The sequence below is a fragment of the Electrophorus electricus genome, chromosome 9 (genome assembly GCF_041902795.1).
Source record: "Electrophorus electricus isolate QZ-2024a chromosome 9, ASM4190279v1, whole genome shotgun sequence".
NCBI lineage: Eukaryota > Metazoa > Chordata > Actinopteri > Gymnotiformes > Gymnotidae > Electrophorus > Electrophorus electricus.
The window spans coordinates 29,208,140-29,496,497 of NC_137505.1; positions in this window are offsets into that span (position 1 = coordinate 29,208,140).

Consider the following 288,358-nt stretch of genomic DNA (forward strand, 5'->3'; position numbering starts at 1 on the left):
CGCCTTCGAGCGGCACGTGGATCGAACCCACGGTTTTCACGCTATGATTTTTTTAAATGTGCTGCGCGGCGGAGAAAATGCGCGTGTCGGACGTCATTGCGGCTTAATATCTCTTGTCTCCTTGGGAGTAGAAAGTCTTTTCATGGTTCTTTGGAAAGGGCTGCATCTCCCCTGTAATCGCCTTCGCGCGGCACGCGGATCGGAACCATCCTTATCACGCTACGATTTTTTAATGCCGACAGGGACGAGCCGAAAGCTTGGCAGGTGGCGTTCGTTAGGAAAAGTCATGGACGTGATGCGGACCGAGTTGCAGGCCATTTGGACCTGGCCCGGCCTAGATGTGAGCCTTCAAAGTCAGCGCGTTTGTTTAAACTTTCTCCTCCAATTCGTTGCAATTGTACAAGCGTTTCTCGCTCATCCGACTGGAGCGTAACGCTTTATCTGTTAATATCTCTGGTCTCCTTGGGAGTAGAAAGTCTGTTCATGGCTCTTTGGAAAGGGATGCATCTCCCCTGTAATCGCCTTTAAGCGGCACGCGGATCGGACCCACCGTTCTCACGCTACGATTTTTTAAACGTGGTGCGCGTCGGAGAAAATGTGCGTAATATCTCTTGTCTCCTTGGGAGTAGAAAGTCTGTTCATGGCTCTTTGGAAAGGGCTGTATCTCCCCTGTAATCGCCTTCGAGCGGCACGCGCATCGGAACCATCGTTATCACGCTACGATTTTTTAATGCCGCCAGGGACGGGCCGAAAGCGTGGCAGGTGGCGTTCGTTAGGGACAGTCATGGAGGTGATGCGCACCGAGTTGCACGCCATTTGGAGTTGGCCCGGCCTAGATGTGAGCGTTCAAAGTCAGCGCGTTTGTTTAAACTTTCTCCTCCAATTCGTTGCAATTGTACAAGCGTTTCTCGTTCATCCGACTGGAGCGTAACGCTTTATATGTTAATATTTCTGGTCTCCTTGGGAGTAGAAAGTCCGTTCATGGCTCTTTTGAAAGGGATGCATCTCCCCTGTAATCGCCTTCGAGCGGCACGCGGATCGAACCCACGTTTTTCACGCTACGATTTTTTTTAAATGTGTTGCGCGGCAGAGAAAAGACGCGCGCCGGACGTATTTGCGGCTTAATATCTTTTGTCTCATTGGGTGTAGAAAGTCTGTTCATGGCTCTTTGGAAAGGGCTGCATCTCCCCTGTAATCGCCTTCGAGCGGCACGCGGATCGAACCCACGGTTTTCAAGCTATGATTTTTTTAAATGTGGTGCGAGGCGGAGGAAATGCGCGCGTCGGACGTCATTTCGGCTTAATATCTCTTGTCTCCTTGGGAGTAGAAAGTCTTTTCATGGCTCTTTGGAAAGGGCTGCATCTCCGCTGTAATCGCCTTCGAGCGGCACGCGGATCGAACCCACGGTTTTCACGCTATGATTTTTTTAAATGTGGTGAGCGGCGGAGAAAATGCGCGCGTCGGACGTCATTTCGGCTTAATATCTATTGTCTCCTTGGGAGTAGAAAGTCTTTTCATGGTTCTTTGGAAAGGGCTGCATCTCCCCTGTAATCGCCTTCGCGCGGCACGCGGATCGGAACCATCCTTATCACGCTACGATTTTTTAATGCCGACAGGGACGGGCCGAAAGCTTGGCAGGTGGCGTTCGTTAGGAAAAGTCATGGACGTGATGCGGACCGAGTTGCAGGCCATTTGGACCTGGCCCGGCCTAGATGTGAGCCTTCAAAGTCAGCGCGTTTGTTTAAACTTTCTCCTCCAATTCGTTGCAATTGTACAAGCGTTTCTCGCTCATCCGACTGGAGCGTAACGCTTTATCTGTTAATATCTCTGGTCTCCTTGGGAGTAGAAAGTCTGTTCATGGCTCTTTGGAAAGGGATGCATCTCCCCTGTAATCGCCTTTAAGCGGCACGCGGATCGGACCCACCGTTCTCACGCTACGATTTTTTAAACGTGGTGCGCGTCGGAGAAAATGCGCGTAATATCTCTTGTCTCCTTGGGAGTAGAAAGTCTGTTCATGGCTCTTTGTAAAGGGCTGTATCTCCCCTGTAATCGCCTTCGAGCGGCACGCGCATCGGAACCATCGTTATCACGCTACGATTTTTTAATGCCGCCAGGGACGGGCCGAAAGCGTGGCAGGTGGCGTTCGTTAGGGACAGTCATGGAGGTGATGCGCACCGAGTTGCACGCCATTTGGAGTTGGCCCGGCCTAGATGTGAGCGTTCAAAGTCAGCGCGTTTGTTTAAACTTTCTCCTCCAATTCGTTGCAATTGTACAAGCGTTTCTCGTTCATCCGACTGGAGCGTAACGCTTTATATGTTAATATTTCTGGTCTCCTTGGGAGTAGAAAGTCTGTTCATGGCTCTTTTGAAAGGGATGCATCTCCCCTGTAATCGCCTTCGAGCGGCACGCGGATCGAACCCACGTTTTTCACGCTACGATTTTTTTTAAATGTGTTGCGCGGCAGAGAAAAGACGCGCGCCGGACGTATTTGCGGCTTAATATCTCTTGTCTCATTGGGTGTAGAAAGTCTGTTCATGGCTCTTTGGAAAGGGCTGCATCTCCCCTGTAATCGCCTTCGAGCGGCACGCGGATCGAACCCACGGTTTTCAAGCTATGATTTTTTTAAATGTGGTGCGCGGCGGAGGAAATGCGCGCGTCGGACGTCATTTCGGCTTAATATCTCTTGTCTCCTTGGGAGTAGAAAGTCTTTTCATGGCTCTTTGGAAACGGCTGCATCTCCGCTGTAATCGCCTTCGAGCGGCACGCGGATCGAACCCACGGTTTTCACGCTATGATTTTTTTAAATGTGGTGAGCGGCGGAGAAAATGCGCGCGTCGGACGTCATTTCGGCTTAATATCTATTGTCTCCTTGGGAGTAGAAAGTCTTTTCATGGCTCTTTGGAAAGGTTTGCATCTCCCTTGTAATCGCCTTTAAGCGGCACGCGGATTGGACCCACCGTTCTTCCGATACGATTTTTTAAATGTGGTGCGCGGCGTAGAAAAGACGCGCGTAGGACGTATTTGCGGCTTAATATCTTTGGGCTCCTTGGGAGTAGGAAGTCTGTTCATGCCTCTTTGGAAAGGGCTGCATCTCCCCTGTAATCGCCTTCGAGCGGCACGCGGATCGAACCCACGGTTTTCACGCTATGATTTTTTTAAATGTGGTGCGCGGCGGAGGAAATGCGCGCGTCGGACGTCATTTCGGCTTAATATCTCTTGTCTCCTTGGGAGTAGAAAGTCTTTTCATGGCTCTTTGGAAAGGGCTGCATCTCCGCTGTAATCGCCTTCGAGCGGCACGCGGATCGAACCCACGGTTTTCACGCTATGATTTTTTTAAATGTGGTGCGCGGCGGAGAAAATGCGCGCGTCGGACGTCATTTCGGCTTAATATCTATTGTCTCCTTGGGAGTAGAAAGTCTTTTCATGGCTCTTTGGAAAGGTTTGCATCTCCCTTGTAATCGCCTTTAAGCGGCACGCGGATTGGACCCACCGTTCTTCCGATACGATTTTTTAAATGTGGTGCGCGGCGTAGAAAAGACGCGCGTAGGACGTATTTGCGGCTTAATATCTTTGGGCTCCTTGGGAGTAGGAAGTCTGTTCATGCCTCTTTGGAAAGGGCTGCATCTCCTCTGTAATCGCCTTCGAGCGGCACGCGGATCGAACCCACGGTTTTCACGCTATGATTTTTTTAAATGTGGTGCGCGGCGGAGGAAATGCGCGCGTCGGACGTCATTTCGGCTTAATATCTCTTGTCTCCTTGGGAGTAGAAAGTCTTTTCATGGCTCTTTGGAAAGGGCTGCATCTCCCCTGTAATCGCCTTTAAGCAGCACGCGGATCGGACCCACCGTTCTCACGCTACGATTTTTTAAACGTGGTGCGCGTCGGAGAAAATGCGCGTAATATCTCTTGTCTCCTTGGGAGTAGAAAGTCTGTTCATGGCTCTTTGGAAAGGGCTGTATCTCCCCTGTAATCGCCTTTGAGCGGCACGCGCATCGGAACCATCGTTATCACGCTACGATTTTTTAATGCCGCCAGGGATAGGCCGAAAGCGTGGCAGGTGGCGTTCGTTATGGACAGTCATGGAGGTGATGCACACCGAGTTGCACGCCATTTGGAGTTGGCCCGGCCTAGATGTGAGCGTTCAAAGTCAGCGCGTTTGTTTAAACTTTCTCCTCCAATTCGTTGCAATTGTACAAGCGTTTCTCGTTCATCCGACTGGAGCGTAACGCTTTATATGTTAATATTTCTGGTCTCCTTGGGAGTAGAAAGTCTGTTCATAGCTCTTTTGAAAGGGATGCATCTCCCCTGTAATCGCCTTCGAGCGGCACGCGGATCGAACCCACGTTTTTCACGCTACGATTTTTTTTAAATGTGTTGCGCGGCGGAGAAAAGACGCGCGCCGGACGTATTTGCGGCTTAATATCTCTTGTCTCATTGGGTGTAGAAAGTCTGTTCATGGCTCTTTGGAAAGGGCTGCATCTCCCCTGTAATCGCCTTCGAGCGGCACGCGGATCGAACCCACGGTTTTCAAGCTATGATTTTTTTAAATGTGGTGCGCGGCGGAGGAAATGCGCGCGTCGGACGTCATTTCGGCTTAATATCTCTTGTCTCCTTGGGAGTAGAAAGTCTTTTCATGGCTCTTTGGAAAGGGCTGCATCTCCGCTGTAATCGCCTTCGAGCGGCACGCGGATCGAACCCACGGTTTTCACGCTATGATTTTTTTAAATGTGGTGAGCGGCGGAGAAAATGCGCGCGTCGGACGTCATTTCGGCTTAATATCTATTGTCTCCTTGGGAGTAGAAAGTCTTTTCATGGCTCTTTGGAAAGGTTTGCATCTCCCTTGTAATCGCCTTTAAGCGGCACGCGGATTGGACCCACCGTTCTTCCGATACGATTTTTTAAATGTGGTGCGCGGCGTAGAAAAGACGCGCGTAGGACGTATTTGCGGCTTAATATCTTTGGGCTCCTTGGGAGTAGGAAGTCTGTTCATGCCTCTTTGGAAAGGGCTGCATCTCCCCTGTAATCGCCTTCGAGCGGCACGCGGATCGAACCCACGGTTTTCACGCTATGATTTTTTTAAATGTGGTGCGCGGCGGAGGAAATGCGCGCGTCGGACGTCATTTCGGCTTAATATCTCTTGTCTCCTTGGGAGTAGAAAGTCTTTTCATGGCTCTTTGGAAAGGGCTGCATCTCCCCTGTAATCGCCTTTAAGCGGCACGCGGATCGAACCCACGGTTTTCACGCTACGATTTTTTTTAAATGTGTTGCGCGTCGGAGAAAATGCGCGCGTCGGACGTCATTGCGGCTTAATATCTCTTGTCTCCTTGGGAGTAGAAAGTCTTTTCATGGCTCTTTGGAAAGGGCTGCATCTCCGCTGTAATCGCCTTCGAGCGGCACGCGGATCGAACCCACGGTTTTCACGCTATGATTTTTTTAAATGTGGTGCGCGTCGGAGAAAATGCGCGCGTCGGACGTCATTTCGGCTTAATATCTATTGTCTCCTTGGGAGTAGAAAGTCTTTTCATGGCTCTTTGGAAAGGTTTGCATCTCCCTTGTAATCGCCTTTAAGCGGCACGCGGATTGGACCCACCGTTCTTCCGATACGATTTTTTAAATGTGGTGCGCGGCGTAGAAAAGACGCGCGTAGGACGTATTTGCGGCTTAATATCTTTGGGCTCCTTGGGAGTAGGAAGTCTGTTCATGCCTCTTTGGAAAGGGCTGCATCTCCCCTGTAATCGCCTTCGAGCGGCACGTGGATCGAACCCACGGTTTTCACGCTATGATTTTTTTAAATGTGCTGCGCGGCGGAGAAAATGCGCGCGTCGGACGTCATTGCGGCTTAATATCTCTTGTCTCCTTGGGAGTAGAAAGTCTTTTCATGGTTCTTTGGAAAGGGATGCATCTCCCCTGTAATCGCCTTTAAGCGGCACGCGGATCGGACCCACCGTTCTCACGCTACGATTTTTTAAATGTGGTGCGCGTCGGAGAAAATGCGCGTAATATCTCTTGTCTCCTTGGGAGTAGAAAGTCTGTTCATGGCTCTTTGGAAAGGGCTGTATCTCCCCTGTAATCGCCTTCGAGCGGCACGCGCATCGGAACCATCGTTATCACGCTACGATTTTTTAATGCCGCCAGGGACGGGCCGAAAGCGTGGCAGGTGGCGTTCGTTAGGGACAGTCATGGAGGTGATGCGCACCGAGTTGCAGGCCATTTGGAGTTGGCCCGGCCTAGATGTGAGCGTTCAAAGTCAGCGCGTTTGTTTAAACTTTCTCCTCCAATTCGTTGCAATTGTACAAGCGTTTCTCGTTCATCCGACTGGAGCGTAACGCTTTATATGTTAATATTTCTGGTCTCCTTGGGAGTAGAAAGTCTGTTCATGGCTCTTTTGAAAGGGATGCATCTCCCCTGTAATCGCCTTCGAGCGGCACGCGGATCGAACCCACGTTTTTCACGCTACGATTTTTTTTAAATGTGTTGCGCGGCAGAGAAAAGACGCGCGCCGGACGTATTTGCGGCTTAATATCTCTTGTCTCATTGGGTGTAGAAAGTCTGTTCATGGCTCTTTGGAAAGGGCTGCATCTCCCCTGTAATCGCCTTCGAGCGGCACGCGGATCGAACCCACGGTTTTCAAGCTATGATTTTTTTAAATGTGGTGCGCGGCGGAGGAAATGCGCGCGTCGGACGTCATTTCGGCTTAATATCTCTTGTCTCCTTGGGAGTAGAAAGTCTTTTCATGGCTCTTTGGAAAGGGCTGCATCTCCGCTGTAATCGCCTTCGAGCGGCACGCGGATCGAACCCACGGTTTTCACGCTATGATTTTTTTAAATGTGGTGAGCGGCGGAGAAAATGCGCGCGTCGGACGTCATTTCGGCTTAATATCTATTGTCTCCTTGGGAGTAGAAAGTCTTTTCATGGCTCTTTGGAAAGGTTTGCATCTCCCTTGTAATCGCCTTTAAGCGGCACGCGGATTGGACCCACCGTTCTTCCGATACGATTTTTTAAATGTGGTGCGCGGCGTAGAAAAGACGCGCGTAGGACGTATTTGCGGCTTAATATCTTTGGGCTCCTTGGGAGTAGGAAGTCTGTTCATGCCTCTTTGGAAAGGGCTGCATCTCCCCTGTAATCGCCTTCGAGCGGCACGCGGATCGAACCCACGGTTTTCGCGCTATGATTTTTTTAAATGTGGTGCGCGGCGGAGGAAATGCGCGCGTCGGACGTCATTTCGGCTTAATATCTCTTGTCTCCTTGGGAGTAGAAAGTCTTTTCATGGCTCTTTGGAAAGGGCTGCATCTCCCCTGTAATCGCCTTTAAGCGGCACGCGGATCGAACCCACGGTTTTCACGCTACGATTTTTTTTAAATGTGTTGCGCGGCGGAGAATAGACGCGCGCCGGACGTATTTGCGGCTTGATATCTCTTGTCTCATTGGGAGTAGAAAGTCTGTTCATGGCTCTTTGGAAAGGGCTGCATCTCCCCTGTAATCGCCTTCGAGCGGCACGCGGATCGAACCCACGGTTTTCACGCTACGATTTTTTTTAAATGTGTTGCGCGGCGGAGAAAAGACGCGCGCCGGACGTATTTGCGGCTTAATATCTCTTGTCTCATTGGGTGTAGAAAGTCTGTTTATGGCTCTTTGGAAAGGGCTGCATCTCCCCTGTAATCCCCTTCGAGCGGCACGCGGATCGAACCCACGGTTTTCACGCTATGATTTTTTTAAATGTGCTGCGCGGCGGAGAAAATGCGCGCGTCGGACGTCATTGCGGCTTAATATCTCTTGTCTCCTTGGGAGTAGAAAGTCTTTTCATGGTTCTTTGGAAAGGGATGCATCTCCCCTGTAATCGCCTTTAAGCGGCACGCGGATCGGACCCACCGTTCTCACGCTACGATTTTTTAAATGTGGTGCGCGTCGGAGAAAATGCGCGTAATATCTCTTGTCTCCTTGGGAGTAGAAAGTCTGTTCATGGCTCTTTGGAAAGGGCTGTATCTCCCCTGTAATCGCCTTCGAGCGGCACGCGCATCGGAACCATCGTTATCACGCTACGATTTTTTAATGCCGCCAGGGACGGGCCGAAAGCGTGGCAGGTGGCGTTCGTTAGGGACAGTCATGGAGGTGATGGGCACCGAGTTGCACGCCATTTGGAGTTGGCCCGGCCTAGATGTGAGCGTTCAAAGTCAGCGCGTTTGTTTAAACTTTCTCCTCCAATTCGTTGCAATTGTACAAGCGTTTCTCGTTCATCCGACTGGAGCGTAACGCTTTATATGTTAATATTTCTGGTCTCCTTGGGAGTAGAAAGTCTGTTCATGGCTCTTTTGAAAGGGATGCATCTCCCCTGTAATCGCCTTCGAGCGGCACGCGGATCGAACCCACGTTTTTCACGCTACGATTTTTTTTAAATGTGTTGCGCGGCAGAGAAAAGACGCGCGCCGGACGTATTTGCGGCTTAATATCTCTTGTCTCATTGGGTGTAGAAAGTCTGTTCATGGCTCTTTGGAAAGGGCTGCATCTCCCCTGTAATCGCCTTCGAGCGGCACGCGGATCGAACCCACGGTTTTCAAGCTATGATTTTTTTAAATGTGGTGCGCGGCGGAGGAAATGCGCGCGTCGGACGTCATTTCGGCTTAATATCTCTTGTCTCCTTGGGAGTAGAAAGTCTTTTCATGGCTCTTTGGAAAGGGCTGCATCTCCGCTGTAATCGCCTTCGAGCGGCACGCGGATCGAACCCACGGTTTTCACGCTATGATTTTTTTAAATGTGGTGAGCGGCGGAGAAAATGCGCGCGTCGGACGTCATTTCGGCTTAATATCTATTGTCTCCTTGGGAGTAGAAAGTCTTTTCATGGCTCTTTGGAAAGGTTTGCATCTCCCTTGTAATCGCCTTTAAGCGGCACGCGGATTGGACCCACCGTTCTTCCGATACGATTTTTTAAATGTGGTGCGCGGCGTAGAAAAGACGCGCGTAGGACGTATTTGCGGCTTAATATCTTTGGGCTCCTTGGGAGTAGGAAGTCTGTTCATGCCTCTTTGGAAAGGGCTGCATCTCCCCTGTAATCGCCTTCGAGCGGCACGCGGATCGAACCCACGGTTTTCGCGCTATGATTTTTTTAAATGTGGTGCGCGGCGGAGGAAATGCGCGCGTCGGACGTCATTTCGGCTTAATATCTCTTGTCTCCTTGGGAGTAGAAAGTCTTTTCATGGCTCTTTGGAAAGGGCTGCATCTCCCCTGTAATCGCCTTTAAGCGGCACGCGGATCGAACCCACGGTTTTCACGCTACGATTTTTTTTAAATGTGTTGCGCGGCGGAGAATAGACGCGCGCCGGACGTATTTGCGGCTTGATATCTCTTGTCTCATTGGGAGTAGAAAGTCTGTTCATGGCTCTTTGGAAAGGGCTGCATCTCCCCTGTAATCGCCTTCGAGCGGCACGCGGATCGAACCCACGGTTTTCACGCTACGATTTTTTTTAAATGTGTTGCGCGGCGGAGAAAAGACGCGCGCCGGACGTATTTGCGGCTTAATATCTCTTGTCTCATTGGGTGTAGAAAGTCTGTTTATGGCTCTTTGGAAAGGGCTGCATCTCCCCTGTAATCCCCTTCGAGCGGCACGCGGATCGAACCCACGGTTTTCACGCTATGATTTTTTTTAAATGTGGTGCGCGGCGGAGGAAATGCGCGCTTCGGACGTCATTTCGGCTTAATATCTCTTGTCTCCTTGGGAGTAGAAAGTCTTTTCATGGCTCTTTGGAAAGGGCTGCATCTCCGCTGTAATCGCCTTCGAGCGGCACGCGGATCGAACCCACGGTTTTCACGCTATGATTTTTTTAAATGTGGTCCGCGGCGGAGAAAATGCCCGCGTCGGACGTCATTTCGGCTTAATATCTATTGTCTCCTTGGGAGTAGAAAGTCTTTTCATGGCTCTTTGGAAAGGTTTGCATCTCCCTTGTAATCGCCTTTAAGCGGCACGCGGATTGGACCCACCGTTCTTCCGATACGATTTTTTAAATGTGGTGCGCGGCGTAGAAAAGACGCGCGTAGGACGTATTTGCGGCTTAATATCTTTGGGCTCCTTGGGAGTAGGAAGTCTGTTCATGCCTCTTTGGAAAGGGCTGCATCTCCTCTGTAATCGCCTTCGAGCGGCACGCGGATCGAACCCACGGTTTTCACGCTATGATTTTTTTAATTGTGGTGCGCGGCGGAGGAAATGCGCGCGTCGGACGTCATTTCGGCTTAATATCTCTTGTCTCCTTGGGAGTAGAAAGTCTTTTCATGGCTCTTTGGAAAGGGCTGCATCTCCCCTGTAATCGCCTTTAAGCGGCACGCGGATCGAACCCACGGTTTTCACGCTACGATTTTTTTTAAATGTGTTGCGCGGCGGAGAATAGACGCGCGCCGGACGTATTTGCGGCTTGATATCTCTTGTCTCATTGGGAGTAGAAGGTCTGTTCATGGCTCTTTGGAAAGGGCTGCATCTCCCCTGTAATCGCCTTCGAGCGGCACGCGGATCGAACCCACGGTTTTCACGCTATGATTTTTTTTAAATGTGTTGCGCGTCGGAGAAAATGCGCGCGTCGGACGTCATTGCGGCTTAATATCTCTTGTCTCCTTGGGAGTAGAAAGTCTTTTCATGGCTCTTTGGAAAGGGCTGCATCTCCGCTGTAATCGCCTTCGAGCGGCACGCGGATCGAACCCACGGTTTTCACGCTATGATTTTTTTAAATGTGGTGCGCGTCGGAGAAAATGCGCGCGTCGGACGTCATTTCGGCTTAATATCTATTGTCTCCTTGGGAGTAGAAAGTCTTTTCATGGCTCTTTGGAAAGGTTTGCATCTCCCTTGTAATCGCCTTCGAGCGGCACGTGGATCGAACCCACGGTTTTCACGCTATGATTTTTTAAAATGTGCTGCGCGGCGGAGAAAATGCGCGCGTCGGACGTCATTGCGGCTTAATATCTCTTGTCTCCTTGGGAGTAGAAAGTCTTTTCATGGTTCTTTGGAAAGGGCTGCATCTCCCCTGTAATCGCCTTCGCGCGGCACGCGGATCGGAACCATCCTTATCACGCTACGATTTTTTAATGCCGACAGGGACGGGCCGAAAGCTTGGCAGGTGGCGTTCGTTAGGAAAAGTCATGGACGTGATGCGGACCGAGTTGCAGGCCATTTGGACCTGGCCCGGCCTAGATGTGAGCCTTCAAAGTCAGCGCGTTTGTTTAAACTTTCTCCTCCAATTCGTTGCAATTGTACAAGCGTTTCTCGCTCATCCGACTGGAGCGTAACGCTTTATCTGTTAATATCTCTGGTCTCCTTGGGAGTAGAAAGTCTGTTCATGGCTCTTTGGAAAGGGATGCATCTCCCCTGTAATCGCCTTTAAGCGGCACGCGGATCGGACCCACCGTTCTCACGCTACGATTTTTTAAACGTGGTGCGCGTCGGAGAAAATGCGCGTAATATCTCTTGTCTCCTTGGGAGTAGAAAGTCTGTTCATGGCTCTTTGGAAAGGGCTGTATCTCCCCTGTAATCGCCTTCGAGCGGCACGCGCATCAGAACCATCGTTATCACGCTACGATTTTTTAATGCCGCCAGGGACGGGCCGAAAGCGTGGCAGGTGGCGTTCGTTAGGGACAGTCATGGAGGTGATGCGCACCGAGTTGCACGCCATTTGGAGTTGGCCCGGCCTAGATGTGAGCGTTCAAAGTCAGCGCGTTTGTTTAAACTTTCTCCTCCAATTCGTTGCAATTGTACAAGCGTTTCTCGTTCATCCGACTGGAGCGTAACGCTTTATATGTTAATATTTCTGGTCTCCTTGGGAGTAGAAAGTCTGTTCATGGCTCTTTTGAAAGGGATGCATCTCCCCTGTATTCGCCTTCGAGCGGCACGCGGATCGAACCCACGTTTTTCACGCTACGATTTTTTTTAAATGTGTTGCGCGGCAGAGAAAAGACTCGCGCCGGACGTATTTGCGGCTTAATATCTCTTGTCTCATTGGGTGTAGAAAGTCTGTTCATGGCTCTTTGGAAAGGGCTGCATCTCCCCTGTAATCGCCTTCGAGCGGCACGCGGATCGAACCCACGGTTTTCACGCTACGATTTTTTTGAAATGTGTTGCGCGTCGGAGAATAGAAGCGCGCCGGACGTATTTGCGGCTTGATATCTCTTGTCTCATTGGGAGTAGAAAGTCTGTTCATGGCTCTTTGGAAAGGTTTGCATCTCCCCTGTAATCGCCTTTAAGCGGCACGCGGATCGGACCCACCGTTCTTACGCTACGATTTTTTAAATGTGGTGCGCGGCGTAGAAAAGACGCGCGTAGGACGTATTTGCGGCTTTATATCTTTGGGCTCTTTGGGAGTAGGAAGTCTGTTCATGCCTCTTTGGAAAGGGCTGCATCTCCCCTGTAATCGCCTTCGAGCGGCACGCGGATCGAACCCACGGTTTTCACGCTATGATTTTTTTAAATGTGCTGCGCGGCGGAGAAAATGCGCGCGTCGGACGTCATTGCGGCTTAATATCTCTTGTCTCCTTGGGAGTAGAAAGTCTTTTCATGGTTCTTTGGAAAGGGTTGCATCTCCCCTGTAATCGCCTTTAAGCGGCACGCGGATCGGACCCACCGTTCTTACGCTACGATTTTTTAAATGTGGTGCGAGGCGTAGAAAAGACGCGCGTAGGACTTATTTGCGGCTTAATATCTCTGGTCTCATTGGGTGTAGAAAGTCTGTTCATGGCTCTTTGGAAAGGGCTGCATCTCCCCTGTAATCGCCTTCGAGCGGCACGCGGATCGAACCCACGGTTTTCACGCTATGATTTTTTTAAATGTGGTGCCCGGCGGAGGAAATGCGCGCGTCGGACGTCATTTCGGCTTAATATCTCTTGTCTCCTTGGGAGTAGAAAGTCTTTTCATGGCTCTTTGGAAAGGGCTGCATCTCCGCTGTAATCGCCTTCGAGCGGCACGCGGATCGAACCCACGGTTTTCACGCTATGATTTTTTTAAATGTGGTGCGCGGCGGAGAAAATGCGCGCGTCGGACGTCATTTCGGCTTAATATCTATTGTCTCCTTGGGAGTAGAAAGTCTTTTCATGGCTCTTTGGAAAGGTTTGCATCTCCCTTGTAATCGCCTTTAAGCGGCACGCGGATTGGACCCACCGTTCTTCCGATACGATTTTTTAAATGTGGTGCTCGGCGTAGAAAAGACGCGCGTAGGACGTATTTGCGGCTTAATATCTTTGGGCTCCTTGGGAGTAGGAAGTCTGTTCATGCCTCTTTGGAAAGGGCTGCATCTCCCCTGTAATCGCCTTCGAGCGGCACGCGGATCGAACCCACGGTTTTCACGCTATGATTTTTTTAAATGTGGTGCGCGGCGGAGGAAATGCGCGCGTCGGACGTCATTTCGGCTTAATATCTCTTGTCTCCTTGGGAGTAGAAAGTCTTTTCATGGCTCTTTGGAAAGGGCTGCATCTCCCCTGTAATCGCCTTTAAGCGGCACGCGGATCGAACCCACGGTTTTCACGCTACGATTTTTTTAAATGTGTTGCGCGTCGGAGAAAATGCGCGCGTCGGACGTCATTGCGGCTTAATATCTCTTGTCTCCTTGGGAGTAGAAAGTCTTTTCATGGCTCTTTGGAAAGGTTTGCATCTCCCCTGTAATCGCCTTTAAGCGGCACGCGGATCGGACCCACCGTTCTTACGCTACGATTTTTTAAATGTGGTGCGCGGCGTAGAAAAGACGCGCGTAGGACGTATTTGCGGCTTAATATCTTTGGGCTCCTTGGGAGTAGGAAGTCTGTTCATGCCTCTTTGGAAAGGGCTCCATCTCCCCTGTAATCGACTTCGAGCGGCACGCGGATCGAACCCACGGTTTTCACGCTATGATTTTTTTAAATGTGCTGCGCGGCGGAGAAAATGCGCGCGTCGGACGACATTGCGGCTTAATATCTCTTGTCTCCTTGGGAGTAGGAAGTCTGTTCATGCCTCTTTGGAAAGGGTTGCATCTCCCCTGTAATCGCCTTTAAGCGGCACGCGGATCGGACCCACCGTTCTCACGCTACGATTTTTTAAACGTGGTGCGCGTCGGAGAAAATGCGCGTAATATCTCTTGTCTCCTTGGGAGTAGAAAGTCTGTTCATGGCTCTTTTGAAAGGGCTGTATCTCCCCTGTAATCGCCTTCGAGCGGCACGCGCATCGGAACCATCGTTATCACGCTACGATTTTTTAATGCCGCCAGGGATAGGCCGAAAGCGTGGCAGGTGGCGTTCGTTAGGGACAGTCATGGAGGTGATGCACACCGAGTTGCACGCCATTTGGAGTTGGCCCGGCCTAGATGTGAGCGTTCAAAGTCAGCGCGTTTGTTTAAACTTTCTCCTCCAATTCGTTGCAATTGTACAAGCGTTTCTCGTTCATCCGACTGGAGCGTAACGCTTTATAAGTTAATATTTCTGGTCTCCTTGGGAGTAGAAAGTCTGTTCATGGCTCTTTGGAAAGGGCTGCATCTCCCCTGTAATCGCCTTCGAGCGGCACGCGGATCGAACCCACTGTTTTCACGCTATGATTTTTTTAAATGTGGTGCGCGGCGGAGGAAATGCGCGCGTCGGACGTCATTTCGGCTTAATATCTCTTGTCTCCTTGGGAGTAGAAAGTCTTTTCATGGCTCTTTGGAAAGGGCTGCATCTCCGCTGTAATCGCCTTCGAGCGGCACGCGGATCGAACCCACGGTTTTCACGCTATGATTTTTTTAAATGTGGTGCGCGGCGGAGAAAATGCGCGCGTCGGACGTCATTTCGGCTTGATATCTATTGTCTCCTTGGGAGTAGAAAGTCTTTTCATGGCTCTTTGGAAAGGTTTGCATCTCCCTTGTAATCGCCTTTAAGCGGCACGCGGATTGGACCCACCGTTCTTCCGATACGATTTTTTAAATGTGGTGCGCGGCGTAGAAAAGACGCGCGTAGGACGTATTTGCGGCTTAATATCTTTGGGCTCCTTGGGAGTAGGAAGTCTGTTCATGCCTCTTTGGAAAGGGCTGCATCTCCCCTGTAATCGCCTTCGAGCGGCACGTGGATCGAACCCACGGTTTTCACGCTATGATTTTTTTAAATGTGCTGCGCGGCGGAGAAAATGCGCGCGTCGGACGTCATTGCGGCTTAATATCTCTTGTCTCCTTGGGAGTAGAAAGTCTTTTCATGGTTCTTTGGAAAGGGTTGCATCTCCCCTGTAATCGCCTTTAAGCGGCACGCGGATCGGACCCACCGTTCTTACGCTACGATTTTTTAAATGTGGTGCGAGGCGTAGAAAAGACGCGCGTAGGACTTATTTGCGGCTTAATATCTTTGGGCTCCTTGGGAGTAGAAAGTCTGTTCATGGCTCTTTGGAAAGGGCTGCATCTCCCCTGTAATCGCCTTCGCGCGGCACGCGGATCGGAACCATCGTTATCACGCTACGATTTTTTAATGCCGCCAGGGATAGGCCGAAAGCGTGGCAGGTGGCGTTCGTTAGGGACAGTCATGGAGGTGATGCACACCGAGTTGCACGCCATTTGGAGTTGGCCCGGCCTAGATGTGAGCGTTCAAAGTCAGCGCGTTTGTTTAAACTTTCTCCTCCAATTCGTTGCAATTGTACAAGCGTTTCTCGTTCATCCGACTGGAGCGTAACGCTTTATAAGTTAATATTTCTGGTCTCCTTGGGAGTAGAAAGTCTGTTCATGGCTCTTTGGAAAGGGCTGCATCTCCCCTGTAATCGCCTTCGAGCGGCACGCGGATCGAACCCACTGTTTTCACGCTATGATTTTTTTAAATGTGGTGCGCGGCGGAGGAAATGCGCGCGTCGGACGTCATTTCGGCTTAATATCTCTTGTCTCCTTGGGAGTAGAAAGTCTTTTCATGGCTCTTTGGAAAGGGCTGCATCTCCGCTGTAATCGCCTTCGAGCGGCACGCGGATCGAACCCACGGTTTTCACGCTATGATTTTTTTAAATGTGGTGCGCGGCGGAGAAAATGCGCGCGTCGGACGTCATTTCGGCTTAATATCTATTGTCTCCTTGGGAGTAGAAAGTCTTTTCATGGCTCTTTGGAAAGGTTTGCATCTCCCTTGTAATCGCCTTTAAGCGGCACGCGGATTGGACCCACCGTTCTTCCGATACGATTTTTTAAATGTGGTGCGCGGCGTAGAAAAGACGCGCGTAGGACGTATTTGCGGCTTAATATCTTTGGGCTCCTTGGGAGTAGGAAGTCTGTTCATGCCTCTTTGGAAAGGGCTGCATCTCCCCTGTAATCGCCTTCGAGCGGCACGCGGATCGAACCCACGGTTTTCACGCTATGATTTTTTTAAATGTGGTGCGCGGCGGAGGAAATGCGCGCGTCGGACGTCATTTCGGCTTAATATCTCTTGTCTCCTTGGGAGTAGAAAGTCTTTTCATGGCTCTTTGGAAAGGTTTGCATCTCCCTTGTAATCGCCTTTAAGCGGCACGCGGATTGGACCCACCGTTCTTCCGATACGATTTTTTAAATGTGGTGCGCGGCGTAGAAAAGACGCGCGTAGGACGTATTTGCGGCTTAATATCTTTGGGCTCCTTGGGAGTAGGAAGTCTGTTCATGCCTCTTTGGAAAGGGCTGCATCTCCCCTGTAATCACCTTCGAGCGGCACGTGGATCGAACCCACGGTTTTCACGCTATGATTTTTTTAAATGTGCTGCGCGGCGGAGAAAATGCGCGCGTCGGACGTCATTGCGGCTTAATATCTCTTGTCTCCTTGGGAGTAGAAAGTCTTTTCATGGTTCTTTGGAAAGGGTTGCATCTCCCCTGTAATCGCCTTTAAGCGGCACGCGGATCGGACCCACCGTTCTTACGCTACGATTTTTTAAATGTGGTGCGCGGCGTAGAAAAGACGCGCGTAGGACGTATTTGCGGCTTAATATCTTTGGGCTCCTTGGGAGTAGGAAGTATGTTCATGCCTCTTTGGAAAGGGCTCCATCTCCCCTGTAATCGACTTCGAGCGGCACGCGGATCGAACCCACGGTTTTCACGCTATGATTTTTTTAAATGTGCTGCGCGGCGGAGAAAATGCGCGCGTCGGACGTCATTGCGGCTTAATATCTCTTGTCTCCTTGGGAGTAGGAAGTCTGTTCATGCCTCTTTGGAAAGGGTTGCATCTCCCCTGTAATCGCCTTTAAGCGGCACGCGGATCGGACCCACCGTTCTCACGCTACGATTTTTTAAACGTGGTGCGCGTCGGAGAAAATGCGCGTAATATCTCTTGTCTCCTTGGGAGTAGAAAGTCTGTTCATGGCTCTTTTGAAAGGGCTGTATCTCCCCTGTAATCGCCTTCGAGCGGCACGCGCATCGGAACCATCGTTATCACGCTACGATTTTTTAATGCCGCCAGGGATAGGCCGAAAGCGTGGCAGGTGGCGTTCGTTAGGGACAGTCATGGAGGTGATGCACACCGAGTTGCACGCCATTTGGAGTTGGCCCGGCCTAGATGTGAGCGTTCAAAGTCAGCGCGTTTGTTTAAACTTTCTCCTCCAATTCGTTGCAATTGTACAAGCGTTTCTCGTTCATCCGACTGGAGCGTAACGCTTTATAAGTTAATATTTCTGGTCTCCTTGGGAGTAGAAAGTCTGTTCATGGCTCTTTGGAAAGGGCTGCATCTCCCCTGTAATCGCCTTCGAGCGGCACGCGGATCGAACCCACTGTTTTCACGCTATGATTTTTTTAAATGTGGTGCGCGGCGGAGGAAATGCGCGCGTCGGACGTCATTTCGGCTTAATATCTCTTGTCTCCTTGGGAGTAGAAAGTCTTTTCATGGCTCTTTGGAAAGGGCTGCATCTCCGCTGTAATCGCCTTCGAGCGGCACGCGGATCGAACCCACGGTTTTCACGCTATGATTTTTTTAAATGTGGTGCGCGGCGGAGAAAATGCGCGCGTCGGACGTCATTTCGGCTTAATATCTATTGTCTCCTTGGGAGTAGAAAGTCTTTTCATGGCTCTTTGGAAAGGTTTGCATCTCCCTTGTAATCGCCTTTAAGCGGCACGCGGATTGGACCCACCGTTCTTCCGATACGATTTTTTAAATGTGGTGCGCGGCGTAGAAAAGTCGCGCGTAGGACGTATTTGCGGCTTAATATCTTTGGGCTCCTTGGGAGTAGGAAGTCTGTTCATGCCTCTTTGGAAAGGGCTGCATCTCCCCTGTAATCGCCTTCGAGCGGCACGCGGATCGAACCCACGGTTTTCACGCTATGATTTTTTTAAATGTGGTGCGCGGCGGAGGAAATGCGCGCGTCGGACGTCATTTCGGCTTAATATCTCTTGTCTCCTTGGGAGTAGAAAGTCTTTTCATGGCTCTTTGGAAAGGTTTGCATCTCCCTTGTAATCGCCTTTAAGCGGCACGCGGATTGGACCCACCGTTCTTCCGATACGATTTTTTAAATGTGGTGCGCGGCGTAGAAAAGACGCGCGTAGGACGTATTTGCGGCTTAATATCTTTGGGCTCCTTGGGAGTAGGAAGTCTGTTCATGCCTCTTTGGAAAGGGCTGCATCTCCCCTGTAATCGCCTTCGAGCGGCACGTGGATCGAACCCACGGTTTTCACGCTATGATTTTTTTAAATGTGCTGCGCGGCGGAGAAAATGCGCGCGTCGGACGTCATTGCGGCTTAATATCTCTTGTCTCCTTGGGAGTAGAAAGTCTTTTCATGGTTCTTTGGAAAGGGTTGCATCTCCCCTGTAATCGCCTTTAAGCGGCACGCGGATCGGACCCACCGTTCTTACGCTACGATTTTTTAAATGTGGTGCGAGGCGTAGAAAAGACGCGCGTAGGACTTATTTGCGGCTTAATATCTTTGGGCTCCTTGGGAGTAGAAAGTCTGTTCATGGCTCTTTGGAAAGGGCTGCATCTCCCCTGTAATCGCCTTCGCGCGGCACGCGGATCGGAACCATCGTTCTCACGCTACGATTTTTTAAACGTGGTGCGCGTCGGAGAAAATGCGCGTAATATCTCTTGTCTCCTTGGGAGTAGAAAGTCTGTTCATGGCTCTTTGGAAAGGGCTGTATCTCCCCTGTAATCGCCTTCGAGCGGCACGCGCATCGGAACCATCGTTATCACGCTACGATTTTTTAATGCCGCCAGGGATAGGCCGAAAGCGTGGCAGGTGGCGTTCGTTAGGGACAGTCATGGAGGTGATGCACACCGAGTTGCACGCCATTTGGAGTTGGCCCGGCCTAGATGTGAGCGTTCAAAGTCAGCGCGTTTGTTTAAACTTTCTCCTCCAATTCGTTGCAATTGTACAAGCGTTTCTCGTTCATCCGACTGGAGCGTAACGCTTTATAAGTTAATATTTCTGGTCTCCTTGGGAGTAGAAAGTCTGTTCATGGCTCTTTGGAAAGGGCTGCATCTCCCCTGTAATCGCCTTCGAGCGGCACGCGGATCGAACCCACTGTTTTCACGCTATGATTTTTTTAAATGTGGTGCGCGGCGGAGGAAATGCGCGCGTCGGACGTCATTTCGGCTTAATATCTCTTGTCTCCTTGGGAGTAGAAAGTCTTTTCATGGCTCTTTGGAAAGGGCTGCATCTCCCCTGTAATCGCCTTTAAGCGGCACGCGGATCGAACCCACGGTTTTCACGCTACGATTTTTTTGAAATGTGTTGCGCGGCGGAGAATAGACGCGCGCCGGACGTATTTGCGGCTTGATATCTCTTGTCTCATTGGGAGTAGAAAGTCTGTTCATGGCTCTTTGGAAAGGTTTGCATCTCCCCTGTAATCGCCTTTAAGCGGCACGCGGATCGGACCCACCGTTCTTACGCTACGATTTTTTAAATGTGGTGCGCGGCGTAGAAAAGACGCGCGTAGGACGTATTTGCGGCTTAATATCTTTGGGCTCCTTGGGAGTAGGAAGTCTGTTCATGCCTCTTTGGAAAGGGCTGCATCTCCCCTGTAATCGCCTTCGAGCGGCACGCGGATCGAACCCACGGTTTTCACGCTATGATTTTTTTAAATGTGGTGCGCGGCGGAGGAAATGCGCGCGTCGGACGTCATTTCGGCTTAATATCTCTTGTCTCCTTGGGAGTAGAAAGTCTTTTCATGGCTCTTTGGAAAGGTTTGCATCTCCCTTGTAATCGCCTTTAAGCGGCACGCGGATTGGACCCACCGTTCTTCCGATACGATTTTTTAAATGTGGTGCGCGGCGTAGAAAAGACGCGCGTAGGACGTATTTGCGGCTTAATATCTTTGGGCTCCTTGGGAGTAGGAAGTCTGTTCATGCCTCTTTGGAAAGGGCTGCATCTCCCCTGTAATCACCTTCGAGCGGCACGTGGATCGAACCCACGGTTTTCACGCTATGATTTTTTTAAATGTGCTGCGCGGCGGAGAAAATGCGCGCGTCGGACGTCATTGCGGCTTAATATCTCTTGTCTCCTTGGGAGTAGAAAGTCTTTTCATGGTTCTTTGGAAAGGGTTGCATCTCCCCTGTAATCGCCTTTAAGCGGCACGCGGATCGGACCCACCGTTCTTACGCTACGATTTTTTAAATGTGGTGCGCGGCGTAGAAAAGACGCGCGTAGGACGTATTTGCGGCTTAATATCTTTGGGCTCCTTGGGAGTAGGAAGTATGTTCATGCCTCTTTGGAAAGGGCTCCATCTCCCCTGTAATCGACTTCGAGCGGCACGCGGATCGAACCCACGGTTTTCACGCTATGATTTTTTTAAATGTGCTGCGCGGCGGAGAAAATGCGCGCGTCGGACGTCATTGCGGCTTAATATCTCTTGTCTCCTTGGGAGTAGGAAGTCTGTTCATGCCTCTTTGGAAAGGGTTGCATCTCCCCTGTAATCGCCTTTAAGCGGCACGCGGATCGGACCCACCGTTCTCACGCTACGATTTTTTAAACGTGGTGCGCGTCGGAGAAAATGCGCGTAATATCTCTTGTCTCCTTGGGAGTAGAAAGTCTGTTCATGGCTCTTTGGAAAGGGCTGTATCTCCCCTGTAATCGCCTTCGAGCGGCACGCGCATCGGAACCATCGTTATCACGCTACGATTTTTTAATGCCGCCAGGGATAGGCCGAAAGCGTGGCAGGTGGCGTTCGTTAGGGACAGTCATGGAGGTGATGCACACCGAGTTGCACGCCATTTGGAGTTGGCCCGGCCTAGATGTGAGCGTTCAAAGTCAGCGCGTTTGTTTAAACTTTCTCCTCCAATTCGTTGCAATTGTACAAGCGTTTCTCGTTCATCCGACTGGAGCGTAACGCTTTATAAGTTAATATTTCTGGTCTCCTTGGGAGTAGAAAGTCTGTTCATGGCTCTTTGGAAAGGGCTGCATCTCCCCTGTAATCGCCTTCGAGCGGCACGCGGATCGAACCCACTGTTTTCACGCTATGATTTTTTTAAATGTGGTGCGCGGCGGAGGAAATGCGCGCGTCGGACGTCATTTCGGCTTAATATCTCTTGTCTCCTTGGGAGTAGAAAGTCTTTTCATGGCTCTTTGGAAAGGGCTGCATCTCCGCTGTAATCGCCTTCGAGCGGCACGCGGATCGAACCCACGGTTTTCACGCTATGATTTTTTTAAATGTGGTGCGCGGCGGAGAAAATGCGCGCGTCGGACGTCATTTCGGCTTAATATCTATTGTCTCCTTGGGAGTAGAAAGTCTTTTCATGGCTCTTTGGAAAGGTTTGCATCTCCCTTGTAATCGCCTTTAAGCGGCACGCGGATTGGACCCACCGTTCTTCCGATACGATTTTTTAAATGTGGTGCGCGGCGTAGAAAAGTCGCGCGTAGGACGTATTTGCGGCTTAATATCTTTGGGCTCCTTGGGAGTAGGAAGTCTGTTCATGCCTCTTTGGAAAGGGCTGCATCTCCCCTGTAATCGCCTTCGAGCGGCACGCGGATCGAACCCACGGTTTTCACGCTATGATTTTTTTAAATGTGGTGCGCGGCGGAGGAAATGCGCGCGTCGGACGTCATTTCGGCTTAATATCTCTTGTCTCCTTGGGAGTAGAAAGTCTTTTCATGGCTCTTTGGAAAGGTTTGCATCTCCCTTGTAATCGCCTTTAAGCGGCACGCGGATTGGACCCACCGTTCTTCCGATACGATTTTTTAAATGTGGTGCGCGGCGTAGAAAAGACGCGCGTAGGACGTATTTGCGGCTTAATATCTTTGGGCTCCTTGGGAGTAGGAAGTCTGTTCATGCCTCTTTGGAAAGGGCTGCATCTCCCCTGTAATCGCCTTCGAGCGGCACGTGGATCGAACCCACGGTTTTCACGCTATGATTTTTTTAAATGTGCTGCGCGGCGGAGAAAATGCGCGCGTCGGACGTCATTGCGGCTTAATATCTCTTGTCTCCTTGGGAGTAGAAAGTCTTTTCATGGTTCTTTGGAAAGGGTTGCATCTCCCCTGTAATCGCCTTTAAGCGGCACGCGGATCGGACCCACCGTTCTTACGCTACGATTTTTTAAATGTGGTGCGAGGCGTAGAAAAGACGCGCGTAGGACTTATTTGCGGCTTAATATCTTTGGGCTCCTTGGGAGTAGAAAGTCTGTTCATGGCTCTTTGGAAAGGGCTGCATCTCCCCTGTAATCGCCTTCGCGCGGCACGCGGATCGGAACCATCGTTCTCACGCTACGATTTTTTAAACGTGGTGCGCGTCGGAGAAAATGCGCGTAATATCTCTTGTCTCCTTGGGAGTAGAAAGTCTGTTCATGGCTCTTTGGAAAGGGCTGTATCTCCCCTGTAATCGCCTTCGAGCGGCACGCGCATCGGAACCATCGTTATCACGCTACGATTTTTTAATGCCGCCAGGGATAGGCCGAAAGCGTGGCAGGTGGCGTTCGTTAGGGACAGTCATGGAGGTGATGCACACCGAGTTGCACGCCATTTGGAGTTGGCCCGGCCTAGATGTGAGCGTTCAAAGTCAGCGCGTTTGTTTAAACTTTCTCCTCCAATTCGTTGCAATTGTACAAGCGTTTCTCGTTCATCCGACTGGAGCGTAACGCTTTATAAGTTAATATTTCTGGTCTCCTTGGGAGTAGAAAGTCTGTTCATGGCTCTTTGGAAAGGGCTGCATCTCCCCTGTAATCGCCTTCGAGCGGCACGCGGATCGAACCCACTGTTTTCACGCTATGATTTTTTTAAATGTGGTGCGCGGCGGAGGAAATGCGCGCGTCGGACGTCATTTCGGCTTAATATCTCTTGTCTCCTTGGGAGTAGAAAGTCTTTTCATGGCTCTTTGGAAAGGGCTGCATCTCCGCTGTAATCGCCTTCGAGCGGCACGCGGATCGAACCCACGGTTTTCACGCTATGATTTTTTTAAATGTGGTGCGCGGCGGAGAAAATGCGCGCGTCGGACGTCATTTCGGCTTAATATCTATTGTCTCCTTGGGAGTAGAAAGTCTTTTCATGGCTCTTTGGAAAGGTTTGCATCTCCCTTGTAATCGCCTTTAAGCGGCACGCGGATTGGACCCACCGTTCTTCCGATACGATTTTTTAAATGTGGTGCGCGGCGTAGAAAAGTCGCGCGTAGGACGTATTTGCGGCTTAATATCTTTGGGCTCCTTGGGAGTAGGAAGTCTGTTCATGCCTCTTTGGAAAGGGCTGCATCTCCCCTGTAATCGCCTTCGAGCGGCACGCGGATCGAACCCACGGTTTTCACGCTATGATTTTTTTAAATGTGGTGCGCGGCGGAGGAAATGCGCGCGTCGGACGTCATTTCGGCTTAATATCTCTTGTCTCCTTGGGAGTAGAAAGTCTTTTCATGGCTCTTTGGAAAGGTTTGCATCTCCCTTGTAATCGCCTTTAAGCGGCACGCGGATTGGACCCACCGTTCTTCCGATACGATTTTTTAAATGTGGTGCGCGGCGTAGAAAAGACGCGCGTAGGACGTATTTGCGGCTTAATATCTTTGGGCTCCTTGGGAGTAGGAAGTCTGTTCATGCCTCTTTGGAAAGGGCTGCATCTCCCCTGTAATCGCCTTCGAGCGGCACGTGGATCGAACCCACGGTTTTCACGCTATGATTTTTTTAAATGTGCTGCGCGGCGGAGAAAATGCGCGCGTCGGACGTCATTGCGGCTTAATATCTCTTGTCTCCTTGGGAGTAGAAAGTCTTTTCATGGTTCTTTGGAAAGGGTTGCATCTCCCCTGTAATCGCCTTTAAGCGGCACGCGGATCGGACCCACCGTTCTTACGCTACGATTTTTTAAATGTGGTGCGAGGCGTAGAAAAGACGCGCGTAGGACTTATTTGCGGCTTAATATCTTTGGGCTCCTTGGGAGTAGAAAGTCTGTTCATGGCTCTTTGGAAAGGGCTGCATCTCCCCTGTAATCGCCTTCGCGCGGCACGCGGATCGGAACCATCGTTCTCACGCTACGATTTTTTAAACGTGGTGCGCGTCGGAGAAAATGCGCGTAATATCTCTTGTCTCCTTGGGAGTAGAAAGTCTGTTCATGGCTCTTTGGAAAGGGCTGTATCTCCCCTGTAATCGCCTTCGAGCGGCACGCGCATCGGAACCATCGTTATCACGCTACGATTTTTTAATGCCGCCAGGGATAGGCCGAAAGCGTGGCAGGTGGCGTTCGTTAGGGACAGTCATGGAGGTGATGCACACCGAGTTGCACGCCATTTGGAGTTGGCCCGGCCTAGATGTGAGCGTTCAAAGTCAGCGCGTTTGTTTAAACTTTCTCCTCCAATTCGTTGCAATTGTACAAGCGTTTCTCGTTCATCCGACTGGAGCGTAACGCTTTATAAGTTAATATTTCTGGTCTCCTTGGGAGTAGAAAGTCTGTTCATGGCTCTTTGGAAAGGGCTGCATCTCCCCTGTAATCGCCTTCGAGCGGCACGCGGATCGAACCCACTGTTTTCACGCTATGATTTTTTTAAATGTGGTGCGCGGCGGAGGAAATGCGCGCGTCGGACGTCATTTCGGCTTAATATCTCTTGTCTCCTTGGGAGTAGAAAGTCTTTTCATGGCTCTTTGGAAAGGGCTGCATCTCCCCTGTAATCGCCTTTAAGCGGCACGCGGATCGAACCCACGGTTTTCACGCTACGATTTTTTTGAAATGTGTTGCGCGGCGGAGAATAGACGCGCGCCGGACGTATTTGCGGCTTGATATCTCTTGTCTCATTGGGAGTAGAAAGTCTGTTCATGGCTCTTTGGAAAGGTTTGCATCTCCCCTGTAATCGCCTTTAAGCGGCACGCGGATCGGACCCACCGTTCTTACGCTACGATTTTTTAAATGTGGTGCGCGGCGTAGAAAAGACGCGCGTAGGACGTATTTGCGGCTTAATATCTCTGGTCTCATTGGGTGTAGAAAGTCTGTTCATGGCTCTTTGGAAAGGGCTGCATCTCCCCTGTAATCGCCTTCGAGCGGCACGCGGATCGAACCCACTGTTTTCACGCTATGATTTTTTTAAATGTGGTGCGCGGCGGAGGAAATGCGCGCGTCGGACGTCATTTCGGCTTAATATCTCTTGTCTCCTTGGGAGTAGAAAGTCTTTTCATGGCTCTTTGGAAAGGGCTGCATCTCCGCTGTAATCGCCTTCGAGCGGCACGCGGATCGAACCCACGGTTTTCACGCTATGATTTTTTTAAATGTGGTGCGCGGCGGAGAAAATGCGCGCGTCGGACGTCATTTCGGCTTAATATCTATTGTCTCCTTGGGAGTAGAAAGTCTTTTCATGGCTCTTTCGAAAGGTTTGCATCTCCCTTGTAATCGCCTTTAAGCGGCACGCGGATTGGACCCACCGTTCTTCCGATACGATTTTTTAAATGTGGTGCGCGGCGTAGAAAAGACGCGCGTAGGACGTATTTGCGGCTTAATATCTTTGGGCTCCTTGGGAGTAGGAAGTCTGTTCATGCCTCTTTGGAAAGGGCTGCATCTCCCCTGTAATCGCCTTCGAGCGGCACGCGGATCGAACCCACGGTTTTCACGCTATGATTTTTTTAAATGTGGTGCGCGGCGGAGGAAATGCGCGCGTCGGACGTCATTTCGGCTTAATATCTCTTGTCTCCTTGGGAGTAGAAAGTCTTTTCATGGCTCTTTGGAAAGGTTTGCATCTCCCTTGTAATCGCCTTTAAGCGGCACGCGGATTGGACCCACCGTTCTTCCGATACGATTTTTTAAATGTGGTGCGCGGCGTAGAAAAGACGCGCGTAGGACGTATTTGCGGCTTAATATCTTTGGGCTCCTTGGGAGTAGGAAGTCTGTTCATGCCTCTTTGGAAAGGGCTGCATCTCCCCTGTAATCGCCTTCGAGCGGCACGTGGATCGAACCCACGGTTTTCACGCTATGATTTTTTTAAATGTGCTGCGCGGCGGAGAAAATGCGCGCGTCGGACGTCATTGCGGCTTAATATCTCTTGTCTCCTTGGGAGTAGAAAGTCTTTTCATGGTTCTTTGGAAAGGGTTGCATCTCCCCTGTAATCGCCTTTAAGCGGCACGCGGATCGGACCCACCGTTCTTACGCTACGATTTTTTAAATGTGGTGCGAGGCGTAGAAAAGACGCGCGTAGGACTTATTTGCGGCTTAATATCTTTGGGCTCCTTGGGAGTAGAAAGTCTGTTCATGGCTCTTTGGAAAGGGCTGCATCTCCCCTGTAATCGCCTTCGCGCGGCACGCGGATCGGAACCATCGTTATCACGCTACGATTTTTTAATGCCGACAGGGACGGGCCGAAAGCTTGGCAGGTGGCGTTCGTTAGGAAAAGTCATGGACGTGATGCGGACCGAGTTGCAGGCCATTTGGACCTGGCCCGGCCTAGATGTGAGCCTTCAAAGTCAGCGCGTTTGTTTAAACTTTCTCCTCCAATTCGTTGCAATTGTACAAGCGTTTCTCGCTCATCCGACTGGAGCGGAACGCTTTATCTGTTAATATCTCTGGTCTCCTTGGGAGTAGAAAGTCTGTTCATGGCTCTTTGGAAAGGGATGCATCTCCCCTGTAATCGCCTTTAAGCGGCACGCGGATCGGACCCACCGTTGTCACGCTACGATTTTTTAAACGTGGTGCGCGTCGGAGAAAATGCGCGTAATATCTCTTGTCTCCTTGGGAGTAGAAAGTCTGTTCATGGCTCTTTGGAAAGGGCTGTATCTCCCCTGTAATCGCCTTCGAGCGGCACGCGCATCGGAACCATCGTTATCACGCTACGATTTTTTAATGCCGCCAGGGACGGGCCGAAAGCGTGGCAGGTGGCGTTCGTTAGGGACAGTCATGGAGGTGATGCGCACCGAGTTGCACGCCATTTGGAGTTGGCCCGGCCTAGATGTGAGCGTTCAAAGTCAGCGCGTTTGTTTAAACTTTCTCCTCCAATTCGTTGCAATTGTACAAGCGTTTCTCGTTCATCCGACTGGAGCGTAACGCTTTATATGTTAATATTTCTGGTCTCCTTGGGAGTAGAAAGTCTGTTCATGGCTCTTTGGAAAGGGCTGCATCTCCCCTGTAATCACCTTCGAGCGGCACGCGGATCGAACCCACGTTTTTCACGCTACGATTTTTTTTAAATGTGTTGCGCGGCGGAGAAAAGACGCGCGCCGGACGTATTTGTGGCTTAATATCTCTTGTCTCATTGGGTGTAGAAAGTCTGTTCATGGCTCTTTGGAAAGGGCTGCATCTCCCCTGTAATCGCCTTCGAGCGGCACGCGGATCGAACCCACGGTTTTCACGCTATGATTTTTTTAAATGTGGTGCGCGGCGGAGGAAATGCGCGCGTCGGACGTCATTTCGGCTTAATATCTCTTGTCTCCTTGGGAGTAGAAAGTCTTTTCATGGCTCTTTGGAAAGGGCTGCATCTCCGCTGTAATCGCCTTCGAGCGGCACGCGGATCGAACCCACGGTTTTCACGCTATGATTTTTTTAAATGTGGTGCGCGGCGGAGAAAATGCGCGCGTCGGACATCATTTCGGCTTAATATCTATTGTCTCCTTGGGAGTAGAAAGTCTTTTCATGGCTCTTTGGAAAGGTTTGCATCTCCCTTGTAATCGCCTTTAAGCGGCACGCGGATTGGACCCACCGTTCTTCCGATACGATTTTTTAAATGTGGTGCGCGGCGTAGAAAAGACGCGCGTAGGACGTATTTGCGGCTTAATATCTTTGGGCTCCTTGGGAGTAGGAAGTCTGTTCATGCCTCTTTGGAAAGGGCTGCATCTCCCCTGTAATCGCCTTCGAGCGGCACGCGGATCGAACCCACGGTTTTCACGCTATGATTTTTTTAAATGTGCTGCGCGGCGGAGGAAATGCGCGCGTCGGATGTCATTGCGGCTTAATATCTCGTTTCCTTGGGAGTAGAAAGTCTTTTCATGGTTCTTTGGAAAGGGTTGCATCTCCCCTGTAATCGCCTTTAAGCGGCACGCGGATCGGACCCATCGTTCTCACGCTACGATTTTTTAAAATCCGCCAGGGACGGAACGAACGCTTGGCAGGTGGCGTTCGTGACGGACAGTCAAGCAGTTAATGCGCACCGAGCTGCAGGCCATTTGGACCTGGCCCAGCCTAGATGTGAGTATTCAAAGTCAGCACGTTTGTTTCAAAGTTCTCCACCAATTCGTTGTAATTGCGTGTGTGCGCGTGAACACCAGGTTTGTGGAGGAGTTCGTCCTTGGACTGTACAAGGGGAGACAGTGTGTGGCCTGGCTGCGTGAGGTTGCAGTTTGCTGGGCATGAGAGATTGGCATGTGGTGCCCTGGAGGTGTGGTTGTTCCAGGACGGGCAAGGTGGGGTAGTGTGGCTGGGTGACGGTGCGCTTCACTGGGGATGTGGTTGTGAGTTGCAGGCCCATTCCTTTGAATGACAGAAAGGATCTGATTTGTTTCCAGGTTTAAACGTACTTTGCTGGGTATGACTGTGACCTCTTGGGCCAGGAAGTCTGTTTCTAGTTTTATTTAAACGGTCAAACTGCGTGAAGTGTGCCCAGGCCCAGAGCTACTTTGCTGGGCATGGCTGTGTGACCTCTTGGGCCTGGAAGTCTGGTTGTAGTATGATTTTAAAGGGTCAAATGCTCTCCATTGCGTGTCCAGGTTTAAGGCTACTTTGCTGGGCATGTGATTTGGACCCATCGGGTACGGAAGCCTTTCCGTCACGTGCTCGTTTTCCACGCCTTCAGCGCAGGTAGCCTGCGAATTTAAAACCGACGTGCATTTTATTCTTTTCCCCTTTTATCCTTTCATATCTCTCCGCTACCTTGGAGAAGAGAGACGCACGCGGGTAAATAAAATGTAAATATCTCTAAATATCTGTATAATATGTAAATAAAAGGAAGATGTGGTTGTGTAGTGTAGTCGTTTGATTATAAATAATCTCATAATAATTTTATCCACAAATTCTTATACATTTATACATGTTTATCTCTCTCTTTGTGTGTGTGTGTGTGTGTGTGTGGTTCTGTGTCACTAGTGGGGCCTGTGGCCCGATTGGAGTGTTTGCGGTGTGAGAAGGAGGAGTTGGAGAACAGTTTGTTGGAGCAGCTGAAGGAGTTGAGGTTGCAGAAGCAGAAGGAGCTGCAGGTTCTTCAGGAGATGCTGAAACACAAGCAGCATGAGGAGACAGAGCTCCTGCAGAAACAGCAGGAGGAGGAGGAGCATAACAGGTCCATCAAGAGTAAGTACTATGGAAATGCAATAATACTAACATAACTAATAATGAATGCTAGCCTTTAGGCTCCAATAAAAGTGATACTAATATATGTATAGTACTATATATATTATATTTTATATATTCAGTAGTAATTATGTAGTATATACAATCTATGTTATATCCAGCAGTAATGATACTTGCTCTGGCAGATATGAAAATGGCCTGTGAACAGGAGAAGAAATCTCTGGAGGAAGAACTTGAGAAGCTCAGACTGTCACTGCAGGTAGAGATCCCTTATAGTGTCAGTACACATCCACCAGTACCTCCACCTTTCACTTATAACGTCAGTACACATTCAGTACACATTCCCACCTTTCCATTGTACTGGCTGTAGTGATGATTCGTATGTGTGGGTTATACCAGCCCATAGAGGAGGACATTGAGTCTGAAAGTGGCGCTGGAGATGAAGAACCAGGAGATCAAAGATCAGCACGATCTTTTGGTCAAACTATATACTCTGTATGTATACTATATACTCTGTATGTAGTACCTGGTTTAACACTATATCCTCTTTATATATACTATATACTGTTTATGTAGCTCCTGGTTTAACACTATACCCTCAGCTTACTCTAGTCTGCAGATGTGAAGAAATTAAACAGAATGTGTATCTGTGTATATGTGCGCACCTGTATGTGTCTGGTTGTAGTATTATTTAAAGGGTCAAACTCCGTAAAGTGTGCCCAGGCCCAGAGCTACTTTGATGGGCATGATTCTGTGATCTCTTGGGCCTTGAAATGTGGTGCTTTGAATGATTTAAAGAGTGAAACGGTCTGAAGTGTGCCCACGTTTAAAGCAACCTTGCTGGGCATGACTGTGTGACCTCTTGGGCCAGGAAGTCTGTTTCTAGTTTTATTTAAACGGTCAAACTGCGTGAAGTGTGCCCAGGCCCAGAGCTACTTTGCTGGGCATGACTGTGTGACCTCTTGGGCCTGGAAGTCTGGTTGTAGTATGATTTTAAAGGGTCAAATGGTCTCCATTGTGTGTCCAGGTTTAAGGCTACTTTGCTGGGCATGTGATTTGGACCCATCGGGTACGGAAGCCTTTCCGTCACGTGCTCGTTTTCCACGCCTTCAGCGCAGGTAGCCTGCGAATTTAAAACCGACGTGCATTTTATTCTTTTCCCCTTTTATCCTTTCATATCTCTCCGCTACCTTGGAGAAGAGAGACGCACGCGGGTAAATAAAATGTAAATATCTCTAAATATCTGTATAATATGTAAATAAAAGGAAGATGTGGTTGTGTAGTGTAGTCGTTTGATTATAAATAATCTCATAATAATTTTATCCACAAATTCTTATACATTTATACATGTTTATCTCTCTCTGTGTGTGTGTGTGTGTGTGTGTGTGTGTGTGTGTGTGTGTCTGTGTGTGTGGTTCTGTGTCACTAGTGGGGCCTGTGGCCCGATTGGAGTGTTTGCGGTGTGAGAATGAGGAGTTGGAGAACAGTTTGTTTGAGCAGCTGAAGGAGTTGAGGTTGCAGAAGCAGAAGGAGCTGCAGGTTCTTCAGGAGATGCTGAAACACAAGCAGCAGGAGGAGACGGAGCTCCTGCAGAAACAGCAGGAGGAGGAGGAGCATAACAGGTCCATCAAGAGTAAGTACTATGGAAATGCAATAATACTAACATAACTAATAATGAATGTTAGCCTTTAGGCTCCAATAAAAGTGACACTAATATATGTATAGTACTATATATATTATATTTTATATATTCAGCAGTAATTATGTAGTATATACAATCTGTGTTATATCCAGCAGTAATGATACTTGCTCTGGCAGATATGAAAATGGCCTGTGAACAGGAGAAGAAATCTCTGGAGGAAGAACTTGAGAAGCTCAAACTGTCACTGCAGGTAGAGATCCCTTATAGTGTCAGTACACATCCACCAGTACCACCACCTCTCACTTATAACGTCAGTACACATTCAGTACACATTCCCACCTTTCCATTGTACCTGCTGTAGTGATGATTCGTGTCTGTGTTATACCAGCCCATAGAGGAGGACATTATGAGTCTGAAAGTGGCGCTGGAGATGAAGAACCAGGAGATCAAAGATCAGCACGATCTTTTGGTCAAACTATATACTCTGTATGTATACTATATCGAACCCACGGTTTTCACGCTACGATTTTTTTAAATGTGGTGAGCTGCGGAGAAAAGACGCGGTCCGGACGTATTTGTGGCTTAATATCTCTTGTCTCCTTGGGAGTAGGAAGTCTGTTCATGGCTCTTTGGAAAGGGCTGCATCTCCCCTCTAATCGCCTTCGAGCTTCAAGCGGATTGCACCCACGGTTATCACGCTACGATTTTTTAAAGCCGCCAGGGACGGGCCGAAAGCGTGGCAGGTGGCGTTCGTTAGGGACAGTCATGGAGGTGATGCGCACCGAGTTGCACGCCATTTGGACTTGGCCAGACCTAAATGTGAGCGTTCAAAGTCAGCGCGTTTGTTTAAACTTTCTCCTCCAATTCGTTGCAACTGCTCAAGCGTTTCTCGCTCATCCGACTGGAGCGTAACGCTTTATATGTTAATATCTCTTGTCTCCTTGGGAGTAGGAAGTCTGTTCATGGATCTTTGGAAAGGGCTGCATCTCCCCTGTAATCGCCTTCGAGCGGCACGCGGATCGAACCCACGGTTTTCACGCTATGATTTTTTTAAATGTGGTGCGCGGCGGAGAAAATATGCGCGTCGGACGTCATTTCGGCTTAATATCTCTTGTCTCCTTGGGAGTAGAAAGTCTTTTCATGGCTCTTTGGAAAGGGCTGCATCTCCCCTGTAATCGCCTTTAAGCGGCACGCGGATCGGACCCACCGTTCTCACGCTAAGATTTTTTAAATGTGGTGCGCGGCGGAGAAAATGCACGTGTCGGACATCATTGCTGCTTAATATCTCTTGTCTCCTTGGGAGTAGGAAGTCTGTTCATGGCTCTTTGGAAAGGGCTGCATCTCCCCTGTAATCGCCTTCGAGCGGCACGCGGATCGAACCCACGGTTTTCACGCTATGATTTTTTTAAATGTGGTGCGCGGCGGAGAAAATGAGCGCGTCGGACGTCATTGCGGCTTAATATCTTTGGTCTCCTTGGGAGTAGAAAGTCTTTTCATGGTTCTTTGGAAAAGGTTGCATCTCCCCTGTAATCGCCTTTAAGCGGCACGCGGATCGGACCCACCGTTCTTACGCTACGATTTTTTAAATGTGGTGCGAGGCGTAGAAAAGACGCGCGTAGGATTTATTTGCGGCTTAATATCTCTTTTCTCCTTGGGAGTAGCAAGTCTTTTCATGGTTCTTTGGAAAGGGTTGCATCTCCCCTGTAATCGCCTTCGAGCGGCACGCGCATCGGAACCATCGTTATCACGCTACGATTTTTTTAATGCCGCCAGGGACGGGCCGAAAGCGTGGCAGGTGGCGTTCGTTAGGGACAGTCATGGAGGTGATGCGCACCGAGTTGCACGCCATTTGGAGTTGGCCCGGCCTAGATGTGAGCCTTCAAAGTCAGCGCGTTTGTTTAAACTTTCTCCTCCAATTCGTTGCAATTGTACAAGCGTTTCTCGCTCATCCGACTGGAGCGTAACGCTTTATCTGTTAATATCTCTGGTCTCCTTTGGAGTAGAAAGTCTGTTCATGGCTCTTTGGAAAGGGATGCATCTCCCCTGTAATCGCCTTTAAGCGGCACGCGGATCGGACCCACCGTTCTCACGCTACGATTTTTTAAACGTGGTGCGTGTCGGAGAAAATGCGCGTAATATCTCTTGTCTCCTTGGGAGTAGAAAGTCTGTTCATGGCTCTTTGGAAAGGGCTGTATCTGCCCTGTAATCGCCTTCGAGCGGCACGCGCATCGGAACCATCGTTATCACGCTACGATTTTTTAATGCCGCCAGGGATAGGCCGAAAGCGTGGCAGGTGGCGTTCGTTAGGGACAGTCATGGAGGTGATGCACACCGAGTTGCACGCCATTTGGAGTTGGCCCGGCCTAGATGTGAGCGTTCAAAGTCAGCGCGTTTGTTTAAACTTTCTCCTCCAATTCGTTGCAATTGTACAAGCGTTTCTCGTTCATCCGACTGGAGCGTAACGCTTTATATGTTAATATTTCTGGTCTCCTTGGGAGTAGAAAGTCTGTTCATGGCTCTTTTGAAAGGGCTGCATCTCCGCTGTAATCGCCTTCGAGCGGCACGCGGATCGAACCCACGGTTTTCACGCTATGATTTTTTTAAATGTGGTGCGCGTCGGAGAAAATGAGCGCGTCGGACGTCATTTCGGCTTAATATCTATTGTCTCCTTGGGAGTAGAAAGTCTTTTCATGGCTCTTTGGAAAGGTTTGCATCTCCCTTGTAATCGCCTTTAAGCGGCACGCGGATTGGACCCACCGTTCTTCCGATACGATTTTTTAAATGTGGTGCGCGGCGTAGAAAAGACGCGCGTAGGACGTATTTGCGGCTTAATATCTTTGGGCTCCTTGGGAGTAGGAAGTCTGTTCATGCCTCTTTGGAAAGGGCTGCATCTCCCCTGTAATCGCCTTCGAGCGGCACGTGGATCGAACCCACGGTTTTCACGCTATGATTTTTTTAAATGTGCTGCGCGGCGGAGAAAATGCGCGCGTCGGACGTCATTGCGGCTTAATATCTCTTGTCTCCTTGGGAGTAGAAAGTCTTTTCATGGTTCTTTGGAAAGGGCTGCATCTCCCCTGTAATCGCCTTCGCGCGGCACGCGGATCGGGACCATCCTTATCACGCTACGATTTTTTAATGCCGACAGGGACGGGCCGAAAGCTTGGCAGGTGGCGTTCGTTAGGAAAAGTCATGGACGTGATGCGGACCGAGTTGCAGGCCATTTGGACCTGGCCCGGCCTAGATGTGAGCCTTCAAAGTCAGCGCGTTTGTTTAAACTTTCTCCTCCAATTCGTTGCAATTGTACAAGCGTTTCTCGCTCATCCGACTGGAGCGTAACGCTTTATCTGTTAATATCTCTGGTCTCCTTGGGAGTAGAAAGTCTGTTCATGGCTCTTTGGAAAGGGATGCATCTCCCCTGTAATCGCCTTTAAGCGGCACGCGGATCGGACCCACCGTTCTCACGCTACGATTTTTTAAACGTGGTGCGCGTCGGAGAAAATGCGCGTAATATCTCTTGTCTCCTTGGGAGTAGAAAGTCTGTTCATGGCTCTTTGGAAAGGGCTGTATCTCCCCTGTAATCGCCTTCGAGCGGCACGCGCATCGGAACCATCGTTATCACGCTACGATTTTTTAATGCCGCCAGGGACGGGCCGAAAGCGTGGCAGGTGGCGTTCGTTAGGGACAGTCATGGAGGTGATGCGCACCGAGTTGCACGCCATTTGGAGTTGGCCCGGCCTAGATGTGAGCGTTCAAAGTCAGCGCGTTTGTTTAAACTTTCTCCTCCAATTCGTTGCAATTGTACAAACGTTTCTCGTTCATCCGACTGGAGCGTAATGCTTTATATGTTAATATTTCTGGTCTCCTTGGGAGTAGAAAGTCTGTTCATGGCTCTTTTGAAAGGGATGCATCTCCCCTGTAATCGCCTTCGAGCGGCACGCGGATCGAACCCACGTTTTTCACGCTACGATTTTTTTTAAATGTGTTGCGCGGCGGAGAAAAGACGCGCGCCGGACGTATTTGCGGCTTAATATCTCTTGTCTCATTGGTTGTAGAAAGTCTGTTCATGGCTCTTTGGAAAGGGCTGCATCTCACCTGTAATCGCCTTCGAGCGGCACGCGGATCGAACCCACGGTTTTCAAGCTATGATTTTTTTAAATGTGGTGCGCGGCGGAGGAAATGCGCGCGTCGGACGTCATTTCGGCTTAATATCTCTTGTCTCCTTGGGAGTAGAAAGTCTTTTCATGGCTCTTTGGAAAGGGCTGCATCTCCGCTGTAATCGCCTTCGAGCGGCACGCGGATCGAACCCACGGTTTTCACGCTATGATTTTTTTAAATGTGGTGAGCGGCGGAGAAAATGCGCGCGTCGGACGTCATTTCGGCTTAATATCTATTGTCTCCTTGGGAGTAGAAAGTCTTTTCATGGCTCTTTGGAAAGGTTTGCATCTCCCTTGTAATCGCCTTTAAGCGGCACGCGGATTGGACCCACCGTTCTTCCGATACGATTTTTTAAATGTGGTGCGCGGCGTAGAAAAGACGCGCGTAGGACGTATTTGCGGCTTAATATCTTTGGGCTCCTTGGGAGTAGGAAGTCTGTTCATGCCTCTTTGGAAAGGGCTGCATCTCCCCTGTAATCGCCTTCGAGCGGCACGCGGATCGAACCCACGGTTTTCACGCTATGATTTTTTTAAATGTGGTGCGCGGCGGAGGAAATGCGCGCGTCGGACGTCATTTCGGCTTAATATCTCTTGTCTCCTTGGGAGTAGAAAGTCTTTTCATGGCTCTTTGGAAAGGGCTGCATCTCCCCTGTAATCGCCTTTAAGCGGCACGCGGATCGAACCCACGGTTTTCACGCTACGATTTTTTTTAAATGTGTTGCGCGTCGGAGAAAATGCGCGCGTCGGACGTCATTGCGGCTTAATATCTCTTGTCTCCTTGGGAGTAGAAAGTCTTTTCATGGCTCTTTGGAAAGGGCTGCATCTCCGCTGTAATCGCCTTCGAGCGGCACGCGGATCGAACACACGGTTTTCACGCTATGATTTTTTTAAATGTGGTGCGCGTCGGAGAAAATGCGCGCGTCGGACGTCATTTCGGCTTAATATCTATTGTCTCCTTGGGAGTAGAAAGTCTTTTCATGGCTCTTTGGAAAGGTTTGCATCTCCCTTGTAATCGCCTTTAAGCGGCACGCGGATTGGACCCACCGTTCTTCCGATACGATTTTTTAAATGTGGTGCGCGGCGTAGAAAAGACGCGCGTAGGACATATTTGCGGCTTAATATCTTTGGGCTCCTTGGGAGTAGGAAGTCTGTTCATGCCTCTTTGGAAAGGGCTGCATCTCCCCTGTAATCGCCTTCGAGCGGCACGTGGATCGAACCCACGGTTTTCACGCTATGATTTTTTTAAATGTGCTGCGCGGCGGAGAAAATGCGCGCGTAGGACGTCATTGCGGCTTAATATCTCTTGTCTCCTTGGGAGTAGAAAGTCTTTTCATGGTTCTTTGGAAAGGGCTGCATCTCCCCTGTAATCGCCTTCGCGCGGCACGCGGATCGGAACCATCCTTATCACGCTACGATTTTTTAATGCCGACAGGGACGAGCCGAAAGCTTGGCAGGTGGCGTTCGTTAGGAAAAGTCATGGACGTGATGCGGACCGAGTTGCAGGCCATTTGGACCTGGCCCGGCCTAGATGTGAGCCTTCAAAGTCAGCGCGTTTGTTTAAACTTTCTCCTCCAATTCGTTGCAATTGTACAAGCGTTTCTCGCTCATCCGACTGGAGCGTAACGCTTTATCTGTTAATATCTCTGGTCTCCTTGGGAGTAGAAAGTCTGTTCATGGCTCTTTGGAAAGGGATGCATCTCCCCTGTAATCGCCTTTAAGCGGCACGCGGATCGGACCCACCGTTCTCACGCTACGATTTTTTAAACGTGGTGCGCGTCGGAGAAAATGTGCGTAATATCTCTTGTCTCCTTGGGAGTAGAAAGTCTGTTCATGGCTCTTTGGAAAGGGCTGTATCTCCCCTGTAATCGCCTTCGAGCGGCACGCGCATCGGAACCATCGTTATCACGCTACGATTTTTTAATGCCGCCAGGGACGGGCCGAAAGCGTGGCAGGTGGCGTTCGTTAGGGACAGTCATGGAGGTGATGCGCACCGAGTTGCACGCCATTTGGAGTTGGCCCGGCCTAGATGTGAGCGTTCAAAGTCAGCGCGTTTGTTTAAACTTTCTCCTCCAATTCGTTGCAATTGTACAAGCGTTTCTCGTTCATCCGACTGGAGCGTAACGCTTTATATGTTAATATTTCTGGTCTCCTTGGGAGTAGAAAGTCCGTTCATGGCTCTTTTGAAAGGGATGCATCTCCCCTGTAATCGACTTCGAGCGGCACGCGGATCGAACCCACGTTTTTCACGCTACGATTTTTTTTAAATGTGTTGCGCGGCAGAGAAAAGACGCGCGCCGGACGTATTTGCGGCTTAATATCTTTTGTCTCATTGGGTGTAGAAAGTCTGTTCATGGCTCTTTGGAAAGGGCTGCATCTCCCCTGTAATCGCCTTCGAGCGGCACGCGGATCGAACCCACGGTTTTCAAGCTATGATTTTTTTAAATGTGGTGCGAGGCGGAGGAAATGCGCGCGTCGGACGTCATTTCGGCTTAATATCTCTTGTCTCCTTGGGAGTAGAAAGTCTTTTCATGGCTCTTTGGAAAGGGCTGCATCTCCGCTGTAATCGCCTTCGAGCGGCACGCGGATCGAACCCACGGTTTTCACGCTATGATTTTTTTAAATGTGGTGAGCGGCGGAGAAAATGCGCGCGTCGGACGTCATTTCGGCTTAATATCTATTGTCTCCTTGGGAGTAGAAAGTCTTTTCATGGTTCTTTGGAAAGGGCTGCATCTCCCCTGTAATCGCCTTCGCGCGGCACGCGGATCGGAACCATCCTTATCACGCTACGATTTTTTAATGCCGACAGGGACGGGCCGAAAGCTTGGCAGGTGGCGTTCGTTAGGAAAAGTCATGGACGTGATGCGGACCGAGTTGCAGGCCATTTGGACCTGGCCCGGCCTAGATGTGAGCCTTCAAAGTCAGCGCGTTTGTTTAAACTTTCTCCTCCAATTCGTTGCAATTGTACAAGCGTTTCTCGCTCATCCGACTGGAGCGTAACGCTTTATCTGTTAATATCTCTGGTCTCCTTGGGAGTAGAAAGTCTGTTCATGGCTCTTTGGAAAGGGATGCATCTCCCCTGTAATCGCCTTTAAGCGGCACGCGGATCGGACCCACCGTTCTCACGCTACGATTTTTTAAACGTGGTGCGCGTCGGAGAAAATGCGCGTAATATCTCTTGTCTCCTTGGGAGTAGAAAGTCTGTTCATGGCTCTTTGTAAAGGGCTGTATCTCCCCTGTAATCGCCTTCGAGCGGCACGCGCATCGGAACCATCGTTATCACGCTACGATTTTTTAATGCCGCCAGGGACGGGCCGAAAGCGTGGCAGGTGGCGTTCGTTAGGGACAGTCATGGAGGTGATGCGCACCGAGTTGCACGCCATTTGGAGTTGGCCCGGCCTAGATGTGAGCGTTCAAAGTCAGCGCGTTTGTTTAAACTTTCTCCTCCAATTCGTTGCAATTGTACAAGCGTTTCTCGTTCATCCGACTGGAGCGTAACGCTTTATATGTTAATATTTCTGGTCTCCTTGGGAGTAGAAAGTCTGTTCATGGCTCTTTTGAAAGGGATGCATCTCCCCTGTAATCGCCTTCGAGCGGCACGCGGATCGAACCCACGTTTTTCACGCTACGATTTTTTTTAAATGTGTTGCGCGGCAGAGAAAAGACGCGCGCCGGACGTATTTGCGGCTTAATATCTCTTGTCTCATTGGGTGTAGAAAGTCTGTTCATGGCTCTTTGGAAAGGGCTGCATCTCCCCTGTAATCGCCTTCGAGCGGCACGCGGATCGAACCCACGGTTTTCAAGCTATGATTTTTTTAAATGTGGTGCGCGGCGGAGGAAATGCGCGCGTCGGACGTCATTTCGGCTTAATATCTCTTGTCTCCTTGGGAGTAGGAAGTCTGTTCATGCCTCTTTGGAAAGGTTTGCATCTCCCTTGTAATCGCCTTTAAGCGGCACGCGGATTGGACCCACCGTTCTTCCGATACGATTTTTTAAATGTGGTGCGCGGCGTAGAAAAGACGCGCGTAGGACGTATTTGCGGCTTAATATCTTTGGGCTCCTTGGGAGTAGGAAGTCTGTTCATGCCTCTTTGGAAAGGGCTGCATCTCCCCTGTAATCGCCTTCGAGCGGCACGCGGATCGAACCCACGGTTTTCACGCTATGATTTTTTTAAATGTGGTGCGCGGCGGAGGAAATGCGCGCGTCGGACGTCATTTCGGCTTAATATCTCTTGTCTCCTTGGGAGTAGAAAGTCTTTTCATGGCTCTTTGGAAAGGGCTGCATCTCCGCTGTAATCGCCTTCGAGCGGCACGCGGATCGAACCCACGGTTTTCACGCTATGATTTTTTTAAATGTGGTGCGCGGCGGAGAAAATGCGCGCGTCGGACGTCATTTCGGCTTAATATCTATTGTCTCCTTGGGAGTAGAAAGTCTTTTCATGGCTCTTTGGAAAGGTTTGCATCTCCCTTGTAATCGCCTTTAAGCGGCACGCGGATTGGACCCACCGTTCTTCCGATACGATTTTTTAAATGTGGTGCGCGGCGTAGAAAAGACGCGCGTAGGACGTATTTGCGGCTTAATATCTTTGGGCTCCTTGGGAGTAGGAAGTCTGTTCATGCCTCTTTGGAAAGGGCTGCATCTCCTCTGTAATCGCCTTCGAGCGGCACGCGGATCGAACCCACGGTTTTCACGCTATGATTTTTTTAAATGTGGTGCGCGGCGGAGGAAATGCGCGCGTCGGACGTCATTTCGGCTTAATATCTCTTGTCTCCTTGGGAGTAGAAAGTCTTTTCATGGTTCTTTGGAAAGGGCTGCATCTCCCCTGTAATCGCCTTCGCGCGGCACGCGGATCGGGACCATCCTTATCACGCTACGATTTTTTAATGCCGACAGGGACGGGCCGAAAGCTTGGCAGGTGGCGTTCGTTAGGAAAAGTCATGGACGTGATGCGGACCGAGTTGCAGGCCATTTGGACCTGGCCCGGCCTAGATGTGAGCCTTCAAAGTCAGCGCGTTTGTTTAAACTTTCTCCTCCAATTCGTTGCAATTGTACAAGCGTTTCTCGCTCATCCGACTGGAGCGTAACGCTTTATCTGTTAATATCTCTGGTCTCCTTGGGAGTAGAAAGTCTGTTCATGGCTCTTTGGAAAGGGATGCATCTCCCCTGTAATCGCCTTTAAGCGGCACGCGGATCGGACCCACCGTTCTCACGCTACGATTTTTTAAACGTGGTGCGCGTCGGAGAAAATGCGCGTAATATCTCTTGTCTCCTTGGGAGTAGAAAGTCTGTTCATGGCTCTTTGGAAAGGGCTGTATCTCCCCTGTAATCGCCTTCGAGCGGCACGCGCATCGGAACCATCGTTATCACGCTACGATTTTTTAATGCCGCCAGGGACGGGCCGAAAGCGTGGCAGGTGGCGTTCGTTAGGGACAGTCATGGAGGTGATGCGCACCGAGTTGCACGCCATTTGGAGTTGGCCCGGCCTAGATGTGAGCGTTCAAAGTCAGCGCGTTTGTTTAAACTTTCTCCTCCAATTCGTTGCAATTGTACAAACGTTTCTCGTTCATCCGACTGGAGCGTAATGCTTTATATGTTAATATTTCTGGTCTCCTTGGGAGTAGAAAGTCTGTTCATGGCTCTTTTGAAAGGGATGCATCTCCCCTGTAATCGCCTTCGAGCGGCACGCGGATCGAACCCACGTTTTTCACGCTACGATTTTTTTTAAATGTGTTGCGCGGCGGAGAAAAGACGCGCGCCGGACGTATTTGCGGCTTAATATCTCTTGTCTCATTGGGTGTAGAAAGTCTGTTCATGGCTCTTTGGAAAGGGCTGCATCTCCCCTGTAATCGCCTTCGAGCGGCACGCGGATCGAACCCACGGTTTTCAAGCTATGATTTTTTTAAATGTGGTGCGCGGCGGAGGAAATGCGCGCGTCGGACGTCATTTCGGCTTAATATCTCTTGTCTCCTTGGGAGTAGAAAGTCTTTTCATGGCTCTTTGGAAAGGGCTGCATCTCCGCTGTAATCGCCTTCGAGCGGCACGCGGATCGAACCCACGGTTTTCACGCTATGATTTTTTTAAATGTGGTGAGCGGCGGAGAAAATGCGCGCGTCGGACGTCATTTCGGCTTAATATCTATTGTCTCCTTGGGAGTAGAAAGTCTTTTCATGGCTCTTTGGAAAGGTTTGCATCTCCCTTGTAATCGCCTTTAAGCGGCACGCGGATTGGACCCACCGTTCTTCCGATACGATTTTTTAAATGTGGTGCGCGGCGTAGAAAAGACGCGCGTAGGACGTATTTGCGGCTTAATATCTTTGGGCTCCTTGGGAGTAGGAAGTCTGTTCATGCCTCTTTGGAAAGGGCTGCATCTCCCCTGTAATCGCCTTCGAGCGGCACGCGGATCGAACCCACGGTTTTCACGCTATGATTTTTTTAAATGTGGTGCGCGGCGGAGGAAATGCGCGCGTCGGACGTCATTTCGGCTTAATATCTCTTGTCTCCTTGGGAGTAGAAAGTCTTTTCATGGCTCTTTGGAAAGGGCTGCATCTCCCCTGTAATCGCCTTTAAGCGGCACGCGGATCGAACCCACGGTTTTCACGCTACGATTTTTTTTAAATGTGTTGCGCGTCGGAGAAAATGCGCGCGTCGGACGTCATTGCGGCTTAATATCTCTTGTCTCCTTGGGAGTAGAAAGTCTTTTCATGGCTCTTTGGAAAGGGCTGCATCTCCGCTGTAATCGCCTTCGAGCGGCACGCGGATCGAACACACGGTTTTCACGCTATGATTTTTTTAAATGTGGTGCGCGTCGGAGAAAATGCGCGCGTCGGACGTCATTTCGGCTTAATATCTATTGTCTCCTTGGGAGTAGAAAGTCTTTTCATGGCTCTTTGGAAAGGTTTGCATCTCCCTTGTAATCGCCTTTAAGCGGCACGCGGATTGGACCCACCGTTCTTCCGATACGATTTTTTAAATGTGGTGCGCGGCGTAGAAAAGACGCGCGTAGGACGTATTTGCGGCTTAATATCTTTGGGCTCCTTGGGAGTAGGAAGTCTGTTCATGCCTCTTTGGAAAGGGCTGCATCTCCCCTGTAATCGCCTTCGAGCGGCACGTGGATCGAACCCACGGTTTTCACGCTATGATTTTTTTAAATGTGCTGCGCGGCGGAGAAAATGCGCGCGTCGGACGTCATTGCGGCTTAATATCTCTTGTCTCCTTGGGAGTAGAAAGTCTTTTCATGGTTCTTTGGAAAGGGCTGCATCTCCCCTGTAATCGCCTTCGCGCGGCACGCGGATCGGAACCATCCTTATCACGCTACGATTTTTTAATGCCGACAGGGACGAGCCGAAAGCTTGGCAGGTGGCGTTCGTTAGGAAAAGTCATGGACGTGATGCGGACCGAGTTGCAGGCCATTTGGACCTGGCCCGGCCTAGATGTGAGCCTTCAAAGTCAGCGCGTTTGTTTAAACTTTCTCCTCCAATTCGTTGCAATTGTACAAGCGTTTCTCGCTCATCCGACTGGAGCGTAACGCTTTATCTGTTAATATCTCTGGTCTCCTTGGGAGTAGAAAGTCTGTTCATGGCTCTTTGGAAAGGGATGCATCTCCCCTGTAATCGCCTTTAAGCGGCACGCGGATCGGACCCACCGTTCTCACGCTACGATTTTTTAAACGTGGTGCGCGTCGGAGAAAATGTGCGTAATATCTCTTGTCTCCTTGGGAGTAGAAAGTCTGTTCATGGCTCTTTGGAAAGGGCTGTATCTCCCCTGTAATCGCCTTCGAGCGGCACGCGCATCGGAACCATCGTTATCACGCTACGATTTTTTAATGCCGCCAGGGACGGGCCGAAAGCGTGGCAGGTGGCGTTCGTTAGGGACAGTCATGGAGGTGATGCGCACCGAGTTGCACGCCATTTGGAGTTGGCCCGGCCTAGATGTGAGCGTTCAAAGTCAGCGCGTTTGTTTAAACTTTCTCCTCCAATTCGTTGCAATTGTACAAGCGTTTCTCGTTCATCCGACTGGAGCGTAACGCTTTATATGTTAATATTTCTGGTCTCCTTGGGAGTAGAAAGTCCGTTCATGGCTCTTTTGAAAGGGATGCATCTCCCCTGTAATCGCCTTCGAGCGGCACGCGGATCGAACCCACGTTTTTCACGCTACGATTTTTTTTAAATGTGTTGCGCGGCAGAGAAAAGACGCGCGCCGGACGTATTTGCGGCTTAATATCTTTTGTCTCATTGGGTGTAGAAAGTCTGTTCATGGCTCTTTGGAAAGGGCTGCATCTCCCCTGTAATCGCCTTCGAGCGGCACGCGGATCGAACCCACGGTTTTCAAGCTATGATTTTTTTAAATGTGGTGCGAGGCGGAGGAAATGCGCGCGTCGGACGTCATTTCGGCTTAATATCTCTTGTCTCCTTGGGAGTAGAAAGTCTTTTCATGGCTCTTTGGAAAGGGCTGCATCTCCGCTGTAATCGCCTTCGAGCGGCACGCGGATCGAACCCACGGTTTTCACGCTATGATTTTTTTAAATGTGGTGAGCGGCGGAGAAAATGCGCGCGTCGGACGTCATTTCGGCTTAATATCTATTGTCTCCTTGGGAGTAGAAAGTCTTTTCATGGTTCTTTGGAAAGGGCTGCATCTCCCCTGTAATCGCCTTCGCGCGGCACGCGGATCGGAACCATCCTTATCACGCTACGATTTTTTAATGCCGACAGGGACGGGCCGAAAGCTTGGCAGGTGGCGTTCGTTAGGAAAAGTCATGGACGTGATGCGGACCGAGTTGCAGGCCATTTGGACCTGGCCCGGCCTAGATGTGAGCCTTCAAAGTCAGCGCGTTTGTTTAAACTTTCTCCTCCAATTCGTTGCAATTGTACAAGCGTTTCTCGCTCATCCGACTGGAGCGTAACGCTTTATCTGTTAATATCTCTGGTCTCCTTGGGAGTAGAAAGTCTGTTCATGGCTCTTTGGAAAGGGATGCATCTCCCCTGTAATCGCCTTTAAGCGGCACGCGGATCGGACCCACCGTTCTCACGCTACGATTTTTTAAACGTGGTGCGCGTCGGAGAAAATGCGCGTAATATCTCTTGTCTCCTTGGGAGTAGAAAGTCTGTTCATGGCTCTTTGTAAAGGGCTGTATCTCCCCTGTAATCGCCTTCGAGCGGCACGCGCATCGGAACCATCGTTATCACGCTACGATTTTTTAATGCCGCCAGGGACGGGCCGAAAGCGTGGCAGGTGGCGTTCGTTAGGGACAGTCATGGAGGTGATGCGCACCGAGTTGCACGCCATTTGGAGTTGGCCCGGCCTAGATGTGAGCGTTCAAAGTCAGCGCGTTTGTTTAAACTTTCTCCTCCAATTCGTTGCAATTGTACAAGCGTTTCTCGTTCATCCGACTGGAGCGTAACGCTTTATATGTTAATATTTCTGGTCTCCTTGGGAGTAGAAAGTCTGTTCATGGCTCTTTTGAAAGGGATGCATCTCCCCTGTAATCGCCTTCGAGCGGCACGCGGATCGAACCCACGTTTTTCACGCTACGATTTTTTTTAAATGTGTTGCGCGGCAGAGAAAAGACGCGCGCCGGACGTATTTGCGGCTTAATATCTCTTGTCTCATTGGGTGTAGAAAGTCTGTTCATGGCTCTTTGGAAAGGGCTGCATCTCCCCTGTAATCGCCTTCGAGCGGCACGCGGATCGAACCCACGGTTTTCAAGCTATGATTTTTTTAAATGTGGTGCGCGGCGGAGGAAATGCGCGCGTCGGACGTCATTTCGGCTTAATATCTCTTGTCTCCTTGGGAGTAGAAAGTCTTTTCATGGCTCTTTGGAAACGGCTGCATCTCCGCTGTAATCGCCTTCGAGCGGCACGCGGATCGAACCCACGGTTTTCACGCTATGATTTTTTTAAATGTGGTGAGCGGCGGAGAAAATGCGCGCGTCGGACGTCATTTCGGCTTAATATCTATTGTCTCCTTGGGAGTAGAAAGTCTTTTCATGGCTCTTTGGAAAGGTTTGCATCTCCCTTGTAATCGCCTTTAAGCGGCACGCGGATTGGACCCACCGTTCTTCCGATACGATTTTTTAAATGTGGTGCGCGGCGTAGAAAAGACGCGCGTAGGACGTATTTGCGGCTTAATATCTTTGGGCTCCTTGGGAGTAGGAAGTCTGTTCATGCCTCTTTGGAAAGGGCTGCATCTCCCCTGTAATCGCCTTCGAGCGGCACGCGGATCGAACCCACGGTTTTCACGCTATGATTTTTTTAAATGTGGTGCGCGGCGGAGGAAATGCGCGCGTCGGACGTCATTTCGGCTTAATATCTCTTGTCTCCTTGGGAGTAGAAAGTCTTTTCATGGCTCTTTGGAAAGGGCTGCATCTCCGCTGTAATCGCCTTCGAGCGGCACGCGGATCGAACCCACGGTTTTCACGCTATGATTTTTTTAAATGTGGTGCGCGGCGGAGAAAATGCGCGCGTCGGACGTCATTTCGGCTTAATATCTATTGTCTCCTTGGGAGTAGAAAGTCTTTTCATGGCTCTTTGGAAAGGTTTGCATCTCCCTTGTAATCGCCTTTAAGCGGCACGCGGATTGGACCCACCGATCTTCCGATACGATTTTTTAAATGTGGTGCGCGGCGTAGAAAAGACGCACGTAGGACGTATTTGCGGCTTAATATCTTTGGGCTCCTTGGGAGTAGGAAGTCTGTTCATGCCTCTTTGGAAAGGGCTGCATCTCCTCTGTAATCGCCTTCGAGCGGCACGCGGATCGAACCCACGGTTTTCACGCTATGATTTTTTTAAATGTGGTGCGCGGCGGAGGAAATGCGCGCGTCGGACGTCATTTCGGCTTAATATCTCTTGTCTCCTTGGGAGTAGAAAGTCTTTTCATGGCTCTTTGGAAAGGGCTGCATCTCCCCTGTAATCGCCTTCGCGCGGCACGCGGATCGGAACCATCCTTATCACGCTACGATTTTTTAATGCCGACAGGGACGAGCCGAAAGCTTGGCAGGTGGCGTTCGTTAGGAAAAGTCATGGACGTGATGCGGACCGAGTTGCAGGCCATTTGGACCTGGCCCGGCCTAGATGTGAGCCTTCAAAGTCAGCGCGTTTGTTTAAACTTTCTCCTCCAATTCGTTGCAATTGTACAAGCGTTTCTCGCTCATCCGACTGGAGCGTAACGCTTTATCTGTTAATATCTCTGGTCTCCTTGGGAGTAGAAAGTCTGTTCATGGCTCTTTGGAAAGGGATGCATCTCCCCTGTAATCGCCTTTAAGCGGCACGCGGATCGGACCCACCGTTCTCACGCTACGATTTTTTAAACGTGGTGCGCGTCGGAGAAAATGTGCGTAATATCTCTTGTCTCCTTGGGAGTAGAAAGTCTGTTCATGGCTCTTTGGAAAGGGCTGTATCTCCCCTGTAATCGCCTTCGAGCGGCACGCGCATCGAACCCACGGTTTTCAAGCTATGATTTTTTTAAATGTGGTGCGAGGCGGAGGAAATGCGCGCGTCGGACGTCATTTCGGCTTAATATCTCTTGTCTCCTTGGGAGTAGAAAGTCTTTTCATGGTTCTTTGGAAAGGGATGCATCTCCCCTGTAATCGCCTTTAAGCGGCACGCGGATCGGACCCACCGTTCTCACGCTACGATTTTTTAAATGTGGTGCGCGTCGGAGAAAATGCGCGTAATATCTCTTGTCTCCTTGGGAGTAGAAAGTCTGTTCATGGCTCTTTGGAAAGGGCTGTATCTCCCCTGTAATCGCCTTCGAGCGGCACGCGCATCGGAACCATCGTTATCACGCTACGATTTTTTAATGCCGCCAGGGACGGGCCGAAAGCGTGGCAGGTGGCGTTCGTTAGGGACAGTCATGGAGGTGATGCGCACCGAGTTGCACGCCATTTGGAGTTGGCCCGGCCTAGATGTGAGCGTTCAAAGTCAGCGCGTTTGTTTAAACTTTCTCCTCCAATTCGTTGCAATTGTACAAGCGTTTCTCGTTCATCCGACTGGAGCGTAACGCTTTATATGTTAATATTTCTGGTCTCCTTGGGAGTAGAAAGTCTGTTCATGGCTCTTTTGAAAGGGATGCATCTCCCCTGTAATCGCCTTCGAGCGGCACGCGGATCGAACCCACGTTTTTCACGCTACGATTTTTTTTAAATGTGTTGCGCGGCAGAGAAAAGACGCGCGCCGGACGTATTTGCGGCTTAATATCTCTTGTCTCATTGGGTGTAGAAAGTCTGTTCATGGCTCTTTGGAAAGGGCTGCATCTCCCCTGTAATCGCCTTCGAGCGGCACGCGGATCGAACCCACGGTTTTCAAGCTATGATTTTTTTAAATGTGGTGCGCGGCGGAGGAAATGCGCGCGTCGGACGTCATTTCGGCTTAATATCTCTTGTCTCCTTGGGAGTAGAAAGTCTTTTCATGGCTCTTTGGAAAGGGCTGCATCTCCGCTGTAATCGCCTTCGAGCGGCACGCGGATCGAACCCACGGTTTTCACGCTATGATTTTTTTAAATGTGGTGAGCGGCGGAGAAAATGCGCGCGTCGGACGTCATTTCGGCTTAATATCTATTGTCTCCTTGGGAGTAGAAAGTCTTTTCATGGCTCTTTGGAAAGGTTTGCATCTCCCTTGTAATCGCCTTTAAGCGGCACGCGGATTGGACCCACCGTTCTTCCGATTCGATTTTTTAAATGTGGTGCGCGGCGTAGAAAAGACGCGCGTAGGACGTATTTGCGGCTTAATATCTTTGGGCTCCTTGGGAGTAGGAAGTCTGTTCATGCCTCTTTGGAAAGGGCTGCATCTCCCCTGTAATCGCCTTCGAGCGGCACGCGGATCGAACCCACGGTTTTCGCGCTATGATTTTTTTAAATGTGGTGCGCGGCGGAGGAAATGCGCGCGTCGGACGTCATTTCGGCTTAATATCTCTTGTCTCCTTGGGAGTAGAAAGTCTTTTCATGGCTCTTTGGAAAGGGCTGCATCTCCCCTGTAATCGCCTTTAAGCGGCACGCGGATCGAACCCACGGTTTTCACGCTACGATTTTTTTTAAATGTGTTGCGCGTCGGAGAAAATGCGCGCGTCGGACGTCATTGCGGCTTAATATCTCTTGTCTCCTTGGGAGTAGAAAGTCTTTTCATGGCTCTTTGGAAAGGGCTGCATCTCCGCTGTAATCGCCTTCGAGCGGCACGCGGATCGAACACACGGTTTTCACGCTATGATTTTTTTAAATGTGGTGCGCGTCGGAGAAAATGCGCGCGTCGGACGTCATTTCGGCTTAATATCTATTGTCTCCTTGGGAGTAGAAAGTCTTTTCATGGCTCTTTGGAAAGGTTTGCATCTCCCTTGTAATCGCCTTTAAGCGGCACGCGGATTGGACCCACCGTTCTTCCGATACGATTTTTTAAATGTGGTGCGCGGCGTAGAAAAGACGCGCGTAGGACGTATTTGCGGCTTAATATCTTTGGGCTCCTTGGGAGTAGGAAGTCTGTTCATGCCTCTTTGGAAAGGGCTGCATCTCCCCTGTAATCGCCTTCGAGCGGCACGTGGATCGAACCCACGGTTTTCACGCTATGATTTTTTTAAATGTGCTGCGCGGCGGAGAAAATGCGCGCGTCGGACGTCATTGCGGCTTAATATCTCTTGTCTCCTTGGGAGTAGAAAGTCTTTTCATGGTTCTTTGGAAAGGGCTGCATCTCCCCTGTAATCGCCTTCGCGCGGCACGCGGATCGGAACCATCCTTATCACGCTACGATTTTTTAATGCCGACAGGGACGAGCCGAAAGCTTGGCAGGTGGCGTTCGTTAGGAAAAGTCATGGACGTGATGCGGACCGAGTTGCAGGCCATTTGGACCTGGCCCGGCCTAGATGTGAGCCTTCAAAGTCAGCGCGTTTGTTTAAACTTTCTCCTCCAATTCGTTGCAATTGTACAAGCGTTTCTCGCTCATCCGACTGGAGCGTAACGCTTTATCTGTTAATATCTCTGGTCTCCTTGGGAGTAGAAAGTCTGTTCATGGCTCTTTGGAAAGGGATGCATCTCCCCTGTAATCGCCTTTAAGCGGCACGCGGATCGGACCCACCGTTCTCACGCTACGATTTTTTAAACGTGGTGCGCGTCGGAGAAAATGTGCGTAATATCTCTTGTCTCCTTGGGAGTAGAAAGTCTGTTCATGGCTCTTTGGAAAGGGCTGTATCTCCCCTGTAATCGCCTTCGAGCGGCACGCGCATCGGAACCATCGTTATCACGCTACGATTTTTTAATGCCGCCAGGGACGGGCCGAAAGCGTGGCAGGTGGCGTTCGTTAGGGACAGTCATGGAGGTGATGCGCACCGAGTTGCACGCCATTTGGAGTTGGCCCGGCCTAGATGTGAGCGTTCAAAGTCAGCGCGTTTGTTTAAACTTTCTCCTCCAATTCGTTGCAATTGTACAAGCGTTTCTCGTTCATCCGACTGGAGCGTAACGCTTTATATGTTAATATTTCTGGTCTCCTTGGGAGTAGAAAGTCCGTTCATGGCTCTTTTGAAAGGGATGCATCTCCCCTGTAATCGCCTTCGAGCGGCACGCGGATCGAACCCACGTTTTTCACGCTACGATTTTTTTTAAATGTGTTGCGCGGCAGAGAAAAGACGCGCGCCGGACGTATTTGCGGCTTAATATCTTTTGTCTCATTGGGTGTAGAAAGTCTGTTCATGGCTCTTTGGAAAGGGCTGCATCTCCCCTGTAATCGCCTTCGAGCGGCACGCGGATCGAACCCACGGTTTTCAAGCTATGATTTTTTTAAATGTGGTGCGAGGCGGAGGAAATGCGCGCGTCGGACGTCATTTCGGCTTAATATCTCTTGTCTCCTTGGGAGTAGAAAGTCTTTTCATGGCTCTTTGGAAAGGGCTGCATCTCCGCTGTAATCGCCTTCGAGCGGCACGCGGATCGAACCCACGGTTTTCACGCTATGATTTTTTTAAATGTGGTGAGCGGCGGAGAAAATGCGCGCGTCGGACGTCATTTCGGCTTAATATCTATTGTCTCCTTGGGAGTAGAAAGTCTTTTCATGGTTCTTTGGAAAGGGCTGCATCTCCCCTGTAATCGCCTTCGCGCGGCACGCGGATCGGAACCATCCTTATCACGCTACGATTTTTTAATGCCGACAGGGACGGGCCGAAAGCTTGGCAGGTGGCGTTCGTTAGGAAAAGTCATGGACGTGATGCGGACCGAGTTGCAGGCCATTTGGACCTGGCCCGGCCTAGATGTGAGCCTTCAAAGTCAGCGCGTTTGTTTAAACTTTCTCCTCCAATTCGTTGCAATTGTACAAGCGTTTCTCGCTCATCCGACTGGAGCGTAACGCTTTATCTGTTAATATCTCTGGTCTCCTTGGGAGTAGAAAGTCTGTTCATGGCTCTTTGGAAAGGGATGCATCTCCCCTGTAATCGCCTTTAAGCGGCACGCGGATCGGACCCACCGTTCTCACGCTACGATTTTTTAAACGTGGTGCGCGTCGGAGAAAATGCGCGTAATATCTCTTGTCTCCTTGGGAGTAGAAAGTCTGTTCATGGCTCTTTGTAAAGGGCTGTATCTCCCCTGTAATCGCCTTCGAGCGGCACGCGCATCGGAACCATCGTTATCACGCTACGATTTTTTAATGCCGCCAGGGACGGGCCGAAAGCGTGGCAGGTGGCGTTCGTTAGGGACAGTCATGGAGGTGATGCGCACCGAGTTGCACGCCATTTGGAGTTGGCCCGGCCTAGATGTGAGCGTTCAAAGTCAGCGCGTTTGTTTAAACTTTCTCCTCCAATTCGTTGCAATTGTACAAGCGTTTCTCGTTCATCCGACTGGAGCGTAACGCTTTATATGTTAATATTTCTGGTCTCCTTGGGAGTAGAAAGTCTGTTCATGGCTCTTTTGAAAGGGATGCATCTCCCCTGTAATCGCCTTCGAGCGGCACGCGGATCGAACCCACGTTTTTCACGCTACGATTTTTTTTAAATGTGTTGCGCGGCAGAGAAAAGACGCGCGCCGGACGTATTTGCGGCTTAATATCTCTTGTCTCATTGGGTGTAGAAAGTCTGTTCATGGCTCTTTGGAAAGGGCTGCATCTCCCCTGTAATCGCCTTCGAGCGGCACGCGGATCGAACCCACGGTTTTCAAGCTATGATTTTTTTAAATGTGGTGCGCGGCGGAGGAAATGCGCGCGTCGGACGTCATTTCGGCTTAATATCTCTTGTCTCCTTGGGAGTAGAAAGTCTTTTCATGGCTCTTTGGAAACGGCTGCATCTCCGCTGTAATCGCCTTCGAGCGGCACGCGGATCGAACCCACGGTTTTCACGCTATGATTTTTTTAAATGTGGTGAGCGGCGGAGAAAATGCGCGCGTCGGACGTCATTTCGGCTTAATATCTATTGTCTCCTTGGGAGTAGAAAGTCTTTTCATGGCTCTTTGGAAAGGTTTGCATCTCCCTTGTAATCGCCTTTAAGCGGCACGCGGATTGGACCCACCGTTCTTCCGATACGATTTTTTAAATGTGGTGCGCGGCGTAGAAAAGACGCGCGTAGGACGTATTTGCGGCTTAATATCTTTGGGCTCCTTGGGAGTAGGAAGTCTGTTCATGCCTCTTTGGAAAGGGCTGCATCTCCCCTGTAATCGCCTTCGAGCGGCACGCGGATCGAACCCACGGTTTTCACGCTATGATTTTTTTAAATGTGGTGCGCGGCGGAGGAAATGCGCGCGTCGGACGTCATTTCGGCTTAATATCTCTTGTCTCCTTGGGAGTAGAAAGTCTTTTCATGGCTCTTTGGAAAGGGCTGCATCTCCGCTGTAATCGCCTTCGAGCGGCACGCGGATCGAACCCACGGTTTTCACGCTATGATTTTTTTAAATGTGGTGCGCGGCGGAGAAAATGCGCGCGTCGGACGTCATTTCGGCTTAATATCTATTGTCTCCTTGGGAGTAGAAAGTCTTTTCATGGCTCTTTGGAAAGGTTTGCATCTCCCTTGTAATCGCCTTTAAGCGGCACGCGGATTGGACCCACCGATCTTCCGATACGATTTTTTAAATGTGGTGCGCGGCGTAGAAAAGACGCGCGTAGGACGTATTTGCGGCTTAATATCTTTGGGCTCCTTGGGAGTAGGAAGTCTGTTCATGCCTCTTTGGAAAGGGCTGCATCTCCTCTGTAATCGCCTTCGAGCGGCACGCGGATCGAACCCACGGTTTTCACGCTATGATTTTTTTAAATGTGGTGCGCGGCGGAGGAAATGCGCGCGTCGGACGTCATTTCGGCTTAATATCTCTTGTCTCCTTGGGAGTAGAAAGTCTTTTCATGGCTCTTTGGAAAGGGCTGCATCTCCCCTGTAATCGCCTTCGCGCGGCACGCGGATCGGAACCATCCTTATCACGCTACGATTTTTTAATGCCGACAGGGACGAGCCGAAAGCTTGGCAGGTGGCGTTCGTTAGGAAAAGTCATGGACGTGATGCGGACCGAGTTGCAGGCCATTTGGACCTGGCCCGGCCTAGATGTGAGCCTTCAAAGTCAGCGCGTTTGTTTAAACTTTCTCCTCCAATTCGTTGCAATTGTACAAGCGTTTCTCGCTCATCCGACTGGAGCGTAACGCTTTATCTGTTAATATCTCTGGTCTCCTTGGGAGTAGAAAGTCTGTTCATGGCTCTTTGGAAAGGGATGCATCTCCCCTGTAATCGCCTTTAAGCGGCACGCGGATCGGACCCACCGTTCTCACGCTACGATTTTTTAAACGTGGTGCGCGTCGGAGAAAATGTGCGTAATATCTCTTGTCTCCTTGGGAGTAGAAAGTCTGTTCATGGCTCTTTGGAAAGGGCTGTATCTCCCCTGTAATCGCCTTCGAGCGGCACGCGCATCGAACCCACGGTTTTCAAGCTATGATTTTTTTAAATGTGGTGCGAGGCGGAGGAAATGCGCGCGTCGGACGTCATTTCGGCTTAATATCTCTTGTCTCCTTGGGAGTAGAAAGTCTTTTCATGGTTCTTTGGAAAGGGATGCATCTCCCCTGTAATCGCCTTTAAGCGGCACGCGGATCGGACCCACCGTTCTCACGCTACGATTTTTTAAATGTGGTGCGCGTCGGAGAAAATGCGCGTAATATCTCTTGTCTCCTTGGGAGTAGAAAGTCTGTTCATGGCTCTTTGGAAAGGGCTGTATCTCCCCTGTAATCGCCTTCGAGCGGCACGCGCATCGGAACCATCGTTATCACGCTACGATTTTTTAATGCCGCCAGGGACGGGCCGAAAGCGTGGCAGGTGGCGTTCGTTAGGGACAGTCATGGAGGTGATGCGCACCGAGTTGCACGCCATTTGGAGTTGGCCCGGCCTAGATGTGAGCGTTCAAAGTCAGCGCGTTTGTTTAAACTTTCTCCTCCAATTCGTTGCAATTGTACAAGCGTTTCTCGTTCATCCGACTGGAGCGTAACGCTTTATATGTTAATATTTCTGGTCTCCTTGGGAGTAGAAAGTCTGTTCATGGCTCTTTTGAAAGGGATGCATCTCCCCTGTAATCGCCTTCGAGCGGCACGCGGATCGAACCCACGTTTTTCACGCTACGATTTTTTTTAAATGTGTTGCGCGGCAGAGAAAAGACGCGCGCCGGACGTATTTGCGGCTTAATATCTCTTGTCTCATTGGGTGTAGAAAGTCTGTTCATGGCTCTTTGGAAAGGGCTGCATCTCCCCTGTAATCGCCTTCGAGCGGCACGCGGATCGAACCCACGGTTTTCAAGCTATGATTTTTTTAAATGTGGTGCGCGGCGGAGGAAATGCGCGCGTCGGACGTCATTTCGGCTTAATATCTCTTGTCTCCTTGGGAGTAGAAAGTCTTTTCATGGCTCTTTGGAAAGGGCTGCATCTCCGCTGTAATCGCCTTCGAGCGGCACGCGGATCGAACCCACGGTTTTCACGCTATGATTTTTTTAAATGTGGTGAGCGGCGGAGAAAATGCGCGCGTCGGACGTCATTTCGGCTTAATATCTATTGTCTCCTTGGGAGTAGAAAGTCTTTTCATGGCTCTTTGGAAAGGTTTGCATCTCCCTTGTAATCGCCTTTAAGCGGCACGCGGATTGGACCCACCGTTCTTCCGATACGATTTTTTAAATGTGGTGCGCGGCGTAGAAAAGACGCGCGTAGGACGTATTTGCGGCTTAATATCTTTGGGCTCCTTGGGAGTAGGAAGTCTGTTCATGCCTCTTTGGAAAGGGCTGCATCTCCCCTGTAATCGCCTTCGAGCGGCACGCGGATCGAACCCACGGTTTTCGCGCTATGATTTTTTTAAATGTGGTGCGCGGCGGAGGAAATGCGCGCGTCGGACGTCATTTCGGCTTAATATCTCTTGTCTCCTTGGGAGTAGAAAGTCTTTTCATGGCTCTTTGGAAAGGGCTGCATCTCCCCTGTAATCGCCTTTAAGCGGCACGCGGATCGAACCCACGGTTTTCACGCTACGATTTTTTTTAAATGTGTTGCGCGGCGGAGAATAGACGCGCGCCGGACGTATTTGCGGCTTGATATCTCTTGTCTCATTGGGAGTAGAAAGTCTGTTCATGGCTCTTTGGAAAGGGCTGCATCTCCCCTGTAATCGCCTTCGAGCGGCACGCGGATCGAACCCACGGTTTTCACGCTACGATTTTTTTTAAATGTGTTGCGCGGCGGAGAAAAGACGCGCGCCGGACGTATTTGCGGCTTAATATCTCTTGTCTCATTGGGTGTAGAAAGTCTGTTTATGGCTCTTTGGAAAGGGCTGCATCTCCCCTGTAATCCCCTTCGAGCGGCACGCGGATCGAACCCACGGTTTTCACGCTATGATTTTTTTAAATGTGCTGCGCGGCGGAGAAAATGCGCGCGTCGGACGTCATTGCGGCTTAATATCTCTTGTCTCCTTGGGAGTAGAAAGTCTTTTCATGGTTCTTTGGAAAGGGATGCATCTCCCCTGTAATCGCCTTTAAGCGGCACGCGGATCGGACCCACCGTTCTCACGCTACGATTTTTTAAATGTGGTGCGCGTCGGAGAAAATGCGCGTAATATCTCTTGTCTCCTTGGGAGTAGAAAGTCTGTTCATGGCTCTTTGGAAAGGGCTGTATCTCCCCTGTAATCGCCTTCGAGCGGCACGCGCATCGGAACCATCGTTATCACGCTACGATTTTTTAATGCCGCCAGGGACGGGCCGAAAGCGTGGCAGGTGGCGTTCGTTAGGGACAGTCATGGAGGTGATGCGCACCGAGTTGCACGCCATTTGGAGTTGGCCCGGCCTAGATGTGAGCGTTCAAAGTCAGCGCGTTTGTTTAAACTTTCTCCTCCAATTCGTTGCAATTGTACAAGCGTTTCTCGTTCATCCGACTGGAGCGTAACGCTTTATATGTTAATATTTCTGGTCTCCTTGGGAGTAGAAAGTCTGTTCATGGCTCTTTTGAAAGGGATGCATCTCCCCTGTAATCGCCTTCGAGCGGCACGCGGATCGAACCCACGTTTTTCACGCTACGATTTTTTTTAAATGTGTTGCGCGGCAGAGAAAAGACGCGCGCCGGACGTATTTGCGGCTTAATATCTCTTGTCTCATTGGGTGTAGAAAGTCTGTTCATGGCTCTTTGGAAAGGGCTGCATCTCCCCTGTAATCGCCTTCGAGCGGCACGCGGATCGAACCCACGGTTTTCAAGCTATGATTTTTTTAAATGTGGTGCGCGGCGGAGGAAATGCGCGCGTCGGACGTCATTTCGGCTTAATATCTCTTGTCTCCTTGGGAGTAGAAAGTCTTTTCATGGCTCTTTGGAAAGGGCTGCATCTCCGCTGTAATCGCCTTCGAGCGGCACGCGGATCGAACCCACGGTTTTCACGCTATGATTTTTTTAAATGTGGTGAGCGGCGGAGAAAATGCGCGCGTCGGACGTCATTTCGGCTTAATATCTATTGTCTCCTTGGGAGTAGAAAGTCTTTTCATGGCTCTTTGGAAAGGTTTGCATCTCCCTTGTAATCGCCTTTAAGCGGCACGCGGATTGGACCCACCGTTCTTCCGATACGATTTTTTAAATGTGGTGCGCGGCGTAGAAAAGACGCGCGTAGGACGTATTTGCGGCTTAATATCTTTGGGCTCCTTGGGAGTAGGAAGTCTGTTCATGCCTCTTTGGAAAGGGCTGCATCTCCCCTGTAATCGCCTTCGAGCGGCACGCGGATCGAACCCACGGTTTTCGCGCTATGATTTTTTTAAATGTGGTGCGCGGCGGAGGAAATGCGCGCGTCGGACGTCATTTCGGCTTAATATCTCTTGTCTCCTTGGGAGTAGAAAGTCTTTTCATGGTTCTTTGGAAAGGGCTGCATCTCCCCTGTAATCGCCTTCGCGCGGCACGCGGATCGGGACCATCCTTATCACGCTACGATTTTTTAATGCCGACAGGGACGGGCCGAAAGCTTGGCAGGTGGCGTTCGTTAGGAAAAGTCATGGACGTGATGCGGACCGAGTTGCAGGCCATTTGGACCTGGCCCGGCCTAGATGTGAGCCTTCAAAGTCAGCGCGTTTGTTTAAACTTTCTCCTCCAATTCGTTGCAATTGTACAAGCGTTTCTCGCTCATCCGACTGGAGCGTAACGCTTTATCTGTTAATATCTCTGGTCTCCTTGGGAGTAGAAAGTCTGTTCATGGCTCTTTGGAAAGGGATGCATCTCCCCTGTAATCGCCTTTAAGCGGCACGCGGATCGGACCCACCGTTCTCACGCTACGATTTTTTAAACGTGGTGCGCGTCGGAGAAAATGCGCGTAATATCTCTTGTCTCCTTGGGAGTAGAAAGTCTGTTCATGGCTCTTTGGAAAGGGCTGTATCTCCCCTGTAATCGCCTTCGAGCGGCACGCGCATCGGAACCATCGTTATCACGCTACGATTTTTTAATGCCGCCAGGGACGGGCCGAAAGCGTGGCAGGTGGCGTTCGTTAGGGACAGTCATGGAGGTGATGCGCACCGAGTTGCACGCCATTTGGAGTTGGCCCGGCCTAGATGTGAGCGTTCAAAGTCAGCGCGTTTGTTTAAACTTTCTCCTCCAATTCGTTGCAATTGTACAAACGTTTCTCGTTCATCCGACTGGAGCGTAATGCTTTATATGTTAATATTTCTGGTCTCCTTGGGAGTAGAAAGTCTGTTCATGGCTCTTTTGAAAGGGATGCATCTCCCCTGTAATCGCCTTCGAGCGGCACGCGGATCGAACCCACGTTTTTCACGCTACGATTTTTTTTAAATGTGTTGCGCGGCGGAGAAAAGACGCGCGCCGGACGTATTTGCGGCTTAATATCTCTTGTCTCATTGGGTGTAGAAAGTCTGTTCATGGCTCTTTGGAAAGGGCTGCATCTCCCCTGTAATCGCCTTCGAGCGGCACGCGGATCGAACCCACGGTTTTCAAGCTATGATTTTTTTAAATGTGGTGCGCGGCGGAGGAAATGCGCGCGTCGGACGTCATTTCGGCTTAATATCTCTTGTCTCCTTGGGAGTAGAAAGTCTTTTCATGGCTCTTTGGAAAGGGCTGCATCTCCGCTGTAATCGCCTTCGAGCGGCACGCGGATCGAACCCACGGTTTTCACGCTATGATTTTTTTAAATGTGGTGAGCGGCGGAGAAAATGCGCGCGTCGGACGTCATTTCGGCTTAATATCTATTGTCTCCTTGGGAGTAGAAAGTCTTTTCATGGCTCTTTGGAAAGGTTTGCATCTCCCTTGTAATCGCCTTTAAGCAGCACGCGGATTGGACCCACCGTTCTTCCGATACGATTTTTTAAATGTGGTGCGCGGCGTAGAAAAGACGCGCGTAGGACGTATTTGCGGCTTAATATCTTTGGGCTCCTTGGGAGTAGGAAGTCTGTTCATGCCTCTTTGGAAAGGGCTGCATCTCCCCTGTAATCGCCTTCGAGCGGCACGCGGATCGAACCCACGGTTTTCACGCTATGATTTTTTTAAATGTGGTGCGCGGCGGAGGAAATGCGCGCGTCGGACGTCATTTCGGCTTAATATCTCTTGTCTCCTTGGGAGTAGAAAGTCTTTTCATGGCTCTTTGGAAAGGGCTGCATCTCCCCTGTAATCGCCTTTAAGCGGCACGCGGATCGAACCCACGGTTTTCACGCTACGATTTTTTTTAAATGTGTTGCGCGTCGGAGAAAATGCGCGCGTCGGACGTCATTGCGGCTTAATATCTCTTGTCTCCTTGGGAGTAGAAAGTCTTTTCATGGCTCTTTGGAAAGGGCTGCATCTCCGCTGTAATCGCCTTCGAGCGGCACGCGGATCGAACACACGGTTTTCACGCTATGATTTTTTTAAATGTGGTGCGCGTCGGAGAAAATGCGCGCGTCGGACGTCATTTCGGCTTAATATCTATTGTCTCCTTGGGAGTAGAAAGTCTTTTCATGGCTCTTTGGAAAGGTTTGCATCTCCCTTGTAATCGCCTTTAAGCGGCACGCGGATTGGACCCACCGTTCTTCCGATACGATTTTTTAAATGTGGTGCGCGGCGTAGAAAAGACGCGCGTAGGACGTATTTGCGGCTTAATATCTTTGGGCTCCTTGGGAGTAGGAAGTCTGTTCATGCCTCTTTGGAAAGGGCTGCATCTCCCCTGTAATCGCCTTCGAGCGGCACGTGGATCGAACCCACGGTTTTCACGCTATGATTTTTTTAAATGTGCTGCGCGGCGGAGAAAATGCGCGCGTCGGACGTCATTGCGGCTTAATATCTCTTGTCTCCTTGGGAGTAGAAAGTCTTTTCATGGTTCTTTGGAAAGGGCTGCATCTCCCCTGTAATCGCCTTCGCGCGGCACGCGGATCGGAACCATCCTTATCACGCTACGATTTTTTAATGCCGACAGGGACGAGCCGAAAGCTTGGCAGGTGGCGTTCGTTAGGAAAAGTCATGGACGTGATGCGGACCGAGTTGCAGGCCATTTGGACCTGGCCCGGCCTAGATGTGAGCCTTCAAAGTCAGCGCGTTTGTTTAAACTTTCTCCTCCAATTCGTTGCAATTGTACAAGCGTTTCTCGCTCATCCGACTGGAGCGTAACGCTTTATCTGTTAATATCTCTGGTCTCCTTGGGAGTAGAAAGTCTGTTCATGGCTCTTTGGAAAGGGATGCATCTCCCCTGTAATCGCCTTTAAGCGGCACGCGGATCGGACCCACCGTTCTCACGCTACGATTTTTTAAACGTGGTGCGCGTCGGAGAAAATGTGCGTAATATCTCTTGTCTCCTTGGGAGTAGAAAGTCTGTTCATGGCTCTTTGGAAAGGGCTGTATCTCCCCTGTAATCGCCTTCGAGCGGCACGCGCATCGGAACCATCGTTATCACGCTACGATTTTTTAATGCCGCCAGGGACGGGCCGAAAGCGTGGCAGGTGGCGTTCGTTAGGGACAGTCATGGAGGTGATGCGCACCGAGTTGCACGCCATTTGGAGTTGGCCCGGCCTAGATGTGAGCGTTCAAAGTCAGCGCGTTTGTTTAAACTTTCTCCTCCAATTCGTTGCAATTGTACAAGCGTTTCTCGTTCATCCGACTGGAGCGTAACGCTTTATATGTTAATATTTCTGGTCTCCTTGGGAGTAGAAAGTCCGTTCATGGCTCTTTTGAAAGGGATGCATCTCCCCTGTAATCGCCTTCGAGCGGCACGCGGATCGAACCCACGTTTTTCACGCTACGATTTTTTTTAAATGTGTTGCGCGGCAGAGAAAAGACGCGCGCCGGACGTATTTGCGGCTTAATATCTTTTGTCTCATTGGGTGTAGAAAGTCTGTTCATGGCTCTTTGGAAAGGGCTGCATCTCCCCTGTAATCGCCTTCGAGCGGCACGCGGATCGAACCCACGGTTTTCAAGCTATGATTTTTTTAAATGTGGTGCGAGGCGGAGGAAATGCGCGCGTCGGACGTCATTTCGGCTTAATATCTCTTGTCTCCTTGGGAGTAGAAAGTCTTTTCATGGCTCTTTGGAAAGGGCTGCATCTCCGCTGTAATCGCCTTCGAGCGGCACGCGGATCGAACCCACGGTTTTCACGCTATGATTTTTTTAAATGTGGTGAGCGGCGGAGAAAATGCGCGCGTCGGACGTCATTTCGGCTTAATATCTATTGTCTCCTTGGGAGTAGAAAGTCTTTTCATGGTTCTTTGGAAAGGGCTGCATCTCCCCTGTAATCGCCTTCGCGCGGCACGCGGATCGGAACCATCCTTATCACGCTACGATTTTTTAATGCCGACAGGGACGGGCCGAAAGCTTGGCAGGTGGCGTTCGTTAGGAAAAGTCATGGACGTGATGCGGACCGAGTTGCAGGCCATTTGGACCTGGCCCGGCCTAGATGTGAGCCTTCAAAGTCAGCGCGTTTGTTTAAACTTTCTCCTCCAATTCGTTGCAATTGTACAAGCGTTTCTCGCTCATCCGACTGGAGCGTAACGCTTTATCTGTTAATATCTCTGGTCTCCTTGGGAGTAGAAAGTCTGTTCATGGCTCTTTGGAAAGGGATGCATCTCCCCTGTAATCGCCTTTAAGCGGCACGCGGATCGGACCCACCGTTCTCACGCTACGATTTTTTAAACGTGGTGCGCGTCGGAGAAAATGCGCGTAATATCTCTTGTCTCCTTGGGAGTAGAAAGTCTGTTCATGGCTCTTTGTAAAGGGCTGTATCTCCCCTGTAATCGCCTTCGAGCGGCACGCGCATCGGAACCATCGTTATCACGCTACGATTTTTTAATGCCGCCAGGGACGGGCCGAAAGCGTGGCAGGTGGCGTTCGTTAGGGACAGTCATGGAGGTGATGCGCACCGAGTTGCACGCCATTTGGAGTTGGCCCGGCCTAGATGTGAGCGTTCAAAGTCAGCGCGTTTGTTTAAACTTTCTCCTCCAATTCGTTGCAATTGTACAAGCGTTTCTCGTTCATCCGACTGGAGCGTAACGCTTTATATGTTAATATTTCTGGTCTCCTTGGGAGTAGAAAGTCTGTTCATGGCTCTTTTGAAAGGGATGCATCTCCCCTGTAATCGCCTTCGAGCGGCACGCGGATCGAACCCACGTTTTTCACGCTACGATTTTTTTTAAATGTGTTGCGCGGCAGAGAAAAGACGCGCGCCGGACGTATTTGCGGCTTAATATCTCTTGTCTCATTGGGTGTAGAAAGTCTGTTCATGGCTCTTTGGAAAGGGCTGCATCTCCCCTGTAATCGCCTTCGAGCGGCACGCGGATCGAACCCACGGTTTTCAAGCTATGATTTTTTTAAATGTGGTGCGCGGCGGAGGAAATGCGCGCGTCGGACGTCATTTCGGCTTAATATCTCTTGTCTCCTTGGGAGTAGAAAGTCTTTTCATGGCTCTTTGGAAACGGCTGCATCTCCGCTGTAATCGCCTTCGAGCGGCACGCGGATCGAACCCACGGTTTTCACGCTATGATTTTTTTAAATGTGGTGAGCGGCGGAGAAAATGCGCGCGTCGGACGTCATTTCGGCTTAATATCTATTGTCTCCTTGGGAGTAGAAAGTCTTTTCATGGCTCTTTGGAAAGGTTTGCATCTCCCTTGTAATCGCCTTTAAGCGGCACGCGGATTGGACCCACCGTTCTTCCGATACGATTTTTTAAATGTGGTGCGCGGCGTAGAAAAGACGCGCGTAGGACGTATTTGCGGCTTAATATCTTTGGGCTCCTTGGGAGTAGGAAGTCTGTTCATGCCTCTTTGGAAAGGGCTGCATCTCCCCTGTAATCGCCTTCGAGCGGCACGCGGATCGAACCCACGGTTTTCACGCTATGATTTTTTTAAATGTGGTGCGCGGCGGAGGAAATGCGCGCGTCGGACGTCATTTCGGCTTAATATCTCTTGTCTCCTTGGGAGTAGAAAGTCTTTTCATGGCTCTTTGGAAAGGGCTGCATCTCCGCTGTAATCGCCTTCGAGCGGCACGCGGATCGAACCCACGGTTTTCACGCTATGATTTTTTTAAATGTGGTGCGCGGCGGAGAAAATGCGCGCGTCGGACGTCATTTCGGCTTAATATCTATTGTCTCCTTGGGAGTAGAAAGTCTTTTCATGGCTCTTTGGAAAGGTTTGCATCTCCCTTGTAATCGCCTTTAAGCGGCACGCGGATTGGACCCACCGTTCTTCCGATACGATTTTTTAAATGTGGTGCGCGGCGTAGAAAAGACGCGCGTAGGACGTATTTGCGGCTTAATATCTTTGGGCTCCTTGGGAGTAGGAAGTCTGTTCATGCCTCTTTGGAAAGGGCTGCATCTCCTCTGTAATCGCCTTCGAGCGGCACGCGGATCGAACCCACGGTTTTCACGCTATGATTTTTTTAAATGTGGTGCGCGGCGGAGGAAATGCGCGCGTCGGACGTCATTTCGGCTTAATATCTCTTGTCTCCTTGGGAGTAGAAAGTCTTTTCATGGCTCTTTGGAAAGGGCTGCATCTCCCCTGTAATCGCCTTTAAGCAGCACGCGGATCGGACCCACCGTTCTCACGCTACGATTTTTTAAACGTGGTGCGCGTCGGAGAAAATGCGCGTAATATCTCTTGTCTCCTTGGGAGTAGAAAGTCTGTTCATGGCTCTTTGGAAAGGGCTGTATCTCCCCTGTAATCGCCTTTGATCGGCACGCGCATCGGAACCATCGTTATCACGCTACGATTTTTTAATGCCGCCAGGGATAGGCCGAAAGCGTGGCAGGTGGCGTTCGTTAGGGACAGTCATGGAGGTGATGCACACCGAGTTGCACGCCATTTGGAGTTGGCCCGGCCTAGATGTGAGCGTTCAAAGTCAGCGCGTTTGTTTAAACTTTCTCCTCCAATTCGTTGCAATTGTACAAGCGTTTCTCGTTCATCCGACTGGAGCGTAACGCTTTATATGTTAATATTTCTGGTCTCCTTGGGAGTAGAAAGTCTGTTCATGGCTCTTTTGAAAGGGATGCATCTCCCCTGTAATCGCCTTCGAGCGGCACGCGGATCGAACCCACGTTTTTCACGCTACGATTTTTTTTAAATGTGTTGCGCGGCGGAGAAAAGACGCGCGCCGGACGTATTTGCGGCTTAATATCTCTTGTCTCATTGGGTGTAGAAAGTCTGTTCATGGCTCTTTGGAAAGGGCTGCATCTCCCCTGTAATCGCCTTCGAGCGGCACGCGGATCGAACCCACGGTTTTCAAGCTATGATTTTTTTAAATGTGGTGCGCGGCGGAGGAAATGCGCGCGTCGGACGTCATTTCGGCTTAATATCTCTTGTCTCCTTGGGAGTAGAAAGTCTTTTCATGGCTCTTTGGAAAGGGCTGCATCTCCGCTGTAATCGCCTTCGAGCGGCACGCGGATCGAACCCACGGTTTTCACGCTATGATTTTTTTAAATGTGGTGAGCGGCGGAGAAAATGCGCGCGTCGGACGTCATTTCGGCTTAATATCTATTGTCTCCTTGGGAGTAGAAAGTCTTTTCATGGCTCTTTGGAAAGGTTTGCATCTCCCTTGTAATCGCCTTTAAGCGGCACGCGGATTGGACCCACCGTTCTTCCGATACGATTTTTTAAATGTGGTGCGCGGCGTAGAAAAGACGCGCGTAGGACGTATTTGCGGCTTAATATCTTTGGGCTCCTTGGGAGTAGGAAGTCTGTTCATGCCTCTTTGGAAAGGGCTGCATCTCCCCTGTAATCGCCTTCGAGCGGCACGCGGATCGAACCCACGGTTTTCACGCTATGATTTTTTTAAATGTGGTGCGCGGCGGAGGAAATGCGCGCGTCGGACGTCATTTCGGCTTAATATCTCTTGTCTCCTTGGGAGTAGAAAGTCTTTTCATGGCTCTTTGGAAAGGGCTGCATCTCCCCTGTAATCGCCTTTAAGCGGCACGCGGATCGAACCCACGGTTTTCACGCTACGATTTTTTTTAAATGTGTTGCGCGTCGGAGAAAATGCGCGCGTCGGACGTCATTGCGGCTTAATATCTCTTGTCTCCTTGGGAGTAGAAAGTCTTTTCATGGCTCTTTGGAAAGGGCTGCATCTCCGCTGTAATCGCCTTCGAGCGGCACGCGGATCGAACCCACGGTTTTCACGCTATGATTTTTTTAAATGTGGTGCGCGTCGGAGAAAATGCGCGCGTCGGACGTCATTTCGGCTTAATATCTATTGTCTCCTTGGGAGTAGAAAGTCTTTTCATGGCTCTTTGGAAAGGTTTGCATCTCCCTTGTAATCGCCTTTAAGCGGCACGCGGATTGGACCCACCGTTCTTCCGATACGATTTTTTAAATGTGGTGCGCGGCGTAGAAAAGACGCGCGTAGGACGTATTTGCGGCTTAATATCTTTTGGCTCCTTGGGAGTAGGAAGTCTGTTCATGCCTCTTTGGAAAGGGCTGCATCTCCCCTGTAATCGCCTTCGAGCGGCACGTGGATCGAACCCACGGTTTTCACGCTATGATTTTTTTAAATGTGCTGCGCGGCGGAGAAAATGCGCGCGTCGGACGTCATTGCGGCTTAATATCTCTTGTCTCCTTGGGAGTAGAAAGTCTTTTCATGGTTCTTTGGAAAGGGCTGCATCTCCCCTGTAATCGCCTTCGCGCGGCACGCGGATCGGAACCATCCTTATCACGCTACGATTTTTTAATGCCGACAGGGACGAGCCGAAAGCTTGGCAGGTGGCGTTCGTTAGGAAAAGTCATGGACGTGATGCGGACCGAGTTGCAGGCCATTTGGACCTGGCCCGGCCTAGATGTGAGCCTTCAAAGTCAGCGCGTTTGTTTAAACTTTCTCCTCCAATTCGTTGCAATTGTACAAGCGTTTCTCGCTCATCCGACTGGAGCGTAACGCTTTATCTGTTAATATCTCTGGTCTCCTTGGGAGTAGAAAGTCTGTTCATGGCTCTTTGGAAAGGGATGCATCTCCCCTGTAATCGCCTTTAAGCGGCACGCGGATCGGACCCACCGTTCTCACGCTACGATTTTTTAAACGTGGTGCGCGTCGGAGAAAATGTGCGTAATATCTCTTGTCTCCTTGGGAGTAGAAAGTCTGTTCATGGCTCTTTGGAAAGGGCTGTATCTCCCCTGTAATCGCCTTCGAGCGGCACGCGCATCGGAACCATCGTTATCACGCTACGATTTTTTAATGCCGCCAGGGACGGGCCGAAAGCGTGGCAGGTGGCGTTCGTTAGGGACAGTCATGGAGGTGATGCGCACCGAGTTGCACGCCATTTGGAGTTGGCCCGGCCTAGATGTGAGCGTTCAAAGTCAGCGCGTTTGTTTAAACTTTCTCCTCCAATTCGTTGCAATTGTACAAGCGTTTCTCGTTCATCCGACTGAAGCGTAACGCTTTATATGTTAATATTTCTGGTCTCCTTGGGAGTAGAAAGTCCGTTCATGGCTCTTTTGAAAGGGATGCATCTCCCCTGTAATCGCCTTCGAGCGGCACGCGGATCGAACCCACGTTTTTCACGCTACGATTTTTTTTAAATGTGTTGCGCGGCAGAGAAAAGACGCGCGCCGGACGTATTTGCGGCTTAATATCTCTTGTCTCATTGGGTGTAGAAAGTCTGTTCATGGCTCTTTGGAAAGGGCTGCATCTCCCCTGTAATCGCCTTCGAGCGGCACGCGGATCGAACCCACGGTTTTCAAGCTATGATTTTTTTAAATGTGGTGCGAGGCGGAGGAAATGCGCGCGTCGGACGTCATTTCGGCTTAATATCTCTTGTCTCCTTGGGAGTAGAAAGTCTTTTCATGGCTCTTTGGAAAGGGCTGCATCTCCGCTGTAATCGCCTTCGAGCGGCACGCGGATCGAACCCACGGTTTTCACGCTATGATTTTTTTAAATGTGGTGAGCGGCGGAGAAAATGCGCGCGTCGGACGTCATTTCGGCTTAATATCTATTGTCTCCTTGGGAGTAGAAAGTCTTTTCATGGCTCTTTGGAAAGGTTTGCATCTCCCTTGTAATCGCCTTTAAGCGGCACGCGGATTGGACCCACCGTTCTTCCGATACGATTTTTTAAATGTGGTGCGCGGCGTAGAAAAGACGCGCGTAGGACGTATTTGCGGCTTAATATCTTTGGGCTCCTTGGGAGTAGGAAGTCTGTTCATGCCTCTTTGGAAAGGGCTGCATCTCCCCTGTAATCGCCTTCGAGCGGCACGCGGATCGAACCCACGGTTTTCACGCTATGATTTTTTTAAATGTGGTGCGCGGCGGAGGAAATGCGCGCGTCGGACGTCATTTCGGCTTAATATCTCTTGTCTCCTTGGGAGTAGAAAGTCTTTTCATGGCTCTTTGGAAAGGGCTGCATCTCCGCTGTAATCGCCTTCGAGCGGCACGCGGATCGAACCCACGGTTTTCACGCTATGATTTTTTTAAATGTGGTGCGCGGCGGAGAAAATGCGCGCGTCGGACGTCATTTCGGCTTAATATCTATTGTCTCCTTGGGAGTAGAAAGCCTTTTCATGGCTCTTTGGAAAGGTTTGCATCTCCCTTGTAATCGCCTTTAAGCGGCACGCGGATTGGACCCACCGTTCTTCCGATACGATTTTTTAAATGTGGTGCGCGGCGTAGAAAAGACGCGCGTAGGACGTATTTGCGGCTTAATATCTTTGGGCTCCTTGGGAGTAGGAAGTCTGTTCATGCCTCTTTGGAAAGGGCTGCATCTCCCCTGTAATCGCCTTCGAGCGGCACGTGGATCGAACCCACGGTTTTCACGCTATGATTTTTTTAAATGTGCTGCGCGGCGGAGAAAATGCGCGCGTCGGACGTCATTGCGGCTTAATATCTCTTGTCTCCTTGGGAGTAGAAAGTCTTTTCATGGTTCTTTGGAAAGGGATGCATCTCCCCTGTAATCGCCTTTAAGCGGCACGCGGATCGGACCCACCGTTCTCACGCTACGATTTTTTAAATGTGGTGCGCGTCGGAGAAAATGCGCGTAATATCTCTTGTCTCCTTGGGAGTAGAAAGTCTGTTCATGGCTCTTTGGAAAGGGCTGTGTCTCCCCTGTAATCGCCTTCGAGCGGCACGCGCATCGGAACCATCGTTATCACGCTACGATTTTTTAATGCCGCCAGGGACGGGCCGAAAGCGTGGCAGGTGGCGTTCGTTAGGGACAGTCATGGAGGTGATGCGCACCGAGTTGCACGCCATTTGGAGTTGGCCCGGCCTAGATGTGAGCGTTCAAAGTCAGCGCGTTTGTTTAAACTTTCTCCTCCAATTCGTTGCAATTGTACAAGCGTTTCTCGTTCATCCGACTGGAGCGTAACGCTTTATATGTTAATATTTCTGGTCTCCTTGGGAGTAGAAAGTCTGTTCATGGCTCTTTTGAAAGGGATGCATCTCCCCTGTAATCGCCTTCGAGCGGCACGCGGATCGAACCCACGTTTTTCACGCTACGATTTTTTTTAAATGTGTTGCGCGGCAGAGAAAAGACGCGCGCCGGACGTATTTGCGGCTTAATATCTCTTGTCTCATTGGGTGTAGAAAGTCTGTTCATGGCTCTTTGGAAAGGGCTGCATCTCCCCTGTAATCGCCTTCGAGCGGCACGCGGATCGAACCCACGGTTTTCAAGCTATGATTTTTTTAAATGTGGTGCGCGGCGGAGGAAATGCGCGCGTCGGACGTCATTTCGGCTTAATATCTCTTGTCTCCTTGGGAGTAGAAAGTCTTTTCATGGCTCTTTGGAAAGGGCTGCATCTCCGCTGTAATCGCCTTCGAGCGGCACGCGGATCGAACCCACGGTTTTCACGCTATGATTTTTTTAAATGTGGTGAGCGGCGGAGAAAATGCGCGCGTCGGACGTCATTTCGGCTTAATATCTATTGTCTCCTTGGGAGTAGAAAGTCTTTTCATGGCTCTTTGGAAAGGTTTGCATCTCCCTTGTAATCGCCTTTAAGCGGCACGCGGATTGGACCCACCGTTCTTCCGATACGATTTTTTAAATGTGGTGCGCGGCGTAGAAAAGACGCGCGTAGGACGTATTTGCGGCTTAATATCTTTGGGCTCCTTGGGAGTAGGAAGTCTGTTCATGCCTCTTTGGAAAGGGCTGCATCTCCCCTGTAATCGCCTTCGAGCGGCACGCGGATCGAACCCACGGTTTTCGCGCTATGATTTTTTTAAATGTGGTGCGCGGCGGAGGAAATGCGCGCGTCGGACGTCATTTCGGCTTAATATCTCTTGTCTCCTTGGGAGTAGAAAGTCTTTTCATGGCTCTTTGGAAAGGGCTGCATCTCCCCTGTAATCGCCTTTAAGCGGCACGCGGATCGAACCCACGGTTTTCACGCTACGATTTTTTTTAAATGTGTTGCGCGGCGGAGAATAGACGCGCGCCGGACGTATTTGCGGCTTGATATCTCTTGTCTCATTGGGAGTAGAAAGTCTGTTCATGGCTCTTTGGAAAGGGCTGCATCTCCCCTGTAATCGCCTTCGAGCGGCACGCGGATCGAACCCACGGTTTTCACGCTACGATTTTTTTTAAATGTGTTGCGCGGCGGAGAAAAGACGCGCGCCGGACGTATTTGCGGCTTAATATCTCTTGTCTCATTGGGTGTAGAAAGTCTGTTTATGGCTCTTTGGAAAGGGCTGCATCTCCCCTGTAATCCCCTTCGAGCGGCACGCGGATCGAACCCACGGTTTTCACGCTATGATTTTTTTAAATGTGCTGCGCGGCGGAGAAAATGCGCGCGTCGGACGTCATTGCGGCTTAATATCTCTTGTCTCCTTGGGAGTAGAAAGTCTTTTCATGGTTCTTTGGAAAGGGATGCATCTCCCCTGTAATCGCCTTTAAGCGGCACGCGGATCGGACCCACCGTTCTCACGCTACGATTTTTTAAATGTGGTGCGCGTCGGAGAAAATGCGCGTAATATCTCTTGTCTCCTTGGGAGTAGAAAGTCTGTTCATGGCTCTTTGGAAAGGGCTGTATCTCCCCTGTAATCGCCTTCGAGCGGCACGCGCATCGGAACCATCGTTATCACGCTACGATTTTTTAATGCCGCCAGGGACGGGCCGAAAGCGTGGCAGGTGGCGTTCGTTAGGGACAGTCATGGAGGTGATGCGCACCGAGTTGCACGCCATTTGGAGTTGGCCCGGCCTAGATGTGAGCGTTCAAAGTCAGCGCGTTTGTTTAAACTTTCTCCTCCAATTCGTTGCAATTGTACAAGCGTTTCTCGTTCATCCGACTGGAGCGTAACGCTTTATATGTTAATATTTCTGGTCTCCTTGGGAGTAGAAAGTCTGTTCATGGCTCTTTTGAAAGGGATGCATCTCCCCTGTAATCGCCTTCGAGCGGCACGCGGATCGAACCCACGTTTTTCACGCTACGATTTTTTTTAAATGTGTTGCGCGGCAGAGAAAAGACGCGCGCCGGACGTATTTGCGGCTTAATATCTCTTGTCTCATTGGGTGTAGAAAGTCTGTTCATGGCTCTTTGGAAAGGGCTGCATCTCCCCTGTAATCGCCTTCGAGCGGCACGCGGATCGAACCCACGGTTTTCAAGCTATGATTTTTTTAAATGTGGTGCGCGGCGGAGGAAATGCGCGCGTCGGACGTCATTTCGGCTTAATATCTCTTGTCTCCTTGGGAGTAGAAAGTCTTTTCATGGCTCTTTGGAAAGGGCTGCATCTCCGCTGTAATCGCCTTCGAGCGGCACGCGGATCGAACCCACGGTTTTCACGCTATGATTTTTTTAAATGTGGTGAGCGGCGGAGAAAATGCGCGCGTCGGACGTCATTTCGGCTTAATATCTATTGTCTCCTTGGGAGTAGAAAGTCTTTTCATGGCTCTTTGGAAAGGTTTGCATCTCCCTTGTAATCGCCTTTAAGCGGCACGCGGATTGGACCCACCGTTCTTCCGATAAGATTTTTTAAATGTGGTGCGCGGCGTAGAAAAGACGCGCGTAGGACGTATTTGCGGCTTAATATCTTTGGGCTCCTTGGGAGTAGGAAGTCTGTTCATGCCTCTTTGGAAAGGGCTGCATCTCCCCTGTAATCGCCTTCGAGCGGCACGCGGATCGAACCCACGGTTTTCGCGCTATGATTTTTTTAAATGTGGTGCGCGGCGGAGGAAATGCGCGCGTCGGACGTCATTTCGGCTTAATATCTCTTGTCTCCTTGGGAGTAGAAAGTCTTTTCATGGCTCTTTGGAAAGGGCTGCATCTCCCCTGTAATCGCCTTTAAGCGGCACGCGGATCGAACCCACGGTTTTCACGCTACGATTTTTTTTAAATGTGTTGCGCGGCGGAGAATAGACGCGCGCCGGACGTATTTGCGGCTTGATATCTCTTGTCTCATTGGGTGTAGAAAGTCTGTTTATGGCTCTTTGGAAAGGGCTGCATCTCCCCTGTAATCCCCTTCGAGCGGCACGCGGATCGAACCCACGGTTTTCACGCTATGATTTTTTTTAAATGTGGTGCGCGGCGGAGGAAATGCGCGCTTCGGACGTCATTTCGGCTTAATATCTCTTGTCTCCTTGGGAGTAGAAAGTCTTTTCATGGCTCTTTGGAAAGGGCTGCATCTCCGCTGTAATCGCCTTCGAGCGGCACGCGGATCGAACCCACGGTTTTCACGCTATGATTTTTTTAAATGTGGTCCGCGGCGGAGAAAATGCGCGCGTCGGACGTCATTTCGGCTTAATATCTATTGTCTCCTTGGGAGTAGAAAGTCTTTTCATGGCTCTTTGGAAAGGTTTGCATCTCCCTTGTAATCGCCTTTAAGCGGCACGCGGATTGGACCCACCGTTCTTCCGATACGATTTTTTAAATGTGGTGCGCGGCGTAGAAAAGACGCGCGTAGGACGTATTTGCGGCTTAATATCTTTGGGCTCCTTGGGAGTAGGAAGTCTGTTCATGCCTCTTTGGAAAGGGCTGCATCTCCTCTGTAATCGCCTTCGAGCGGCACGCGGATCGAACCCACGGTTTTCACGCTATGATTTTTTTAATTGTGGTGCGCGGCGGAGGAAATGCGCGCGTCGGACGTCATTTCGGCTTAATATCTCTTGTCTCCTTGGGAGTAGAAAGTCTTTTCATGGCTCTTTGGAAAGGGCTGCATCTCCCCTGTAATCGCCTTTAAGCGGCACGCGGATCGAACCCACGGTTTTCACGCTACGATTTTTTTTAAATGTGTTGCGCGGCGGAGAATAGACGCGCGCCGGACGTATTTGCGGCTTGATATCTCTTGTCTCATTGGGAGTAGAAGGTCTGTTCATGGCTCTTTGGAAAGGGCTGCATCTCCCCTGTAATCGCCTTCGAGCGGCACGCGGATCGAACCCACGGTTTTCACGCTATGATTTTTTTTAAATGTGTTGCGCGTCGGAGAAAATGCGCGCGTCGGACGTCATTGCGGCTTAATATCTCTTGTCTCCTTGGGAGTAGAAAGTCTTTTCATGGCTCTTTGGAAAGGGCTGCATCTCCGCTGTAATCGCCTTTAAGCGGCACGCGGATCGGACCCACCGTTCTCACGCTACGATTTTTTAAACGTGGTGCGCGTCGGAGAAAATGCGCGTAATATCTCTTGTCTCCTTGGGAGTAGAAAGTCTGTTCATGGCTCTTTGGAAAGGTTTGCATCTCCCTTGTAATCGCCTTCGAGCGGCACGTGGATCGAACCCACGGTTTTCACGCTATGATTTTTTAAAATGTGCTGCGCGGCGGAGAAAATGCGCGCGTCGGACGTCATTGCGGCTTAATATCTCTTGTCTCCTTGGGAGTAGAAAGTCTTTTCATGGTTCTTTGGAAAGGGCTGCATCTCCCCTGTAATCGCCTTCGCGCGGCACGCGGATCGGAACCATCCTTATCACGCTACGATTTTTTAATGCCGACAGGGACGGGCCGAAAGCTTGGCAGGTGGCGTTCGTTAGGAAAAGTCATGGACGTGATGCGGACCGAGTTGCAGGCCATTTGGACCTGGCCCGGCCTAGATGTGAGCCTTCAAAGTCAGCGCGTTTGTTTAAACTTTCTCCTCCAATTCGTTGCAATTGTACAAGCGTTTCTCGCTCATCCGACTGGAGCGTAACGCTTTATCTGTTAATATCTCTGGTCTCCTTGGGAGTAGAAAGTCTGTTCATGGCTCTTTGGAAAGGGATGCATCTCCCCTGTAATCGCCTTTAAGCGGCACGCGGATCGGACCCACCGTTCTCACGCTACGATTTTTTAAACGTGGTGCGCGTCGGAGAAAATGCGCGTAATATCTCTTGTCTCCTTGGGAGTAGAAAGTCTGTTCATGGCTCTTTGGAAAGGGCTGTATCTCCCCTGTAATCGCCTTCGAGCGGCACGCGCATCAGAACCATCGTTATCACGCTACGATTTTTTAATGCCGCCAGGGACGGGCCGAAAGCGTGGCAGGTGGCGTTCGTTAGGGACAGTCATGGAGGTGATGCGCACCGAGTTGCACGCCATTTGGAGTTGGCCCGGCCTAGATGTGAGCGTTCAAAGTCAGCGCGTTTGTTTAAACTTTCTCCTCCAATTCGTTGCAATTGTACAAGCGTTTCTCGTTCATCCGACTGGAGCGTAACGCTTTATATGTTAATATTTCTGGTCTCCTTGGGAGTAGAAAGTCTGTTCATGGCTCTTTTGAAAGGGATGCATCTCCCCTGTATTCGCCTTCGAGCGGCACGCGGATCGAACCCACGTTTTTCACGCTACGATTTTTTTTAAATGTGTTGCGCGGCAGAGAAAAGACTCGCGCCGGACGTATTTGCGGCTTAATATCTCTTGTCTCATTGGGTGTAGAAAGTCTGTTCATGGCTCTTTGGAAAGGGCTGCATCTCCCCTGTAATCGCCTTCGAGCGGCACGCGGATCGAACCCACGGTTTTCAAGCTATGATTTTTTTAAATGTGGTGCGCGGCGGAGGAAATGCGCGCGTCGGACGTCATTTCGGCTTAATATCTCTTGTCTCCTTGGGAGTAGAAAGTCTTTTCATGGCTCTTTGGAAAGGGCTGCATCTCCGCTGTAATCGCCTTCGAGCGGCACGCGGATCGAACCCACGGTTTTCACGCTATGATTTTTTTAAATGTGGTGAGCGGCGGAGAAAATGCGCGCGTCGGACGTCATTTCGGCTTAATATCTATTGTCTCCTTGGGAGTAGAAAGTCTTTTCATGGCTCTTTGGAAAGGTTTGCATCTCCCTTGTAATCGCCTTTAAGCGGCACGCGGATTGGACCCACCGTTCTTCCGATACGATTTTTTAAATGTGGTGCGCGGCGTAGAAAAGACGCGCGTAGGACGTATTTGCGGCTTAATATCTTTGGGCTCCTTGGGAGTAGGAAGTCTGTTCATGCCTCTTTGGAAAGGGCTGCATCTCCCCTGTAATCGCCTTCGAGCGGCACGCGGATCGAACCCACGGTTTTCACGCTATGATTTTTTTAAATGTGTTGCGCGTCGGAGAAAATGCGCGCGTCGGACGTCATTGCGGCTTAATATCTCTTGTCTCCTTGGGAGTAGAAAGTCTTTTCATGGCTCTTTGGAAAGGGCTGCATCTCCGCTGTAATCGCCTTCGAGCGGCACGCGGATCGAACCCACGGTTTTCACGCTATGATTTTTTTAAATGTGGTGCGCGTCGGAGAAAATGCGCGCGTCGGACGTCATTTCGGCTTAATATCTATTGTCTCCTTGGGAGTAGAAAGTCTTTTCATGGCTCTTTGGAAAGGTTTGCATCTCCCTTGTAATCGCCTTCGAGCGGCACGTGGATCGAACCCACGGTTTTCACGCTATGATTTTTTAAAATGTGCTGCGCGGCGGAGAAAATGCGCGCGTCGGACGTCATTGCGGCTTAATATCTCTTGTCTCCTTGGGAGTAGAAAGTCTTTTCATGGTTCTTTGGAAAGGGCTGCATCTCCCCTGTAATCGCCTTCGCGCGGCACGCGGATCGGAACCATCCTTATCACGCTACGATTTTTTAATGCCGACAGGGACGGGCCGAAAGCTTGGCAGGTGGCGTTCGTTAGGAAAAGTCATGGACGTGATGCGGACCGAGTTGCAGGCCATTTGGACCTGGCCCGGCCTAGATGTGAGCCTTCAAAGTCAGCGCGTTTGTTTAAACTTTCTCCTCCAATTCGTTGCAATTGTACAAGCGTTTCTCGCTCATCCGACTGGAGCGTAACGCTTTATCTGTTAATATCTCTGGTCTCCTTGGGAGTAGAAAGTCTGTTCATGGCTCTTTGGAAAGGGATGCATCTCCCCTGTAATCGCCTTTAAGCGGCACGCGGATCGGACCCACCGTTCTCACGCTACGATTTTTTAAACGTGGTGCGCGTCGGAGAAAATGCGCGTAATATCTCTTGTCTCCTTGGGAGTAGAAAGTCTGTTCATGGCTCTTTGGAAAGGGCTGTATCTCCCCTGTAATCGCCTTCGAGCGGCACGCGCATCAGAACCATCGTTATCACGCTACGATTTTTTAATGCCGCCAGGGACGGGCCGAAAGCGTGGCAGGTGGCGTTCGTTAGGGACAGTCATGGAGGTGATGCGCACCGAGTTGCACGCCATTTGGAGTTGGCCCGGCCTAGATGTGAGCGTTCAAAGTCAGCGCGTTTGTTTAAACTTTCTCCTCCAATTCGTTGCAATTGTACAAGCGTTTCTCGTTCATCCGACTGGAGCGTAACGCTTTATATGTTAATATTTCTGGTCTCCTTGGGAGTAGAAAGTCTGTTCATGGCTCTTTTGAAAGGGATGCATCTCCCCTGTATTCGCCTTCGAGCGGCACGCGGATCGAACCCACGTTTTTCACGCTACGATTTTTTTTAAATGTGTTGCGCGGCAGAGAAAAGACTCGCGCCGGACGTATTTGCGGCTTAATATCTCTTGTCTCATTGGGTGTAGAAAGTCTGTTCATGGCTCTTTGGAAAGGGCTGCATCTCCCCTGTAATCGCCTTCGAGCGGCACGCGGATCGAACCCACGGTTTTCAAGCTATGATTTTTTTAAATGTGGTGCGCGGCGGAGGAAATGCGCGCGTCGGACGTCATTTCGGCTTAATATCTCTTGTCTCCTTGGGAGTAGAAAGTCTTTTCATGGCTCTTTGGAAAGGTTTGCATCTCCCTTGTAATCGCCTTTAAGCGGCACGCGGATTGGACCCACCGTTCTTCCGATACGATTTTTTAAATGTGGTGCGCGGCGTAGAAAAGACGCGCGTAGGACGTATTTGCGGCTTAATATCTTTGGGCTCCTTGGGAGTAGGAAGTCTGTTCATGCCTCTTTGGAAAGGGCTGCATCTCCCCTGTAATCGCCTTCGAGCGGCACTCGGATCGAACCCACGGTTTTCACGCTATGATTTTTTTAAAGGTGGTGCGCGGCGGAGGAAATGCGCGCGTCGGACGTCATTTCGGCTTAATATCTCCTGTCTCCTTGGGAGTAGAAAGTCTTTTCATGGCTCTTTGGAAAGGGCTGCATCTCCCCTGTAATCGCCTTCGAGCTGCACGCGGATCGAACCCACGGTTTTCACGCTATGATTTTTTTAAATGTGGTGCGCGGCGGAGCAAATGCGCGCGTCGGATGTCATTGCGGCTTAATATCTCGTTTCCTTGGGAGTAGAAAGTCTTTTCATGGTTCTTTGGAAAGGGTTGCATCTCCCCTGTAATCGCCTTTAAGCGGCACGCGGATCGGAACCATCGTTATCACGCTACGATTTTTTAAAATCCGCCAGGGACGGAACGAACGCTTGGCAGGTGGCGTTCGTGACGGACAGTCAAGCAGTTAATGCGCACCGAGCTGCAGGCCATTTGGACCTGGCCCAGCCTAGATGTGAGTTTTCAAAGTCAGCACGTTTGTTTCAAAGTTCTCCACCAATTCGTTGTAATTGCGTGTGTGCGCGTGAACACCAGGTTTGTGGAGGAGTTCGTCCTTGGACTGTACAAGGGGAGACAGTGTGTGGCCTGGCTGCGTGAGGTTGCAGTTTGCTGGGCATGAGAGATTGGCATGTGGTGCCCTGGAGGTGTGGTTGTTCCAGGACGGGCAAGGTGGGGTAGTGTGGCTGGGTGACGGTGCGCTTCACTGGGGATGTGGTTGTGAGTTGCAGGCCCATTCCTTTGAATGACAGAAAGGATCTGATTTGTTTCCAGGTTTAAACGTACTTTGCTGGGTATGACTGTGACCTCTTGGGCCAGGAAGTCTGTTTCTAGTTTTATTTAAACGGTCAAACTGCGTGAAGTGTGCCCAGGCCCAGAGCTACTTTGCTGGGCATGGCTGTGTGACCTCTTGGGCCTGGAAGTCTGGTTGTAGTATGATTTTAAAGGGTCAAATGCTCTCCATTGCGTGTCCAGGTTTAAGGCTACTTTGCTGGGCATGTGATTTGGACCCATCGGGTACGGAAGCCTTTCCGTCACGTGCTCGTTTTCCACGCCTTCAGCGCAGGTAGCCTGCGAATTTAAAACCGACGTGCATTTTATTCTTTTCCCCTTTTATCCTTTCATATCTCTCCGCTACCTTGGAGAAGAGAGACGCACGCGGGTAAATAAAATGTAAATATCTCTAAATATCTGTATAATATGTAAATAAAAGGAAGATGTGGTTGTGTAGTGTAGTCGTTTGATTATAAATAATCTCATAATAATTTTATCCACAAATTCTTATACATTTATACATGTTTATCTCTCTCTTTGTGTGTGTGTGTGTGTGTGTGTGGTTCTGTGTCACTAGTGGGGCCTGTGGCCCGATTGGAGTGTTTGCGGTGTGAGAAGGAGGAGTTGGAGAACAGTTTGTTGGAGCAGCTGAAGGAGTTGAGGTTGCAGAAGCAGAAGGAGCTGCAGGTTCTTCAGGAGATGCTGAAACACAAGCAGCAGGAGGAGACAGAGCTCCTGCAGAAACAGCAGGAGGAGGAGGAGCATAACAGGTCCATCAAGAGTAAGTACTATGGAAATGCAATAATACTAACATAACTAATAATGAATGTTAGCCTTTAGGCTCCAATAAAAGTGATACTAATATATGTATAGTACTATATATATTATATTTTATATATTCAGTAGTAATTATGTAGTATATACAATCCATGTTATATCCAGCAGTAATGATACTTGCTCTGGCAGATATGAAAATGGCCTGTGAACAGGAGAAGAAATCTCTGGAGGAAGAACTTGAGAAGCTCAGACTGTCACTGCAGGTAGAGATCCCTTATAGTGTCAGTACACATCCACCAGTAGCTCCACCTTTCACTTATAACGTCAGTACACATTCAGTACACATTCCCACCTTTCCATTGTACTGGCTGTAGTGATGATTCGTATGTGTGGCTTATACCAGCCCATAGAGGAGGACATTGAGTCTGAAAGTGGCGCTGGAGATGAAGAACCAGGAGATCAAAGATCAGCACGAACTTTTGGTCAAACTATATACTCTGTATGTAGTACCTGGTTTAACATTATATCCTCTGTATATATACTATATACTGTTTATGTAGTTCCTGGTTTAACACTATACCCTCAGCTTACTCTAGTCTGCAGATGTGAAGAAATTTAAACAGAATGTGTATCTGTGTATATGTGCGCACCTGTATGTGTCTGGTTGTAGTATTATTTAAAGGGTCAAATGGTCTCCATTGTGTGTCCAGGTTTAAGGCTACTTTGCTGGGCATGTGATTTGGACCCATCGGGTACGGAAGCCTTTCCGTCACGTGCTCGTTTTCCACGCCTTCAGCGCAGGTAGCCTGCGAATTTAAAACCGACGTGCATTTTATTCTTTTCCCCTTTTATCCTTTCATATCTCTCCGCTATGTTGGAGAAGAGAGACGCACGCGGGTAAATAAAATGTAAATATCTGTAAATATCTGTATAATATGTAAATAAAAGGAAGAAGTGGCTGTGTAGTGTAGTCGTTTCATTATAAATAATCTCATAATAATTTTATCCACAAATTCTTATACATTTATACATGTTTATCTCTCTGTGTGTGTGTGTGTGTGTGTGTGTGTGTGTGTGTGTGTGTCTGTGTGTGTGTGTTTGTCTGTGTCTGTGTGTGTGTGTGGTTCTGTGTCACTAGTGGGGCCTGTGGCCCGATTGGAGTGTTTGCGGTGTGAGAAGGAGGAGTTGGAGAACAGTTTGTTGGAGCAGCTGAAGGAGTTGAGGTTGCAGAAGCAGAAGGAGCTGCAGGTTCTTCAGGAGATGCTGAAACACAAGCAGCAGGAGGAGACAGAGCTCCTGCAGAAACAGCAGGAGGAGGAGGAGCATAACAGGTCCATCAAGAGTAAGTACTATGGAAATGCAATAATACTAACATAACTAATAATGAATGCTAGCCTTTAGGCTCCAATAAAAGTGATACTAATATATGTATAGTACTATATATATTATATTTTATATATTCAGTAGTAATTATGTAGTATATACAATCTATGTTATATCCAGCAGTAATGATACTTGCTCTGGCAGATATGAAAATGGCCTGTGAACAGGAGAAGAAATCTCTGGAGGAAGAACTTGAGAAGCTCAGACTGTCACTGCAGGTAGAGATCCCTTCTAGTGTCAGTACACATCCACCAGTACCTCCACCTTTCACTTATAAAGTCAGTACACATTCAGTACACATTCCCACCTTTCCATTGTACTGGCTGTAGTGATGATTCGTGTGTGTGGGTTATACCAGCCCATAGAGGAGGACATTATGAGTCTGAAAGTGGCGCTGGAGATGAAGAACCAGGAGATCAAAGATCAGCACGATCTTTTGGTCAAACTATATACTCTGTATGTATACTATATACTCTGTATGTAGTACCTGGTTTAACACTATATCCTCTGTATATATACTATATACTGTTTATGTAGTACCTGGTTGAACACTATACCCTCAGCTTACTCTAGTCTGCAGATGTGAAGAAATTAAACAGAATGTGTATCTGTGTATATGTGCCCACCTGTATGTGTCTGGTTGTAGTATTATTTAAAGGGTCAAACTGCGTGAAGTGTGCCCAGGCCCAGAGCTACTTTGCTGGGCATGACTGTGTGACCTCTTGGGCCTGGAAGTCTGGTTGTAGTATGATTTTAAAGGGTCAAATGGTCTCCATTGTGTGTCCAGGTTTAAGGCTACTTTGCTGGGCATGTGATTTGGACCCATCGGGTACGGAAGCCTTTCCGTCACGTGCTCGTTTTCCACGCCTTCAGCGCAGGTAGCCTGCGAATTTAAAACCGACGTGCATTTTATTCTTTTCCCCTTTTATCCTTTCATATCTCTCCGCTACCTTGGAGAAGAGAGACGCACGCGGGTAAATAAAATGTAAATATCTCTAAATATCTGTATAATATGTAAATAAAAGGAAGAAGTGGTTGTGTAGTGTAGTCGTTTCATTATAAATAATCTCATAATAATTTTATCCACAAATTCTCTATTTTATCGTTTTTTCCTGATCAATAATAGAAAAAAAAGAAAAAAAAAGATGAACAGCACCCTCTAGCGATGAACCTCAATTATTTCAAGATAACTGTAAAACATGGCTAGGTTAAGTCGGCGTTAGAACAAAAAATGCTCAGATTAACTTGTGTCTCATGGCACGCAGCTGAGTTTAAAATTAAACACAATGAAATCAAATTAAATTGACCCAGCTGCAACAGGCTCAGCAACCACATTTAATTTCACTGATTGGTCAGTTAGCCAGGCTATACAAAACAGGCTATTGTTAGAAATTCTGCACATGTGCTCCGCTTAGCTTCACATCTCACACTGCTTATAATTATAAGATAACGTATCCACGTTCGTAATAACGTGGTGAAATCTGCCAAAAATGGTGAGACTGAGCATAATAAGTAATAAGACAATCTGAGCACTTAGTCCACATATTTCTAAATGAGAAGAAAAAGTTCCTCCAAACAATATAAGGCACACAATTCTATATGGGAAAACAGTTACAGTTGTCATTAAGAGAAGCACTACTCATTACACAGATGTCAATAACCGTCCTAATATTAATAGTTCAACAGTCTTCCTCTGTCTATTATACGCACTGTACACATGTTAAATATCTGCCTTGAAATGACAATGAAATGACTTCCGGGCGCACTGAAAATTGTTATATACACACAGACACCCCCATACCAACATAAGCATAGTGCAACTCTTTGTTTACGCACCAGAGATTGAGTGGGCAAGTGCGTGTATATGCGAGTTTAAATTATTATACACAAATGTAAGTAGTAGGCTATTTATGTGAAAATGTTTCATATGTATGTACAAGTAGTGTTTCCCTGATTTCTCCCTAAATGGCCCCTCATAGTTCAGCAGTAATGAGGCTAGTTAGATTTTGCTCAGAATTAAGTACACTTTGGGATGTTATACGTATCACAGTCTCCGGTGAGCCGTACATGGTTGATCAATCCAGGTTGAGGTAGAGTCACTGCATTAATGACACGTCTGTTTGCATTGCCAGTTGCTGCTATGGCAGCAATGAAATTAGGAAATTCAAAGAAAAACAACTCATCTACGCTCTTGGAACTTTAGAACCCCATATGTCCTGTGGCCCGATGTCACACGTGAGGGGAATCCCATGAACACCTTTACAGATCAGTCTGTGGAAAGACACTGAAGAAGACAGAGGAAAAATGAGGCGTTTCTGGAGATGGTGTGCTGGACGCATCGAGGACGAATACACAGACACAAAGGATGTGGAGGGTAAATGTAAATATAATGCCACTCACACCTGCGGTTGCTGGTGCTGCCACTCATACCTGTGGTTAAAATTCCTTTTTTGTCTTTAGCGCTGCATTGTCGCCTCTATCTCCCAATAATTCATACTCGAGGCTTTAGAAATCTAAGTTTTTGGGGGGTATATGCCATTTCCTGTTATTTGTGCAGAATACACACACTTTCACTTTGGAATCCACAAAGTTTTATAAATGAGGTCCCTGAATAACATCTATCTATTTCTACACTATATGGCTTGCTAATTTGTGTGTGTGTGTGTGTGTGTGTGTGTGTGTTATACCAGCCCATAGAGGAGGACATGAGTCTGAAAGTGGTGCTGGAGATGAAGAACCAGGAGATCAAAGATCAGCACGATCTTTTGGTAAAACTATATACTCTGTATGTAGTACCTGGTTTAACATTATGTCCTCTGTATATATATTATATACTGTTTATGTAGTACCTGGTTTAACACTATACCCTCAGCTTACTCTAGTCTGCAGATGTGAAGAAATTAAACAGAATGTGTATCTGTGTATATGTGCGCACCTGTATGTGTCTGGTTGTAGTATTATTTAAAGGGTCAAACTGCGTGAAGTGTGCCCAGACCCAGGCATGACTCTGTGACCTCTTGGGCCAGGAAGTCTGTTTCTAGTTTTATTTAAACGGTCAAACTGCGTGAAGTGTGCCCAGGCCCAGAGCTACTTTGCTGGGCATGACTGTGTGACCTCTTGGGCCTGGAAGTCTGGTTTTAGTATGATTTTAAAGGGTCAAATGGTCTCCATTGTGTGTCCAGGTTTAAGGCTAGTTTGCTGGGCATGTGATTTGGACCCATCGGGTACGGAAGCCTTTCCCTCAAGTGCTCGTTTTATACGCCTTCAGCGCAGGTAGCCTGCGAATTTAAAACCGACGTGCATTTTATTCTTTTCCCCTTTTATCCTTTCATATCTCTCCGCTACCTTGGAGAAGAGAGACGCACGCGGGTAAATAAAATGTAAATATCTGTAAATATCTGTATAATATGTAAATAAAAGGAAGAAGTGGTTGTGTAGTGTAGTCGTTTGATTATAAATAATCTCATAATAATTTTATCCACAAATTCTTATACATTTATACATGTTTATCTCTCTCTCTGTGTGTGTGTGTGTGGTTCTGTGTCACTAGTGGGGCCTGTGGCCCGATTGGAGTGTTTGCGGTGTGAGAAGGAGGAGTTGGAGAACAATTTGATGGAGCAGCTGAAGGAGTTGAGGTTGCAGAAGCAGAAGGAGCTGCAGGTTCTTCAGGAGATGCTGAAACACAAGCAGCAAGAGGAGACAGAGCTCCTGCAGAAACAGCAGGAGGAGGAGGAGCATAACAGGTCCATCAAGAGTAAGTACTATGGAAATGCAATAATACTAACATAACTAATAATGAATGTTAGCCTTTAGGCTCCAATAAAAGTGATACTAATATATGTATAGTACTATATATATTATATTTTATATATTCAGTAGTAATTATGTAGTATATACAATCTGTGTTATATCCAGCAGTAATGATACTTGCTCTGGCAGATATGAAAATGGCCTGTGAACAGGAGAAGAAATCTCTGGAGGAAGAACTTGAGAAGCTCAGACTGTCACTGCAGGTAGAGATCCCTTATAGTGTCAGTACACATCCACCAGTACCTCCACCTTTCACTTATAACGTCAGTACACATTCAGTACACATTCCCACCTTTCCATTGTACTGGCTGTAGATATGATTCGTGTGTGTGTTATACCAGCCCATAGAGGAGGACTTTATGAGTCTGAAAGTGGCGCTGGAGATGAAGAACCAGGAGATCAAAGATCAGCACGATCTTTTGGTCAAACTATATACTCTGTATGTATACTATATACTCTGTATGTAGTACCTGGTTTAACACTATATCCTCTGTATATATACTATATACTGTTTATGTAGTTCCTGGTTTAACACTATACCCTCAGCTTACTCTAGTCTGCAGATGTGAAGAAATTTAAACAGAATGTGTATCTGTGTATATGTGCGCACCTGTATGTGTCTGGTTGTAGTATTATTTAAAGGGTCAAATGGTCTCCATTGTGTGTCCAGGTTTAAGGCTACTTTGCTGGGCATGTGATTTGGACCCATCGGGTACGGAAGCCTTTCCGTCACGTGCTCGTTTTCCACGCCTTCAGCGCAGGTAGCCTGCGAATTTAAAACCGACGTGCATTTTATTCTTTTCCCCTTTTATCCTTTCATATCTCTCCGCTACCTTGGAGAAGAGAGACGCACGCGGGTAAATAAAATGTAAATATCTCTAAATATCTGTATAATTTGTAAATAAAAGGAAGATGTGGTTGTGTAGTGTAGTCGTTTGATTATAAATAATCTCATAATAATTTTATCCACAAATTCTTATACATTTATACATGTTTATCTCTCTCTTTGTGTGTGTGTGTGTGTGTGTGTGGTTCTGTGTCACTAGTGGGGCCTGTGGCCCGATTGGAGTGTTTGCGGTGTGAGAAGGAGGAGTTGGAGAACAGTTTGTTGGAGCAGCTGAAGGAGTTGAGGTTGCAGAAGCAGAAGGAGCTGCAGGTTCTTCAGGAGATGCTGAAACACAAGCAGCATGAGGAGACAGAGCTCCTGCAGAAACAGCAGGAGGAGGAGGAGCATAACAGGTCCATCAAGAGTAAGTACTATGGAAATGCAATAATACTAACATAACTAATAATGAATGCTAGCCTTTAGGCTCCAATAAAAGTGATACTAATATATGTATAGTACTATATATATTATATTTTATATATTCAGTAGTAATTATGTAGTATATACAATCTATGTTATATCCAGCAGTAATGATACTTGCTCTGGCAGATATGAAAATGGCCTGTGAACAGGAGAAGAAATCTCTAGAGGAAGAACTTGAGAAGCTCAGACTGTCACTGCAGGTAGAGATCCCTTATAGTGTCAGTACACATCCACCAGTACCTCCACCTTTCACTTATAACGTCAGTACACATTCAGTACACATTCCCACCTTTCCATTGTACTGGCTGTAGTGATGATTCGTATGTGTGGGTTATACCAGCCCATAGAAGAGGACATTATGAGTCTGAAAGTGGCGCTGGAGATGAAGAACCAGGAGATCAAAGATCAGCACGATCTTTTGGTCAAACTATATACTCTGTATGTATACTATATCGAACCCACGGTTTTCTCGCTACGATTTTTTTAAATGTGGTGAGCTGCGGAGAAAAGTCGCGGTCCGGACGTATTTGTGGCTTAATATCTTTGGGCTCCTTGGGAGTAGGAAGTCTGTTCATGCCTCTTTGGAAAGGGCTGCATCTCCCCTGTAATCGCCTTCGAGCGGCACGCGGATCGAACCCACGGTTTTCACGCTATGATTTTTTTAAATGTGGTGCGCGGCGGAGAAAATGCGCGTGTTGGACGTCATTTCGGCTTAATATCTCTTGTCTCCTTGAGAGTAGAAAGTCTTTTCATGGCTCTTTGGAAAGGGTTGCGTCTCCCCTGTAATCGCCTTTAAGCGGCACGCGGATCGGACCCACCGTTCTTACGCTACGATTTTTTAAATGTGGTGCGCGGCGTAGAAAAGACACGCGTAGGACGTATTTGCGGCTTAATATCTTTGGGCTCCTTGGGAGTAGAAAGTCTGTTCATGGCTCTTTGGAAAGGGCTGCATCTCCCCTGTAACCGCCTTCGCGCGGCACGCGGATCGGAACCATCGTTATCACGCTACGATTTTTTAATGCCGACAGGGACGGGCCGAAAGCGTGGCAGGTGGCGTTCGTTAGGGACAGTCATGGAGGTGATGCGCGCCGAGTTGCAGGCCATTTGGTCCTGGCCCGGCCTAGATGTGAGCGTTCAAAGTCAGCGCGTTTGTTTAAACTTTCTCCTCCAATTCGTTGCAATTGTACAAGCGTTTCTCGCTCATCCGACTAGAGCGTAACGCTTTATCTGTTAATATCTCTGGTCTCCTTGGGAGTAGAAAGTCTGTTCATGGCTCATTGGAAAGGGCTGCATCTCCCCTGTAATCGCCTTCGAGCGGCACGCGGATCGAACCCACGGTTTTCACGCTATGATTTTTTTAAATGTGCTGCGCAGCGGAGAAAATGCGCGCGTCGGACGTCATTGCGGCTTAATATCTCTTGTCTCCTTGGGAATAGAAAGTCTGTTCATGGCTCTTAGGAAAGGGCTGCATCTCCCCTGTAATCGCCTTCGAGCGGCACGCGGATGGAACCCACGGTTTTCACGCTATGATTTTTTTAAATGTGGTGCGCGGCGGAGAAAATGCGCGCGTCGGACGTCATTGCGGCTTAATATCTCTTGTCTCCTTGGGAGTAGAAAGTCTGTTCATGGCTCTTTGGAAAGGGCTGCATCTCCCCTGTAATCGCCTTTAAGCGGCACGCGGATCGGACCCACCGTTCTCACGCTACGATTTTTTAAATGTGGTGCGCGGCGCAATAAATGCGCGCGTCGGACGTCATTGCGGCTTAATATCTCTTGTCTCGTTGGGAGTAGGAAGTCTGTTCATGGCTCTTTGGAAAGGGCTGCATCTCCCCTGTAATCGCCTTCGAGCGGCACGCGGATCGAACCCACGGTTTTCACGCTATGATTTTTTAAAATGTGTTGCGCGGCGGAGAAAATGCGCGCGTCGGACGTCATTGCGGCTTAATATCTCTTGTCTCCTTGGGAGTAGAAAGTCTTTTCATGGCTCTTTGGAAAGGGCTGCATTTCCCTTGTAATCGCCTTTAAGCGGCACGCGGATCGGACCCACCGTTCTCACGCTAAGATTTTTTAAATGTGGTGCGCGGCGTAGAAAAGACGCGCGTAGGACGTATTTGCGGCTTAATATCTTTGGGCTCCTTGGGAGTAGAAAGTCTGTTCATGGCTCTTTGGAAAGGGCTGCATCTCCCCTGTAATCGCCTTCGAGCGGCACGCGGATCGAACCCACGGTTTTCACGCTATGATTTTTTTAAATGTGGGGCGCGGCGGAGGAAATGCGCGCGTCGGACGTCATTTCGGCTTAATATCTCTTGTCTCCTTGGGAGTAGAAAGTCTTTTCATGGCTCTTTGGAAAGGGCTGCATCTCCCCTGTAATCGCCTTTAAGCGGCACGCGGATCGAACACACGGTTTTCACGCTACGATTTTTTTTAAATGTGTTGCGCGGCGGAGAATAGACGCGCGCCGGACGTATTTGCGGCTTGATATCTCTTGTCTCATTGGGAGTAGAAAGTCTGTTCATGGCTCTTTGGAAAGGTTTGCATCTCCCCTGTAATCGCCTTTAAGCGGCACGCGGATCGGACCCACCGTTCTTACGCTACGATTTTTTAAATGTGGTGCGCGGCGTAGAAAAGACGCGCGTAGGACGTATTTGCGGCTTAATATCTTTGGGCTCTTTGGGAGTAGGAAGTCTGTTCATGCCTCTTTGGAAAGGGCTCCATCTCCCCTGTAATCGCCTTCGAGCGGCACGCGCATCGGAACCATCGTTATCACGCTACGATTTTTTAATGCCGCCAGGGATAGGCCGAAAGCGTGGCAGGTGGCGTTCGTTAGGGACAGTCATGGAGGTGATGCACACCGAGTTGCACGCCATTTGGAGTTGGCCCGGCCTAGATGTGAGCGTTCAAAGTCAGCGCGTTTGTTTAAACTTTCTCCTCCAATTCGTTGCAATTGTACAAGCGTTTCTCGTTCATCCGACTGGAGCGTAACGCTTTATATGTTAATATTTCTGGTCTCCTTGGGAGTAGAAAGTCTGTTCATGGCTCTTTTGAAAGGGATGCATCTCCCCTGTAATCGCCTTCGAGCGGCACGCGGATCGAACCCACGGTTTTCACGCTATGATTTTTTTAAATGTGGTGCGCGGCGGAGGAAATGCGCGCGTCGGACGTCATTTCGGCTTAATATCTCTTGTCTCCTTGGGAGTAGAAAGTCTTTTCATGGCTCTTTGGAAAGGGCTGCATCTCCGCTGTAATCGCCTTCGAGCGGCACGCGGATCGAACCCACGGTTTTCACGCTATGATTTTTTTTAAATGTGGTGCGCGGCGGAGAAAATGCGCGCGTAGGACGTCATTTCGGCTTAATATCTCTTGTCTCCTTGGGAGTAGAAAGTCTTTTCATGGCTCTTTGGAAAGGGCTGCATCTCCGCTGTAATCGCCTTCGAGCGGCACGCGGATCGAACCCACGGTTTTCACGCTATGATTTTTTTTAAATGTGGTGCGCGGCGGAGAAAATGCGCGCGTCGGACGTCATTTCGGCTTAATATCTATTGTCTCCTTGGGAGTAGAAAGTCTTTTCATGGCTCTTTGGAAAGGGCTGCATCTCCCTTGTAATCGCCTTTAAGCGGCACGCGGATCGAACCCACGGTTTTCACGCTACGATTTTTTTTAAATGTGTTGCGCGGCGGAGAATAGACGCGCGCCGGACGTATTTGCGGCTTGATATCTCTTGTCTCATTGGGAGTAGAAAGTCTGTTCATGGCTCTTTGGAAAGGGCTGCATCTCCCCTGTAATCGCCTTCGAGCGGCACGCGGATCGAACCCACGGTTTTCACGCTATGATTTTTTTAAATGTGTTGCGCGTCGGAGAAAATGCGCGCGTCGGACGTCATTGCGGCGTAATATCTCTTGTCTCCTTGGGAGTAGAAAGTCTTTTCATGGCTCTTTGGAAAGGTTTGCATCTCCCCTGTAATCGCCTTTAAGCGGCACGCGGATCGGACCCACCGTTCTCACGCTACGATTTTTTAAACGTGGTGCGCGTCGGAGAAAATGCGCGTAATATCTCTTGTCTCCTTGGGAGTAGAAAGTCTGTTCATGGCTCTTTGGAAAGGGCTGTATCTCCCCTGTAATCGCCTTCGAGCGGCACGCGCATCGGAACCATCGTTATCACGCTACGATTTTTTAATGCCGCCAGGGATAGGCCGAAAGCGTGGCAGGTGGCGTTCGTTAGGGACAGTCATGGAGGTGATGCACACCGAGTTGCACGCCATTTGGAGTTGGCCCGGCCTAGATGTGAGCGTTCAAAGTCAGCGCGTTTGTTTAAACTTTCTCCTCCAATTCGTTGCAATTGTACAAGCGTTTCTCGTTCATCCGACTGGAGCGTAACGCTTTATATGTTAATATTTCTGGTCTCCTTGGGAGTAGAAAGTCTGTTCATGGCTCTTTTGAAAGGGATGCATCTCCCCTGTAATCGCCTTCGAGCGGCACGCGGATCGAACCCACGGTTTTCACGCTATGATTTTTTTAAATGTGGTGCGCGGCGGAGGAAATTCGCGCGTCGGACGTCATTTCGGCTTAATATCTCTTGTCTCCTTGGGAGTAGAAAGTCTTTTCATGGCTCTTTGGAAAGGGCTGCATCTACCTTGTAATCGCCTTTAAGCGGCACGCGGATTGGACCCACCGTTCTTCCGATACGATTTTTTAAATGTGGTGCGCGGCGTAGAAAAGACGCGCGTAGGACGTATTTGCGGCTTAATATCTTCGGGCTCCTTGGGAGTAGGAAGTCTGTTCATGCCTCTTTGGAAAGGGCTGCATCTCCCCTGTAATCGCCTTCGAGCGGCACGCGGATCGAACACACGGTTTTCACGCTATGATTTTTTTAAATGTGGTGCGCGGCGGAGGAAATGCGCGCGTCGGACGTCATTTCGGCTTAATATCTCTTGTCTCCTTGGGAGTAGAAAGTCTTTTCATGGCTCTTTGGAAAGGGCTGCATCTCCCCTGTAATCGCCTTTAAGCGGCACGCGGATCGAACACACGGTTTTCACGCTACGATTTTTTTTAAATGTGTTGCGCGGCGGAGAATAGACGCGCGCCGGACGTATTTGCGGCTTGATATCTCTTGTCTCATTGGGAGTAGAAAGTCTGTTCATGGCTCTTTGGAAAGGTTTGCATCTCCCCTGTAATCACCTTTAAGCGGCACGCGGATCGGACCCACCGTTCTTACGCTACGATTTTTTAAATGTGGTGCGCGGCGTAGAAAAGACGCGCGTAGGACGTATTTGCGGCTTAATATCTTTGGGCTCTTTGGGAGTAGGAAGTCTGTTCATGCCTCTTTGGAAAGGGCTCCATCTCCCCTGTAATCGCCTTCGAGCGGCACGCGCATCGGAACCATCGTTATCACGCTACGATTTTTTAATGCCGCCAGGGATAGGCCGAAAGCGTGGCAGGTGGCGTTCGTTAGGGACAGTCATGGAGGTGATGCACACCGAGTTGCACGCCATTTGGAGTTGGCCCGGCCTAGATGTGAGCGTTCAAAGTCAGCGCGTTTGTTTAAACTTTCTCCTCCAATTCGTTGCAATTGTACAAGCGTTTCTCGTTCATCCGACTGGAGCGTAACGCTTTATATGTTAATATTTCTGGTCTCCTTGGGAGTAGAAAGTCTGTTCATGGCTCTTTTGAAAGGGATGCATCTCCCCTGTAATCGCCTTCGAGCGGCACGCGGATCGAACCCACGGTTTTCACGCTATGATTTTTTTAAATGTGGTGCGCGGCGGAGGAAATGCGCGCGTCGGACGTCATTTCGGCTTAATATCTCTTGTCTCCTTGGGAGTAGAAAGTCTTTTCATGGCTCTTTGGAAAGGGCTGCATCTCCGCTGTAATCGCCTTCGAGCGGCACGCGGATCGAACCCACGGTTTTCACGCTATGATTTTTTTAAATGTGGTGCGCGGCGGAGAAAATGCGCGCGTCGGACGTCATTTCGGCTTAATATCTATTGTCTCCTTGGGAGTAGAAAGTCTTTTCATGGCTCTTTGGAAAGGTTTGCATCTCCCTTGTAATCGCCTTTAAGCGGCACGCGGATTGGACCCACCGTTCTTCCGATAAGATTTTTTAAATGTGGTGCGCGGCGTAGAAAAGACGCGCGTAGGACGTATTTGCGGCTTAATATCTTTGGGCTCCTTGGGAGTAGGAAGTCTGTTCATGCCTCTTTGGAAAGGGTTGCATCTCCCCTGTAATCGCCTTTAAGCGGCACGCGGATCGGACCCACCGTTCTCACGCTACGATTTTTTAAACGTGGTGCGCGTCGGAGAAAATGCACGTAATATCTCTTGTCTCCTTGGGAGTAGAAAGTCTGTTCATGGCTCTTTGGAAAGGGCTGTATCTCCCCTGTAATCGCCTTCGAGCGGCACGCGCATCGGAACCATCGTTATCACGCTACGATTTTTTAATGCCGCCAGGGATAGGCCGAAAGCGTGGCAGGTGGCGTTCGTTAGGGACAGTCATGGAGGTGATGCACACCGAGTTGCACGCCATTTGGAGTTGGCCCGGCCTAGATGTGAGCGTTCAAAGTCAGCGCGTTTGTTTAAACTTTCTCCTCCAATTCGTTGCAATTGTACAAGCGTTTCTCGTTCATCCGACTGGAGCGTAACGCTTTATATGTTAATATTTCTGGTCTCCTTGGGAGTAGAAAGTCTGTTCATGGCTCTTTTGAAAGGGATGCATCTCCCCTGTAATCGCCTTCGAGCGGCACGCGGATCGAACCCACGTTTTTCACGCTACGATTTTTTTAAATGTGCTGCGCGGCGGAGGAAATGCGCGCGTCGGACGTCATTTCGGCTTAATATCTCTTGTCTCCTTGGGAGTAGAAAGTCTTTTCATGGCTCTTTGGAAAGGGCTGCATCTCCGCTGTAATCGCCTTCGAGCGGCACGCGGATCGAACCCACGGTTTTCACGCTATGATTTTTTTAAATGTGGTGAACGGCGGAGAAAATGCGCGCGTCGGACGTCATTTCGGCTTAATATCTATTGTCTCCTTGGGAGTAGAAAGTCTTTTCATGGCTCTTTGGAAAGGTTTGCATCTCCCTTGTAATCGCCTTTAAGCGGCACGCGGATTGGACCCACCGTTCTTCCGATACGATTTTTTAAATGTGGTGCGCGGCGTAGAAAAGACGCGCGTAGGACGTATTTGCGGCTTAATATCTTTGGGCTCCTTGGGAGTAGGAAGTCTGTTCATGCGTCTTTGGAAAGGGCTGCATCTCCCCTGTAATCGCCTTCGAGCGGCACGCGGATCGAACCCACGGTTTTCACGCTATGATTTTTTTAAATGTGGTGCGCGGCGGAGGAAATGCGCGCGTCGGACGTCATTTCGGCTTAATATCTCTTGTCTCCTTGGGAGTAGAAAGTCTTTTCATGGCTCTTTGGAAAGGGTTGCATCTCCCCTGTAATCGCCTTTAAGCGGCACGCGGATCGAACCCACGGTTTTCACGCTACGATTTTTTTTAAATGTGTTGCGCGGCGGAGAATAGCCGCGCGCCGGACGTATTTGCGGCTTGATATCTCTTGTCTCATTGGGAGTAGAAAGTCTGTTCATGGCTCTTTGGAAAGGGCTGCATCTCCCCTGTAATCGCCTTTAAGCGGCACGCGGATCGGACCCACCGTTCTCACGCTACGATTTTTTAAACGTGGTGCGCGTCGGAGAATATGCGCGTAATATCTCTTGTCTCCTTGGGAGTAGAAAGTCTGTTCATGGCTCTTTGGAAAGGGCTGTATCTCCCCTGTAATCGCCTTCGAGCGGCACGCGCATCGGAACCATCGTTATCACGCTACGATTTTTTAATGCCGCCAGGGATAGGCCGAAAGCGTGGCAGGTGGCGTTCGTTAGGGACAGTCATGGAGGTGATGCACACCGAGTTGCACGCCATTTGGAGTTGGCCCGGCCTAGATGTGAGCGTTCAAAGTCAGCGCGTTTGTTTAAACTTTCTCCTCCAATTCGTTGCAATTGTACAAGCGTTTCTCGTTCATCCGACTGGAGCGTAACGCTTTATATGTTAATATTTCTGGTCTCCTTGGGAATAGAAAGTCTGTTCATGGCTCTTTTGAAAGGGATGCATCTCCCCTGTAATCGCATTCGAGCGGCACGCGGATCGAACCCACGTTTTTCACGCTACGATTTTTTTTAAATGTGATGCGCGGCGGAGAAAAGACGCGCGCCGGACGTATTTGCGGCTTAATATCTCTTGTCTCATTGGGTGTAGAAAGTCTGTTCATGGCTCTTTGGAAAGGGCTGCATCTCCCCTGTAATCGCCTTCGAGCGGCACGCGGATCGAACCCACGGTTTTCACGCTATGATTTTTTTAAATGTGGGGCGCGGCGGAGGAAATGCGCGCGTCGGACGTCATTTCGGCTTAATATCTCTTGTCTCCTTGGGAGTAGAAAGTCTTTTCATGGCTCTTTGGAAAGGGCTGCATCTCCCTTGTAATCGCCTTTAAGCGGCACGCGGATTGGACCCACCGTTCTTCCGATACGATTTTTTAAATGTGGTGCGCGGCGTAGAAAAGACGCGCGTAGGACGTATTTGCGGCTTAATATCTTTGGGCTCCTTGGGAGTAGGAAGTCTGTTCATGCCTCTTTGGAAAGGGCTGCATCTCCCCTGTAATCGCCTTCGAGCGGCACGCGGATCGAACACACGGTTTTCACGCTATGATTTTTTTAAATGTGGTGCGCGGCGGAGGAAATGCGCGCGTCGGACGTCATTTCGACTTAATATCTCTTGTCTCCTTGGGAGTAGAAAGTCTTTTCATGGCTCTTTGGAAAGGGCTGCATCTCCCCTGTAATCGCCTTTAAGCGGCACGCGGATCGAACACACGGTTTTCACGCTACGATTTTTTTTAAATGTGTTGCGCGGCGGAGAATAGACGCGCGCCGGACGTATTTGCGGCTTGATATCTCTTGTCTCATTGGGAGTAGAAAGTCTGTTCATGGCTCTTTGGAAAGGTTTGCATCTCCCCTGTAATCGCCTTTAAGCGGCACGCGGATCGGACCCACCGTTCTTACGCTACGATTTTTTAAATGTGGTGCGCGGCGTAGAAAAGACGCGCGTAGGACGTATTTGCGGCTTAATATCTTTGGGCTCTTTGGGAGTAGGAAGTCTGTTCATGCCTCTTTGGAAAGGGCTCCATCTCCCCTGTAATCGCCTTCGAGCGGCACGCGCATCGGAACCATCGTTAACACGCTACGATTTTTTAATGCCGCCAGGGATAGGCCGAAAGCGTGGCAGGTGGCGTTCGTTAGGGACAGTCATGGAGGTGATGCACACCGAGTTGCACGCCATTTGGAGTTGGCCCGGCCTAGATGTGAGCGTTCAAAGTCAGCGCGTTTGTTTAAACTTTCTCCTCCAATTCGTTGCAATTGTACAAGCGTTTCTCGTTCATCCGACTGGAGCGTAACGCTTTATATGTTAATATTTCTGGTCTCCTTGGGAGTAGAAAGTCTGTTCATGGCTCTTTTGAAAGGGATGCATCTCCCCTGTAATCGCCTTCGAGCGGCACGCGGATCGAACCCACGGTTTTCACGCTATGATTTTTTTAAATGTGGTGCGCGGCGGAGGAAATGCGCGCGTCGGACGTCATTTCGGCTTAATATCTCTTGTCTCCTTGGGAGTAGAAAGTCTTTTCATGGCTCTTTGGAAAGGGCTGCATCTCCGCTGTAATCGCCTTCGAGCGGCACGCGGATCGAACCCACGGTTTTCACGCTATGATTTTTTTTAAATGTGGTGCGCGGCGGAGAAAATGCGCGCGTAGGACGTCATTTCGGCTTAATATCTCTTGTCTCCTTGGGAGTAGAAAGTCTTTTCATGGCTCTTTGGAAAGGGCTGCATCTCCGCTGTAATCGCCTTCGAGCGGCACGCGGATCGAACCCACGGTTTTCACGCTATGATTTTTTTTAAATGTGGTGCGCGGCGGAGAAAATGCGCGCGTCGGACGTCATTTCGGCTTAATATCTATTGTCTCCTTGGGAGTAGAAAGTCTTTTCATGGCTCTTTGGAAAGGGCTGCATCTCCCTTGTAATCGCCTTTAAGCGGCACGCGGATCGAACCCACGGTTTTCACGCTACGATTTTTTTTAAATGTGTTGCGCGGCGGAGAATAGACGCGCGCCGGACGTATTTGCGGCTTGATATCTCTTGTCTCATTGGGAGTAGAAAGTCTGTTCATGGCTCTTTGGAAAGGGCTGCATCTCCCCTGTAATCGCCTTCGAGCGGCACGCGGATCGAACCCACGGTTTTCACGCTATGATTTTTTTAAATGTGTTGCGCGTCGGAGAAAATGCGCGCGTCGGACGTCATTGCGGCGTAATATCTCTTGTCTCCTTGGGAGTAGAAAGTCTTTTCATGGCTCTTTGGAAAGGTTTGCATCTCCCCTGTAATCGCCTTTAAGCGGCACGCGGATCGGACCCACCGTTCTCACGCTACGATTTTTTAAACGTGGTGCGCGTCGGAGAAAATGCGCGTAATATCTCTTGTCTCCTTGGGAGTAGAAAGTCTGTTCATGGCTCTTTGGAAAGGGCTGTATCTCCCCTGTAATCGCCTTCGAGCGGCACGCGCATCGGAACCATCGTTATCACGCTACGATTTTTTAATGCCGCCAGGGATAGGCCGAAAGCGTGGCAGGTGGCGTTCGTTAGGGACAGTCATGGAGGTGATGCACACCGAGTTGCACGCCATTTGGAGTTGGCCCGGCCTAGATGTGAGCGTTCAAAGTCAGCGCGTTTGTTTAAACTTTCTCCTCCAATTCGTTGCAATTGTACAAGCGTTTCTCGTTCATCCGACTGGAGCGTAACGCTTTATATGTTAATATTTCTGGTCTCCTTGGGAGTAGAAAGTCTGTTCATGGCTCTTTTGAAAGGGATGCATCTCCCCTGTAATCGCCTTCGAGCGGCACGCGGATCGAACCCACGGTTTTCACGCTATGATTTTTTTAAATGTGGTGCGCGGCGGAGGAAATTCGCGCGTCGGACGTCATTTCGGCTTAATATCTCTTGTCTCCTTGGGAGTAGAAAGTCTTTTCATGGCTCTTTGGAAAGGGCTGCATCTACCTTGTAATCGCCTTTAAGCGGCACGCGGATTGGACCCACCGTTCTTCCGATACGATTTTTTAAATGTGGTGCGCGGCGTAGAAAAGACGCGCGTAGGACGTATTTGCGGCTTAATATCTTTGGGCTCCTTGGGAGTAGGAAGTCTGTTCATGCCTCTTTGGAAAGGGCTGCATCTCCCCTGTAATCGCCTTCGAGCGGCACGCGGATCGAACCCACGGTTTTCACGCTATGATTTTTTTAAATGTGTTGCGCGTCGGAGAAAATGCGCGCGCCGGACGTATTTGCGGCTTGATATCTCTTGTCTCATTGGGAGTAGAAAGTCTGTTCATGGCTCTTTGGAAAGGTTTGCATCTCCCCTGTAATCACCTTTAAGCGGCACGCGGATCGGACCCACCGTTCTTACGCTACGATTTTTTAAATGTGGTGCGCGGCGTAGAAAAGACGCGCGTAGGACGTATTTGCGGCTTAATATCTTTGGGCTCTTTGGGAGTAGGAAGTCTGTTCATGCCTCTTTGGAAAGGGCTCCATCTCCCCTGTAATCGCCTTCGAGCGGCACGCGCATCGGAACCATCGTTATCACGCTACGATTTTTTAATGCCGCCAGGGATAGGCCGAAAGCGTGGCAGGTGGCGTTCGTTAGGGACAGTCATGGAGGTGATGCACACCGAGTTGCACGCCATTTGGAGTTGGCCCGGCCTAGATGTGAGCGTTCAAAGTCAGCGCGTTTGTTTAAACTTTCTCCTCCAATTCGTTGCAATTGTACAAGCGTTTCTCGTTCATCCGACTGGAGCGTAACGCTTTATATGTTAATATTTCTGGTCTCCTTGGGAGTAGAAAGTCTGTTCATGGCTCTTTTGAAAGGGATGCATCTCCCCTGTAATCGCCTTCGAGCGGCACGCGGATCGAACCCACGGTTTTCACGCTATGATTTTTTTAAATGTGGTGCGCGGCGGAGGAAATTCGCGCGTCGGACGTCATTTCGGCTTAATATCTCTTGTCTCCTTGGGAGTAGAAAGTCTTTTCATGGCTCTTTGGAAAGGGCTGCATCTACCTTGTAATCGCCTTTAAGCGGCACGCGGATTGCACCCACCGTTCTTCCGATACGATTTTTTAAATGTGGTGCGCGGCGTAGAAAAGACGCGCGTAGGACGTATTTGCGGCTTAATATCTTTGGGCTCCTTGGGAGTAGGAAGTCTGTTCATGCCTCTTTGGAAAGGGCTGCATCTCCCCTGTAATCGCCTTCGAGCGGCACGCGGATCGAACACACGGTTTTCACGCTATGATTTTTTTAAATGTGGTGCGCGGCGGAGGAAATGCGCGCGTCGGACGTCATTTCGGCTTAATATCTCTTGTCTCCTTGGGAGTAGAAAGTCTTTTCATGGCTCTTTGGAAAGGGCTGCATCTCCCCTGTAATCGCCTTTAAGCGGCACGCGGATCGAACACACGGTTTTCACGCTACGATTTTTTTTAAATGTGTTGCGCGGCGGAGAATAGACGCGCGCCGGACGTATTTGCGGCTTGATATCTCTTGTCTCATTGGGAGTAGAAAGTCTGTTCATGGCTCTTTGGAAAGGTTTGCATCTCCCCTGTAATCACCTTTAAGCGGCACGCGGATCGGACCCACCGTTCTTACGCTACGATTTTTTAAATGTGGTGCGCGGCGTAGAAAAGACGCGCGTAGGACGTATTTGCGGCTTAATATCTTTGGGCTCTTTGGGAGTAGGAAGTCTGTTCATGCCTCTTTGGAAAGGGCTCCATCTCCCCTGTAATCGCCTTCGAGCGGCACGCGCATCGGAACCATCGTTATCACGCTACGATTTTTTAATGCCGCCAGGGATAGGCCGAAAGCGTGGCAGGTGGCGTTCGTTAGGGACAGTCATGGAGGTGATGCACACCGAGTTGCACGCCATTTGGAGTTGGCCCGGCCTAGATGTGAGCGTTCAAAGTCAGCGCGTTTGTTTAAACTTTCTCCTCCAATTCGTTGCAATTGTACAAGCGTTTCTCGTTCATCCGACTGGAGCGTAACGCTTTATATGTTAATATTTCTGGTCTCCTTGGGAGTAGAAAGTCTGTTCATGGCTCTTTTGAAAGGGATGCATCTCCCCTGTAATCGCCTTCGAGCGGCACGCGGATCGAACCCACGGTTTTCACGCTATGATTTTTTTAAATGTGGTGCGCGGCGGAGGAAATGCGCGCGTCGGACGTCATTTCGGCTTAATATCTCTTGTCTCCTTGGGTGTAGAAAGTCTGTTCATGGCTCTTTGGAAAGGGCTGCATCTCCCCTGTAATCGCCTTCGAGCGGCACGCGGATCGAACCCACGGTTTTCACGCTATGATTTTTTTAAATGTGGTGCGCGGCGGAGGAAATGCGCGCGTCGGACGTCATTTCGGCTTAATATCTCTTGTCTCCTTGGGAGTAGAAAGTCTTTTCATGGCTCTTTGGAAAGGGCTGCATCTCCGCTGTAATCGCCTTCGAGCGGCACGCGGATCGAACCCACGGTTTTCACGCTATGATTTTTTTAAATGTGGTGCGCGGCGGAGAAAATGCGCGCGTCGGACGTCATTTCGGCTTAATATCTATTGTCTCCTTGGGAGTAGAAAGTCTTTTCATGGCTCTTTGGAAAGGTTTGCATCTCCCTTGTAATCGCCTTTAAGCGGCACGCGGATTGGACCCACCGTTCTTCCGATAAGATTTTTTAAATGTGGTGCGCGGCGTAGAAAAGACGCGCGTAGGACGTATTTGCGGCTTAATATCTTTGGGCTCCTTGGGAGTAGGAAGTCTGTTCATGCCTCTTTGGAAAGGGTTGCATCTCCCCTGTAATCGCCTTTAAGCGGCACGCGGATCGGACCCACCGTTCTCACGCTACGATTTTTTAAACGTGGTGCGCGTCGGAGAAAATGCACGTAATATCTCTTGTCTCCTTGGGAGTAGAAAGTCTGTTCATGGCTCTTTGGAAAGGGCTGTATCTCCCCTGTAATCGCCTTCGAGCGGCACGCGCATCGGAACCATCGTTATCACGCTACGATTTTTTAATGCCGCCAGGGATAGGCCGAAAGCGTGGCAGGTGGCGTTCGTTAGGGACAGTCATGGAGGTGATGCACACCGAGTTGCACGCCATTTGGAGTTGGCCCGGCCTAGATGTGAGCGTTCAAAGTCAGCGCGTTTGTTTAAACTTTCTCCTCCAATTCGTTGCAATTGTACAAGCGTTTCTCGTTCATCCGACTGGAGCGTAACGCTTTATATGTTAATATTTCTGGTCTCCTTGGGAGTAGAAAGTCTGTTCATGGCTCTTTTGAAAGGGATGCATCTCCCCTGTAATCGCCTTCGAGCGGCACGCGGATCGAACCCACGTTTTTCACGCTACGATTTTTTTAAATGTGGTGCGCGGCGGAGGAAATGCGTTCGTCGGACGTCATTTCGGCTTAATATCTCTTGTCTCCTTGGGAGTAGAAAGTCTTTTCATGGCTCTTTGGAAAGGGCTGCATCTCCGCTGTAATCGCCTTCGAGCGGCACGCGGATCGAACCCACGGTTTTCACGCTATGATTTTTTTAAATGTGGTGCGCGGCGGAGAAAATGCGCGCGTCGGACGTCATTTCGGCTTAATATCTATTGTCTCCTTGGGAGTAGAAAGTCTTTTCATGGCTCTTTGGAAAGGTTTGCATCTCCCTTGTAATCGCCTTTAAGCGGCACGCGGATTGGACCCACCGTTCTTCCGATAAGATTTTTTAAATGTGGTGCGCGGCGTAGAAAAGACGCGCGTAGGACGTATTTGCGGCTTAATATCTTTGGGCTCCTTGGGAGTAGGAAGTCTGTTCATGCCTCTTTGGAAAGGGCTGCATCTCCCCTGTAATCGCCTTCGAGCGGCACGCGGATCGAACCCACGGTTTTCACGCTATGATTTTTTTAAATGTGGTGCGCGGCGGAGGAAATGCGCGCGTCGGACGTCATTTCGGCTTAATATCTCTTGTCTCCTTGGGAGTAGAAAGTCTTTTCATGGCTCTTTGGAAAGGGCTGCATCTCCCCTGTAATCGCCTTTAAGCGGCACGCGGATCGAACCCACGGTTTTCACGCTACGATTTTTTTTAAATGTGTTGCGCGGCAGAGAATAGACGCGCGCCGGACGTATTTGCGGCTTGATATCTCTTGTCTCATTGGGAGTAGAAAGTCTGTTCATGGCTCTTTGGAAAGGGCTGCATCTCCCCTGTAATCGCCTTCGAGCGGCACGCGGATCGAACCCACGGTTTTCACGCTATGATTTTTTTAAATGTGTTGCGCGTCGGAGAAAATGCGCGCGTCGGACGTCATTGCGGCTTAATATCTCTTGTCTCCTTGGGAGTAGAAAGTCTTTTCATGGCTCTTTGGAAAGGTTTGCATCTCCCCTGTAATCGCCTTTAAGCGGCACGCGGATCGGACCCACCGTTCTTACGCTACGATTTTTTAAAATCCGCCAGGGACGGAACGAACGCTTGGCAGGTGGCGTTCGTGACGGACAGTCAAGCAGTTAATGCGCACCGAGCTGCAGGCCATTTGGACCTGGCCCAGCCTAGATGTGAGTTTTCAAAGTCAGCACGTTTGTTTCAAAGTTCTCCACCAATTCGTTGTAATTGCGTGTGTGCGCGTGAACACCAGGTTTGTGGAGGAGTTCGTCCTTGGACTGTACAAGGGGAGACAGTGTGTGGCCTGGCTGCGTGAGGTTGCAGTTTGCTGGGCATGAGAGATTGGCATGTGGTGCCCTGGAGGTGTGGTTGTTCCAGGACGGGCAAGGTGGGGTAGTGTGGCTGGGTGACGGTGCGCTTCACTGGGGATGTGGTTGTGAGTTGCAGGCCCATTCCTTTGAATGACAGAAAGGATCTGATTTGTTTCCAGGTTTAAACGTACTTTGCTGGGTATGACTGTGACCTCTTGGGCCAGGAAGTCTGTTTCTAGTTTTATTTAAACGGTCAAACTGCGTGAAGTGTGCCCAGGCCCAGAGCTACTTTGCTGGGCATGGCTGTGTGACCTCTTGGGCCTGGAAGTCTGGTTGTAGTATGATTTTAAAGGGTCAAATGCTCTCCATTGTGTGTCCAGGTTTAAGGCTACTTTGCTGGGCATGTGATTTGGACCCATCGGGTACGGAAGCCTTTCCGTCACGTGCTCGTTTTCCACGCCTTCAGCGCAGGTAGCCTGCGAATTTAAAACCGACGTGCATTTTATTATTTTCCCCTTTTATCCTTTCATATCTCTCCGCTACCTTGGAGAAGAGAGACGCACGCGGGTAAATAAAATGTAAATATCTCTAAATATCTGTATAATATGTAAATAAAAGGAAGATGTGGTTGTGTAGTGTAGTCGTTTGATTATAAATAATCTCATAATAATTTTATCCACAAATTCTTATACATTTATACATGTTTATCTCTCTCTTTGTGTGTGTGTGTGTGTGTGTGTGTGTGTGTGTGTGTGTGTGTGTGTGTGTGTGGTTCTGTGTCACTAGTGGGGCCTGTGGCCCGATTGGAGTGTTTGCGGTGTGAGAAGGAGGAGTTGGAGAACAGTTTGTTGGAGCAGCTGAAGGAGTTGAGGTTGCAGAAGCAGAAGGAGCTGCAGATTCTTCAGGAGATGCTGAAACACAAGCAGCATGAGGAGACAGAGCTCCTGCAGAAACAGCAGGAGGAGGAGGAGCATAACAGGTCCATCAAGAGTAAGTACTATGGAAATGCAATAATACTAACATAACTAATAATGAATGCTAGCCTTTAGGCTCCAATAAAAGTGATACTAATATATGTATAGTACTATATATATTATATTTTATATATTCAGTAGTAATTATGTAGTATATACAATCTATGTTATATCCAGCAGTAATGATACTTGCTCTGGCAGATATGAAAATGGCCTGTGAACAGGAGAAGAACTCTCTGGAGGAAGAACTTGAGAAGCTCAGACTGTCACTGCAGGTAGAGATCCCTTATAGTGTCAGTACACATCCACCAGTAGCTCCACCTTTCACTTATAACGTCAGTACACATTCCCAACTTTCCATTGTACTGGCTGTAGTGATGATTCGAGTGTGTGTTATACCAGCCCATAGAGGAGGACATTATGAGTCTGAAAGTGGCGCTGGAGATGAAGAACCAGGAGATCAAAGATCAGCACGATCTTTTGGTCAAACTATATACTCTGTATGTATACTATATCGAACCCACGGTTTTCACGCTACGATTTTTTTAAATGTGGTGAGCTGCGGAGAAAAGACGCGGTCCGGACGTATTTGCGGCTTGATATCTCTTGTCTCATTGGGTGTAGAAAGTCTGTTCATGGCTCTTTGGAAATGGCTGCATCTCCCCTGTAATCGCCTTCGAGCGGCACGCGGATCGAACCCACGGTTTTCACGCTGTGATTTTTTTAAATGTGCTGCGCGGCGGAGAAAATGCGCGCGTCGGATGTCATTGCGGCTTAATATCTCGTTTCCTTGGGAGTAGAAAGTCTTTTCATGGTTCTTTGGAAAGGGTTGCATCTCCCCTGTAATCGCCTTTAAGCGGCACGTGGATCGGACCCATCGTTCTCACGCTACGATTTTTTAAAATCCGCCAGGGACGGAACGAACGCTTGGCAGGTGGCGTTCGTGACGGACAGTCAAGCAGTTAATGCGCACCGAGCTGCAGGCCATTTGGACCTGGCCCAGCCTAGATGTGAGTTTTCAAAGTCAGCACGTTTGTTTCAAAGTTCTCCACCAATTCGTTGTAATTGCGTGTGTGCGCGTGAACACCAGGTTTGTGGAGGAGTTCGTCCTTGGACTGTACAAGGGGAGACAGTGTGTGGCCTGGCTGCGTGAGGTTGCAGTTTGCTGGGCATGAGAGATTGGCATGTGGTGCCCTGGAGGTGTGGTTGTTCCAGGACGGGCAAGGTGGGGTAGTGTGGCTGGGTGACGGTGCGCTTCACTGGGGATGTGGTTGTGAGTTGCAGGCCCATTCCTTTGAATGACAGAAAGGATCTGATTTGTTTCCAGGTTTAAACGTACTTTGCTGGGTATGACTGTTACCTCTTGGGCCAGGAAGTCTGTTTCTAGTTTTATTTAAACGGTCAAACTGCGTGAAGTGTGCCCAGGCCCAGAGCTACTTTGCTGGGCATGGCTGTGTGACCTCTTGGGCCTGGAAGTCTGGTTGTAGTATGATTTTAAAGGGTCAAATGGTCTCCATTGTGTGTCCAGGTTTAAGGCTACTTTGCTGGGCATGTGATTTGGACCCATCGGGTACGGAAGCCTTTCCGTCACGTGCTCGTTTTCCACGCCTTCAGCGCAGGTAGCCTGCGAATTTAAAACCGACGTGCATTTTATTCTTTTCCCCTTTTATCCTTTCATATCTCTCCGCTACCTTGGAGAAGAGAGACGCACACGGGTAAATAAAATGTAAATATCTCTAAATATCTGTATAATATGTAAATAAAAGGAAGATGTGGTTGTGTAGTGTAGTCGTTTGATTATAAATAATCTCATAATAATTTTATCCACAAATTCTTATACATTTATACATGTTTATCTCTCTCTTTGTGTGTGTGTGTGTGTGTGTGTGGTTCTGTGTCACTAGTGGGGCCTGTGGCCCGATTGGAGTGTTTGCGGTGTGAGAAGGAGGAGTTGGAGAACAGTTTGTTGGAGCAGCTGAAGGAGTTGAGGTTGCAGAAGCAGAAGGAGCTGCAGGTTCTTCAGGAGATGCTGAAACACAAGCAGCAGGAGGAGACAGAGCTCCTGCAGAAACAGCAGGAGGAGGAGGAGCATAACAGGTCCATCAAGAGTAAGTACTATGGAAATGCAATAATACTAACATAACTAATAATGAATGTTAGCCTTTAGGCTCCAATAAAAGTGATACTAATATATGTATAGTACTATATATATTATATTTTATATATTCAGTAGTAATTATGTAGTATATACAATCTATGTTATATCCAGCAGTAATGATACTTGCTCTGGCAGATATGAAAATGGCCTGTGAACAGGAGAAGAAATCTCTGGAGGAAGAACTTGAGAAGCTCAGACTGTCACTGCAGGTAGAGATCCCTTATAGTGTCAGTACACATCCACCAGTAGCTCCACCTTTCACTTATAACGTCAGTACACATTCAGTACACATTCCCACCTTTCCATTGTACTGGCTGTAGTGATGATTCGTGTGTGTGTTATACCAACCCATAGAGGAGGACATTATGAGTCTGAAAGTGGCGCTGGAGATGAAGAACCAGGAGATCAAAGATCAGCACGATCTTTTGGTCAAACTATATACTCTGTATGTATACTATATACTCTGTATGTAGTACCTGGTTTAACACTATATCCTCTGTATATATACTATATACTGTTTATGTAGTACCTGGTTTAACACTATACCCTCAGCTTACTCTAGTCTGCAGATGTGAAGAAATTAAACAGAATGTGTATCTGTGTATATGTGCGCACCTGTATGTGTCTGGTTGTAGTATTATTTAAAGGGTCAAACTGCGTGAAGTGTGCCCAGGCCCAGAGCTACTTTGATGGGCATGATTCTGTGACCTCTTGGGCCTTGAAATGTGGTGCTTTGAATGATTTAAAGAGTGAAACGGTCTGAAGTGTGCCCACGTTTAAAGCAACCTTGCTGGGCATGACTGTGTGACCTCTTGGGCCAGGAAGTCTGTTTCTAGTTTTATTTAAACGGTCAAACTGCGTGAAGTGTGCCCAGGCCCAGAGCTACTTTGCTGGGCATGACTGTGTGACCTCTTGGGCCTGGAAGTCTGGTTGTAGTATGATTTTAAAGGGTCAAATGGTCTCCATTGTGTGTCCAGGTTTAAGGCTACTTTTCTGGGCATGTGATTTGGACCCATCGTGTACGGAAGCCTTTCCGTCACGTGCTCGTTTTCCACGCCTTCAGCGCAGGTAGCCTGCGAATTTAAAACCGACGTGCATTTTATTCTTTTCCCCTTTTATCCCTTCATATCTCTCCGCTACCTTGGAGAAGAGAGACGCACGCGGGTAAATAAAATGTAAATATCTCTAAATATCTGTATAATATGTAAATAAAAGGAAGAAGTGGTTGTGTAGTGTAGTCGTTTCATTATAAATAATCTCATAATAATTTTATCCACAAATTCTTATACATTTATACATGTTTATCTCTCTCTGTGTGTGTGTGTGTGTGTGTGTGTGTGTGTGTGTGTGTGTGTGTGTGTGGTTCTGTGTCACTAGTGGGGCCTGTGGCCCGATTGGAGTGTTTGCGGTGTGAGAAGGAGGAGTTGGAGAACAGTTTGTTGGAGCAGCTGAAGGAGTTGAGGTTGCAGAAGCAGAAGGAGCTGCAGGTTCTTCAGGAGATGCTGAAACACAAGCAGCATGAGGAGACAGAGCTCCTGCAGAAACAGCAGGAGGAGGAGGAGCATAACAGGTCCATCAAGAGTAAGTACTATGGAAATGCAATAATACTAACATAACTAATAATGAATGCTAGCCTTTAGGCTCCAATAAAAGTGATACTAATATATGTATAGTACTATATATATTATATTTTATATATTCAGTAGTAATTATGTAGTATATACAATCTATGTTATATCCAGCAGTAATGATACTTGCTCTGGCAGATCTGAAAATGGCCTGTGAACAGGAGAAGAAATCTCTGGAGGAAGAACTTGAGAAGCTCAGACTGTCACTGCAGGTAGAGATCCCTTATAGTGTCAGTACACATCCACCAGTACCTCCACCTTTCACTTATAACGTCAGTACACATTCAGTACACATTCCCACCTTTCCATTGTACTGGCTGTAGTGATGATTCGTATGTGTGGGTTATACCAGCCCATAGAGGAGGACATTATGAGTCAGAAAGTGGCGCTGGAGATGAAGAACCAGGAGATCAAAGATCAGCACGATCTTTTGGTCAAACTATATACTCTGTATGTATACTATATACTCTGTATGTAGTACCTGGTTTAACACTATATCCTCTTTATATATACTATATACTGTTTATGTAGCTCCTGGTTTAACACTATACCCTCAGCTTACTCTAGTCTGCAGATGTGAAGAAATTAAACAGAATGTGTATCTGTGTATATGTGCGCACCTGTATGTGTCTGGTTGTAGTATTATTTAAAGGGTCAAACTCCGTAAAGTGTGCCCAGGCCCAGAGCTACTTTGATGGGCATGATTCTGTGACCTCTTGGGCCTTGAAATGTGGTGCTTTGAATGATTTAAAGAGTGAAACGGTCTGAAGTGTGCCCACGTTTAAAGCAACCTTGCTGGGCATGACTGTGTGACCTCTTGGGCCAGGAAGTCTGTTTCTAGTTTTATTTAAACGGTCAAACTGCGTGAAGTGTGCCCAGGCCCAGAGCTACTTTGCTGGGCATGACTGTGTGACCTCTTGGGCCTGGAAGTCTGGTTGTAGTATGATTTTAAAGGGTCAAATGGTCTCCATTGTGTGTCCAGGTTTAAGGCTACTTTTCTGGGCATGTGATTTGGACCCATCGGGTACGGAAGCCTTTCCGTCACGTGCTCGTTTTCCACGCCTTCAGCGCAGGTAGCCTGCGAATTTAAAACCGACGTGCATTTTATTCTTTTCCCCTTTTATCCTTTCATATCTCTCCGCTACCTTGGAGAAAAGAGACGCACACGGGTAAATAAAATGTAAATATCTCTAAATATCTGTATAATATGTAAATAAAAGGAAGATGTGGTTGTGTAGTGTAGTCGTTTGATTATAAATAATCTCATAATAATTTTATCCACAAATTCTTATACATTTATACATGTTTATCTCTCTCTTTGTGTGTGTGTGTGTGTGTGTGTGGTTCTGTGTCACTAGTGGGGCCTGTGGCCCGATTGGAGTGTTTGCGGTGTGAGAAGGAGGAGTTGGAGAACAGTTTGTTGGAGCAGCTGAAGGAGTTGAGGTTGCAGAAGCAGAAGGAGCTGCAGGTTCTTCAGGAGATGCTGAAACACAAGCAGCAGGAGGAGACAGAGCTCCTGCAGAAACAGCAGGAGGAGGAGGAGCATAACAGGTCCATCAAGAGTAAGTACTATGGAAATGCAATAATACTAACATAACTAATAATGAATGCTAGCCTTTAGGCTCCAATAAAAGTGATACTAATATATGTATAGTACTATATATATTATATTTTATATATTCAGTAGTAATTATGTAGTATATACAATCTATGTTATATCCAGCAGTAATGATACTTGCTCTGGCAGATCTGAAAATGGCCTGTGAACAGGAGAAGAAATCTCTGGAGGAAGAACTTGAGAAGCTCAGACTGTCACTGCAGGTAGAGATCCCTTATAGTGTCAGTACACATCCACCAGTACCTCCACCTTTCACTTATAACGTCAGTACACATTCAGTACACATTCCCACCTTTCCATTGTACTGGCTGTAGTGATGATTCGTATGTGTGGGTTATACCAGCCCATAGAGGAGGACATTATGAGTCTGAAAGTGGCGCTGGAGATGAAGAACCAGGAGATCAAAGATCAGCACGATCTTTTGGTCAAACTATATACTCTGTATGTATACTATATACTCTGTATGTAGTACCTGGTTTAACACTATATCCTCTTTATATATACTATATACTGTTTATGTAGCTCCTGGTTTAACACTATACCCTCAGCTTACTCTAGTCTGCAGATGTGAAGAAATTAAACAGAATGTGTATCTGTGTATATGTGCGCACCTGTATGTGTCTGGTTGTAGTATTATTTAAAGGGTCAAACTCCGTAAAGTGTGCCCAGGCCCAGAGCTACTTTGATGGGCATGATTCTGTGACCTCTTGGGCCTTGAAATGTGGTGCTTTGAATGATTTAAAGAGTGAAACGGTCTGAAGTGTGCCCACGTTTAAAGCAACCTTGCTGGGCATGACTGTGTGACCTCTTGGGCCAGGAAGTCTGTTTCTAGTTTTATTTAAACGGTCAAACTGCGTGAAGTGTGCCCAGGCCCAGAGCTACTTTGCTGGGCATGACTGTGTGACCTCTTGGGCCTGGAAGTCTGGTTGTAGTATGATTTTAAAGGGTCAAATGGTCTCCATTGTGTGTCCAGGTTTAAGGCTACTTTTCTGGGCATGTGATTTGGACCCATCGGGTACGGAAGCCTTTCCGTCACGTGCTCGTTTTCCACGCCTTCAGCGCAGGTAGCCTGCGAATTTAAAACCGACGTGCATTTTATTCTTTTCCCCTTTTATCCTTTCATATCTCTCCGCTACCTTGGAGAAGAGAGACGCACACGGGTAAATAAAATGTAAATATCTCTAAATATCTGTATAATATGTAAATAAAAGGAAGATGTGGTTGTGTAGTGTAGTCGTTTGATTATAAATAATCTCATAATAATTTTATCCACAAATTCTTATACATTTATACATGTTTATCTCTCTCTTTGTGTGTGTGTGTGTGTGTGTGTGGTTCTGTGTCACTAGTGGGGCCTGTGGCCCGATTGGAGTGTTTGCGGTGTGAGAAGGAGGAGTTGGAGAACAGTTTGTTGGAGCAGCTGAAGGAGTTGAGGTTGCAGAAGCAGAAGGAGCTGCAGGTTCTTCAGGAGATGCTGAAACACAAGCAGCAGGAGGAGACAGAGCTCCTGCAGAAACAGCAGGAGGAGGAGGAGCATAACAGGTCCATCAAGAGTAAGTACTATGGAAATGCAATAATACTAACATAACTAATAATGAATGCTAGCCTTTAGGCTCCAATAAAAGTGATACTAATATATGTATAGTACTATATATATTATATTTTATATATTCAGTAGTAATTATGTAGTATATACAATCTATGTTATATCCAGCAGTAATGATACTTGCTCTGGCAGATCTGAAAATGGCCTGTGAACAGGAGAAGAAATCTCTGGAGGAAGAACTTGAGAAGCTCAGACTGTCACTGCAGGTAGAGATCCCTTATAGTGTCAGTACACATCCACCAGTACCTCCACCTTTCACTTATAACGTCAGTACACATTCAGTACACATTCCCACCTTTCCATTGTACTGGCTGTAGTGATGATTCGTATGTGTGGGTTATACCAGCCCATAGAGGAGGACATTATGAGTCTGAAAGTGGCGCTGGAGATGAAGAACCAGGAGATCAAAGATCAGCACGATCTTTTGGTCAAACTATATACTCTGTATGTATACTATATACTCTGTATGTAGTACCTGGTTTAACACTATATCCTCTGTATATATATTATATACTGTTTATGTAGTTCCTGGTTTAACACTATACCCTCAGCTTACTCTAGTCTGCAGATGTGAAGAAATTTAAACAGAATGTGTATCTGTGTATATGTGCGCACCTGTATGTGTCTGGTTGTAGTATTATTTAAAGGGTCAAATGGTCTCCATTGTGTGTCCAGGTTTAAGGCTACTTTGCTGGGCATGTGATTTGGACCCATCGGGTACGGAAGCCTTTCCGTCACGTGCTCGTTTTCCACGCCTTCAGCGCAGGTAGCCTGCGAATTTAAAACCGACGTGCATTTTATTCTTTTCCCCTTTTATCCTTTCATATCTCTCCGCTACCTTGGAGAAGAGAGACGCACGCGGGTAAATAAAATGTAAATATCTGTAAATATCTGTATAATATGTAAATAAAAGGAAGAAGTGGTTGTGTAGTGTAGTCGTTTCATTATAAATAATCTCATAATAATTTTATCCACAAATTCTTATACATTTATACATGTTTATCTCTCTCTTTGTGTGTGTGTGTGTGTGTGTGTGTGTGTGTGTGTCTGTGTGTGTGTGTGTGTGGTTCTGTGTCACTAGTGGGGCCTGTGGCCCGATTGGAGTGTTTGCGGTGTGAGAAGGAGGAGTTGGAGAACAGTTTGTTGGAGCAGCTGAAGGAGTTGAGGTTGCAGAAGCAGAAGGAGCTGCAGGTTCTTCAGGAGATGCTGAAACACAAGCAGCAGGAGGAGACAGAGCTCCTGCAGAAACAGCAGGAGGAGGAGGAGCATAACAGGTCCATCAAGAGTAAGTACTATGGAAATGCAATAATACTAACATAACTAATAATGAATGTTAGCCTTTAGGCTCCAATAAAAGTGATACTAATATATGTATAGTACTATATATATTATATTTTATATATTCAGTAGTAATTATGTAGTATATACAATCTGTGTTATATCCAGCAGTAATGATACTTGCTCTGGCAGATATGAAAATGGCCTGTGAACAGGAGAAGAAATCTCTGGAGGAAGAACTTGAGAAGCTCAGACTGTCACTGCAGGTAGAGATCCCTTATAGTGTCAGTACACATCCACCAGTACCTCCACCTTTCACTTATAACATCAGTACACATTCAGTACACATTCCCACCTTTCCATTGTACTGGCTGTAGATATGATTCGTGTGTGTGTTATACCAGCCCATAGAGGAGGACATTATGAGTCTGAAAGTGGCGCTGGAGATGAAGAACCAGGAGATCAAAGATCAGCACGATCTTTTGGTCAAACTATATACTCTGTATGTATACTATATACTCTGTATGTAGTACCTGGTTTAACACTATATCCTCTGTATATATATTATATACTGTTTATGTAGTTCCTGGTTTAACACTATACCCTCAGCTTACTCTAGTCTGCAGATGTGAAGAAATTTAAACAGAATGTGTATCTGTGTATATGTGCGCACCTGTATGTGTCTGGTTGTAGTATTATTTAAAGGGTCAAATGGTCTCCATTGTGTGTCCAGGTTTAAGGCTACTTTGCTGGGCATGTGATTTGGACCCATCGGGTACGGAAGCCTTTCCGTCACGTGCTCGTTTTCCACGCCTTCAGCGCAGGTAGCCTGCGAATTTAAAACCGACGTGCATTTTATTCTTTTCCCCTTTTATCCTTTCATATCTCTCCGCTACCTTGGAGAAGAGAGACGCACGCGGGTAAATAAAATGTAAATATCTGTAAATATCTGTATAATATGTAAATAAAAGGAAGAAGTGGTTGTGTAGTGTAGTTGTTTCATTATAAATAATCTCATAATAATTTTATCCACAAATTCTTATACATTTATACATGTTTATCTCTCTCTTTGTGTGTGTGTGTGTGTGTGTGTGTGTGTGTGTGTGTGTGTGTCTGTGTGTGTGTGTGTGTGGTTCTGTGTCACTAGTGGGGCCTGTGGCCCGATTGGAGTGTTTGCGGTGTGAGAAGGAGGAGTTGGAGAACAGTTTGTTGGAGCAGCTGAAGGAGTTGAGGTTGCAGAAGCAGAAGGAGCTGCAGGTTCTTCAGGAGATGCTGAAACACAAGCAGCAGGAGGAGACAGAGCTCCTGCAGAAACAGCAGGAGGAGGAGGAGCATACCAGGTCCCTCAAGGGTAAGTACTATGGAAATGCAATAATACTAACATAACTAATAATGAATGTTAGCCTTTAGGCTCCAATAAAAGTGATACTAATATATGTATAGTACTATATATATTATATTTTATATATTCAGTAGTAATTATGTAGTATATACAATCTGTGTTATATCCAGCAGTAATGATACTTGCTCTGGCAGATATGAAAATGGCCTGTGAACAGGAGAAGAAATCTCTGGAGGAAGAACTTGAGAAGCTCAGACTGTCACTGCAGGTAGAGATCCCTTATAGTGTCAGTACACATCCACCAGTAGCTCCACCTTTCACTTATAACGTCAGTACACATTCAGTACACATTCCCACCTTTCCATTGTACTGGCTGTAGTGATGATTCGTGTGTGTGTTATACCAGCCCATAGAGGTGGACATTATGAGTCTGAAAGTGGCGCTGGAGATGAAGAACCAGGAGATCAAAGATCAGCACGATCTTTTGGTCAAACTATATACTCTGTATGTATACTATATACTCTGTATGTAGTACCTGGTTTAACACTATATCCTCTGTATATATACTATATACTGTTTATGTAGTACCTGGTTTAACACTATACCCTCAGCTTACTCTAGTCTGCAGATGTGAAGAAATTTAAACAGAATGTGTATCTGTGTATATGTGCGCACCTGTATGTGTCTGGTTGTAGTATTATTTAAAGGGTCAAACTGCGTGAAGTGTGCCCAGGCCCAGAGCTACTTTGATGGGCATGATTCTGTGACCTCTTGGGCCTTGAAATGTGGTGCTTTGAATGATTTAAAGAGTGAAACGGTCTAAAGTGTGCCCACGTTTAAAGCAACCTTGCTGGGCATGACTGTGTGACCTCTTGGGCCAGGAAGTCTGTTTCTAGTTTTATTTAAACGGTCAAACTGCGTGAAGTGTGCCCAGGCCCAGAGGTACTTTGCTGGGCATGACTGTGTGACCTCTTGGGCCTGGAAGTCTGCTTGTAGTATGATTTTAAAGGGTCAAATGGTCTCCATTGTGTGTCCAGGTTTAAGGCTACTTTGCTGGGCATGTGATTTGGACCCATCGGGTAGGGAAGCCTTTCCGTCACGTGCTCGTTTTCCACGCCTTCAGCGAAGGTAGCCTGCGAATTTAAAACCGACGTGCATTTTATTCTTTTCCCCTTTTATCCTTTCATATCTCTCCGCTACCTTGGAGAAGAGAGACGCATGCGGGTAAATAAAATGTAAATATCTGTAAATATCTGTATAATATGTAAATAAAAGGAAGAAGTGGTTGTGTAGTGTAGTCGTTTGATTATAAATAATCTCATAATAATTTTATCCACAAATTCTTATACATTTATACATGTTTATCTCTCTGTGTGTGTGTGTGTGTGTGTGTGTGTGTGTGTGTGTGTGTGTGTGTGTGGTTCTGTGTCACTAGTGGGGCCTGTGGCCCGATTGGAGTGTTTGCGGTGTGAGAAGGAGGAGTTGGAGAACAGTTTGTTGGAGCAGCTGAAGGAGTTGAGGTTGCAGAAGCAGAAGGAGCTGCAGGTTCTTCAGGAGATGCTGAAACACAAGCAGCAGGAGGAGACAGAGCTCCTGCAGAAACAGCAGGAGGAGGAGGAGCATAACAGGTCCATCAAGAGTAAGTACTATGGAAATGTAATAATACTAACATAACTAATAATGAATGTTAGCCTTTAGGCTCCAATAAAAGTGATACTAATATATGTATAGTACTATATATATTATATTTTATATATTCAGTAGTAATTATGTAGTATATACAATCTGTGTTATATCCAGCAGTAATGATACTTGCTCTGGCAGATATGAAAATGGCCTGTGAACAGGAGAAGAAATCTCTGGAGGAAGAACTTGAGAAGCTCAGACTGTCACTGCAGGTAGAGATCCCTTATAGTGTCAGTACACATCCACCAGTACCTCCACCTCTCACTTATAACGTCAGTACACATTCAGTACACATTCCCACCTTTCCATTGTACTGGCTGTAGTGATGATTCGTGTGTGTGTTATACCAGCCCATAGAGGAGGACTTTATGAGTCTGAAAGTGGCGCTGGAGATGAAGAACCAGGAGATCAAAGATCAGCACGATCTTTTGGTCAAACTATATACTCTGTATGTATACTATATACTCTGTATGTAGTACCTGGTTTAACACTATATCCTCTGTATATATACTATATACTGTTTATGTAGTACCTGGTTTAACACTATACCCTCAGCTTACTCTAGTCTTCAGATGTGAAGAAATTTAAACAGAATGTGTATCTGTGTATATGTGCGCACCTGTATGTGTCTGGTTGTAGTATTATTTAAAGGGTCAAACTGCGTGAAGTGTGCCCAGGCCCAGAGCTACTTTGATGGGCATGATTCTGTGACCTCTTGGGCCTTGAAATGTGGTGCTTTGAATGATTTAAAGAGTGAAACGGTCTGAAGTGTGCCCACGTTTAAAGCAACCTTGCTGGGCATGACTGTGTGACCTCTTGGGCCAGGAAGTCTGTTTCTAGTTTTATTTAAAAGGTCAAACTGCGTGAAGTGTGCCCAGGCCCAGAGGTACTTTGCTGGGCATGACTGTGTGACCTCTTGGGCCTGGAAGTCTGGTTGTAGTATGATTTTAAAGGGTCAAATGGTCTCCATTGTGTGTCCAGGTTTAAGGCTACTTTGCTGGGCATGTGATTTGGACCCATCGGGTACGGAAGCCTTTCCGTCACGTGCTCGTTTTCCACGCCTTCAGCGCAGGTAGCCTTCGAATTTAAAACGGACGTGCATTTTATTCTTTTCCCCTTTTATCCTTTCATATCTCTCCGCTACCTTGGAGAAGAGAGACGCACGCGGGTAAATAAAATGTAAATATCTCTAAATATCTGTATAATATGTAAATAAAAGGAAGATGTGGTTGTGTAGTGTAGTCGTTTGATTATAAATAATCTCATAATAATTTTATCCACAAATTCTTACACATTTATACATGTTTATCTCTCTGTGTGTGTGTGTGTGTGTGTGGTTCTGTGTCACTAGTGGGGCCTGTGGCCCGATTGGAGTGTTTGCGGTGTGAGAAGGAGGAGTTGGATAACAGTTTGTTGGAGCAGCTGAAGGAGTTGAGGTTGCAGAAGCAGAAGGAGCTGCAGGTTCTTCAGGAGATGCTGAAACAAAAGCAGCAGGAGGAGACAGAGCTCCTGCAGAAACAGCAGGAGGAGGAGGAGCATAACAGGTCCATCAAGAGTAAGTACTATGGAAATGCAATAATACTAACATAACTAATAATGAATGCTAGCCTTTAGGCTCCAATAAAAGTGATACTAATATATGTATAGTACTATATATATTATATTTTATATATTCAGTAGTAATTATGTAGTATATACAATCTATGTTATATCCAGCAGTAATGATACTTGCTCTGGCAGATATGAAAATGGCCTGTGAACAGGAGAAGAAATCTCTGGAGGAAGAACTTGAGAAGCTCAGACTGTCACTGCAGGTAGAGATCCCTTATAGTGTCAGTACACATCCACCAGTACCTCCACCTTTCACTTATAACGTCAGTACACATTCAGTACACATTCCCACCTTTCCATTGTACTGGCTGTAGTGATGATTCGTATGTGTGGGTTATACCAGCCCATAGAGGAGGACATTATGAGTCTGAAAGTGGCGCTGGAGATGAAGAACCAGGAGATCAAAGATCAGCACGATCTTTTGGTCAAACTATATACTCTGTATGTAGTACCTGGTTTAACATTATATCCTCTTTATATATACTATATACTGTTTATGTAGTACCTGGTTTAACACTATACCCTCAGCTTACTCTAGTCTGCAGATGTGAATAAATTAAACAGAATGTGTATCTGTGTATATGTGCGCACCTGTATGTGTCTGGTTGTAGTATTATTTAAAGGGTCAAACTGCATGAAGTGTGCCCAGGCCCAGAGCTACTTTGATGGGCATGATTCTGTGACCTCTTGGGCCTTGAAATGTGGTGCTTTGAATGATTTAAAGAGTGAAACGGTCTGAAGTGTGCCCACGTTTAAAGCATCCTTGCTGGGCATGACTGTGTGACCTCTTGGGCCAGGAAGTCTGTTTCTACTTTTATTTAAACGGTCAAACTGCGTGAAGTGTGCCCATGCCCAGAGCTACTTTGCTGGGCATGACTGTGTGACCTCTTGGGCCTGGAAGTCTGGTTGTAGTATGATTTTAAAGGGTCAAATGGTCTCCATTGTGTGTCCAGGTTTAAGGCTACTTTGCTGGGCATGTGATTTGGACCCATCGGGTACGGAAGCCTTTCCGTCACGTACTCGTTTTCCACGCCTTCAGCGCAGGTAGCCTGCGAATTTAAAACCGACGTGCATTTTATTCTTTTCCCCTTTTATCCTTTCATATCTCTCCGCTACCTTGGAGAAGAGAGACGGACGCAGGTAAATAAAATGTAAATATCTCTAAATATCTGTATAATATGTAAATAAAAGGAAGATGTGGTTGTGTAGTGTAGTCGTTTGATTATAAATAATCTCATAATAATTTTATCCACAAATTCTTATACATTTATACATGTTTATCTCTCTCTCTGTGTGTGTGTGTGTGGTTCTGTGTCACTAGTGGGGCCTGTGGCCCGATTGGAGTGTTTGCGGTGTGAGAAGGAGGAGTTGGAGAACAATTTGTTGGAGCAGCTGAAGGAGTTGAGGTTGCAGAAGCAGAAGGAGCTGCAGGTTCTTCAGGTGATGCTGAAACACAAGCAGCAGGAGGAGACAGAGCTCCTGCAGAAACAGCAGGAGGAGGAGGAGCATAACAGGTCCATCAAGAGTAAGTACTATGGAAATGCAATAATACTAACATAACTAATAATGAATGTTAGCCTTTAGGCTCCAATAAAAGTGATACTAATATATGTATAGTACTATATATATTATATTTTATATATTCAGTAGTAATTATGTAGTATATACAATCTGTGTTATATCCTGCAGTAATGATACTTGCTCTGGCAGATATGAAAATGGCCTGTGAACAGGAGAAGAAATCTCTGGAGGAAGAACTTGAGAAGCTCAGACTGTCACTGCAGGTAGAGATCCCTTATAGTGTCAGTACACATCCACCAGTACCTCCACCTTTCACTTATAACGTCAGTACACATTCAGTACACATTCCCACCTTTCCATTGTACTGGCTGTAGATATGATTCGTGTGTGTGTTATACCAGCCCATAGAGGAGGACTTTATGAGTCTGAAAGTGGCGCTGGAGATGAAGAACCAGGAGATCAAAGATCAGCACGATCTTTTGGTCAAACTATATACTCTGTATGTATACTATATACTCTGTATGTAGTACCTGGTTTAACACTATATCCTCTGTATATATACTATATACTGTTTATGTAGTTCCTGGTTTAACACTATACCCTCAGCTTACTCTAGTCTGCAGATGTGAAGAAATTTAAACAGAATGTGTATCTGTGTATATGTGCGCACCTGTATGTGTCTGGTTGTAGTATTATTTAAAGGGTCAAATGGTCTCCATTGTGTGTCCAGGTTTAAGGCTACTTTGCTGGGCATGTGATTTGGACCCATCGGGTACGGAAGCCTTTCCGTCACGTGCTCGTTTTCCACGCCTTCAGCGCAGGTAGCCTGCGAATTTAAAACCGACGTGCATTTTATTCTTTTCCCCTTTTATCCTTTCATATCTCTCCGCTACCTTGGAGAAGAGAGACGCACGCGGGTAAATAAAATGTAAATATCTCTAAATATCTGTATAATATGTAAATAAAAGGAAGAAGTGGTTGTGTAGTGTAGTCGTTTCATTATAAATAATCTCATAATAATTTTATCCACAAATTCTTATACATTTATACATGTTTATCTCTCTCTTTGTGTGTGTGTGTGTGTGTGTGTCTGTGTGTGTGTGTGTGTGGTTCTGTGTCACTAGTGGGGCCTGTGGCCCGATTGGAGTGTTTGCGGTGTGAGAAGGAGGAGTTGGAGAACAGTTTGTTGGAGCAGCTGAAGGAGTTGAGGTTGCAGAAGCAGAAGGAGCTGCAGGTTCTTCAGGAGATGCTGAAACACAAGCAGCAGGAGGAGACAGAGCTTCTGCAGAAACAGCAGGAGGAGGAGGAGCATAACAGGTCCCTCAAGGGTAAGTACTATGGAAATGCAATAATACTAAGATAACTAATAATGAATGTTAGCCTTTAGGCTCCAATAAAAGTGATACTAATATATGTATAGTACTATATATATTATATTTTATATATTCAGTAGTAATTATGTAGTATATACAATCTGTGTTATATCCAGCAGTAATGATACTTGCTCTGGCAGATATGAAAATGGCCTGTGAACAGGAGAAGAAATCTCTGGAGGAAGAACTTGAGAAGCTCAGACTGTCACTGCAGGTAGAGATCCCTTATAGTGTCAGTACACATCCACCAGTACCTCCACCTTTCACTTATAACGTCAGTACACATTCAGTACACATTCCCACCTTTCCATTGTACTGGCTGTAGTGATGATTCGTGTGTGTGTTATACCAGCCCATAGAGGAGGACATTATGAGTCTGAAAGTGGCGCTGGAGATGAAGAACCAGGAGATCAAAGATCAGCACGATCTTTTGGTCAAACTATATACTCTGTATGTAGTACCTGGTTTAACATTATATCCTCTGTATATATACTATATACTGTTTATGTAGTACCTGGTTTAACACTATACCCTCAGCTTACTCTAGTCTGCAGATGTGAATAAATTAAACAGAATGTGTATCTGTGTATATGTGCGCACCTGTATGTGTCTGGTTGTAGTATTATTTAAAGGGTCAAACTGCATGAAGTGTGCCCAGGCCCAGAGCTACTTTGATGGGCATGATTCTGTGACCTCTTGGGCCTTGAAATGTGGTGCTTTGAATGATTTAAAGAGTGAAACGGTCTGAAGTGTGCCCACGTTTAAAGCATCCTTGCTGGGCATGACTGTGTGACCTCTTGGGCCAGGAAGTCTGTTTCTACTTTTATTTAAACGGTCAAACTGCGTGAAGTGTGCCCATGCCCAGAGCTACTTTGCTGGGCATGACTGTGTGACCTCTTGGGCCTGGAAGTCTGGTTGTAGTATGATTTTAAAGGGTCAAATGGTCTCCATTGTGTGTCCAGGTTTAAGGCTACTTTGCTTGGCATGTGATTTGGACCCATCGGGTACGGAAGCCTTTCCGTCACGTGCTCGTTTTCCACGCCTTCAGCGCAGGTAGCCTGCGAATTTAAAACCGACGTGCATTTTATTCTTTTCCCCTTTTATCCTTTCATATCTCTCCGCTACCTTGGAGAAGAGAGACGCACGCGGGTAAATAAAATGTAAATATCTGTAAATATCTGTATAATATGTAAATAAAAGGAAGAAGTGGTTGTGTAGTGTAGTCGTTTCATTATAAATAATCTCATAATAATTTTATCCACAAATTCTTATACATTTATACATGTTTATCTCTCTCTTTGTGTGTGTGTGTGTGTGTGTGTGTGTGTGTGTGTGTGTGTGTGTGTGTGTGTGTGTGTGTGTGTGGTTCTGTGTCACTAGTGGGGCCTGTGGCCCGATTGGAGTGTTTGCGGTGTGAGAATGAGGAATGAGGAGTTGGAGAACAGTTTGTTGGAGCAGCTGAAGGAGTTGAGGTTGCAGAAGCAGAAGGAGCTGCAGGTTCTTCAGGAGATGCTGAAACACAAGCAGCAGGAGGAGACAGAGCTCCTGCAGAAACAGCAGGAGGAGGAGGAGCATAACAGGTCCATCAAGAGTAAGTACTATGGAAATGCAATAATACTAACATAACTAATAATGAATGTTAGCCTTTAGGCTCCAATAAAAGTGATACTAATATATGTATAGTACTATATATATTATATTTTATATATTCAGTAGTAATTATGTAGTATATACAATCTGTGTTATATCCAGCAGTAATGATACTTGCTCTGGCAGATATGAAAATGGCCTGTGAACAGGAGAAGAAATCTCTGGAGGAAGAACTTGAGAAGCTCAGACTGTCACTGCAGGTAGAGATCCCTTATAGTGTCAGTACACATCCACCAGTACCTCCACCTCTCACTTATAACGTCAGTACACATTCAGTACACATTCCCACCTTTCCATTGTACTGGCTGTAGTGATGATTCGTGTGTGTGTTATACCAGCCCATAGAGGAGGACTTTATGAGTCTGAAAGTGGCGCTGGAGATGAAGAACCAGGAGATCAAAGATCAGCACGATCTTTTGGTCAAACTATATACTCTGTATGTATACTATATACTCTGTATGTAGTACCTGGTTTAACTCTATATCCTCTGTATATATACTATATACTGTTTATGTAGTACCTGGTTTAACACTATACCCTCAGCTTACTCTAGTCTTCAGATGTGAAGAAATTTAAACAGAATGTGTATCTGTGTATATGTGCGCACCTGTATGCGTCTGGTTGTAGTATTATTTAAAGGGTCAAACTGCGTGAAGTGTGCCCAGGCCCAGAGCTACTTTGATGGGCATGATTCTGTGACCTCTTGGGCCTTGAAATGTGGTGCTTTGAATGATTTAAAGAGTGAAACGGTCTGAAGTGTGCCCACGTTTAAAGCATCCTTGCTGGGCATGACTGTGTGACCTCTTGGGCCAGGAAGTCTGTTTCTACTTTTATTTAAACGGTCAAACTGCGTGAAGTGTGCCCAGGCCCAGAGCTACTTTGCTGTGCATGACTGTGTGACCTCTTGGGCCTGGAAGTCTGGTTGTAGTATGATTTTAAAGGGTCAAATGGTCTCCATTGTGTGTCCAGGTTTAAGGCTACTTTGCTGGGCATGTGATTTGGACCCATCGGGTACGGAAGCCTTTCCGTCACGTGCTCGTTTTCCACGCCTTCAGCGCAGGTAGGCTGCGAAATTAAAACCGACGTGCATTTTATTCTTTTCCCCTTTTATCCTTTCATATCTCTCCGCTACCTTGGAGAAGAGAGATGCACGCGGGTAAATAAAATGTAAATATCTGTAAACATCTGTATAACATGTAAATAAAAGGAAGAAGTGGTTGTGTAGTGTAGTCGTTTGATTATGAATAATCTCATAATAATTTTATCCACAAATTCTTATACATTTATACATGTTTATCTCTCTCTTTGTGTGTGTGTCTGTGTGTGTGTCTGTGTGTGTGTGTGTGTGTGTGTGTGTGGTTCTGTGTCACTAGTGGGGCCTGTGGCCCGATTGGATTGTTTGCGGTGTGAGAAGGAGGAGTTGGAGAACAATTTGTTGGAGCAGCTGAAGGAGTTGAGGTTGCAGAAGCAGAAGGAGCTGCAGGTTCTTCAGGAGATGCTGAAACACAAGCAGCAGGAGGAGACAGAGCTCCTGCAGAAACAGCAGGAGGAGGAGGAGCATAACAGGTCCATCAAGAGTAAGTACTATGGAAATGCAATAATACTAACATAATAATGAATGTTAGCCTTTATGCTCCAATAAAAGTGATACTAATATATGTATAGTACTCTATTTATATTATATTTTATATATTCAGTAGTAATTATGTAGTATATACAATCTGTGTTATATCCAGCAGTAATGATACTTGTTCTGGCAGATATGAAAATGGCCTGTGAACAGGAGAAGAAATCTCTGGAGGAAGAACTTGAGAAGCTCAGACTGTCACTGCAGGTAGAGATCCCTTATAGTGTCAGTACACATCCACCAGTACCTCCACCTTTCACTTATAACGTCAGTACACATTCAGTACACATTCCCACCTTTCCATTGTACTGGCTGTAGTGATGATTCGTGTGCGTGGGTTATACCAGCCCATAGAGGAGGACATTATGAGTCTGAAAGTGGCGCTGGAGATGAAGAACCAGGAGATCAAAGATCAGCACGATCTTTTGGTCAAACTATATACTCTGTATGTATACTATATACTCTGTATGTAGTACCTGGTTTAACACTATATCCTCTGTATATATACTATATACTGTTTATGTAGTACCTGGTTTAACACTATACCCTCAGCTTACTCTAGTCTGCAGATGTGAAGAAATTAAACAGAATGTGTATCTGTGTATATGTGCGCACCTGTATGTGTCTGGTTGTAGTATTATTTAAAGGGTCAAACTGCGTGAAGTGTGCCCAGGCCCAGAGCTACTTTGATGGGCATGATTCTGTGACCTCTTGGGCCTTGAAATGTGGTGCTTTGAATGATTTAAAGAGTGAAACGGTCTGAAGTGTGCCCACGTTTAAAGCAACCTTGCTGGGCATGACTGTGTGACCTCTTGGGCCAGGAAGTCTGTTTCTAGTTTTATTTAAACGGTCAAACTGCGTAAAGTGTGCCCAGGCCCAGAGCTACTTTGCTGGGCATGGCTGTGTGACCTCTTGGGCCTGGAAGTCTGCTTGTAGTATGATTTTAAAGGGTCAAATGGTCTCCATTGTGTATCCAGGTTTAAGTCTACTTTGCTGGGCATGTGATTTGGACCCATCGGGTACGGAAGCCTTTCCGTCACGTGCTCGTTTTCCACGCCTTCAGCGCAGGTAGGCTGCGAAATTAAAACCGACGTGCATTTTATTCTTTTCCCCTTTTATCCTTTCATATCTCTCCGCTACCTTGGAGAAGAGAGATGCACGCGGGTAAATAAAATGTAAATATCTGTAAACATCTGTATAACATGTAAATAAAAGGAAGAAGTGGTTGTGTAGTGTAGTCGTTTGATTATGAATAATCTCATAATAATTTTATCCACAAATTCTTATACATTTATACATGTTTATCTCTCTCTTTGTGTGTGTGTCTGTGTGTGTGTCTGTGTGTGTGTGTGTGTGTGTGTGTGTGGTTCTGTGTCACTAGTGGGGCCTGTGGCCCGATTGGATTGTTTGCGGTGTGAGAAGGAGGAGTTGGAGAACAATTTGTTGGAGCAGCTGAAGGAGTTGAGGTTGCAGAAGCAGAAGGAGCTGCAGGTTCTTCAGGAGATGCTGAAACACAAGCAGCAGGAGGAGACAGAGCTCCTGCAGAAACAGCAGGAGGAGGAGGAGCATAACAGGTCCATCAAGAGTAAGTACTATGGAAATGCAATAATACTAACATAATAATGAATGTTAGCCTTTATGCTCCAATAAAAGTGATACTAATATATGTATAGTACTCTATTTATATTATATTTTATATATTCAGTAGTAATTATGTAGTATATACAATCTGTGTTATATCCAGCAGTAATGATACTTGTTCTGGCAGATATGAAAATGGCCTGTGAACAGGAGAAGAAATCTCTGGAGGAAGAACTTGAGAAGCTCAGACTGTCACTGCAGGTAGAGATCCCTTATAGTGTCAGTACACATCCACCAGTACCTCCACCTTTCACTTATAACGTCAGTACACATTCAGTACACATTCCCACCTTTCCATTGTACTGGCTGTAGTGATGATTCGTGTGCGTGGGTTATACCAGCCCATAGAGGAGGACATTATGAGTCTGAAAGTGGCGCTGGAGATGAAGAACCAGGAGATCAAAGATCAGCACGATCTTTTGGTCAAACTATATACTCTGTATGTATACTATATACTCTGTATGTAGTACCTGGTTTAACACTATATCCTCTGTATATATACTATATACTGTTTATGTAGTACCTGGTTTAACACTATACCCTCAGCTTACTCTAGTCTGCAGATGTGAAGAAATTAAACAGAATGTGTATCTGTGTATATGTGCGCACCTGTATGTGTCTGGTTGTAGTATTATTTAAAGGGTCAAACTGCGTGAAGTGTGCCCAGGCCCAGAGCTACTTTGATGGGCATGATTCTGTGACCTCTTGGGCCTTGAAATGTGGTGCTTTGAATGATTTAAAGAGTGAAACGGTCTGAAGTGTGCCCACGTTTAAAGCAACCTTGCTGGGCATGACTGTGTGACCTCTTGGGCCAGGAAGTCTGTTTCTAGTTTTATTTAAACGGTCAAACTGCGTAAAGTGTGCCCAGGCCCAGAGCTACTTTGCTGGGCATGGCTGTGTGACCTCTTGGGCCTGGAAGTCTGCTTGTAGTATGATTTTAAAGGGTCAAATGGTCTCCATTGTGTATCCAGGTTTAAGTCTACTTTGCTGGGCATGTGATTTGGACCCATCGGGTACGGAAGCCTTTCCGTCACGTGCTCGTTTTCCACGCCTTCAGCGCAGGTAGCCTGCGAATTTAAAACCGACGTGCATTTTATTCTTTTCCCCTTTTATCCTTTCATATCTCTACGCTACCTTGGAGAAGAGAGACGCACGCGGGTAAATAAAATGTAAATATCTCTAAATATCTGTATAATATGTAAATAAAAGGAAGATGTGGTTGTGTAGTGTAGTCGTTTGATTATAAATAATCTCATAATAATTTTATCCACAAATTCTTATACATTTATACATGTTTATCTCTCTCTGTGTGTGTGTGTATGTGTGTGTGTGTGTGTGTGTGTCTGTGTCTGTGTGTGTGTGTGTGGTTCTGTGTCACTAGTGGGGCCTGTGGCCCGATTGGAGTGTTTGCGGTGTGAGAAGGAGGAGTTGGAGAACAGTTTGTTGGAGCAGCTGAAGGAGTTGAGGTTGCAGAAGCAGAAGGAGCTGCAGGTTCTTCAGGAGATGCTGAAACACAAGCAGCAGGAGGAGACAGAGCTCCTGCAGAAACAGCAGGAGGAGGAGGAGCATAACAGGTCCATCAAGAGTAAGTACTATGGAAATGCAATAATACTAACATAACTAATAATGAATGCTAGCCTTTAGGCTCCAATAAAAGTGATACTAATATATGTATAGTACTATATATATTATATTTTATATATTCAGTAGTAATTATGTAGTATATACAATCTATGTTATATCCAGCAGTAATGATACTTGCTCTGGTAGATATGAAAATGGCCTGTGAACAGGAGAAGAAATCTCTGGAGGAAGAACTTGAGAAGCTCAGACTGTCACTGCAGGTAGAGATCCCTTATAGTGTCAGTACACATCCACCAGTACCTCCACCTTTCACTTATAACGTCAGTACACATGCAGTACACATTCCCACCTTTCCATTGTACTGGCTGTAGTGATGATTCGTGTGTGTGTTATACCAGCCCATAGAGGAGGACATTATGAGTCTGAAAGTGGCGCTGGAGATGAAGAACCAGGAGATCAAAGATCAGCACGATCTTTTGGTCAAACTATATACTCTGTATGTATACTATATACTCTGTATGTAGTACCTGGTTTAACACTATATCCTCTGTATATATACTATATACTGTTTATGTAGTACCTGGTTTAACACTATAACCTCAGCTTACTCTAGTCTGCAGATGTGAAGAAATTAAACAGAATGTGTATCTGTGTATATGTGCGCACCTGTATGCGTCTGGTTGTAGTATTATTTAAAGGGTCAAACTGCGTGAAGTGTGCCCAGGCCCAGAGCTACTTTGATGGACATGATTCTGTGACCTCTTGGGCCTTGAAATGTGGTGCTTTGAATGATTTAAAGAGTGAAACGGTCTGAAGTGTGCCCACGTTTAAAGTAACCTTTCTGGGCATGACTGTGTGACCTCTTGGGCCAGGAAGTCTGTTTCTAGTTTTATTTAAACGGTCAAACTGCGTGAAGTGTGCCCAGGCCCAGAGCTACTTTGCTGGGCATGACTGTGTGACCTCTTGGGCCTGGAAGTCTGGTTGTAGTATGATTTTAAAGGGTCAAATGGTCTCCATTGTGTGTCCAGGTTTAAGGCTACTTTGCTGGGCATGTGATTTGGACCCATCGGGTACGGAAGCCTTTCCGTCACGTGCTCGTTTTCCACGCCTTCAGCGCAGGTAGCCTGCGAATTTAAAACCGACGTGCATTTTATTCTTTTCCCCTTTTATCCCTTCATATCTCTCCGCTACCTTGGAGAAGAGAGACGCACGCGGGTAAATAAAATGTAAATATCTGTATAATATGTAAATAAAAGGAAGAAGTGGTTGTGTAGTGTAGTCGTTTGATTATAAATAATCTCATAATAATTTTATCCACAAATTCTTATACATTTATACATGTTTATCTCTCTCTGTGTGTGTGTGTGTGTGTGTGTGTGTGTGTGTGTGTGGTTCTGTGTCACTAGTGGGGCCTGTGGCCCGATTGGATTGTTTGCGGTGTGAGAAGGAGGAGTTGGAGAACAATTTGTTGGAGCAGCTGAAGGAGTTGAGGTTGCAGAAGCAGAAGGAGCTGCAGGTTCTTCAGGAGATGCTGAAACACAAGCAGCAGGAGGAGACAGAGCTCCTGCAGAAACAGCAGGAGGAGGAGGAGCATAACAGGTCCATCAAGAGTAAGTACTATGGAAATGCAATAATACTAACATAATAATGAATGTTAGCCTTTAGGCTCCAATAAAAGTGATACTAATATATGTATAGTACTCTATTTATATTATATTTTATATATTCAGTAGTAATTATGTAGTATATACAATCTGTGTTATATCCAGCAGTAATGATACTTGTTCTGGCAGATATGAAAATGGCCTGTGAACAGGAGAAGAAATCTCTGGAGGAAGAACTTGAGAAGCTCAGACTGTCACTGCAGGTAGAGATCCCTTATAGTGTCAGTACACATCCACCAGTACCTCCACCTTTCACTTATAACGTCAGTACACATTCAGTACACATTCCCACCTTTCCATTGTACTGGCTGTAGTGATGATTCGTGTGCGTGGGTTATACCAGCCCATAGAGGAGGACATTATGAGTCTGAAAGTGGCGCTGGAGATGAAGAACCAGGAGATCAAAGATCAGCACGATCTTTTGGTCAAACTATATACTCTGTATGTATACTATATACTCTGTATGTAGTACCTGGTTTAACACTATATCCTCTGTATATATACTATATACTGTTTATGTAGTACCTGGTTTAACACTATACCCTCAGCTTACTCTAGTCTGCAGATGTGAAGAAATTAAACAGAATGTGTATCTGTGTATATGTGCGCACCTGTATGTGTCTGGTTGTAGTATTATTTAAAGGGTCAAACTGCGTGAAGTGTGCCCAGGCCCAGAGCTACTTTGATGGGCATGATTCTGTGACCTCTTGGGCCTTGAAATGTGGTGCTTTGAATGATTTAAAGAGTGAAACGGTCTGAAGTGTGCCCACGTTTAAAGCAACCTTGCTGGGCATGACTGTGTGACCTCTTGGGCCAGGAAGTCTGTTTCTAGTTTTATTTAAACGGTCAAACTGCGTAAAGTGTGCCCAGGCCCAGAGCTACTTTGCTGGGCATGGCTGTGTGACCTCTTGGGCCTGGAAGTCTGCTTGTAGTATGATTTTAAAGGGTCAAATGGTCTCCATTGTGTATCCAGGTTTAAGTCTACTTTGCTGGGCATGTGATTTGGACCCATCGGGTACGGAAGCCTTTCCGTCACGTGCTCGTTTTCCACGCCTTCAGCGCAGGTAGCCTGCGAATTTAAAACCGACGTGCATTTTATTCTTTTCCCCTTTTATCCTTTCATATCTCTACGCTACCTTGGAGAAGAGAGACGCACGCGGGTAAATAAAATGTAAATATCTCTAAATATCTGTATAATATGTAAATAAAAGGAAGATGTGGTTGTGTAGTGTAGTCGTTTGATTATAAATAATCTCATAATAATTTTATCCACAAATTCTTATACATTTATACATGTTTATCTCTCTCTGTGTGTGTGTGTATGTGTGTGTGTGTGTGTGTGTGTGTGTCTGTGTCTGTGTGTGTGTGTGTGGTTCTGTGTCACTAGTGGGGCCTGTGGCCCGATTGGAGTGTTTGCGGTGTGAGAAGGAGGAGTTGGAGAACAGTTTGTTGGAGCAGCTGAAGGAGTTGAGGTTGCAGAAGCAGAAGGAGCTGCAGGTTCTTCAGGAGATGCTGAAACACAAGCAGCAGGAGGAGACAGAGCTCCTGCAGAAACAGCAGGAGGAGGAGGAGCATAACAGGTCCATCAAGAGTAAGTACTATGGAAATGCAATAATACTAACATAACTAATAATGAATGCTAGCCTTTAGGCTCCAATAAAAGTGATACTAATATATGTATAGTACTATATATATTATATTTTATATATTCAGTAGTAATTATGTAGTATATACAATCTATGTTATATCCAGCAGTAATGATACTTGCTCTGGCAGATATGAAAATGGCCTGTGAACAGGAGAAGAAATCTCTGGAGGAAGAACTTGAGAAGCTCAGACTGTCACTGCAGGTAGAGATCCCTTATAGTGTCAGTACACATCCACCAGTACCTCCACCTTTCACTTATAACGTCAGTACACATTCAGTACACATTCCCACCTTTCCATTGTACTGGCTGTAGTGATGATTCGTGTGTGTGGGTTATACCAGCCCATAGAGGAGGACATTATGAGTCTGAAAGTGGCGCTGGAGATGAAGAACCAGGAGATCAAAGATCAGCACGATCTTTTGGTCAAACTATATACTCTGTATGTATACTATATACTCTGTATGTAGTACCTGGTTTAACACTATATCCTCTGTATATATACTATATACTGTTTATGTAGTACCTGGTTTAACACTATACCCTCAGCTTACTCTAGTCTGCAGATGTGAAGAAATTAAACAGAATGTGTATCTGTGTATATGTGCGCACCTGTATGTGTCTGGTTGTAGTATTATTTAAAGGGTCAAACTGCGTGAAGTGTGCCCAGGCCCAGAGCTACTTTGATGGGCATGATTCTGTGACCTCTTGGGCCTTGAAATGTGGTGCTTTGAATGATTTAAAGAGTGAAACGGTCTGAAGTGTGCCCACGTTTAAAGCAACCTTGCTGGGCATGACTGTGTGACCTCTTGGGCCAGGAAGTCTGTTTCTAGTTTTATTTAAACGGTCAAACTGCGTGAAGTGTGCCCAGGCCCAGAGCTACTTTGCTGGGCATGACTGTGTGACCTCTTGGGCCTGGAAGTCTGGTTGTAGTATGATTTTAAAGGGTCAAATGGTCTCCATTGTGTGTCCAGGTTTAAGGCTACTTTTCTGGGCATGTGATTTGGACCCATCGTGTACGGAAGCCTTTCCGTCACGTGCTCGTTTTCCACGCCTTCAGCGCAGGTAGCCTGCGAATTTAAAACCGACGTGCATTTTATTCTTTTCCCCTTTTATCCCTTCATATCTCTCCGCTACCTTGGAGAAGAGAGACGCACGCGGGTAAATAAAATGTAAATATCTCTAAATATCTGTATAATATGTAAATAAAAGGAAGAAGTGGTTGTGTAGTGTAGTCGTTTCATTATAAATAATCTCATAATAATTTTATCCACAAATTCTTATACATTTATACATGTTTATCTCTCTCTGTGTGTGTGTGTGTGTGTGTGTGTGTGTGTGTGTGTGTGTGTGTGTGTGTGGTTCTGTGTCACTAGTGGGGCCTGTGGCCCGATTGGAGTGTTTGCGGTGTGAGAAGGAGGAGTTGGAGAACAGTTTGTTGGAGCAGCTGAAGGAGTTGAGGTTGCAGAAGCAGAAGGAGCTGCAGGTTCTTCAGGAGATGCTGAAACACAAGCAGCATGAGGAGACAGAGCTCCTGCAGAAACAGCAGGAGGAGGAGGAGCATAACAGGTCCATCAAGAGTAAGTACTATGGAAATGCAATAATACTAACATAACTAATAATGAATGCTAGCCTTTAGGCTCCAATAAAAGTGATACTAATATATGTATAGTACTATATATATTATATTTTATATATTCAGTAGTAATTATGTAGTATATACAATCTATGTTATATCCAGCAGTAATGATACTTGCTCTGGCAGATCTGAAAATGGCCTGTGAACAGGAGAAGAAATCTCTGGAGGAAGAACTTGAGAAGCTCAGACTGTCACTGCAGGTAGAGATCCCTTATAGTGTCAGTACACATCCACCAGTACCTCCACCTTTCACTTATAACGTCAGTACACATTCAGTACACATTCCCACCTTTCCATTGTACTGGCTGTAGTGATGATTCGTATGTGTGGGTTATACCAGCCCATAGAGGAGGACATTATGAGTCAGAAAGTGGCGCTGGAGATGAAGAACCAGGAGATCAAAGATCAGCACGATCTTTTGGTCAAACTATATACTCTGTATGTATACTATATACTCTGTATGTAGTACCTGGTTTAACACTATATCCTCTTTATATATACTATATACTGTTTATGTAGCTCCTGGTTTAACACTATACCCTCAGCTTACTCTAGTCTGCAGATGTGAAGAAATTAAACAGAATGTGTATCTGTGTATATGTGCGCACCTGTATGTGTCTGGTTGTAGTATTATTTAAAGGGTCAAACTCCGTAAAGTGTGCCCAGGCCCAGAGCTACTTTGATGGGCATGATTCTGTGACCTCTTGGGCCTTGAAATGTGGTGCTTTGAATGATTTAAAGAGTGAAACGGTCTGAAGTGTGCCCACGTTTAAAGCAACCTTGCTGGGCATGACTGTGTGACCTCTTGGGCCAGGAAGTCTGTTTCTAGTTTTATTTAAACGGTCAAACTGCGTGAAGTGTGCCCAGGCCCAGAGCTACTTTGCTGGGCATGACTGTGTGACCTCTTGGGCCTGGAAGTCTGGTTGTAGTATGATTTTAAAGGGTCAAATGGTCTCCATTGTGTGTCCAGGTTTAAGGCTACTTTTCTGGGCATGTGATTTGGACCCATCGGGTACGGAAGCCTTTCCGTCACGTGCTCGTTTTCCACGCCTTCAGCGCAGGTAGCCTGCGAATTTAAAACCGACGTGCATTTTATTCTTTTCCCCTTTTATCCTTTCATATCTCTCCGCTACCTTGGAGAAAAGAGACGCACACGGGTAAATAAAATGTAAATATCTCTAAATATCTGTATAATATGTAAATAAAAGGAAGATGTGGTTGTGTAGTGTAGTCGTTTGATTATAAATAATCTCATAATAATTTTATCCACAAATTCTTATACATTTATACATGTTTATCTCTCTCTTTGTGTGTGTGTGTGTGTGTGTGTGGTTCTGTGTCACTAGTGGGGCCTGTGGCCCGATTGGAGTGTTTGCGGTGTGAGAAGGAGGAGTTGGAGAACAGTTTGTTGGAGCAGCTGAAGGAGTTGAGGTTGCAGAAGCAGAAGGAGCTGCAGGTTCTTCAGGAGATGCTGAAACACAAGCAGCAGGAGGAGACAGAGCTCCTGCAGAAACAGCAGGAGGAGGAGGAGCATAACAGGTCCATCAAGAGTAAGTACTATGGAAATGCAATAATACTAACATAACTAATAATGAATGCTAGCCTTTAGGCTCCAATAAAAGTGATACTAATATATGTATAGTACTATATATATTATATTTTATATATTCAGTAGTAATTATGTAGTATATACAATCTATGTTATATCCAGCAGTAATGATACTTGCTCTGGCAGATCTGAAAATGGCCTGTGAACAGGAGAAGAAATCTCTGGAGGAAGAACTTGAGAAGCTCAGACTGTCACTGCAGGTAGAGATCCCTTATAGTGTCAGTACACATCCACCAGTACCTCCACCTTTCACTTATAACGTCAGTACACATTCAGTACACATTCCCACCTTTCCATTGTACTGGCTGTAGTGATGATTCGTATGTGTGGGTTATACCAGCCCATAGAGGAGGACATTATGAGTCTGAAAGTGGCGCTGGAGATGAAGAACCAGGAGATCAAAGATCAGCACGATCTTTTGGTCAAACTATATACTCTGTATGTATACTATATACTCTGTATGTAGTACCTGGTTTAACACTATATCCTCTTTATATATACTATATACTGTTTATGTAGCTCCTGGTTTAACACTATACCCTCAGCTTACTCTAGTCTGCAGATGTGAAGAAATTAAACAGAATGTGTATCTGTGTATATGTGCGCACCTGTATGTGTCTGGTTGTAGTATTATTTAAAGGGTCAAACTCCGTAAAGTGTGCCCAGGCCCAGAGCTACTTTGATGGGCATGATTCTGTGACCTCTTGGGCCTTGAAATGTGGTGCTTTGAATGATTTAAAGAGTGAAACGGTCTGAAGTGTGCCCACGTTTAAAGCAACCTTGCTGGGCATGACTGTGTGACCTCTTGGGCCAGGAAGTCTGTTTCTAGTTTTATTTAAACGGTCAAACTGCGTGAAGTGTGCCCAGGCCCAGAGCTACTTTGCTGGGCATGACTGTGTGACCTCTTGGGCCTGGAAGTCTGGTTGTAGTATGATTTTAAAGGGTCAAATGGTCTCCATTGTGTGTCCAGGTTTAAGGCTACTTTTCTGGGCATGTGATTTGGACCCATCGGGTACGGAAGCCTTTCCGTCACGTGCTCGTTTTCCACGCCTTCAGCGCAGGTAGCCTGCGAATTTAAAACCGACGTGCATTTTATTCTTTTCCCCTTTTATCCTTTCATATCTCTCCGCTACCTTGGAGAAGAGAGACGCACACGGGTAAATAAAATGTAAATATCTCTAAATATCTGTATAATATGTAAATAAAAGGAAGATGTGGTTGTGTAGTGTAGTCGTTTGATTATAAATAATCTCATAATAATTTTATCCACAAATTCTTATACATTTATACATGTTTATCTCTCTCTTTGTGTGTGTGTGTGTGTGTGTGTGGTTCTGTGTCACTAGTGGGGCCTGTGGCCCGATTGGAGTGTTTGCGGTGTGAGAAGGAGGAGTTGGAGAACAGTTTGTTGGAGCAGCTGAAGGAGTTGAGGTTGCAGAAGCAGAAGGAGCTGCAGGTTCTTCAGGAGATGCTGAAACACAAGCAGCAGGAGGAGACAGAGCTCCTGCAGAAACAGCAGGAGGAGGAGGAGCATAACAGGTCCATCAAGAGTAAGTACTATGGAAATGCAATAATACTAACATAACTAATAATGAATGCTAGCCTTTAGGCTCCAATAAAAGTGATACTAATATATGTATAGTACTATATATATTATATTTTATATATTCAGTAGTAATTATGTAGTATATACAATCTATGTTATATCCAGCAGTAATGATACTTGCTCTGGCAGATCTGAAAATGGCCTGTGAACAGGAGAAGAAATCTCTGGAGGAAGAACTTGAGAAGCTCAGACTGTCACTGCAGGTAGAGATCCCTTATAGTGTCAGTACACATCCACCAGTACCTCCACCTTTCACTTATAACGTCAGTACACATTCAGTACACATTCCCACCTTTCCATTGTACTGGCTGTAGTGATGATTCGTATGTGTGGGTTATACCAGCCCATAGAGGAGGACATTATGAGTCTGAAAGTGGCGCTGGAGATGAAGAACCAGGAGATCAAAGATCAGCACGATCTTTTGGTCAAACTATATACTCTGTATGTATACTATATACTCTGTATGTAGTACCTGGTTTAACACTATATCCTCTGTATATATATTATATACTGTTTATGTAGTTCCTGGTTTAACACTATACCCTCAGCTTACTCTAGTCTGCAGATGTGAAGAAATTTAAACAGAATGTGTATCTGTGTATATGTGCGCACCTGTATGTGTCTGGTTGTAGTATTATTTAAAGGGTCAAATGGTCTCCATTGTGTGTCCAGGTTTAAGGCTACTTTGCTGGGCATGTGATTTGGACCCATCGGGTACGGAAGCCTTTCCGTCACGTGCTCGTTTTCCACGCCTTCAGCGCAGGTAGCCTGCGAATTTAAAACCGACGTGCATTTTATTCTTTTCCCCTTTTATCCTTTCATATCTCTCCGCTACCTTGGAGAAGAGAGACGCACGCGGGTAAATAAAATGTAAATATCTGTAAATATCTGTATAATATGTAAATAAAAGGAAGAAGTGGTTGTGTAGTGTAGTCGTTTCATTATAAATAATCTCATAATAATTTTATCCACAAATTCTTATACATTTATACATGTTTATCTCTCTCTTTGTGTGTGTGTGTGTGTGTGTGTGTGTGTGTGTGTCTGTGTGTGTGTGTGTGTGGTTCTGTGTCACTAGTGGGGCCTGTGGCCCGATTGGAGTGTTTGCGGTGTGAGAAGGAGGAGTTGGAGAACAGTTTGTTGGAGCAGCTGAAGGAGTTGAGGTTGCAGAAGCAGAAGGAGCTGCAGGTTCTTCAGGAGATGCTGAAACACAAGCAGCAGGAGGAGACAGAGCTCCTGCAGAAACAGCAGGAGGAGGAGGAGCATAACAGGTCCATCAAGAGTAAGTACTATGGAAATGCAATAATACTAACATAACTAATAATGAATGTTAGCCTTTAGGCTCCAATAAAAGTGATACTAATATATGTATAGTACTATATATATTATATTTTATATATTCAGTAGTAATTATGTAGTATATACAATCTGTGTTATATCCAGCAGTAATGATACTTGCTCTGGCAGATATGAAAATGGCCTGTGAACAGGAGAAGAAATCTCTGGAGGAAGAACTTGAGAAGCTCAGACTGTCACTGCAGGTAGAGATCCCTTATAGTGTCAGTACACATCCACCAGTACCTCCACCTTTCACTTATAACATCAGTACACATTCAGTACACATTCCCACCTTTCCATTGTACTGGCTGTAGATATGATTCGTGTGTGTGTTATACCAGCCCATAGAGGAGGACATTATGAGTCTGAAAGTGGCGCTGGAGATGAAGAACCAGGAGATCAAAGATCAGCACGATCTTTTGGTCAAACTATATACTCTGTATGTATACTATATACTCTGTATGTAGTACCTGGTTTAACACTATATCCTCTGTATATATATTATATACTGTTTATGTAGTTCCTGGTTTAACACTATACCCTCAGCTTACTCTAGTCTGCAGATGTGAAGAAATTTAAACAGAATGTGTATCTGTGTATATGTGCGCACCTGTATGTGTCTGGTTGTAGTATTATTTAAAGGGTCAAATGGTCTCCATTGTGTGTCCAGGTTTAAGGCTACTTTGCTGGGCATGTGATTTGGACCCATCGGGTACGGAAGCCTTTCCGTCACGTGCTCGTTTTCCACGCCTTCAGCGCAGGTAGCCTGCGAATTTAAAACCGACGTGCATTTTATTCTTTTCCCCTTTTATCCTTTCATATCTCTCCGCTACCTTGGAGAAGAGAGACGCACGCGGGTAAATAAAATGTAAATATCTGTAAATATCTGTATAATATGTAAATAAAAGGAAGAAGTGGTTGTGTAGTGTAGTCGTTTCATTATAAATAATCTCATAATAATTTTATCCACAAATTCTTATACATTTATACATGTTTATCTCTCTCTTTGTGTGTGTGTGTGTGTGTGTGTGTGTGTGTGTGTGTGTGTCTGTGTGTGTGTGTGTGTGGTTCTGTGTCACTAGTGGGGCCTGTGGCCCGATTGGAGTGTTTGCGGTGTGAGAAGGAGGAGTTGGAGAACAGTTTGTTGGAGCAGCTGAAGGAGTTGAGGTTGCAGAAGCAGAAGGAGCTGCAGGTTCTTCAGGAGATGCTGAAACACAAGCAGCAGGAGGAGACAGAGCTCCTGCAGAAACAGCAGGAGGAGGAGGAGCATACCAGGTCCCTCAAGGGTAAGTACTATGGAAATGCAATAATACTAACATAACTAATAATGAATGTTAGCCTTTAGGCTCCAATAAAAGTGATACTAATATATGTATAGTACTATATATATTATATTTTATATATTCAGTAGTAATTATGTAGTATATACAATCTGTGTTATATCCAGCAGTAATGATACTTGCTCTGGCAGATCTGAAAATGGCCTGTGAACAGGAGAAGAAATCTCTGGAGGAAGAACTTGAGAAGCTCAGACTGTCACTGCAGGTAGAGATCCCTTATAGTGTCAGTACACATCCACCAGTACCTCCACCTTTCACTTATAACGTCAGTACACATTCAGTACACATTCCCACCTTTCCATTGTACTGGCTGTAGTGATGATTCGTGTGTGTGTTATACCAGCCCATAGAGGTGGACATTATGAGTCTGAAAGTGGCGCTGGAGATGAAGAACCAGGAGATCAAAGATCAGCACGATCTTTTGGTCAAACTATATACTCTGTATGTATACTATATACTCTGTATGTAGTACCTGGTTTAACACTATATCCTCTGTATATATACTATATACTGTTTATGTAGTACCTGGTTTAACACTATACCCTCAGCTTACTCTAGTCTGCAGATGTGAAGAAATTTAAACAGAATGTGTATCTGTGTATATGTGCGCACCTGTATGTGTCTGGTTGTAGTATTATTTAAAGGGTCAAACTGCGTGAAGTGTGCCCAGGCCCAGAGCTACTTTGATGGGCATGATTCTGTGACCTCTTGGGCCTTGAAATGTGGTGCTTTGAATGATTTAAAGAGTGAAACGGTCTAAAGTGTGCCCACGTTTAAAGCAACCTTGCTGGGCATGACTGTGTGACCTCTTGGGCCAGGAAGTCTGTTTCTAGTTTTATTTAAACGGTCAAACTGCGTGAAGTGTGCCCAGGCCCAGAGGTACTTTGCTGGGCATGACTGTGTGACCTCTTGGGCCTGGAAGTCTGCTTGTAGTATGATTTTAAAGGGTCAAATGGTCTCCATTGTGTGTCCAGGTTTAAGGCTACTTTGCTGGGCATGTGATTTGGACCCATCGGGTAGGGAAGCCTTTCCGTCACGTGCTCGTTTTCCACGCCTTCAGCGAAGGTAGCCTGCGAATTTAAAACCGACGTGCATTTTATTCTTTTCCCCTTTTATCCTTTCATATCTCTCCGCTACCTTGGAGAAGAGAGACGCACGCGGGTAAATAAAATGTAAATATCTGTAAATATCTGTATAATATGTAAATAAAAGGAAGAAGTGGTTGTGTAGTGTAGTCGTTTGATTATAAATAATCTCATAATAATTTTATCCACAAATTCTTATACATTTATACATGTTTATCTCTCTGTGTGTGTGTGTGTGTGTGTGTGTGTGTGTGTGTGTGTGTGTGTGTGTGGTTCTGTGTCACTAGTGGGGCCTGTGGCCCGATTGGAGTGTTTGCGGTGTGAGAAGGAGGAGTTGGAGAACAGTTTGTTGGAGCAGCTGAAGGAGTTGAGGTTGCAGAAGCAGAAGGAGCTGCAGGTTCTTCAGGAGATGCTGAAACACAAGCAGCAGGAGGAGACAGAGCTCCTGCAGAAACAGCAGGAGGAGGAGGAGCATAACAGGTCCATCAAGAGTAAGTACTATGGAAATGTAATAATACTAACATAACTAATAATGAATGTTAGCCTTTAGGCTCCAATAAAAGTGATACTAATATATGTATAGTACTATATATATTATATTTTATATATTCAGTAGTAATTATGTAGTATATACAATCTGTGTTATATCCAGCAGTAATGATACTTGCTCTGGCAGATATGAAAATGGCCTGTGAACAGGAGAAGAAATCTCTGGAGGAAGAACTTGAGAAGCTCAGACTGTCACTGCAGGTAGAGATCCCTTATAGTGTCAGTACACATCCACCAGTACCTCCACCTCTCACTTATAACGTCAGTACACATTCAGTACACATTCCCACCTTTCCATTGTACTGGCTGTAGTGATGATTCGTGTGTGTGTTATACCAGCCCATAGAGGAGGACTTTATGAGTCTGAAAGTGGCGCTGGAGATGAAGAACCAGAAGATCAAAGATCAGCACGATCTTTTGGTCAAACTATATACTCTGTATGTATACTATATACTCTGTATGTAGTACCTGGTTTAACACTATATCCTCTGTATATATACTATATACTGTTTATGTAGTACCTGGTTTAACACTATACCCTCAGCTTACTCTAGTCTTCAGATGTGAAGAAATTTAAACAGAATGTGTATCTGTGTATATGTGCGCACCTGTATGTGTCTGGTTGTAGTATTATTTAAAGGGTCAAACTGCGTGAAGTGTGCCCAGGCCCAGAGCTACTTTGATGGGCATGATTCTGTGACCTCTTGGGCCTTGAAATGTGGTGCTTTGAATGATTTAAAGAGTGAAACGGTCTGAAGTGTGCCCACGTTTAAAGCAACCTTGCTGGGCATGACTGTGTGACCTCTTGGGCCAGGAAGTCTGTTTCTAGTTTTATTTAAAAGGTCAAACTGCGTGAAGTGTGCCCAGGCCCAGAGGTACTTTGCTGGGCATGACTGTGTGACCTCTTGGGCCTGGAAGTCTGGTTGTAGTATGATTTTAAAGGGTCAAATGGTCTCCATTGTGTGTCCAGGTTTAAGGCTACTTTGCTGGGCATGTGATTTGGACCCATCGGGTACGGAAGCCTTTCCGTCACGTGCTCGTTTTCCACGCCTTCAGCGCAGGTAGCCTTCGAATTTAAAACGGACGTGCATTTTATTCTTTTCCCCTTTTATCCTTTCATATCTCTCCGCTACCTTGGAGAAGAGAGACGCACGCGGGTAAATAAAATGTAAATATCTCTAAATATCTGTATAATATGTAAATAAAAGGAAGATGTGGTTGTGTAGTGTAGTCGTTTGATTATAAATAATCTCATAATAATTTTATCCACAAATTCTTACACATTTATACATGTTTATCTCTCTGTGTGTGTGTGTGTGTGTGTGGTTCTGTGTCACTAGTGGGGCCTGTGGCCCGATTGGAGTGTTTGCGGTGTGAGAAGGAGGAGTTGGATAACAGTTTGTTGGAGCAGCTGAAGGAGTTGAGGTTGCAGAAGCAGAAGGAGCTGCAGGTTCTTCAGGAGATGCTGAAACAAAAGCAGCAGGAGGAGACAGAGCTCCTGCAGAAACAGCAGGAGGAGGAGGAGCATAACAGGTCCATCAAGAGTAAGTACTATGGAAATGCAATAATACTAACATAACTAATAATGAATGCTAGCCTTTAGGCTCCAATAAAAGTGATACTAATATATGTATAGTACTATATATATTATATTTTATATATTCAGTAGTAATTATGTAGTATATACAATCTATGTTATATCCAGCAGTAATGATACTTGCTCTGGCAGATATGAAAATGGCCTGTGAACAGGAGAAGAAATCTCTGGAGGAAGAACTTGAGAAGCTCAGACTGTCACTGCAGGTAGAGATCCCTTATAGTGTCAGTACACATCCACCAGTACCTCCACCTTTCACTTATAACGTCAGTACACATTCAGTACACATTCCCACCTTTCCATTGTACTGGCTGTAGTGATGATTCGTATGTGTGGGTTATACCAGCCCATAGAGGAGGACATTATGAGTCTGAAAGTGGCGCTGGAGATGAAGAACCAGGAGATCAAAGATCAGCACGATCTTTTGGTCAAACTATATACTCTGTATGTAGTACCTGGTTTAACATTATATCCTCTTTATATATACTATATACTGTTTATGTAGTACCTGGTTTAACACTATACCCTCAGCTTACTCTAGTCTGCAGATGTGAATAAATTAAACAGAATGTGTATCTGTGTATATGTGCGCACCTGTATGTGTCTGGTTGTAGTATTATTTAAAGGGTCAAACTGCATGAAGTGTGCCCAGGCCCAGAGCTACTTTGATGGGCATGATTCTGTGACCTCTTGGGCCTTGAAATGTGGTGCTTTGAATGATTTAAAGAGTGAAACGGTCTGAAGTGTGCCCACGTTTAAAGCATCCTTGCTGGGCATGACTGTGTGACCTCTTGGGCCAGGAAGTCTGTTTCTACTTTTATTTAAACGGTCAAACTGCGTGAAGTGTGCCCATGCCCAGAGCTACTTTGCTGGGCATGACTGTGTGACCTCTTGGGCCTGGAAGTCTGGTTGTAGTATGATTTTAAAGGGTCAAATGGTCTCCATTGTGTGTCCAGGTTTAAGGCTACTTTGCTGGGCATGTGATTTGGACCCATCGGGTACGGAAGCCTTTCCGTCACGTGCTCGTTTTCCACGCCTTCAGCGCAGGTAGCCTGCGAATTTAAAACCGACGTGCATTTTATTCTTTTCCCCTTTTATCCTTTCATATCTCTCCGCTACCTTGGAGAAGAGAGACGGACGCAGGTAAATAAAATGTAAATATCTCTAAATATCTGTATAATATGTAAATAAAAGGAAGATGTGGTTGTGTAGTGTAGTCGTTTGATTATAAATAATCTCATAATAATTTTATCCACAAATTCTTATACATTTATACATGTTTATCTCTCTCTCTGTGTGTGTGTGTGTGGTTCTGTGTCACTAGTGGGGCCTGTGGCCCGATTGGAGTGTTTGCGGTGTGAGAAGGAGGAGTTGGAGAACAATTTGTTGGAGCAGCTGAAGGAGTTGAGGTTGCAGAAGCAGAAGGAGCTGCAGGTTCTTCAGGAGATGCTGAAACACAAGCAGCAGGAGGAGACAGAGCTCCTGCAGAAACAGCAGGAGGAGGAGGAGCATAACAGGTCCATCAAGAGTAAGTACTATGGAAATGCAATAATACTAACATAACTAATAATGAATGTTAGCCTTTAGGCTCCAATAAAAGTGATACTAATATATGTATAGTACTATATATATTATATTTTATATATTCAGTAGTAATTATGTAGTATATACAATCTGTGTTATATCCTGCAGTAATGATACTTGCTCTGGCAGATATGAAAATGGCCTGTGAACAGGAGAAGAAATCTCTGGAGGAAGAACTTGAGAAGCTCAGACTGTCACTGCAGGTAGAGATCCCTTATAGTGTCAGTACACATCCACCAGTACCTCCACCTTTCACTTATAACGTCAGTACACATTCAGTACACATTCCCACCTTTCCATTGTACTGGCTGTAGATATGATTCGTGTGTGTGTTATACCAGCCCATAGAGGAGGACTTTATGAGTCTGAAAGTGGCGCTGGAGATGAAGAACCAGGAGATCAAAGATCAGCACGATCTTTTGGTCAAACTATATACTCTGTATGTATACTATATACTCTGTATGTAGTACCTGGTTTAACACTATATCCTCTGTATATATACTATATACTGTTTATGTAGTTCCTGGTTTAACACTATACCCTCAGCTTACTCTAGTCTGCAGATGTGAAGAAATTTAAACAGAATGTGTATCTGTGTATATGTGCGCACCTGTATGTGTCTGGTTGTAGTATTATTTAAAGGGTCAAATGGTCTCCATTGTGTGTCCAGGTTTAAGGCTACTTTGCTGGGCATGTGATTTGGACCCATCGGGTACGGAAGCCTTTCCGTCACGTGCTCGTTTTCCACGCCTTCAGCGCAGGTAGCCTGCGAATTTAAAACCGACGTGCATTTTATTCTTTTCCCCTTTTATCCTTTCATATCTCTCCGCTACCTTGGAGAAGAGAGACGCACGCGGGTAAATAAAATGTAAATATCTCTAAATATCTGTATAATATGTAAATAAAAGGAAGAAGTGGTTGTGTAGTGTAGTCGTTTCATTATAAATAATCTCATAATAATTTTATCCACAAATTCTTATACATTTATACATGTTTATCTCTCTCTTTGTGTGTGTGTGTGTGTGTGTGTCTGTGTGTGTGTGTGTGTGGTTCTGTGTCACTAGTGGGGCCTGTGGCCCGATTGGAGTGTTTGCGGTGTGAGAAGGAGGAGTTGGAGAACAGTTTGTTGGAGCAGCTGAAGGAGTTGAGGTTGCAGAAGCAGAAGGAGCTGCAGGTTCTTCAGGAGATGCTGAAACACAAGCAGCAGGAGGAGACAGAGCTTCTGCAGAAACAGCAGGAGGAGGAGGAGCATAACAGGTCCCTCAAGGGTAAGTACTATGGAAATGCAATAATACTAAGATAACTAATAATGAATGTTAGCCTTTAGGCTCCAATAAAAGTGATACTAATATATGTATAGTACTATATATATTATATTTTATATATTCAGTAGTAATTATGTAGTATATACAATCTGTGTTATATCCAGCAGTAATGATACTTGCTCTGGCAGATATGAAAATGGCCTGTGAACAGGAGAAGAAATCTCTGGAGGAAGAACTTGAGAAGCTCAGACTGTCACTGCAGGTAGAGATCCCTTATAGTGTCAGTACACATCCACCAGTACCTCCACCTTTCACTTATAACGTCAGTACACATTCAGTACACATTCCCACCTTTCCATTGTACTGGCTGTAGTGATGATTCGTGTGTGTGTTATACCAGCCCATAGAGGAGGACATTATGAGTCTGAAAGTGGCGCTGGAGATGAAGAACCAGGAGATCAAAGATCAGCACGATCTTTTGGTCAAACTATATACTCTGTATGTAGTACCTGGTTTAACATTATATCCTCTGTATATATACTATATACTGTTTATGTAGTACCTGGTTTAACACTATACCCTCAGCTTACTCTAGTCTGCAGATGTGAATAAATTAAACAGAATGTGTATCTGTGTATATGTGCGCACCTGTATGTGTCTGGTTGTAGTATTATTTAAAGGGTCAAACTGCATGAAGTGTGCCCAGGCCCAGAGCTACTTTGATGGGCATGATTCTGTGACCTCTTGGGCCTTGAAATGTGGTGCTTTGAATGATTTAAAGAGTGAAACGGTCTGAAGTGTGCCCACGTTTAAAGCATCCTTGCTGGGCATGACTGTGTGACCTCTTGGGCCAGGAAGTCTGTTTCTACTTTTATTTAAACGGTCAAACTGCGTGAAGTGTGCCCATGCCCAGAGCTACTTTGCTGGGCATGACTGTGTGACCTCTTGGGCCTGGAAGTCTGGTTGTAGTATGATTTTAAAGGGTCAAATGGTCTCCATTGTGTGTCCAGGTTTAAGGCTACTTTGCTTGGCATGTGATTTGGACCCATCGGGTACGGAAGCCTTTCCGTCACGTGCTCGTTTTCCACGCCTTCAGCGCAGGTAGCCTGCGAATTTAAAACCGACGTGCATTTTATTCTTTTCCCCTTTTATCCTTTCATATCTCTCCGCTACCTTGGAGAAGAGAGACGCACGCGGGTAAATAAAATGTAAATATCTGTAAATATCTGTATAATATGTAAATAAAAGGAAGAAGTGGTTGTGTAGTGTAGTCGTTTCATTATAAATAATCTCATAATAATTTTATCCACAAATTCTTATACATTTATACATGTTTATCTCTCTCTTTGTGTGTGTGTGTGTGTGTGTGTGTGTGTGTGTGTGTGTGTGTGTGTGTGTGTGTGTGTGGTTCTGTGTCACTAGTGGGGCCTGTGGCCCGATTGGAGTGTTTGCGGTGTGAGAATGAGGAATGAGGAGTTGGAGAACAGTTTGTTGGAGCAGCTGAAGGAGTTGAGGTTGCAGAAGCAGAAGGAGCTGCAGGTTCTTCAGGAGATGCTGAAACACAAGCAGCAGGAGGAGACAGAGCTCCTGCAGAAACAGCAGGAGGAGGAGGAGCATAACAGGTCCATCAAGAGTAAGTACTATGGAAATGCAATAATACTAACATAACTAATAATGAATGTTAGCCTTTAGGCTCCAATAAAAGTGATACTAATATATGTATAGTACTATATATATTATATTTTATATATTCAGTAGTAATTATGTAGTATATACAATCTGTGTTATATCCAGCAGTAATGATACTTGCTCTGGCAGATATGAAAATGGCCTGTGAACAGGAGAAGAAATCTCTGGAGGAAGAACTTGAGAAGCTCAGACTGTCACTGCAGGTAGAGATCCCTTATAGTGTCAGTACACATCCACCAGTACCTCCACCTCTCACTTATAACGTCAGTACACATTCAGTACACATTCCCACCTTTCCATTGTACTGGCTGTAGTGATGATTCGTGTGTGTGTTATACCAGCCCATAGAGGAGGACTTTATGAGTCTGAAAGTGGCGCTGGAGATGAAGAACCAGGAGATCAAAGATCAGCACGATCTTTTGGTCAAACTATATACTCTGTATGTATACTATATACTCTGTATGTAGTACCTGGTTTAACACTATATCCTCTGTATATATACTATATACTGTTTATGTAGTACCTGGTTTAACACTATACCCTCAGCTTACTCTAGTCTTCAGATGTGAAGAAATTTAAACAGAATGTGTATCTGTGTATATGTGCGCACCTGTATGTGTCTGGTTGTAGTATTATTTAAAGGGTCAAACTGCGTGAAGTGTGCCCAGGCCCAGAGCTACTTTGATGGGCATGATTCTGTGACCTCTTGGGCCTTGAAATGTGGTGCTTTGAATGATTTAAAGAGTGAAACGGTCTGAAGTGTGCCCACGTTTAAAGCATCCTTGCTGGGCATGACTGTGTGACCTCTTGGGCCAGGAAGTCTGTTTCTACTTTTATTTAAACGGTCAAACTGCGTGAAGTGTGCCCAGGCCCAGAGCTACTTTGCTGTGCATGACTGTGTGACCTCTTGGGCCTGGAAGTCTGGTTGTAGTATGATTTTAAAGGGTCAAATGGTCTCCATTGTGTGTCCAGGTTTAAGGCTACTTTGCTGGGCATGTGATTTGGACCCATCGGGTACGGAAGCCTTTCCGTCACGTGCTCGTTTTCCACGCCTTCAGCGCAGGTAGGCTGCGAAATTAAAACCGACGTGCATTTTATTCTTTTCCCCTTTTATCCTTTCATATCTCTCCGCTACCTTGGAGAAGAGAGATGCACGCGGGTAAATAAAATGTAAATATCTGTAAACATCTGTATAACATGTAAATAAAAGGAAGAAGTGGTTGTGTAGTGTAGTCGTTTGATTATGAATAATCTCATAATAATTTTATCCACAAATTCTTATACATTTATACATGTTTATCTCTCTCTTTGTGTGTGTGTCTGTGTGTGTGTCTGTGTGTGTGTCTGTGTGTGTGTGTGTGTGGTTCTGTGTCACTAGTGGGGCCTGTGGCCCGATTGGAGTGTTTGCGGTGTGAGAAGGAGTTTGAGAACAGTTTGTTGGAGCAGCTGAAGGAGTTGAGGTTGCAGAAGCAGAAGGAGCTGCAGGTTCTTCAGGAGATGCTGAAACACAAGCAGCAGGAGGAGACAGAGCTCTTGCAGAAACAGCAGGAGGAGTAGGAGCATAACAGGTCCATCAAGAGTAAGTACTATGGAAATGCAATAATACTAACATAACTAATAATGAATGTTAGCCTTTAGGCTCCAATAAAAGTGATACTAATATATGTATAGTACTATATATATTATATTTTATATATTCAGTAGTAATTATGTAGTATATACAATCTGTGTTATATCCAGCAGTAATGATACTTGCTCTGGCAGATATGAAAATGGCCTGTGAACAGGAGAAGAAATCTCTGGAGGAAGAACTTGAGAAGCTCAGACTGTCACTGCAGGTAGAGATCCCTTATAGTGTCAGTACACATCCACCAGTACCTCCACCTTTCACTTATAACGTCAATACACATTCAGTACACATTCCCACCTTTCCATTGTACTGGCTTTAGTGATGATTCGTGTGTGTGGGTTATACCAGCCCATAGAGGAGGACATTATGAGTCTGAAAGTGGCGCTGGAGATGAAGAACCAGGAGATCAAAGATCAGCACGATCTTTTGGTCAAACTATATACTCTGTATGTATACTATATACTCTGTATGTAGTACCTGGTTTAACACTATATCCTCTGTATATATACTATATACTGTTTATGTAGTACCTGGTTTAACACTATACCCTCAGCTTTCTCTAGTCTGCAGATGTGAAGAAATTAAACAGAATGTGTATCTGTGTATATGTGCGCACCTGTATGTGTCTGGTTGTAGTATTATTTAAAGGGTCAAACTGCGTGAAGTGTGCCCAGACCCAGGCATGACTGTGTGACCTCTTGGGCCAGGAAGTCTGTTTCTAGTTTTATTTAAACGGTCAAACTGCGTGAAGTGTGCCCAGGCCCAGAGCTACTTTGCTGGGCATGACTTTGTGACCTCTTGGGCCTGGAAGTCTGCTTGTAGTATGATTTTAAAGGGTCAAATGGTCTCCATTGTGTGTCCAGGTTTAAGGCTACTTTGCTGGGCATGTGATTTGGACCCATCGGGTACGGAAGCCTTTCCGTCACGTGCTCGTTTTCCACGCCTTCAGCGCAGGTAGCCTGCGAATTTAAAACCGACGTGCATTTTATTCTTTTCCCCTTTTATCCTTTCATATCTCTCCGCTACCTTGGAGAAGAGAGACGCACGCGGGTAAATAAAATGTAAATATCTCTAAATATCTGTATAATATGTAAATAAAAGGAAGATGTGGTTGTGTAGTGTAGTCGTTTGATTATAAATAATCTCATAATAATTTTATCCACAAATTCTTATACATTTATACATGTTTATCTCTCTCTCTGTGTGTGTGTGTGTGTGGTTCTGTGTCACTAGTGGGGCCTGTGGCCCGATTGGAGTGTTTGCGGTGTGAGAAGGAGGAGTTGGAGAACAATTTGTTGGAGCAGCTGAAGGAGTTGAGGTTGCAGAAGCAGAAGGAGCTGCAGGTTCTTCAGGAGATGCTGAAACACAAGCAGCAGGAGGAGACAGAGCTCCTGCAGAAACAGCAGGAGGAGGAGGAGCATAACAGGTCCATCAAGAGTAAGTACTATGGAAATGCAATAATACTAACATAACTAATAATGAATGCTAGCCTTTAGGCTCCAATAAAAGTGATACTAATATATGTATAGTACTATATATATTATATTTTATATATTCAGTAGTAATTATGTAGTATATACAATCTATGTTATATCCAGCAGTAATGATACTTGCTCTGGCAGATATGAAAATGGCCTGTGAACAGGAGAAGAAATCTCTGGAGGAAGAACTTGAGAAGCTCAGACTGTCACTGCAGGTAGAGATCCCTTATAGTGTCAGTACACATCCACCAGTACCTCCACCTTTCACTTATAACGTCAGTACACATTCAGTACACATTCCCACCTTTCCATTGTACTGGCTGTAGTGATGATTCGTGTGTGTGGGTTATACCAGCCCATAGAGGAGGACATTATGAGTCTGAAAGTGGCGCTGGAGATGAAGAACCAGGAGATCAAAGATCAGCACGATCTTTTGGTCAAACTATATACTCTGTATGTATACTATATACTCTGTATGTAGTACCTGGTTTAACACTATATCCTCTGTATATATACTATATACTGTTTATGTAGTACCTGGTTTAACACTATACCCTCAGCTTACTCTAGTCTGCAGATGTGAAGAAATTAAACAGAATGTGTATCTGTGTATATGTGCGCACCTGTATGTGTCTGGTTGTAGTATTATTTAAAGGGTCAAACTCCGTAAAGTGTGCCCAGGCCCAGAGCTACTTTGATGGGCATGATTCTGTGACCTCTTGGGCCTTGAAATGTGGTGCTTTGAATGATTTAAAGAGTGAAACGGTCTGAAGTGTGCCCACGTTTAAAGCAACCTTGCTGGGCATGACTGTGTGACCTCTTGGGCCAGGAAGTCTGTTTCTAGTTTTATTTAAACGGTCAAACTGCGTGAAGTGTGTATAGGCCCAGAGTTACTTTTCTGGGCATGACTGTGTGACCTCTTGGGCCTGGAGGTCTGGTGTTTCCATTATATAAAAGGTGAAATGGCCTGAAGTGTACACAGGCCCAGAGCTACTTTGATGGGCATGATTCTGTGACCTCCTGGGCTTTGAGTTCTGTTTCTAGTTTTGGTTAAAGGGTCAAATTGCATGGTCTGCCCAGGCCCATAGCGACTTTGCTGGGCATGACTCTGTGACCTCTTCGGCTTGGAAGTCTGGTTGTAGTATTATTTAAAGGCACAAAGTACATGAAGTGTGCCCTGGCCCAGCACTACTTTGCTGTGCATGACTGTGTGACCTCTTGTGCCTGGAAGTCTGGTTGTAGTATTATTTAAAGGGTCAAACTGCATGAAGTGTGCCCAGGCCCAGAGCTACTTTGCTGGGCATGACTGTGTGACCTCTTGTGCCTGGAAGTCTGGTTGTAGTATTATTTAAAGGGTCAAACTGCATGAAGTGTGCCCAGGCCCAGAGCTACTTTGCTGGGCATGATTCTGTGACCTCTTGGGCCTTGAAATCTGGTGCTTTGAACGATTTAAAGAGTGAAACGGTCTGAAGTGTGCCCACGTTTAAAGCAACCTTGCTGGGCATGACTGTGTGACCTCTTGTGCCTGGAAGTCTGGTTGTAGTATTATTTAAAGGGTCAAACTGTGCCCTGTAAACCGCACTGTGCCCTTCTGCGAAGAGCAAAGATGGTAAGGAAATCTCACAATTAATATCGTGATATGTCATCAGCTTGGCAAACGTCACATCCGGGTCAACCCAACACCATCTCAGCCTGCAGATGGCGTAAGTTTACACGACGGATTCTTTTATTCTCTTCAACGACAAAACTCAGGTCTATACACCAAAAATATGGCTGATTAAAATGCACGTAAATTAAATTTTGAGTCAATAAAATGCATATGAATTGACGTTTTGACTGATAAGTAGTTTTATTTGACTCAAGTTTAATCAACTTATCTTTCAACTTTATCCATTTTTATTACTTGCCTTATTTATCGTTTATTTGAAGTTTGCGGGCGCAACGTTCTGATTGACATTTTTGCGTCGAGAGGCGGAAGTAACGAAAATTGCTTGGGTTAAACCATGGATTGATTAATTAATGAATGTTATTGGATAAACAAGGCAACTAAAACAGTTACTAATGTTAAGTGATAAAAGAGTCCGGTAACACAAACGGCTTGAGTTAAATGTTAAATGACGTGACACAAAGTTATTCCAATTATTTAATTATATACCACTGTAGTATTTAGTTCACATGCATTTGTTGTTTACACCCTCATAGAAACTCCCTTGGTCATGAATGATCAAACTTGATATTTGATTTTTAAAAATATATCAAATCAAGACTGTTTTAATCCTATCACTTACATTTTCAATTCACAAGCATTTTTTCATGACCAGTTTATATTTTCATGGATTTTTATCAGCTTCGATTTCATCATTTAGAATTTGCTAGTTCCTCCACTCATGTGCCTGAAATGTTACTAAATTAGTAGATTCATTCCTGTTTGAGGAATTCTGGCTTGTGTTTATTGTCTGTGGGCAGAAAGGCTTTCCTAGATGCCAACTGGCAAAATGTTCCAAGATTTCTAAGAAATTATTAAACTTCCCTGAAAAAAACACACACACAAAAAAACCAAATAAGTAAGCTGAGAGAACTAAAACGAAAGCTATAAATACAACTTGACAGTTTTCAGCAGCAGGCGAATTTGTACGGTTACTGAGCTGCTAGCTAGCTAGCGAGCTACCGGCTGCAAGGTTAACAGTGCAAAGTCAGTAGCTAGCTAGCTAGCTACAGTAGCTACTACTAGCTAGCTACTGACTTTGCACTGTTAAAAGTGCTTCCGGTAGCTAGCTAGCTACAGTAGCTACTACTAGCTAGCTACTGACTTTGCACTGTTAAAAGTGCTTCCGGTAGCTAGCTAGCTAGCTAGGTAGCTTGGTAATGGCTTTGCACTGTTAACCGTGCAGCCGGTAACTAGCGGTATCTAGTGGTTTAAATGCTTGGTGGACATTTGATTGTATGGTTTACTGAGCTGATAGCTAGCTAGCTAGCTACGGTTACTGAGCTGAAAGCTAGCTAGCTACTTTACTGGGTATGATTCTGTGAGCTCCTGGGCTTGCAGGTCTGTTTCTAGTTTTGGTTAAAGGGTCAAACTGCGTGAAGTGTGCCCAGGCCCAGAGCTACTTTGCTGGGCATGACTGTGTGACCTCTTGGGCCTGGAAGTCTGGTTGTAGTATGATTTTAAAGGGTCAAATGGTCTCCATTGTGTGTCCAGGTTTAAGGCTACTTTGCTGGGCATGTGATTTGGACCCATCGGGTACGGAAGCCTGTCCGTTACGTGCTCGTTTTCCACGCCTTCAGCGCAGGTAGCCTGCGAATTTAAAACCGACGTGCATTTTATTCTTTTCCCCTTTTATCCTTTCATATCTCTCCACTACCTTGGAGAAGAGAGACGCACGCGGGTAAATAAAATGTAAATATCTGTACATATCTGTATAATATCTAAATAAAAGGAAGAAGTGGTTGTATAGTGTAGTCGTTTGATTATAAATAATCTCATAATAATTTTATCCTCATATTCTTATACATTTATACATGTTTATCTCTCTGTGTGTGTGTGTGTGTGTGTGTGTGTGTGTGTGTGTGTGTGTGTGTGTGTGTGTGTGTGGTTCTGTGTCACTAGTGGGGCCTGTGGCCCGATTGGAGTGTTTGCGGTGTAAGAAGGAGGAGTTGGAGAACAGTTTGTTGGAGCAGCTGAAGGAGTTGAGGTTGCAGAAGCAGAAGGAGCTGCAGGTTCTTCAGGAGATGCTGAAACACAAGCAGCAAGAGGAGACAGACCTCCTGCAGAAACAGCAGGAGGAGGAGGAGCATAACAGGTCCATCAAGAGTAAGTACTATGGAAATGCAATAATACTAACATAACTAATAATGAATGTTAGCCTTTAGGCTCCAATAAAAGTGATACTAATATATGTATAGTACTATATATATTATATTTTATATATTCAGTAGTAATTATGTAGTATATACAATCTGTGTTATGTCCAGCAGTAATGATACTTGCTCTGGCAGATATGAAAATGGCCTGTGAACAGGAGAAGAAATCTCTGGAGGAAGAACTTGAGAAGCTCAGACTGTCACTGCAGGTAGAGATCCCTTATAGTGTCAGTACACATCCACCAGTACCTCCACCTTTCACTTATAACGTCAGTACACGTTCGGTACACATTCCCACCTTTCCATTGTACTGGCTGTAGTGATGATTCGTGTGTGTGTTATACCAGCCCATAGAGGAGGACATTGAGTCTGAAAGTGGCGCTGGAGATGAAGAACCAGGAGATCAAAGATCAGCACGATCTTTTGGTCAAACTATATACTCTGTATGTATACTATATACTCTGTATGTAGTACCTGGTTTAACACTATATCCTCTGTATATATACTATATACTGTTTATGTAGTACCTGGTTTAACACTATACCCTCAGCTTACTCTAGTCTGCAGATGTGAAGAAATTAAACAGAATGTGTATCTGTGTATATGTGCGCACCTGTATGTGTCTGGTTGTAGTATTATTTAAAGGTTCATACTGCGTGAAGTGTGCCCAGGCGCAGAGCTACTTTGATGGGCATGATTCTGTGACCTCTTGGGCCTTGAAATGTGGTGCTTTGAATGATTTAAAGAGTGAAACGGTCTGAAGTGTGCCCACGTTTAAAGCATCCTTGCTGGGCATGACTGTGTGACCTCTTGGGCCAGGAAGTCTGTTTCTACTTTTATTTAAACGGTCAAACTGCGTGAAGTGTGCCCAGGCCCAGAGCTACTTTGCTGTGCATGACTGTGTGACCTCTTGGGCCTGGAAGTCTGGTTGTAGTATGATTTTAAAGGGTCAAATGGTCTCCATTGTGTGTCCAGGTTTAAGGCTACTTTGCTGGGCATGTGATTTGGACCCATCGGGTACGGAAGCCTTTCCGTCACGTGCTCGTTTTCCACGCCTTCAGCGCATGTAGCCTGCGAATTTAAAACCGACGTGCATTTTATTCTTTTCCCCTTTTATCCTTTCATATCTCTCCGCTACCTTGGAGAAGAGAGACGCACGCGGGTAAATAAAATGTAAATATCTGTAAATATCTGTATAATATGTAAATAAAAGGAAGAAGTGGTTGTGTAGTGTAGTCGTTTGATTATGAATAATCTCATAATAATTTTATCCACAAATTCTTATACATTTATACATGTTTATCTCTCTCTTTGTGTGTGTGTGTGTGTGTGTGTGTGTGTGTGGTTCTGTGTCACTAGTGGGGCCTGTGGCCCGATTGGAGTGTTTGCGGTGTAAGAAGGAGGAGTTGGAGAACAGTTTGTTGGAGCAGCTGAAGGAGTTGAGGTTGCAGAAGCAGAAGGAGCTGCAGGTTCTTCAGGAGATGCTGAAACACAAGCAGCAGGAGGAGACAGAGCTCCTGCAGAAACAGCAGGAGGAGGAGGAGCATAACAGGTCCATCAAGAGTAAGTACTATGGAAATGCAATAATACTAACATAACTAATAATGAATGTTAGCCTTTAGGCTCCAATAAAAGTGATACTAATATATGTATAGTACTATATATATTATATTTTATATATTCAGTAGTAATTATGTAGTATATACAATCTGTGTTATATCCAGCAGTAATGATACTTGCTCTGGCAGATATGAAAATGGCCAGTGAACAGGAGAAGAAATCTCTGGAGGAAGAACTTGAGAAGCTCAGACTGTCACTGCAGGTAGAGATCCCTTCTAGTGTCAGTACACATCCACCAGTACCTCCACCTTTCACTTATAACGTCAGTACACATTCAGTACACATTCCCACCTTTCCATTGTACTGGCTGTAGTGATGATTCGTGTGTGTGTTATACCAGCCCATAGAGGAGGACATTATGAGTCTGAAAGTGGCACTGGAGATGAAGAACCAGGAGATCAAAGATCAGCACGATCTTTTGGTCAAACTATATACTCTGTATGTAGTACCTGGTTTAACACTATATCCTCTGTATATATACTATATACTGTTTATGTAGTACCTGGTTTAACACTATACCCTCAGCTTACTCTAGTCTGCAGATGTGAAGAAATTAAACAGAATGTGTATCTGTGTATATGTGCGCACCTGTATGTGTCTGGTTGTAGTATTATTTAAAGGGTCAAACTGCGTGAAGTGTGCCCAGGCGCAGAGCTACTTTGATGGGCATGATTCTGTGACCTCTTGGGCCTTGAAATGTGGTGCTTTGAATGATTTAAAGAGTGAAACGGTCTGAAGTGTGCCCACGTTTAAAGCATCCTTGCTGGGCATGACTGTGTGACCTCTTGGGCCAGGAAGTCTGTTTCTACTTTTATTTAAACGGTCAAACTGCGTGAAGTGTGCCCAGGCCCAGAGCTACTTTGCTGTGCATGACTGTGTGACCTCTTGGGCCTGGAAGTCTGGTTGTAGTATGATTTTAAAGGGTCAAATGGTCTCCATTGTGTGTCCAGGTTTAAGGCTACTTTGCTGGGCATGTGATTTGGACCCATCGGGTACGGAAGCCTTTCCGTCACGTGCTCGTTTTCCACGCCTTCAGCGCAGGTAGCCTGCGAAATTAAAACCGACGTGCATTTTATTCTTTTCCCCTTTTATCCTTTCATATCTCTCCGCTACCTTGGAGAAGAGAGACGCACGCGGGTAAATAAAATGTAAATATCTGTAAATATCTGTATAACATGTAAATAAAAGGAAGAAGTGGTTGTGTAGTGTAGTCGTTTGATTATGAATAATCTCATAATAATTTTATCCACAAATTCTTATACATTTATACATGTTTATCTCTCTCTTTGTGTGTGTCTGTGTGTGTGTCTGTGTGTGTGTCTGTGTGTGTGTGTGTGGTTCTGTGTCACTAGTGGGGCCTGTGGCCCGATTGGAGTGTTTGCGGTGTGAGAAGGAGGAGTTGGAGAACAGTTTGTTGGAGCAGCTGAAGGAGTTGAGGTTGCAGAAGCAGAAGGAGCTGCAGGTTCTTCAGGAGATGCTGAAACACAAGCAGCAGGAGGAGACAGAGCTCCTGCAGAAACAGCAGGAGGAGGAGGAGCATAACAGGTCCCTCAAGGGTAAGTACTATGGAAATGCAATAATACTAACATAACTAATAATGAATGTTAGCCTTTAGGCTCCAATAGAAGTGATACTAATATATGTATAGTACTATTTATATTATATTTTATATATTCAGTAGTAATTATGTAGTATATACAATCTGTGTTATATCCAGCAGTAATTATACTTGCTCTGGCAGATATGAAAATGGCCTGTGAACAGGAGAAGAAATCTCTGGAGGAAGAACTTGAGAAGCTCAGACTGTCACTGCAGGTAGAGATCCCTTATAGTGTCAGTACACATCCACCAGTAGCTCCACCTTTCACTTATAACGTCAGTACACATTCAGTACACATTCCCACCTTTCCATTGTACTGGCTGTAGTGATGATTCGTGTGTGTGTTATACCAGCCCATAGAGGAGGACATTATGAGTCTGAAAGTGGCGCTGGAGATGAAGAACCAGGAGATCAAAGATCAGCACGATCTTTTGGTCAAACTATATACTCTGTATGTATACTATATACTCTGTATGTAGTACCTGGTTTAACACTATATCCTCTGTATATATACTATATACTGTTTATGTAGTACCTGGTTTAACACTATACCCTCAGCTTACTCTAGTCTGCAGATGTGAAGAAATTTAAACAGAATGTGTATCTGTGTATATGTGCGCACCTGTATGTGTCTGGTTGTAGTATTATTTAAAGGGTCAAACTGCGTGAAGTGTGCCCAGGCCCAGAGCTACTTTGATGGGCATGATTCTGTGACCTCTTGGGCCTTGAAATGTGGTGCTTTGAATGATTTAAAGAGTGAAACGGTCTGAAGTGTGCCCACGTTTAAAGCAACCTTGCTGGGCATGACTGTGTGACCTCTTGGGCCAGGAAGTCTGTTTCTAGTTTTATTTAAACGGTCAAACTGCGTGAAGTGTGCCCAGGCCCAGAGCTACTTTGCTGGGCATGACTGTGTGACCTCTTGGGCCTGGAAGTCTGGTTGTAGTATGATTTTAAAGGGTCAAATGGTCTCCATTGTGTGTCCAGGTTTAAGGCTACTTTGCTGGGCATGTGATTTGGACCCATCGGGTACGGAAGCCTTTCCGTCACGTGCTCGTTTTCCACGCCTTCAGCGCAGGTAGCCTGCGAATTTAAAACCGACGTGCATTTTATTCTTTTCCCCTTTTATCCCTTCATATCTCTCCGCTACCTTGGAGAAGAGAGACGCACGCGGGTAAATAAAATGTAAATATCTGTATAATATGTAAATAAAAGGAAGAAGTGGTTGTGTAGTGTAGTCGTTTGATTATAAATAATCTCATAATAATTTTATCCACAAATTCTTATACATTTATACATGTTTATCTCTCTCTGTGTGTGTGTGTGTGTGTGTGTGTGTGTGTGTGTGGTTCTGTGTCACTAGTGGGGCCTGTGGCCCGATTGGATTGTTTGCGGTGTGAGAAGGAGGAGTTGGAGAACAATTTGTTGGAGCAGCTGAAGGAGTTGAGGTTGCAGAAGCAGAAGGAGCTGCAGGTTCTTCAGGAGATGCTGAAACACAAGCAGCAGGAGGAGACAGAGCTCCTGCAGAAACAGCAGGAGGAGGAGGAGCATAACAGGTCCATCAAGAGTAAGTACTATGGAAATGCAATAATACTAACATAATAATGAATGTTAGCCTTTATGCTCCAATAAAAGTGATACTAATATATGTATAGTACTCTATTTATATTATATTTTATATATTCAGTAGTAATTATGTAGTATATACAATCTGTGTTATATCCAGCAGTAATGATACTTGTTCTGGCAGATATGAAAATGGCCTGTGAACAGGAGAAGAAATCTCTGGAGGAAGAACTTGAGAAGCTCAGACTGTCACTGCAGGTAGAGATCCCTTATAGTGTCAGTACACATCCACCAGTACCTCCACCTTTCACTTATAACGTCAGTACACATTCAGTACACATTCCCACCTTTCCATTGTACTGGCTGTAGTGATGATTCGTGTGCGTGGGTTATACCAGCCCATAGAGGAGGACATTATGAGTCTGAAAGTGGCGCTGGAGATGAAGAACCAGGAGATCAAAGATCAGCACGATCTTTTGGTCAAACTATATACTCTGTATGTATACTATATACTCTGTATGTAGTACCTGGTTTAACACTATATCCTCTGTATATATACTATATACTGTTTATGTAGTACCTGGTTTAACACTATACCCTCAGCTTACTCTAGTCTGCAGATGTGAAGAAATTAAACAGAATGTGTATCTGTGTATATGTGCGCACCTGTATGTGTCTGGTTGTAGTATTATTTAAAGGGTCAAACTGCGTGAAGTGTGCCCAGGCCCAGAGCTACTTTGATGGGCATGATTCTGTGACCTCTTGGGCCTTGAAATGTGGTGCTTTGAATGATTTAAAGAGTGAAACGGTCTGAAGTGTGCCCACGTTTAAAGCAACCTTGCTGGGCATGACTGTGTGACCTCTTGGGCCAGGAAGTCTGTTTCTAGTTTTATTTAAACGGTCAAACTGCGTAAAGTGTGCCCAGGCCCAGAGCTACTTTGCTGGGCATGGCTGTGTGACCTCTTGGGCCTGGAAGTCTGCTTGTAGTATGATTTTAAAGGGTCAAATGGTCTCCATTGTGTATCCAGGTTTAAGTCTACTTTGCTGGGCATGTGATTTGGACCCATCGGGTACGGAAGCCTTTCCGTCACGTGCTCGTTTTCCACGCCTTCAGCGCAGGTAGCCTGCGAATTTAAAACCGACGTGCATTTTATTCTTTTCCCCTTTTATCCTTTCATATCTCTACGCTACCTTGGAGAAGAGAGACGCACGCGGGTAAATAAAATGTAAATATCTCTAAATATCTGTATAATATGTAAATAAAAGGAAGATGTGGTTGTGTAGTGTAGTCGTTTGATTATAAATAATCTCATAATAATTTTATCCACAAATTCTTATACATTTATACATGTTTATCTCTCTCTGTGTGTGTGTGTATGTGTGTGTGTGTGTGTGTGTGTCTGTGTCTGTGTGTGTGTGTGTGGTTCTGTGTCACTAGTGGGGCCTGTGGCCCGATTGGAGTGTTTGCGGTGTGAGAAGGAGGAGTTGGAGAACAGTTTGTTGGAGCAGCTGAAGGAGTTGAGGTTGCAGAAGCAGAAGGAGCTGCAGGTTCTTCAGGAGATGCTGAAACACAAGCAGCAGGAGGAGACAGAGCTCCTGCAGAAACAGCAGGAGGAGGAGGAGCATAACAGGTCCATCAAGAGTAAGTACTATGGAAATGCAATAATACTAACATAACTAATAATGAATGCTAGCCTTTAGGCTCCAATAAAAGTGATACTAATATATGTATAGTACTATATATATTATATTTTATATATTCAGTAGTAATTATGTAGTATATACAATCTATGTTATATCCAGCAGTAATGATACTTGCTCTGGTAGATATGAAAATGGCCTGTGAACAGGAGAAGAAATCTCTGGAGGAAGAACTTGAGAAGCTCAGACTGTCACTGCAGGTAGAGATCCCTTATAGTGTCAGTACACATCCACCAGTACCTCCACCTTTCACTTATAACGTCAGTACACATGCAGTACACATTCCCACCTTTCCATTGTACTGGCTGTAGTGATGATTCGTGTGTGTGTTATACCAGCCCATAGAGGAGGACATTATGAGTCTGAAAGTGGCGCTGGAGATGAAGAACCAGGAGATCAAAGATCAGCACGATCTTTTGGTCAAACTATATACTCTGTATGTATACTATATACTCTGTATGTAGTACCTGGTTTAACACTATATCCTCTGTATATATACTATATACTGTTTATGTAGTACCTGGTTTAACACTATAACCTCAGCTTACTCTAGTCTGCAGATGTGAAGAAATTAAACAGAATGTGTATCTGTGTATATGTGCGCACCTGTATGCGTCTGGTTGTAGTATTATTTAAAGGGTCAAACTGCGTGAAGTGTACCCAGGCCCAGAGCTACTTTGATGGGCATGATTCTGTGACCTCTTGGGCCTTGAAATGTGGTGCTTTGAATGATTTAAAGAGTGAAACGGTCTGAAGTGTGCCCACGTTTAAAGTAACCTTTCTGGGCATGACTGTGTGACCTCTTGGGCCAGGAAGTCTGTTTCTAGTTTTATTTAAACGGTCAAACTGCGTGAAGTGTGCCCAGGCCCAGAGCTACTTTGCTGGGCATGACTGTGTGACCTCTTGGGCCTGGAAGTCTGGTTGTAGTATGATTTTAAAGGGTCAAATGGTCTCCATTGTGTGTCCAGGTTTAAGGCTACTTTGCTGGGCATGTGATTTGGACCCATCGGGTACGGAAGCCTTTCCGTCACGTGCTCGTTTTCCACGCCTTCAGCGCAGGTAGCCTGCGAATTTAAAACCGACGTGCATTTTATTCTTTTCCCCTTTTATCCCTTCATATCTCTCCGCTACCTTGGAGAAGAGAGACGCACGCGGGTAAATAAAATGTAAATATCTGTATAATATGTAAATAAAAGGAAGAAGTGGTTGTGTAGTGTAGTCGTTTGATTATAAATAATCTCATAATAATTTTATCCACAAATTCTTATACATTTATACATGTTTATCTCTCTCTGTGTGTGTGTGTGTGTGTGTGTGTGTGTGTGTGTGTGGTTCTGTGTCACTAGTGGGGCCTGTGGCCCGATTGGATTGTTTGCGGTGTGAGAAGGAGGAGTTGGAGAACAATTTGTTGGAGCAGCTGAAGGAGTTGAGGTTGCAGAAGCAGAAGGAGCTGCAGGTTCTTCAGGAGATGCTGAAACACAAGCAGCAGGAGGAGACAGAGCTCCTGCAGAAACAGCAGGAGGAGGAGGAGCATAACAGGTCCATCAAGAGTAAGTACTATGGAAATGCAATAATACTAACATAATAATGAATGTTAGCCTTTAGGCTCCAATAAAAGTGATACTAATATATGTATAGTACTCTATTTATATTATATTTTATATATTCAGTAGTAATTATGTAGTATATACAATCTGTGTTATATCCAGCAGTAATGATACTTGTTCTGGCAGATATGAAAATGGCCTGTGAACAGGAGAAGAAATCTCTGGAGGAAGAACTTGAGAAGCTCAGACTGTCACTGCAGGTAGAGATCCCTTATAGTGTCAGTACACATCCACCAGTACCTCCACCTTTCACTTATAACGTCAGTACACATTCAGTACACATTCCCACCTTTCCATTGTACTGGCTGTAGTGATGATTCGTGTGCGTGGGTTATACCAGCCCATAGAGGAGGACATTATGAGTCTGAAAGTGGCGCTGGAGATGAAGAACCAGGAGATCAAAGATCAGCACGATCTTTTGGTCAAACTATATACTCTGTATGTATACTATATACTCTGTATGTAGTACCTGGTTTAACACTATATCCTCTGTATATATACTATATACTGTTTATGTAGTACCTGGTTTAACACTATACCCTCAGCTTACTCTAGTCTGCAGATGTGAAGAAATTAAACAGAATGTGTATCTGTGTATATGTGCGCACCTGTATGTGTCTGGTTGTAGTATTATTTAAAGGGTCAAACTGCGTGAAGTGTGCCCAGGCCCAGAGCTACTTTGATGGGCATGATTCTGTGACCTCTTGGGCCTTGAAATGTGGTGCTTTGAATGATTTAAAGAGTGAAACGGTCTGAAGTGTGCCCACGTTTAAAGCAACCTTGCTGGGCATGACTGTGTGACCTCTTGGGCCAGGAAGTCTGTTTCTAGTTTTATTTAAACGGTCAAACTGCGTAAAGTGTGCCCAGGCCCAGAGCTACTTTGCTGGGCATGGCTGTGTGACCTCTTGGGCCTGGAAGTCTGCTTGTAGTATGATTTTAAAGGGTCAAATGGTCTCCATTGTGTATCCAGGTTTAAGTCTACTTTGCTGGGCATGTGATTTGGACCCATCGGGTACGGAAGCCTTTCCGTCACGTGCTCGTTTTCCACGCCTTCAGCGCAGGTAGCCTGCGAATTTAAAACCGACGTGCATTTTATTCTTTTCCCCTTTTATCCTTTCATATCTCTACGCTACCTTGGAGAAGAGAGACGCACGCGGGTAAATAAAATGTAAATATCTCTAAATATCTGTATAATATGTAAATAAAAGGAAGATGTGGTTGTGTAGTGTAGTCGTTTGATTATAAATAATCTCATAATAATTTTATCCACAAATTCTTATACATTTATACATGTTTATCTCTCTCTGTGTGTGTGTGTATGTGTGTGTGTGTGTGTGTGTGTGTGTCTGTGTCTGTGTGTGTGTGTGTGGTTCTGTGTCACTAGTGGGGCCTGTGGCCCGATTGGAGTGTTTGCGGTGTGAGAAGGAGGAGTTGGAGAACAGTTTGTTGGAGCAGCTGAAGGAGTTGAGGTTGCAGAAGCAGAAGGAGCTGCAGGTTCTTCAGGAGATGCTGAAACACAAGCAGCAGGAGGAGACAGAGCTCCTGCAGAAACAGCAGGAGGAGGAGGAGCATAACAGGTCCATCAAGAGTAAGTACTATGGAAATGCAATAATACTAACATAACTAATAATGAATGCTAGCCTTTAGGCTCCAATAAAAGTGATACTAATATATGTATAGTACTATATATATTATATTTTATATATTCAGTAGTAATTATGTAGTATATACAATCTATGTTATATCCAGCAGTAATGATACTTGCTCTGGCAGATATGAAAATGGCCTGTGAACAGGAGAAGAAATCTCTGGAGGAAGAACTTGAGAAGCTCAGACTGTCACTGCAGGTAGAGATCCCTTATAGTGTCAGTACACATCCACCAGTACCTCCACCTTTCACTTATAACGTCAGTACACATTCAGTACACATTCCCACCTTTCCATTGTACTGGCTGTAGTGATGATTCGTGTGTGTGGGTTATACCAGCCCATAGAGGAGGACATTATGAGTCTGAAAGTGGCGCTGGAGATGAAGAACCAGGAGATCAAAGATCAGCACGATCTTTTGGTCAAACTATATACTCTGTATGTATACTATATACTCTGTATGTAGTACCTGGTTTAACACTATATCCTCTGTATATATACTATATACTGTTTATGTAGTACCTGGTTTAACACTATACCCTCAGCTTACTCTAGTCTGCAGATGTGAAGAAATTAAACAGAATGTGTATCTGTGTATATGTGCGCACCTGTATGTGTCTGGTTGTAGTATTATTTAAAGGGTCAAACTGCATGATGTGTGCCCAGGCCCAGAGCTACTTTGCTGTGCATGACTGTGTGACCTCTTGGCCCTGGAAGTCTGGTGGTAGTAGTAGTATGATTTAAAGGCACAAAGTGATTGAAGTGTGCCCAGGCCCAGAGCTACTTTGCTGGGCATGACTGTGTGACCTCTTGGGCCAGGAAGTCTGTTTCTAGTTTTATTTAAACGGTCAAACTGTGTGAAGTGTGCCCAGGCCCAGAGCTACTTTGCTGGGCATGACTGTGTGACCTCTTGGGCCTGGAAGTCTGGTTGTAGTATAATTTTAAAGGGTCAAATGGTCTCCATTGTGTGTCCAGGTTTAAGGCTACTTTGATGGGCATGTGATTTGGACCCATCGGGTACGGAAGCCTTTCGGTCACGTGCTCGTTTTCCACGCCTTCAGCGCAGGTAGCCTGCGAATTTAAAACCGACGTGCATTTTATTCTTTTCCCCTTTTATCCTTTCATATCTCTCCGCTACCTTGGAGAAGAGAGACGCACGCGGGTAAATAAAATATAAATATCTGTAAATATCTGTATAATATGTAAATAAAAGGAAGAAGTGGTTGTGTAGTGTAGTCGTTTGATTATAAATAATCTCATAATAATTTTATCCACAAATTCTCTATTTTATCGTTTTTTCCTGATCAATAATAGAAGAAAAGAAAAAAAAAGATGAACAGCACCCTCTAGCGATGAACCTCAATTATTTCAAGATATCTGTAAAACATGGCTAGGTTAAGTCGGCGTTAGAACAAAAAATGCTCAGATTAACTTGTGTCTCATGGCACGCAGCTGAGTTTAAAATTAAACACAATGAAATCAAATTAAATTGACCCAGCTGCAATAGGCTCAGCAACCACATTTAATTTCACTGATTGGTCAGTTAGCCAGGCTATACAAAACAGGCTATTGTTAGAAATTCTGCACATGTGCTTCGCTTAGCTTCACATCTCACACTGCTTATAATTATAAGATAACGTATCCACGTTCGTAATAACGTGGTGAAATCTGCCAAAAATGGTGAGACTGAGCATAATAAGTAATAAGACAATCTGAGCACTTAGTCCACATATTTCTAAATGAGAAGAAAAAGTTCCTCCAAACAATATAAGGCACACAATTCTATATGGGAAAACAGTTACAGTTGTCATTAAGAGAAGCACTACTCATTACACAGATGTCAATAACCGTCCTAATATTAATAGTTCAACAGTCTTCCTCTGTCTATTATACGCACTGTACACATGTTAAATATCTGCCTTGAAATGACAATGAAATGACTTCCGGGCGCACTGAAAATTGTTATATACACACAGACACCCCCATACCAACATAAGCATAGTGCAACTCTTTGTTTACGCACCAGAGATTGAGTGGGCAAGTGCGTGTATATGCGAGTTTAAATTATTATACACAAATGTAAGTAGTAGGCTATTTATGTGAAAATGTTTCATATGTATGTACAAGTAGTGTTTCCCTGATTTCTCCCTAAATGGCCCCTCATAGTTCAGCAGTAATGAGGCTAGTTAGATTTTGCTCAGAATTAAGTACACTTTGGGATGTTATACGTATCACAGTCTCCGGTGAGCCGTACATGGTTGATCAATCCAGGTTGAGGTAGAGTCACTGCATTAATGACACGTCTGTTTGCATTGCCAGTTGTTGCTGTGGCAGCAATGAAATTAGGAAATTCAAAGAAAAACAACTCATCTACGCTCTTGGAACTTTAGAACCCCATATGTCCTGTGGCCCGATGTCACACGTGAGGGGAATCCCATGAACACCTTTACAGATCAGTCTGTGGAAAGACACTGAAGAAGACAGAGGAAAAATGAGGCGTTTCTGGAGATGGTGTGCTGGACGCATCGAGGACGAATACACAGACACAAAGGATGTGGAGGGTAAATGTAAATATAATGCCACTCACACCTGCGGTTGCTGGTGCTGCCACTCATACCTGTGGTTAAAATTCCTTTTTTGTCTTTAGCGCTGCATTGTCGCCTCTATCTCCCAATAATTCATACTCGAGGCTTTAGAAATCTAAGTTTTTGGGGGGTATATGCCATTTCCTGTTATTTGTGCAGAATACACACACTTTCACTTTGGAATCCACAAAGTTTTATAAATGAGGTCCCTGAATAACATCAATCTATTTCTACACTATATGGCTTGCTAATTTCATATGTCTGTGTGTCTTTCTGTTTGTCTCTGTGTGTGTGTGTGTGTGTGTGTGTGTGTGTGTGTGTGTGTGTGTGTGTGTTATACCAGCCCATAGAGGAGGACATGAGTCTGAAAGTGGCTGGAGATAAAGAACCAGGAGATCAAAGATCAGCACGATCTTTTGGTAAAACTATATACTGTTTACATAGTACCTGGTTTAACATTATACCCTCAGCTTACTCTAGTCTGCAGATGTGAAGAAATTAAACAGAATGTGTATCTGTGTATATGTGCGCACCTGTATGTGTCTGGTTGTAGTATTATTTAAAGGGTCAAACTGCGTGAAGTGTGCCCAGGCCCAGAGCTACTTTGATGGGCATGACTGTGTGACCTCTTGGGCCAGGAAGTCTGTTTCTAGTTTTATTTAAACGGTCAAACTGCGTGAAGTGTGCCCAGGCCCAGAGCTACTTTGCTGGGCATGACTGTGTGACCTCTTGGGCCTGGAAGTCTGGTTGTAGTATGATTTTAAAGGGTCAAATGGTCTCCATTGTGTGTCCAGGTTTAAGGCTACTTTGCTGGGCATGACTGTGTGACCTCTTGGGCCAGGAAGTCTGTTTCTAGTTTTATTTAAACGGTCAAACTGCGTGAAGTGTGCCCAGGCCCAGAGCTACTTTGCTGGGCATGACTGTGTGACCTCTTGGGCCTGGAAGTCTGGTTGTAGTATGATTTTAAAGGGTCAAATGGTCTCCATTGTGTGTCCAGGTTTAAGGCTACTTTGCTGGGCATGACTGTGTGACCTCTTGGGCCAGGAAGTCTGTTTCTAGTATTATTTAAACGGTCAAACTGCGTGAAGTGTGTATAGGCCCAGAGTTACTTTTCTGGGCATGACTGTGTGACCTCTTGGGCCTGGAGGTCTGGTGTTTCCATTATATAAAAGGTGAAATGGCCTGAAGTGTACACAGGCCCAGAGCTACTTTGATGGGCATGATTCTGTGACCTCCTGGGCTTTGAGTTCTGTTTCTAGTTTTGGTTAAAGGGTCAAATTGCATGGTCTGCCCAGGCCCATAGCGACTTTGCTGGGCATGACTCTGTGACCTCTTCGGCTTGGAAGTCTGGTTGTAGTATTATTTAAAGGCACAAAGTACATGAAGTGTGCCCTGGCCCAGCACTACTTTGCTGTGCATGACTGTGTGACCTCTTGTGCCTGGAAGTCTGGTTGTAGTATTATTTAAAGGGTCAAACTGCATGAAGTGTGCCCAGGCCCAGAGCTACTTTGCTGGGCATGACTGTGTGACCTCTTGTGCCTGGAAGTCTGGTTGTAGTATTATTTAAAGGGTCAAACTGCATGAAGTGTGCCCAGGCCCAGAGCTACTTTGCTGGGCATGATTCTGTGACCTCTTGGGCCTTGAAATCTGGTGCTTTGAACGATTTAAAGAGTGAAACGGTCTGAAGTGTGCCCACGTTTAAAGCAACCTTGCTGGGCATGACTGTGTGACCTCTTGTGCCTGGAAGTCTGGTTGTAGTATTATTTAAAGGGTCAAACTGTGCCCTGTAAACCGCACTGTGCCCTTCTGCGAAGAGCAAAGATGGTAAGGAAATCTCACAATTAATATCGTGATATGTCATCAGCTTGGCAAACGTCACATCCGGGTCAACCCAACACCATCTCAGCCTGCAGATGGCGTAAGTTTACACGACGGATTCTTTTATTCTCTTCAACGACAAAACTCAGGTCTATACACCAAAAATATGGCTGATTAAAATGCACGTAAATTAAATTTTGAGTCAATAAAATGCATATGAATTGACGTTTTGACTGATAAGTAGTTTTATTTGACTCAAGTTTAATCAACTTATCTTTCAACTTTATCCATTTTTATTACTTGCCTTATTTATCGTTTATTTGAAGTTTGCGGGCGCAACGTTCTGATTGACATTTTTGCGTCGAGAGGCGGAAGTAACGAAAATTGCTTGGGTTAAACCATGGATTGATTAATTAATGAATGTTATTGGATAAACAAGGCAACTAAAACAGTTACTAATGTTAAGTGATAAAAGAGTCCGGTAACACAAACGGCTTGAGTTAAACGTTAAATGACGTGACACAAAGTTATTCCAATTATTTAATTATATACCACTGTAGTATTTAGTTCACATGCATTTGTTGTTTACACCCTCATAGAAACTCCCTTGGTCATGAATGATCAAACTTGATATTTGATTTTTAAAAATATATCAAATCAAGACTGTTTTAATCCTATCACTTACATTTTCAATTCACAAGCATTTTTTCATGACCAGTTTATATTTTCATGGATTTTTATCAGCTTCGATTTCATCATTTAGAATTTGCTAGTTCCTCCACTCATGTGCCTGAAATGTTACTACATTAGTAGATTCATTCCTGTTTGAGGAATTCTGGCTTGTGTTTATTGTCTGTGGGCAGAAAGGCTTTCCTAGATGCCAACTGGCAAAATGTTCCAAGATTTCTAAGAAATTATTAAACTTCCCTGAAAAAAACACACACACAAAAAAACCAAATAAGTAAGCTGAGAGAACTAAAACGAAAGCTATAAATACAACTTGACAGTTTTCAGCAGCAGGCGAATTTGTACGGTTACTGAGCTGCTAGCTAGCTAGCGAGCTACCGGCTGCAAGGTTAACAGTGCAAAGTCAGTAGCTAGCTAGCTAGCTACAGTAGCTACTACTAGCTAGCTACTGACTTTGCACTGTTAAAAGTGCTTCCGGTAGCTAGCTAGCTACAGTAGCTACTACTAGCTAGCTACTGACTTTGCACTGTTAAAAGTGCTTCCGGTAGCTAGCTAGCTACAGTAGCTACTACTAGCTAGCTACTGACTTTGCACTGTTAAAAGTGCTTCCGGTAGCTAGCTAGCTAGCTAGGTAGCTTGGTAATGGCTTTGCACTGTTAACCGTGCAGCCGGTAACTAGCGGTATCTAGTGGTTTAAATGCTTGCGGTTTAAATGCTTGGTGGACATTTGATTGTATGGTTTACTGAGCTGATAGCTAGCTAGCTAGCTACGGTTACTGAGCTGAAAGCTAGCTAGCTACTTTACTGGGTATGATTCTGTGAGCTCCTGGGCTTGCAGGTCTGTTTCTAGTTTTGGTTAAAGGGTCAAACTGCGTGAAGTGTGCCCAGGCCCAGAGCTACTTTGCTGGGCATGACTGTGTGACCTCTTGGGCCTGGAAGTCTGGTTGTAGTATGATTTTAAAGGGTCAAATGGTCTCCATTGTGTGTCCAGGTTTAAGGCTACTTTGCTGGGCATGTGATTTGGACCCATCGGGTACGGAAACCTGTCCGTTACGTGCTCGTTTTCCACGCCTTCAGCGCAGGTAGCCTGCGAATTTAAAACCGACGTGCATTTTATTCTTTTCCCCTTTTATCCTTTCATATCTCTCCGCTACCTTGGAGAAGAGAGACGCACACGGGTAAATATCTGTAAATATCTGTATAATATGTAAATAAAAGGAAGAAGTGGTTGTGTAGTGTAGTCGTTTGATTATAAATAATCTCATAATAATTTTATCCACAAATTCTTATACATTTATACATGTTTATCTCTCTGTGTGTGTGTGTGGGGTTCTGTGTCACTAGTGGGGCCTGTGGCCCGATTGGAGTGTTTGCGGTGTGAGAAGGAGGAGTTGGAGAACAATTTGTTGGAGCAGCTGAAGGAGTTGAGGTTGCAGAAGCAGAAGGAGCTGCAGGTTCTTCAGGAGATGCTGAAACACAAGCAGCAGGAGGAGACTGAGCTCCTGCAGAAACAGCAGGAGGAGGAGGAGCATAACAGGTCCATCAAGAGTAAGTACTATGGAAATGCAATAATACTAACATAACTAATAATGAATGTTAGCCTTTAGGCTCCAATAAAAGTGATACTAATATATGTATAGTACTATATATATTATATTTTGTATATTCAGTAGTAATTATGTAGTATATACAATCTGTGTTCTATCCAGCAGTAATGATACTTGCTCTGGCAGATATGAAAATGGCCTGTGAACAGGAGAAGAAATCTCTGGAGGAAGAACTTGAGAAGCTCAGACTGTCACTGCAGGTAGAGATCCCTTATAGTGTCAGTACACATCCACCAGTAGCTCCACCTTTCACTTATAACGTCAGTACACATTCAGTACACATTCCCACCTTTCCATTGTACTGGCTGTAGTGATGATTTTTGTGTGTGTTATACCAGCCCATAGAGGAGGACATTGAGTCTGAAAGTGGCGCTGGAGATGAAGAACCAGGAGATCAAAGATCAGCACGATCTTTTGGTCAAACTATATACTCTGTATGTATACTATATACTCTGTATGTAGTACCTGGTTTAACACTATATCCTCTGTATATATACTATATACTGTTTATGTAGTACCTGGTTTAACACTATACCCTCAGCTTACTCTAGTCTGCAGATGTGAAGAAATTAAACAGAATGTGTATCTGTGTATATGTGCGCACCTGTATGTGTCTGGTTGTAGTATTATTTAAAGGGTCAAACTGCGTGAAGTGTGCCCAGGCCCAGAGCTACTTTGCTGGGAATGACTATGTGACCTCTTGGGCCTGGAAGTCTGGTTGTAGTATGATTTTAAAGGGTCAAATGGTCTCCATTGTGTGTCCAGGTTTAAGGCTACTTTGCTGGGCATGTGATTTGGACCCATCGGGTACGGAAGCCTTTCCGTCACGTGCTGGTTTTCCACGCCTTCAGCGCAGGTAGCCTGCGAATTTAAAACCGACGTGCATTTTATTCTTTTCCCCTTTTATCCTTTCATATCTCTCTGCTACCTTGGAGAAGAGAGACGCACGCGGGTAAATAAAATGTAAATATCTCTAAATGTCTGTATAATATGTAAATAAAAGGAAGATGTGGTTGTATAGTGTAGTCGTTTGATTATAAATAATCTCATAGTAATTTTATCCTCAAATTCTTATACATTTATACATGTTTATCTCTCTCTTTCTGTGTGTGTGTGTGTGTGTGTGTGTGTGGTTTTGTGTCACTAGTGGGGCCTGTGGCCCGATTGGAGTGTTTGCGGTGTGAGAAGGAGGAGTTGGAGAACAGTTTGTTGGAGCAGCTGAAGGAGTTGAGGTTGCAGAAGGAGCTGCAGGTTCTTCAGGAGATGCTGAAACACAAGCAGCAGGAGGAGACAGAGCTCCTGCAGAAACAGCAGGAGGAGGAGGAGCATAACAGGTCCATCAAGAGTAAGTACTATGGAAATGCAATAATACTAACATAACTAATAATGAATGTTAGCCTTTAGGCTCCAATAAAAGTGACACTAATATATGTATAGTACTATATATATTATATTTTATATATTCAGTAGTAATTATGTAGTATATACAATCTGTGTTATATCCAGCAGTAATGATACTTGCTCTGGCAGATATGAAAATGGCCTGTGAACAGGAGAAGAAATCTCTGGAGGAAGAACTTGAGAAGCTCAGACTGTCACTGCAGGTAGAGATCCCTTATAGTGTCAGTACACATCCACCAGTAGCTCCACCTTTCACTTATAACGTCAGTACACATTCAGTACACATTCCCACCTTTCCATTGTACTGGCTGTAGTGATGATTCGTGTGTGTTTTGTACCAGCCCATAGAGGAGGACATTATGAGTCTGAAAGTAGCGCTGGAGATGAAGAACCAGGAGATCAAAGATCAGCACGATCTTTTGGTCAAACTATATACTCTGTATGTATACTATATCGAACCCACGGTTTTCACGCTACGATTTTTTTAAATGTGGTGAGCTGCGGAGAAAAGACGCGGTCCGGACGTATTTGTGGCTTAATATCTCTTGTCTCCTTGGGAGTAGGAAGTCTGTTCATGGCTCTTTGGAAAGGGCTGCATCTCCCCTCTAATCGCCTTCGAGCTTCAAGCGGATTGGACCCACGGTTATCACGCTACGATTTTTTAAAGCCGCCAGGGACGGGCCGAAAGCGTGGCAGGTGGCGTTCGTTAGGGACAGTCATGGAGGTGATGCGCACCGAGTTGCACGCCATTTGGACTTGGCCAGACCTAGATGTGAGCGTTCAAAGTCAGCGCGTTTGTTTAAACTTTCTCCTCCAATTCGTTTCAACTGCTCAAGCGTTTCTCGCTCATCCGACTGTAGCGTAACGCTTTATATGTTAATATCTCTTGTCTCCTTGGGAGTAGGAAGTCTGTTCATGGATCTTTGGAAAGGGCTGCATCTCCCCTGTAATCGCCTTCGAGCGGCACGCAGATCGAACCCACGGTTTTCACGCTATGATTTTTTTAAATGTGTTGCGCGGCGGAGAAATTGCGCGCCTCGGACGTCATTTCGGCTTAATATCTCTTGTCTCCTTGGGAGTAGAAAGTCTTTTCATGGCTCTTTGGAAAGGGGTGCATCTCCCCTGTAATCGCCTTTAAGCGGCACGCGGATCGGACCCACCGTTCTCACGCTAAGATTTTTTAAATGTGGTGCGCGGCGGAGAAAATGCGCGTGTCGGACATCATTGCTGCTTAATATCTCTTTTCTCCTTGGGAGTAGGAAGTCTGTTCATGGCTCTTTGGAAATGCTGCATCTCCCCTGTAATCGCCTTCAAGCGGCACGCGGATCGAACCCACGGTTTTCACGCTATGATTTTTTTAAATGTGGTGCGCGGCGGAGAAAATGCGCGCGTCGGACGTCATTGCCGCTTAATATCTCTTGTCTCCTTGGGAATAGAAAGTCTTTTCATGGCTCTTTGGAAAGGGTTGCATCTCCCCTGTAATCGCCTTTAAGCGGCATGCGGATCGGACCCACCGTTCTCACGCTACGATTTTTTAAATGTGGTGTGCGGCGGAGAAAATGCGCGCGTCGGATATCATTGCGGCTTAATATCTCTTGTCTCCTTGTGAGTAGAAAGTCTGTTCATTGCTCTTTGGAAAGGGCTGCATCTCCCCTGTAATCGCCTTCGTGCGGCACGCGCATCGGAACCATCGTTATCACGCTACGATTTTTTAATGCCGCCAGGGACGCGCCGAAAGCGTGGCAGGTGGCGTTCGTTAGGGACAGTCATGGAGGTGATGCGCACCGAGTTGCAGGCCATTTGGATCTGGCCCGGCCTAGATGTGAGCGTTCAAAGTCAGCGCGTTTGTTTAAACTTTCTCCTCCAATTCGTTGCAATTGTACAAGCGTTTCTCGCTCATCCGACTGTAGCGTAACGCTTTATATGTTAATATCTCTTGTCTCCTTGGGAGTAGGAAGTCTGTTCATGGATCTTTGGAAAGGGCTGCATCTCCCCTGTAATCGCCTTCGAGCGGCACGCAGATCGAACCCACGGTTTTCACGCTATGATTTTTTTAAATGTGTTGCGCGGCGGAGAAATTGCGCGCCTCGGACGTCATTTCGGCTTAATATCTCTTGTCTCCTTGGGAGTAGAAAGTCTTTTCATGGCTCTTTGGAAAGGGGTGCATCTCCCCTGTAATCGCCTTTAAGCGGCACGCGGATCGGACCCACCGTTCTCACGCTAAGATTTTTTAAATGTGGTGCGCGGCGGAGAAAATGCGCGTGTCGGACATCATTGCTGCTTAATATCTCTTTTCTCCTTGGGAGTAGGAAGTCTGTTCATGGCTCTTTGGAAATGCTGCATCTCCCCTGTAATCGCCTTCAAGCGGCACGCGGATCGAACCCACGGTTTTCACGCTATGATTTTTTTAAATGTGGTGCGCGGCGGAGAAAATGCGCGCGTCGGACGTCATTGCCGCTTAATATCTCTTGTCTCCTTGGGAATAGAAAGTCTTTTCATGGCTCTTTGGAAAGGGTTGCATCTCCCCTGTAATCGCCTTTAAGCGGCATGCGGATCGGACCCACCGTTCTCACGCTACGATTTTTTAAATGTGGTGTGCGGCGGAGAAAATGCGCGCGTCGGATATCATTGCGGCTTAATATCTCTTGTCTCCTTGTGAGTAGAAAGTCTGTTCATTGCTCTTTGGAAAGGGCTGCATCTCCCCTGTAATCGCCTTCGTGCGGCACGCGCATCGGAACCATCGTTATCACGCTACGATTTTTTAATGCCGCCAGGGACGCGCCGAAAGCGTGGCAGGTGGCGTTCGTTAGGGACAGTCATGGAGGTGATGCGCACCGAGTTGCAGGCCATTTGGATCTGGCCCGGCCTAGATGTGAGCGTTCAAAGTCAGCGCGTTTGTTTAAACTTTCTCCTCCAATTCGTTGCAATTGTACAAGCGTTTCTCGCTCATCCGACTGGAGCGTAACGCTTTATCTGTTAATATCTCTGGTCTCCTTGGGAGTAGAAAGTCTGTTCATGGCTCTTTGGAAAGGGCTGCATCTCCCCTGTAATCGCCTTCGAGCGGCACGCGGATCGAACCCACGGTTTTCACGCTATGATTTTTTTAAATGTGTTGCGCGTCGGAGAAAATGCGCGCGTCGGACGTCATTGCGGCTTAATATCTCTTGTCTCCTTGGGAGTAGAAAGTCTTTTCATGGTTCTTTGGAAAGGGTTACATCTCCCCTGTAATCGCCTTTAAGCGGCACGCGGATCGGACCCACCGTTCTTACGCTACGATTTTTTAAATGTGGTGCGCGGCGTAGAAAAGACGCGCGTAGGACTTATTTGCGGCTTAATATCTTTGGGCTCCTTGGGAGTAGAAAGTCTGTTCATAGCTCTTTGGAAAGGGCTGCATCTCCCCTGTAATCGCCTTCGAGCGGCACGCGGATCGAACCCACGGTTTTCACGCTATGATTTTTTTAAATGTGGTGCGCGGCGGAGGAAATGCGCGCGTCGGACGTCATTTCGGCTTAATATCTCTTGTCTCCTTGGGAGTAGAAAGTCTTTTCATGGCTCTTTGGAAAGGGCTGCATCTCCGCTGTAATCGCCTTCGAGCGGCACGCGGATCGAACCCACGGTTGTCACGCTATGATTTTTTTAAATGTGTTGCGCGGCGGAGAAATTGCGCGCCTCGGACGTCATTTCGGCTTAATATCTCTTGTCTCCTTGGGAGTAGAAAGTCTTTTCATGGCTCTTTGGAAAGGGGTGCATCTCCCCTGTAATCGCCTTTAAGCGGCACGCGGATCGGACCCACCGTTCTCACGCTAAGATTTTTTAAATGTGGTGCGCGGCGGAGAAAATGCGCGTGTCGGACATCATTGCTGCTTAATATCTCTTTTCTCCTTGGGAGTAGGAAGTCTGTTCATGGCTCTTTGGAAATGCTGCATCTCCCCTGTAATCGCCTTCAAGCGGCACGCGGATCGAACCCACGGTTTTCACGCTATGATTTTTTTAAATGTGGTGCGCGGCGGAGAAAATGCGCGCGTCGGACGTCATTGCCGCTTAATATCTCTTGTCTCCTTGGGAATAGAAAGTCTTTTCATGGCTCTTTGGAAAGGGTTGCATCTCCCCTGTAATCGCCTTTAAGCGGCATGCGGATCGGACCCACCGTTCTCACGCTACGATTTTTTAAATGTGGTGTGCGGCGGAGAAAATGCGCGCGTCGGATATCATTGCGGCTTAATATCTCTTGTCTCCTTGTGAGTAGAAAGTCTGTTCATTGCTCTTTGGAAAGGGCTGCATCTCCCCTGTAATCGCCTTCGTGCGGCACGCGCATCGGAACCATCGTTATCACGCTACGATTTTTTAATGCCGCCAGGGACGGGCCGAAAGCGTGGCAGGTGGCGTTCGTTAGGGACAGTCATGGAGGTGATGCGCACCGAGTTGCAGGCCATTTGGATCTGGCCCGGCCTAGATGTGAGCGTTCAAAGTCAGCGCGTTTGTTTAAACTTTCTCCTCCAATTCGTTGCAATTGTACAAGCGTTTCTCGCTCATCCGACTGGAGCGTAACGCTTTATCTGTTAATATCTCTGGTCTCCTTGGGAGTAGAAAGTCTGTTCATGGCTCTTTGGAAAGGGCTGCATCTCCCCTGTAATCGCCTTCGAGCGGCACGCGGATCGAACCCACGGTTTTCACGCTATGATTTTTTTAAATGTGTTGCGCGTCGGAGAAAATGCGCGCGTCGGACGTCATTGCGGCTTAATATCTCTTGTCTCCTTGGGAGTAGAAAGTCTTTTCATGGTTCTTTGGAAAGGGTTACATCTCCCCTGTAATCGCCTTTAAGCGGCACGCGGATCGGACCCACCGTTCTTACGCTACGATTTTTTAAATGTGGTGCGCGGCGTAGAAAAGACGCGCGTAGGACTTATTTGCGGCTTAATATCTTTGGGCTCCTTGGGAGTAGAAAGTCTGTTCATAGCTCTTTGGAAAGGGCTGCATCTCCCCTGTAATCGCCTTCGAGCGGCACGCGGATCGAACCCACGGTTTTCACGCTATGATTTTTTTAAATGTGGTGCGCGGCGGAGGAAATGCGCGCGTCGGACGTCATTTCGGCTTAATATCTCTTGTCTCCTTGGGAGTAGAAAGTCTTTTCATGGCTCTTTGGAAAGGGCTGCATCTCCGCTGTAATCGCCTTCGAGCGGCACGCGGATCGAACGCACGGTTTTCACGCTATGATTTTTTTAAATGTGGTGCGCGTCGGAGAAAATGCGCGCGTCGGACGTCATTTCGGCTTAATATCTATTGTCTCCTTGGGAGTAGAAAGTCTTTTCATGGCTCTTTGGAAAGGTTTGCATCTCCCTTGTAATCGCCTTTAAGCGGCACGCGGATTGGACCCACCGTTCTTCCGATACGATTTTTTAAACGTGGTGCGCGTCGGAGAAAATGCGCCTAATATCTCTGGTCTCCTTGGGAGTAGAAAGTCTGTTCATGGCTCTTTGGAAAGGGCTGTATCTCCCCTGTAATCGCCTTCGAGCGGCACGCGCATCGGAACCATCGTTATCACGCTACGATTTTTTAATGCCGCCAGGGACGGGCCGAAAGCGTGGCAGGTGGCGTTCGTTAGGGACAGTCATGGAGGTGATGCGCACCGAGTTGCACGCCATTTGGAGTTGGCCCGGCCTAGATGTGAGCGTTCAAAGTCAGCGCGTTTGTTTAAACTTTCTCCTCCAATTCGTTGCAGTTGTACAAGCGTTTCTCGTTCATCCGACTGGAGCGTAACGCTTTATATGTTAATATTTCTGGTCTCCTTGGGAGTAGAAAGTCTGTTCATGGCTCTTTTGAAAGGGATGCATCTCCCCTGTAATCGCCTTCGAGCGGCACGCGGATCGAACCCACGTTTTTCACGCTACGATTTTTTTTAAATGTGTTGCGCGGCGGAGAAAAGACGCGCGCCGGACGTATTTGCGGCTTAATATCTCTTGTCTCATTGGGTGTAGAAAGTCTGTTCATGGCTCTTTGGAAAGGGCTGCATGTCCCCTGTAATCGCCTTCGAGCGGCACGCGGATCGAACCCACGGTTTTCACGCTATGATTTTTTTAAATGTGGTGCGCGGCGGAGGAAATGCGCGCGTCGGACGTCATTTCGGCTTAATATCTCTTGTCTCCTTGGGAGTAGAAAGTCTTTTCATGGCTCTTTGGAAAGGGCTGCATCTCCGCTGTAATCGCCTTCGAGCGGCACGCGGATCGAACCCACGGTTTTCACGCTATGATTTTTTTAATGTGGTGCGCGTCGGAGAAAATGCGCGCGTCGGACGTCATTTCGGCTTAATATCTATTGTCTCCTTGGGAGTAGAAAGTCTTTTCATGGCTCTTTGGAAAGGTTTGCATCTCCCTTGTAATCGCCTTTAAGCGGCACGCGGATTGGACCCACCGTTCTTCCGATACGATTTTTTAAATGTGGTGCGCGGCGTAGAAAAGACGCGCGTAGGACGTATTTGCAGCTTAATATCTTTGGGCTCCTTGGGAGTAGGAAGTGTGTTCATGCCTCTTTGGAAAGGGCTGCATCTCCCCTGTAATCGCCTTCGCGCGGCACGCGGATCGGAACCATCGTTATCACGCTACAATTTTTTAATGCCGACAGGGACGGGCCGAAAGCTTGGCAGGTGGCGTTCGTTAGGAAAAGTCATGGACGTGATGCGGACCGAGTTGCAGGCCATTTGGACCTGGCCCGGCCTAGATGTGAGCCTTCAAAGTCAGCGCGTTTGTTTAAACTTTCTCCTCCAATTCGTTGCAATTGTACAAGCGTTTCTCGCTCATCCGACTGGAGCGTAACGCTTTATCTGTTAATATCTCTGGTCTCCTTGGGAGTAGAAAGTCTGTTCATGGCTCTTTGGAAAGGGCTGTATCTCCCCTGTAATCGCCTTCGAGCGGCACGCGCATCGGAACCATCGTTATCACGCTACGATTTTTTAATGCCGCCAGGGACGGGCCGAAAGCGTGGCAGGTGGCGTTCGTTAGGGACAGTCATGGAGGTGATGCGCACCGAGTTGCACGCCATTTGGAGTTGGCCCGGCCTAGATGTGAGCGTTCAAAGTCAGCGCGTTTGTTTAAACTTTCTCCTCCAATTCGTTGCAATTGTACAAGCGTTTCTCGCTCATCCGACTGGAGCGTAACGCTTTATCTGTTAATATCTCTGGTCTCCTTGGGAGTAGAAAGTCTGTTCATGGCTCTTTGGAAAGGGCTGTATCTCCCCTGTAATCGCCTTCGAGCGGCACGCGCATCGGAATCATCGTTATCACGCTACGATTTTTTAATGCCGCCAGGGACGGGCCGAAAGCGTGGCAGGTGGCGTTCGTTAGGGACAGTCATGGAGGTGATGCGCACCGAGTTGCACGCCATTTGGAGTTGGCCCGGCCTAGATGTGAGCGTTCAAAGTCAGCGCGTTTGTTTAAATTTTCTCCTCCAATTCGTTGCAATTGTACAAGCGTTTCTCGTTCATCCGACTGGAGCGTAACGCTTTATATGTTAATATTTCTGGTCTCCTTGGGAGTAGAAAGTCTGTTCATGGCTCTTTTGAAAGGGATGCATCTCCCCTGTAATCGCCTTCGAGCGGCACGCGGATCGAACCCACGTTTTTCACGCTACGATTTTTTTTAAATGTGTTGCGCGGCGGAGAAAAGACGCGCGCCGGACGTATTTGCGGCTTAATATCTCTTGTCTCATTGGGTGTAGAAAGTCTGTTCATGGCTCTTTGGAAAGGGCTGCATCTCCCCTGTAATCGCCTTCGAGCGGCACGCGGATCGAACCCACGGTTTTCACGCTATGATTTTTTTAAATGTGGTGCGCGGCGGAGGAAATGCGCGCGTCGGACGTCATTTCGGCTTAATATCTCTTGTCTCCTTGGGAGTAGAAAGTCTTTTCATGGCTCTTTGGAAAGGGCTGCATCTCCACTGTAATCGCCTTCGAGCGGCACGCGGATCGAACCCACGGTTTTCACGCTATGATTTTTTTAAATGTGGTGCGCGGCGGAGAATAGACGCGCGCCGGACGTATTTGCGGCTTGATATCTCTTGTCTCATTGGGTGTAGAAAGTCTGTTCATGGCTCTTTGGAAATGGCTGCATCTCCCCTGTAATCGCCTTCGAGCGGCACGCGGATCGAACCCACGGTTTTCACGCTGTGATTTTTTTAAATGTGCTGCGCAGCGGAGAAAATGCGCGCGTCGGATGTCATTGCGGCTTAATATCTCGTTTCCTTGGGAGTAGAAAGTCTTTTCATGGTTCTTTGGAAAGGGTTGCATCTCCCCTGTAATCGCCTTTAAGCGGCACGCGGATCGGACCCATCGTTCTCACGCTACGATTTTTTAAAATCCGCCAGGGACGGAACGAACGCTTGGCAGGTGGCGTTCGTGACGGACAGTCAAGCAGTTAATGTGCACCGAGCTGCAGGCCATTTGGACCTGGCCCAGCCTAGATGTGAGTTTTCAAAGTCAGCACGTTTGTTTCAAAGTTCTCCACCAATTCGTTGTAATTGCGTGTGTGCGCGTGAACACCAGGTTTGTGGAGGAGTTCGTCCTTGGACTGTACAAGGGGAGACAGTGTGTGGCCTGGCTGCGTGAGGTTGCAGTTTGCTGGGCATGAGAGATTGGCATGTGGTGCCCTGGAGGTGTGGTTGTTCCAGGACGGGCAAGGTGGGGTAGTGTGGCTGGGTGACGGTGCGCTTCACTGGGGATGTGGTTGTGAGTTGCAGGCCCATTCCTTTGAATGACAGAAAGGATCTGATTTGTTTCCAGGTTTAAACGTACTTTTCTGGGTATGACTGTTACCTCTTGGGCCAGGAAGTCTGTTTCTAGTTTTATTTAAACGGTCAAACTGCGTGAAGTGTGCCCAGGCCCAGAGCTACTTTGCTGGGCATGGCTGTGTGACCTCTTGGGCCTGGAAGTCTGGTTGTAGTATGATTTTAAAGGGTCAAATGCTCTCCATTGTGTGTCCAGGTTTAAGGCTACTTTGCTGGGCATGTGATTTGGACCCATCGGGTACGGAAGCCTTTCCGTCACGTGCTCGTTTTCCACGCCTTCAGCGCAGGTAGCCTGCGAATTTAAAACCGACGTGCATTTTATTCTTTTCCCCTTTTATCCTTTCATATCTCTCCGCTACCTTGGAGAAGAGAGACGCACACGGGTAAATAAAATGTAAATATCTCTAAATATCTGTATAATATGTAAATAAAAGGAAGATGTGGTTGTGTAGTGTAGTCGTTTGATTATAAATAATCTCATAATAATTTTATCCACAAATTCTTATACATTTATACATGTTTATCTCTCTCTTTGTGTGTGTGTGTGTGTGTGTGTTTTTCTGTGTCACTAGTGGGGCCTGTGGCCCGATTGGAGTGTTTGCGGTGTGAGAATGAGGAATGAGGAGTTGGAGAACAGTTTGTTGGAGCAGCTGAAGGAGTTGAGGTTGCAGAAGCAGAAGGAGCTGCAGGTTCTTCAGGAGATGCTGAAACACAAGCAGCATGAGGAGACAGAGCTCCTGCAGAAACAGCAGGAGGAGGAGGAGCATAACAGGTCCATCAAGAGTAAGTACTATGGAAATGCAATAATACTAACATAACTAATAATGAATGCTAGCCTTTAGGCTCCAATAAAAGTGATACTAATATATGTATAGTACTATATATATTATATTTTATATATTCAGTAGTAATTATGTAGTATATACAATCTATGTTATATCCAGCAGTAATGATACTTGCTCTGGCAGATCTGAAAATGGCCTGTGAACAGGAGAAGAAATCTCTGGAGGAAGAACTTGAGAAGCTCAGACTGTCACTGCAGGTAGAGATCCCTTATAGTGTCAGTACACATCCACCAGTACCTCCACCTTTCACTTATAACGTCAGTACACATTCAGTACACATTCCCACCTTTCCATTGTACTGGCTGTAGTGATGATTCGTATGTGTGGGTTATACCAGCCCATAGAGGAGGACATTATGAGTCTGAAAGTGGCGCTGGAGATGAAGAACCAGGAGATCAAAGATCAGCACGATCTTTTGGTCAAACTATATACTCTGTATGTATACTATATACTCTGTATGTAGTATCTGGTTTAACACTATATCCTCTTTATATATACTATATACTGTTTATGTAGCTCCTGGTTTAACACTATACCCTCAGCTTACTCTAGTCTGCAGATGTGAAGAAATTAAACAGAATGTGTATCTGTGTATATGTGCGCACCTGTATGTGTCTGGTTGTAGTATTATTTAAAGGGTCAAACTCCGTAAAGTGTGCCCAGGCCCAGAGCTACTTTGATGGGCATGATTCTGTGACCTCTTGGGCCTTGAAATGTGGTGCTTTGAATGATTTAAAGAGTGAAACGGTCTGAAGTGTGCCCACGTTTAAAGCAACCTTGCTGGGCATGACTGTGTGACCTCTTGGGCCAGGAAGTCTGTTTCTAGTTTTATTTAAACGGTCAAACTGCGTGAAGTGTGCCCAGGCCCAGAGCTACTTTGCTGGGCATGACTGTGTGACCTCTTGGGCCTGGAAGTCTGGTTGTAGTATGATTTTAAAGGGTCAAATGGTCTCCATTGTGTGTCCAGGTTTAAGGCTACTTTGCTGGGCATGTGATTTGGACCCATCGGGTACGGAAGCCTTTCCGTCACGTGCTCGTTTTCCACGCCTTCAGCGCAGGTAGCCTGCGAATTTAAAACCGACGTGCATTTTATTCTTTTCCCCTTTTATCCTTTCATATCTCTCCGCTACCTTGGAGAAGAGAGACGCACGCGGGTAAATAAAATGTAAATATCTCTAAATATCTGTATAATATGTAAATAAAAGGAAGATGTGGTTGTGTAGTGTAGTCGTTTGATTATAAATAATCTCATAATAATTTTATCCACAAATTCTTATACATTTATACATGTTTATCTCTCTCTGTGTGTGTGTGTGTGTGTGTGTGTCTGTGTGTGTGTGTGTGTGGTTCTGTGTCACTAGTGGGGCCTGTGGCCCGATTGCAGTGTTTGCGGTGTGAGAAGGAGGAGTTGGAGAACAGTTTGTTTGAGCAGCTGAAGGAGTTGAGGTTGCAGAAGCAGAAGGAGCTGCAGGTTCTTCAGGAGATGCTGAAACACAAGCAGCAGGAGGAGACAGAGCTCCTGCAGAAACAGCAGGAGGAGGAGGAGCATAACAGGTCCATCAAGAGTAAGTACTATGGAAATGCAATAATACTAACATAACTAATAATGAATGTTAGCCTTTAGGCTCCGATAAAAGTGACACTAATATATGTATAGTACTATATATATTATATTTTATATATTCAGCAGTAATTATGTAGTATATACAATCTGTGTTATATCCAGCAGTAATGATACTTGCTCTGGCAGATATGAAAATGGCCTGTGAACAGGAGAAGAAATCTCTGGAGGAAGAACTTGAGAAGCTCAAACTGTCACTGCAGGTAGAGATCCCTTATAGTGTCAGTACACATCCACCAGTACCACCACCTCTCACTTATAACGTCAGTACACATTCAGTACACATTCCCACCTTTCCATTGTACTGGCTGTAGTGATGATTCGTGTGTGTGTTATACCAGCCCATAGAGGAGGACTTTATGAGTCTGAAAGTGGCGCTGGAGATGAAGAACCAGGAGATCAAAGATCAGCACGATCTTTTGGTCAAACTATATACTCTGTATGTATACTATATCGAACCCACGGTTTTCACGCTACGATTTTTTTAAATGTGGTGAGCTGCGGAGAAAAGACGCGGTCCGGACGTATTTGTGGCTTAATATCTCTTGTCTCCTTGGGAGTAGGAAGTCTGTTCATGGCTCGTTGGAAAGGGCTGCATCTCCCCTCTAATCGCCTTCGAGCTTCAAGCGGATTGGACCCACGGTTATCACGCTACGATTTTTTAAATCCGCCAGGGACGGGCCGAAAGCGTGGCAGGTGGCGTTCGTTAGGGACAGTCATGGAGGTGATGCGCACCGAGTTGCACGCCATTTGGACTTGGCCAGACCTAGATGTGAGCGTTCAAAGTCAGCGCGTTTGTTTAAACTTTCTCCTCCAATTCGTTGCAACTGTTCAAGCGTTTCTCGCTCATCCGACTGGAGCGTAACGCTTTATATGTTAATATCTCTTGTCTCCTTGGGAGTAGGAAGTCTGTTCATGGCTCTTTGGAAAGGGTTGCATCTCCCCTGTAATCGCCTTTAAGCGGCATGCGGATCGGACCCACCGTTCTTACGCTACGATTTTTTAAATGTGGTGCGCGGCGTAGAAAAGACGCGCGTAGGACGTATTTGCGGCTTAATATCTTTGGGCTCCTTGGGAGTAGAAAGTCTGTTCATGGCTCTTTGGAAAGGGCTGCATCTCCCCTGTAATCGCCTTTAAGCGGCACGCGGATCGGACCCACCGTTCTCACGCTACGATTTTTTAAATGTGGTGCGCGGCGCAATAAATGCGCGCGTCGGACGTCATTGCGGCTTAATATCTCTTGTCTCCTTGGGAGTAGAAAGTCTGTTGATGGCTCTTTGGAAAGGGCTGCATCTCCCCTGTAATCGCCTTCGAGCGGCACGCGGATCGAACCCACGGTTTTCACGCTATGATTTTTTAAAATGTGGTGCGCGGCGGAGAAAATGCGCGCGTCGGACGTCATTTCGGCTTAATATCTCTTGTCTCCTTGGGAGTAGAAAGTCTTTTCATGGCTCTTTGGAAAGGGCTGCATCTCCCCTGTAATCGCCTTTAAGCGGCACGCGGATCGGACCCACCGTTCTCACGCTAAGATTTTTTAAATGTGGTGCGCGGCGGAGAAAATGCGCGCGTGGGACATCATTGCGGCTTAATATCTCTTGTCTCCTTGGGAGTAGAAAGTCTGTTCATGGCTCTTTGGAAAGGGATGCATCTCCCCTGTAATCGCTTTTAAGCGGCACGCGGATCGGACCCACCGTTCCCACGCTACGATTTTTTAAACGTGGTGCGTGTCGGAGAAAATGCGCGCGTATGACGTATTTGCGGCTTAATATCTTTGAGCTCCTTGGGAGTAGAAAGTCTGTTCATGGCTATTGGGAAAGGGCTGCATCTCCACTGTTATCGCCTTCGAGCGGCACGCGGATCGGAACCATCGTTATCACGCTACGATTTTTTAATGCCGCCAGGGACGGGCCGAAAGCGTGGCAGGTGGCGTTCGTTAGGGACCGTCATGGAGGTGATGCGCACCGAGTTGCAGGCCATTTGGACCTGGCCCGGCCTAGATGTGAGCGTTCAAATCAGCGCGTTTGTTTAAACTTTCTCCTCCAATTCGTTGCAATTGTACAAGCGTTTCTCGCTCATCCGACTGGAGCGTAACGCTTTATCTGTTAATATCTCTGGTCTCCTTGGGAGTAGGAAGTCTGTTCATGGCTCTTTGGAAAGGGCTGCATCTCCCCTGTAATCGCCTTTGAGCGGCACGCGGATCGAACCCACGGTTTTCACGCTATGATTTTTTTAAATGTGTTGCGCGTCGGAGAAAATGCGCGCGTCGGACGTCATTGCGGCTTAATATCTCTTGTCTCCTTGGGAGTAGAAAGTCTTTTCATGGCTCTTTGGAAAGGGTTGCATCTCCCCTGTAATCGCCTTTAAGCGGCACGCGGATCGGACCCACCGTTCTTACGCTACGATTTTTTAAATGTGGTGCGCGGCATAGAAAAGACGCGCGTCGGACGTCATTGCGGCTTAATATCTCTTGTCTCCTTGGGAGTAGAAAGTCTTTTCATGGCTCTTTGGAAAGGGTTGCATCTCCCCTGTAATCGCCTTTAAGCGGCACGCGGATCGGACCCACCGTTCTTACGCTACGATTTTTTAAATGTGGTGCGCGGCGTAGAAAAGACGCGCGTAGGACGTATTTGCGGCTTAATATCTTTGGGCTCCTTGGGAGTAGAAAGTCTGTTCATGGCTCTTTGGAAAGGGCTGCATCTCCCCTGTAATCGCCTTCGAGCGGCACGCGGATCGAACCCACGGTTTTCACGCTATGATTTTTTTAAATGTGGTGCGCCCCGGAGAAAATGCGCGCGTCGGACGTCATTTCGGCTTAATGTCTCTTGTCTCATTGGGAGTAGAAAGTCTTTTCATGGCTCTTTGGAAAGGGCTGCATCTCCCCTGTAATCGCCTTTAAGCGGCACGCGGATCGGAACCATCGTTCTCACGCTACGATTTTTTAAAATCCGCCAGGGACGGAACGAACGCTTGGCAGGTGGTGTTGGTGACGGACAGTCAAGCAGTTAATGCGCACCGAGCTGCAGGCCATTTGGACCTGGCCCAGCCTAGATGTGAGTATTCAAAGTCAGCACGTTTGTTTCAAAGTTCTCCACCAATTCGTTGTAATTGCGTGTGTGCGCGTGAACACCAGGTTTGTTTAGGAGTTCGTCCCTGGACGGTACAAGGGGAGACAGTGTGTGGCCTGGCTGCGTGAGGTTGCAGTTTGCTGGGCATGAGAGATTGGCATGTGGTGCCCTGGAGGTGTGGTTGTTCCAGGACGGGCAAGGTGGGGTAGTGTGGCTGGGTGACGGTGCGCTTCACTGGGGATGTGGTTGTGAGTTGCAGGCCCATTCCTTTGAATGACAGAAAGGATCTGATTTGTTTCCAGGTTTAAACGTACTTTGCTGGGTATGACTGTGACCTCTTTGGCCAGGAAGTCTGTTTCTAGTTTTATTTAAACGGTCAAACTGCGTGAAGTGTGCCCAGGCCCAGAGTTACTTTGATGGGCATGATTCTGTGACCTCTTGGGCCTTGAAATGTGGTGCTTTGAATGATTTAAAGAGTGAAACGGTATGAAGTGTGCCCACGTTTAAAGTAACCTTGCTGGGCATGACTGTGTGACCTCTTGTGCCTGGAAGTCTGGTTGTAGTATTATTTAAAGGGTCAAATTGCATGAAGTGTGCCCAGGCCCAGAGCTACTTTGCTGGGCATGACTGTGTGACCTCTTGGGCCTTGAAATGTGGTGCTTTGAACGATTTAAAGAGTGAAACGGTCTGAAGTGTGCTCACGTTTAAAGTAACCTTGCTGGGCATGACTGTGTGACCTCTTGGGCCAGGAAGTCTGTTTCTAGTTTTATTTAAACTGTCAAACTGCGTGAAGTGTGCCCAGGCCCAGAGCTACTTTGCTGGGCATGACTGTGTGACCTCTTGGGCCTGGAAGTCTGGTTGTAGTATGATTTTAAAGGGTCAAATGGTCTCCATTGTGTGTCCAGGTTTAAGGCTACTTTGCTGGGCATGTGATTTGGACCCATCGGGTACGGAAGCCTTTCCGTCACGTGCTCGTTTTCCACGCCTTCAGCGCAGGTAGCCTGCGAATTTAAAACGGACGTGCATTTTATTCTTTTCCCCTTTTATCCTTTCATATCTCTCCGCTACCTTGGAGAAGAGAGACGCACGCGGGTAAATAAAATGTAAATATCTCTAAATATCTGTATAATATGTAAATAAAAGGAAGATGTGGTTGTGTAGTGTAGTCGTTTGATTATAAATAATCTCATAATAATTTTATCCACAAATTCTTATAAATTTATACATGTTTATCTCTCTCTGTGTGTGTGTGTGTGTGTGGTTCTGTGTCACTAGTGGGGCCTGTGGCCCGATTGGAGTGTTTGCGGTGTGAGAAGGAGGAGTTGGATAACAGTTTGTTGGAGCAGCTGAAGGAGTTGAGGTTGCAGAAGCAGAAGGAGCTGCAGGTTCTTCAGGAGATGCTGAAACACAAGCAGCAGGAGGAGACAGAGCTCCTGCAGAAACAGCAGGAGGAGGAGGAGCATAACAGGTCCATCAAGAGTAAGTACTATGGAAATGCAATAATACTAACATAACTAATAATGAATGTTAGCCTTTAGGCTCCAATAAAAGTGATACTAATATATGTATAGTACTATATATATTATATTTTATATATTCAGTAGTAATTATGTAGTATATACAATCTGTGTTATATCCAGCAGTAATGATACTTGCTCTGGCAGATATGAAAATGGCCTGTGAACAGGAGAAGAAATCTCTGGAGGAAGAACTTGAGAAGCTCAGACTGTCACTGCAGGTAGAGATCCCTTATAGTGTCAGTACACATCCACCAGTACCTCCACCTTTCACTTATAACATCAGTACACATTCAGTCCACATTCCCACCTTTCCATTGTACTGGCTGTAGATATGATTCGTGTGTGTGTTATACCAGCCCATAGAGGAGGACATTATGAGTCTGAAAGTGGCGCTGGAGATGAAGAACCAGGAGATCAAAGATCAGCACGATCTTTTGGTCAAACTATATACTCTGTATGTATACTATATACTCTGTATGTAGTACCTGGTTTAACACTATATCCTCTGTATATATATTATATACTGTTTATGTAGTTCCTGGTTTAACACTATACCCTCAGCTTACTCTAGTCTGCAGATGTGAAGAAATTTAAACAGAATGTGTATCTGTGTATATGTGCGCACCTGTATGTGTCTGGTTGTAGTATTATTTAAAGGGTCAAATGGTCTCCATTGTGTGTCCAGGTTTAAGGCTACTTTGCTGGGCATGTGATTTGGACCCATCGGGTACGGAAGCCTTTCCGTCACGTGCTCGTTTTCCACGCCTTCAGCGCAGGTAGCCTGCGAATTTAAAACCGACGTGCATTTTATTCTTTTCCCCTTTTATCCTTTCATATCTCTCCGCTACCTTGGAGAAGAGAGACGCACGCGGGTAAATAAAATGTAAATATCTGTAAATATCTGTATAATATGTAAATAAAAGGAAGAAGTGGTTGTGTAGTGTAGTCGTTTCATTATAAATAATCTCATAATAATTTTATCCACAAATTCTTATACATTTATACATGTTTATCTCTCTCTTTGTGTGTGTGTGTGTGTGTGTGTGTGTGTGTGTGTGTGTGTGTCTGTGTGTGTGTGTGTGTGGTTCTGTGTCACTAGTGGGGCCTGTGGCCCGATTGGAGTGTTTGCGGTGTGAGAAGGAGGAGTTGGAGAACAGTTTGTTGGAGCAGCTGAAGGAGTTGAGGTTGCAGAAGCAGAAGGAGCTGCAGGTTCTTCAGGAGATGCTGAAACACAAGCAGCAGGAGGAGACAGAGCTCCTGCAGAAACAGCAGGAGGAGGAGGAGCATAACAGGTCCCTCAAGGGTAAGTACTATGGAAATGCAATAATACTAACATAACTAATAATGAATGTTAGCCTTTAGGCTCCAATAAAAGTGATACTAATATATGTATAGTACTATATATATTATATTTTATATATTCAGTAGTAATTATGTAGTATATACAATCTGTGTTATATCCAGCAGTAATGATACTTGCTCTGGCAGATATGAAAATGGCCTGTGAACAGGAGAAGAAATCTCTGGAGGAAGAACTTGAGAAGCTCAGACTGTCACTGCAGGTAGAGATCCCTTATAGTGTCAGTACACATCCACCAGTAGCTCCACCTTTCACTTATAACGTCAGTACACATTCAGTACACATTCCCACCTTTCCATTGTACTGGCTGTAGTGATGATTCGTGTGTGTGTTATACCAGCCCATAGAGGAGGACATTGAGTCTGAAAGTGGCGCTGGAGATGAAGAACCAGGAGATCAAAGATCAGCACGAACTTTTGGTCAAACTATATACTCTGTATGTATACTATATACTCTGTATGTAGTACCTGGTTTAACATTATATCCTCTGTATATATACTATATACTGTTTATGTAGTTCCTGGTTTAACACTATACCCTCAGCTTACTCTAGTCTGCAGATGTGAAGAAATTTAAACAGAATGTGTATCTGTGTATATGTGCGCACCTGTATGTGTCTGGTTGTAGTATTATTTAAAGGGTCAAATGGTCTCCATTGTGTGTCCAGGTTTAAGGCTACTTTGCTGGGCATGTGATTTGGACCCATCGGGTACGGAAGCCTTTCCGTCACGTGCTCGTTTTCCACGCCTTCAGCGCAGGTAGCCTGCGAATTTAAAACCGACGTGCATTTTATTCTTTTCCCCTTTTATCCTTTCATATCTCTCCGCTATCTTGGAGAAGAGAGACGCACGCGGGTAAATAAAATGTAAATATCTGTAAATATCTGTATAATATGTAAATAAAAGGAAGAAGTGGCTGTGTAGTGTAGTCGTTTCATTATAAATAATCTCATAATAATTTTATCCACAAATTCTTATACATTTATACATGTTTATCTCTCTCTTTGTGTGCGTGTGTGTGTGTGTGTGTGTGTGTCTGTGTGTGTGTGTGTGTGGTTCTGTGTCACTAGTGGGGCCTGTGGCCCGATTGGAGTGTTTGCGGTGTGAGAAGGAGGAGTTGGAGAACAGTTTGTTGGAGCAGCTGAAGGAGTTGAGGTTGCAGAAGCAGAAGGAGCTGCAGGTTCTTCAGGAGATGCTGAAACACAAGCAGCAGGAGGAGACAGAGCTCCTGCAGAAACAGCAGGAGGAGGAGGAGCATAACAGGTCCCTCAAGGGTAAGTACTATGGAAATGCAATAATACTAACATAACTAATAATGAATGTTAGCCTTTAGGCTCCAATAAAAGTGATACTAATATATGTATAGTACTCTATTTATATTATATTTTATATATTCAGTAGTAATTATGTAGTATATACAATCTGTGTTATATCCAGCAGTAATGATACTTGCTCTGGCAGATATGAAAATGGCCTGTGAACAGGAGAAGAAATCTCTGGAGGAAGAACTTGAGAAGCTCAGACTGTCACTGCAGGTAGAGATCCCTTATAGTGTCAGTACACATCCACCAGTAGCTCCACCTTTCACTTATAACGTCAGTACACATTCAGTACACATTCCCACCTTTCCATTGTACTGGCTGTAGTGATGATTCGTGTGTGTGTTATACCAGCCCATAGAGGAGGACATTATGAGTCTGAAAGTGGCGCTGGAGATGAAGAACCAGGAGATCAAAGATCACCACGATCTTTTGGTCAAACTATATACTCTGTATGTAGTACCTGGTTTAACATTATATCCTCTGTTTATATATTATATACTGTTTATGTAGTACCTGGTTTAACACTATACCCTCAGCTTACTCTAGTCTGCAGATGTGAAGAAATTAAACAGAATGTGCATCTGTGTATATGTGCGCACCTGTATGTGTCTGGTTGTAGTATTATTTAAAGGGTCAAACTGCATGAAGTGTGCCCAGGCCCAGAGCTACTTTGATGGGCATGATTCTGTGACCTCTTGGGCCTTGAAATGTGGTGCTTTGAATGATTTAAAGAGTGAAACGGTCTGAAGTGTGCCCACGTTTAAAGCATCCTTGCTGGGCATGACTGTGTGACCTCTTGGGCCAGGAAGTCTGTTTCTACTTTTATTTAAATGTTCAAACTGCGTGAAGTGTGCCCATGCCCAGAGCTACTTTGCTGGGCATGACTGTGTGACCTCTTGGGCCTGGAAGTCTGGTTGTAGTATGATTTTAAAGGGTCAAATGGTCTCCATTGTGTGTCCAGGTTTAAGGCTACTTTGCTGGGCATGTGATTTGGACCCATCGGGTACGGAAGCCTTTCCGTCACGTGCTCGTTTTCCACGCCTTCAGCGTAGGTAGCCTGCGAATTTAAAACCGACGTGCATTTTATTCTTTTCCCCTTTTATCCTTTCATATCTCTCCGCTACCTTGGAGAAGAGAGACGCACGCGGGTAAATAAAATGTAAATATCTCTAAATATCTGTATAATATGTAAATAAAAGGAAGATGTTGTTGTGTAGTGTAGTCGTTTGATTATAAATAATCTCATAATAATTTTATCCACAAATTCTTATACATTTATACATGTTTATCTCTCTCTGTGTGTGTGTGTGTGTGTGTGTGTGTCTGTGTGTGTGTGTGGTTCTGTGTCACTAGTGGGGCCTGTGGTCCGATTGGAGTGTTTGCGGTGTGAGAAGGAGGAGTTGGAGAACAGTTTGTTGGAGCAGCCGAAGGAGTTGAGGTTGCAGAAGCAGAAGGAGCTGCAGGTTCTTCAGGAGATGCTGAATCACAAGCAGCAGGAGGAGACAGAGCTCCTGCAGAAACAGCAGGAGGAGGAGGAGCATAACAGGTCCATCAAGAGTAAGTACTATGGAAATGCAATAATACTAACATAACTAATAATGAATGTTAGCCTTTAGGCTCCAATAAAAGTGATACTAATATATGTATAGTACTATATATATTATATTTTATATATTCAGTAGTAATTATGTAGTATATACAATCTGTGTTATATCCAGCAGTAATGATACTTGCTCTGGCAGATATGAAAATGGCCTGTGAACAGGAGAAGAAATCTCTGGAGGAAGAACTTGAGAAGCTCAGACTGTCACTGCAGGTAGAGATCCCTTATAGTGTCAGTACACATCCACCAGTACCTCCACCTCTCACTTATAACGTGCCCACGTTTAAAGCAACCTTGCTGGGCATGACTGTGTGACCTCTTGGGCCAGGAAGTCTGTTTCTAGTTTTATTTAAACGGTCAAACTGCGTGAAGTGTGCCCAGGCCCAGAGGTACTTTGCTGGGCATGACTGTGTGACCTCTTGGGCCTGGAAGTCTGCTTGTAGTATGATTTTAAAGGGTCAAATGGTCTCCATTGTGTGTCCAGGTTTAAGGCTACTTTGCTGGGCATGTGATTTGGACCCATCGGGTACGGAAGCCTTTCCGTCACGTGCTCGTTTTCCACGCCTTCAGCGCAGGTAGCCTGCGAATTTAAAACCGACGTGCATTTTATTCTTTTCCCCTTTTATCCTTTCATATCTCTCCGCTACCTTGGAGAAGAGAGACGCACGCGGGTAAATAAAATGTAAATATCTGTAAATATCTGTATAATATGTAAATAAAAGGAAGAAGTGGTTGTGTAGTGTAGTCGTTTGATTATAAATAATCTCATAATAATTTTATCCACAAATTCTTATACATTTATACATGTTTATCTCTCTCTGTGTGTGTGTGTGTGTGTGTGTGTGTCTGTGTGTGTGTGTGGTTCTGTGTCACTAGTGGGGCCTGTGGCCCGATTGGAGTGTTTGCGGTGTGAGAAGGAGGAGTTTGAGAACAGTTTGTTGGAGCAGCCGAAGGAGTTGAGGTTGCAGAAGCAGAAGGAGCTGCAGGTTCTTCAGGAGATGCTGAAACACAAGCAGCAGGAGGAGGAGGAGCATAACAGGTCCATCAAGAGTAAGTACTATGGAAATGCAATAATACTAACATAACTAATAATGAATGTTAGCCTTTAGGCTCCAATAAAAGTGATACTAATAAATGTATAGTACTATATATATTATATTTTATATATTCAGTAGTAATTATGTAGTATATACAATCTGTGTTATATCCAGCAGTAATGATACTTGCTCTGGCAGATATGAAAATGGCCTGTGAACAGGAGAAGAAATCTCTGGAGGAAGAACTTGAGAAGCTCAGACTGTCACTGCAGGTAGAGATCCCTTATAGTGTCAGTACACATCCACCAGTACCTCCACCTTTCACTTATAACGTCAGTACACATTCAGTACACATTCCCACCTTTCCATTGTACTGGCTGTATTGATGATTCGTGTGTGTGTTATACCAGCCCATAGAGGAGGACTTTATGAGTCTGAAAGTGGCGCTGGAGATGAAGAACCAGGAGATCAAAGATCAGCACGATCTTTTGGTCAAACTATATACTCTGTATATATACTATATACTCTGTATGTAGTACCTGGTTTAACACTATATCCTCTGTATATATACTATATACTGTTTATGTAGTACCTGGTTTAACACTATACCCTCAGCTTACTCTAGTCTGCAGATGTGAAGAAATTTAAACAGAATGTGTATCTGTGTATATGTGCGCACCTGTATGTGTCTGCTTGTAGTATGATTTTAAAGGGTCAAATGGTCTCCATTGTGTGTCCAGGTTTAAGGCTACTTTGCTGGGCATGTGATTTGGACCCATCGGGTACGGAAGCCTTTCCGTCACGTGCTCGTTTTCCACGCCTTCAGCGCAGGTAGCCTGCGAATTTAAAACGGACGTGCATTTTATTCTTTTCCCCTTTTATCCTTTCATATCTCTCCGCTACCTTGGAGAAGAGAGACGCACGCGGGTAAATAAAATGTAAATATCTCTAAATATCTGTATAATATGTAAATAAAAGGAAGATGTGGTTGTGTAGTGTAGTCGTTTGATTATAAATAATCTCATAATAATTTTATCCACAAATTCTTATACATTTATACATGTTTATCTCTCTCTGTGTGTGTGTGTGTGTGTGGTTCTGTGTCACTAGTGGGGCCTGTGGCCCGATTGGAGTGTTTGCGGTGTGAGAAGGAGGAGTTGGATAACAGTTTGTTGGAGCAGCTGAAGGAGTTGAGGTTGCAGAAGCAGAAGGAGCTGCAGGTTCTTCAGGAGATGCTGAAACACAAGCAGCAGGAGGAGACAGAGCTCCTGCAGAAACAGCAGGAGGAGGAGGAGCATAACAGGTCCATCAAGAGTAAGTACTATGGAAATGCAATAATACTAACATAACTAATAATGAATGTTAGCCTTTAGGCTCCAATAAAAGTGATACTAATATATGTATAGTACTATATATATTATATTTTATATATTCAGTAGTAATTATGTAGTATATACAATCTGTGTTATATCCAGCAGTAATGATACTTGCTCTGGCAGATATGAAAATGGCCTGTGAACAGGAGAAGAAATCTCTGGAGGAAGAACTTGAGAAGCTCAGACTGTCACTGCAGGTAGAGATCCCTTATAGTGTCAGTACACATCCACCAGTACCTCCACCTTTCACTTATAACATCAGTACACATTCAGTCCACATTCCCACCTTTCCATTGTACTGGCTGTAGATATGATTCGTGTGTGTGTTATACCAGCCCATAGAGGAGGACATTATGAGTCTGAAAGTGGCGCTGGAGATGAAGAACCAGGAGATCAAAGATCAGCACGATCTTTTGGTCAAACTATATACTCTGTATGTATACTATATACTCTGTATGTAGTACCTGGTTTAACACTATATCCTCTGTATATATATTATATACTGTTTATGTAGTTCCTGGTTTAACACTATACCCTCAGCTTACTCTAGTCTGCAGATGTGAAGAAATTTAAACAGAATGTGTATCTGTGTATATGTGCGCACCTGTATGTGTCTGGTTGTAGTATTATTTAAAGGGTCAAATGGTCTCCATTGTGTGTCCAGGTTTAAGGCTACTTTGCTGGGCATGTGATTTGGACCCATCGGGTACGGAAGCCTTTCCGTCACGTGCTCGTTTTCCACGCCTTCAGCGCAGGTAGCCTGCGAATTTAAAACCGACGTGCATTTTATTCTTTTCCCCTTTTATCCTTTCATATCTCTCCGCTATCTTGGAGAAGAGAGACGCACGCGGGTAAATAAAATGTAAATATCTGTAAATATCTGTATAATATGTAAATAAAAGTAAGAAGTGGCTGTGTAGTGTAGTCGTTTCATTATAAATAATCTCATAATAATTTTATCCACAAATTCTTATACATTTATACATGTTTATCTCTCTCTTTGTGTGCGTGTGTGTGTGTGTGTGTGTGTGTCTGTGTGTGTGTGTGTGTGGTTCTGTGTCACTAGTGGGGCCTGTGGCCCGATTGGAGTGTTTGCGGTGTGAGAAGGAGGAGTTGGAGAACAGTTTGTTGGAGCAGCTGAAGGAGTTGAGGTTGCAGAAGCAGAAGGAGCTGCAGGTTCTTCAGGAGATGCTGAAACACAAGCAGCAGGAGGAGACAGAGCTCCTGCAGAAACAGCAGGAGGAGGAGGAGCATAACAGGTCCCTCAAGGGTAAGTACTATGGAAATGCAATAATACTAACATAACTAATAATGAATGTTAGCCTTTAGGCTCCAATAAAAGTGATACTAATATATGTATAGTACTATATATATTATATTTTATATATTCAGTAGTAATTATGTAGTATATACAATCTGTGTTATATCCAGCAGTAATGATACTTGCTCTGGCAGATATGAAAATGGCCTGTGAACAGGAGAAGAAATCTCTGGAGGAAGAACTTGAGAAGCTCAGACTGTCACTGCAGGTAGAGATCCCTTATAGTGTCAGTACACATCCACCAGTAGCTCCACCTTTCACTTATAACGTCAGTACACATTCAGTACACATTCCCACCTTTCCATTGTACTGGCTGTAGTGATGATTCGTGTGTGTGTTATACCAGCCCATAGAGGAGGACATTATGAGTCTGAAAGTGGCGCTGGAGATGAAGAACCAGGAGATCAAAGATCACCACGATCTTTTGGTCAAACTATATACTCTGTATGTAGTACCTGGTTTAACATTATATCCTCTGTTTATATATTATATACTGTTTATGTAGTACCTGGTTTAACACTATACCCTCAGCTTACTCTAGTCTGCAGATGTGAAGAAATTAAACAGAATGTGCATCTGTGTATATGTGCGCACCTGTATGTGTCTGGTTGTAGTATTATTTAAAGGGTCAAACTGCATGAAGTGTGCCCAGGCCCAGAGCTACTTTGATGGGCATGATTCTGTGACCTCTTGGGCCTTGAAATGTGGTGCTTTGAATGATTTAAAGAGTGAAACGGTCTGAAGTGTGCCCACGTTTAAAGCATCCTTGCTGGGCATGACTGTGTGACCTCTTGGGCCAGGAAGTCTGTTTCTACTTTTATTTAAATGTTCAAACTGCGTGAAGTGTGCCCATGCCCAGAGCTACTTTGCTGGGCATGACTGTGTGACCTCTTGGGCCTGGAAGTCTGGTTGTAGTATGATTTTAAAGGGTCAAATGGTCTCCATTGTGTGTCCAGGTTTAAGGCTACTTTGCTGGGCATGTGATTTGGACCCATCGGGTACGGAAGCCTTTCCGTCACGTGCTCGTTTTCCACGCCTTCAGCGTAGGTAGCCTGCGAATTTAAAACCGACGTGCATTTTATTCTTTTCCCCTTTTATCCTTTCATATCTCTCCGCTACCTTGGAGAAGAGAGACGCACGCGGGTAAATAAAATGTAAATATCTCTAAATATCTGTATAATATGTAAATAAAAGGAAGATGTTGTTGTGTAGTGTAGTCGTTTGATTATAAATAATCTCATAATAATTTTATCCACAAATTCTTATACATTTATACATGTTTATCTCTCTCTGTGTGTGTGTGTGTGTGTGTGTGTGTCTGTGTGTGTGTGTGGTTCTGTGTCACTAGTGGGGCCTGTGGTCCGATTGGAGTGTTTGCGGTGTGAGAAGGAGGAGTTGGAGAACAGTTTGTTGGAGCAGCCGAAGGAGTTGAGGTTGCAGAAGCAGAAGGAGCTGCAGGTTCTTCAGGAGATGCTGAATCACAAGCAGCAGGAGGAGACAGAGCTCCTGCAGAAACAGCAGGAGGAGGAGGAGCATAACAGGTCCATCAAGAGTAAGTACTATGGAAATGCAATAATACTAACATAACTAATAATGAATGTTAGCCTTTAGGCTCCAATAAAAGTGATACTAATATATGTATAGTACTATATATATTATATTTTATATATTCAGTAGTAATTATGTAGTATATACAATCTGTGTTATATCCAGCAGTAATGATACTTGCTCTGGCAGATATGAAAATGGCCTGTGAACAGGAGAAGAAATCTCTGGAGGAAGAACTTGAGAAGCTCAGACTGTCACTGCAGGTAGAGATCCCTTATAGTGTCAGTACACATCCACCAGTACCTCCACCTCTCACTTATAACGTGCCCACGTTTAAAGCAACCTTGCTGGGCATGACTGTGTGACCTCTTGGGCCAGGAAGTCTGTTTCTAGTTTTATTTAAACGGTCAAACTGCGTGAAGTGTGCCCAGGCCCAGAGGTACTTTGCTGGGCATGACTGTGTGACCTCTTGGGCCTGGAAGTCTGCTTGTAGTATGATTTTAAAGGGTCAAATGGTCTCCATTGTGTGTCCAGGTTTAAGGCTACTTTGCTGGGCATGTGATTTGGACCCATCGGGTACGGAAGCCTTTCCGTCACGTGCTCGTTTTCCACGCCTTCAGCGTAGGTAGCCTGCGAATTTAAAACCGACGTGCATTTTATTCTTTTCCCCTTTTATCCTTTCATATCTCTCCGCTACCTTGGAGAAGAGAGACGCACGCGGGTAAATAAAATGTAAATATCTCTAAATATCTGTATAATATGTAAATAAAAGGAAGATGTTGTTGTGTAGTGTAGTCGTTTGATTATAAATAATCTCATAATAATTTTATCCACAAATTCTTATACATTTATACATGTTTATCTCTCTCTGTGTGTGTGTGTGTGTGTGTGTGTGTCTGTGTGTGTGTGTGGTTCTGTGTCACTAGTGGGGCCTGTGGTCCGATTGGAGTGTTTGCGGTGTGAGAAGGAGGAGTTGGAGAACAGTTTGTTGGAGCAGCCGAAGGAGTTGAGGTTGCAGAAGCAGAAGGAGCTGCAGGTTCTTCAGGAGATGCTGAATCACAAGCAGCAGGAGGAGACAGAGCTCCTGCAGAAACAGCAGGAGGAGGAGGAGCATAACAGGTCCATCAAGAGTAAGTACTATGGAAATGCAATAATACTAACATAACTAATAATGAATGTTAGCCTTTAGGCTCCAATAAAAGTGATACTAATATATGTATAGTACTATATATATTATATTTTATATATTCAGTAGTAATTATGTAGTATATACAATCTGTGTTATATCCAGCAGTAATGATACTTGCTCTGGCAGATATGAAAATGGCCTGTGAACAGGAGAAGAAATCTCTGGAGGAAGAACTTGAGAAGCTCAGACTGTCACTGCAGGTAGAGATCCCTTATAGTGTCAGTACACATCCACCAGTACCTCCACCTCTCACTTATAACGTGCCCACGTTTAAAGCAACCTTGCTGGGCATGACTGTGTGACCTCTTGGGCCAGGAAGTCTGTTTCTAGTTTTATTTAAACGGTCAAACTGCGTGAAGTGTGCCCAGGCCCAGAGGTACTTTGCTGGGCATGACTGTGTGACCTCTTGGGCCTGGAAGTCTGCTTGTAGTATGATTTTAAAGGGTCAAATGGTCTCCATTGTGTGTCCAGGTTTAAGGCTACTTTGCTGGGCATGTGATTTGGACCCATCGGGTACGGAAGCCTTTCCGTCACGTGCTCGTTTTCCACGCCTTCAGCGCAGGTAGCCTGCGAATTTAAAACCGACGTGCATTTTATTCTTTTCCCCTTTTATCCTTTCATATCTCTCCGCTACCTTGGAGAAGAGAGACGCACGCGGGTAAATAAAATGTAAATATCTGTAAATATCTGTATAATATGTAAATAAAAGGAAGAAGTGGTTGTGTAGTGTAGTCGTTTGATTATAAATAATCTCATAATAATTTTATCCACAAATTATTATACATTTATACATGTTTATCTCTCTCTGTGTGTGTGTGTGTGTGTGTGTGTGTGTGTGTGTGTGTGTGTGTGTGTGTGTGTGTGTGTGTGTTTGTCTGTGTCTGTGTGTGTGTGTGGTTCTGTGTCACTAGTGGGGCCTGTGGCCCGATTGGAGTGTTTGCGGTGTGAGAAGGAGGAGTTTGAGAACAGTTTGTTGGAGCAGCTGAAGGAGTTGAGGTTGCAGAAGCAGAAGGAGCTGCAGGTTCTTCAGGAGATGCTGAAACACAAGCAGCAGGAGGAGGAGGAGCATAACAGGTCCATCAAGAGTAAGTACTATGGAAATGCAATAATACTAACATAACTAATAATGAATGTTAGCCTTTAGGCTCCAATAAAAGTGATACTAATAAATGTATAGTACTATATATATTATATTTTATATATTCAGTAGTAATTATGTAGTATATACAATCTGTGTTATATCCAGCAGTAATGATACTTGCTCTGGCAGATATGAAAATGGCCTGTGAACAGGAGAAGAAATCTCTGGAGGAAGAACTTGAGAAGCTCAGACTGTCACTGCAGGTAGAGATCCCTTATAGTGTCAGTACACATCCACCAGTACCTCCACCTTTCACTTATAACGTCAGTACACATTCAGTACACATTCCCACCTTTCCATTGTACTGGCTGTATTGATGATTCGTGTGTGTTATACCAGCCCATAGAGGAGGACTTTATGAGTCTGAAAGTGGCGCTGGAGATGAAGAACCAGGAGATCAAAGATCAGCACGATCTTTTGGTCAAACTATATACTCTGTATATATACTATATACTCTGTATGTAGTACCTGGTTTAACACTATATCCTCTGTATATATACTATATACTGTTTATGTAGTACCTGGTTTAACACTATACCCTCAGCTTACTCTAGTCTGCAGATGTGAAGAAATTTAAACAGAATGTGTATCTGTGTATATGTGCGCACCTGTATGTGTCTGGTTGTAGTATTATTTAAAGGGTCAAATGGTCTCCATTGTGTGTCCAGGTTTAAGGCTACTTTGCTGGGCATGTGATTTGGACCCTTCGGGTACGGAAGCCTTTCCGTCACGTGCTCGTTTTCCACGCCTTCAGCGCAGGTAGCCTGCGAATTTAAAACCGACGTGCATTTTATTCTTTTCCCCTTTTATCCTTTCATATCTCTCCGCTACCTTGGAGAAGAGAGACGCACGCGGGTAAATAAAATGTAAATATCTCTAAATATCTGTATAATTTGTAAATAAAAGGAAGATGTGGTTGTGTAGTGTAGTCGTTTGATTATAAATAATCTCATAATAATTTTATCCACAAATTCTTATACATTTATACATGTTTATCTCTCTCTTTGTGTGTGTGTGTGTGTATGTGTGTGTGTGTGTGTGTGTGTGTGTGTGTGTGTGTGTGTGTGTGTGTGTGTGTGTGTGTGTGTGTGTGTGTGTGGTTCTGTGTCACTAGTGGGGCCTGTGGCCCGATTGGAGTGTTTGCGGTGTGAGAATGAGGAATGAGGAGTTGGAGAACAGTTTGTTGGAGCAGCTGAAGGAGTTGAGGTTGCAGAAGCAGAAGGAGCTGCAGGTTCTTCAGGAGATGCTGAAACACAAGCAGCAGGAGGAGACAGAGCTCCTGCAGAAACAGCAGGAGGAGGAGGAGCATAACAGGTCCATCAAGAGTAAGTACTATGGAAATGCAATAATACTAACATAACTAATAATGAATGTTAGCCTTTAGGCTCCAATAAAAGTGATACTAATATATGTATAGTACTATATATATTATATTTTATATATTCAGTAGTAATTATGTAGTATATACAATCTGTGTTATATCCAGCAGTAATGATACTTGCTCTGGCAGATATGAAAATGGCCTGTGAACAGGAGAAGAAATCTCTGGAGGAAGAACTTGAGAAGCTCAGACTGTCACTGCAGGTAGAGATCCCTTATAGTGTCAGTACACATCCACCAGTACCTCCACCTCTCACTTATAACGTCAGTACACATTCAGTACACATTCCCACCTTTCCATTGTACTGGCTGTAGTGATGATTCGTGTGTGTGTTATACCAGCCCATAGAGGAGGACTTTATGAGTCTGAAAGTGGCGCTGGAGATGAAGAACCAGGAGATCAAAGATCAGCACGATCTTTTGGTCAAACTATATACTCTGTATGACCTGGTTTAACACTATACCCTCAGCTTACTCTAGTCTGCAGATGTGAAGAAATTAAACAGAATGTGTATCTGTGTATATGTGCGCACCTGTATGTGTCTGGTTGTAGTATTATTTAAAGGGTCAAACTGCGTGAAGTGTGCCCAGGCCCAGAGCTACTTTGATGGGCATGACTGTGTGACCTCTTGGGCCTTGAAATGTGGTGCTTTGAATGATTTAAAGAGTGAAACGGTCTGAAGTGTGCCCAAGTTTAAAGTAACCTTGCTGGGCATGACTGTGTGACCTCTTGTGCCTGGAAGTCTGGTTGTAGTATTATTTAAACGGTCAAACTGCGTGAAGTGTGCCCAGGCCCAGAGCTACTTTGCTGGGCATGACTGTGTGACCTCTTGGGCCTGGAAGTCTGGTTGTAGAATGATTTTAAAGGGTCAAATGGTCTCCATTGTGTGTCCAGGTTTAAGGCTACTTTGCTGGGCATGTGATTTGGACCCATCGGGTAAGGAAGCCTTTCCGTCATGTGCTCGTTTTCCATGCCTTCAGCGCAGGTAGCCTGCGAATTTAAAACCGACGTGCATTTTATTCTTTTCCCCTTTTATCCCTTCATATCTCTCCGCTACCTTGGAGAAGAGAGACGCACGCGGGTAAATAAAATGTAAATATCTGTATAATATGTAAATAAAAGGAAGAAGTGGTTGTGTAGTGTAGTCGTTTGATTATAAATAATCTCATAATAATTTTATCCACAAATTCTTATACATTTATACATGTTTATCTCTCTCTGTGTGTGTGTGTGTGTGTGTGTGTGTGTGTGTGTGTGGTTCTGTGTCACTAGTGGGGCCTGTGGCCCGATTGGATTGTTTGCGGTGTGAGAAGGAGGAGTTGGAGAACAATTTGTTGGAGCAGCTGAAGGAGTTGAGGTTGCAGAAGCAGAAGGAGCTGCAGGTTCTTCAGGAGATGCTGAAACACAAGCAGCAGGAGGAGACAGAGCTCCTGCAGAAACAGCAGGAGGAGGAGGAGCATAACAGGTCCATCAAGAGTAAGTACTATGGAAATGCAATAATACTAACATAATAATGAATGTTAGCCTTTAGGCTCCAATAAAAGTGATACTAATATATGTATAGTACTCTATTTATATTATATTTTATATATTCAGTAGTAATTATGTAGTATATACAATCTGTGTTATATCCAGCAGTAATGATACTTGTTCTGGCAGATATGAAAATGGCCTGTGAACAGGAGAAGAAATCTCTGGAGGAAGAACTTGAGAAGCTCAGACTGTCACTGCAGGTAGAGATCCCTTATAGTGTCAGTACACATCCACCAGTACCTCCACCTTTCACTTATAACGTCAGTACACATTCAGTACACATTCCCACCTTTCCATTGTACTGGCTGTAGTGATGATTCGTGTGCGTGGGTTATACCAGCCCATAGAGGAGGACATTATGAGTCTGAAAGTGGCGCTGGAGATGAAGAACCAGGAGATCAAAGATCAGCACGATCTTTTGGTCAAACTATATACTCTGTATGTATACTATATACTCTGTATGTAGTACCTGGTTTAACACTATATCCTCTGTATATATACTATATACTGTTTATGTAGTACCTGGTTTAACACTATACCCTCAGCTTACTCTAGTCTGCAGATGTGAAGAAATTAAACAGAATGTGTATCTGTGTATATGTGCGCACCTGTATGTGTCTGGTTGTAGTATTATTTAAAGGTTCATACTGCGTGAAGTGTGCCCAGGCGCAGAGCTACTTTGCTGGGAATGACTATGTGACCTCTTGGGCCTGGAAGTCTGGTTGTAGTATGATTTTAAAGGGTCAAATGGTCTCCATTGTGTGTCCAGGTTTAAGGCTACTTTGCTGGGCATGTGATTTGGACCCATCGGGTACGGAAGCCTTTCCGTCACGTGCTGGTTTTCCACGCCTTCAGCGCAGGTAGCCTGCGAATTTAAAACCGACGTGCATTTTATTCTTTTCCCCTTTTATCCTTTCATATCTCTCTGCTACCTTGGAGAAGAGAGACGCACGCGGGTAAATAAAATGTAAATATCTCTAAATGTCTGTATAATATGTAAATAAAAGGAAGATGTGGTTGTATAGTGTAGTCGTTTGATTATAAATAATCTCATAATAATTTTATCCTCAAATTCTTATACATTTATACATGTTTATCTCTCTCTTTCTGTGTGTGTGTGTGTGTGTGTGTGTGTGTGGTTTTGTGTCACTAGTGGGGCCTGTGGCCCGATTGGAGTGTTTGCGGTGTGAGAAGGAGGAGTTGGAGAACAGTTTGTTGGAGCAGCTGAAGGAGTTGAGGTTGCAGAAGGAGCTGCAGGTTCTTCAGGAGATGCTGAAACACAAGCAGCAGGAGGAGACAGAGCTCCTGCAGAAACAGCAGGAGGAGGAGGAGCATAACAGGTCCCTCAAGGGTAAGTACTATGGAAATGCAATAATACTAACATAACTAATAATGAATGTTAGCCTTTAGGCTCCAATAAAAGTGATACTAATATATGTATAGTACTATTTATATTATATTTTATATATTCAGTAGTAATTATGTAGTATATACAATCTGTGTTATATCCAGCAGTAATGATACTTGCTCTGGCAGATATGAAAATGGCCTGTGAACAGGAGAAGAAATCTCTGGAGGAAGAACTTGAGAAGCTCAGACTGTCACTGCAGGTAGAGATCCCTTATAGTGTCAGTACACATCCACCAGTACCTCCACCTTTCACTTATAACGTCAGTACACATTCAGTACACATTCCCACCTTTCCATTGTACTGGCTGTAGTGATGATTCGTGTGCGTGGGTTATACCAGCCCATAGAGGAGGACATTATGAGTCTGAAAGTGGCGCTGGAGATGAAGAACCAGGAGATCAAAGATCAGCACGATCTTTTGGTCAAACTATATACTCTGTATGTATACTATATACTCTGTATGTAGTACCTGGTTTAACACTATATCCTCTGTATATATACTATATACTGTTTATGTAGTACCTGGTTTAACAGTATACCCTCAGCTTACTCTAGTCTGCAGATGTGAAGAAATTAAACAGAATGTGTATCTGTGTATATGTGCGCACCTGTATGTGTCTGGTTGTAGTATTATTTAAAGGGTCAAACTGCGTGAAGTGTGCCCAGGCCCAGAGCTACTTTGATGGGCATGATTCTGTGACCTCTTGGGCCTTGAAATGTGGTGCTTTGAATGATTTAAAGAGTGAAACGGTCTGAAGTGTGCCCACGTTTAAAGCAACCTTGCTGGGCATGACTGTGTGACCTCTTGGGCCAGGAAGTCTGTTTCTAGTTTTATTTAAACGGTCAAACTGCGTAAAGTGTGCCCAGGCCCAGAGCTACTTTGCTGGGCATGGCTGTGTGACCTCTTGGGCCTGGAAGTCTGCTTGTAGTATGATTTTAAAGGGTCAAATGGTCTCCATTGTGTATCCAGGTTTAAGTCTACTTTGCTGGGCATGTGATTTGGACCCATCGGGTACGGAAGCCTTTCCGTCACGTGCTCGTTTTCCACGCCTTCAGCGCAGGTAGCCTGCGAATTTAAAACCGACGTGCATTTTATTCTTTTCCCCTTTTATCCTTTCATATCTCTCCGCTACCTTGGAGAAGAGAGACGCACGCGGGTAAATAAAATGTAAATATCTCTAAATATCTGTATAATATGTAAATAAAAGGAAGATGTGGTTGTGTAGTGTAGTCGTTTGATTATAAATAATCTCATAATAATTTTATCCACAAATTCTTATACATTTATACATGTTTATCTCTCTCTGTGTGTGTGTGTGTGTGTGTCTGTGTGTGTGTGTGTGTGGTTCTGTGTCACTAGTGGGGCCTGTGGCCCGATTGGAGTGTTTGCGGTGTGAGAAGGAGGAGTTGGAGAACAGTTTGTTTGAGCAGCTGAAGGAGTTGAGGTTGCAGAAGCAGAAGGAGCTGCAGGTTCTTCAGGAGATGCTGAAACACAAGCAGCAGGAGGAGACAGCTCCTGCAGAAACAGCAGGAGGAGGAGGAGCATAACAGGTCCATCAAGAGTAAGTACTATGGAAATGCAATAATACTAACATAACTAATAATGAATGTTAGCCTTTAGGCTCCAATAAAAGTGACACTAATATATGTATAGTACTATATATATTATATTTTATATATTCAGCAGTAATTATGTAGTATATACAATCTGTGTTATATCCAGCAGTAATGATACTTGCTCTGGCAGATATGAAAATGGCCTGTGAACAGGAGAAGAAATCTCTGGAGGAAGAACTTGAGAAGCTCAAACTGTCACTGCAGGTAGAGATCCCTTATAGTGTCAGTACACATCCACCAGTACCACCACCTCTCACTTATAACGTCAGTACACATTCAGTACACATTCCCACCTTTCCATTGTACTGGCTGTAGTGATGATTCGTGTCTGTGTTATACCAGCCCATAGAGGAGGACATTATGAGTCTGAAAGTGGCGCTGGAGATGAAGAACCAGGAGATCAAAGATCAGCACGATCTTTTGGTCAAACTATATACTCTGTATGTATACTATATCGAACCCACGGTTTTCACGCTACGATTTTTTTAAATGTGGTGAGCTGCGGAGAAAAGACGCGGTCCGGACGTATTTGTGGCTTAATATCTCTTGTCTCCTTGGGAGTAGGAAGTCTGTTCATGGCTCTTTGGAAAGGGCTGCATCTCCCCTCTAATCGCCTTCGAGCTTCAAGCGGATTGGACCCACGGTTATCACGCTACGATTTTTTAAAGCCGCCAGGGACGGGCCGAAAGCTTGGAAGGTGGCGTTTGTTAGGGACAGTCATGGAGGTGATGCGCACCGAGTTGCACGCCATTTGGACTTGGCCAGACCTAGATGTGAGCGTTCAAAGTCAGCGCGTTTGTTTAAACTTTCTCCTCCAATTCGTTGCAACTGCTCAAGCGTTTCTCGCTCATCCGACTGGAGCGTAACGCTTTATATGTTAATATCTCTTGTCTCCTTGGGAGTAGGAAGTCTGTTCATGGCTCTTTGGAAAGGGCTGCATCTCCCCTGTAATCGCATTCGAGCGGCACGCGGATCGAACCCACGGTTTTCACGCTATGATTTTTTTTAAATGTGTTGCGCGGCGGAGAAAATGCGCGCGTCGGACGTCATTGCGGCTTAATATCTCTTGTCTCCTTGGGAGTAGAAAGTCTTTTCATGGCTCTTTGGAAAGGGCTGCATCTCCCCTGTAATCGCCTTTAAGCGGCACGCGGATCGAACCCACCGTTCTTACGCTACGATTTTTTTTAAATGTGTTGCGCGGCGGAGAAAATGCGCGCGTCGGACGTCATTGCGGCTTAATATCTCTTGTCTCCTTGGGAGTAGAAAGTCTTTTCATGGCTCTTTGGAAAGGTTTGCATCTCCCCTGTAATCGCCTTTAAGCGGCACGCGGATCGGACCCACCGTTCTTACGCTACGATTTTTTAAATGTGGTGCGCGGCGTAGAAAAGACGCGAGTAGGACGTATTTGCGGCTTAATATCTTTGGGCTCCTTGGGAGTAGGAAGTCTGTTCATGCCTCTTTGGAAAGGGCTGCATCTCACCTGTAATCGCCTTCGAGCGGCACGCGGATCGAACCCACGGTTTTCACGCTATGATTTTTTTAAATGTGGTGCGCGGCGGAGAAAATGCGCGCGTCGGACGTCATTTCGGCTTAATATCTATTGTCTCCTTGGGAGTAGAAAGTCTTTTCATGGCTCTTTGGAAAGGTTTGCATCTCCCCTGTAATCGCCTTTAAGCGGCACGCGGATCGGACCCACCGTTCTTACGCTACGATTTTTTAAACGTGGTGCGCGTCGGAGAAAATGCGCGTAATATCTCTTGTCTCCTTGGGAGTAGAAAGTCTGTTCATGGCTCTTTGGAAAGGGCTGCATCTCCCCTGTAATCGCCTTCGAGCGGCACGCGCATCGGAACCATCGTTATCACGCTACGATTTTTTAATGCCGCCAGGGATAGGCCGAAAGCGTGGCAGGTGGCGTTCGTTAGGGACAGTCATGGAGGTGATGCACACCGAGTTGCACGCCATTTGGAGTTGGCCCGGCCTAGATGTGAGCGTTCAAAGTCAGCGCATTTGTTTAAACTTTCTCCTCCAATTCGTTGCAATTGTACAAGCGTTTCTCGTTCATCCGACTGGAGCGTAACGCTTTATATGTTAATATTTCTGGTCTCCTTGGGAGTAGAAAGTCTGTTCATGGCTCTTTTGAAAGGGATGCATCTCCCCTGTAATCGCCTTCGAGCGGCACGCGGATCGAACCCACGGTTTTCACGCTATGATTTTTTTAAATGTGGTGCGCGGCGGAGAAAATGCGTGCGTCGGACGTCATTTCGGCTTAATATCTATTGTCTCCTTGGGAGTAGAAAGTCTTTTCATGGCTCTTTGGAAAGGTTTGCATCTCCCTTGTAATCGCCTTTAAGCGGCACGCGGATTGGACCCACCGTTCTTCCGATACGATTTTTTAAATGTGGTGCGCGGCGTAGAAAAGACGCGCGTAGGACGTATTTGCGGCTTAATATCTTTGGGCTCCTTGGGAGTAGGAAGTCTGTTCATGGCTCTTTTGAAAGGGATGCATCTCCCCTGTAATCGCCTTCGAGCGGCACGCGGATCGAACCCACGTTTTTCACGCTACGATTTTTTTTAAATGTGTTGCGCGGCGGAGAAAAGACGCGCGCCGGACGTATTTGCGGCTTAATATCTCTTGTCTCATTGGGAGTAGAAAGTCTGTTCATGGCTCTTTGGAAAGGTTTGCATCTTCCCTGTAATCGCCTTTAAGCGGCACGCGGATCGGACCCACCGTTCTTACGCTACGATTTTTTAAATGTGGTGCGCGGCGTAGAAAAGACGCGCGTAGGACGTATTTGCGGCTTAATATCTTTGGGCTCCTTGGGAGTAGGAAGTCTGTTCATGGCTCTTTGGAAAGGGCTGCATCTCCCCTGTAATCGCCTTTAAGCGGCACGCGGATCGAACCCACGGTTTTCACGCTACGATTTTTTTTAAATGTGTTGCGCGGCGGAGAATAGACGCGCGCCGGACGTATTTGCGGCTTGATATCTCTTGTCTCATTGGGAGTAGAAAGTCTGTTCATGGCTCTTTGGAAAGGGATGCATCTCCCCTGTAATCGCCTTTAAGCGGCACACGGATCGGACCCACCGTTCTCACGCTACGATTTTTTAAACGTGGTGCGCGTCGGAGAAAATGCGCGTAATATCTCTTGTCTCCTTGGGAGTAGAAAGTCTGTTCATGGCTCTTTGGAAAGGGTTGTATCTCCCCTGTAATCGCCTTCGAGCGGCACGCGCATCGGAACCATCGTTATCACGCTACGATTTTTTAATGCCGCCAGGGATAGGCCGAAAGCGTGGCAGGTGGCGTTCGTTAGGGACAGTCATGGAGGTGATGCACACCGAGTTGCACGCCATTTGGAGTTGGCCCGGCCTAGATGTGAGCGTTCAAAGTCAGCGCGTTTGTTTAAACTTTCTCCTCCAATTCGTTGCAGTTGTACAAGCGTTTCTCGTTCATCCGACTGGAGCGTAACGCTTTATATGTTAATATTTCTGGTCTCCTTGGGAGTAGAAAGTCTGTTCATGGCTCTTTTGAAAGGGATGCATCTCCCCTGTAATCGCCTTCGAGCGGCACGCGGATCGAACCCACGTTTTTCACGCTACGATTTTTTTTTAAATGTGTTGCGCGGCGGAGAAAAGACGCGCGCCGGACGTATTTGCGGCTTAATATCTCTTGTCTCATTGGGTGTAGAAAGTCTGTTCATGGCTCTTTGGAAAGGGCTGCATCTCCGCTGTAATCGCCTTCGAGCGGCACGCGGATCGAACCCACGGTTTTCACGCTATGATTTTTTTAAATGTGGTGCGAGTCGGAGAAAATGCGCGCGTCGGACGTCATTTCGGCTTAATATCTATTGTCTCCTTGGGAGTAGAAAGTCTTTTCATGGCTCTTTGGAAAGGTTTGCATCTCCCTTGTAATCGCCTTTAAGCGGCACGCGGATTGGACCCACCGTTCTTCCGATACGATTTTTTAAATGTGGTGCGCGGCGTGGAAAAGACGCGCGTAGGACGTATTTGCGGCTTAATATCTTTGGGCTCCTTGGGAGTAGGAAGTCTGTTCATGGCTCTTTGGAAAGGGCTGCATCTCCCCTGTAATCGCCTTCGAGCGGCACGTGGATCGAACCCACGGTTTTCACACTATGATTTTTTTAAATGTGCTGCGCGGCGGAGAAAATGCGCGCGTCGGACGTCATTGCGGCTTAATATCTCTTGTCTCCTTGGGAGTAGAAAGTCTTTTCATGGTTCTTTGGAAAGGGCTGCATCTCCCCTGTAATCGCCTTCGCGCGGCACGCGGATCGGAACCATCGTTATCACGCTACGATTTTTTAATGCCGACAGGGACGGGCCGATAGCTTGGCAGGTGGCGTTCGTTAGGAAAAGTCATGGACGTGATGCGGACCGAGTTGCAGGCCATTTGGACCTGGCCCGGCCTAGATGTGAGCCTTCAAAGTCAGCGCGTTTGTTTAAACTTTCTCCTCCAATTCGTTGCAATTGTACAAGCGTTTCTCGCTCATCCGACTGGAGCGTAACGCTTTATCTGTTAATATCTCTGGTCTCCTTGGGAGTAGAAAGTCTGTTCATGGCTCTTTGGAAAGGGATGCATCTCCCCTGTAATCGCCTTTAAGCGGCACGCGGATCGGACCCACCGTTCTCACGCTACGATTTTTTAAACGTGGTGCGCGTCGGAGAAAATGCGCGTAATATCTCTTGTCTCCTTGGGAGTAGAAAGTCTGTTCATGGCTCTTTGGAAAGGGCTGTATCTCCCTTGTAATCGCCTTCGAGCGGCACGCGCATCGGAACCATCGTTATCACGCTACGATTTTTTAATGCCGCCAGGGACGGGCCGAAAGCGTGGCAGGTGGCGTTCGTTAGGGACAGTCATGGAGGTGATGCGCACCGAGTTGCACGCCATTTGGAGTTGGCCCGGCCTAGATGTGAGCGTTCAAAGTCAGCGCGTTTGTTTAAACTTTCTCCTCCAATTCGTTGCAATTGTACAAGCGTTTCTCGTTCATCCGACTGGAGCGTAACGCTTTATATGTTAATATTTCTGGTCTCCTTGGGAGTAGAAAGTCTGTTCATGGCTCTTTTGAAAGGGATGCATCTCCCCTGTAATCGCCTTCGAGCGGCACGCGGATCGAACCCACGTTTTTCACGCTACGATTTTTTTTAAATGTGTTGCGCGGCGGAGAAAAGACGCGCGCCGGACGTATTTGCGGCTTAATATCTCTTGTCTCATTGGGTGTAGAAAGTTTGTTCATGGCTCTTTTGAAAGGGCTGCATCTCCCCTGTAATCGCCTTCGAGCGGCACGCGGATCGAACCCACGGTTTTCACGCTATGATTTTTTTAAATGTGGTGCGCGGCGGAGGAAATGCGCGCGTCGGACGTCATTTCGGCTTAATATCTCTTGTCTCCTTGGGAGTAGAAAGTCTTTTCATGGCTCTTTGGAAAGGGCTGCATCTCCGCTGTAATCGCCTTCGAGCGGCACGCGGATCGAACCCACGGTTTTCACGCTATGATTTTTTTAAATGTGGTGCGCGGCGGAGAAAATGCGCGCGTCTGACGTCATTTCGGCTTAATATCTATTGTCTCCTTGGGAGTAGAAAGTCTTTTCATGGCTCTTTGGAAAGGTTTGCATCTCCCTTGTAATCGCCTTTAAGCGGCACGCGGATTGGACCCACCGTTCTTCCGATACGATTTTTTAAATGTGGTGCGCGGCGTAGAAAAGACGCGCGTAGGACGTCATTGCGGCTTAATATCTCTTGTCTCCTTGGGAGTAGAAAGTCTGTTCATGGCTCTTTGGAAAGGGATGCATCTCCCCTGTAATCGCCTTCGAGCGGCACGCGGATCGAACCCACGTTTTTCACGCTACGATTTTTTTTAAATGTGTTGCGCGGCGGAGAAAAGACGCGCGCCGGACGTATTTGCGGCTTAATATCTCTTGTCTCATTGGGTGTAGAAAGTCTGTTCATGGCTCTTTGGAAAGGTTTGCATCTCCCTTGTAATCGCCTTTAAGCGGCACGCGGATTGGACCCACCGTTCTTCCGATACGATTTTTTAAATGTGGTGCGCGGCGTAGAAAAGGCGCGCGTAGGACGTCATTTCGGCTTAATATCTCTTGTCTCCTTGGGAGTAGAAAGTCTTTTCATGGCTCTTTGGAAAGGGCTGCATCTCCCCTGTAATCGCCTTTAAGCGGCACGCGGATCGAACCCACGGTTTTCACGTTACGATTTTTTTTAAATGTGTTGCGCGGCGGAGAATAGACGCGCGCCGGACGTATTTGCGGCTTGATATCTCTTGTCTCATTGGGAGTAGAAAGTCTGTTCATGGCTCTTTGGAAAGGGCTGCATCTCCCCTGTAATCGCCTTCGAGCGGCACGCGGATCGAACCCACGGTTTTCACGCTATGATTTTTTTAAATGTGTTGCGCGTCGGAGAAAATGCGCGCGTCGGACGTCATTGCGGCTTAATATCTCTTGTCTCCTTGGGAGTAGAAAGTCTTTTCATGGCTCTTTGGAAAGGTTTGCATCTCCCCTGTAATCGCCTTTAAGCGGCACGCGGATCGGACCCACCGTTCTTACGCTACGATTTTTTAAATGTGGTGCGCGGCGTAGAAAAGACGCGCGTAGGACGTATTTGCGGCTTAATATCTTTGGGCTCCTTGGGAGTAGGAAGTCTGTTCATGCCTCTTTGGAAAGGGCTCCATCTCCCCTGTAATCGCCTTCGAGCGGCACGCGGATCGAACCCACGGTTTTCACGCTATGATTTTTTTAAATGTGCTGCGCGGCGGAGAAAATGCGCGCGTCGGACGTCATTGCGGCTTAATATCTCTTGTCTCCTTGGGAGTAGAAAGTCTTTTCATGGTTCTTTGGAAAGGGTTGCATCTCCCCTGTAATCGCCTTTAAGCGGCACGCGGATCGGACCCACCGTTCTCACGCTACGATTTTTTAAACGTGGTGCGCGTCGGAGAAAATGCGCGTAATATCTCTTGTCTCCTTGGGAGTAGAAAGTCTGTTCATGGCTCTTTGGAAAGGGCTGTATCTCCCCTGTAATCGCCTTCGAGCGGCACGCGCATCGGAACCATCGTTATCACGCTACGATTTTTTAATGCCGCCAGGGATAGGCCGAAAGCGTGGCAGGTGGCGTTCGTTAGGGACAGTCATGGAGGTGATGCACACCGAGTTGCACGCCATTTGGAGTTGGCCCGGCCTAGATGTGAGCGTTCAAAGTCAGCGCGTTTGTTTAAACTTTCTCCTCCAATTCGTTGCAGTTGTACAAGCGTTTCTCGTTCATCCGACTGGAGCGTAACGCTTTATATGTTAATATTTCTGGTCTCCTTGGGAGTAGAAAGTCTGTTCATGGCTCTTTTGAAAGGGATGCATCTCCCCTGTAATCGCCTTCGAGCGGCACGCGGATCGAACCCACGTTTTTCACGCTACGATTTTTTTTAAATGTGTTGCGCGGCGGAGAAAAGACGCGCGCCGGACGTATTTGCGGCTTAATATCTCTTGTCTCATTGGGTGTAGAAAGTCTGTTCATGGCTCTTTGGAAAGGGCTGCATCTCCCCTGTAATCGCCTTCGAGCGGCACGCGGATCGAACCCACGGTTTTCACGCTATGATTTTTTTAAATGTGGTGCGCGGCGGAGGAAATGCGCACGTCGGACGTCATTTCGGCTTAATATCTCTTGTCTCCTTGGGAGTAGAAAGTCTTTTCATGGCTCTTTGGAAAGGGCTGCATCTCCGCTGTAATCGCCTTCGATCGGCACGCGGATCGAACCCACGGTTTTCACGCTATGATTTTTTTAAATGTGGTGCGCGTCGGAGAAAATGCGCGCGTCGGACTTCATTTCGGCTTAATATCTATTGTCTCCTTGGGAGTAGAAAGTCTTTTCATGGCTCTTTGGAAAGGTTTGCATCTCCCTTGTAATCGCCTTTAAGCGGCACGCGGATTGGACCCACCGTTCTTCCGATACGATTTTTTAAATGTGGTGCGCGGCGTGGAAAAGACGCGCGTAGGACGTATTTGCGGCTTAATATCTTTGGGCTCCTTGGGAGTAGGAAGTCTGTTCATGGCTCTTTGGAAAGGGCTGCATCTCCCCTGTAATCGCCTTCGAGCGGCACGTGGATCGAACCCACGGTTTTCACACTATGATTTTTTTAAATGTGCTGCGCGGCGGAGAAAATGCGCGCGTCGGACGTCATTGCGGCTTAATATCTCTTGTCTCCTTGGGAGTAGAAAGTCTTTTCATGGTTCTTTGGAAAGGGCTGCATCTCCCCTGTAATCGCCTTCGCGCGGCACGCGGATCGGAACCATCGTTATCACGCTACGATTTTTTAATGCCGACAGGGACGGGCCGAAAGCTTGGCAGGTGGCGTTCGTTAGGAAAAGTCATGGACGTGATGCGGACCGAGTTGCAGGCCATTTGGACCTGGCCCGGCCTAGATGTGAGCCTTCAAAGTCAGCGCGTTTGTTTAAACTTTCTCCTCCAATTCGTTGCAATTGTACAAGCGTTTCTCGCTCATCCGACTGGAGCGTAACGCTTTATCTGTTAATATCTCTGGTCTCCTTGGGAGTAGAAAGTCTGTTCATGGCTCTTTGGAAAGGGATGCATCTCCCCTGTAATCGCCTTTAAGCGGCACGCGGATCGGACCCACCGTTCTCACGCTACGATTTTTTAAACGTGGTGCGCGTCGGAGAAAATGCGCGTAATATCTCTTGTCTCCTTGGGAGTAGAAAGTCTGTTCATGGCTCTTTGGAAAGGGCTGTATCTCCCCTGTAATCGCCTTCGAGCGGCACGCGCATCGGAACCATCGTTATCACGCTACGATTTTATAATGCCGCCAGGGACGGGCCGAAAGCGTGGCAGGTGGCGTTCGTTAGGGACAGTCATGGAGGTGATGCGCACCGAGTTGCACGCCATTTGGAGTTGGCCCGGCCTAGATGTGAGCGTTCAAAGTCAGCGCGTTTGTTTAAACTTTCTCCTCCAATTCGTTGCAATTGTACAAGCGTTTCTCGTTCATCCGACTGGAGCGTAACGCTTTATATGTTAATATTTCTGGTCTCCTTGGGAGTAGAAAGTCTGTTCATGGCTCTTTTGAAAGGGCTGCATCTCCCCTGTAATCGCCTTCGAGCGGCACGCGGATCGAACCCACGTTTTTCACGCTACGATTTTTTTTAAATGTGTTGCGCGGCGGAGAAAAGACGCGCGCCGGACGTATTTGCGGCTTAATATCTCTTGTCTCATTGGGTGTAGAAAGTCTGTTCATGGCTCTTTTGAAAGGGCTGCATCTCCCCTGTAATCGCCTTCGAGCGGCACGCGGATCGAACCCACGGTTTTCACGCTATGATTTTTTTAAATGTGGTGCGCGGCGGAGGAAATGCGCGCGTCGGACGTCATTTCGGCTTAATATCTCTTGTCTCCTTGGGAGTAGAAAGTCTTTTCATGGCTCTTTGGAAAGGGCTGCATCTCCGCTGTAATCGCCTTCGAGCGGCACGCGGATCGAACCCACGGTTTTCACGCTATGATTTTTTTAAATGTGGTGCGCGGCGGAGAAAATGCGCGCGTCGGACGTCATTTCGGCTTAATATCTATTGTCTCCTTGGGAGTAGAAAGTCTTTTCATGGCTCTTTGGAAAGGTTTGCATCTCCCTTGTAATCGTCTTTAAGCGGCACGCGGATTGGACCCACCGTTCTTCCGATACGATTTTTTAAATGTGGTGCGCGGCGTAGAAAAGACGCGCGTAGGACGTATTTGCGGCTTAATATCTTTGGGCTCCTTGGGAGTAGGAAGTCTGTTCATGCCTCTTTGGAAAGGGCTGCATCTCCCCTGTAATCGCCTTCGAGCGGCACGCGGATCGAACCCACGGTTTTCACGCTATGATTTTTTTAAATGTGCTGCGCGGCGGAGAAAATGCGCGCGTCGGACGTCATTGCGGCTTAATATCTCTTGTCTCCTTGGGAGTAGAAAGTCTTTTCATGGTTCTTTGGAAAGGGTTGCATCTCCCCTGTAATCGCCTTTAAGCGGCACGCGGATCGGACCCACCGTTCTCACGCTACTATTTTTTAAACGTGGTGCGCGTCGGAGAAAATGCGCATAATATCTATTGTCTCCTTGGGAGTAGAAAGTCTTTTCATGGCTCTTTGGAAAGGTTTGCATCTCCCTTGTAATCGCCTTTAAGCGACACGCGGATTGGACCCACCGTTCTTCCGATACGATTTTTTAAATGTGGTGCGCGGCGTAGAAAAGACGCCCGTAGGACGTATTTGCGGCTTAATATCTTTGGGCTCCTTGGGAGTAGGAAGTCTGTTCATGCCTCTTTGGAAAGGGCTGCATCTCCCCTGTAATCGCCTTCGCGCGGCACGCGGATCGGAACCATCGTTATCACGCTACGATTTTTTAATGCCGACAGGGACGGGCCGAAAGCTTGGCAGGTGGCGTTCGTTAGGAAAAGTCATGGACGTGATGCGGACCGAGTTGCAGGCCATTTGGACCTGGCCCGGCCTAGATGTGAGCCTTCAAAGTCAGCGCGTTTGTTTAAACTTTCTCCTCCAATTCGTTGCAATTGTACAAGCGTTTCTCGCTCATCCGACTGGAGCGTAACGCTTTATCTGTTAATATCTCTGGTCTCCTTGGGAGTAGAAAGTCTGTTCATGGCTCTTTGGAAAGGGCTGTATCTCCCCTGTAATCGCCTTCGAGCGGCACGCGCATCGGAACCATCGTTATCACGCTACGATTTTTTAATGCCGCCAGGGACGGGCCGAAAGCGTGGCAGGTGGCGTTCGTTAGGGACAGTCATGGAGGTGATGCGCACCGAGTTGCACGCCATTTGGAGTTGGCCCGGCCTAGATGTGAGCCTTCAAAGTCAGCGCGTTTGTTTAAACTTTCTCCTCCAATTCGTTGCAATTGTACAAGCGTTTCTCGCTCATCCGACTGGAGCGTAACGCTTTATCTGTTAATATCTCTGGTCTCCTTGGGAGTAGAAAGTCTGTTCATGGCTCTTTGGAAAGGGCTGTATCTCCCCTGTAATCGCCTTCGAGCGGCACGCGCATCGGAATCATCGTTATCACGCTACGATTTTTTAATGCCGCCAGGGACGGGCCGAAAGCGTGGCAGGTGGCGTTCGTTAGGGACAGTCATGGAGGTGATGCGCACCGAGTTGCACGCCATTTGGAGTTGGCCCGGCCTAGATGTGAGCGTTCAAAGTCAGCGCGTTTGTTTAAATTTTCTCCTCCAATTCGTTGCAATTGTACAAGCGTTTCTCGTTCATCCGACTGGAGCGTAACGCTTTATATGTTAATATTTCTGGTCTCCTTGGGAGTAGAAAGTCTGTTCATGGCTCTTTTGAAAGGGATGCATCTCCCCTGTAATCGCCTTCGAGCGGCACGCGGATCGAACCCACGTTTTTCACGCTACGATTTTTTTTAAATGTGTTGCGCGGCGGAGAAAAGACGCGCGCCGGACGTATTTGCGGCTTAATATCTCTTGTCTCATTGGGTGTAGAAAGTCTGTTCATGGCTCTTTGGAAAGGGCTGCATCTCCCCTGTAATCGCCTTCGAGCGGCACGCGGATCGAACCCACGGTTTTCACGCTATGATTTTTTTAAATGTGGTGCGCGGCGGAGGAAATGCGCGCGTCGGACGTCATTTCGGCTTAATATCTCTTGTCTCCTTGGGAGTAGAAAGTCTTTTCATGGCTCTTTGGAAAGGGCTGCATCTCCGCTGTAATCGCCTTCGAGCGGCACGCGGATCGAACCCACGGTTTTCACGCTATGATTTTTTTAAATGTGGTGCGCGTCGGAGAAAATGCGCGCGTCGGACGTCATTTCGGCTTAATATCTATTGTCTCCTTGGGAGTAGAAAGTCTTTTCATGGCTCTTTGGAAAGGTTTGCATCTCCCTTGTAATCGCCTTTAAGCGGCACGGGGATTGGACCCACCGTTCTTCCGATACGATTTTTTAAATGTGGTGCGCGGCGTAGAAAAGACGCGCGTAGGACGTATTTGCGGCTTAATATCTTTGGGCTCCTTGGGAGTAGGAAGTCTGTTCATGCCTCTTTGGAAAGGGCTGCATCTCCCCTGTAATCGCCTTCGAGCGGCACGTGGATCGAACCCACGGTTTTCACGCTATGATTTTTTTAAATGTGCTGCGCAGCGGAGAAAATGCGCGCGTCGGACGTCATTGCGGCTTAATATCTCTTGTCTCCTTGGGAGTAGAAAGTCTTTTCATGGTTCTTTGGAAAGGGCTGCATCTCCCCTGTAATCGCCTTCGCGCGGCACGCGGATCGGAACCATCGTTATCACGCTACGATTTTTTAATGCCGACAGGGACGGGCCGAAAGCTTGGCAGGTGGCGTTCGTTAGGAAAAGTCATGGACGTGATGCGGACCGAGTTGCAGGCCATTTGGACCTGGCCCGGCCTAGATGTGAGCCTTCAAAGTCAGCGCGTTTGTTTAAACTTTCTCCTCCAATTCGTTGCAATTGTACAAGCGTTTCTCTCTCATCCGACTGGAGCGTAACGCTTTATCTGTTAATATCTCTGGTCTCCTTGGGAGTATAAAGTCTGTTCATGGCTCTTTGGAAAGGGATGCATCTCCCCTGTAATCGCCTTTAAGCGGCACGCGGATCGGACCCACCGTTCTCACGCTACGATTTTTTAAACGTGGTGCGCGTCGGAGAAAATGCGCGTAATATCTCTTGTCTCCTTGGGAGTAGAAAGTCTGTTCATGGCTCTTTGGAAAGGGCTGTATCTCCCCTGTAATCGCCTTCGAGCGGCACGCGCATCGGAACCATCGTTATCACGCTACGATTTTTTAATGCCGCCAGGGACGGGCCGAAAGCGTGGCAGGTGGCGTTCGTTAGGGACAGTCATGGAGGTGATGCGCACCGAGTTGCACGCCATTTGGAGTTGGCCCGGCCTAGATGTGAGCGTTCAAAGTCAGCGCGTTTGTTTAAACTTTCTCCTCCAATTCGTTGCAATTGTACAAGCGTTTCTCGTTCATCCGACTGGAGCGTAACGCTTTATATGTTAATATTTCTGGTCTCCTTGGGAGTAGAAAGTCTGTTCATGGCTCTTTTGAAAGGGATGCATCTCCCCTGTAATCGCCTTCGAGCGGCACGCGGATCGAACCCACGGTTTTCACGCTATGATTTTTTTAAATGTGGTGCGCGGCGGAGAAAATGCGTGCGTCGGACGTCATTTCGGCTTAATATCTATTGTCTCCTTGGGAGTAGAAAGTCTTTTCATGGCTCTTTGGAAAGGTTTGCATCTCCCTTGTAATCGCCTTTAAGCGGCACGCGGATTGGACCCACCGTTCTTCCGATACGATTTTTTAAATGTGGTGCGCGGCGTAGAAAAGACGCGCGTAGGACGTATTTGCGGCTTAATATCTTTGGGCTCCTTGGGAGTAGGAAGTCTGTTCATGGCTCTTTTGAAAGGGATGCATCTCCCCTGTAATCGCCTTCGAGCGGCACGCGGATCGAACCCACGTTTTTCACGCTACGATTTTTTTTAAATGTGTTGCGCGGCGGAGAAAAGACGCGCGCCGGACGTATTTGCGGCTTAATATCTCTTGTCTCATTGGGAGTAGAAAGTCTGTTCATGGCTCTTTGGAAAGGTTTGCATCTTCCCTGTAATCGCCTTTAAGCGGCACGCGGATCGGACCCACCGTTCTTACGCTACGATTTTTTAAATGTGGTGCGCGGCGTAGAAAAGACGCGCGTAGGACGTATTTGCGGCTTAATATCTTTGGGCTCCTTGGGAGTAGGAAGTCTGTTCATGGCTCTTTGGAAAGGGCTGCATCTCCCCTGTAATCGCCTTTAAGCGGCACGCGGATCGAACCCACGGTTTTCACGCTACGATTTTTTTTAAATGTGTTGCGCGGCGGAGAATAGACGCGCGCCGGACGTATTTGCGGCTTGATATCTCTTGTCTCATTGGGAGTAGAAAGTCTGTTCATGGCTCTTTGGAAAGGGATGCATCTCCCCTGTAATCGCCTTTAAGCGGCACACGGATCGGACCCACCGTTCTCACGCTACGATTTTTTAAACGTGGTGCGCGTCGGAGAAAATGCGCGTAATATCTCTTGTCTCCTTGGGAGTAGAAAGTCTGTTCATGGCTCTTTGGAAAGGGTTGTATCTCCCCTGTAATCGCCTTCGAGCGGCACGCGCATCGGAACCATCGTTATCACGCTACGATTTTTTAATGCCGCCAGGGATAGGCCGAAAGCGTGGCAGGTGGCGTTCGTTAGGGACAGTCATGGAGGTGATGCACACCGAGTTGCACGCCATTTGGAGTTGGCCCGGCCTAGATGTGAGCGTTCAAAGTCAGCGCGTTTGTTTAAACTTTCTCCTCCAATTCGTTGCAGTTGTACAAGCGTTTCTCGTTCATCCGACTGGAGCGTAACGCTTTATATGTTAATATTTCTGGTCTCCTTGGGAGTAGAAAGTCTGTTCATGGCTCTTTTGAAAGGGATGCATCTCCCCTGTAATCGCCTTCGAGCGGCACGCGGATCGAACCCACGTTTTTCACGCTACGATTTTTTTTTAAATGTGTTGCGCGGCGGAGAAAAGACGCGCGCCGGACGTATTTGCGGCTTAATATCTCTTGTCTCATTGGGTGTAGAAAGTCTGTTCATGGCTCTTTGGAAAGGGCTGCATCTCCCCTGTAATCGCCTTCGAGCGGCACGCGGATCGAACCCACGGTTTTCACCCTATGATTTTTTTAAATGTGGTGCGCGGCGGAGGAAATGCGCACGTCGGACGTCATTTCGGCTTAATATCTCTTGTCTCCTTGGGAGTAGAAAGTCTTTTCATGGCTCTTTGGAAAGGGCTGCATCTCCGCTGTAATCGCCTTCGAGCGGCACGCGGATCGAACCCACGGTTTTCACGCTATGATTTTTTTAAATGTGGTGCGCGTCGGAGAAAATGCGCGCGTCGGACGTCATTTCGGCTTAATATCTATTGTCTCCTTGGGAGTAGAAAGTCTTTTCATGGCTCTTTGGAAAGGTTTGCATCTCCCTTGTAATCGCCTTTAAGCGGCACGCGGATTGGACCCACCGTTCTTCCGATACGATTTTTTAAATGTGGTGCGCGGCGTGGAAAAGACGCGCGTAGGACGTATTTGCGGCTTAATATCTTTGGGCTCCTTGGGAGTAGGAAGTCTGTTCATGGCTCTTTGGAAAGGGCTGCATCTCCCCTGTAATCGCCTTCGAGCGGCACGTGGATCGAACCCACGGTTTTCACACTATGATTTTTTTAAATGTGCTGCGCGGCGGAGAAAATGCGCGCGTCGGACGTCATTGCGGCTTAATATCTCTTGTCTCCTTGGGAGTAGAAAGTCTTTTCATGGTTCTTTGGAAAGGGCTGCATCTCCCCTGTAATCGCCTTCGCGCGGCACGCGGATCGGAACCATCGTTATCACGCTACGATTTTTTAATGCCGACAGGGACGGGCCGAAAGCTTGGCAGGTGGCGTTCGTTAGGAAAAGTCATGGACGTGATGCGGACCGAGTTGCAGGCCATTTGGACCTGGCCCGGCCTAGATGTGAGCCTTCAAAGTCAGCGCGTTTGTTTAAACTTTCTCCTCCAATTCGTTGCAATTGTACAAGCGTTTCTCGCTCATCCGACTGGAGCGTAACGCTTTATCTGTTAATATCTCTGGTCTCCTTGGGAGTAGAAAGTCTGTTCATGGCTCTTTGGAAAGGGATGCATCTCCCCTGTAATCGCCTTTAAGCGGCACGCGGATCGGACCCACCGTTCTCACGCTACGATTTTTTAAACGTGGTGCGCGTCGGAGAAAATGCGCGTAATATCTCTTGTCTCCTTGGGAGTAGAAAGTCTGTTCATGGCTCTTTGGAAAGGGCTGTATCTCCCTTGTAATCGCCTTCGAGCGGCACGCGCATCGGAACCATCGTTATCACGCTACGATTTTTTAATGCCGCCAGGGACGGGCCGAAAGCGTGGCAGGTGGCGTTCGTTAGGGACAGTCATGGAGGTGATGCGCACCGAGTTGCACGCCATTTGGAGTTGGCCCGGCCTAGATGTGAGCGTTCAAAGTCAGCGCGTTTGTTTAAACTTTCTCCTCCAATTCGTTGCAATTGTACAAGCGTTTCTCGTTCATCCAACTGGAGCGTAACGCTTTATATGTTAATATTTCTGGTCTCCTTGGGAGTAGAAAGTCTGTTCATGGCTCTTTTGAAAGGGATGCATCTCCCCTGTAATCGCCTTCGAGCGGCACGCGGATCGAACCCACGTTTTTCACGCTACGATTTTTTTTAAATGTGTTGCGCGGCGGAGAAAAGACGCGCGCCGGACGTATTTGCGGCTTAATATCTCTTGTCTCATTGGGTGTAGAAAGTTTGTTCATGGCTCTTTTGAAAGGGCTGCATCTCCCCTGTAATCGCCTTCGAGCGGCACGCGGATCGAACCCACGGTTTTCACGCTATGATTTTTTTAAATGTGGTGCGCGGCGGAGGAAATGCGCGCGTCGGACGTCATTTCGGCTTAATATCTCTTGTCTCCTTGGGAGTAGAAAGTCTTTTCATGGCTCTTTGGAAAGGGCTGCATCTCCGCTGTAATCGCCTTCGAGCGGCACGCGGATCGAACCCACGGTTTTCACGCTATGATTTTTTTAAATGTGGTGCGCGGCGGAGAAAATGCGCGCGTCTGACGTCATTTCGGCTTAATATCTATTGTCTCCTTGGGAGTAGAAAGTCTTTTCATGGCTCTTTGGAAAGGTTTGCATCTCCCTTGTAATCGCCTTTAAGCGGCACGCGGATTGGACCCACCGTTCTTCCGATACGATTTTTTAAATGTGGTGCGCGGCGTAGAAAAGACGCGCGTAGGACGTCATTGCGGCTTAATATCTCTTGTCTCCTTGGGAGTAGAAAGTCTGTTCATGGCTCTTTGGAAAGGGATGCATCTCCCCTGTAATCGCCTTCGAGCGGCACGCGGATCGAACCCACGTTTTTCACGCTACGATTTTTTTTAAATGTGTTGCGCGGCGGAGAAAAGACGCGCGCCGGACGTATTTGCGGCTTAATATCTCTTGTCTCATTGGGTGTAGAAAGTCTGTTCATGGCTCTTTGGAAAGGTTTGCATCTCCCTTGTAATCGCCTTTAAGCGGCACGCGGATTGGACCCACCGTTCTTCCGATACGATTTTTTAAATGTGGTGCGCGGCGTAGAAAAGGCGCGCGTAGGACGTCATTTCGGCTTAATATCTCTTGTCTCCTTGGGAGTAGAAAGTCTTTTCATGGCTCTTTGGAAAGGGCTGCATCTCCCCTGTAATCGCCTTTAAGCGGCACGCGGATCGAACCCACGGTTTTCACGTTACGATTTTTTTTAAATGTGTTGCGCGGCGGAGAATAGACGCGCGCCGGACGTATTTGCGGCTTGATATCTCTTGTCTCATTGGGAGTAGAAAGTCTGTTCATGGCTCTTTGGAAAGGGCTGCATCTCCCCTGTAATCGCCTTCGAGCGGCACGCGGATCGAACCCACGGTTTTCACGCTATGATTTTTTTAAATGTGTTGCGTGTCGGAGAAAATGCGCGCGTCGGACGTCATTGCGGCTTAATATCTCTTGTCTCCTTGGGAGTAGAAAGTCTTTTCATGGCTCTTTGGAAAGGTTTGCATCTCCCCTGTAATCGCCTTTAAGCGGCACGCGGATCGGACCCACCGTTCTTACGCTACGATTTTTTAAATGTGGTGCGCGGCGTAGAAAAGACGCGCGTAGGACGTATTTGCGGCTTAATATCTTTGGGCTCCTTGGGAGTAGGAAGTCTGTTCATGCCTCTTTGGAAAGGGCTCCATCTCCCCTGTAATCGCCTTCGAGCGGCACGCGGATCGAACCCACGGTTTTCACGCTATGATTTTTTTAAATGTGCTGCGCGGCGGAGAAAATGCGCGCGTCGGACGTCATTGCGGCTTAATATCTCTTGTCTCCTTGGGAGTAGAAAGTCTTTTCATGGTTCTTTGGAAAGGGTTGCATCTCCCCTGTAATCGCCTTTAAGCGGCACGCGGATCGGACCCACCGTTCTCACGCTACGATTTTTTAAACGTGGTGCGCGTCGGAGAAAATGCGCGTAATATCTCTTGTCTCCTTGGGAGTAGAAAGTCTGTTCATGGCTCTTTGGAAAGGGCTGTATCTCCCCTGTAATCGCCTTCGAGCGGCACGCGCATCGGAACCATCGTTATCACGCTACGATTTTTTAATGCCGCCAGGGATAGGCCGAAAGCGTGGCAGGTGGCGTTCGTTAGGGACAGTCATGGAGGTGATGCACACCGAGTTGCACGCCATTTGGAGTTGGCCCGGCCTAGATGTGAGCGTTCAAAGTCAGCGCGTTTGTTTAAACTTTCTCCTCCAATTCGTTGCAGTTGTACAAGCGTTTCTCGTTCATCCGACTGGAGCGTAACGCTTTATATGTTAATATTTCTGGTCTCCTTGGGAGTAGAAAGTCTGTTCATGGCTCTTTTGAAAGGGATGCATCTCCCCTGTAATCGCCTTCGAGCGGCACGCGGATCGAACCCACGTTTTTCACGCTACGATTTTTTTTAAATGTGTTGCGCGGCGGAGAAAAGACGCGCGCCGGACGTATTTGCGGCTTAATATCTCTTGTCTCATTGGGTGTAGAAAGTCTGTTCATGGCTCTTTGGAAAGGGCTGCATCTCCCCTGTAATCGCCTTCGAGCGGCACGCGGATCGAACCCACGGTTTTCACGCTATGATTTTTTTAAATGTGGTGCGCGGCGGAGGAAATGCGCACGTCGGACGTCATTTCGGCTTAATATCTCTTGTCTCCTTGGGAGTAGAAAGTCTTTTCATGGCTCTTTGGAAAGGGCTGCATCTCCGCTGTAATCGCCTTCGATCGGCACGCGGATCGAACCCACGGTTTTCACGCTATGATTTTTTTAAATGTGGTGCGCGTCGGAGAAAATGCGCGCGTCGGACTTCATTTCGGCTTAATATCTATTGTCTCCTTGGGAGTAGAAAGTCTTTTCATGGCTCTTTGGAAAGGTTTGCATCTCCCTTGTAATCGCCTTTAAGCGGCACGCGGATTGGACCCACCGTTCTTCCGATACGATTTTTTAAATGTGGTGCGCGGCGTGGAAAAGACGCGCGTAGGACGTATTTGCGGCTTAATATCTTTGGGCTCCTTGGGAGTAGGAAGTCTGTTCATGGCTCTTTGGAAAGGGCTGCATCTCCCCTGTAATCGCCTTCGAGCGGCACGTGGATCGAACCCACGGTTTTCACACTATGATTTTTTTAAATGTGCTGCGCGGCGGAGAAAATGCGCGCGTCGGACGTCATTGCGGCTTAATATCTCTTGTCTCCTTGGGAGTAGAAAGTCTTTTCATGGTTCTTTGGAAAGGGCTGCATCTCCCCTGTAATCGCCTTCGCGCGGCACGCGGATCGGAACCATCGTTATCACGCTACGATTTTTTAATGCCGACAGGGACGGGCCGAAAGCTTGGCAGGTGGCGTTCGTTAGGAAAAGTCATGGACGTGATGCGGACCGAGTTGCAGGCCATTTGGACCTGGCCCGGCCTAGATGTGAGCCTTCAAAGTCAGCGCGTTTGTTTAAACTTTCTCCTCCAATTCGTTGCAATTGTACAAGCGTTTCTCGCTCATCCGACTGGAGCGTAACGCTTTATCTGTTAATATCTCTGGTCTCCTTGGGAGTAGAAAGTCTGTTCATGGCTCTTTGGAAAGGGATGCATCTCCCCTGTAATCGCCTTTAAGCGGCACGCGGATCGGACCCACCGTTCTCACGCTACGATTTTTTAAACGTGGTGCGCGTCGGAGAAAATGCGCGTAATATCTCTTGTCTCCTTGGGAGTAGAAAGTCTGTTCATGGCTCTTTGGAAAGGGCTGTATCTCCCCTGTAATCGCCTTCGAGCGGCACGCGCATCGGAATCATCGTTATCACGCTACGATTTTTTAATGCCGCCAGGGACGGGCCGAAAGCGTGGCAGGTGGCGTTCGTTAGGGACAGTCATGGAGGTGATGCGCACCGAGTTGCACGCCATTTGGAGTTGGCCCGGCCTAGATGTGAGCGTTCAAAGTCAGCGCGTTTGTTTAAATTTTCTCCTCCAATTCGTTGCAATTGTACAAGCGTTTCTCGTTCATCCGACTGGAGCGTAACGCTTTATATGTTAATATTTCTGGTCTCCTTGGGAGTAGAAAGTCTGTTCATGGCTCTTTTGAAAGGGATGCATCTCCCCTGTAATCGCCTTCGAGCGGCACGCGGATCGAACCCACGTTTTTCACGCTACGATTTTTTTTAAATGTGTTGCGCGGCGGAGAAAAGACGCGCGCCGGACGTATTTGCGGCTTAATATCTCTTGTCTCATTGGGTGTAGAAAGTCTGTTCATGGCTCTTTGGAAAGGGCTGCATCTCCCCTGTAATCGCCTTCGAGCGGCACGCGGATCGAACCCACGGTTTTCACGCTATGATTTTTTTAAATGTGGTGCGCGGCGGAGGAAATGCGCGCGTCGGACGTCATTTCGGCTTAATATCTCTTGTCTCCTTGGGAGTAGAAAGTCTTTTCATGGCTCTTTGGAAAGGGCTGCATCTCCGCTGTAATCGCCTTCGAGCGGCACGCGGATCGAACCCACGGTTTTCACGCTATGATTTTTTTAAATGTGGTGCGCGTCGGAGAAAATGCGCGCGTCGGACGTCATTTCGGCTTAATATCTATTGTCTCCTTGGGAGTAGAAAGTCTTTTCATGGCTCTTTGGAAAGGTTTGCATCTCCCTTGTAATCGCCTTTAAGCGGCACGGGGATTGGACCCACCGTTCTTCCGATACGATTTTTTAAATGTGGTGCGCGGCGTAGAAAAGACGCGCGTAGGACGTATTTGCGGCTTAATATCTTTGGGCTCCTTGGGAGTAGGAAGTCTGTTCATGCCTCTTTGGAAAGGGCTGCATCTCCCCTGTAATCGCCTTCGAGCGGCACGTGGATCGAACCCACGGTTTTCACGCTATGATTTTTTTAAATGTGCTGCGCAGCGGAGAAAATGCGCGCGTCGGACGTCATTGCGGCTTAATATCTCTTGTCTCCTTGGGAGTAGAAAGTCTTTTCATGGTTCTTTGGAAAGGGCTGCATCTCCCCTGTAATCGCCTTCGCGCGGCACGCGGATCGGAACCATCGTTATCACGCTACGATTTTTTAATGCCGACAGGGACGGGCCGAAAGCTTGGCAGGTGGCGTTCGTTAGGAAAAGTCATGGACGTGATGCGGACCGAGTTGCAGGCCATTTGGACCTGGCCCGGCCTAGATGTGAGCCTTCAAAGTCAGCGCGTTTGTTTAAACTTTCTCCTCCAATTCGTTGCAATTGTACAAGCGTTTCTCTCTCATCCGACTGGAGCGTAACGCTTTATCTGTTAATATCTCTGGTCTCCTTGGGAGTATAAAGTCTGTTCATGGCTCTTTGGAAAGGGATGCATCTCCCCTGTAATCGCCTTTAAGCGGCACGCGGATCGGACCCACCGTTCTCACGCTACGATTTTTTAAACGTGGTGCGCGTCGGAGAAAATGCGCGTAATATCTCTTGTCTCCTTGGGAGTAGAAAGTCTGTTCATGGCTCTTTGGAAAGGGCTGTATCTCCCCTGTAATCGCCTTCGAGCGGCACGCGCATCGGAACCATCGTTATCACGCTACGATTTTTTAATGCCGCCAGGGACGGGCCGAAAGCGTGGCAGGTGGCGTTCGTTAGGGACAGTCATGGAGGTGATGCGCACCGAGTTGCACGCCATTTGGAGTTGGCCCGGCCTAGATGTGAGCGTTCAAAGTCAGCGCGTTTGTTTAAACTTTCTCCTCCAATTCGTTGCAATTGTACAAGCGTTTCTCGTTCATCCGACTGGAGCGTAACGCTTTATATGTTAATATTTCTGGTCTCCTTGGGAGTAGAAAGTCTGTTCATGGCTCTTTTGAAAGGGATGCATCTCCCCTGTAATCGCCTTCGAGCGGCACGCGGATCGAACCCACGGTTTTCACGCTATGATTTTTTTAAATGTGGTGCGCGGCGGAGAAAATGCGCGCGTCGGACGTCATTTCGGCTTAATATCTATTGTCTCCTTGGGAGTAGAAAGTCTTTTCATGGCTCTTTGGAAAGGTTTGCATCTCCCTTGTAATCGCCTTTAAGCGGCACGCGGATTGGACCCACCGTTCTTCCGATACGATTTTTTAAATGTGGTGCGCGGCGTAGAAAAGACGCGCGTAGGACGTATTTGCGGCTTAATATCTTTGGGCTCCTTGGGAGTAGGAAGTCTGTTCATGCCTCTTTGGAAAGGGCTGCATCTCACCTGTAATCGCCTTCGAGCGGCACGCGGATCGAACCCACGGTTTTCACGCTATGATTTTTTTAAATGTGGTGCGCGGCGGAGGAAATGCGCGCGTCGGACGTCATTTCGGCTTAATATCTCTTGTCTCCTTGGGAGTAGAAAGTCTTTTCATGGCTCTTAGGAAAGGGCTGCATCTCCGCTGTAATCGCCTTCGAGCGGCACGCGGATCGAACCCACGGTTTTCACGCTATGATTTTTTTAAATGTGGTGCGCGGCATAGAAAAGACGCGCGCCGGACGTATTTGCGGCTTGATATCTCTTGTCTCATTGGGTGTAGAAAGTCTGTTCATGGCTCTTTGGAAAGGGTTGCATCTCCCCTGTAATCGCCTTTAAGCGGCACGCGGATCGGACCCACCGTTCTTACGCTACGATTTTTTAAATGTGGTGCGCGGCGTAGAAAAGACGCGCGTAGGACGTATTTGCGGCTTAATATCTTTGGGCTCCTTGGGAGTAGAAAGTCTGTTCATGGCTCTTTGGAAAGGGCTGCATCTCCCCTGTAATCGCCTTCGAGCGGCACGCGGATCGAACCCACGGTTTTCACGCTATGATTTTTTTAAATGTGGTGCGCCCCGGAGAAAATGCGCGCGTCGGACGTCATTTCGGCTTAATGTCTCTTGTCTCATTGGGAGTAGAAAGTCTTTTCATGGCTCTTTGGAAAGGGCTGCATCTCCCCTGTAATCGCCTTTAAGCGGCACGTGGATCGGAACCATCGTTCTCACGCTACGATTTTTTAAAATCCGCCAGGGACGGAACGAACGCTTGGCAGGTGGTGTTGGTGACGGACAGTCAAGCAGTTAATGCGCACCGAGCTGCAGGCCATTTGGACCTGGCCCAGCCTAGATGTGAGTATTCAAAGTCAGCACGTTTGTTTCAAAGTTCTCCACCAATTCGTTGTAATTGCGTGTGTGCGCGTGAACACCAGGTTTGTTTAGGAGTTCGTCCCTGGACGGTACAAGGGGAGACAGTGTGTGGCCTGGCTGCGTGAGGTTGCAGTTTGCTGGGCATGAGAGATTGGCATGTGGTGCCCTGGAGGTGTGGTTGTTCCAGGACGGGCAAGGTGGGGTAGTGTGGCTGGGTGACGGTGCGCTTCACTGGGGATGTGGTTGTGAGTTGCAGGCCCATTCCTTTGAATGACAGAAAGGATCTGATTTGTTTCCAGGTTTAAACGTACTTTGCTGGGTATGACTGTGACCTCTTTGGCCAGGAAGTCTGTTTCTAGTTTTATTTAAACGGTCAAACTGCGTGAAGTGTGCCCAGGCCCAGAGCTACTTTGATGGGCATGATTCTGTGACCTCTTGGGCCTTGAAATGTGGTGCTTTGAATGATTTAAAGAGTGAAACGGTCTGAAGTGTGCCCACGTTTAAAGTAACCTTGCTGGGCATGACTGTGTGACCTCTTGTGCCTGGAAGTCTGGTTGTAGTATTATTTAAAGGGTCAAATTGCATGAAGTGTGCCCAGGCCCAGAGCTACTTTGCTGGGCATGACTGTGTGACCTCTTGGGCCTTGAAATGTGGTGCTTTGAACGATTTAAAGAGTGAAACGGTCTGAAGTGTGCTCACGTTTAAAGTAACCTTGCTGGGCATGACTGTGTGACCTCTTGGGCCAGGAAGTCTGTTTCTAGTTTTATTTAAACTGTCAAACTGCGTGAAGTGTGCCCAGGCCCAGAGCTACTTTGCTGGGCATGACTGTGTGACCTCTTGGGCCTGGAAGTCTGGTTGTAGTATGATTTTAAAGGGTCAAATGGTCTCCATTGTGTGTCCAGGTTTAAGGCTACTTTGCTGGGCATGTGATTTGGACCCATCGGGTACGGAAGCCTTTCCGTCACGTGCTCGTTTTCCACGCCTTCAGCGCAGGTAGCCTGCGAATTTAAAACGGACGTGCATTTTATTCTTTTCCCCTTTTATCCTTTCATATCTCTCCGCTACCTTGGAGAAGAGAGACGCACGCGGGTAAATAAAATGTAAATATCTCTAAATATCTGTATAATATGTAAATAAAAGGAAGATGTGGTTGTGTAGTGTAGTCGTTTGATTATAAATAATCTCATAATAATTTTATCCACAAATTCTTATACATTTATACATGTTTATCTCTCTCTGTGTGTGTGTGTGTGTGTGGTTCTGTGTCACTAGTGGGGCCTGTGGCCCGATTGGAGTGTTTGCGGTGTGAGAAGGAGGAGTTGGATAACAGTTTGTTGGAGCAGCTGAAGGAGTTGAGGTTGCAGAAGCAGAAGGAGCTGCAGGTTCTTCAGGAGATGCTGAAACACAAGCAGCAGGAGGAGACAGAGCTCCTGCAGAAACAGCAGGAGGAGGAGGAGCATAACAGGTCCATCAAGAGTAAGTACTATGGAAATGCAATAATACTAACATAACTAATAATGAATGTTAGCCTTTAGGCTCCAATAAAAGTGATACTAATATATGTATAGTACTATATATATTATATTTTATATATTCAGTAGTAATTATGTAGTATATACAATCTGTGTTATATCCAGCAGTAATGATACTTGCTCTGGCAGATATGAAAATGGCCTGTGAACAGGAGAAGAAATCTCTGGAGGAAGAACTTGAGAAGCTCAGACTGTCACTGCAGGTAGAGATCCCTTATAGTGTCAGTACACATCCACCAGTACCTCCACCTTTCACTTATAACATCAGTACACATTCAGTCCACATTCCCACCTTTCCATTGTACTGGCTGTAGATATGATTCGTGTGTGTGTTATACCAGCCCATAGAGGAGGACATTATGAGTCTGAAAGTGGCGCTGGAGATGAAGAACCAGGAGATCAAAGATCAGCACGATCTTTTGGTCAAACTATATACTCTGTATGTATACTATATACTCTGTATGTAGTACCTGGTTTAACACTATATTCTCTGTATATATATTATATACTGTTTATGTAGTTCCTGGTTTAACACTATACCCTCAGCTTACTCTAGTCTGCAGATGTGAAGAAATTTAAACAGAATGTGTATCTGTGTATATGTGCGCACCTGTATGTGTCTGGTTGTAGTATTATTTAAAGGGTCAAATGGTCTCCATTGTGTGTCCAGGTTTAAGGCTACTTTGCTGGGCATGTGATTTGGACCCATCGGGTACGGAAGCCTTTCCGTCACGTGCTCGTTTTCCACGCCTTCAGCGCAGGTAGCCTGCGAATTTAAAACCGACGTGCATTTTATTCTTTTCCCCTTTTATCCTTTCATATCTCTCCGCTATCTTGGAGAAGAGAGACGCACGCGGGTAAATAAAATGTAAATATCTGTAAATATCTGTATAATATGTAAATAAAAGGAAGAAGTGGCTGTGTAGTGTAGTCGTTTCATTATAAATAATCTCATAATAATTTTATCCACAAATTCTTATACATTTATACATGTTTATCTCTCTCTTTGTGTGCGTGTGTGTGTGTGTGTGTGTGTGTCTGTGTGTGTGTGTGTGTGGTTCTGTGTCACTAGTGGGGCCTGTGGCCCGATTGGAGTGTTTGCGGTGTGAGAAGGAGGAGTTGGAGAACAGTTTGTTGGAGCAGCTGAAGGAGTTGAGGTTGCAGAAGCAGAAGGAGCTGCAGGTTCTTCAGGAGATGCTGAAACACAAGCAGCAGGAGGAGACAGAGCTCCTGCAGAAACAGCAGGAGGAGGAGGAGCATAACAGGTCCCTCAAGGGTAAGTACTATGGAAATGCAATAATACTAACATAACTAATAATGAATGTTAGCCTTTAGGCTCCAATAAAAGTGATACTAATATATGTATAGTACTATATATATTATATTTTATATATTCAGTAGTAATTATGTAGTATATACAATCTGTGTTATATCCAGCAGTAATGATACTTGCTCTGGCAGATATGAAAATGGCCTGTGAACAGGAGAAGAAATCTCTGGAGGAAGAACTTGAGAAGCTCAGACTGTCACTGCAGGTAGAGATCCCTTATAGTGTCAGTACACATCCACCAGTAGCTCCACCTTTCACTTATAACGTCAGTACACATTCAGTACACATTCCCACCTTTCCATTGTACTGGCTGTAGTGATGATTCGTGTGTGTGTTATACCAGCCCATAGAGGAGGACATTATGAGTCTGAAAGTGGCGCTGGAGATGAAGAACCAGGAGATCAAAGATCACCACGATCTTTTGGTCAAACTATATACTCTGTATGTAGTACCTGGTTTAACATTATATCCTCTGTTTATATATTATATACTGTTTATGTAGTACCTGGTTTAACACTATACCCTCAGCTTACTCTAGTCTGCAGATGTGAAGAAATTAAACAGAATGTGCATCTGTGTATATGTGCGCACCTGTATGTGTCTGGTTGTAGTATTATTTAAAGGGTCAAACTGCATGAAGTGTGCCCAGGCCCAGAGCTACTTTGATGGGCATGATTCTGTGACCTCTTGGGCCTTGAAATGTGGTGCTTTGAATGATTTAAAGAGTGAAACGGTCTGAAGTGTGCCCACGTTTAAAGCATCCTTGCTGGGCATGACTGTGTGACCTCTTGGGCCAGGAAGTCTGTTTCTACTTTTATTTAAATGTTCAAACTGCGTGAAGTGTGCCCATGCCCAGAGCTACTTTGCTGGGCATGACTGTGTGACCTCTTGGGCCTGGAAGTCTGGTTGTAGTATGATTTTAAAGGGTCAAATGGTCTCCATTGTGTGTCCAGGTTTAAGGCTACTTTGCTGGGCATGTGATTTGGACCCATCGGGTACGGAAGCCTTTCCGTCACGTGCTCGTTTTCCACGCCTTCAGCGTAGGTAGCCTGCGAATTTAAAACCGACGTGCATTTTATTCTTTTCCCCTTTTATCCTTTCATATCTCTCCGCTACCTTGGAGAAGAGAGACGCACGCGGGTAAATAAAATGTAAATATCTCTAAATATCTGTATAATATGTAAATAAAAGGAAGATGTTGTTGTGTAGTGTAGTCGTTTGATTATAAATAATCTCATAATAATTTTATCCACAAATTCTTATACATTTATACATGTTTATCTCTCTCTGTGTGTGTGTGTGTGTGTGTGTGTGTCTGTGTGTGTGTGTGGTTCTGTGTCACTAGTGGGGCCTGTGGTCCGATTGGAGTGTTTGCGGTGTGAGAAGGAGGAGTTGGAGAACAGTTTGTTGGAGCAGCCGAAGGAGTTGAGGTTGCAGAAGCAGAAGGAGCTGCAGGTTCTTCAGGAGATGCTGAATCACAAGCAGCAGGAGGAGACAGAGCTCCTGCAGAAACAGCAGGAGGAGGAGGAGCATAACAGGTCCATCAAGAGTAAGTACTATGGAAATGCAATAATACTAACATAACTAATAATGAATGTTAGCCTTTAGGCTCCAATAAAAGTGATACTAATATATGTATAGTACTATATATATTATATTTTATATATTCAGTAGTAATTATGTAGTATATACAATCTGTGTTATATCCAGCAGTAATGATACTTGCTCTGGCAGATATGAAAATGGCCTGTGAACAGGAGAAGAAATCTCTGGAGGAAGAACTTGAGAAGCTCAGACTGTCACTGCAGGTAGAGATCCCTTATAGTGTCAGTACACATCCACCAGTACCTCCACCTCTCACTTATAACGTGCCCACGTTTAAAGCAACCTTGCTGGGCATGACTGTGTGACCTCTTGGGCCAGGAAGTCTGTTTCTAGTTTTATTTAAACGGTCAAACTGCGTGAAGTGTGCCCAGGCCCAGAGGTACTTTGCTGGGCATGACTGTGTGACCTCTTGGGCCTGGAAGTCTGCTTGTAGTATGATTTTAAAGGGTCAAATGGTCTCCATTGTGTGTCCAGGTTTAAGGCTACTTTGCTGGGCATGTGATTTGGACCCATCGGGTACGGAAGCCTTTCCGTCACGTGCTCGTTTTCCACGCCTTCAGCGCAGGTAGCCTGCGAATTTAAAACCGACGTGCATTTTATTCTTTTCCCCTTTTATCCTTTCATATCTCTCCGCTACCTTGGAGAAGAGAGACGCACGCGGGTAAATAAAATGTAAATATCTGTAAATATCTGTATAATATGTAAATAAAAGGAAGAAGTGGTTGTGTAGTGTAGTCGTTTGATTATAAATAATCTCATAATAATTTTATCCACAAATTATTATACATTTATACATGTTTATCTCTCTCTGTGTGTGTGTGTGTGTGTGTGTGTGTGTGTGTGTGTGTTTGTCTGTGTCTGTGTGTGTGTGTGGTTCTGTGTCACTAGTGGGGCCTGTGGCCCGATTGGAGTGTTTGCGGTGTGAGAAGGAGGAGTTTGAGAACAGTTTGTTGGAGCAGCTGAAGGAGTTGAGGTTGCAGAAGCAGAAGGAGCTGCAGGTTCTTCAGGAGATGCTGAAACACAAGCAGCAGGAGGAGGAGGAGCATAACAGGTCCATCAAGAGTAAGTACTATGGAAATGCAATAATACTAACATAACTAATAATGAATGTTAGCCTTTAGGCTCCAATAAAAGTGATACTAATAAATGTATAGTACTATATATATTATATTTTATATATTCAGTAGTAATTATGTAGTATATACAATCTGTGTTATATCCAGCAGTAATGATACTTGCTCTGGCAGATATGAAAATAGCCTGTGAACAGGAGAAGAAATCTCTGGAGGAAGAACTTGAGAAGCTCAGACTGTCACTGCAGGTAGAGATCCCTTATAGTGTCAGTACACATCCACCAGTACCTCCACCTTTCACTTATAACGTCAGTACACATTCAGTACACATTCCCACCTTTCCATTGTACTGGCTGTATTGATGATTCGTGTGTGTGTTATACCAGCCCATAGAGGAGGACTTTATGAGTCTGAAAGTGGCGCTGGAGATGAAGAACCAGGAGATCAAAGATCAGCACGATCTTTTGGTCAAACTATATACTCTGTATATATACTATATACTCTGTATGTAGTACCTGGTTTAACACTATATCCTCTGTATATATACTATATACTGTTTATGTAGTACCTGGTTTAACACTATACCCTCAGCTTACTCTAGTCTGCAGATGTGAAGAAATTTAAACAGAATGTGTATCTGTGTATATGTGCGCACCTGTATGTGTCTGCTTGTAGTATGATTTTAAAGGGTCAAATGGTCTCCATTGTGTGTCCAGGTTTAAGGCTACTTTGCTGGGCATGTGATTTGGACCCATCGGGTACGGAAGCCTTTCCGTCACGTGCTCGTTTTCCACGCCTTCAGCGCAGGTAGCCTGCGAATTTAAAACGGACGTGCATTTTATTCTTTTCCCCTTTTATCCTTTCATATCTCTCCGCTACCTTGGAGAAGAGAGACGCACGCGGGTAAATAAAATGTAAATATCTCTAAATATCTGTATAATATGTAAATAAAAGGAAGATGTGGTTGTGTAGTGTAGTCGTTTGATTATAAATAATCTCATAATAATTTTATCCACAAATTCTTATACATTTATACATGTTTATCTCTCTCTTTGTGTGTGTGTGTGTGTGTGTGTGTGTGTGTGTGTGTCTGTGTGTGTGTGTGTGTGGTTCTGTGTCACTAGTGGGGCCTGTGGCCCGATTGGAGTGTTTGCGGTGTGAGAAGGAGGAGTTGGAGAACAGTTTGTTGGAGCAGCTGAAGGAGTTGAGGTTGCAGAAGCAGAAGGAGCTGCAGGTTCTTCAGGAGATGCTGAAACACAAGCAGCAGGAGGAGACAGAGCTCCTGCAGAAACAGCAGGAGGAGGAGGAGCATAACAGGTCCCTCAAGGGTAAGTACTATGGAAATGCAATAATACTAACATAACTAATAATGAATGTTAGCCTTTAGGCTCCAATAAAAGTGATACTAATATATGTATAGTACTATATATATTATATTTTATATATTCAGTAGTAATTATGTAGTATATACAATCTGTGTTATATCCAGCAGTAATGATACTTGCTCTGGCAGATATGAAAATGGCCTGTGAACAGGAGAAGAAATCTCTGGAGGAAGAACTTGAGAAGCTCAGACTGTCACTGCAGGTAGAGATCCCTTATAGTGTCAGTACACATCCACCAGTAGCTCCACCTTTCACTTATAACGTCAGTACACATTCAGTACACATTCCCACCTTTCCATTGTACTGGCTGTAGTGATGATTCGTGTGTGTGTTATACCAGCCCATAGAGGAGGACATTGAGTCTGAAAGTGGCGCTGGAGATGAAGAACCAGGAGATCAAAGATCAGCACGAACTTTTGGTCAAACTATATACTCTGTATGTATACTATATACTCTGTATGTAGTACCTGGTTTAACATTATATCCTCTGTATATATACTATATACTGTTTATGTAGTTCCTGGTTTAACACTATACCCTCAGCTTACTCTAGTCTGCAGATGTGAAGAAATTTAAACAGAATGTGTATCTGTGTATATGTGCGCACCTGTATGTGTCTGGTTGTAGTATTATTTAAAGGGTCAAATGGTCTCCATTGTGTGTCCAGGTTTAAGGCTACTTTGCTGGGCATGTGATTTGGACCCATCGGGTACGGAAGCCTTTCCGTCACGTGCTCGTTTTCCACGCCTTCAGCGCAGGTAGCCTGCGAATTTAAAACCGACGTGCATTTTATTCTTTTCCCCTTTTATCCTTTCATATCTCTCCGCTATCTTGGAGAAGAGAGACGCACGCGGGTAAATAAAATGTAAATATCTGTAAATATCTGTATAATATGTAAATAAAAGGAAGAAGTGGCTGTGTAGTGTAGTCGTTTCATTATAAATAATCTCATAATAATTTTATCCACAAATTCTTATACATTTATACATGTTTATCTCTCTCTTTGTGTGCGTGTGTGTGTGTGTGTGTGTGTGTCTGTGTGTGTGTGTGTGTGGTTCTGTGTCACTAGTGGGGCCTGTGGCCCGATTGGAGTGTTTGCGGTGTGAGAAGGAGGAGTTGGAGAACAGTTTGTTGGAGCAGCTGAAGGAGTTGAGGTTGCAGAAGCAGAAGGAGCTGCAGGTTCTTCAGGAGATGCTGAAACACAAGCAGCAGGAGGAGACAGAGCTCCTGCAGAAACAGCAGGAGGAGGAGGAGCATAACAGGTCCCTCAAGGGTAAGTACTATGGAAATGCAATAATACTAACATAACTAATAATGAATGTTAGCCTTTAGGCTCCAATAAAAGTGATACTAATATATGTATAGTACTATATATATTATATTTTGTATATTCAGTAGTAATTATGTAGTATATACAATCTGTGTTATATCCAGCAGTAATGATACTTGTTCTGGCAGATATGAAAATGGCCTGTGAACAGGAGAAGAAATCTCTGGAGGAAGAACTTGAGAAGCTCAGACTGTCACTGCAGGTAGAGATCCCTTATAGTGTCAGTACACATCCACCAGTAGCTCCACCTTTCACTTATAACGTCAGTACACATTCAGTACACATTCCCACCTTTCCATTGTACTGGCTGTAGTGATGATTCGTGTGTGTGTTATACCAGCCCATAGAGGAGGACATTATGAGTCTGAAAGTGGCGCTGGAGATGAAGAACCAGGAGATCAAAGATCACCACGATCTTTTGGTCAAACTATATACTCTGTATGTAGTACCTGGTTTAACATTATATCCTCTGTTTATATATTATATACTGTTTATGTAGTACCTGGTTTAACACTATACCCTCAGCTTACTCTAGTCTGCAGATGTGAAGAAATTAAACAGAATGTGCATCTGTGTATATGTGCGCACCTGTATGTGTCTGGTTGTAGTATTATTTAAAGGGTCAAACTGCATGAAGTGTGCCCAGGCCCAGAGCTACTTTGATGGGCATGATTCTGTGACCTCTTGGGCCTTGAAATGTGGTGCTTTGAATGATTTAAAGAGTGAAACGGTCTGAAGTGTGCCCACGTTTAAAGCATCCTTGCTGGGCATGACTGTGTGACCTCTTGGGCCAGGAAGTCTGTTTCTACTTTTATTTAAATGTTCAAACTGCGTGAAGTGTGCCCATGCCCAGAGCTACTTTGCTGGGCATGACTGTGTGACCTCTTGGGCCTGGAAGTCTGGTTGTAGTATGATTTTAAAGGGTCAAATGGTCTCCATTGTGTGTCCAGGTTTAAGGCTACTTTGCTGGGCATGTGATTTGGACCCATCGGGTACGGAAGCCTTTCCGTCACGTGCTCGTTTTCCACGCCTTCAGCGTAGGTAGCCTGCGAATTTAAAACCGACGTGCATTTTATTCTTTTCCCCTTTTATCCTTTCATATCTCTCCGCTACCTTGGAGAAGAGAGACGCACGCGGGTAAATAAAATGTAAATATCTCTAAATATCTGTATAATATGTAAATGAAAGGAAGATGTTGTTGTGTAGTGTAGTCGTTTGATTATAAATAATCTCATAATAATTTTATCCACAAATTCTTATACATTTATACATGTTTATCTCTCTCTGTGTGTGTGTGTGTGTGTGTGTGTGTCTGTGTGTGTGTGTGGTTCTGTGTCACTAGTGGGGCCTGTGGTCCGATTGGAGTGTTTGCGGTGTGAGAAGGAGGAGTTGGAGAACAGTTTGTTGGAGCAGCCGAAGGAGTTGAGGTTGCAGAAGCAGAAGGAGCTGCAGGTTCTTCAGGAGATGCTGAATCACAAGCAGCAGGAGGAGACAGAGCTCCTGCAGAAACAGCAGGAGGAGGAGGAGCATAACAGGTCCATCAAGAGTAAGTACTATGGAAATGCAATAATACTAACATAACTAATAATGAATGTTAGCCTTTAGGCTCCAATAAAAGTGATACTAATATATGTATAGTACTATATATATTATATTTTATATATTCAGTAGTAATTATGTAGTATATACAATCTGTGTTATATCCAGCAGTAATGATACTTGCTCTGGCAGATATGAAAATGGCCTGTGAACAGGAGAAGAAATCTCTGGAGGAAGAACTTGAGAAGCTCAGACTGTCACTGCAGGTAGAGATCCCTTATAGTGTCAGTACACATCCACCAGTACCTCCACCTCTCACTTATAACGTCAGTACACATTCAGTACACATTCCCACCTTTCCATTGTACTGGCTGTAGTGATGATTCGTGTGTGTGTTATACCAGCCCATAGAGGAGGACTTTATGAGTCTGAAAGTGGCGCTGGAGATGAAGAACCAGGAGATCAAAGATCAGCACGATCTTTTGGTCAAACTATATACTCTGTATGTATACTATATACTCTGTTTATGTAGTACCTGGTTTAACACTATACCCTCAGCTTACTCTAGTCTGCAGATGTGAAGAAATTAAACAGAATGTGTATCTGTGTATATGTGCGCACCTGTATGTGTCTGGTTGTAGTATTATTTAAAGGGTCAAACTGCGTGAAGTGTGCCCAGGCCCAGAGCTACTTTGATGGGCATGACTGTGTGACCTCTTGGGCCAGGAAGTCTGTTTCTAGTTTTATTTAAACGGTCAAACTGCGTGAAGTGTGCCCAGGCCCAGAGCTACTTTGCTGGGCATGACTGTGTGACCTCTTGGGCCTGGAAGTCTGGTTGTAGTATGATTTTAAAGGGTCAAATGGTCTCCATTGTGTGTCCAGGTTTAAGGCTACTTTGCTGGGCATGACTGTGTGACCTCTTGGGCCAGGAAGTCTGTTTCTAGTTTTATTTAAACGGTCAAACTGCGTGAAGTGTGTATAGGCCCAGAGTTACTTTTCTGGGCATGACTGTGTGACCTCTTGGGCCTGGAGGTCTGGTGTTTCCATTATATAAAAGGTGAAATGGCCTGAAGTGTACACAGGCCCAGAGCTACTTTGATGGGCATGATTCTGTGACCTCCTGGGCTTTGAGTTCTGTTTCTAGTTTTGGTTAAAGGGTCAAATTGCATGGTCTGCCCAGGCCCATAGCGACTTTGCTGGGCATGACTCTGTGACCTCTTCGGCTTGGAAGTCTGGTTGTAGTATTATTTAAAGGCACAAAGTACATGAAGTGTGCCCTGGCCCAGCACTACTTTGCTGTGCATGACTGTGTGACCTCTTGTGCCTGGAAGTCTGGTTGTAGTATTATTTAAAGGGTCAAACTGCATGAAGTGTGCCCAGGCCCAGAGCTACTTTGCTGGGCATGACTGTGTGACCTCTTGTGCCTGGAAGTCTGGTTGTAGTATTATTTAAAGGGTCAAACTGCATGAAGTGTGCCCAGGCCCAGAGCTACTTTGCTGGGCATGATTCTGTGACCTCTTGGGCCTTGAAATCTGGTGCTTTGAACGATTTAAAGAGTGAAACGGTCTGAAGTGTGCCCACGTTTAAAGCAACCTTGCTGGGCATGACTGTGTGACCTCTTGTGCCTGGAAGTCTGGTTGTAGTATTATTTAAAGGGTCAAACTGTGCCCTGTAAACCGCACTGTGCCCTTCTGCGAAGAGCAAAGATGGTAAGGAAATCTCACAATTAATATCGTGATATGTCATCAGCTTGGCAAACGTCACATCCGGGTCAACCCAACACCATCTCAGCCTGCAGATGGCGTAAGTTTACACGACGGATTCTTTTATTCTCTTCAACGACAAAACTCAGGTCTATACACCAAAAATATGGCTGATTAAAATGCACGTAAATTAAATTTTGAGTCAATAAAATGCATATGAATTGACGTTTTGACTGATAAGTAGTTTTATTTGACTCAAGTTTAATCAACTTATCTTTCAACTTTATCCATTTTTATTACTTGCCTTATTTATCGTTTATTTGAAGTTTGCGGGCGCAACGTTCTGATTGACATTTTTGCGTCGAGAGGCGGAAGTAACGAAAATTGCTTGGGTTAAACCATGGATTGATTAATTAATGAATGTTATTGGATAAACAAGGCAACTAAAACAGTTACTAATGTTAAGTGATAAAAGAGTCCGGTAACACAAACGGCTTGAGTTAAACGTTAAATGACGTGACACAAAGTTATTCCAATTATTTAATTATATACCACTGTAGTATTTAGTTCACATGCATTTGTTGTTTACACCCTCATAGAAACTCCCTTGGTCATGAATGATCAAACTTGATATTTGATTTTTAAAAATATATCAAATCAAGACTGTTTTAATCCTATCACTTACATTTTCAATTCACAAGCATTTTTTCATGACCAGTTTATATTTTCATGGATTTTTATCAGCTTCGATTTCATCATTTAGAATTTGCTAGTTCCTCCACTCATGTGCCTGAAATGTTACTAAATTAGTAGATTCATTCCTGTTTGAGGAATTCTGGCTTGTGTTTATTGTCTGTGGGCAGAAAGGCTTTCCTAGATGCCAACTGGCAAAATGTTCCAAGATTTCTAAGAAATTATTAAACTTCCCTGAAAAAAACACACACACAAAAAAACCAAATAAGTAAGCTGAGAGAACTAAAACGAAAGCTATAAATACAACTTGACAGTTTTCAGCAGCAGGCGAATTTGTACGGTTACTGAGCTGCTAGCTAGCTAGCGAGCTACCGGCTGCAAGGTTAACAGTGCAAAGTCAGTAGCTAGCTAGCTACAGTAGCTACTACTAGCTAGCTACTGACTTTGCACTGTTAAAAGTGCTTCCGGTAGCTAGCTAGCTACAGTAGCTACTACTAGCTAGCTACTGACTTTGCACTGTGAAAAGTGCTTCCGGTAGCTAGCTAGCTACAGTAGCTACTACTAGCTAGCTACTGACTTTGCACTGTTAAAAGTGCTTCCGGTAGCTAGCTAGCTAGCTAGGTAGCTTGGTAATGGCTTTGCACTGTTAACCGTGCAGCCGGTAACTAGCGGTATCTAGTGGTTTAAATGCTTGCGGTTTAAATGCTTGGTGGACATTTGATTGTATGGTTTACTGAGCTGATAGCTAGCTAGCTAGCTACGGTTACTGAGCTGAAAGCTAGCTAGCTACTTTACTGGGTATGATTCTGTGAGCTCCTGGGCTTGCAGGTCTGTTTCTAGTTTTGGTTAAAGGGTCAAACTGCGTGAAGTGTGCCCAGGCCCAGAGCTACTTTGCTGGGCATGACTGTGTGACCTCTTGGGCCTGGAAGTCTGGTTGTAGTATGATTTTAAAGGGTCAAATGGTCTCCATTGTGTGTCCAGGTTTAAGGCTACTTTGCTGGGCATGTGATTTGGACCCATCGGGTACGGAAGCCTGTCCGTTACGTGCTCGTTTTCCACGCCTTCAGCGCAGGTAGCCTGCGAATTTAAAACCGACGTGCATTTTATTCTTTTCCCCTTTTATCCTTTCATATCTCTCCGCTACCTTGGAGAAGAGAGACGCACACGGGTAAATATCTGTAAATATCTGTATAATATGTAAATAAAAGGAAGAAGTGGTTGTGTAGTGTAGTCGTTTGATTATAAATAATCTCATAATAATTTTATCCACAAATTCTTATACATTTATACATGTTTATCTCTGTGTGTGTGTGTGTGGGGTTCTGTGTCACTAGTGGGGCCTGTGGCCCGATTGGAGTGTTTTCGGAGTGAGAAGGAGGAGTTGGAGAACAGTTTGTTGGAGCAACTGAAGGAGTTGAGGTTGCAGAAGCAGAAGGAGCTGCAGGTTCTTCAGGAGATGCTGAAACACAAGCAGCAGGAGGAGACACAGAGCTCCTGCAGAAACAGCAGGAGGAGGAGGAGCATAACAGGTCCATCAAGAGTAAGTACTATGGAAATGCAATAATACTAACATAACTAATAATGAATGTTAGCCTTTAGGCTACAATAAAAGTGATACTAATATATGTATAGTACTATATATATTATATTTTATATATTCAGTAGTAATTATGTAGTATATACAATCTGTGTTATATCCAGGAGTAATGATACTTGCTCTGGCAGATATGAAAATGGCCTGTGAACAGGAGAAGAAATCTCTGGAGGAAGAAATTGAGAAGCTCAGACTGTCACTGCAGGTAGAGATCCCTTCTAGTGTCAGTACACATCCACCAGTACCTCCACCTTTCACTTATAAAGTCAGTACACATTCAGTACACATTCCCACCTTTCCATTGTACTGGCTGTAGTGATGATTCGTGTGTGTGGGTTATACCAGCCCATAGAGGAGGACATTATGAGTCTGAAAGTGGCGCTGGAGATGAAGAACCAGGAGATCAAAGATCAGCACGATCTTTTGGTCAAACTATATACTCTGTATGTATACTATATACTCTGTATGTAGTACCTGGTTTAACACTATATCCTCTGTATATATACTATATACTGTTTATGTAGCACCTGGTTTAACACTATACCCTCAGCTTACTCTAGTCTGCAGATGTGAAGAAATTAAACAGAATGTGTATCTGTGTATATGTGCCCACCTGTATGTGTCTGGTTGTAGTATTATTTAAAGGGTCAAACTGCGTGAAGTGTGCCCAGGCCCAGAGCTACTTTGCTGGGCATGACTGTGTGACCTCTTGGGCCTGGAAGTCTGGTTGTAGTATGATTTTAAAGGGTCAAATGGTCTCCATTGTGTGTCCAGGTTTAAGGCTACTTTGCTTGGCATGTGATTTGGACCCATCGGGTACGGAAGCCTTTCCGTCACGTGCTCGTTTTCCACGCCTTCAGCGCAGGTAGCCTGCGAATTTAAAACCGACGTGCATTTTATTCTTTTCCCCTTTTATCCCTTCATATCTCTCCGCTACCTTGGAGAAGAGAGACGCACGCGGGTAAATAAAATGTAAATATCTCTAAATATCTGTATAATATGTAAATAAAAGGAAGAAGTGGTTGTGTAGTGTAGTCGTTTCATTATAAATAATCTCATAATAATTTTATCCACAAATTCTTATACATTTATACATGTTTATCTCTCTCTTTGTGTGTGTGTGTGTGTGTGTGTGTGTGTGTGTGTGTGTGTGTGTGTGTCTGTGTGTGTGTGTGTGTGGTTCTGTGTCACTAGTGGGGCCTGTGGCCCGATTGGAGTGTTTGCGGTGTGAGAAGGAGGAGTTGGAGAACAGTTTGTTTGAGCAGCTGAAGGAGTTGAGGTTGCAGAAGCAGAAGGAGCTGCAGGTTCTTCAGGAGATGCTGAAACACAAGCAGCAGGAGGAGACAGAGCTCCTGCAGAAACAGCAGGAGGAGGAGGAGCATAACAGGTCCATCAAGAGTAAGTACTATGGAAATGCAATAATACTAACATAACTAATAATGAATGTTAGCCTTTAGGCTCCAATAAAAGTGACACTAATATATGTATAGTACTATATATATTATATTTTATATATTCAGCAGTAATTATGTAGTATATACAATCTGTGTTATATCCAGCAGTAATGATACTTGCTCTGGCAGATATGAAAATGGCCTGTGAACAGGAGAAGAAATCTCTGGAGGAAGAACTTGAGAAGCTCAAACTGTCACTGCAGGTAGAGATCCCTTATAGTGTCAGTACACATCCACCAGTACCACCACCTCTCACTTATAACGTCAGTACACATTCAGTACACATTCCCACCTTTCCATTGTACTGGCTGTAGTGATGATTCGTGTCTGTGTTATACCAGCCCATAGAGGAGGACATTATGAGTCTGAAAGTGGCGCTGGAGATGAAGAACCAGGAGATCAAAGATCAGCACGATCTTTTGGTCAAACTATATACTCTGTATGTATACTATATCGAACCCACGGTTTTCACGCTACGATTTTTTTAAATGTGGTGAGCTGCGGAGAAAAGACGCGGTCCGGACGTATTTGTGGCTTAATATCTCTTGTCTCCTTGGGAGTAGGAAGTCTGTTCATGGCTCTTTGGAAAGGGCTGCATCTCCCCTCTAATCGCCTTCGAGCTTCAAGCGGATTGGACCCACGGTTATCACGCTACGATTTTTTAAAGCCGCCAGGGACGGGCCGAAAGCTTGGCAGGTGGCGTTTGTTAGGGACAGTCATGGAGGTGATGCGCACCGAGTTGCACGCCATTTGGACTTGGCCAGACCTAGATGTGAGCGTTCAAAGTCAGCGCGTTTGTTTAAACTTTCTCCTCCAATTCGTTGCAACTGCTCAAGCGTTTCTCGCTCATCCGACTGGAGCGTAACGCTTTATATGTTAATATCTCTTGTCTCCTTGGGAGTAGGAAGTCTGTTCATGGCTCTTTGGAAAGGGCTGCATCTCCCCTGTAATCGCCTTCGAGCGGCACGCGGATCGAACCCACGGTTTTCACGCTATGATTTTTTTAAATGTGCTGCGCGGCGGAGGAAATGCGCGCGTCGGACGTCATTTCGGCTTAATATCTCTTGTCTCCTTGGGAGTAGAAAGTCTTTTCATGGCTCTTTGGAAAGGGCTGCATCTCCCCTGTAATCGCCTTTAAGCGGCACGCGGATCGAACCCACGGTTTTCACGCTACGATTTTTTTTAAATGTGTTGCGCGGCGGAGAAAATGCGCGCGTCGGACGTCATTGCGGCTTAATATCTCTTGTCTCCTTGGGAGTAGAAAGTCTTTTCATGGCTCTTTGGAAAGGTTTGCATCTCCCCTGTAATCGCCTTTAAGCGGCACGCGGATCGGACCCACCGTTCTTACGCTACGATTTTTTAAACGTGGTGCGCGTCGGAGAAAATGCGCGTAATATCTCTTGTCTCCTTGGGAGTAGAAAGTCTGTTCATGGCTCTTTGGAAAGGGCTGTATCTCCCCTGTAATCGCCTTCGAGCGGCACGCGCATCGGAACCATCGTTATCACGCTACGATTTTTTAATGCCGCCAGGGATAGGCCGAAAGCGTGGCAGGTGGCGTTCGTTAGGGACAGTCATGGAGGTGATGCACACCGAGTTGCACGCCATTTGGAGTTGGCCCGGCCTAGATGTGAGCGTTCAAAGTCAGCGCATTTGTTTAAACTTTCTCCTCCAATTCGTTGCAATTGTACAAGCGTTTCTCGTTCATCCGACTGGAGCGTAACGCTTTATATGTTAATATTTCTGGTCTCCTTGGGAGTAGAAAGTCTGTTCATGGCTCTTTTGAAAGGGATGCATCTCCCCTGTAATCGCCTTCGAGCGGCACGCGGATCGAACCCACGTTTTTCACGCTACGATTTTTTTTAAATGTGTTGCGCGGCGGAGAAAAGACGCGCGCCGGTCGTATTTGCGGCTTAATATCTCTTGTCTCATTGCGTGTAGAAAGTCTGTTCATGGCTCTTTGGAAAGGGCTGCATCTCCGCTGTAATCGCCTTCGAGCGGCACGCGGATCGAACCCACGGTTTTCACGCTATGATTTTTTTAAATGTGGTGCGCGGCGGAGAAAATGCGCGCGTCGGACGTCATTTCGGCTTAATATCTCTTGTCTCCTTGGGAGTAGAAAGTCTTTTCATGGCTCTTTGGAAAGGGCTGCATCTCCGCTGTAATCGCCTTCGAGCGGCACGCGGATCGAACCCACGGTTTTCACGCTATGATTTTTTTAAATGTGGTGCGCGTCGGAGAAAATGCGCGCGTCGGACGTCATTTCGGCTTAATATCTATTGTCTCCTTGGGAGTAGAAAGTCTTTTCATGGCTCTTTGGAAAGGTTTGCATCTCCCTTGTAATCGCCTTTAAGCGGCACGCGGATTGGACCCACCGTTCTTCCGATACGATTTTTTAAATGTGGTGCGCGGTGTAGAAAAGACTTGCGTAGGACGTATTTGCGGCTTAATATCTTTGGGCTCCTTGGGAGTAGGAAGTCTGTTCATGGCTCTTTTGAAAGGGATGCATCTCCCCTGTAATCGCCTTCGAGCGGCACGCGGATCGAACCCACGTTTTTCACGCTACGATTTTTTTTAAATGTGTTGCGCGGCGGAGAAAAGACGCGCGCCGGACGTATTTGCGGCTTAATATCTCTTGTCTCATTGGGAGTAGAAAGTCTGTTCATGGCTCTTTGGAAAGGTTTGCATCTTCCCTGTAATCGCCTTTAAGCGGCACGCGGATCGGACCCACCGTTCTTACGCTACGATTTTTTAAATGTGGTGCGCGGCGTAGAAAAGACGCGCGTAGGACGTATTTGCGGCTTAATATCTTTGGGCTCCTTGGGAGTAGGAAGTCTGTTCATGCCTCTTTGGAAAGGGCTCCATCTCCCCTGTAATCGCCTTCGAGCGGCACGCGGATCGAACCCACGGTTTTCACGCTATGATTTTTTTAAATGTGCTGCGCGGCGGAGAAAATGCGCGCGTCGGACGTCATTGCGGCTTAATATCTCTTGTCTCCTTGGGAGTAGAAAGTCTTTTCATGGTTCTTTGGAAAGGGCTGCATCTCCCCTGTAATCGCCTTCGCGCGGCACGCGGATCGGAACCATCGTTATCACGCTACGATTTTTTAATGCCCACAAGGACGGGCCGAAAGCTTGGCAGGTGGCGTTCGTTAGGAAAAGTCATGGACGTGATGCGGACCGAGTTGCAGGCCATTTGGACCTGGCCCGGCCTAGATGTGAGCCTTCAAAGTCAGCGCGTTTGTTTAAACTTTCTCCTCCAATTCGTTGCAATTGTACAAGCGTTTCTCGCTCATCCGACTGGAGCGTAACGCTTTATCTGTTAATATCTCTGGTCTCCTTGGGAGTAGAAAGTTTGTTCATGGCTCTTTGGAAAGGGATGCATCTCCCCTGTAATCGCCTTTAAGCGGCACGCGGATCGGACCCACCGTTCTCACGCTACGATTTTTTAAACGTGGTGCGCGTCGGAGAAAATGCGCGTAATATCTCTTGTCTCCTTGGGAGTAGAAAGTCTGTTCATGGCTCTTTGGAAAGGGCTGTATCTCCCCTGTAATCGCCTTCGAGCGGCACGCGGATCGAACCCACGTTTTTCACGCTACGATTTTTTTTAAATGTGTTGCGCGGCGGAGAAAAGACACGCGCCGGACGTATTTGCGGCTTAATATCTCTTGTCTCATTGGGTGTAGAAAGTCTGTTCATGGCTCTTTGGAAAGGTTTGCATCTCCCTTGTAATCGCCTTTAAGCGGCACGCGGATTGGACCCACCGTTCTTCCGATACGATTTTTTAAATGTGGTGCGCGGCGTAGAAAAGACGCGCGTAGGACGTCATTTCGGCTTAATATCTCTTGTCTCCTTGGGAGTAGAAAGTCTTTTCATGGCTCTTTGGAAAGGGCTGCATCTCCCCTGTAATCGCGTTTAAGCGGCACGCGGATCGAACCCACGGTTTTCACGTTACGATTTTTTTTAAATGTGTTGCGCGGCGGAGAATAGACGCGCGCCGGACGTATTTGCGGCTTGATATCTCTTGTCTCATTGGGAGTAGAAAGTCTGTTCATGGCTCTTTGGAAAGGGCTGCATCTCCCCTGTAATCGCCTTCGAGCGGCACGCGGATCGAACCCACGGTTTTCACGCTATGATATTTTTAAATGTGTTTCGCGTCGGAGAAAATGCGCGCGTCGGACGTCATTGCGGCTTAATATCTCTTGTCTCCTTGGGAGTAGAAAGTCTTTTCATGGCTCTTTGGAAAGGTTTGCATCTCCCCTGTAATCGCCTTTAAGCGGCACGCGGATCGGACCCACCGTTCTTACGCTACGATTTTTTAAATGTGGTGCGCGGCGTAGAAAAGACGCGCGTAGGACGTATTTGCGGCTTAATATCTTTGGGCTCCTTGGGAGTAGGAAGTCTGTTCATGCCTCTTTGGAAAGGGCTCCATCTCCCCTGTAATCGCCTTCGAGCGGCACGCGGATCGAACCCACGGTTTTCACGCTATGATTTTTTTAAATGTGCTGCGCGGCGGAGAAAATGCGCGCGTCGGACGTCATTGCAGCTTAATATCTCTTGTCTCCTTGGGAGTAGAAAGTCTTTTCATGGTTCTTTGGAAAGGGTTGCATCTCCCCTGTAATCGCCTTTAAGCGGCACGCGGATCGGACCCACCGTTCTCACGCTACGATTTTTTAAACGTGGTGCGCGTCGGAGAAAATGCGCGTAATATCTCTTGTCTCCTTGGGAGTAGAAAGTCTGTTCATGGCTCTTTTGAAAGGGATGCATCTCCCCTGTAATCGCCTTCGAGCGGCACGCGGATCGAACCCACGTTTTTCACGCTACGATTTTTTTTAAATGTGTTGCGCGGCGGAGAAAAGACGCGCGCCGGACGTATTTGCGGCTTAATATCTCTTGTCTCATTGGGTGTAGAAAGTCTGTTCATGGCTCTTTGGAAAGGTTTGCATCTCCCTTGTAATCGCCTTTAAGCGGCACGCGGATTGGACCCACCGTTCTTCCGATACGATTTTTTAAATGTGGTGCGCGGCGTAGAAAAGACGCGCGTAGGACGTCATTTCGGCTTAATATCTCTTGTCTCCTTGGGAGTAGAAAGTCTTTTCATGGCTCTTTGGAAAGGGCTGCATCTCCCCTGTAATCGCGTTTAAGCGGCACGCGGATCGAACCCACGGTTTTCACGTTACGATTTTTTTTAAATGTGTTGCGCGGCGGAGAATAGACGCGCGCCGGACGTATTTGCGGCTTGATATCTCTTGTCTCATTGGGAGTAGAAAGTCTGTTCATGGCTCTTTGGAAAGGGCTGCATCTCCCCTGTAATCGCCTTCGAGCGGCACGCGGATCGAACCCACGGTTTTCACGCTATGATATTTTTAAATGTGTTGCGCGTCGGAGAAAATGCGCGCGTCGGACGTCATTGCGGCTTAATATCTCTTGTCTCCTTGGGAGTAGAAAGTCTTTTCATGGCTCTTTGGAAAGGTTTGCATCTCCCCTGTAATCGCCTTTAAGCGGCACGCGGATCGGACCCACCGTTCTTACGCTACGATTTTTTAAATGTGGTGCGCGGCGTAGAAAAGACGCGCGTAGGACGTATTTGCGGCTTAATATCTTTGGGCTCCTTGGGAGTAGGAAGTCTGTTCATGCCTCTTTGGAAAGGGCTCCATCTCCCCTGTAATCGCCTTCGAGCGGCACGCGGATCGAACCCACGGTTTTCACGCTATGATTTTTTTAAATGTGCTGCGCGGCGGAGAAAATGCGCGCGTCGGACGTCATTGCAGCTTAATATCTCTTGTCTCCTTGGGAGTAGAAAGTCTTTTCATGGTTCTTTGGAAAGGGTTGCATCTCCCCTGTAATCGCCTTTAAGCGGCACGCGGATCGGACCCACCGTTCTCACGCTACGATTTTTTAAACGTGGTGCGCGTCGGAGAAAATGCGCGTAATATCTCTTGTCTCCTTGGGAGTAGAAAGTCTGTTCATGGCTCTTTTGAAAGGGATGCATCTCCCCTGTAATCGCCTTCGAGCGGCACGCGGATCGAACCCACGTTTTTCACGCTACGATTTTTTTTAAATGTGTTGCGCGGCGGAGAAAAGACGCGCGCCGGACGTATTTGCGGCTTAATATCTCTTGTCTCATTGGGTGTAGAAAGTCTGTTCATGGCTCTTTGGAAAGGGCTGCATCTCCCCTGTAATCGCCTTCGAGCGGCACGCGGATCGAACCCACGGTTTTCACCCTATGATTTTTTTAAATGTGGTGCGCGGCGGAGGAAATGCGCACGTCGGACGTCATTTCGGCTTAATATCTCTTGTCTCCTTGGGAGTAGAAAGTCTTTTCATGGCTCTTTGGAAAGGGCTGCATCTCCGCTGTAATCGCCTTCGAGCGGCACGCGGATCGAACCCACGGTTTTCACGCTATGATTTTTTTAAATGTGGTGCGCGTCGGAGAAAATGCGCGCGTCGGACGTCATTTCGGCTTAATATCTATTGTCTCCTTGGGAGTAGAAAGTCTTTTCATGGCTCTTTGGAAAGGTTTGCATCTCCCTTGTAATCGCCTTTAAGCGGCACGCGGATTGGACCCACCGTTCTTCCGATACGATTTTTTAAATGTGGTGCGCGGCGTGGAAAAGACGCGCGTAGGACGTATTTGCGGCTTAATATCTTTGGGCTCCTTGGGAGTAGGAAGTCTGTTCATGGCTCTTTGGAAAGGGCTGCATCTCCCCTGTAATCGCCTTCGAGCGGCACGTGGATCGAACCCACGGTTTTCACACTATGATTTTTTTAAATGTGCTGCGCGGCGGAGAAAATGCGCGCGTCGGACGTCATTGCGGCTTAATATCTCTTGTCTCCTTGGGAGTAGAAAGTCTTTTCATGGTTCTTTGGAAAGGGCTGCATCTCCCCTGTAATCGCCTTCGCGCGGCACGCGGATCGGAACCATCGTTATCACGCTACGATTTTTTAATGCCGACAGGGACGGGCCGAAAGCTTGGCAGGTGGCGTTCGTTAGGAAAAGTCATGGACGTGATGCGGACCGAGTTGCAGGCCATTTGGACCTGGCCCGGCCTAGATGTGAGCCTTCAAAGTCAGCGCGTTTGTTTAAACTTTCTCCTCCAATTCGTTGCAATTGTACAAGCGTTTCTCGCTCATCCGACTGGAGCGTAACGCTTTATCTGTTAATATCTCTGGTCTCCTTGGGAGTAGAAAGTCTGTTCATGGCTCTTTGGAAAGGGATGCATCTCCCCTGTAATCGCCTTTAAGCGGCACGCGGATCGGACCCACCGTTCTCACGCTACGATTTTTTAAACGTGGTGCGCGTCGGAGAAAATGCGCGTAATATCTCTTGTCTCCTTGGGAGTAGAAAGTCTGTTCATGGCTCTTTGGAAAGGGCTGTATCTCCCTTGTAATCGCCTTCGAGCGGCACGCGCATCGGAACCATCGTTATCACGCTACGATTTTTTAATGCCGCCAGGGACGGGCCGAAAGCGTGGCAGGTGGCGTTCGTTAGGGACAGTCATGGAGGTGATGCGCACCGAGTTGCACGCCATTTGGAGTTGGCCCGGCCTAGATGTGAGCGTTCAAAGTCAGCGCGTTTGTTTAAACTTTCTCCTCCAATTCGTTGCAATTGTACAAGCGTTTCTCGTTCATCCGACTGGAGCGTAACGCTTTATATGTTAATATTTCTGGTCTCCTTGGGAGTAGAAAGTCTGTTCATGGCTCTTTTGAAAGGGATGCATCTCCCCTGTAATCGCCTTCGAGCGGCACGCGGATCGAACCCACGTTTTTCACGCTACGATTTTTTTTAAATGTGTTGCGCGGCGGAGAAAAGACGCGCGCCGGACGTATTTGCGGCTTAATATCTCTTGTCTCATTGGGTGTAGAAAGTTTGTTCATGGCTCTTTTGAAAGGGCTGCATCTCCCCTGTAATCGCCTTCGAGCGGCACGCGGATCGAACCCACGGTTTTCACGCTATGATTTTTTTAAATGTGGTGCGCGGCGGAGGAAATGCGCGCGTCGGACGTCATTTCGGCTTAATATCTCTTGTCTCCTTGGGAGTAGAAAGTCTTTTCATGGCTCTTTGGAAAGGGCTGCATCTCCGCTGTAATCGCCTTCGAGCGGCACGCGGATCGAACCCACGGTTTTCACGCTATGATTTTTTTAAATGTGGTGCGCGGCGGAGAAAATGCGCGCGTCGGACGTCATTTCGGCTTAATATCTATTGTCTCCTTGGGAGTAGAAAGTCTTTTCATGGCTCTTTGGAAAGGTTTGCATCTCCCTTGTAATCGCCTTTAAGCGGCACGCGGATTGGACCCACCGTTCTTCCGATACGATTTTTTAAATGTGGTGCGCGGCGTAGAAAAGACGCGCGTAGGACGTCATTGCGGCTTAATATCTCTTGTCTCCTTGGGAGTAGAAAGTCTGTTCATGGCTCTTTGGAAAGGGCTGTATCTCCCCTGTAATCGCCTTCGAGCGGCACGCGGATCGAACCCACGTTTTTCACGCTACGATTTTTTTTAAATGTGTTGCGCGGCGGAGAAAAGACGCGCGCCGGACGTATTTGCGGCTTAATATCTCTTGTCTCATTGGGTGTAGAAAGTCTGTTCATGGCTCTTTGGAAAGGTTTGCATCTCCCTTGTAATCGCCTTTAAGCGGCACGCGGATTGGACCCACCGTTCTTCCGATACGATTTTTTAAATGTGGTGCGCGGCGTAGAAAAGACGCGCGTAGGACGTCATTTCGGCTTAATATCTCTTGTCTCCTTGGGAGTAGAAAGTCTTTTCATGGCTCTTTGGAAAGGGCTGCATCTCCCCTGTAATCGCCTTTAAGCGGCACGCGGATCGAACCCACGGTTTTCACGTTACGATTTTTTTTAAATGTGGTGCGCGGCGGAGAATAGACGCGCGCCGGACGTATTTGCGGCTTGATATCTCTTGTCTCATTGGGTGTAGAAAGTCTGTTCATGGCTCTTTGGAAAGGGCTGCATCTCCCCTGTAATCGCCTTCGAGCGGCACGCGGATCGAACCCACGGTTTTCACGCTATGATTTTTTTAAATGTGTTGCGCGTCGGAGAAAATGCGCGCGTCGGACGTCATTGCGGCTTAATATCTCTTGTCTCCTTGGGAGTAGAAAGTCTTTTCATGGCTCTTTGGAAAGGTTTGCATCTCCCCTGTAATCGCCTTTAAGCGGCACGCGGATCGGACCCACCGTTCTTACGCTACGATTTTTTAAATGTGGTGCGCGGCGTAGAAAAGACGCGCGTAGGACGTATTTGCGGCTTAATATCTTTGGGCTCCTTGGGAGTAGGAAGTCTGTTCATGCCTCTTTGGAAAGGGCTCCATCTCCCCTGTAATCGCCTTCGAGCGGCACGCGGATCGAACCCACGGTTTTCACGCTATGATTTTTTTAAATGTGCTGCGCGGCGGAGAAAATGCGCGCGTCGGACGTCATTGCGGCTTAATATCTCTTGTCTCCTTGGGAGTAGAAAGTCTTTTCATGGTTCTTTGGAAAGGGCTGCATCTCCCCTGTAATCGCCTTCGCGCGGCACGCGGATCGGAACCATCGTTATCACGCTACGATTTTTTAATGCCGACAGGGACGAAAGCTTGGCAGGTGGCGTTCGTTAGGAAAAGTCATGGACGTGATGCGGACCGAGTTGCAGGCCATTTGGACCTGGCCCGGCCTAGATGTGAGCCTTCAAAGTCAGCGCGTTTGTTTAAACTTTCTCCTCCAATTCGTTGCAATTGTACAAGCGTTTCTCGCTCATCCGACTGGAGCGTAACGCTTTATCTGTTAATATCTCTGGTCTCCTTGGGAGTAGAAAGTCTGTTCATGGCTCTTTGGAAAGGGATGCATCTCCCCTGTAATCGCCTTTAAGCGGCACGCGGATCGGACCCACCGTTCTCACGCTACGATTTTTTAAACGTGGTGCGCGTCGGAGAAAATGCGCGTAATATCTCTTGTCTCCTTGGGAGTAGAAAGTCTGTTCATGGCTCTTTGGAAAGGGCTGTATCTCCCCTGTAATCGCCTTCGAGCGGCACGCGCATCGGAACCATCGTTATCACGCTACGATTTTTTAATGCCGCCAGGGACGGGCCGAAAGCGTGGCAGGTGGCGTTCGTTAGGGACAGTCATGGAGGTGATGCGCACCGAGTTGCACGCCATTTGGAGTTGGCCCGGCCTAGATGTGAGCGTTCAAAGTCAGCGCGTTTGTTTAAACTTTCTCCTCCAATTCGTTGCAATTGTACAAGCGTTTCTCGTTCATCCGACTGGAGCGTAACGCTTTATATGTTAATATTTCTGGTCTCCTTGGGAGTAGAAAGTCCGTTCATGGCTCTTTTGAAAGGGATGCATCTCCCCTGTAATCGCCTTCGAGCGGCACGCGGATCGAACCCACGTTTTTCACGCTACGATTTTTTTTAAATGTGTTGCGCGGCAGAGAAAAGACGCGCGCCGGACGTATTTGCGGCTTAATATCTTTTGTCTCATTGGGTGTAGAAAGTCTGTTCATGGCTCTTTGGAAAGGGCTGCATCTCCCCTGTAATCGCCTTCGAGCGGCACGCGGATCGAACCCACGGTTTTCAAGCTATGATTTTTTTAAATGTGGTGCGAGGCGGAGGAAATGCGCGCGTCGGACGTCATTTCGGCTTAATATCTCTTGTCTCCTTGGGAGTAGAAAGTCTTTTCATGGCTCTTTGGAAAGGGCTGCATCTCCGCTGTAATCGCCTTCGAGCGGCACGCGGATCGAACCCACGGTTTTCACGCTATGATTTTTTTAAATGTGGTGAGCGGCGGAGAAAATGCGCGCGTCGGACGTCATTTCGGCTTAATATCTATTGTCTCCTTGGGAGTAGAAAGTCTTTTCATGGTTCTTTGGAAAGGGCTGCATCTCCCCTGTAATCGCCTTCGCGCGGCACGCGGATCGGAACCATCCTTATCACGCTACGATTTTTTAATGCCGACAGGGACGGGCCGAAAGCTTGGCAGGTGGCGTTCGTTAGGAAAAGTCATGGACGTGATGCGGACCGAGTTGCAGGCCATTTGGACCTGGCCCGGCCTAGATGTGAGCCTTCAAAGTCAGCGCGTTTGTTTAAACTTTCTCCTCCAATTCGTTGCAATTGTACAAGCGTTTCTCGCTCATCCGACTGGAGCGTAACGCTTTATCTGTTAATATCTCTGGTCTCCTTGGGAGTAGAAAGTCTGTTCATGGCTCTTTGGAAAGGGATGCATCTCCCCTGTAATCGCCTTTAAGCGGCACGCGGATCGGACCCACCGTTCTCACGCTACGATTTTTTAAACGTGGTGCGCGTCGGAGAAAATGCGCGTAATATCTCTTGTCTCCTTGGGAGTAGAAAGTCTGTTCATGGCTCTTTGTAAAGGGCTGTATCTCCCCTGTAATCGCCTTCGAGCGGCACGCGCATCGGAACCATCGTTATCACGCTACGATTTTTTAATGCCGCCAGGGACGGGCCGAAAGCGTGGCAGGTGGCGTTCGTTAGGGACAGTCATGGAGGTGATGCGCACCGAGTTGCACGCCATTTGGAGTTGGCCCGGCCTAGATGTGAGCGTTCAAAGTCAGCGCGTTTGTTTAAACTTTCTCCTCCAATTCGTTGCAATTGTACAAGCGTTTCTCGTTCATCCGACTGGAGCGTAACGCTTTATATGTTAATATTTCTGGTCTCCTTGGGAGTAGAAAGTCTGTTCATGGCTCTTTTGAAAGGGATGCATCTCCCCTGTAATCGCCTTCGAGCGGCACGCGGATCGAACCCACGTTTTTCACGCTACGATTTTTTTTAAATGTGTTGCGCGGCAGAGAAAAGACGCGCGCCGGACGTATTTGCGGCTTAATATCTCTTGTCTCATTGGGTGTAGAAAGTCTGTTCATGGCTCTTTGGAAAGGGCTGCATCTCCCCTGTAATCGCCTTCGAGCGGCACGCGGATCGAACCCACGGTTTTCAAGCTATGATTTTTTTAAATGTGGTGCGCGGCGGAGGAAATGCGCGCGTCGGACGTCATTTCGGCTTAATATCTCTTGTCTCCTTGGGAGTAGAAAGTCTTTTCATGGCTCTTTGGAAACGGCTGCATCTCCGCTGTAATCGCCTTCGAGCGGCACGCGGATCGAACCCACGGTTTTCACGCTATGATTTTTTTAAATGTGGTGAGCGGCGGAGAAAATGCGCGCGTCGGACGTCATTTCGGCTTAATATCTATTGTCTCCTTGGGAGTAGAAAGTCTTTTCATGGCTCTTTGGAAAGGTTTGCATCTCCCTTGTAATCGCCTTTAAGCGGCACGCGGATTGGACCCACCGTTCTTCCGATACGATTTTTTAAATGTGGTGCGCGGCGTAGAAAAGACGCGCGTAGGACGTATTTGCGGCTTAATATCTTTGGGCTCCTTGGGAGTAGGAAGTCTGTTCATGCCTCTTTGGAAAGGGCTGCATCTCCCCTGTAATCGCCTTCGAGCGGCACGCGGATCGAACCCACGGTTTTCACGCTATGATTTTTTTAAATGTGGTGCGCGGCGGAGGAAATGCGCGCGTCGGACGTCATTTCGGCTTAATATCTCTTGTCTCCTTGGGAGTAGAAAGTCTTTTCATGGCTCTTTGGAAAGGGCTGCATCTCCGCTGTAATCGCCTTCGAGCGGCACGCGGATCGAACCCACGGTTTTCACGCTATGATTTTTTTAAATGTGGTGCGCGGCGGAGAAAATGCGCGCGTCGGACGTCATTTCGGCTTAATATCTATTGTCTCCTTGGGAGTAGAAAGTCTTTTCATGGCTCTTTGGAAAGGTTTGCATCTCCCTTGTAATCGCCTTTAAGCGGCACGCGGATTGGACCCACCGATCTTCCGATACGATTTTTTAAATGTGGTGCGCGGCGTAGAAAAGACGCGCGTAGGACGTATTTGCGGCTTAATATCTTTGGGCTCCTTGGGAGTAGGAAGTCTGTTCATGCCTCTTTGGAAAGGGCTGCATCTCCTCTGTAATCGCCTTCGAGCGGCACGCGGATCGAACCCACGGTTTTCACGCTATGATTTTTTTAAATGTGGTGCGCGGCGGAGGAAATGCGCGCGTCGGACGTCATTTCGGCTTAATATCTCTTGTCTCCTTGGGAGTAGAAAGTCTTTTCATGGCTCTTTGGAAAGGGCTGCATCTCCCCTGTAATCGCCTTTAAGCAGCACGCGGATCGGACCCACCGTTCTCACGCTACGATTTTTTAAACGTGGTGCGCGTCGGAGAAAATGCGCGTAATATCTCTTGTCTCCTTGGGAGTAGAAAGTCTGTTCATGGCTCTTTGGAAAGGGCTGTATCTCCCCTGTAATCGCCTTTGAGCGGCACGCGCATCGGAACCATCGTTATCACGCTACGATTTTTTAATGCCGCCAGGGATAGGCCGAAAGCGTGGCAGGTGGCGTTCGTTAGGGACAGTCATGGAGGTGATGCACACCGAGTTGCACGCCATTTGGAGTTGGCCCGGCCTAGATGTGAGCGTTCAAAGTCAGCGCGTTTGTTTAAACTTTCTCCTCCAATTCGTTGCAATTGTACAAGCGTTTCTCGTTCATCCGACTGGAGCGTAACGCTTTATATGTTAATATTTCTGGTCTCCTTGGGAGTAGAAAGTCTGTTCATGGCTCTTTTGAAAGGGATGCATCTCCCCTGTAATCGCCTTCGAGCGGCACGCGGATCGAACCCACGTTTTTCACGCTACGATTTTTTTTAAATGTGTTGCGCGGCGGAGAAAAGACGCGCGCCGGACGTATTTGCGGCTTAATATCTCTTGTCTCATTGGGTGTAGAAAGTCTGTTCATGGCTCTTTGGAAAGGGCTGCATCTCCCCTGTAATCGCCTTCGAGCGGCACGCGGATCGAACCCACGGTTTTCAAGCTATGATTTTTTTAAATGTGGTGCGCGGCGGAGGAAATGCGCGCGTCGGACGTCATTTCGGCTTAATATCTCTTGTCTCCTTGGGAGTAGAAAGTCTTTTCATGGCTCTTTGGAAAGGGCTGCATCTCCGCTGTAATCGCCTTCGAGCGGCACGCGGATCGAACCCACGGTTTTCACGCTATGATTTTTTTAAATGTGGTGAGCGGCGGAGAAAATGCGCGCGTCGGACGTCATTTCGGCTTAATATCTATTGTCTCCTTGGGAGTAGAAAGTCTTTTCATGGCTCTTTGGAAAGGTTTGCATCTCCCTTGTAATCGCCTTTAAGCGGCACGCGGATTGGACCCACCGTTCTTCCGATACGATTTTTTAAATGTGGTGCGCGGCGTAGAAAAGACGCGCGTAGGACGTATTTGCGGCTTAATATCTTTGGGCTCCTTGGGAGTAGGAAGTCTGTTCATGCCTCTTTGGAAAGGGCTGCATCTCCCCTGTAATCGCCTTCGAGCGGCACGCGGATCGAACCCACGGTTTTCACGCTATGATTTTTTTAAATGTGGTGCGCGGCGGAGGAAATGCGCGCGTCGGACGTCATTTCGGCTTAATATCTCTTGTCTCCTTGGGAGTAGAAAGTCTTTTCATGGCTCTTTGGAAAGGGCTGCATCTCCCCTGTAATCGCCTTTAAGCGGCACGCGGATCGAACCCACGGTTTTCACGCTACGATTTTTTTTAAATGTGTTGCGCGTCGGAGAAAATGCGCGCGTCGGACGTCATTGCGGCTTAATATCTCTTGTCTCCTTGGGAGTAGAAAGTCTTTTCATGGCTCTTTGGAAAGGGCTGCATCTCCGCTGTAATCGCCTTCGAGCGGCACGCGGATCGAACCCACGGTTTTCACGCTATGATTTTTTTAAATGTGGTGCGCGTCGGAGAAAATGCGCGCGTCGGACGTCATTTCGGCTTAATATCTATTGTCTCCTTGGGAGTAGAAAGTCTTTTCATGGCTCTTTGGAAAGGTTTGCATCTCCCTTGTAATCGCCTTTAAGCGGCACGCGGATTGGACCCACCGTTCTTCCGATACGATTTTTTAAATGTGGTGCGCGGCGTAGAAAAGACGCGCGTAGGACGTATTTGCGGCTTAATATCTTTTGGCTCCTTGGGAGTAGGAAGTCTGTTCATGCCTCTTTGGAAAGGGCTGCATCTCCCCTGTAATCGCCTTCGAGCGGCACGTGGATCGAACCCACGGTTTTCACGCTATGATTTTTTTAAATGTGCTGCGCGGCGGAGAAAATGCGCGCGTCGGACGTCATTGCGGCTTAATATCTCTTGTCTCCTTGGGAGTAGAAAGTCTTTTCATGGTTCTTTGGAAAGGGCTGCATCTCCCCTGTAATCGCCTTCGCGCGGCACGCGGATCGGAACCATCCTTATCACGCTACGATTTTTTAATGCCGACAGGGACGAGCCGAAAGCTTGGCAGGTGGCGTTCGTTAGGAAAAGTCATGGACGTGATGCGGACCGAGTTGCAGGCCATTTGGACCTGGCCCGGCCTAGATGTGAGCCTTCAAAGTCAGCGCGTTTGTTTAAACTTTCTCCTCCAATTCGTTGCAATTGTACAAGCGTTTCTCGCTCATCCGACTGGAGCGTAACGCTTTATCTGTTAATATCTCTGGTCTCCTTGGGAGTAGAAAGTCTGTTCATGGCTCTTTGGAAAGGGATGCATCTCCCCTGTAATCGCCTTTAAGCGGCACGCGGATCGGACCCACCGTTCTCACGCTACGATTTTTTAAACGTGGTGCGCGTCGGAGAAAATGTGCGTAATATCTCTTGTCTCCTTGGGAGTAGAAAGTCTGTTCATGGCTCTTTGGAAAGGGCTGTATCTCCCCTGTAATCGCCTTCGAGCGGCACGCGCATCGGAACCATCGTTATCACGCTACGATTTTTTAATGCCGCCAGGGACGGGCCGAAAGCGTGGCAGGTGGCGTTCGTTAGGGACAGTCATGGAGGTGATGCGCACCGAGTTGCACGCCATTTGGAGTTGGCCCGGCCTAGATGTGAGCGTTCAAAGTCAGCGCGTTTGTTTAAACTTTCTCCTCCAATTCGTTGCAATTGTACAAGCGTTTCTCGTTCATCCGACTGGAGCGTAACGCTTTATATGTTAATATTTCTGGTCTCCTTGGGAGTAGAAAGTCCGTTCATGGCTCTTTTGAAAGGGATGCATCTCCCCTGTAATCGCCTTCGAGCGGCACGCGGATCGAACCCACGTTTTTCACGCTACGATTTTTTTTAAATGTGTTGCGCGGCAGAGAAAAGACGCGCGCCGGACGTATTTGCGGCTTAATATCTCTTGTCTCATTGGGTGTAGAAAGTCTGTTCATGGCTCTTTGGAAAGGGCTGCATCTCCCCTGTAATCGCCTTCGAGCGGCACGCGGATCGAACCCACGGTTTTCAAGCTATGATTTTTTTAAATGTGGTGCGAGGCGGAGGAAATGCGCGCGTCGGACGTCATTTCGGCTTAATATCTCTTGTCTCCTTGGGAGTAGAAAGTCTTTTCATGGCTCTTTGGAAAGGGCTGCATCTCCGCTGTAATCGCCTTCGAGCGGCACGCGGATCGAACCCACGGTTTTCACGCTATGATTTTTTTAAATGTGGTGAGCGGCGGAGAAAATGCGCGCGTCGGACGTCATTTCGGCTTAATATCTATTGTCTCCTTGGGAGTAGAAAGTCTTTTCATGGCTCTTTGGAAAGGTTTGCATCTCCCTTGTAATCGCCTTTAAGCGGCACGCGGATTGGACCCACCGTTCTTCCGATACGATTTTTTAAATGTGGTGCGCGGCGTAGAAAAGACGCGCGTAGGACGTATTTGCGGCTTAATATCTTTGGGCTCCTTGGGAGTAGGAAGTCTGTTCATGCCTCTTTGGAAAGGGCTGCATCTCCCCTGGAATCGCCTTCGAGCGGCACGCGGATCGAACCCACGGTTTTCACGCTATGATTTTTTTAAATGTGGTGCGCGGCGGAGGAAATGCGCGCGTCGGACGTCATTTCGGCTTAATATCTCTTGTCTCCTTGGGAGTAGAAAGTCTTTTCATGGCTCTTTGGAAAGGGCTGCATCTCCGCTGTAATCGCCTTCGAGCGGCACGCGGATCGAACCCACGGTTTTCACGCTATGATTTTTTTAAATGTGGTGCGCGGCGGAGAAAATGCGCGCGTCGGACGTCATTTCGGCTTAATATCTATTGTCTCCTTGGGAGTAGAAAGCCTTTTCATGGCTCTTTGGAAAGGTTTGCATCTCCCTTGTAATCGCCTTTAAGCGGCACGCGGATTGGACCCACCGTTCTTCCGATACGATTTTTTAAATGTGGTGCGCGGCGTAGAAAAGACGCGCGTAGGACGTATTTGCGGCTTAATATCTTTGGGCTCCTTGGGAGTAGGAAGTCTGTTCATGCCTCTTTGGAAAGGGCTGCATCTCCCCTGTAATCGCCTTCGAGCGGCACGTGGATCGAACCCACGGTTTTCACGCTATGATTTTTTTAAATGTGCTGCGCGGCGGAGAAAATGCGCGCGTCGGACGTCATTGCGGCTTAATATCTCTTGTCTCCTTGGGAGTAGAAAGTCTTTTCATGGTTCTTTGGAAAGGGATGCATCTCCCCTGTAATCGCCTTTAAGCGGCACGCGGATCGGACCCACCGTTCTCACGCTACGATTTTTTAAATGTGGTGCGCGTCGGAGAAAATGCGCGTAATATCTCTTGTCTCCTTGGGAGTAGAAAGTCTGTTCATGGCTCTTTGGAAAGGGCTGTATCTCCCCTGTAATCGCCTTCGAGCGGCACGCGCATCGGAACCATCGTTATCACGCTACGATTTTTTAATGCCGCCAGGGACGGGCCGAAAGCGTGGCAGGTGGCGTTCGTTAGGGACAGTCATGGAGGTGATGCGCACCGAGTTGCACGCCATTTGGAGTTGGCCCGGCCTAGATGTGAGCGTTCAAAGTCAGCGCGTTTGTTTAAACTTTCTCCTCCAATTCGTTGCAATTGTACAAGCGTTTCTCGTTCATCCGACTGGAGCGTAACGCTTTATATGTTAATATTTCTGGTCTCCTTGGGAGTAGAAAGTCTGTTCATGGCTCTTTTGAAAGGGATGCATCTCCCCTGTAATCGCCTTCGAGCGGCACGCGGATCGAACCCACGTTTTTCACGCTACGATTTTTTTTAAATGTGTTGCGCGGCAGAGAAAAGACGCGCGCCGGACGTATTTGCGGCTTAATATCTCTTGTCTCATTGGGTGTAGAAAGTCTGTTCATGGCTCTTTGGAAAGGGCTGCATCTCCCCTGTAATCGCCTTCGAGCGGCACGCGGATCGAACCCACGGTTTTCAAGCTATGATTTTTTTAAATGTGGTGCGCGGCGGAGGAAATGCGCGCGTCGGACGTCATTTCGGCTTAATATCTCTTGTCTCCTTGGGAGTAGAAAGTCTTTTCATGGCTCTTTGGAAAGGGCTGCATCTCCGCTGTAATCGCCTTCGAGCGGCACGCGGATCGAACCCACGGTTTTCACGCTATGATTTTTTTAAATGTGGTGAGCGGCGGAGAAAATGCGCGCGTCGGACGTCATTTCGGCTTAATATCTATTGTCTCCTTGGGAGTAGAAAGTCTTTTCATGGCTCTTTGGAAAGGTTTGCATCTCCCTTGTAATCGCCTTTAAGCGGCACGCGGATTGGACCCACCGTTCTTCCGATACGATTTTTTAAATGTGGTGCGCGGCGTAGAAAAGACGCGCGTAGGACGTATTTGCGGCTTAATATCTTTGGGCTCCTTGGGAGTAGGAAGTCTGTTCATGCCTCTTTGGAAAGGGCTGCATCTCCCCTGTAATCGCCTTCGAGCGGCACGCGGATCGAACCCACGGTTTTCGCGCTATGATTTTTTTAAATGTGGTGCGCGGCGGAGGAAATGCGCGCGTCGGACGTCATTTCGGCTTAATATCTCTTGTCTCCTTGGGAGTAGAAAGTCTTTTCATGGCTCTTTGGAAAGGGCTGCATCTCCCCTGTAATCGCCTTTAAGCGGCACGCGGATCGAACCCACGGTTTTCACGCTACGATTTTTTTTAAATGTGTTGCGCGGCGGAGAATAGACGCGCGCCGGACGTATTTGCGGCTTGATATCTCTTGTCTCATTGGGAGTAGAAAGTCTGTTCATGGCTCTTTGGAAAGGGCTGCATCTCCCCTGTAATCGCCTTCGAGCGGCACGCGGATCGAACCCACGGTTTTCACGCTACGATTTTTTTTAAATGTGTTGCGCGGCGGAGAAAAGACGCGCGCCGGACGTATTTGCGGCTTAATATCTCTTGTCTCATTGGGTGTAGAAAGTCTGTTTATGGCTCTTTGGAAAGGGCTGCATCTCCCCTGTAATCCCCTTCGAGCGGCACGCGGATCGAACCCACGGTTTTCACGCTATGATTTTTTTAAATGTGCTGCGCGGCGCAGAAAATGCGCGCGTCGGACGTCATTGCGGCTTAATATCTCTTGTCTCCTTGGGAGTAGAAAGTCTTTTCATGGTTCTTTGGAAAGGGATGCATCTCCCCTGTAATCGCCTTTAAGCGGCACGCGGATCGGACCCACCGTTCTCACGCTACGATTTTTTAAATGTGGTGCGCGTCGGAGAAAATGCGCGTAATATCTCTTGTCTCCTTGGGAGTAGAAAGTCTGTTCATGGCTCTTTGGAAAGGGCTGTATCTCCCCTGTAATCGCCTTCGAGCGGCACGCGCATCGGAACCATCGTTATCACGCTACGATTTTTTAATGCCGCCAGGGACGGGCCGAAAGCGTGGCAGGTGGCGTTCGTTAGGGACAGTCATGGAGGTGATGCGCACCGAGTTGCACGCCATTTGGAGTTGGCCCGGCCTAGATGTGAGCGTTCAAAGTCAGCGCGTTTGTTTAAACTTTCTCCTCCAATTCGTTGCAATTGTACAAGCGTTTCTCGTTCATCCGACTGGAGCGTAACGCTTTATATGTTAATATTTCTGGTCTCCTTGGGAGTAGAAAGTCTGTTCATGGCTCTTTTGAAAGGGATGCATCTCCCCTGTAATCGCCTTCGAGCGGCACGCGGATCGAACCCACGTTTTTCACGCTACGATTTTTTTTAAATGTGTTGCGCGGCAGAGAAAAGACGCGCGCCGGACGTATTTGCGGCTTAATATCTCTTGTCTCATTGGGTGTAGAAAGTCTGTTCATGGCTCTTTGGAAAGGGCTGCATCTCCCCTGTAATCGCCTTCGAGCGGCACGCGGATCGAACCCACGGTTTTCAAGCTATGATTTTTTTAAATGTGGTGCGCGGCGGAGGAAATGCGCGCGTCGGACGTCATTTCGGCTTAATATCTCTTGTCTCCTTGGGAGTAGAAAGTCTTTTCATGGCTCTTTGGAAAGGGCTGCATCTCCGCTGTAATCGCCTTCGAGCGGCACGCGGATCGAACCCACGGTTTTCACGCTATGATTTTTTTAAATGTGGTGAGCGGCGGAGAAAATGCGCGCGTCGGACGTCATTTCGGCTTAATATCTATTGTCTCCTTGGGAGTAGAAAGTCTTTTCATGGCTCTTTGGAAAGGTTTGCATCTCCCTTGTAATCGCCTTTAAGCGGCACGCGGATTGGACCCACCGTTCTTCCGATACGATTTTTTAAATGTGGTGCGCGGCGTAGAAAAGACGCGCGTAGGACGTATTTGCGGCTTAATATCTTTGGGCTCCTTGGGAGTAGGAAGTCTGTTCATGCCTCTTTGGAAAGGGCTGCATCTCCCCTGTAATCGCCTTCGAGCGGCACGCGGATCGAACCCACGGTTTTCGCGCTATGATTTTTTTAAATGTGGTGCGCGGCGGAGGAAATGCGCGCGTCGGACGTCATTTCGGCTTAATATCTCTTGTCTCCTTGGGAGTAGAAAGTCTTTTCATGGTTCTTTGGAAAGGGCTGCATCTCCCCTGTAATCGCCTTCGCGCGGCACGCGGATCGGGACCATCCTTATCACGCTACGATTTTTTAATGCCGACAGGGACGGGCCGAAAGCTTGGCAGGTGGCGTTCGTTAGGAAAAGTCATGGACGTGATGCGGACCGAGTTGCAGGCCATTTGGACCTGGCCCGGCCTAGATGTGAGCCTTCAAAGTCAGCGCGTTTGTTTAAACTTTCTCCTCCAATTCGTTGCAATTGTACAAGCGTTTCTCGCTCATCCGACTGGAGCGTAACGCTTTATCTGTTAATATCTCTGGTCTCCTTGGGAGTAGAAAGTCTGTTCATGGCTCTTTGGAAAGGGATGCATCTCCCCTGTAATCGCCTTTAAGCGGCACGCGGATCGGACCCACCGTTCTCACGCTACGATTTTTTAAACGTGGTGCGCGTCGGAGAAAATGCGCGTAATATCTCTTGTCTCCTTGGGAGTAGAAAGTCTGTTCATGGCTCTTTGGAAAGGGCTGTATCTCCCCTGTAATCGCCTTCGAGCGGCACGCGCATCGGAACCATCGTTATCACGCTACGATTTTTTAATGCCGCCAGGGACGGGCCGAAAGCGTGGCAGGTGGCGTTCGTTAGGGACAGTCATGGAGGTGATGCGCACCGAGTTGCACGCCATTTGGAGTTGGCCCGGCCTAGATGTGAGCGTTCAAAGTCAGCGCGTTTGTTTAAACTTTCTCCTCCAATTCGTTGCAATTGTACAAACGTTTCTCGTTCATCCGACTGGAGCGTAATGCTTTATATGTTAATATTTCTGGTCTCCTTGGGAGTAGAAAGTCTGTTCATGGCTCTTTTGAAAGGGATGCATCTCCCCTGTAATCGCCTTCGAGCGGCACGCGGATCGAACCCACGTTTTTCACGCTACGATTTTTTTTAAATGTGTTGCGCGGCGGAGAAAAGACGCGCGCCGGACGTATTTGCGGCTTAATATCTCTTGTCTCATTGGGTGTAGAAAGTCTGTTCATGGCTCTTTGGAAAGGGCTGCATCTCCCCTGTAATCGCCTTCGAGCGGCACGCGGATCGAACCCACGGTTTTCAAGCTATGATTTTTTTAAATGTGGTGCGCGGCGGAGGAAATGCGCGCGTCGGACGTCATTTCGGCTTAATATCTCTTGTCTCCTTGGGAGTAGAAAGTCTTTTCATGGCTCTTTGGAAAGGGCTGCATCTCCGCTGTAATCGCCTTCGAGCGGCACGCGGATCGAACCCACGGTTTTCACGCTATGATTTTTTTAAATGTGGTGAGCGGCGGAGAAAATTCGCGCGTCGGACGTCATTTCGGCTTAATATCTATTGTCTCCTTGGGAGTAGAAAGTCTTTTCATGGCTCTTTGGAAAGGTTTACATCTCCCTTGTAATCGCCTTTAAGCGGCACGCGGATTGGACCCACCGTTCTTCCGATACGATTTTTTAAATGTGGTGCGCGGCGTAGAAAAGACGCGCGTAGGACGTATTTGCGGCTTAATATCTTTGGGCTCCTTGGGAGTAGGAAGTCTGTTCATGCCTCTTTGGAAAGGGCTGCATCTCCCCTGTAATCGCCTTCGAGCGGCACGCGGATCGAACCCACGGTTTTCACGCTATGATTTTTTTAAATGTGGTGCGCGGCGGAGGAAATGCGCGCGTCGGACGTCATTTCGGCTTAATATCTCTTGTCTCCTTGGGAGTAGAAAGTCTTTTCATGGCTCTTTGGAAAGGGCTGCATCTCCCCTGTAATCGCCTTTAAGCGGCACGCGGATCGAACCCACGGTTTTCACGCTACGATTTTTTTTAAATGTGTTGCGCGTCGGAGAAAATGCGCGCGTCGGACGTCATTGCGGCTTAATATCTCTTGTCTCCTTGGGAGTAGAAAGTCTTTTCATGGCTCTTTGGAAAGGGCTGCATCTCCGCTGTAATCGCCTTCGAGCGGCACGCGGATCGAACACACGGTTTTCACGCTATGATTTTTTTAAATGTGGTGCGCGTCGGAGAAAATGCGCGCGTCGGACGTCATTTCGGCTTAATATCTATTGTCTCCTTGGGAGTAGAAAGTCTTTTCATGGCTCTTTGGAAAGGTTTGCATCTCCCTTGTAATCGCCTTTAAGCGGCACGCGGATTGGACCCACCGTTCTTCCGATACGATTTTTTAAATGTGGTGCGCGGCGTAGAAAAGACGCGCGTAGGACGTATTTGCGGCTTAATATCTTTGGGCTCCTTGGGAGTAGGAAGTCTGTTCATGCCTCTTTGGAAAGGGCTGCATCTCCCCTGTAATCGCCTTCGAGCGGCACGTGGATCGAACCCACGGTTTTCACGCTATGATTTTTTTAAATGTGCTGCGCGGCGGAGAAAATGCGCGCGTCGGACGTCATTGCGGCTTAATATCTCTTGTCTCCTTGGGAGTAGAAAGTCTTTTCATGGTTCTTTGGAAAGGGCTGCATCTCCCCTGTAATCGCCTTCGCGCGGCACGCGGATCGGAACCATCCTTATCACGCTACGATTTTTTAATGCCGACAGGGACGAGCCGAAAGCTTGGCAGGTGGCGTTCGTTAGGAAAAGTCATGGACGTGATGCGGACCGAGTTGCAGGCCATTTGGACCTGGCCCGGCCTAGATGTGAGCCTTCAAAGTCAGCGCGTTTGTTTAAACTTTCTCCTCCAATTCGTTGCAATTGTACAAGCGTTTCTCGCTCATCCGACTGGAGCGTAACGCTTTATCTGTTAATATCTCTGGTCTCCTTGGGAGTAGAAAGTCTGTTCATGGCTCTTTGGAAAGGGATGCATCTCCCCTGTAATCGCCTTTAAGCGGCACGCGGATCGGACCCACCGTTCTCACGCTACGATTTTTTAAACGTGGTGCGCGTCGGAGAAAATGTGCGTAATATCTCTTGTCTCCTTGGGAGTAGAAAGTCTGTTCATGGCTCTTTGGAAAGGGCTGTATCTCCCCTGTAATCGCCTTCGAGCGGCACGCGCATCGGAACCATCGTTATCACGCTACGATTTTTTAATGCCGCCAGGGACGGGCCGAAAGCGTGGCAGGTGGCGTTCGTTAGGGACAGTCATGGAGGTGATGCGCACCGAGTTGCACGCCATTTGGAGTTGGCCCGGCCTAGATGTGAGCGTTCAAAGTCAGCGCGTTTGTTTAAACTTTCTCCTCCAATTCGTTGCAATTGTACAAGCGTTTCTCGTTCATCCGACTGGAGCGTAACGCTTTATATGTTAATATTTCTGGTCTCCTTGGGAGTAGAAAGTCCGTTCATGGCTCTTTTGAAAGGGATGCATCTCCCCTGTAATCGCCTTCGAGCGGCACGCGGATCGAACCCACGTTTTTCACGCTACGATTTTTTTTAAATGTGTTGCGCGGCAGAGAAAAGACGCGCGCCGGACGTATTTGCGGCTTAATATCTTTTGTCTCATTGGGTGTAGAAAGTCTGTTCATGGCTCTTTGGAAAGGGCTGCATCTCCCCTGTAATCGCCTTCGAGCGGCACGCGGATCGAACCCACGGTTTTCAAGCTATGATTTTTTTAAATGTGGTGCGAGGCGGAGGAAATGCGCGCGTCGGACGTCATTTCGGCTTAATATCTCTTGTCTCCTTGGGAGTAGAAAGTCTTTTCATGGCTCTTTGGAAAGGGCTGCATCTCCGCTGTAATCGCCTTCGAGCGGCACGCGGATCGAACCCACGGTTTTCACGCTATGATTTTTTTAAATGTGGTGAGCGGCGGAGAAAATGCGCGCGTCGGACGTCATTTCGGCTTAATATCTATTGTCTCCTTGGGAGTAGAAAGTCTTTTCATGGTTCTTTGGAAAGGGCTGCATCTCCCCTGTAATCGCCTTCGCGCGGCACGCGGATCGGAACCATCCTTATCACGCTACGATTTTTTAATGCCGACAGGGACGGGCCGAAAGCTTGGCAGGTGGCGTTCGTTAGGAAAAGTCATGGACGTGATGCGGACCGAGTTGCAGGCCATTTGGACCTGGCCCGGCCTAGATGTGAGCCTTCAAAGTCAGCGCGTTTGTTTAAACTTTCTCCTCCAATTCGTTGCAATTGTACAAGCGTTTCTCGCTCATCCGACTGGAGCGTAACGCTTTATCTGTTAATATCTCTGGTCTCCTTGGGAGTAGAAAGTCTGTTCATGGCTCTTTGGAAAGGGATGCATCTCCCCTGTAATCGCCTTTAAGCGGCACGCGGATCGGACCCACCGTTCTCACGCTACGATTTTTTAAACGTGGTGCGCGTCGGAGAAAATGTGCGTAATATCTCTTGTCTCCTTGGGAGTAGAAAGTCTGTTCATGGCTCTTTGGAAAGGGCTGTATCTCCCCTGTAATCGCCTTCGAGCGGCACGCGCATCGGAACCATCGTTATCACGCTACGATTTTTTAATGCCGCCAGGGACGGGCCGAAAGCGTGGCAGGTGGCGTTCGTTAGGGACAGTCATGGAGGTGATGCGCACCGAGTTGCACGCCATTTGGAGTTGGCCCGGCCTAGATGTGAGCGTTCAAAGTCAGCGCGTTTGTTTAAACTTTCTCCTCCAATTCGTTGCAATTGTACAAGCGTTTCTCGTTCATCCGACTGGAGCGTAACGCTTTATATGTTAATATTTCTGGTCTCCTTGGGAGTAGAAAGTCTGTTCATGGCTCTTTTGAAAGGGATGCATCTCCCCTGTAATCGCCTTCGAGCGGCACGCGGATCGAACCCACGTTTTTCACGCTACGATTTTTTTTAAATGTGTTGCGCGGCAGAGAAAAGACGCGCGCCGGACGTATTTGCGGCTTAATATCTCTTGTCTCATTGGGTGTAGAAAGTCTGTTCATGGCTCTTTGGAAAGGGCTGCATCTCCCCTGTAATCGCCTTCGAGCGGCACGCGGATCGAACCCACGGTTTTCAAGCTATGATTTTTTTAAATGTGGTGCGCGGCGGAGGAAATGCGCGCGTCGGACGTCATTTCGGCTTAATATCTCTTGTCTCCTTGGGAGTAGAAAGTCTTTTCATGGCTCTTTGGAAAGGGCTGCATCTCCGCTGTAATCGCCTTCGAGCGGCACGCGGATCGAACCCACGGTTTTCACGCTATGATTTTTTTAAATGTGGTGAGCGGCGGAGAAAATGCGCGCGTCGGACGTCATTTCGGCTTAATATCTATTGTCTCCTTGGGAGTAGAAAGTCTTTTCATGGCTCTTTGGAAAGGTTTGCATCTCCCTTGTAATCGCCTTTAAGCGGCACGCGGATTGGACCCACCGTTCTTCCGATACGATTTTTTAAATGTGGTGCGCGGCGTAGAAAAGACGCGCGTAGGACGTATTTGCGGCTTAATATCTTTGGGCTCCTTGGGAGTAGGAAGTCTGTTCATGCCTCTTTGGAAAGGGCTGCATCTCCCCTGTAATCGCCTTCGAGCGGCACGCGGATCGAACCCACGGTTTTCGCGCTATGATTTTTTTAAATGTGGTGCGCGGCGGAGGAAATGCGCGCGTCGGACGTCATTTCGGCTTAATATCTCTTGTCTCCTTGGGAGTAGAAAGTCTTTTCATGGTTCTTTGGAAAGGGCTGCATCTCCCCTGTAATCGCCTTCGCGCGGCACGCGGATCGGGACCATCCTTATCACGCTACGATTTTTTAATGCCGACAGGGACGGGCCGAAAGCTTGGCAGGTGGCGTTCGTTAGGAAAAGTCATGGACGTGATGCGGACCGAGTTGCAGGCCATTTGGACCTGGCCCGGCCTAGATGTGAGCCTTCAAAGTCAGCGCGTTTGTTTAAACTTTCTCCTCCAATTCGTTGCAATTGTACAAGCGTTTCTCGCTCATCCGACTGGAGCGTAACGCTTTATCTGTTAATATCTCTGGTCTCCTTGGGAGTAGAAAGTCTGTTCATGGCTCTTTGGAAAGGGATGCATCTCCCCTGTAATCGCCTTTAAGCGGCACGCGGATCGGACCCACCGTTCTCACGCTACGATTTTTTAAACGTGGTGCGCGTCGGAGAAAATGCGCGTAATATCTCTTGTCTCCTTGGGAGTAGAAAGTCTGTTCATGGCTCTTTGGAAAGGGCTGTATCTCCCCTGTAATCGCCTTCGAGCGGCACGCGCATCGGAACCATCGTTATCACGCTACGATTTTTTAATGCCGCCAGGGACGGGCCGAAAGCGTGGCAGGTGGCGTTCGTTAGGGACAGTCATGGAGGTGATGCGCACCGAGTTGCACGCCATTTGGAGTTGGCCCGGCCTAGATGTGAGCGTTCAAAGTCAGCGCGTTTGTTTAAACTTTCTCCTCCAATTCGTTGCAATTGTACAAACGTTTCTCGTTCATCCGACTGGAGCGTAATGCTTTATATGTTAATATTTCTGGTCTCCTTGGGAGTAGAAAGTCTGTTCATGGCTCTTTTGAAAGGGATGCATCTCCCCTGTAATCGCCTTCGAGCGGCACGCGGATCGAACCCACGTTTTTCACGCTACGATTTTTTTTAAATGTGTTGCGCGGCGGAGAAAAGACGCGCGCCGGACGTATTTGCGGCTTAATATCTCTTGTCTCATTGGGTGTAGAAAGTCTGTTCATGGCTCTTTGGAAAGGGCTGCATCTCCCCTGTAATCGCCTTCGAGCGGCACGCGGATCGAACCCAACGGTTTTCAAGCTATGATTTTTTTAAATGTGGTGCGCGGCGGAGGAAATGCGCGCGTCGGACGTCATTTCGGCTTAATATCTCTTGTCTCCTTGGGAGTAGAAAGTCTTTTCATGGCTCTTTGGAAAGGGCTGCATCTCCGCTGTAATCGCCTTCGAGCGGCACGCGGATCGAACCCACGGTTTTCACGCTATGATTTTTTTAAATGTGGTGAGCGGCGGAGAAAATGCGCGCGTCGGACGTCATTTCGGCTTAATATCTATTGTCTCCTTGGGAGTAGAAAGTCTTTTCATGGCTCTTTGGAAAGGTTTGCATCTCCCTTGTAATCGCCTTTAAGCGGCACGCGGATTGGACCCACCGTTCTTCCGATACGATTTTTTAAATGTGGTGCGCGGCGTAGAAAAGACGCGCGTAGGACGTATTTGCGGCTTAATATCTTTGGGCTCCTTGGGAGTAGGAAGTCTGTTCATGCCTCTTTGGAAAGGGCTGCATCTCCCCTGTAATCGCCTTCGAGCGGCACGCGGATCGAACCCACGGTTTTCACGCTATGATTTTTTTAAATGTGGTGCGCGGCGGAGGAAATGCGCGCGTCGGACGTCATTTCGGCTTAATATCTCTTGTCTCCTTGGGAGTAGAAAGTCTTTTCATGGCTCTTTGGAAAGGGCTGCATCTCCCCTGTAATCGCCTTTAAGCGGCACGCGGATCGAACCCACGGTTTTCACGCTACGATTTTTTTTAAATGTGTTGCGCGTCGGAGAAAATGCGCGCGTCGGACGTCATTGCGGCTTAATATCTCTTGTCTCCTTGGGAGTAGAAAGTCTTTTCATGGCTCTTTGGAAAGGGCTGCATCTCCGCTGTAATCGCCTTCGAGCGGCACGCGGATCGAACACACGGTTTTCACGCTATGATTTTTTTAAATGTGGTGCGCGTCGGAGAAAATGCGCGCGTCGGACGTCATTTCGGCTTAATATCTATTGTCTCCTTGGGAGTAGAAAGTCTTTTCATGGCTCTTTGGAAAGGTTTGCATCTCCCTTGTAATCGCCTTTAAGCGGCACGCGGATTGGACCCACCGTTCTTCCGATACGATTTTTTAAATGTGGTGCGCGGCGTAGAAAAGACGCGCGTAGGACGTATTTGCGGCTTAATATCTTTGGGCTCCTTGGGAGTAGGAAGTCTGTTCATGCCTCTTTGGAAAGGGCTGCATCTCCCCTGTAATCGCCTTCGAGCGGCACGTGGATCGAACCCACGGTTTTCACGCTATGATTTTTTTAAATGTGCTGCGCGGCGGAGAAAATGCGCGCGTCGGACGTCATTGCGGCTTAATATCTCTTGTCTCCTTGGGAGTAGAAAGTCTTTTCATGGTTCTTTGGAAAGGGCTGCATCTCCCCTGTAATCGCCTTCGCGCGGCACGCGGATCGGAACCATCCTTATCACGCTACGATTTTTTAATGCCGACAGGGACGAGCCGAAAGCTTGGCAGGTGGCGTTCGTTAGGAAAAGTCATGGACGTGATGCGGACCGAGTTGCAGGCCATTTGGACCTGGCCCGGCCTAGATGTGAGCCTTCAAAGTCAGCGCGTTTGTTTAAACTTTCTCCTCCAATTCGTTGCAATTGTACAAGCGTTTCTCGCTCATCCGACTGGAGCGTAACGCTTTATCTGTTAATATCTCTGGTCTCCTTGGGAGTAGAAAGTCTGTTCATGGCTCTTTGGAAAGGGATGCATCTCCCCTGTAATCGCCTTTAAGCGGCACGCGGATCGGACCCACCGTTCTCACGCTACGATTTTTTAAACGTGGTGCGCGTCGGAGAAAATGTGCGTAATATCTCTTGTCTCCTTGGGAGTAGAAAGTCTGTTCATGGCTCTTTGGAAAGGGCTGTATCTCCCCTGTAATCGCCTTCGAGCGGCACGCGCATCGGAACCATCGTTATCACGCTACGATTTTTTAATGCCGCCAGGGACGGGCCGAAAGCGTGGCAGGTGGCGTTCGTTAGGGACAGTCATGGAGGTGATGCGCACCGAGTTGCACGCCATTTGGAGTTGGCCCGGCCTAGATGTGAGCGTTCAAAGTCAGCGCGTTTGTTTAAACTTTCTCCTCCAATTCGTTGCAATTGTACAAGCGTTTCTCGTTCATCCGACTGGAGCGTAACGCTTTATATGTTAATATTTCTGGTCTCCTTGGGAGTAGAAAGTCCGTTCATGGCTCTTTTGAAAGGGATGCATCTCCCCTGTAATCGCCTTCGAGCGGCACGCGGATCGAACCCACGTTTTTCACGCTACGATTTTTTTTAAATGTGTTGCGCGGCAGAGAAAAGACGCGCGCCGGACGTATTTGCGGCTTAATATCTTTTGTCTCATTGGGTGTAGAAAGTCTGTTCATGGCTCTTTGGAAAGGGCTGCATCTCCCCTGTAATCGCCTTCGAGCGGCACGCGGATCGAACCCACGGTTTTCAAGCTATGATTTTTTTAAATGTGGTGCGAGGCGGAGGAAATGCGCGCGTCGGACGTCATTTCGGCTTAATATCTCTTGTCTCCTTGGGAGTAGAAAGTCTTTTCATGGCTCTTTGGAAAGGGCTGCATCTCCGCTGTAATCGCCTTCGAGCGGCACGCGGATCGAACCCACGGTTTTCACGCTATGATTTTTTTAAATGTGGTGAGCGGCGGAGAAAATGCGCGCGTCGGACGTCATTTCGGCTTAATATCTATTGTCTCCTTGGGAGTAGAAAGTCTTTTCATGGTTCTTTGGAAAGGGCTGCATCTCCCCTGTAATCGCCTTCGCGCGGCACGCGGATCGGAACCATCCTTATCACGCTACGATTTTTTAATGCCGACAGGGACGGGCCGAAAGCTTGGCAGGTGGCGTTCGTTAGGAAAAGTCATGGACGTGATGCGGACCGAGTTGCAGGCCATTTGGACCTGGCCCGGCCTAGATGTGAGCCTTCAAAGTCAGCGCGTTTGTTTAAACTTTCTCCTCCAATTCGTTGCAATTGTACAAGCGTTTCTCGCTCATCCGACTGGAGCGTAACGCTTTATCTGTTAATATCTCTGGTCTCCTTGGGAGTAGAAAGTCTGTTCATGGCTCTTTGGAAAGGGATGCATCTCCCCTGTAATCGCCTTTAAGCGGCACGCGGATCGGACCCACCGTTCTCACGCTACGATTTTTTAAACGTGGTGCGCGTCGGAGAAAATGCGCGTAATATCTCTTGTCTCCTTGGGAGTAGAAAGTCTGTTCATGGCTCTTTGTAAAGGGCTGTATCTCCCCTGTAATCGCCTTCGAGCGGCACGCGCATCGGAACCATCGTTATCACGCTACGATTTTTTAATGCCGCCAGGGACGGGCCGAAAGCGTGGCAGGTGGCGTTCGTTAGGGACAGTCATGGAGGTGATGCGCACCGAGTTGCACGCCATTTGGAGTTGGCCCGGCCTAGATGTGAGCGTTCAAAGTCAGCGCGTTTGTTTAAACTTTCTCCTCCAATTCGTTGCAATTGTACAAGCGTTTCTCGTTCATCCGACTGGAGCGTAACGCTTTATATGTTAATATTTCTGGTCTCCTTGGGAGTAGAAAGTCTGTTCATGGCTCTTTTGAAAGGGATGCATCTCCCCTGTAATCGCCTTCGAGCGGCACGCGGATCGAACCCACGTTTTTCACGCTACGATTTTTTTTAAATGTGTTGCGCGGCAGAGAAAAGACGCGCGCCGGACGTATTTGCGGCTTAATATCTCTTGTCTCATTGGGTGTAGAAAGTCTGTTCATGGCTCTTTGGAAAGGGCTGCATCTCCCCTGTAATCGCCTTCGAGCGGCACGCGGATCGAACCCACGGTTTTCAAGCTATGATTTTTTTAAATGTGGTGCGCGGCGGAGGAAATGCGCGCGTCGGACGTCATTTCGGCTTAATATCTCTTGTCTCCTTGGGAGTAGAAAGTCTTTTCATGGCTCTTTGGAAACGGCTGCATCTCCGCTGTAATCGCCTTCGAGCGGCACGCGGATCGAACCCACGGTTTTCACGCTATGATTTTTTTAAATGTGGTGAGCGGCGGAGAAAATGCGCGCGTCGGACGTCATTTCGGCTTAATATCTATTGTCTCCTTGGGAGTAGAAAGTCTTTTCATGGCTCTTTGGAAAGGTTTGCATCTCCCTTGTAATCGCCTTTAAGCGGCACGCGGATTGGACCCACCGTTCTTCCGATACGATTTTTTAAATGTGGTGCGCGGCGTAGAAAAGACGCGCGTAGGACGTATTTGCGGCTTAATATCTTTGGGCTCCTTGGGAGTAGGAAGTCTGTTCATGCCTCTTTGGAAAGGGCTGCATCTCCCCTGTAATCGCCTTCGAGCGGCACGCGGATCGAACCCACGGTTTTCACGCTATGATTTTTTTAAATGTGGTGCGCGGCGGAGGAAATGCGCGCGTCGGACGTCATTTCGGCTTAATATCTCTTGTCTCCTTGGGAGTAGAAAGTCTTTTCATGGCTCTTTGGAAAGGGCTGCATCTCCGCTGTAATCGCCTTCGAGCGGCACGCGGATCGAACCCACGGTTTTCACGCTATGATTTTTTTAAATGTGGTGCGCGGCGGAGAAAATGCGCGCGTCGGACGTCATTTCGGCTTAATATCTATTGTCTCCTTGGGAGTAGAAAGTCTTTTCATGGCTCTTTGGAAAGGTTTGCATCTCCCTTGTAATCGCCTTTAAGCGGCACGCGGATTGGACCCACCGTTCTTCCGATACGATTTTTTAAATGTGGTGCGCGGCGTAGAAAAGACGCGCGTAGGACGTATTTGCGGCTTAATATCTTTGGGCTCCTTGGGAGTAGGAAGTCTGTTCATGCCTCTTTGGAAAGGGCTGCATCTCCTCTGTAATCGCCTTCGAGCGGCACGCGGATCGAACCCACGGTTTTCACGCTATGATTTTTTTAAATGTGGTGCGCGGCGGAGGAAATGCGCGCGTCGGACGTCATTTCGGCTTAATATCTCTTGTCTCCTTGGGAGTAGAAAGTCTTTTCATGGCTCTTTGGAAAGGGCTGCATCTCCCCTGTAATCGCCTTTAAGCAGCACGCGGATCGGACCCACCGTTCTCACGCTACGATTTTTTAAACGTGGTGCGCGTCGGAGAAAATGCGCGTAATATCTCTTGTCTCCTTGGGAGTAGAAAGTCTGTTCATGGCTCTTTGGAAAGGGCTGTATCTCCCCTGTAATCGCCTTTGAGCGGCACGCGCATCGGAACCATCGTTATCACGCTACGATTTTTTAATGCCGCCAGGGATAGGCCGAAAGCGTGGCAGGTGGCGTTCGTTAGGGACAGTCATGGAGGTGATGCACACCGAGTTGCACGCCATTTGGAGTTGGCCCGGCCTAGATGTGAGCGTTCAAAGTCAGCGCGTTTGTTTAAACTTTCTCCTCCAATTCGTTGCAATTGTACAAGCGTTTCTCGTTCATCCGACTGGAGCGTAACGCTTTATATGTTAATATTTCTGGTCTCCTTGGGAGTAGAAAGTCTGTTCATGGCTCTTTTGAAAGGGATGCATCTCCCCTGTAATCGCCTTCGAGCGGCACGCGGATCGAACCCACGTTTTTCACGCTACGATTTTTTTTAAATGTGTTGCGCGGCGGAGAAAAGACGCGCGCCGGACGTATTTGCGGCTTAATATCTCTTGTCTCATTGGGTGTAGAAAGTCTGTTCATGGCTCTTTGGAAAGGGCTGCATCTCCCCTGTAATCGCCTTCGAGCGGCACGCGGATCGAACCCACGGTTTTCAAGCTATGATTTTTTTAAATGTGGTGCGCGGCGGAGGAAATGCGCGCGTCGGACGTCATTTCGGCTTAATATCTCTTGTCTCCTTGGGAGTAGAAAGTCTTTTCATGGCTCTTTGGAAAGGGCTGCATCTCCGCTGTAATCGCCTTCGAGCGGCACGCGGATCGAACCCACGGTTTTCACGCTATGATTTTTTTAAATGTGGTGAGCGGCGGAGAAAATGCGCGCGTCGGACGTCATTTCGGCTTAATATCTATTGTCTCCTTGGGAGTAGAAAGTCTTTTCATGGCTCTTTGGAAAGGTTTGCATCTCCCTTGTAATCGCCTTTAAGCGGCACGCGGATTGGACCCACCGTTCTTCCGATACGATTTTTTAAATGTGGTGCGCGGCGTAGAAAAGACGCGCGTAGGACGTATTTGCGGCTTAATATCTTTGGGCTCCTTGGGAGTAGGAAGTCTGTTCATGCCTCTTTGGAAAGGGCTGCATCTCCCCTGTAATCGCCTTCGAGCGGCACGCGGATCGAACCCACGGTTTTCACGCTATGATTTTTTTAAATGTGGTGCGCGGCGGAGGAAATGCGCGCGTCGGACGTCATTTCGGCTTAATATCTCTTGTCTCCTTGGGAGTAGAAAGTCTTTTCATGGCTCTTTGGAAAGGGCTGCATCTCCCCTGTAATCGCCTTTAAGCGGCACGCGGATCGAACCCACGGTTTTCACGCTACGATTTTTTTTAAATGTGTTGCGCGTCGGAGAAAATGCGCGCGTCGGACGTCATTGCGGCTTAATATCTCTTGTCTCCTTGGGAGTAGAAAGTCTTTTCATGGCTCTTTGGAAAGGGCTGCATCTCCGCTGTAATCGCCTTCGAGCGGCACGCGGATCGAACCCACGGTTTTCACGCTATGATTTTTTTAAATGTGGTGCGCGTCGGAGAAAATGCGCGCGTCGGACGTCATTTCGGCTTAATATCTATTGTCTCCTTGGGAGTAGAAAGTCTTTTCATGGCTCTTTGGAAAGGTTTGCATCTCCCTTGTAATCGCCTTTAAGCGGCACGCGGATTGGACCCACCGTTCTTCCGATACGATTTTTTAAATGTGGTGCGCGGCGTAGAAAAGACGCGCGTAGGACGTATTTGCGGCTTAATATCTTTTGGCTCCTTGGGAGTAGGAAGTCTGTTCATGCCTCTTTGGAAAGGGCTGCATCTCCCCTGTAATCGCCTTCGAGCGGCACGTGGATCGAACCCACGGTTTTCACGCTATGATTTTTTTAAATGTGCTGCGCGGCGGAGAAAATGCGCGCGTCGGACGTCATTGCGGCTTAATATCTCTTGTCTCCTTGGGAGTAGAAAGTCTTTTCATGGTTCTTTGGAAAGGGCTGCATCTCCCCTGTAATCGCCTTCGCGCGGCACGCGGATCGGAACCATCCTTATCACGCTACGATTTTTTAATGCCGACAGGGACGAGCCGAAAGCTTGGCAGGTGGCGTTCGTTAGGAAAAGTCATGGACGTGATGCGGACCGAGTTGCAGGCCATTTGGACCTGGCCCGGCCTAGATGTGAGCCTTCAAAGTCAGCGCGTTTGTTTAAACTTTCTCCTCCAATTCGTTGCAATTGTACAAGCGTTTCTCGCTCATCCGACTGGAGCGTAACGCTTTATCTGTTAATATCTCTGGTCTCCTTGGGAGTAGAAAGTCTGTTCATGGCTCTTTGGAAAGGGATGCATCTCCCCTGTAATCGCCTTTAAGCGGCACGCGGATCGGACCCACCGTTCTCACGCTACGATTTTTTAAACGTGGTGCGCGTCGGAGAAAATGTGCGTAATATCTCTTGTCTCCTTGGGAGTAGAAAGTCTGTTCATGGCTCTTTGGAAAGGGCTGTATCTCCCCTGTAATCGCCTTCGAGCGGCACGCGCATCGGAACCATCGTTATCACGCTACGATTTTTTAATGCCGCCAGGGACGGGCCGAAAGCGTGGCAGGTGGCGTTCGTTAGGGACAGTCATGGAGGTGATGCGCACCGAGTTGCACGCCATTTGGAGTTGGCCCGGCCTAGATGTGAGCGTTCAAAGTCAGCGCGTTTGTTTAAACTTTCTCCTCCAATTCGTTGCAATTGTACAAGCGTTTCTCGTTCATCCGACTGGAGCGTAACGCTTTATATGTTAATATTTCTGGTCTCCTTGGGAGTAGAAAGTCCGTTCATGGCTCTTTTGAAAGGGATGCATCTCCCCTGTAATCGCCTTCGAGCGGCACGCGGATCGAACCCACGTTTTTCACGCTACGATTTTTTTTAAATGTGTTGCGCGGCAGAGAAAAGACGCGCGCCGGACGTATTTGCGGCTTAATATCTCTTGTCTCATTGGGTGTAGAAAGTCTGTTCATGGCTCTTTGGAAAGGGCTGCATCTCCCCTGTAATCGCCTTCGAGCGGCACGCGGATCGAACCCACGGTTTTCAAGCTATGATTTTTTTAAATGTGGTGCGGGGCGAGGAAATGCGCGCGTCGGACGTCATTTCGGCTTAATATCTCTTGTCTCCTTGGGAGTAGAAAGTCTTTTCATGGCTCTTTGGAAAGGGCTGCATCTCCGCTGTAATCGCCTTCGAGCGGCACGCGGATCGAACCCACGGTTTTCACGCTATGATTTTTTTAAATGTGGTGAGCGGCGGAGAAAATGCGCGCGTCGGACGTCATTTCGGCTTAATATCTATTGTCTCCTTGGGAGTAGAAAGTCTTTTCATGGCTCTTTGGAAAGGTTTGCATCTCCCTTGTAATCGCCTTTAAGCGGCACGCGGATTGGACCCACCGTTCTTCCGATACGATTTTTTAAATGTGGTGCGCGGCGTAGAAAAGACGCGCGTAGGACGTATTTGCGGCTTAATATCTTTGGGCTCCTTGGGAGTAGGAAGTCTGTTCATGCCTCTTTGGAAAGGGCTGCATCTCCCCTGTAATCGCCTTCGAGCGGCACGTGGATCGAACCCACGGTTTTCACGCTATGATTTTTTTAAATGTGCTGCGCGGCGGAGAAAATGCGCGCGTCGGACGTCATTGCGGCTTAATATCTCTTGTCTCCTTGGGAGTAGAAAGTCTTTTCATGGTTCTTTGGAAAGGGATGCATCTCCCCTGTAATCGCCTTTAAGCGGCACGCGGATCGGACCCACCGTTCTCACGCTACGATTTTTTAAATGTGGTGCGCGTCGGAGAAAATGCGCGTAATATCTCTTGTCTCCTTGGGAGTAGAAAGTCTGTTCATGGCTCTTTGGAAAGGGCTGTATCTCCCCTGTAATCGCCTTCGAGCGGCACGCGCATCGGAACCATCGTTATCACGCTACGATTTTTTAATGCCGCCAGGGACGGGCCGAAAGCGTGGCAGGTGGCGTTCGTTAGGGACAGTCATGGAGGTGATGCGCACCGAGTTGCACGCCATTTGGAGTTGGCCCGGCCTAGATGTGAGCGTTCAAAGTCAGCGCGTTTGTTTAAACTTTCTCCTCCAATTCGTTGCAATTGTACAAGCGTTTCTCGTTCATCCGACTGGAGCGTAACGCTTTATATGTTAATATTTCTGGTCTCCTTGGGAGTAGAAAGTCTGTTCATGGCTCTTTTGAAAGGGATGCATCTCCCCTGTAATCGCCTTCGAGCGGCACGCGGATCGAACCCACGTTTTTCACGCTACGATTTTTTTTAAATGTGTTGCGCGGCAGAGAAAAGACGCGCGCCGGACGTATTTGCGGCTTAATATCTCTTGTCTCATTGGGTGTAGAAAGTCTGTTCATGGCTCTTTGGAAAGGGCTGCATCTCCCCTGTAATCGCCTTCGAGCGGCACGCGGATCGAACCCACGGTTTTCAAGCTATGATTTTTTTAAATGTGGTGCGCGGCGGAGGAAATGCGCGCGTCGGACGTCATTTCGGCTTAATATCTCTTGTCTCCTTGGGAGTAGAAAGTCTTTTCATGGCTCTTTGGAAAGGGCTGCATCTCCCCTGTAATCGCCTTTAAGCGGCACGCGGATCGAACCCACGGTTTTCACGCTACGATTTTTTTTAAATGTGTTGCGCGTCGGAGAAAATGCGCGCGTCGGACGTCATTGCGGCTTAATATCTCTTGTCTCCTTGGGAGTAGAAAGTCTTTTCATGGCTCTTTGGAAAGGGCTGCATCTCCGCTGTAATCGCCTTCGAGCGGCACGCGGATCGAACCCACGGTTTTCACGCTATGATTTTTTTAAATGTGGTGCGCGTCGGAGAAAATGCGCGCGTCGGACGTCATTTCGGCTTAATATCTATTGTCTCCTTGGGAGTAGAAAGTCTTTTCATGGCTCTTTGGAAAGGTTTGCATCTCCCTTGTAATCGCCTTTAAGCGGCACGCGGATTGGACCCACCGTTCTTCCGATACGATTTTTTAAATGTGGTGCGCGGCGTAGAAAAGACGCGCGTAGGACGTATTTGCGGCTTAATATCTTTTGGCTCCTTGGGAGTAGGAAGTCTGTTCATGCCTCTTTGGAAAGGGCTGCATCTCCCCTGTAATCGCCTTCGAGCGGCACGTGGATCGAACCCACGGTTTTCACGCTATGATTTTTTTAAATGTGCTGCGCGGCGGAGAAAATGCGCGCGTCGGACGTCATTGCGGCTTAATATCTCTTGTCTCCTTGGGAGTAGAAAGTCTTTTCATGGTTCTTTGGAAAGGGCTGCATCTCCCCTGTAATCGCCTTCGCGCGGCACGCGGATCGGAACCATCCTTATCACGCTACGATTTTTTAATGCCGACAGGGACGAGCCGAAAGCTTGGCAGGTGGCGTTCGTTAGGAAAAGTCATGGACGTGATGCGGACCGAGTTGCAGGCCATTTGGACCTGGCCCGGCCTAGATGTGAGCCTTCAAAGTCAGCGCGTTTGTTTAAACTTTCTCCTCCAATTCGTTGCAATTGTACAAGCGTTTCTCGCTCATCCGACTGGAGCGTAACGCTTTATCTGTTAATATCTCTGGTCTCCTTGGGAGTAGAAAGTCTGTTCATGGCTCTTTGGAAAGGGATGCATCTCCCCTGTAATCGCCTTTAAGCGGCACGCGGATCGGACCCACCGTTCTCACGCTACGATTTTTTAAACGTGGTGCGCGTCGGAGAAAATGTGCGTAATATCTCTTGTCTCCTTGGGAGTAGAAAGTCTGTTCATGGCTCTTTGGAAAGGGCTGTATCTCCCCTGTAATCGCCTTCGAGCGGCACGCGCATCGGAACCATCGTTATCACGCTACGATTTTTTAATGCCGCCAGGGACGGGCCGAAAGCGTGGCAGGTGGCGTTCGTTAGGGACAGTCATGGAGGTGATGCGCACCGAGTTGCACGCCATTTGGAGTTGGCCCGGCCTAGATGTGAGCGTTCAAAGTCAGCGCGTTTGTTTAAACTTTCTCCTCCAATTCGTTGCAATTGTACAAGCGTTTCTCGTTCATCCGACTGGAGCGTAACGCTTTATATGTTAATATTTCTGGTCTCCTTGGGAGTAGAAAGTCCGTTCATGGCTCTTTTGAAAGGGATGCATCTCCCCTGTAATCGCCTTCGAGCGGCACGCGGATCGAACCCACGTTTTTCACGCTACGATTTTTTTTAAATGTGTTGCGCGGCAGAGAAAAGACGCGCGCCGGACGTATTTGCGGCTTAATATCTCTTGTCTCATTGGGTGTAGAAAGTCTGTTCATGGCTCTTTGGAAAGGGCTGCATCTCCCCTGTAATCGCCTTCGAGCGGCACGCGGATCGAACCCACGGTTTTCAAGCTATGATTTTTTTAAATGTGGTGCGAGGCGGAGGAAATGCGCGCGTCGGACGTCATTTCGGCTTAATATCTCTTGTCTCCTTGGGAGTAGAAAGTCTTTTCATGGCTCTTTGGAAAGGGCTGCATCTCCGCTGTAATCGCCTTCGAGCGGCACGCGGATCGAACCCACGGTTTTCACGCTATGATTTTTTTAAATGTGGTGAGCGGCGGAGAAAATGCGCGCGTCGGACGTCATTTCGGCTTAATATCTATTGTCTCCTTGGGAGTAGAAAGTCTTTTCATGGCTCTTTGGAAAGGTTTGCATCTCCCTTGTAATCGCCTTTAAGCGGCACGCGGATTGGACCCACCGTTCTTCCGATACGATTTTTTAAATGTGGTGCGCGGCGTAGAAAAGACGCGCGTAGGACGTATTTGCGGCTTAATATCTTTGGGCTCCTTGGGAGTAGGAAGTCTGTTCATGCCTCTTTGGAAAGGGCTGCATCTCCCCTGTAATCGCCTTCGAGCGGCACGTGGATCGAACCCACGGTTTTCACGCTATGATTTTTTTAAATGTGCTGCGCGGCGGAGAAAATGCGCGCGTCGGACGTCATTGCGGCTTAATATCTCTTGTCTCCTTGGGAGTAGAAAGTCTTTTCATGGTTCTTTGGAAAGGGATGCATCTCCCCTGTAATCGCCTTTAAGCGGCACGCGGATCGGACCCACCGTTCTCACGCTACGATTTTTTAAATGTGGTGCGCGTCGGAGAAAATGCGCGTAATATCTCTTGTCTCCTTGGGAGTAGAAAGTCTGTTCATGGCTCTTTGGAAAGGGCTGTATCTCCCCTGTAATCGCCTTCGAGCGGCACGCGCATCGGAACCATCGTTATCACGCTACGATTTTTTAATGCCGCCAGGGACGGGCCGAAAGCGTGGCAGGTGGCGTTCGTTAGGGACAGTCATGGAGGTGATGCGCACCGAGTTGCACGCCATTTGGAGTTGGCCCGGCCTAGATGTGAGCGTTCAAAGTCAGCGCGTTTGTTTAAACTTTCTCCTCCAATTCGTTGCAATTGTACAAGCGTTTCTCGTTCATCCGACTGGAGCGTAACGCTTTATATGTTAATATTTCTGGTCTCCTTGGGAGTAGAAAGTCTGTTCATGGCTCTTTTGAAAGGGATGCATCTCCCCTGTAATCGCCTTCGAGCGGCACGCGGATCGAACCCACGTTTTTCACGCTACGATTTTTTTTAAATGTGTTGCGCGGCAGAGAAAAGACGCGCGCCGGACGTATTTGCGGCTTAATATCTCTTGTCTCATTGGGTGTAGAAAGTCTGTTCATGGCTCTTTGGAAAGGGCTGCATCTCCCCTGTAATCGCCTTCGAGCGGCACGCGGATCGAACCCACGGTTTTCAAGCTATGATTTTTTTAAATGTGGTGCGCGGCGGAGGAAATGCGCGCGTCGGACGTCATTTCGGCTTAATATCTCTTGTCTCCTTGGGAGTAGAAAGTCTTTTCATGGCTCTTTGGAAAGGGCTGCATCTCCGCTGTAATCGCCTTCGAGCGGCACGCGGATCGAACCCACGGTTTTCACGCTATGATTTTTTTAAATGTGGTGAGCGGCGGAGAAAATGCGCGCGTCGGACGTCATTTCGGCTTAATATCTATTGTCTCCTTGGGAGTAGAAAGTCTTTTCATGGCTCTTTGGAAAGGTTTGCATCTCCCTTGTAATCGCCTTTAAGCGGCACGCGGATTGGACCCACCGTTCTTCCGATACGATTTTTTAAATGTGGTGCGCGGCGTAGAAAAGACGCGCGTAGGACGTATTTGCGGCTTAATATCTTTGGGCTCCTTGGGAGTAGGAAGTCTGTTCATGCCTCTTTGGAAAGGGCTGCATCTCCCCTGTAATCGCCTTCGAGCGGCACGCGGATCGAACCCACGGTTTTCGCGCTATGATTTTTTTAAATGTGGTGCGCGGCGGAGGAAATGCGCGCGTCGGACGTCATTTCGGCTTAATATCTCTTGTCTCCTTGGGAGTAGAAAGTCTTTTCATGGCTCTTTGGAAAGGGCTGCATCTCCCCTGTAATCGCCTTTAAGCGGCACGCGGATCGAACCCACGGTTTTCACGCTACGATTTTTTTTAAATGTGTTGCGCGGCGGAGAATAGACGCGCGCCGGACGTATTTGCGGCTTGATATCTCTTGTCTCATTGGGAGTAGAAAGTCTGTTCATGGCTCTTTGGAAAGGGCTGCATCTCCCCTGTAATCGCCTTCGAGCGGCACGCGGATCGAACCCACGGTTTTCACGCTACGATTTTTTTTAAATGTGTTGCGCGGCGGAGAAAAGACGCGCGCCGGACGTATTTGCGGCTTAATATCTCTTGTCTCATTGGGTGTAGAAAGTCTGTTTATGGCTCTTTGGAAAGGGCTGCATCTCCCCTGTAATCCCCTTCGAGCGGCACGCGGATCGAACCCACGGTTTTCACGCTATGATTTTTTTAAATGTGCTGCGCGGCGGAGAAAATGCGCGCGTCGGACGTCATTGCGGCTTAATATCTCTTGTCTCCTTGGGAGTAGAAAGTCTTTTCATGGTTCTTTGGAAAGGGATGCATCTCCCCTGTAATCGCCTTTAAGCGGCACGCGGATCGGACCCACCGTTCTCACGCTACGATTTTTTAAATGTGGTGCGCGTCGGAGAAAATGCGCGTAATATCTCTTGTCTCCTTGGGAGTAGAAAGTCTGTTCATGGCTCTTTGGAAAGGGCTGTATCTCCCCTGTAATCGCCTTCGAGCGGCACGCGCATCGGAACCATCGTTATCACGCTACGATTTTTTAATGCCGCCAGGGACGGGCCGAAAGCGTGGCAGGTGGCGTTCGTTAGGGACAGTCATGGAGGTGATGCGCACCGAGTTGCACGCCATTTGGAGTTGGCCCGGCCTAGATGTGAGCGTTCAAAGTCAGCGCGTTTGTTTAAACTTTCTCCTCCAATTCGTTGCAATTGTACAAGCGTTTCTCGTTCATCCGACTGGAGCGTAACGCTTTATATGTTAATATTTCTGGTCTCCTTGGGAGTAGAAAGTCTGTTCATGGCTCTTTTGAAAGGGATGCATCTCCCCTGTAATCGCCTTCGAGCGGCACGCGGATCGAACCCACGTTTTTCACGCTACGATTTTTTTTAAATGTGTTGCGCGGCAGAGAAAAGACGCGCGCCGGACGTATTTGCGGCTTAATATCTCTTGTCTCATTGGGTGTAGAAAGTCTGTTCATGGCTCTTTGGAAAGGGCTGCATCTCCCCTGTAATCGCCTTCGAGCGGCACGCGGATCGAACCCACGGTTTTCAAGCTATGATTTTTTTAAATGTGGTGCGCGGCGGAGGAAATGCGCGCGTCGGACGTCATTTCGGCTTAATATCTCTTGTCTCCTTGGGAGTAGAAAGTCTTTTCATGGCTCTTTGGAAAGGGCTGCATCTCCGCTGTAATCGCCTTCGAGCGGCACGCGGATCGAACCCACGGTTTTCACGCTATGATTTTTTTAAATGTGGTGAGCGGCGGAGAAAATGCGCGCGTCGGACGTCATTTCGGCTTAATATCTATTGTCTCCTTGGGAGTAGAAAGTCTTTTCATGGCTCTTTGGAAAGGTTTGCATCTCCCTTGTAATCGCCTTTAAGCGGCACGCGGATTGGACCCACCGTTCTTCCGATACGATTTTTTAAATGTGGTGCGCGGCGTAGAAAAGACGCGCGTAGGACGTATTTGCGGCTTAATATCTTTGGGCTCCTTGGGAGTAGGAAGTCTGTTCATGCCTCTTTGGAAAGGGCTGCATCTCCCCTGTAATCGCCTTCGAGCGGCACGCGGATCGAACCCACGGTTTTCGCGCTATGATTTTTTTAAATGTGGTGCGCGGCGGAGGAAATGCGCGCGTCGGACGTCATTTCGGCTTAATATCTCTTGTCTCCTTGGGAGTAGAAAGTCTTTTCATGGCTCTTTGGAAAGGGCTGCATCTCCCCTGTAATCGCCTTTAAGCGGCACGCGGATCGAACCCACGGTTTTCACGCTACGATTTTTTTTAAATGTGTTGCGCGGCGGAGAATAGACGCGCGCCGGACGTATTTGCGGCTTGATATCTCTTGTCTCATTGGGAGTAGAAAGTCTGTTCATGGCTCTTTGGAAAGGGCTGCATCTCCCCTGTAATCGCCTTCGAGCGGCACGCGGATCGAACCCACGGTTTTCACGCTACGATTTTTTTTAAATGTGTTGCGCGGCGGAGAAAAGACGCGCGCCGGACGTATTTGCGGCTTAATATCTCTTGTCTCATTGGGTGTAGAAAGTCTGTTTATGGCTCTTTGGAAAGGGCTGCATCTCCCCTGTAATCCCCTTCGAGCGGCACGCGGATCGAACCCACGGTTTTCACGCTATGATTTTTTTTAAATGTGGTGCGCGGCGGAGGAAATGCGCGCTTCGGACGTCATTTCGGCTTAATATCTCTTGTCTCCTTGGGAGTAGAAAGTCTTTTCATGGCTCTTTGGAAAGGGCTGCATCTCCGCTGTAATCGCCTTCGAGCGGCACGCGGATCGAACCCACGGTTTTCACGCTATGATTTTTTTAAATGTGGTCCGCGGCGGAGAAAATGCGCGCGTCGGACGTCATTTCGGCTTAATATCTATTGTCTCCTTGGGAGTAGAAAGTCTTTTCATGGCTCTTTGGAAAGGTTTGCATCTCCCTTGTAATCGCCTTTAAGCGGCACGCGGATTGGACCCACCGTTCTTCCGATACGATTTTTTAAATGTGGTGCGCGGCGTAGAAAAGACGCGCGTAGGACGTATTTGCGGCTTAATATCTTTGGGCTCCTTGGGAGTAGGAAGTCTGTTCATGCCTCTTTGGAAAGGGCTGCATCTCCTCTGTAATCGCCTTCGAGCGGCACGCGGATCGAACCCACGGTTTTCACGCTATGATTTTTTTAATTGTGGTGCGCGGCGGAGGAAATGCGCGCGTCGGACGTCATTTCGGCTTAATATCTCTTGTCTCCTTGGGAGTAGAAAGTCTTTTCATGGCTCTTTGGAAAGGGCTGCATCTCCCCTGTAATCGCCTTTAAGCGGCACGCGGATCGAACCCACGGTTTTCACGCTACGATTTTTTTTAAATGTGTTGCGCGGCGGAGAATAGACGCGCGCCGGACGTATTTGCGGCTTGATATCTCTTGTCTCATTGGGAGTAGAAGGTCTGTTCATGGCTCTTTGGAAAGGGCTGCATCTCCCCTGTAATCGCCTTCGAGCGGCACGCGGATCGAACCCACGGTTTTCACGCTATGATTTTTTTTAAATGTGTTGCGCGTCGGAGAAAATGCGCGCGTCGGACGTCATTGCGGCTTAATATCTCTTGTCTCCTTGGGAGTAGAAAGTCTTTTCATGGCTCTTTGGAAAGGTTTGCATCTCCCTTGTAATCGCCTTCGAGCGGCACGTGGATCGAACCCACGGTTTTCACGCTATGATTTTTTAAAATGTGCTGCGCGGCGGAGAAAATGCGCGCGTCGGACGTCATTGCGGCTTAATATCTCTTGTCTCCTTGGGAGTAGAAAGTCTTTTCATGGTTCTTTGGAAAGGGCTGCATCTCCCCTGTAATCGCCTTCGCGCGGCACGCGGATCGGAACCATCCTTATCACGCTACGATTTTTTAATGCCGACAGGGACGGGCCGAAAGCTTGGCAGGTGGCGTTCGTTAGGAAAAGTCATGGACGTGATGCGGACCGAGTTGCAGGCCATTTGGACCTGGCCCGGCCTAGATGTGAGCCTTCAAAGTCAGCGCGTTTGTTTAAACTTTCTCCTCCAATTCGTTGCAATTGTACAAGCGTTTCTCGCTCATCCGACTGGAGCGTAACGCTTTATCTGTTAATATCTCTGGTCTCCTTGGGAGTAGAAAGTCTGTTCATGGCTCTTTGGAAAGGGATGCATCTCCCCTGTAATCGCCTTTAAGCGGCACGCGGATCGGACCCACCGTTCTCACGCTACGATTTTTTAAACGTGGTGCGCGTCGGAGAAAATGCGCGTAATATCTCTTGTCTCCTTGGGAGTAGAAAGTCTGTTCATGGCTCTTTGGAAAGGGCTGTATCTCCCCTGTAATCGCCTTCGAGCGGCACGCGCATCAGAACCATCGTTATCACGCTACGATTTTTTAATGCCGCCAGGGACGGGCCGAAAGCGTGGCAGGTGGCGTTCGTTAGGGACAGTCATGGAGGTGATGCGCACCGAGTTGCACGCCATTTGGAGTTGGCCCGGCCTAGATGTGAGCGTTCAAAGTCAGCGCGTTTGTTTAAACTTTCTCCTCCAATTCGTTGCAATTGTACAAGCGTTTCTCGTTCATCCGACTGGAGCGTAACGCTTTATATGTTAATATTTCTGGTCTCCTTGGGAGTAGAAAGTCTGTTCATGGCTCTTTTGAAAGGGATGCATCTCCCCTGTATTCGCCTTCGAGCGGCACGCGGATCGAACCCACGTTTTTCACGCTACGATTTTTTTTAAATGTGTTGCGCGGCAGAGAAAAGACTCGCGCCGGACGTATTTGCGGCTTAATATCTCTTGTCTCATTGGGTGTAGAAAGTCTGTTCATGGCTCTTTGGAAAGGGCTGCATCTCCCCTGTAATCGCCTTCGAGCGGCACGCGGATCGAACCCACGGTTTTCAAGCTATGATTTTTTTAAATGTGGTGCGCGGCGGAGGAAATGCGCGCGTCGGACGTCATTTCGGCTTAATATCTCTTGTCTCCTTGGGAGTAGAAAGTCTTTTCATGGCTCTTTGGAAAGGTTTGCATCTCCCTTGTAATCGCCTTTAAGCGGCACGCGGATTGGACCCACCGTTCTTCCGATACGATTTTTTAAATGTGGTGCGCGGCGTAGAAAAGACGCGCGTAGGACGTATTTGCGGCTTAATATCTTTGGGCTCCTTGGGAGTAGGAAGTCTGTTCATGCCTCTTTGGAAAGGGCTGCATCTCCCCTGTAATCGCCTTCGAGCGGCACTCGGATCGAACCCACGGTTTTCACGCTATGATTTTTTTAAAGGTGGTGCGCGGCGGAGGAAATGCGCGCGTCGGACGTCATTTCGGCTTAATATCTCCTGTCTCCTTGGGAGTAGAAAGTCTTTTCATGGCTCTTTGGAAAGGGCTGCATCTCCCCTGTAATCGCCTTCGAGCTGCACGCGGATCGAACCCACGGTTTTCACGCTATGATTTTTTTAAATGTGGTGCGCGGCGGAGCAAATGCGCGCGTCGGATGTCATTGCGGCTTAATATCTCGTTTCCTTGGGAGTAGAAAGTCTTTTCATGGTTCTTTGGAAAGGGTTGCATCTCCCCTGTAATCGCCTTTAAGCGGCACGCGGATCGGAACCATCGTTATCACGCTACGATTTTTTAAAATCCGCCAGGGACGGAACGAACGCTTGGCAGGTGGCGTTCGTGACGGACAGTCAAGCAGTTAATGCGCACCGAGCTGCAGGCCATTTGGACCTGGCCCAGCCTAGATGTGAGTATTCAAAGTCAGCACGTTTGTTTCAAAGTTCTCCACCAATTCGTTGTAATTGCGTGTGTGCGCGTGAACACCAGGTTTGTGGAGGAGTTCGTCCTTGGACTGTACAAGGGGAGACAGTGTGTGGCCTGGCTGCGTGAGGTTGCAGTTTGCTGGGCATGAGAGATTGGCATGTGGTGCCCTGGAGGTGTGGTTGTTCCAGGACGGGCAAGGTGGGGTAGTGTGGCTGGGTGACGGTGCGCTTCACTGGGGATGTGGTTGTGAGTTGCAGGCCCATTCCTTTGAATGACAGAAAGGATCTGATTTGTTTCCAGGTTTAAACGTACTTTGCTGGGTATGACTGTGACCTCTTGGGCCAGGAAGTCTGTTTCTAGTTTTATTTAAACGGTCAAACTGCGTGAAGTGTGCCCAGGCCCAGAGCTACTTTGCTGGGCATGGCTGTGTGACCTCTTGGGCCTGGAAGTCTGGTTGTAGTATGATTTTAAAGGGTCAAATGCTCTCCATTGCGTGTCCAGGTTTAAGGCTACTTTGCTGGGCATGTGATTTGGACCCATCGGGTACGGAAGCCTTTCCGTCACGTGCTCGTTTTCCACGCCTTCAGCGCAGGTAGCCTGCGAATTTAAAACCGACGTGCATTTTATTCTTTTCCCCTTTTATCCTTTCATATCTCTCCGCTACCTTGGAGAAGAGAGACGCACGCGGGTAAATAAAATGTAAATATCTCTAAATATCTGTATAATATGTAAATAAAAGGAAGATGTGGTTGTGTAGTGTAGTCGTTTGATTATAAATAATCTCATAATAATTTTATCCACAAATTCTTATACATTTATACATGTTTATCTCTCTCTTTGTGTGTGTGTGTGTGTGTGTGTGTGGTTCTGTGTCACTAGTGGGGCCTGTGGCCCGATTGGAGTGTTTGCGGTGTGAGAAGGAGGAGTTGGAGAACAGTTTGTTGGAGCAGCTGAAGGAGTTGAGGTTGCAGAAGCAGAAGGAGCTGCAGGTTCTTCAGGAGATGCTGAAACACAAGCAGCAGGAGGAGACAGAGCTCCTGCAGAAACAGCAGGAGGAGGAGGAGCATAACAGGTCCATCAAGAGTAAGTACTATGGAAATGCAATAATACTAACATAACTAATAATGAATGTTAGCCTTTAGGCTCCAATAAAAGTGATACTAATATATGTATAGTACTATATATATTATATTTTATATATTCAGTAGTAATTATGTAGTATATACAATCCATGTTATATCCAGCAGTAATGATACTTGCTCTGGCAGATATGAAAATGGCCTGTGAACAGGAGAAGAAATCTCTGGAGGAAGAACTTGAGAAGCTCAGACTGTCACTGCAGGTAGAGATCCCTTATAGTGTCAGTACACATCCACCAGTAGCTCCACCTTTCACTTATAACGTCAGTACACATTCAGTACACATTCCCACCTTTCCATTGTACTGGCTGTAGTGATGATTCGTATGTGTGGCTTATACCAGCCCATAGAGGAGGACATTGAGTCTGAAAGTGGCGCTGGAGATGAAGAACCAGGAGATCAAAGATCAGCACGAACTTTTGGTCAAACTATATACTCTGTATGTAGTACCTGGTTTAACATTATATCCTCTGTATATATACTATATACTGTTTATGTAGTTCCTGGTTTAACACTATACCCTCAGCTTACTCTAGTCTGCAGATGTGAAGAAATTTAAACAGAATGTGTATCTGTGTATATGTGCGCACCTGTATGTGTCTGGTTGTAGTATTATTTAAAGGGTCAAATGGTCTCCATTGTGTGTCCAGGTTTAAGGCTACTTTGCTGGGCATGTGATTTGGACCCATCGGGTACGGAAGCCTTTCCGTCACGTGCTCGTTTTCCACGCCTTCAGCGCAGGTAGCCTGCGAATTTAAAACCGACGTGCATTTTATTCTTTTCCCCTTTTATCCTTTCATATCTCTCCGCTATGTTGGAGAAGAGAGACGCACGCGGGTAAATAAAATGTAAATATCTGTAAATATCTGTATAATATGTAAATAAAAGGAAGAAGTGGCTGTGTAGTGTAGTCGTTTCATTATAAATAATCTCATAATAATTTTATCCACAAATTCTTATACATTTATACATGTTTATCTCTCTGTGTGTGTGTGTGTGTGTGTGTGTGTGTGTGTGTGTGTGTCTGTGTGTGTGTGTTTGTCTGTGTCTGTGTGTGTGTGTGGTTCTGTGTCACTAGTGGGGCCTGTGGCCCGATTGGAGTGTTTGCGGTGTGAGAAGGAGGAGTTGGAGAACAGTTTGTTGGAGCAGCTGAAGGAGTTGAGGTTGCAGAAGCAGAAGGAGCTGCAGGTTCTTCAGGAGATGCTGAAACACAAGCAGCAGGAGGAGACAGAGCTCCTGCAGAAACAGCAGGAGGAGGAGGAGCATAACAGGTCCATCAAGAGTAAGTACTATGGAAATGCAATAATACTAACATAACTAATAATGAATGCTAGCCTTTAGGCTCCAATAAAAGTGATACTAATATATGTATAGTACTATATATATTATATTTTATATATTCAGTAGTAATTATGTAGTATATACAATCTATGTTATATCCAGCAGTAATGATACTTGCTCTGGCAGATATGAAAATGGCCTGTGAACAGGAGAAGAAATCTCTGGAGGAAGAACTTGAGAAGCTCAGACTGTCACTGCAGGTAGAGATCCCTTCTAGTGTCAGTACACATCCACCAGTACCTCCACCTTTCACTTATAAAGTCAGTACACATTCAGTACACATTCCCACCTTTCCATTGTACTGGCTGTAGTGATGATTCGTGTGTGTGGGTTATACCAGCCCATAGAGGAGGACATTATGAGTCTGAAAGTGGCGCTGGAGATGAAGAACCAGGAGATCAAAGATCAGCACGATCTTTTGGTCAAACTATATACTCTGTATGTATACTATATACTCTGTATGTAGTACCTGGTTTAACACTATATCCTCTGTATATATACTATATACTGTTTATGTAGTACCTGGTTGAACACTATACCCTCAGCTTACTCTAGTCTGCAGATGTGAAGAAATTAAACAGAATGTGTATCTGTGTATATGTGCCCACCTGTATGTGTCTGGTTGTAGTATTATTTAAAGGGTCAAACTGCGTGAAGTGTGCCCAGGCCCAGAGCTACTTTGCTGGGCATGACTGTGTGACCTCTTGGGCCTGGAAGTCTGGTTGTAGTATGATTTTAAAGGGTCAAATGGTCTCCATTGTGTGTCCAGGTTTAAGGCTACTTTGCTGGGCATGTGATTTGGACCCATCGGGTACGGAAGCCTTTCCGTCACGTGCTCGTTTTCCACGCCTTCAGCGCAGGTAGCCTGCGAATTTAAAACCGACGTGCATTTTATTCTTTTCCCCTTTTATCCTTTCATATCTCTCCGCTACCTTGGAGAAGAGAGACGCACGCGGGTAAATAAAATGTAAATATCTCTAAATATCTGTATAATATGTAAATAAAAGGAAGAAGTGGTTGTGTAGTGTAGTCGTTTCATTATAAATAATCTCATAATAATTTTATCCACAAATTCTCTATTTTATCGTTTTTTCCTGATCAATAATAGAAAAAAAAGAAAAAAAAAGATGAACAGCACCCTCTAGCGATGAACCTCAATTATTTCAAGATAACTGTAAAACATGGCTAGGTTAAGTCGGCGTTAGAACAAAAAATGCTCAGATTAACTTGTGTCTCATGGCACGCAGCTGAGTTTAAAATTAAACACAATGAAATCAAATTAAATTGACCCAGCTGCAACAGGCTCAGCAACCACATTTAATTTCACTGATTGGTCAGTTAGCCAGGCTATACAAAACAGGCTATTGTTAGAAATTCTGCAC